Source organism: Eschrichtius robustus, chromosome 13, assembly GCF_028021215.1.
Source record: "Eschrichtius robustus isolate mEscRob2 chromosome 13, mEscRob2.pri, whole genome shotgun sequence".
NCBI lineage: Eukaryota > Metazoa > Chordata > Mammalia > Artiodactyla > Eschrichtiidae > Eschrichtius > Eschrichtius robustus.
Window position 1 is genome coordinate 34915340 of NC_090836.1, and position 275649 is coordinate 35190988.

At 38.4% G+C, this 275649-nt stretch overlaps 3 protein-coding genes and 2 pseudogenes across 7 annotated transcripts; 3 read left to right on the forward strand and 2 right to left on the reverse strand.

The window, feature by feature from the left end:
• The first annotated feature begins 63148 nt into the window (after positions 1-63148).
• On the forward strand, positions 63149-69758 carry LOC137775779 (N-acetyl-D-glucosamine kinase-like; annotated as a pseudogene).
• Positions 69759-91719: 21961 nt separating this feature from the next.
• Positions 91720-146535, reverse strand: GXYLT1 (glucoside xylosyltransferase 1). Of its 3 annotated transcripts, none has more exons than XM_068561021.1 (8): positions 146198-146535; positions 133137-133229; positions 122669-122840; positions 117845-117970; positions 114626-114877; positions 108842-108965; positions 108453-108625; positions 91720-91807 (listed from the first exon to the last, which is right to left on the reverse strand). In XM_068561021.1, exons 1-8 carry the CDS (start codon positions 146416-146418, stop codon positions 91778-91780), a joined length of 1191 nt encoding a protein of 396 aa, XP_068417122.1. In that variant the 5' UTR covers positions 146419-146535; the 3' UTR covers positions 91720-91777. The 3 variants fall into 3 exon arrangements, with proteins under 3 accessions (XP_068417122.1, XP_068417120.1, XP_068417121.1); XM_068561019.1 differs by lacking the exon at positions 91720-91807 and adding an exon at positions 95285-101143; XM_068561020.1 differs by lacking the exons at positions 91720-91807; positions 133137-133229 and adding an exon at positions 95285-101143.
• Positions 146536-155840: 9305 nt separating this feature from the next.
• On the reverse strand, positions 155841-221262 carry YAF2 (YY1 associated factor 2). 3 transcript variants are annotated; one of them, XM_068561709.1, is made up of 5 exons: positions 221080-221262; positions 220511-220636; positions 197508-197579; positions 158373-158525; positions 155841-157577 (listed from the first exon to the last, which is right to left on the reverse strand). In XM_068561709.1, exons 1-5 carry the CDS (start codon positions 221103-221105, stop codon positions 157340-157342), a joined length of 615 nt encoding a protein of 204 aa, XP_068417810.1. In that variant the 5' UTR covers positions 221106-221262; the 3' UTR covers positions 155841-157339. The 3 variants fall into 3 exon arrangements, with proteins under 3 accessions (XP_068417810.1, XP_068417812.1, XP_068417811.1); XM_068561711.1 differs by lacking the exon at positions 197508-197579 and having other exon boundaries at positions 221080-221257; XM_068561710.1 differs by lacking the exon at positions 221080-221262 and having other exon boundaries at positions 197508-197640; positions 220511-220624.
• A 35718-nt stretch (positions 221263-256980) lies between these two features.
• LOC137775573 (cytochrome c oxidase assembly factor 8 pseudogene) lies at positions 256981-257559 on the forward strand (annotated as a pseudogene).
• Positions 257560-266349: 8790 nt separating this feature from the next.
• LOC137775108 (small ribosomal subunit protein eS28-like) lies at positions 266350-267408 on the forward strand. Its single transcript, XM_068560772.1, has one exon. It carries the CDS (start codon positions 266376-266378, stop codon positions 266583-266585), a length of 210 nt encoding a protein of 69 aa, XP_068416873.1. The 5' UTR covers positions 266350-266375; the 3' UTR covers positions 266586-267408.
• The last annotated feature ends 8241 nt before the right edge of the window (positions 267409-275649 follow it).

Here is a 275649-nt window from a genome sequence, read left to right on the forward strand (position 1 = left end):
TAGGACTTAGACGCCTCTGTCACACCAGCTCCCTCTGGCAACAGCCTTGCTGCTCCAAGTTACCAGCCCCGTAGGCCCTCCCTTCACTTGTCTCGCTCACCGCCAAGGAAGGATGCGGCTTCCGGACTAAGGCGCTCGGGTGGCGCATCACCTACATCCTTGGGTGACTTCTGTAAACCCTCAGTCTCCAGTTTCTTCGGAAAACGTGATGGCGTCGCCTTCCTCCTAGAGCTATTTCAAGGGTTAGCTAGTGGCCGGCTGTGACCCTGGAGGTTGTGGGGCCCGCAGCTCCACGAACCCCGCCAGGGCCCCGGGTGCCCTCTGGGCGCACGTCCCACCACCTCCGGCCCCGCGCTCCCTCGCTGCCGCCCCAGCCCTGCGCGCATGCCCAGCGCTGCAGCCGTGCCCACGGCCTCGGCCGCCTCGGCCACGAGGACCCGCGGAGACGCAGCAGCTGCCAGACCTTGCTTGCGCCCGGCCGGCAGACGCGCAGCCCTGGGGCTGGGGAAGCGCGCCGAGAGCCCCACGTTCCAATGCCGCCTCCCGGCATTGGATCCCAGCTGGGCCGGGCGGGTCCAGGGAGGCCTTCGCCAGTGTCTGGAGGCCGGGCCAAGACGATCTAACGCTGGGACGAGCCGCAGACGCGGCTTTCGACGTCCTTCCCCTCACAGTCTTCATCACCGTGGGCTTTCGTTTTTAATCCAAAAAAGGAGGGAAGGAGAGCAGCGGCCCCCGCTCCCAGCCAGCGCCAAGAAAATGGCCTTTCCTTCTTCTTGAACCCTTCGCCTTACATAGTCTACCTCCGCCAGGGTCCAAAGGAACTGCCCTCCCGTCCTCTTCCCCGCTTAGCAGTAGACCTGCACATCCCTGCCCATCCTGCACAAAAGGAAGGTTTCCGATGCCCAAGAGAGAGGCCCCATGATGAAGACTCCCAAAAGCCGGAGAGCAAAACGTTTTCTGGACTCCCTCGGGTGCCTGAGGTTTCTTTCCCGGTGTTATAAGTTTATACAACACTTGCTCTGGCTTTATTGCAAACTGTGAGCAAGAGTCATCTGCTGCTGTCCCACGTTTGTACCGTGGGACTCCTCTGTAACCTTGAAACCTGCGGTATGGCCGATTGTTGGCTGCCAGAAGAAAAATTCTGCGGCTGTACGAACCTTGTCTTCCTGGGAGCTCCCCAAGCCCCACGTGAGATCCGCTGCAGGGTGAGGATGTGGGGTGTGGAAACCTCGCCTTTCTCCGTGGTCAGCCCCACACCCCACTCCCCGTTCTGTGGTCCTGTGGCCGTGGGAAAGCAAGGTCAGGAGCTCCAGTGCCCATGCTTATCTGATGAGGACCTTGGAGAAGTCACTCCGCGGGCACGACGGCAGAAGAGCACCCCATTTGCTCTTGTGAGGTCTGTCACACTTTATCATCCACAATCCGGATGGGCTCAGTGATTAAAACACGATGCTAGCTGGGCCAAGTTCACCCTGGACCGTGTGCCTGTCACCTGGTCATCCCTTCACCAGCCAGCCTCATCCGTTACTGTGCAGCCCATTCCCTCCCAGAAATAGAGCAACAAACTGAGAGTTTGAGTCGCCTAAGTGTGGCCCATTCTCCTGTTTAGGACCCCCAGACCAAGTCCTTGAAACAGGCTGCCGCTCGAGACTGTGGGGAATTTGGGGAGTTTGGAGTAGAGGGGACTACTGGGGAACAAGAGGCACATGGTAGAAACTCCATTCCTTCTTCACAGCTGGATGAGGCTTTTTCTTTTCTCTGATTTGTGCCAGGCAGTTGGTCTTTACTTGGCTAAAGCTGTAGTATCAGGCAGCCTTGACCCAGAGTCACTGCATGTGGGGCATGAGTTGCCTGTGAGATGGTAGGTGCCCCAGCGTTTGTGCACTGGGGCTGAGTGGGATAGGAAAACAGTTGCAAGAGATCTACCACAAGGGTGAGGGCCTAAGTATAGGGTCTAAACAAAGCCAGAAGTGCTTTTGTATATTAATACTAATTCTTGCACTAAATCTTTTGTGTGAAATCCTTGTATAAATTGGGATAAACCCACAGCTAGTTCAACTTGGTCTCTTGGAAACCATTCAATTCTCTCCAGCCTTGAGATCAGGGCAAGGTCTTAGTCACCACGTTGCAGTAATCATACAATTAGGTGGTCAAGATTTGAGCCCACCCTGGTTCAGACCTGCCAGGCTTGGTGAGCCTTGACTTGGGAGGAGGGGCATAAGTGCTATTAGTATTTTTTTTTTTTTTTTTTTTTTTTTTTTGGCCGCATGCGCAGCTTGTGGGATCTTAGTTCCCCGACCAGGGATTGAACCCTGGCCTATTGTGGTGGAAGCCCGGAGTGCTAACCGCTGGACCGCCAGGGAATTCCTGGCATAGGTACTTTTTTTTTTTTTAACATCTTTATTGGAGTATACTTGCTTTAAAATGGGTTGTTAGTTTCTGCTTTATAACAAAGTGAATCAGCTATACATATACATATATCCTGATATCTCTTCCCTCGTGCGTCTCCCTCCCTCCCACCCTCCCTATCCCACCCCTCTAGGTGGTCACAAAGCACCGAGCTGATCTCCCTGTGCTATGTGGCTGCTTCCCACTAGCTATCTGTTTTACATTCGGTAGCGTATATATGTACATGCCACTCTCTCACTCCGTCACAGCTTACCCTTCCGCCTCCCCATATCTTCAAGTCCATTCTCTAGTAGGTCTGTGTCTTTATTCCTGTCCTGCCCCTAGGTTCTTCATGACCATTTTCTTTTTTTTTTTTTAGATTCCATATATATGTGTTAGCATACAGTATTTGTTTTTCTCTTTCTGACTTACCTCACTCTGTATGACAGACTCTAGGTCCATCCACCTCACTACAAATAACTCAATTTGGTTCCTTTTTATGGCTGAGTAATATTCCATTGCATACATGTGCCACATCTTTATCCATTCATCTGTCGATGGACACTTAGGTTGCTTCCATGTCCTGGCTACTGTAAATAGAGCTGCAATGAACATTGTGGTACATGACTCTTTTTGAATTATGGTCTTCTCAGGGTATACTGGCATAGGTACTTTTTAAAAAGAACGGTTAATGTTGTTATTTTTCATATTTGGATAGAGGGAAAGTCTGACATTTTTGAAAACCAACTACAGGAAGTAAAGCTTAAAAAAATGTACAGAAACTGGTGATCCTCAACCAAGGAGGTGGGCATAACAGAGTGTCTTTGGAGCAAGATTCTACCAAAGTTTCCATCACAAGGGGTTGGGATTCTTTTGGGTTTTGTTTGTAAAAACACTAGTAGTCTGTAGTAGCTGGGACCTTTCTCAAGGGCTCCTTGACATAAACCTCTCCAGTTTATTTTCTCTTGCTGAAGATCACAGCCAAGAACATTCCCTGGGGCCCCAGAACCTGGAGGTATATAGAAAGTTCCAGAAGGTTTCAAGCAAAGGGGAAGGTCAAGACTGTGTGAAACTCCTGTAACATTCCAGACCATTCCAGGTAACTCCAAGCAGGATAGTCCATAAGGTTTATTAACCATCTAACTCTAAGCCTCTCCTTAGGCCTAGAGAACTAGGCCCACTCAAATCGTGCCATCCTGCTGCCTCGGGTCTTTTTAGGCCAGAGCTGAACTTGGAGAGACCCCGCTCCCTAAAACTGAGTCTGGGTTCTTCATGGAAGGGGAGATGTGTGGGAGGCCTTTTGAAGGATCCCCCAATTGGTTCCCCCATTTCTCCCTCCTGCCCCCCCACCAATGCTATTGTCCTAGATTTTTCTTTCTTAGATTCTTACCTGCTCTGAGGAGGAGAGGCTGAACCAGGCCGTGGACATTAGCCCCTGCCTTCCGGGGACTATTCTCCAATGTCTAATAGTGGAGAAAGGCTCAGACATGCTCAAACTTTGTCTCTTTTTTCCTCTTGGTCACAAACTAAAACAAAACTACCTAGAAGTTTGGACCTGGCCTGGGACACTGGGACAAGAGGGACCCACCCTGCCTCAGGCTGTGCCCATCAGGCTGGGAATGGGGTGCAAGGACAGTAGGAGGCTGAGTGCACAGCAAGCACAGGTCGTAAGTGGGGGGACACGGACAACAGGACAGGAATCAAAGGTGTACACGTCTAGGCAATTGTGATACTGTCTTCGGAGTTGATCAGTAGCTTATTTTATTCCTTCTGAGCCAAATTAATTTTTCCCTCTGTTGCCTCTTATTTATTGCTGAGTGAAATGATCCTTCATAGATCCCAGTGCTGAGAGAGTAGGATTTCTTGCTTTCTTCTGAGGTTCTGGCATTTCATTCACTGGGTGCACCTTGCCTGGAGCCAAGATGAATAAGAATAGGCAAAAAAAAAAAAAAATTAAATTAAATAAAGCAAGCAAAACAACTGGCACAAAGGACTTCAGGAGATGGTGCCTATTATTGCCACTACTCTTATGCTCTGCCTTGTTTCTTTAGTTTACACTCTTGATGCCCAGTGGGGCTGGACCTGAACCCCAGTGTGATAAGTGAGGCCTCTGACCCCTTTCTAGTCCTTTCCAGCCACTCCCCCTCTCCCGAATGAGCTGTCCTCCACGACTTTATTACTCAACTGCTGCACCACTTTTGCCAGGCCCCACCCAGTAGATTTGACCTACCAAGATATTGTAGTGATGCAAGTTCTTGGCCTCTTTGAATTAATCAGAATCTCAGGGACCTGGGCATCAGTATTTTTCAAAGCTCCCCATGTGATTCTACCATGCAGGCAGGGTTAAAAACCCACAATAGGGGATCGGAGGCTGTACCTTTTTTGCTCAGTCCTCCTCACCCTGGTCTTGTCGTCTCCTAGCACCCTCCCTTCCCTACTGGCCACTGCTGCTGAATTCCCTGCAAGTCTCACGACCAAGGTCACCCCACTTTCTCCGTACACAGAGAACACGTGTATCCATGGTAGACACGAAGATGCATCACTCAGATATGCCTTCAAGAAAGGACTCGTTGCCCAGATTTGGAGAATGTGGTCACCTGACAGCCTCCAGCTATTTACCCCTTCAGGATTGCCTCCGCTTTGGCCAACATTAGGCTCTTCTGGGGACGCTGCAGCCAGTGACTGAGCATGACTGTGGTACCAAGAGCCTGACATTTCTGCCCAACAGGGACTCCTCTGGGCAACCTTCATCCACGGGCCAAGATTTTGTGAGTTGGGCGTCACGTCAGACTGCCCCCCCACCCACTTCCACTTCTAGTCTTTCTTTTTAGGGGTCTTACTCCTCAGTAAACTTTCCACACTCATAATTCCATCTCCTCGCCAGAGGACACAGCTGACTCATATGCCCTATTTCACTGGTTCTCAAAGTGTGGTCCCCAGACCAGCAACTTCAGCATCACCTGGGAACCTCAGCATTACCTGGTTAGAAATGCCAACTCTCGGGCCACCTCCCAGACCTACTGACTCAGAAACTCTGGGGCCCAGCATCTGTGTTTTAACAAGCCCTCTACGTGATTCTGAGGCACACAATTTGAGAATTGTGGCCTTGCTGTATTTCAGTAAAAGTTCAAGCCACCTGATATCCTGTAGAGTGAAATGAAATCACCTACCCAGGATACTGAGTGCTGCTACTAGAGGTGCTGCTAGCGCCCTCCGCAGGTCAGGGATATAAAGCGAAATATACCAGACATTTGCCAGTAACGAGCTACACTTTGCCCTACCCAGGGCAGCACTTTTAGTATTTTACACACTGGGTGTGCCCAGTCTGTAGCTCTCCAAGCCCATATCCCCAGCGGCCTGGTCACTCCTTTGCAAGCAACAGAATCAGTGCAGCAAAATTAACCACAAGGTCAAAATCTGACTTTGAACTGTGAAGGTACAGCATTCAACATTTATACTGCCAACTGCTTTCTATAGTAGCTCAAGTATTTAACTTATGGCACCTCCTGCTATTTAATTTTTCAGAGCTAACAATGTATTTGATGTTCATAGGAAGTGGACTCAGATATCGGATTAACCTGCTCATAAATTCTACATTTATCTTACCAGGACCTTGTGAGCTAGGTTGTAAGAGCACAACATGTTTACAAGATTCAGAGCTGACTGCCCGCACCTAATGGCTGGGGCATTTCTTGCTGTGACCCACCCTGAAGGAGAAAGGAAGCAGATCTTCAGACTCTTTAGCCCCTCCTTGTAATGGTTCAGACAGATCTTCTTTTTAAAGTTTCCTCCTTAATTACTGACATGCGTGCAATTCAAGTTACTCTCTTGCAATTATGTTAGTCAGCAATAATTGGATTTCTAGCTTTAATTGGGCCCTAAATTAGCAATGGCTTTCATGAAAGCCATTACAGTGATTTCTAACTACAGTTTTTGCTGCTTTTTGGGTACATTATATTTCAAACAGAATGATTCACCAGTAGAAGAAGTCACAGCTGTGGCAAACTCTTACACGGGTTTCTATTAATGATTACAAGTTGGGCGCTATTCTGTTTTACCTGAACATTTGCTGCAAATACTATCCATTGAGCCTTGCTATGTCACAAGAGACGCTGCCTTCTGCCCAGGGTTAGAGCACACAATTCTCTTAGTGATGAAGATCCAGCCATGTGACCAGCTATTTAGCTCGGTTAAATGGGGAAAAGAATCTATTTCTTACCACCTGCTACTGCAGATAAACATAATACAAAATAAAGAAGACCATATTATTCTTGAAAGCTATTGAAATCAAAATTTTGTTGAACCTATAGAAAGCATAATCCCATTGGTTTCTTCCTTTCCTAATGGGACCATCTACTCAAATCAGCCCAACAAATGTGCTGAGTGTCATGTATGCACTACTCATCGCAAAGGACACTAAGCTAGTAAGAGACAACCTACGAGCTTTGGCGTCAGACCATGTGGATTAGAATCCCAGCTTTGCTACTTCTTGGCTGTGTAACCTCAGGCAAATTACTTAATTTCTCTGAGGTTCTATTTTCTCATTAGTAAAATATATCACAAGGTTGTTGTGTGGATGAAGTGATTCACTACATGTAAAGGACTTTTACAAGTGCCTGGCATGTGGTAATCACTTATTAAATACTAGTTCCATTATTCTAGTTCAAGGTGGCAAGGGCTTATCTATATTGCTCATCACAATATAGCAATAATTGCTCATCACAATATAGGGATGTATTCCCAGCATCCAGAATAGTGACTGACAGATGATAAGTGCTCTACGACCATAGAGAGTACCCTAAGAGAGAAGGGATCTAAAGGAGAGAGTAATTGCATCTAGTGTGGGGTATACCAGCCAGGACATTTGGTAGTAAATGGATGGAACATCCAAAAGGAATAATTGAGGAGCATTTCATGAAATAATTCTGTACAAAGGAATGGGACAAATTAATAGAAACAAACAAAAACGGTAGAGCACTGCAGGGTTAGCAACAGCAGAGCCCAATTACCACCCCCAGACCTGACAAGGCAGAAACTGTAGAGAGGGGCCTCTGACGGGAGCGGCAGCCTTCAGTGTGGAGGGCAGTCTCTGCTACCTGTGGCCACACAGGACGGGTGTCAGGGCAGTAAATACCCTGACCTCTCTCTCTTGCCCGCTGATATTGTCCCATTGGCCAAACCCAATTAGAAGCCAGAGGGTAAGTGACACAACAACAGGGGTGGGACTAGGGAAGCAGACAGGTTATGTGGGAGGTGGGGGACAGGGCTCAAGAGTTCACAAAGAATCAAAGACCATTCCAATATGTCTGACCTGGATGGCTGGGTAGTTAAAAGGAGGAAGGTAAGGATAAAGGAGATGAGAAAATGTTCAGCTCTTGGGGGCAGAAGAGTAGTGACAAACAAGTCATTGAGTGTCCTCTCGTGTATTCCCCACAGACCTTGTACAGACACACTTGGATTCCAGCCAGCTGGATTCTACTCCAGCTCATTTCTACTTGTACTCATCCTTGTTACGCTGACAGCCCACCGGTTAACCTGATTTGGTTTCCTTGGTATGTGACTCATTTCCAGGTTCCTGGCTCCTTATCATCCTGAAGCTCAATCCTGGTTCTGAGCCCTCCTCGGGCCTTCAAGCTACTTGTGTATTTCTTCATGGTGCAGAAATTTTTTATGTATGGTTTCTTGCCATATCCTAAGTCCCTAGAACATATTTGATACATAGTAAATACTCAATAATAAATGAATAAATGAATAACTGTGGTATATTATCCAAATAATTTGGAGGCAGCTGAAGTTAATTTCTTTTTTAAGTAACAGATTTTACTGCTCTAAAATAGACATATGTTCAATCAGTTGGTGGTAGCAGGTGGATTGGCGGGGATATACCAGAACTGGTTGGTGATGGAGAGGGGATTCCGCACGTTCCAGGATGAGTTCATGGCAGAGGTTAGACAATAGAAAGCCCAGATAAGTCTGGGGGAAGATCCAGAACAGGGGTACTTGTGCTTTGCTTCCTGGGTAAAGCCTGAGAAAACAAAAAGCCTCTTAGACCCAGAACTCCCTGCACCAACTGGGTCTCCAGTAGATTAAAAATGGCTCAAGTATACTTAAGCAGAGAAGAATTGACAGCCCACAACCATCAAGTTTACTCATCCCTGAAGTAATGTAGAAGAGTAAAGAAAGTAATCTGTGTCCTTAAGAGGGGTACAGCCACTTCTGTACCTGAGAGGCCTTCACATCCAGACAAGAAGGATGCAGGTGACCAATATGGCCCTGGTGCCCAGAAAGCAGGGTGGAGCCTGCAAGGTTCAGCAGCAGTTGCAGAGTGGTTGGCGCCCCCAAAGTAAAAACATCTAGCCAGAGGCGTTAGTAGTGGACACAGCATATGACCATGGAAGAAGGAGATGGGGAAAAGATGCTGTCTACCAATGACACATGGTGACTACTTGAGCCCCCATGATTGGAATAATCTCTGGGCAAAAACAAGTTAAAAGGAGACGGTGAGAACACTGAGTGGATTGAGTTTCCCTGGAAGTGACTACACAAAGTTTTCTGCTCCAGGTGAAATGAAAGTTTGAGAGCTAAGGTAGGTTGAGTTATAGGGAAATAAATTTTTTAAAGTTCTATTTTTGTACATCTGACCTTGTAACTGCAAAATTTATACCCACATAGTAGCTATCTTATAACATTTTACCATTTTTATGCATTTGACTCACATTTGTGTCAGGCTCAGTGGCTGTACATCAGGTACAGTCTTCACAACCTCATCATCAGTAGAACACCCACATCACTGACATGCATGAAGACCTGATATGTGGCCCAGGTAAAAATTCCTGCCAATATCTGGCCGTGTGAGCTTCTTGGGTCTTAGGCAGAGCTTACTCTTATATGTAGTAGCTTCCAGATAGCAGCTTGTTTGGTCATCTCTGTGTTGTGTCCCAGTTGCTCAGTCAATTTATTGAATCTGATTGATTTCTGTAGCCAACCTTTCCTCAAACTCCAGATGGCTTTGGTGGCTACAGACAGATTCAGGGAACTGCACTGGAGCCCAAAAATGATTCCAGAAGGATAGTGAGCTAGTCTCTCATGCAAATACAGATCTGACCTGAAAACCTTTTGTTTGTTTCAAGGTTCAACTCCGCAGGTTGGCATTTAAGAACCTACACACACCAATCTCCAAACAGTCCCTTAAGTACACATAAAATTCTTTTATTTTCTCTGAGCACTAGGTCTTTTCAGCTGTCTCAGCTGTCTTTTACATCTGTTCCGTTTATTGCCTGAAAACTCCTTACTTCACCTTCTACTCTCATACACCCCTCAAGTGCCGGGTTTAGTGTCACCTCCTTTTTTGAAAACTTTCCTAACTTCCCTGGACAATTAATCACTTACTCCTTTGGGCTCCCACAAATTTGGTACACACTTTCTCTAAAGCATTTTTCACAGTGTTCTCTAATTATTTATTTTTGTACCTTTTCTTCCATTAGTCTGTGAGTTATTCAAGGGGAAGGATTCATCATGTGTCTAACTTATTTTGAATTATTCCCAGTGTGCCATGCATCTTCCTGCACAAGTGTGTGTGTGTGTGTGTGTGTGTGTGTGTGTGTGTGTGTGTGTGTGTGTGTGTGTGTGTAGAAAATCCCCTGGGAATCACATAACCCTAAGATTTTCTATAGAATATGATATGGTCAGGTCTAGTACATTTTGAATTGTTCTCAGCACAATCTCATTCCTACCTGAGTCCCATAAAGGAAACTTCAGTCCCTGAGAAGTTAGATGACTTGTTCCCAAAGCGTGGCTCCCAGTCCAGCAGCATCAGCATCACCTGGGAACTTGTTAGAAATGCAGATTCTAACAAATCGGGTATAGAAGGAATGCACTGCAACATAAAAATGTAGGACAAGCCCACAGCTAACATCATACTCAATGGTGAAAGACTGAAAGCTTTTCCTTTAAGATCAAGAACAAGACATGGACGCCCACTTTCCCCACTTCTACTCAACATATTACTGGAAGTCCTAGCCATAGCATTTAGGCAAGAAACAGAAATTTAAGGCATCCAAATCGGAAAGGAAGAAATAAAATTGTCTTTTTTTTGCAAATGACATATTACATATAGAAAACCCTAAAGAAGCCACCAAAAAGAAAAAAAAAAAAAAACCTGTTGGAACTAATAAACGATTTCAGTAAAGTTGCAGGATACGAAGTCAATATGCAAAAATCAGGCACATTTCTATACACTAAATGATAACAAAGTATTTGAAAAAGAAATAAAGAAAACAAACCCATTCACAATAGCATCAAAACAAAAACATACTTAGGGAATAAATTTAACCAAGGTGGTGAAAGGTCTGTACCCTGAAGACTATAAGGCATTGATGAAAGAACTTGAAGAAGACACAAACAGATGGAAAGATATCACATAATCATGAATTGAAATAATTAATATTATTAAAATGTCCATAATACCCCAAACAATCTAAGATTCTATGGAATCTTTGGAATTAGAACCAAAGTCCCAATGACAGTTTTTACAGAGATAGAAAATATTCTAAAATTTGTATGGAATCACAAAACATCTCACATAGCCAAGCCAATCTTGAGAAAGAAGAACAAAGCTGGAGGCCTCACTTGTCCTGATTTTAAACTATACTACAAAACTTGTAATCAAAATAATAAGATACTGGCATAAAAACAGACACAGAGACTACTAATGGATCAAGTCCAGAGCCCAGAAACAAACTAACACATATATGGTTAACTAATTTTTGACAAAAGAGGCAAGAATACTCAATGGGGAAAAGATAAGTCTCTTCAATAAGTGATGCTGGGAAAATTGGATATTCACATTCAAGAGAATGAAACTGGGCTCCTATCTTACACCACTCACAAAAATTAACTTGAAATGGGTTAAAGACTTAAATGAAAGACATGAAACCATAAGACTCTGAGAAGAAAACATAGGAAAAAATTTCCTTGACATTGGTATTGGCAATGATTTGCTGTCTATGACACCAAAAGCACAAGAAACGAAAGCAAGAATAATCAAGTGGGACTATATCAAACTAAAAAGCTTCTGCACGTAAAAAGAAATGATCAACAAAATGAAAAGGTAACCTACAGGATAGGAAAAAAATATTTCCTACCGGATAGGAAAAAAATATCATGGATAAAGGGCTAATATCCAAAATATATAAGGAACTCATACAAAAAGTAATCTAATTTAAAAATGGGCAAAGGAGCTGAATGGACATAGTTCCAAAGAAGAAATACAAATGGCCAACAGGTACAAGCATTCCTTGTTTTACTGTGCTTCTCCCTTTTGCACTTTGCAGATGTTGTGTATTTTACAAACTGAAAGTTTGTGACAACCTTGCATTGAGCAAGTCTATCAGTGCCATTTTTCCAACAGCATTTGCTCACTTCATGTCTCTGTGTCACATTTTGGCAATTCTTACAGTATTTCAAACTTTTTCATTATTATTACATTTGCTATGGTGATCTGTGATCAGTGATCTTTAATTTTTTTTTAAATTTTTTAATTATTTAAAATTATTTTTTAAACTGAAGTATAGTTGATTTATAATGTGTTAGTTTCAGGTGTACAGCACAGTGGTTCAGTTATACATATATACATATATGTATACATATATATATATCTTTTTCAGATTCTTTTCCCTTATAAGTTATTACAAAATATCCAATATAGTTACTATACTGTGTAGAGCTATACAGTAAGCCTGTGTTGGTTATCTATTTTATATATAGTAGTGTGTATATGTTGATCCCAAACTCCTAATTTATCCCTCCATCTCACTTTCTCCTTTAGTAAACGTAAGTTTGCTTTCTATGTCTGTGGGTCTATCTGTTTTGTAAATAAGTTCATTTGTATTTTTTTTTTTTACATTCCACATATAAATGATATGATATTTGTCTTTCTCTGTCTGGCTTACTTCACTTAGTATGACAATTTTTAGGTACATTCATGTTGCTGCATATGGCATTATTTCATTCTTTTTAATGGCTGAGTAATATTCCACTGTATATATGTACCACATCTTCTTTATCCATTCATCTGTCGATAGACATTTAGGTTGCTTGCATGTCTTGGCTATTGTAAATAGTGCTGCAATGAACATTGGGGTGCATGTTTCTTTTCGAATTATGGTTTTCTCTGGATATATGCCCAGGAGTGGGATTGCTGGATCATAATGGTAACTCTATTTTTAGTTTTTTAGGGAAACTCCATACATAGTGGCTGTACCCATTTACATTCCCACCAACAGCGTAGGAGCATTCTCTTTTCTCCATACGCTTTTCAGCATTTATTATTTCTAGACTTTTTGATGATGGCCATTCTGACTGCAGTGAAGTGATACCTTATCGTAGTTTTGATTTGCACTTCTCTAATAATTAGTGATGTTAAGCATCTTTTCATGTGGCTGATGGCCATCTGTATGTCCAAATGTAGACATTTGGAGAAATGTCTACTTAGACTGTGATCAGTGATCTTTGATGTTACTATTGTAATTGTTTTGGGGTGCCACAAACCACGACCATATAAAGATAGCAAATGTAATTGATAAATGTAGTGTGTGTTCTGACTGCTCCACAGACTAGCCATTCCCCCTTTTCTCTACCTCTCCTTGGGCCTCCCTATTCCCTGAGAAACAACAATATTGAAATTAGGCCAATTAATGACCCTACAATGGCCTCTAACTGTGCAAGTGAAAGGAAGTTGCACATCTCTCACTTTAAATCAACATTTAAGCTTAGTGAGGAAGAAATACCAAAAGCTGAGATAGGCCGAAAGCTAGGCCACTTGTGCCAGTTAGCCAAGTTGTGAATGCAAAGAAAAAGTTCTTGAAGGAAATTAAATTGCTACTCCAGTGAACATATGAATGATAAGAAAGTGAAACAGCCTTATTTATATGGAGAAAGTTGTAGTGGTCTGGATAGAAGATCTAACCAATCACAACATTCCCTTAAGCCAAAGCCTAATCCAGAGCAAGGCCTTAACTTTCCTCAGTGCTATGAAAGCTTAGAGAGGAGAGGAAGCTGCAGAGGAAAAGTTTGAAGCTAGCAGAGGTCGGTAATAATATAATATAAAAGAGTAAGGTGAAGTAGAAAGTGCTGATGTAGAAGCTGTAGCAAGTTATCCAGAAGATGTAGCTAAGATCATTCATGAAGGTGCCTACACTAAACAACAGGTTTTCAATGTAGATGAAACAGACCTATGTTGGAAGAAGATGTCATCTAGGACTTTCATAGCTAGAAAGGAGAAGTCAATGCCTGGCTTCAAAGTTTCAAAGGACAGTCTGACTCTCTTGTTAAAGGTTACTCCAGTTGATGACTGTGAGTTGAAGCCAATGCTCATTTACCATTCTGAAAATCCCAGGATCCTTAAGCATTATCCTAAATCTACTCTGCCTATGCTCTATAAATGGAACAACAAAACCTGCATGACAGCCCATCTGTTTACAGCATAGTTTACTGAATATTTTAAGCCCACTGTTGAGAACTACTGCTCAGAAAAAAAAGATTACTTTTAAAATAGTACTGCTCACTGAAAATGCACCTGGTCACCCAAGAGCTCTGATGGAGATATATAACAAGATTAATATTGTTTTCATGCCTGCTAACACAACATGCATTCTGCAGCCCGTGGATCAAGGAGTAATTTACACTTTCAAAACTTATTAAGAAATACACTTCATAAGGCTATAGCTGCCATAGATAGTGATTCTTCTAATGGATGTGGGCAAAGTCAGTTGAAAGTCTTCTGGAAAGGATTCTAGATGCCATTCAGAATATTCATGATTCATGGGAAGAGGTCCAAATAGCAACATTAACAGGAGTTTGGTAGAAGTTGATTCCAACCCTCAAGGATGACTTTGAGGGGTTCGAGACTTCAGTGGAGGAAGTAACTGCCGACGTGGTGGAAATGGCAAGAGAATCAGAATTAGAAGTGGAGCCCGAAGATGTAACTGAATTGCTGCCATCTCATAACAAAACTCAAATGGATGAGGAGTTGCTTCTTATGGATGAGCAAAGAAAGTGATTTCTTGAGATGGCATCTACTCCTGGTGAAGTTGCTGTGGAGATTGTTGAAATGGCAACAAAGGATTTAGGATAGTACATCAACTTAGTTGATAAAGCAGTGGCAGGGTTTGAAAGGATTGACTCCAGTTTTGAAAGAAGTTTTACTGTGTGTAAAATGCTATCAAGCAGCATTGCACACCATAGAGAAATTGTTTGTGAAAGGAAGAGTCAATTGATGCGGCAAACTTCACTGTTATTTTAAGAATTTGTCACCGCTACCCCAACCTTCAGCAACTACCACTCTGATCAGTCAGTAGCCATCACCGCGGACGCAAGACACTCCACCAACCAAAACATGGTGACTCACTGAAGGTTGAGATGGAGGTTAGCATTTTTTAGCAATAAAGTATTTTTAAATTAAGGTATGCACATTGGTTTTTAGACACAGTGCTATTGTACACTTAATAGACTACAGTATAAACATAACTTTTATATACCTTGGGAAACCAATAAATTTGTGATTCACTTTATTGTGACATTTGCTTTACTGTGGTGGTCTGGAACGAAACCCATAATGTCTTGGAGGTATGCCTGTATATATACAATGGAATATTAATCGGTCATAAAAAAGAAGGAAATCTTGCCTTTTGTAACAACACGGATAGACCTTGAGGGCATTATGCTAAGTGAAATAAGCCAGACAAAGACAAATAGTATGATCTCACTTATATGTGGAATCCCCCAAAAACTGAACTCATAGAAACAGAGAGTAGATTGGTGGTTGCCAGGTTTGGGGGTTGGGGGAAATGGGTGAAGGTGGTCAAAGGGTACAAACTTCCCATTATAAGATGAATAGTCCTGGGGATTTAAAGTACGGCATGATAACTATAGTTAACAATGCTGTATCGAACACTTGAAAGCTGCTAAGACTATAGATCTTAAAAGTTCTCATCACACACATACACACACACAACTATGTGAGGTGATGGATATGTTAACTAACCTTATTGTGATAATCATTTTGCAATATATGTATATCAAATCATGATGTTGTATAACAAACTTACACAATGTTATATGTCAGTTATATATATATATATATATATATATATATATATACACATATATATACACACACACATATACATATATACATATATATATATACATATATATATATATATATATATATATATATATTTTTTTTTTTTTTTTTTTTTGGCCACACTGCGGGTTGCAGGATCTTAGTTCCCTGACCAGGGATAGAACTTGTGGCCCTTGCAGTGGAAGCATGGAGTCCTCACCTCTGGACCACCAGGAAATTCTCTCAATTATATCTTAATAAAACTGGGGGGGAAAGAAGTGCAGGTTCTCAGGCCTCACCACAGAGTTACTGAATCAAAACTCTACAGGACCCCAGCAACCTATGTTTCCACATTCCCTCCAGGGGATTCTGTGCATGTCAACTACCATCTAAGACCCACTCCAGGTATCTCTGTGGTTACTAAGGCAGGGAACTGGGGACTGTCAGGGAATGGGGACGGTTGAGGTGGGTGGACGGTTGAGGAAGAGTGAACCTAGCTCCACAGTGCCTTTCTCTAAGATTGGGGCACTAGTAAAATCCATGTGGGATGAGGTGAATCACTTTTCCATCCCCCACCTGTTGCTGTCCTGAAAGATTTTTCAGCCCAGCATTTTTGCTAAAAATAGAGCCCTCTGAGGAGGAAATATAGAGCTGTACCTTCTCGCCACGGATGAAATCATCCTGGTGCTTTGATGGATAAAGGGAGATCGACATTCTCTGAGAGCTGGCAGGCTTCCGGGCGTTCTCCGTTGTCAAGGCAGCGCCCATGGAAGACTCTGCAGGGGAACGCAGAGCAGCCCCGTCACCCCAAGGATGTACGCTGCGGCACTCTTGACAGGCAGGAAGACAGGGAAGTGAAGGTTTTAGTGTTTCATAAATCATTTGGAGGAAACTGTGTTTTATTTATGTTCATTTTTGATTGTATTTGAATTTTTATTACAGCTATTTTTCAAAGATGCAAAAGCATTGGAGGCAACCCTGGGGGAACACGCACCTCAAAAGAATGTGGCAGGGGTCGACCCGATTGGCTGAGGGAGTGAAAATTTTTCATATTTTAAAAAGCAGTCTGAAGTTGGCTTTCAAAGGGACCAAATCTGAATAAAACTCGAAAGTTTTAAATCGCGACTATGAAGGACCTGGTTTTAAAAAGATGATTTAGTATAAGTGAATCACAGCGCCACCTAAGTGATGTGGAGAGGAATTCAAATTGAGAAAACAGAAAGAAGAATTGGGGATGAATCTCAATTAAATGGGCTGATTAATTGTGTGGACCACCTCAGTGGCTACTTTTTCAGAATCCCCCTTCTCTGATATAATTGAGCCTGCAGTTGGGTCCATTTATGGTCCCTGGAACTCAGCTCAGTGGCACTAACTCTTCCAGCTGCCTTCATTACCAATGCTGGTCATCAGGGCTACTTCCCCAGCGGGACTGATGGTGTGGCTCCCGGCACCAATCAATGAACTGGGCCAGAATGACTAAACAGTGCACCTGTGTGTGTGCGCTGCAAGGAGGTGCGCTTCATGTGGAGGCAAGATCAGTGTCCCACTCCTACTTGATTAGCAAAGGACTTTGATGCTATTGGAACTAAAATGAAAATGGACGTTTTAATTTGAAATTTTTCATGTTGTGATGTTTGCCTCTACAAACATATTTTTTTGTAAGAATGTTGAATTTTGAGATATAGTTTTCCTTTTCCATCATGGTATGAAGTTAGTTATGGGAAAAATATGTTCTCAATAAAATGAGGAATGGCGAACGGAGACAAGGAGCATTTCTTCTCCAATATATCACTGAAACAGGACACAGGCAAATATTTTAGGGTACAAAGGTATGTGCCAGTGCCGGATGCTGGTACTTTTCTTACAGTATCTGATTTCATAATTCTATTACGTGATAATGTGACAACCAAAAAATTGGTTCTGAGAAGAAATAGTGCCTTTGGAATGGGAAAGCAGGAGTCAAATAAGAACATTTTTGTTGATAAAAACTGTAAATTAAAAGGTTTTAAAAAGGCATTTTGATTAGCAATATTAGCTGTCACTGATTGAACCGTGCCCGGGACTTGATGTTTATTCACTGGTTAATTCAACTCATATTTAGTGAGCTACTAATGTGTGCCAGGCACTAGCGTGCGCTACAGTGGTTAACAAGCCAGACTTGTGTGTACCTTCACCCAGCTTGTCAGAGCAAGTGCCTACTGTAGTTCACCGCTGAGGAAACTAAAGCCAGGGACATGAAGAAACCTCTGGAGAGTTCTGCGTATGAAAATACTGATGTCTGGGCTCTACCCTAGATCAGTTAAACCAGAATCACTAAATATGGGGCTGGGGGGCCAGTCTTTTCTTGTAAAGTCCCCTTGGGGGTTCTGATGTGCAGCCAGGGCTTGGGGACACTGCTGCGAGGTCACCCTGGGCCGCCCATAGACAGGAAGCCATGAAGTCAGGTGCACGTAGAACATTGCTATTGACTGAACTCGGCGTCCATGCAGTGGTGTCACTGTCTAGCAGGAGGACGCTCCCGGGGCCTCATGGATTCTCAGCACAATCTCTGCTCTAGGCCTCTCACTTTCTTGAAAAGTTCTGTCAAGGTTTCCAGTTTGAAGACAAATATGTGATCCTCTAAAGGCTTTTCACTTAATAGACTACTACACGCCGTGCAGCATGTGTGCTTTGTAACTTCACTTAAGAGGTTTGTTATATATATATATCCTGGTAAGAGCAGTGGCAGAGATAGTGGGGGAGGGAAAGCGCCGGGGAAGGCTCCCCTGGTCCTCTTGGAGGAGAGCAAGTTATCGCTTTGTTTTCAAATAATGCAGTTGGTAATGAGTTTTTGGATGTGTGTGAGCTGTAAATCGTTCTGAAAATTGAACTGAAGATACAGTATCGTAAATCTCTTCTTTGGTGGTGGAATATTTATGGGGAGGACAATCTAATCAGTTATGTGGGTATGCTGTGTCTGACGGCTGACTGAGCGGGACCCTGTACTGAGGATCTATCGCCTATTAGAAAATTCCTCTAGGTGAGCACGCTCCTGTGTCAGTTGGAGGACTATTTTTAATGGGAATGATCCGATGATCCTTTAACAGAATCAATCCGGAATGCACTGGTGGAGCAGGTAGGGATATCTGGGGCAGCACAGTGCCAGGAAGGCAAGGACGTGCAGGCTGCACAGTCACCTTCCTGGGGCAGCCTCCTCACCCGGTTGCTGTGGAATTTGGTTCCCTAAATCAATGCTTGTTTATTCTAGGAACTCAAAATTCTACAGAAATGCACATTTCATTAGATTTGTTTTGAAACTCATTATCATCACTATAAATACCTCTGTGTGGAGAGTAATGAAATAAAGCCAAAAGAAGTAGTGAAATCACGGCAAGCTGTGAGCAGTGAAGAATCAAGGCAGCAGTATATACAACGCTGTCGTGATTTTTCTTTTGAATAATTATGACAGTTATTTAAAAGATAAAAATCTATAATTACTATTTGTAGTTTTCAGACATTTTTGTGGGGGGGGGGTTGTAGTGAAACACTTTTTTCAAACAAAATCTGATTTGCAGCCACATTATATAGAACGGATCAAAGGTTGAAGCTGGGGAAGTGACTCAAATCTTGACCTACTTAGCCTCTAACAGCAGTATCTCCCTCCAAAGTACCTCCCTGCTCCTCAAAATACCTCCACCACCCCAAGGTTGTGGCAATCATGGCTCTATAACTGCTGACCTAGTTAGGACTCTCTCCTTTCATAGATGAGGAAACCAAGTCTAGGAAAAGGCAACTGTCAGAGAGAGAACAGAGACAAGGATGCTTGAATCCATTCTTGTGCTCCTTCGGTTAACCCACGCTGCCTATTGACACAGAAGAACTTGGTCACTTTGGGAGAGATAACTCATTTGATTAATTTCACCTCCTTCAAGTCTTTTCTTAAATTTGACCCTCATTTTCCTAATCAACTTTACCCTGATCACTCCATTTAAAGTTGCAAGTCTCCCTCTAGCTCCCTGTACACCTTACACTGTTATATATATATTCTCACAGCACTTATCATCTCCCTGCCTATGATATCATTTATATAATTTGTTTATGTTTATTGTCTGACCCCCCACTCCTACCAGCCTCTCCCCCAACCACTCTCCACTGGAATCTCAGGGTCATGAGGGAAGGGCTTTTTTTTGGGGGGATGACTATTTGTTCACTGATGTATCCCTAGTATATAGAACAGTGCATGGCATATATTAGGTGCTCACTACATATCTGCTGAATTAATAAATTTTATGAAAACTGACTATAGATTAATGAGATGGTCTCCACAAGTTATCCATGACCGTCTTGCTCATGACTATGTATAATCAGGTTTTACTGGGGAATAGAAAAGTCTCAACAAATCAAATTAGTTCAACCATTTTCTCCCTCCAAGTGAAAGGTAATTGCCCTCTGAATCAACATTCTGTGTTAGTTTTGCTTTCAGTAGCATCTGCCTATTGTGGACATAAAGACAGGCATGATAGGACTAGGCTGGTGGCTCTTTTCTTTTTATGGCCGAGTAATATTCCATTGTATATATGTGTCACATCTTCTTTATCCATTCATCTGGATAAATGGACACTTAGGGTGCTTCCAGGTCCTGGCTATTGTAAATAGTGCTGCAATGAACATTATGGTACATGTCACTTTTTGAATTATGTTTTTCTCAGGGTATATACCCTGTAATGGGATTGCTGGGTCATATGGTAGTTCTATTTTTAGTTTTTTAAGGATCCTCCATACTGTTCTCCATAGTGGCTGTATCAATTTACATTCCCACCACCAGTGCAAGAGGGTTCCCTTTGCTCCACACCTTCTCCAGCATTTATTGTTTGTAGATTTTTTTTTTTAATTTATTTATTTTTTATTTATTTATGGCTGTGTTGGGTCTTCGTTTCTGTGTGAGGGCTCTCTCCAGTTGTGGCAAGCGGGGGCCACTCACTATCGCGGCCTCTCTTGCTGCGGAGCACAGGCCCCAGACGTGCAGGCCCAGTAATTGCGGCTCACGGGCCCAGTTGCTCCGCGGCACGTGGGATCCTCCCAGACCAGGGCTCGAACGCGTGTCCCCTGCATCGGCAGGCAGACTCTCAACCACTGCGCCACCAGGGAAGCCCTGTTTGTAGATTTTTTGATGATGGCCATTCTAACTTGTGTGAGGTGATACATTGTTGTGGTTGATTTGCATTTCTCTAATGATTAGTGATGTTGAGCATTCTTTCATGTGTTTGTTGGCAATCTATATATCTTCATTGGAGAAATGTCTATTTAGGACTTCTGCCCATTTTTAGATTGGGTTTTTTGTTTTTTGGATATTGAGCTGCATGAGTTGCTTGTATATTTTGGAGATTAATCCTTTGTCAGTTGCTTCATTTGTAAATATTTTCTCCCTTTCTGAGTGTTTTCCTCTTGTTTATGGTTTCCTTTGCTGTGCAAAAACTTTTAAGTTTCATTAGGTGCCATTTGTTTATTTTTGTTTTTATTTCCATTTCTCTAGGAGGTGGGTCATAAAGGATCTTGCTGTGATTTATGTCAAAGAGTGTTCTTCCTATGTTTTCTTCTAAGAGTTTTATAGTGTCTGGCCTTAAACAAATAACAATGAAAACACGATGACCCAAAACCTATGGGATGCAGCAAAAGCAGTTCTAAGAGGGAAGTTTATAGCAATACAATCCTACCCCAAGAAACAAGAAAAATCTCAAATAAACAACCTAACCTTACACTTAAGCAATTAGAGAAAGAAGAACAAAAAAACCCCAAAGTTAGCAGAAGGAAAGAAATCATAAAGATCAGATCAGAAATAAATGAAAAAGAAATGAAGGAAACAATAACAAAGATCAATAAAACTAAAAGCTGATTCTTGGAGAAGATAAACAAAATTGATAAACCATTAGCCAGACTCATCAGGAAAAAAAGGGAGAAGACTCAAATCAGCAGAATTAGAAATGAAAAAGGAGAAGTAACAGGTGACACTGCAGAAATACAAAGGATCATGAGAGATTACTACAGGAAACTATATGCCAGTAAAATGGACAACCTGGAAGAAATGGACAAATTCTTAGAAAAGCACAACCTTCCGAGACTGAACCAAGAAGAAATAGAAAATATAAACCAACCAATCACAAGCGCTGAAATTGAAACTGTGATTAAAAATCTTCCAACAAACATAAGCCCAGGACCAGGTGGCTTCATAGGCGAATTCTATCAAACATTTAGAGAAGAGCTAACACCTATCCTTCTCAAATGCCTCCAAAATATAGCAGAGGGAGGAACACTCCCAAACTCATTCTACTAGGCTGGTGGCTCTTAATTCAAGGAGTCCACGAACTTGGATGGGGGAAAGACTACTATTTTATTTTAACTTACCTCTAGCTGAAATTTAGCATTTTATTCAGCTACAGATGTAGGCGACGAACTGCAAGAGACTTTGTTAGCAATAGAAATCACAATTTTTTCATATCATGTTATTGTTTCAGATATATCAAAATATTTTCAATTATTCCCACTTCAGAATTATGGTAACTATTACACCGGTCTCTAGATTTTATTATTTAATGCATTAATAAAGAATCATATATATTACTATATCACAAATTTGTTAAAAATATTTGATAAGTATATTTCAATATATTTTGCTTCCTTTGTAATACAATGTATTTTTAAATTAAATTAAATTTATTTATTTTTTGGCCGCACCACGCGACATTGTGGGATCCTAGTTCTCCAACCAGGGATCGAACCCATGCCCCCCGCAGTGGAAGCATGGAATCCCAACCACTGGACTGCCAGGGAAGTCCTGTAATACCATGTATTTTATTTTATGCTTTCAAAAACATTATCCTAAAAAGGAGGTCAGGCATCATCAGATTGCTAAGGAGGCCCATGGCATTATTTGTACAAGGAGAGAGTACAGTGTGAAGTCCTTACTGCTGGGTGACTCCAAAGACACATCCAAGACCAGACTCACAACAAGAAGAGCGGCATCCTGCTCCCCTCTAGCGAGTGTTCTCTAGGTGCCAAGTCTGGTCTCTGCAAGCCCAGTTTCACCAAGATACTAGGGCCAACCCAATGCAATTCTGTAGTAATTAGGATTTCCAGCCCTCAAGAGGTGGATCTTGAATTTATCAGCTATGTGAAGCCCTCCCAGCTACTCTATCTGAAATTTCAACAACTGTACTCCCATACATACTTCCTAAACCCCGTCTTGCTTAATTCTTACTGCTATTTATCATACTATATACTTTGGTTATTTTGAGTATTATGGCTAGAACGTAAGCTTCATGAAGGTAGGGAATTTTGTGTTTTATTCATGCCGTGTCTTCTATAATGTGTGCCTAGAATAATGCTTGGAACAGAGATAATAAATAGATGTTGGTCGAATCAATGAATGCATCTTGACGCCTTCATTTTGAACTATGTTGTGTCTGTGGGGGACATCGGCATCTCTTGACTTTCTAACTAATAGATTGGATGATTAGGTGAGTGCTTTTGTGTTTTTCAGTGATCTCAAGTTCCCTCACTGGATTGGACACCTGGCCCGAATCACAGGCCCTTGGGCTGGACCCTTAATTCTTCATTACACTAGTCAAGATAGACAAATAGGGGGCACTTGGGCAATCAGTCCTGCACTCATGGCAGACATAACTAATTGATTACAATGCTCTTTTGCTTGGCTCAGGGTTGGTTTCACAGTCCTTCCTAACCTAGTGGTCAGGAAATACTATTCTTTGGAATTGCACCCAGGATTTACCCTTTGGTCAAGTCCTGAGCTAAATCCTATTCCCGTACCCTTCAGCTACTGTCTGGGATCCTGTTCTAGTTTAAACTCACTCCTAGCATCCTGATGCCTCCCTGTACCACTTGCACAGTCCATGTCTCCCTCACCAGGTCCAATTCATTTATTCAACAGACTCTGCTCTAGGTAACTTGGTGTATCAGTGAACAATATACACAAAATTTCCTCTACACATTCTTGCATGGAGAGAGAAGCATTAAATAATAAACACAACATAGTTAAATTATGTAGTATTTCAGAATATTAAAATGCTATGGAAAAAACCTAGAGCAGGATTTAGAGTGAGATTTAGAATTTTCATTCCCCTGAAGGGGGTCAGCTGGACAGTTTTGTTCGATTGGCCCTGTCCCTGTGTGGCCCTGTCTTCTCTGTTTTATTTGCCTAGTGCTCTATCCCAGCTTGGTGTGGGGACAAGTTGTGACACACATTGTAGATGCTCCAAGGAGAGGCAGGGCAAAGCAGGTCTGGGCTAAGCACCGCTGTGGGAAGCTGAGAAAGTAGCTTCTGACATGATAAATATATACATGGAAAGGAAGTAGAAGTAAAGCTGAAAGCATGCTAACAACGAACTTTACTCTTGCCACAGTTTCTCCTAGGGCTAGTTCCTGCAAAACCTGTTTGAAAATTCAAAATCTAACAAACCTTCATTCTTTTTCATCTTTCCCACTGAATGAGCTTCCTACCTTGAGGCTATCCAAATTAGAATTAATTAAAAGTTCACTTCCTCAGTCTCACCAGCCACATGCTAAGTGCTCAATAGTCACAGGTGCTAACAGTGACCATATTGGACAGTGAAGGTATAGAGCACATCCACCATCACATAAGATTCTGCCGGACAGCATTGCTCTGGCCTGTGAGTATGGATGCGTCCAGAGCTGAGTCGGTAACTGGGATTGGGATGGACACATATACACTAATATGTATAAAATGGATAACTAGTAAGAGCCTGCTGTATAAAAAAATAAATAAAATAAAATGCAAAAAAAAAAAATGTTCTGCACCATGAAGCTTACATACTGGAGGGAGGAGACAGACTATAACAAATAAACATAATACTTCTTGATATATTATTACATTTAATATATTATGTATGCCATAAGATTATATCTTATAGGTACTGATTAAATAGTATATTAGAAGATAATAAATGCTATTGAAAAATCCAGTGTTAGAGGCCAAATGCAAACCAATAAGTCAGATTCTGTGGGCAGGAGGTCCTGGCATAAATATTTTTCAAAAGCTCTCCAAGTGATTCGAAAGTGCAGCCAGATTTGAGAACCACTGCTTTCATCCATGGAAAATATCATTATTGCTCTGTGGGAGATCTTTCTTTTGTTTTGTTAAGTCATCTATTCATTAATTCATTTATTTAAATAAATAAATGTTTGTTTATTAAAAGGTAGCACCTCCGTTTTCCAGCTTTGTTGTAAACACCAGGGATACAGCAATGAAGAAAAGAGACAAACTCCTTGCTCTCATGCTGTTCACATACCAGACAATTGTGTGTTTTTTTCCTTCAGCATCTCATTTAATTCTCACAGCACACATAGGCAGTGATCATTATTATCTCCACTTTCCATGTGAGGAAACTGAGCATTCGTCCAGTTAAGAAACTTGCCCAAAGTCATACAACTACTAAGTGACAGAGCTAGGACTCACACCCAGGCCTGGAGGAATCAAAAGACCATATTCTTATAACCTCTCTCATAACTGCATTTTCCCAGTGACAGACCTTTATGCATGCTTCTTTCCATCTTATTTTCAATACTTCTTATGGACCAGTTTCATGATATAATTTAATGGAATTAAATCTGAACAGCTCAAAATGATGTAATTGATTGCATTCAGTTTCCATCACAAATTACTAATTTGATTCACACCAGCTGATGTGACACCTGGAAGGAGGGAGTAGAGCTGGGTGGGTAGTTAGGCCTTATTGATCTGTGATATATGTGCTAATTGTGTAAAAGAAATGTTATTTAAAAATCTCCAATAGGCTGTGATTAAGCAGACCACATAACTATCATCAGCTTACCTGTTAGACAACTGGAAATTACTGTAATCTGCCTGATAAATTCTGAAATTAATTTTCATTAAATCTCCCTGTATGGGAGATTCAATGAGGATATCTCCATGTATCGTATGAGATACTATCAATGCATGCCTCATATATGGATCATACATTTATATAAGTTCATATATTTATAGAAATTCTAAATTTTTGGTCAGCATTTCACATTCAGTACAACTGTGTGTTATTTTAGAGATATATACTGTTATGGGCCGAATTGTGCCCCCCCTACACTTCAATGTTCAAGCCCTGTCCCCCAGGACCTCATAATATGACTGTATTCGGAAATAGACCTTTAAAGAGGTGAATGAGTTAAAATGAGGCCATTAAGGTGGGCCCTAATCCAGTGTGACTGGTGTCCTTATAAAAAGAGGAAATTAGGACATACAGAGTGACACCAAGGATGTGTGTGCACAGAGGAAGGGCCATGTGGGGACACAGCAAGAAGGTGCCCATCTTCAAGCCGAGGATAGAGGCCTCAGAAGACACCAAACCTGCTGAAACCTTGATCTTGGACTTCTAGCCTCCAGAACTGTGGGAAAATAAATTTCTGTTGTTTAAGCCACCCAGTCTGTAGTTATGACTGCTGTAGCAAACTAATACACGTGCATGTTACATTCAATTAAACAAATGATTACCATTCTATGCCTGACATAAAACTATACTGTTAGAGAGATGTTGTGGACCCTTTCTTCAAGGAACTCACAGTCTCTTAGAAAGACACATACATGGATGAGACAGAGAGTAATAGGAGGTCCAGTAGAGGGAATAAGTGCTACTCCGAAGCAATCAAAGCCAAGATAGAGCATCAGGGATCCCCCAAAGAAGAGTCTGAAAAGAGGGAAGTACTGAGGTTGGGTGGGGGTAGGGGGTAGAATGGACAATAGCACAGACGGTGAAGGCTTATGAGAGAGTAAAACAAAGAGGTGAATGGCATGTGCTTTGGAGCACTTATTGCCACTTACTGGATACGTGACCTTCAGGCGAGGGCGGAAAAATGCACTCTTTGTGGGGCTGTGGTAAAGATTCCCTGTGACGGTGCTGTAAGAGTGATTTGCTGACATATATTAAGCTCTCAGTAAGAGTAATGGAATTTGGGGGAACAGTGAAGAGAGCTCACGCAGAAAGAAAAGATTCAGCCTGAGAAACAGTGAAAGATAAGGGGTGTCCTTGGTGAGGACTTGAGACTAATCTTATTGGGAGATTAATCCTCCCAATAAGATTTTCCCTAAAAGGAATATTTTGCTCCCAGACTTACAATACATCCATATAACAATAGCTGACATTTGCTGAGTACCCATGTGTGCCAGGAGCTTTGTTAAACATTTTGTTATGTATTAATTGCTTCATATGTATTAATTGCTTATTATTATGAGTATGATAATCCACTGAGATAGGCCTGATAATAATGACCCCCACTTTATAGATGAAGAAACTGAAATGGAAAAAGCTGACATAGGGGGCCCACAGTTGCAGTTATAACCGTGGAGGGAATCAAGAGCTGGCAGTTCTGCCCCAGAGTCTGACTCTGCACATGCACTGGGACCTACACCCTCCTCAGAAGCATGCACAGTGCCCCGCAGGCATGAGCCCTTAGCACCCTCTAACTGATTAATGAGGAAACTGAGGCAAGAGAAGCATCTTGACTAATTACCCAAAACTGTACAGCAGGCAAGTGGCAAAGCCAGAGTTCAGAGTACTTAGAGCCTGTGGCCTGTGCCCTCCCTCAGCTTGGCCCTGGCTCTCTTTTCAAAATATGTCACTTTCAGGGATCCTTTTTTTTTTTCCCCCAAGAGAATATGTTGTCTTTCACCAGACTCAGGGTACTTCCCCTACTTCTCCACATGAGTTGCTGACTCTCAGAACGAAAAAAAAAAAAAAGAAAACTCTCAAAATATAAATTCTGCGACTTCAGGGAGAAAAAGAAATTTTAAATACAACTTTTTTTTGGTATGCATATGCACAAAAAAAAGCTAGTATAATATTTATGAAGGCTCTAACTGATGCAGAGCACATTCACTGCACTTTCTCATTTCATCCTCACACCAGCTCCTGCAGATGGGAAGATGCCATTATTATCCAGTTGTAGAGATGAGGAGACTGGGGATCAGAGAGGGTGAAGTAACTGGTCCAGGTCTGACAGGTCCTCAGTGGTAGAGCAGGAGGACTCAGAACCAGCCTTGTCAGACAGAGGCCACACCCCTAACTCCATGCTTTACTACCTAACTAACGTTCCAACTTACGTTCTCCTCCGTACTTCCACTCATGCTAGTTCCCACTCTTGAAAGCCTTCTTTTCCCTCCAAATCCTAATTGTGTTCCAAAGCACCAGTTTCCACCTTCCCTGCCTCACCTGCAGCCCTTTACACCAGGACACAGGCCTCAACATGACCTAAGGTGGCTGGTTTATATGTATACATATAGCTGATGCACTTTGTTACACAGCAGAAACTAACACACCATTGTAAAGCAATTATACTCCAATAAAGATGTTAAAATAAATAAATAAATAAATAAATGTAGTTTCCTGTGCCCCACCCCTAATCCAATGAATTATAATCTAGGAGATTGGGGCTTGACTCTGCATTTTTAACAAGGTCACTGGGGGATTCCGAAGCTCACTGATGTTTGAGGGCACTGGTCTGCCCTATGCCACATGAAATGTGTGTACTAATTACAGGGTGACCCAGGGACACTTGGAGTCTGGCAAGAGTTGCACCAGCTCCAAGCAGGTTTGGTCTCAAAGATAGCTGTTTGGCATCTCTCATAAAAGCAAGATTATAAATGTTTATTGGGCTCTTAGGTTGGCCAACCAAAGCAGGGTTATTCATAATGTGGCTTAACTATGGAACCAGTTGAACCTTGGTACTGATATCTGAAGAAAGATTAGGTACAGAACACAAAGTAAAAAAGAACATGGTGCCTTGCAAAACACTTATTTCCTGGGGTTCCTGTTTACTGTGTATTTACAAGTCAAAGAGTACGCATACCCTTTTGGCATTTCCACTTCAAACATATAGATGTGTAAGAAAGGAAAATGGATACCAGAGATTTAAATCAAGCTCTGTAAGAAGCCACTTCTAAAAGCCAGGTGGCTAATTCAAATTAAAATATATTTTGTTTCTTTTCTGAATATCAAGGAGGAGCAGAATAGACACATTTTCAATAACATTTATGAAGCATCGATTTTCCTTTCCTTCTAACCCAGGGATACTCCATTCATTTCACAGATACCCCCCTAAATATGAATATGATTAACAATGATGATTTGATGACAGGCGTATTTAAGAGTAAAGCAGCTTCTTCGTCAACATTAATAAACATTTACTGAGCACCTAGTATGTATAAAGCATACAGTGAAATAGGGATTTGAAAAATGTTTAGACTTAATGCCCATGAAGACCTAAAGATGACAATATCTGAAAGAATGATTAAGCTGAGTCCTGGAGCAGATCTGGAGCATTTAGGGAGGACCTTCATTCAGTCTGATCAAAGAAATAATAAAACCACTGGAATGGAAGTTTTCCTCAACTGCTTCATGAACTAACAAGGTTTAGGGAGCAGGAACTGCCTCCTCCTAGCAGCCCTCCTAGCTCTCCAGAGCACCTGTGATTGCACAAATTGTTCCCAGGCCCAGTCGATGTGAGAAAAAAAAAAAAATCTAGGCATCTTCCATAACATTATTTTTGTAGTATCTGTTAAGAAAATGCATATTGTTGAAAGGTAACAAATTCAGTATTATCTTAAAATAACTTGTATTTCATTAAGCACAGCAGTATCTGCATTCTACATATATCTAAAAAGCAGTTAGTTAAATCTTGTGGTTTATTCAGGCTACAGACCCCTCTTGGTGCACTGGGGAATTTGAAGTTCTTTTTAATAATTTCAAGGGTCAGAAGCAGAGGCTTGAGTCCCACAGGCTAAGATCTGTTGCCCCAGCCTGTCATCTCGAGGGATTCCCTCCCAGGCTCTTCTCATTAACTGGTCTGTGGAAAGACAGCCCTAGTGCCCCAGTGAAAACAAGGAGGTCAGACCTGTTAGGAAATAGGAAGGCTGGCAGCAAACGCTGGGTTTCGGCAGATGGTTTACAGCAGCATTTTCTAAAGCTGTCAGGGTCTTTACCATGTTTAGAATTGGGGACTGAACCTAGACTGGCTCAGGGCAACTACTTCGTCCTCTGCAAAGATCTGATTTCACCCCAGAGGACACCTTGACTGGCTTAAAGCATGATAGGTAGTAAAAGGATGAGGAAAAAAAGCATTGTCAAGTATCTCATAAATGTCCAGTTCTCTCTAAGGGAGGCAAGCACTGTCCTTAGAAATAGTTACACTATAAAACTGTAGGCAGCAGAGAAATGGGTTAAAGCAGATCATTCTTGAGGTTTATTCCTCAAATGTCAAACGTGATTTCAGTTTGGGGTCATCCACGAAGCATGAAGGTTGTGGATAACAGTATTATTAATATTCCATAAATTCTTTATATAGTACTCAGTGGAAAATCATCATTTGTAATATTTATCTGGTGCTTGAATGAGAACATGCAATAATATGACAATTCAATTTTCTACTTTGACATTTCAGATATGACCAAGTCATGATAATCAATCAGCAATACATTTATCATCTACATGAAGCCAATTATGAGCCAATAATCAGTAGAATTTCAAACTTGTAACCTAGACCCGTGTGCAGTGGCGACAGTGAAGGTGGAGACATTTGCTATAATTATGCTGTTATTGCTTCTAACAAATTGTTTTATACCTGAAAGAGCAGGCAGTGCTTTTAAAACCTCAATTCCACTCTGGCTCTTTATTATTAATTGACTTTTGAATCATAAGCTTATTAGAAGGGCAGTAGAAGATGCAGTCATCATAAGGCAGCAGGAGTGTATGGCTTTGGAATCAGAAAGACTGTGGTTCAAATCCCGGCTCTTCATTTTTTAACCAAGTAACCTTGGGCAAGTGATTTAACTCTCTAAGCCTCAGTATCCCCAGCTATAAAGGGGGTAGTAATAATTACCTCACAAGATTGCATAGGGATTCACCATGATGTAGGGCACAAAGGTGCTCAAAAAATAAAAGCTATCATTAGAACCAAAAGAATATAACCAAAGCTTAAAGGTTTAGATCATGCTTTTAAAAGAACAAATTTAAAACTTTCTATCTAAGTGAACCAATGTTGAAAGAAGAAAAACATTTAAAACAGAGTACTCATTATAATCAAGTATCTTTTAAAATATTCTGATTACTAGACAACAATTATATGCACTATTTTAGTAATATCATAAAATGGTTGCACTTTGTTCTTTGTTTATTGCATTCTGAAAGCCCATGTTAGAATTATAGGCATATAAACTGTAGCTATTAAGAATGCCTGTAGAAGGCACTTACTGATGCATCATTTAGCCTGTATCTTGTCTTTGGAAGAGAGAAATCCAAATGGCTGCTTCTTTCAAAGGTCACCCAGATACATAGTGTTCATTTGAGGTCATCTATATATTTTTGTGTATGTGTACTTGTGTGTGCACATTGTAACTCAGCTTTCCACAGCACCTCATAGGAGTTTTTCTGCCCCTATGAGACAGTTAAGAATACTGTCTGGGACAAGGAGGGATTTGAAAGTATCCAATATGCATGGGATGTGGCACTATAGGAAGCTTCCCATGAACCTTTTCCTGGTCCCAAACAGTGGACCTCAGAACTCACAGAGCTACAGAGTTGCTGCCAAGGGATCCTTGAATCAATATGAACACAATCATTCACTGTATGCAGAGTACAAAAAGCATATTATCACAAAGGATGTGTGCTCCAGTTATCTATTATTGTGTACGAATAATAACAGCCACCCCAAAACTCAGAGGCTTAAAACAAAATGTATTCTCTCTTATAATTCTGTGGGTTGACCAGGGGTTCTGCCACACCACCTGGTGTTAGCTGGAGCTCCAGGATGGCCGCAGTCATCCGGGGACTTGATTGGGCTGGAACGTCCAAAATGGCTCACTTACATGGCTGTCTCTTGTTGGCTCTTGGCCGGGAGTTCAGGTGAGGATGTCAACCAAAGCACCTACACATGGAATCTCCATGTAGATTGGGCTTCTTAGTTGGGTGGCGGGGCTGAAAAAGGTAGCACCCACAAAAGGGAGCATTACAAAGAGCCAGGTGGGAGCAACAAAGCTTCTTATGACCTTGCCTTGGACACCACACAGTGTCATTTCCACCTCATTCTATTAGTCAAGCAACTCACAAGGCTAGCCTGATTCAAGAGGAGGGCGATTAGATTTCGATTCAGGGTGGGAGAACTGCTATTTTTCAAGTTTTTCTATGTGTAATAGCTAGAATGCTAATTTATTGAAGTGCATATTGAATTCTTAGTAAATTTTAGTCATTAAATATTTTTCAGTCAGCTCATAAAAATGTATAAGCAATTTAACAAGGTGATTAGGAGTTCAAGCTCTGCTGTCAGACAGCTCTGAATTTAAATACTGACACCTATTGGTTGTGTAGCCTTGAGAAAATCACTAAGCCTCGATTTCTCTACCTCTAAATTGGCGATGGAAATGGACTTGACAGAACGGTTCCCAGGATTGCACAAGAACATGCATGGCAGATGCTCAGTACTCAGAAACAGTGAGCCCTTGTAGTTGCTGTAACACTGGGATCACAGCTCTAGCTGACTCTTTCCTTTCTTCTGGCTCCCAGCCCCCTCCCCCATTCCTCCCCTCACGTCATCTTCTATTGTACTTGAATGGATGGATTGCTACAATGCCAGACCCGGTTGGGGCTGGGAAGCATCTATAGGTAGAAACTTACTGGAAAGATGAATTTTAACATTTGCTCATGCAAAAAATAAAATTTATTAATGTCAAACAAAATTTAGGGACATGATATTGCTGGAAGAAAATGAAAAACTTAAAAAGTAGCCCTCTTATCATTAAGTATCTTTTTTCAAAAATTCTTAAAGGCCCATACGTGACAAATAAGCCAGGAGTCAACTACTACGTATTAATCACACGTGGTGAGTCAGTTTTGGTCCACTTGCCACATTTCTTGGGACTAAATTGACAGAGAGGCAGAAGTGGGCTCTAGCGCATAATGAGTTAAAAGCAGTATCTGAGTGCAAAGTGGGCACATCAGGTCTGAAGCCCAGGAATGCAGGAGGAAGAGGGGCTGCAGGCCAACACAGAGCAGATAATTAGGATCCAAAAGAACTTCTGAATTCAGCCTGCGCAGTTAGGGTAACAACGGTAGACTAAATAAATGGGGGGCAGGAAATCAAACTGGGCAGAAGCCAAAGGTCAAATAGCAGAAGTATTGTAAGTTCACAGAAAAGATTCTGCTGGTTTTCTTGGGGCTGTTCCTCTTACTGCCTATTCTAAGCAATTCTTCCCTACCTGGAGTAGAAAACTGCACTGGTGTGGCTTCTGACCCAAACTTAGTCCAGTCAAACCCAAGTTCAGCCCAGCTAAGAGCGCAGCGTAGGAATCGAAATTCTGCTAAATTCAAATCTTTTATTGAAAGGAAGGAAGGGAGCTCTCTGGCCCTAAACTATGCAAGTGACTATCTCATGATGTGAAGTGGTCCAGCAAACATCATGCATGAGGTTTCATTCCCATACTCTGAAGCCAACAAGAGTTATGCACATGACCAGAACTATGGAACCTGCTTTATAAAGTGTTTGGGAAACTCTGAGGGTGAAAATATTTATGAAAGTTCCATGGACAGGACCTCTCTCTGGGTATCATAACCCTGGTATGTCATGGGTAAAATAAGGTTCCAACAAAACGCTCCAATATAAAGCTTTTTTAAAAAGGTTGATAGAAGGCTGATAGACCTGCCTACATCCTCATTCCACACTGCAGTAGCTCTTGTTATGTATTAGGACTCCAATGCATAATGCTTTTTCAGTAATAGCATTTCTCCCAGTCCTTGGACTATACCTACAGATTCGCCAAGTAGCCTGTCTTCATCATCCTCATGTTTGGTGCTATGTATTAATAGTGTTGAAAAATGATTTATAGACAATGCATTAGCCACTGAAATTAGACTCACAGTAAGACATTCACATCTTATTACATACAGTATTTGTCATATTGTTGAGAGTAACTTTTATATACTTACCCTTTCTTAATTTATAAGCTAGAAGAGAGAGCTGTCATTTAACATTCCCATTCTGGTGCATTTCCTACTCTTTTAGTGCCACCAAACAAGAAACAGCTTGCTAGGACTGCTGGTCCCTTGAGAATTTCCCCAATACACTGATAGCCACAGCAGTCATCTATTCACGACTTCGATGTGAATGTCATATATTTTTGTTTAAACTCAAGAGATTCTAGTTGGATGACTACGTGGTTCGAATGAATCTTATTGCTTTTTGCCCCCTATCCCCATCCAGAGACCTTCTTCTCTAAAAATGCTCATTGGCCACACTACATTGTAATTGAAAAGAAGGACCTACCTTTGATGTTGCTCAAATGACTGTCCCACACCTTCAGGCAGCCATTTATTACTTAAAAACCATGATACCAGAGAAAACTACGTTTATATCTCGTAGAATTAAATTCTGCTGACTACTCCCTGCCAACTACTTGCATTTAAATGTACACTTAATTAGATGGGAGTTTATCCAGGCAAAGGTGCAGATCTGCAGTCACCAGGCCATGTGGAATTGACTGTCACTCATTAAAGTTATCCTTAAGATAAAGATTTAAATCTATTTCACTTCCTTGCTCGGTATCACGAAAGTAAATAGGACTAAGACAAGAGAATTAAAGGAGATTTTCCAACCAAGAACATTGACAGCTGAAATATAATCAGTTTCTAAGATTTATAATGCTATTGACTTTTCTTTTGCATCATAAATTTCACTGCTGACTCTCTGCCTGAGTTTTATTATAATATCATATCATATTAGGGAGATCAGATTTGCTGGTGACAAATGAAAATCACTGATACGAAAACAAATTCCCATTATCAGCTCATCACCTAATCATATTAGCACCTTTATATCTTATTATCAACTTCTTTATATAAAATAACATTTCCTAATGACAGGGATTTCACTAATGCTATACGAGTGGGACTAATATCATTTGAGAGTTCTCATCATGCACATCCTACTTGAAAGCAAAGTATATTTGTTTTCTACACAGACTTTGAAAATTTCAAATGAGTGTCTAGCAATTCAGGCAAAAATGATGGTTTATGGAAAAGCTATCTTCTTGATCGGCATTGAGGGCCTTTCACAATTTGGTCCCAAACTTCAATTAACAGCATAATGACTCACAAAATTTGAAGGTAGTTACAGCAGATTTTTTAAAACCCCAATCAGCTAACCTATTGAATGCAAAGTAGAATAGATCTAATTTCTTTAGTTATCACTCATATTATTCTCAAAGTCAAATCAGCATAATAAAGTTTAGCTGAGTCAACTGTTACCCGATTCCAAGTGTTGGCCAATGCCACTGAATGAGAGATTTTTACCTATTTCTTAGCAAACTTTCTTAGACTGGTTGAAACCTGATAAAGGGAAAAAACAGCATTTCTACAATTTATTTTTTAGAATGTGACCGAATCACTGGAGTTTGTGGCTATATCTGCAAGATACTGAACTAGTCAATCACCTCAGCAATTCAGTATGACAACCAGTCAATGCAGTGAGAAAATCAATTTCATCAGCTCATTGAACTGAACTGATGCTTGTGGACACATGCAAATCGAAGGCCCTTCATGGCTTCCCATCGCTACTTTGGCAGCTGCTTCTCTCTCGCCAGTGGGATAAGGTTCTCACACAGCCAGAATGCCACAAAAGGGGACCCCAGCTCTTGCATGTATTTTTAAGTTCCCCTGGCATCTGGCACCAAACGAGAAGACACTTGCAAGGCAGCACCAAATACCTCTCCTGGCCAGCTGCAGCCCAGGGCCCCAGAGAGCAGCCTGAGCTCCCTTGATGAGGACTTCCCTGACTCTCCTCTCAGTCCTTCTAAAATCCAGGGTTCACCTTTGACCCTGCTATGCGAGTATGCTCCCAATGATTCTAGAACTGACGTTTCAGTCCTCTCCAGCGTTTCATCCAAGAAGCTTACTTACCAGGCCCTCATTTCATACCTCCATAGTCAGCCAAGACCTTCCAGAATTCTAGACTGGTTAAATAGCTCAGCTTCTCATGAACCCTCCCTAAGTGTCACCGGCTGAAATGTAAGTGCTTGAAATGGAGGGGTCTGTCTTTATAACCCAGGCAATGAATAGCAGATCATGGGGTTCAGTAAATATTGAATGACTGGATTAATTAACTAATTAATTTAAAGCAGTGGCTCTCAAGCTTTAGTTGGCATTAAAAGAAATTACCTGCAATCTTTTTAAAATATGGATTCCTGGACCCCATTCCCCCCAAAATGTTTATTTAATAGGTCCTGGATTGGATGCTGATTTTAACAAGTAAAAATCCAAGATTGGATTTTTAACAAGTACCCTGGGTGACATGTTTTGATTTAAAGTATCAGTTGTCTTCCAGTGATCTGACTCTTACTTTAAAAAACAAAAAAAAACTATGTAAATGTTTGCTATAAGACAAATTTTCTAAGTTGACCCATTTCTGCTGCAAGTGTCTATTTTTGCTGTTGTTTAGATGCATCATTTATCTAAGCCTAGGAGAATGACCAAGCATTTAAAATATATTTCCAGCCCTGAGTTTCAGTGGAAATTAGTTGGGAAGCCGTCCCTAGTGAAATGTGTGAAAACATTTTCACACAGAATACCTGAAAGTCTTAACAAATGTCTCCCCTCTCGTGGCTTTCTCGTGACCTCCGCCTCGTGAATTTCCAGGCACCCAGCATTGGAAGGAAACATGCCCAAGTCCCGAGCGGTTCCCACCTTTAAGGAGAGGTGAGAGGAGTCAAGGAGAAGCCTAACTATGCTGTCAGGCTGAAGCATCAAGTGAAACAAGGAACAAGCCAGCTTCCTGGGAAGCTAGTAGAAGCCAGTAGAAGAGAGGAAGTTAGAAATGTCATGTCTCTGCTGGCCTCTCAGCTCCTCCTGGCAGGGGAATTACCCCCTGCTCTGTGCTCCTTTTCTCACTAGCATATGTCTACCTTCCAGTGCTTTTTACAGTATAGTCTACTTCATGGCCCACAGTTTCCACGAGTCCATAAGCCCTTCAAGGCATGATACTGTGACTGACAGTATCATGATTAAGAGCTTGTTCTAGAGGCAGACCCCAAATTCAAGTCCAAGTCTGCCACTTACTAGCTGTGTGGGCTTGACAACTTACCCACTAAGCCTCAGCTTCCTCATCTGCCAAATGGACAAAATAATAACTTCCCTGGAGGAACTGTTGTATGAATTAAGTAAAATAATCCATGTGAAATGCTTAGCAAACCTGCTTTGTAAGTGTTGGGTACGTATTAGCTCTTGTAATTATTGTTCGTTTTGTGTCCCCAGGAAAACTTGTGATAAACGGAATGGAAATGAGAATTCTGATACCCATCCTACCACAGCCAGCCTCTAGCTCCAGTTGGGCCCCTGAGGAAGACAGAAGTCAAGGCCAGTCACATGTCCACTACTGGTCACTCTTAGTCCTGGCCACGAGCCTTATGTGGAACACCTAACCCTGGTGTGCTTGGACCAAAAGCCCAGGCCGGGAGATCTCCATGGCCTCTTCTGGGTCCATCCACTCTGATCTTGGCTCTTGAAATTTCACCACTCCGTGGAAAGAAGATGTACAGAAAAGGGATGCTGAAGAAGAGAAAGGCCTTCCCTAAACCACACTCCTAGGTCAATCCTGGCATAATTATTAATAAGACACCCTCTCCCAAGCACACCCAGGTTTGAAAGGCAAATTTTGTGGTTATCCAGCCCCTACACACTAGAGGGCAAGAGTCCCTCCAAGTCACTTGCACCAAGTTGGAAATAGCTCGAGCCTGTCGTGTGACACCAGCCTCATGGGCTAACAGGGAAAGAAGCTATACAGGAGAAGAACCTCCAAGGATGTAAACTGCAGGCCCTACCTCCACTCTGAAAGGCCTGCCCCGGAGCCTTGCGGCCCAGGTGTATCCCTGCGAAATCCTTTGCCCCTGGACCCCTGTCGAAGCCCCTCTTTCTCAGTGGGAGGGAGCCCGGGGACACCTAGCTCCCAGGAGAGTTTTAAAGAGGCCTTTAAGCCGCCACTCCTAGTAGGGTCCCCAACCACTACAAGAAACTCAAAATATGAACTTTCACTTTAGGAAAAGCCTTTCCATGGACTTAAAAGCTTGCTTGTTTTTGATGATCATAACATTCTTGGGTAAGGGACAAAAGACAATCTAACAAACTGCTGGTTGAACAGCGGTCACAGACTATCAAAGATGCAAGTCCGAAATAACAATAAAAACCCCAGTCAGCCACAATAACTCATTCCTGTCAAGCACTTTACATTCACAATGTGCATCCATGGCCTCATTTCTGCCTTCCAACAGCACTACGAGTTTGGCATTGTTAGCCCAAAGTTTACAAGTGAGAAAAAGGGCACCGAGAAAAGTGTTTTGCCAAGATCACACACATGTAAGCGGCAGGCCTGCAACCTGAATACTTGGCTTTTGATTTCAGATCTTTGATTCTCTTTAATACAGCCAGCCACATCATATTCAGATTAAACTTGAATTCAAGTATATAGAAAAAAAAAAGAAAAAGAAAAGGGAAAAATACAGATAGAAGGAAAAGCCAAGGAGAAACCATTTAGGAAGTGCAGGCAACATCTCTGACCCGCCCTTTCAATACAAACACGTCATGGAAGGAACAAATGATTAGGGACAGGACCACACTATTCACTAAGTTTACCTCTGTCCTCAGATGCTTTCATAATGGAGCATCTCATCTTACTGAATGTGATTCTAAGATTTAAAGGTTTGTATTTTGGGACAACAAACTCCTCAACACAGATTAACTAGTTCATCTCATGCTCAACCCAGGGAAACAACCATGTATTAGCTATAGGAGGAAAAACCCCAGGGAGGGATAATGACAGGCCCCACATGGCACCTTCCCAGAGCTGTGGCTCCTCCAGTGTCCAGCATCCTACATGCATTTGAGAAAATGCTTTCACAGACCCCACCTCATGCAATCTTGTCAGCATTCCGGAGACAGGGAGAGATAGGAAAGATGTGCTTAATTAATATACCGCGTTGTGTTTTTTCTGTCTGCATTTGTGCTACAGGGAAGGACGGGATAAAGCGGTTAAGACTCAGGCTGATCAGGCCCCTAGGAGTGGAGCTTTCAGAGATGGGCAAGGTTTTTGTGCCCAGGCTTTGTCCAGAAGCCACAGAGCTGCCTGCCTCCAAGGCACAGGGCTTAGTGCAGATGCCAGCTGTGACCACACGGGACTGATACTGGATGGTCCTCCCCAAAAAGCAAGGCACCACCGAAACTCCTGGGTTCTTGTCAACCTAAGGGAGTTGGAAGAAGCCCCAATAATGACTATAAATAAGTGTCTTGCTCACCTTGGGAGATAAGCACCCACAGTTATGTTGACGTTGACTCTTTGTTTCTAAATTAAGAGAATTTTTTAGAGTAGAGTTCACAGCAGAATTGTGGGGAAGGTATAGAGATTTCACATATATTCCCGCCCTTACACATGCAACGCTTCCCCCCTGTTACCAACATCCCTCACCAGAGTGGTACATTTGTTTCAATGGATGAGCGTACATGGACATATCATAATCACGCAAAGTCCATCATTACCACTAGGGTTCACCCTCGGTGCTGTGCATTCTTGGGACCAATGTATAATGACATGTATTCACCATTACGGTATCATATGGAGTATTTTTACTGCCCTAAAAATTCTCTGTGCTCTGCTTATTCATCTATCCTTCCACCCCCAACCCCTGACAACCACTGATCTTTTTATTGTCTCTATACTTTCGTCTTTTCCAGAATGTCATAGAGTTGGAATCATACAATATGTAGCCTTTTCAGATTGGCTTCTTTCACTTAGTATATTATGCATTTAAGTTTCCTCCATGTCTTTTTATGGCTTGATAAGTTCATTTCTTTTTAGTGCTGAATAATATTCTATTGTCTGAACGTACCACAGTTTATTTAACTTCACCTACTGAAGGACATCTTGTTTGCTTCCAAGTTTTGTGTTGACTTTTTTTAATGAAAAAATATGAAATTTCTTGCAGATCTTATTTTGTGATTGCAAATTTTTTTCCACCTGTGAATGAGGAAAAAATAAGATGCCAAACATCCAGAAAAATCATATATTTGAGTTATAAGGGCAACCTTTGTGTGGAATGAGGCACTCAGTTTATTAGGCAGACTGCTGGCTAATGTATGCTTCTCCTTTGTTTCCTGTACAGACCGCAGTTGTTTAAAGTGACTTTGGGGTGCCCCTGTCTTTACTGACTTACTTGATGGGTTGTCTCTAACACCAATTACCATCCTAAGTATGTGACATCAAAACAACTTGTATGGCTCCTTGGAGACACACAGAAGAAGGGGTTCCCAAGGCACACAGTCATTAAGCAAGTGTTTGTGCCCTGGTGCCAGGGCCTTTCCTTATTATATAAGAAGTAGCTCAGTTTAATGGTTCCTTGCCATCGAAGAGTCTATGAATAAAAACTCACTTGATATTCATCTAGTTGAAAGTATCTCCTACACATGTCCTGTTCTGCTCTCTCTGCAGCATTCTGAATTTTGGCTTTTGCTTGCTTTTAGTATTTGAGGATTTGTTTTCTTGCTTTCGAGCTCAGCTATAGTTAAGGGTTTCTCTTACATTGAATCCAGCATGTCTCTGTGTTCAGAGCCTGAGGAGGGCTTCCCATAACACCCAAGTTTGCCATTTTCAGGGTAGTCTCCATAAAAAAGTTCATTCACTCATTCAATCAACATGTCTGAATCCTTAAGAGGTGTCAGGCACTATGCAAGGCACAGGGGATGACATAAACATGAGTGAGATGAAAAGCCTGTTCCCAACCAGCTCATAGCCTAGAGGTAGACCACAGACGAACTCCAGTACAATGGGGCCCCGGGCCGGCCTAGGCGCGTGCAAAGGGAACAGCAGCAGAGCGCAGACCGTTGGCTGTGGCCGGAAAGCTGAGGAAGGCTTTGCATGTACAGCTGTGTGTGATGACTGTGACCAGCCAAAATCTATCCATGATCAGCGTGTCAGTGACAGAAATTAACTTTGACGTTTCTGATCCGAACCTGTTTTAAAATGCAATAGAACATAAAGTAAAGTGGGTTGTTAGACTGTTCAAGACACCTGGGTCAAAGTTCTCATTCTGAATCTACGGGCACTTGAGAGAACCCTCGTACATTTCTAAGCATCACTTTCCTACCTTATTATTTAACCAGTTGGGTTAAATGATCCCTAAGATCTCATCTAGCTGAAAATTACATGATTATTATACTGAACTGTCCTCATTTTCCCACAAAAGCATTTTTATTCCATTATTTAAGGAAATAAAGCTAAACGTATCTGTTTGCCAAGGTCAACAAGTGCAATTTAACTAAAGAAACAGACCCAGAAGAAGAAACAGACACAGACCAAAAGACTAAAGAGAGGAGGATTGCTGGTGAGCATCAGATGCAATTAGCACAGTAACGCCGGAACGCAGCAAAATGAAACTGCTTGTTTAGCATCAATGGGCAGAAAATCGTTTTGACTGAATACCTGCCCCTCACCGTCGTAACCACAAACTTCTCAAAGTGACGAGTCACATCTTGTCATTGCAGCTCACTACCAAGCATCAAGGGACCCTTAATAAATACAAATTGGTTACGAGGAAGAAGGGAGCATCCTTTTCTTGGTGTCTGTTGGGGACTGCTGAGAACAGTCTTTCAACCTCCCACGGCAACGATCGGGTCCTTTCTCCTGATAAGCAGCCGGTTCCCTCAGCGGTGATGAGCACCGTTAACCCAATGCGTTAAGCCCCCTAGATCAAGGATAACAAAAACCATGTCCTTGAGAGCACAAATCGGTATGAACTGAGGTGACTTATGATGCTCAACGTAGCTTCAATTGCTCACCCAGTTCTGAATATGTTGTTTACAATCTTCAGCTCAGCTCTGCCAAAATTGGGTTCCCGTCCCATTGCCAAAGGCAGGCAAAAGGGGAAGCGCAGCGCCATCTGCTGTCTGCCTGAGGGGAGAGCTGACACTGCGAAGGAATTACTTCTGTGTTCTGAAGGTGTTTCTTCCACGTTCTGTAAAGCAATTTTCTCTGGTATCAACGAATACATGAAATTTACTTGTTGAATTTTTATTATTTATTATCATTTTATTTATGTGTGATATTCTAGATAAGGGTCTCAGACGAAAATGAGGTTTGAAGTTTAAAATCTAGTTTATAATATTTATGAATGTCATAGAATCACAGCATACATTTTTTAATAAAGCATCTGAACTTAATTACAGTCCTTTCCTTTGCATTCATTTTAAATACCACAAAATTAATGCCATACACAAAGGGAAATATTGCAGAGGGATAATGTATTCAAACAATGTTATAAAAGAGCACCTTTTGAGTTAAGATAAATATTTTTAAAATAACATATTAGAACTTAAAGAATGATTCAAAAGTAGTCTTCTTTCCTTAAAATAGCTGAAATTTTGTACTGGGTTACTGATCTTTCCTTAACTGGACTCAGTATGTAATTCTATTTTAATGAAGCCTATTTTCAGAGCTGACAGTGGTGCACTGGGATTCTTTCAGCTATGAATGAATATGCCCTGGACAGGACTAGATACTGGTCTCTAACTTGGATGATTTGGGGCTTATGTGACCAGAAAAAAATGGTAAACAAGATGTCAAGGACAGCCACAAAAGTCTCGGAACCTTTACCTAATGTACAGCCAGCCCTAAAATTCTGGATTGAGGCCACAGCAGAGACCTGGACAGAGAAGCCCAGAGGCAGCTTCCTCTGGCACCTCCTGCCAACATCTTATTCCAGGTGTTGATTTTTATCAAGTTTCTACTCCTATAACTTGAGGTAGGAGTGACAGCAAGAGATAAACAATGCTTGTTTTTTATTGTAAATATTCCCAAAAATATTGGGAGAGAACAAGATGCTAGAAATAGTATTCATGAAACAAATTATAGATTAAGCCATAAGAAACTACTGCTACTTGACTATTTTTTACCTTAAATAAGGCAATTTCACATACCACTTAGGAAATAGGAAACTCGAGGAAAGGTACACTAACATGGATGTGACTAGGGAATAACATTCCTCGTAAGTGCAGTTTTTAACTGCACAAAGTTTGTTCACAGCCGAAACCATGTTTATGCAACATTAAGTTTGTCAAATATTTTAGCTTGCTTCATGAGTTTTATCAAACAGAATACACTGACTCAAATAAGCTTCCAGTAGGGGCTATCAATTTGGGTGTTAAGACTTAGTTTCTCATCCTTCTTTACTAATTAAGTTTCTGTCAACCCTTTTGTGTTATAATATAGATAAGAACTACATATGAAATTAACTAATAGACATGCTATGTTCCAAAAGTCCATTTTTAAGGCAGTTGCTTGAAGGTAAGAAAGCACCTCCTCAAAGAAATAAAAAGTGGTTAATTTCCCAAGCCAATTCATGAGTCTGTGTAATTCATCATGCAGTTACATTATGACGTTATTTTACAAACCAAAATGGCAAGCCCAGGAAACAGAAAGCTAAAAAGGAGAAGGAAAAGGATCAAAAAGTGGCATTGTGATACTTAGTGTTCGTGACACCATTTCCAGTATTCTGCCATACTATGTTATTTTTAAGTACTAAAATACATATTTAGTTCTGGATGATACTGTTGTTTCAATATTTGAAAAAATGTGAAATCTGAATCCTTTATGTATTCAAAAAGCAGTGACTCAATTCTTCAGTTTATGCCACGAAACAAACCTGTGCTCATTTTTTAGAGCTGGGTAAGACAACACCCAAAAGGTTGCAATAAGCAACCAAATGTGTAATTGCAAAGCTTCCACTGAAAGGATAAGTCTTCTTCCAATTCAAAGACTTTCTGAACAAGTAAAATATGAATCTGTCAGTATTGACATTGATAAAGATCTCTCAGTCTCAGTCTTTAAGACACTAAGAAAAAAAAAGACAAACCCGAGATGTTTTCTTCAAAACAAAATATTGAAGCTTATGACAATAAAAAGATTGTCACTCTCAAAAATATTCAAAAAGTACTCCTCAAAGAGATGGCATTGTTTGAAGATGAAAGAGTCAAAAGTAAATGTCTGGAGTTAGCTTCTAACTTGCTTCTCCACTTCTGACAGGTACATAGAAAGAGCATTATCAGGAGCTGAAAAAATTTGCACAAAAACATGCTTGCAACTGAATAATGATACCGTTGACCTCATTTCTTTTAAGTTCGTACTTCTTTTTTTTTTTAATTTATTATTTATTTTTGGCTGTGTTGGGTCTTCGTTTCTGTGCGAGGGCTTTCTCTAGTTGCGGCAAGCGGGGGCCACTCTTCATCGCGGTGCACGGGCCTCTCACTATCGCGGCCTCTCTTGTTGCGGAGCACAGGCTCCAGACGCGCAGGCTCAGTAGTTGTGGCTCACGGGCCTAGTTGCTCTGCGGCATGTGGGATCTTCCCAGACCAGGGCTCGAACCCGTGTCCCCTGCATTGGCAGGCAGATTCTCAACCACTGCGCCACCAGGGAAGCCCCTAAGTTAGTACTTCTTAAAAGAACTATAAATTACAATAGATATTTGATTTTACATTTTGTGACTAATTTTCTTCATTTTATAAACAGCCCATTTAAGTAAAGCATTATTTTATATATTTCATCATTTAATAATTTTACTATTATAATTCTTATTTATTTTCATGAATTTATATTTTACTTGAGGTTTTTTAGGTTTATAATTTTTATATTTGAAATGTATGACTTTTTAATCCAACTGAATTTTAAGAATTATGAAATTTTGTTTTAAATAAATTATAGGTGATACATGTATTTCAGTGTTCATTTCACTTAAAATCAAAATAAATACTGAAGTGCCAGAAATGTCATTTTTTTTCTGGTATATCATAATGTCTAGTGGTGCTCAGAGACAGCATGTTGAGAAGGAATGAACAAGGAGCTAGGACCCAAGAGACCTATATTTCAGGCTGAAATAAGACCTACTGAGGCCATAAATAGTGAATGGTACCCCTTCACCAACATGTAATTAAAAATTAAAACAATACTAAGTCATAAACTAAACCCAACAGTCTTCATTTTTCTCATAATGAATAATAATTTTGTTGTTAAATATTAAAAAATACGACATGCTTCATCCATCTACAGTTCAATCCTCCCCAGCCTCCTTCTCGACTCTGACTCTGTTCACAAGTGACTTCACCTCTCCGGGCCTCTTTCTTTATCAACACAATAAAGGGTTTTGATTAGATGACATCCAGCCTCCCATCCAGCTCTAAAGAATTACTCCCTGCTTCCAGTCACTGCAGAGTCCATCCTAGGCAATTGTGACATTGTGATTTATAATAAGCTATATATATATATATATTTGGTCTTCATCCCCATTTCTGGCACAGAGCTCCTAAAACCCTTGGAATTTCCTAAGAGGTGAGAGGGATTAAGGTGCCTCTTGTTATGTTAATTAGGTGACTTTGGACCCTACCTAAGGATGGGGACTGGTTGCCAGGAGAAGAAGCCATGTGATTAAAGGGTTGGAATATTTCATGCCACTCTCAGACCTCCAGGAAGGGGAGAGAGGCTAGAGATTGAATTCAATCGCCAATTGCCAATGATTTAATCAATCACGCCTATGTAACAAAGTCTCCATAAAAAACAGAAAAGACGGGATTCAGAGAGCTTCCGGGTTGGTGAACATGTAGAGATTCAGAAGAGTAGCACTCCTGGAGAGGGCATGGAAGATCCGAGACATTTCCCCACACCTCACCCTATGCATCTCTTCTATATCTAGTAAGTAAAATGTTTCTCTGAGTTCAGAGGGCCGCTTTAGCAAATAAATTGAGCCCAAGGAGGGGATCATTGGAACTTTGGATCTATAGCTGGTCTGTCAGAAGCACAGGTAACCACCTAGAGTTGCCACTGGTATCTGAAGGGGAGTGGATGCAGTCTTGTAAGACTAAGCCCTTAACCTGTGGGATCTGACTCTACCTCCTGGTAGATAGTATCAGAATTGACCTGAATTGTAGGACACCCAACTGCTGTCAGAGAATTGCGTGTTGGTGTGCGAACCCCTTTCCCCCACATTGGAAGTTGGTTGCAAGACCTCTTAGCAAAGTTTATGAATACCTTTGAAAGCTTCCTACCTCCCTTTAAGACAGAAAACTGTTGAACTAATTCATAGGACTGTGTGAATGCATGATAGATAGCCTTAACACTTCCAGGTGTGTATTTATTTTAATATTATTAACCATGAGTCTCTAATTAAGGGGATTTCAGGCACGTTTTAAGAATGATTTTTTTAGGAGTGATAAGCATGGTATTTGCTGAGAACAAAGGCTTTGGTGCATGACTGATATGGATTTAGAGATTGACCAGTTCTACCAAAGCGGCAGGTACCTGGATTTGGCAAGGGTATGGAAAAATAAGCACTCTCAAATACCCCTCGAGGGAGAGTAATTTGGTTATATGTTTCAGATTTTCAATTGGCTGGACAATTCCACTTGAGGAATTTGTCCTATAAATTTATTCACAAAAGGCAAAATTTAGGTAGAAGGACCTTTGTGAGGCTGAGTATGTTACGGCGTAGACTGAGCTAGTTATCCTCAGCCCCCCTCCCCACCCTTCTATACTGTGTTCTGGGCTCCTGAGACTCTCAGTGTGCAAACTGCATTTTCCAGCCACCCTTGTCAGCTGGCTTCCCATTTGGTTCTGCCAGTAAGAGATCCTGGAAGGTAATGAGAAGGCCAGAGAAGAAAGACGAACCTTCTATTTCTGGCTCTGGCAGTGTGGTGGTTACTGCTGGTGGCTGGCATATACTGTCAGGGCAGCAGAAGTCCGAACTCAGTACCCCAAGAAGCATCTTTTCAGCTATTTCAGTGCTGACCTAAGTGCACAGATTCAGCAGGTCCAGAAGCAACTGGCTGCAATAGTATCGCCAACAGAACAGCGCTGGTGCGGGTTTCTACTCAGGGGTATTAGTGCCGTCTGATCTCAGATTCTCACGCCATCTTCCATTTTTCCCAGGGCTCCCTAAATCTTCTAACTTTTGCTGTTCCAACCCTTCTAAGACCTTTCTAACCAGTTTCCTATGTTGAATTCCCTCTGTTTGAAATACACAATAAATTCTGTCTTTCAAAATGATCCTCAAATGATACAAAGATCATTCATTCCAGTATTGTACTTAATAGGAAAATATTTTAAAACAATATAAGTGTCACTCAATAAGGGAATGGTTAAATAAACTATGACACATAAAAACAATGGAATACTATACAGCTGGCATAAAGACTGATGCATTTCTATATGTACCAGTATGAATAACCTCCAAGTTATTACAGTTAAAAAAAAAAAGCAAGGTGCAGAATACCATGATAGTATGCAACCATTTGTGTCAATCTCTCTTCCAGTTGAATTTTAAGTTCACAAACCCTGTATTCTGGCCAACTGGATGGTTTAACTGGCACCATGGCCATGTTGAGGCCAAAATACCTTTCTCGTTTTCTCTTTACTATTTCCTCTGTTTACCTCCTTCCCCACAAAATACTGTTTCTGTCTATGGTTTGTTGTTGATGAAATTAATATGGGTCTAAAATATAATATGATTGGATTCTTGGATCATTTCTTTTGTTTGAAATGAGACTATAAGACTACAGTAAGACTATAAGACTTACAGTAAGTAAGACTACTCATGAACAAGTTCCGTTCCGAGAGCACGTTTGTAAGTCCAATTTGTTCATAAGTCCAACAAAGTTAGCCTAGGTACCCAACTAATGCAATCGGCTGTATAGTACTATACTGTAATAGATTTATAATACTTTTCACACAAATAATGCATACAAAAAATACACAAAAAATAAAGAAAACTTTTTTAATCTTACACTACAGTACCTTGAAAAGTACAGTAGTACAGTACAACAGCTGGCATACAGGGGCTGGCATCAAATGAACAGGCAAGAACAGTTACTGACTGGAGGAGGGAGAGGAGGTGGGAGATGGTAGAGGTGAAGGATCGTCAGCAATAGGAGACGGAGGGCAAACTGCAATGTCACTCACGGCTGACGTTGATGGCTCAGGTTCTGGTTCCTTGCTGGATTCAATTCTATCTACTCTCTTGAAAAAACAATCCAGTGATGTGGATGAAAACCAAATATATATGAGAAATACATTTGGTTAAGTGAATGCCCAAATATATATTTCTTATAAATCACAATATCACAGTGGGACTTTAATTTTATTATGGCAATGAGAGGAAGGAAAATCCACTTTTTGCACTTTGTTTTGAACAACAGAAGAAGGATTTAAGAGTCAAGTGTGCTTTAACTTTCTAATAGAAAAAAATATGATATTAATGAGAAGAGGAACTTAACACTTTCTGTGAAATCCAGGTGTTTACTTGACAGTGAGGGGATGCTCAAATCAAATTCGAGGCATATTGCTGGCAGATATGTCCAGTGCTCTACAGACAAAGGAAATGAGTGAATTCTCCTGGGTAGAGAGACTTCTACCTCTACCAGAATTTATCGTGTATGTAGCCTTCAGGTTTACTTAATTAATGATCTTCCTTGACCCATTTCAGAATTTCTGGGAGCAACATAAAAGAGGAATTTACAGAAGCCCTTCAGGGGCTTCACTACCTTTTTAATTAGTCCCAAGAAGTAGCTAACATATTTGAAGTGACTGCATAAAGATCCAAGCAGGATTTATCAGTCTGGATTTGGTCAGAGAACAGAGCCACTACAAGTTTTAAGAAATAAGGAGTTTAACATAGGAATTAAAGTCTGCAGCTGAAAAAGAAGAAAAATAGTTACTAACAGCCTCGATTTAAACTAAAGCAGTGGAAGAGAAGTAGCCAGAGCTCACATAGGGAAGCCTGAGAAACTGTTGCTCGTGGCCATCAACACCGGCAGGGGGAGCTCTAGAGAAACCTGCCAAGCCGTTACGTGTGGCCGCCTGACTTCCTGTGAATAATGGCTCTTGCTTTCACTTTCAAAATCTCAATGCAAGTTTCTCTCTTGCCCAACTCTCGCCATACAGGGAAAGAGTTTCTGAGAAATGTAGTTCCAGCTTTACATGGTGCCTAGTTGGGAATGGACAATCTAGTACAGGGAACTTCACTCTTTCCTCCACCAAAACCTTTAGCATTGGACACAGTTGGCTGCTTCCTTCTTTTCAAAATACTTTCTTCCCTTGGGTTCTGAAATATCACTTTCTCTTGGATCACATTTTACCTAGTTTCTATTTCTCAGTCTTTTTTGATGCTTCCTCTTCATCTTCCAGAGATCAGTCCTGGGACCTCCTTGCTGATCTCATCTGGTCTTACGGCTTTATATAATATCTGTGTACCAATGACTCCCAAATATACGTCTCCAGCTCAGATGGCCCAGAACTCTTGACTCATGTATCCAAGTGCCCTCTTCTCTGCTCACATGTCTAGCAGCCCAAACCAAACTCTTGATTACCCCCAAGAAAAAGATCTCCCTCAGCCTCCTGCATCTCAATAAATAACAACACCATTTGCTCATATCAACAGTCGTTTTTTTATTTTTCTCTCATCCCAAAGCCAATGCATCACCAAACCCTATCAGCTCTATGCTCAAGATATGTCAAGAATCTGTCCACATCTCATCACCTCTACCTCTGTAACCCTGTGCAAGTTCCCATCTGGATTTCTGCAATGGTCTCCTAATCCACCCCACCCCAAGTCTATTCCCAATACAATAGGCAGAGGGATCCACCTAAAACATACAACATACATTAGATCACATCACTTCTCTGCTCAGAATTCTACAATGACTCCATTTCATTTGTTATCACAAAAGTTTGCCCTGACCACCTTATATAAAAGAGCAACTCCATCAGCACACCCCTTAGTGTCTATCACCATCTAACTGCTATGTATTTATGTAGTAGTCTATTTCCCTGCTGTGGATTGCACAACATCTCTCCAAGGTTCTTATGTGAAGCCCTAAGCCCCAACGTGATGATATTTGGAGACAGGTCCTTTGAGAGGTAATCAGGGTTAGATGAGGTCATGAGAATGTGGTCCTCATGATAGGATTAATGCTCTTATAAGAGACACCAGAGAGCTTGCTTCCTCTTTCTCTACCATGTGAGGACAAGCTAGAAGGCACCCATCTGCAAGCCAGAAAGAGGGCTTCACCAGGAACTGAATCTGCCCACACCTTGATTTTGAACTTCCTAGCCTGCAGAACTATGAGAAAATAAACTTCTGTTGTTGAAACCACCCAGTCTGTGGTATACTGTTATGGCATCCTGAGAAGATGAGAACAATCCACTCTCCCCAACTAGATTATAAGATTCATAAGGAACCGGATTTTGTTTGTTCACTGCGGTATCCCCAGCACCTAGTTGCCACTCGACATACGGTGTATTTGTGCAATGAAATGACTGAATGAATGAGTTGCTCAATGTCTTAGCTAGAATGTGGCAGAGCTGGAACTGACTCAGATGCTAGCTGATAAAAACACAGGATGAAGGATAAGTTTTCTATCTTAATTGTGTGAATCTAATTTGCAAATGATAATACAAGCAACCCATCATGAATATTCTAGTACATTCAGAAAATAAAAATATTAATTCTTCCTCTCAGCCTTTCTCCTATATGAAAGACGTGGTCATCCGCTTGGGAAAACCTCACAGCATATCTATCCCACCACAAACTTCATCCAGTAAACAGCATGTGGGGATTCAGAGAGCATAGCATTAAACTCTACTCCCCATTCAAACCACAGAAATATGTTTATTTCTTGAAAGCTTTTGCAGAGCTAACTCCCAGTACAAGGGACAGCCAGCACTCTTGAGGTCCTGACTTTAAAACGATGGCATAGCTTTGTTAATTCCCCAAGAGGGAGTGCATTTGTTAAAGAGACATAATTCGCAATGTGAATTAGCTTCTGATAATAATTCATCTGGTTCCACTAACACAGAAAGCTCAAAACCATTCAGACTTCTTTCCTTGAGACTACTGAAAATAAGATTCCTTTCAAAGCAGTAAGTAGTAATTGTCCCTGAAAATCAAGGCCAAATGGGCCAGAAATGAGAAGCAGGGTGTAAATTCTGAGTTTGGGCCCACCAGAGCCAATTACTGTAACAGGGACAATCTTGGTGTCTTTATTTGGATGCTTGAGGTAGCCTGTTTACTGCAAGGTAAATGAATTGATGTGTTCTCTATGTGTAATTGAGGAGAAACCTGTTGGATCACATATTCATCCAGTAATTGCCTAGGATTCCTATGAGAGTGCTTACATAATTTCCTTTGTATGTGTTTTCCAAAAGGACGTACGTCTCCTATCCAGTGTTCTCTAAACCACAAATATACCCCATTGATTTTCTCGGTCTACAGTGTGTTGATTTTCAGCCCATCGTGTATAAGGTGAAAGGAAACAATAATTGTATATAGAAAATATTGATCTGAAACCATTGATTCAAGGCCCCAAGGTATCAAAAGATTAGTTACTTTTAAGAGAAGTACTAAAGGTGACTTTCAGCTACTTTTTATTGACTAACACAGGCCAGAGAAATCCTTCTATTCAAAGCCATAGACTCTTCTCCAGAAGCCATAATGAATAGACTATTTTACTCCCTTGCTTGAGATCTGAATAACACTGTGAATGTATTTTCCAAATACATATAAACATGTGCTGCACTATTAGCAATAGTTCACAATATTTAAACTTAACTATAATAGTAAATAATACATTTAGTATTTACTGTGTCCCAGGAATTGTTCCAAGTGATTTACATATATTTATTTATTTAGTGTTCACAATACCTCTCTGAGTTAGGTACCAATATCATTCCCATTTTACAGAAGAGTAAACCAAAACATAGAAAGATTAAGTAACTGGTCCAAAGTCACACAGCTAGTAAGTAGCAGAGCCAGGCTTTGAACTCAAGTAGCCTGGCTCTAGAAGTTATACTTTTAAGCACTACACAATGGTACCACTCAAATTTTAAGGAAAATGTGAGAAAATTCATGGGTCAAAGCTGCAAATAAAAATTATCCAAATACCATCCATTATTCTGCATCTGAAGAAGGTGAAAAAGAAAAGGTAATTTACTATCTTTTTGATGATAGCCATTCTGACAGGTATGAGGTGATATCTCTGTGGTTTTGATTTGCATTTCCCTGATATTTAGTGATGTTGAGCATTTTTTTTGTGTGCCTGTTGGCCATCTGCATGTCTTCTTTGGAAAAATGTCTAGTCACATCCTCTGTCCATTTTTTAGTTGGGTTGTTTGGTCTTTCAATCTTGAGTTGTATGAGTTCTTCGTGTATTTTGGATATTGACCCCTTATCAAATATATTGTTTGCAAATATTTTCTCCCACATAGTAGGTGGCCTTCTCATTTTGTTAGTGGTTTCTTTCACTGTGCAAAAACTTTTTTATTTTGATGTAGTCCCATTTGTTTATTTTTGTTTTTGTTTCCTTTGCCTGAGGAGACATATCCAAAAAATATTGCTAAGACCAGTGTCAAAGAGCTTACTGCCTGTTTTCTTCTAGGGGTTTTATGGTTTCAGATCTTACATTTAAGTCTCTAAGCCATTTTGAGTTTATTTTTGTACATGGTGTGAGAAAGTAGCCACACCATGTTTGATTGTTTTGTGTGTAGCTGCCCATTTTTCCCAATACCATTTATTGAAGAGGCTGACTTTTCCCCACTGTATATTCTTGGCCCCTTTGTTGTAGATTAATTGACCATATAAGCATGGGTTTATTTCTGGGCTCTATTCTGTTCCATTGATCTATGTGTCTGTTTTTGTGCCAGTACCATATTGTTTTGATTACTGTAGTTTTGTAGTTTAGTTTGAAATCAGGGAGTGTGATACTTCCTGTTTCATACTTCTTTCTAAAGATTGTTTTGGCTATTCAGGGTCTTCTGTGCTTCCATACGCATTTTTAAATTATTTCTTCTAGTCTGTGAAAAATGTCATTGGTATTTTGATAGGGATTGCATTGACTCTGTGTATTGCCTTGGGAAAAGGGAACCCTTGTGCACTGTTGGTGGGAATGTAAATTGGTACAGCCACTATGGAAAGCAGTATAGAGGTTGCTCAAAAAATTAAAAGTGTAACTACCACATGATCCAACCATTCCACTTCTGGATATTTCTCTAAGGAAAGCAAAAGCACTAATTTGAAAACATATATGAACCCCATGTTCATTACAGCATTATTTACAATGGCCAGGATATGGGAGCAACCTAAATGTCCATTGATAGATGAATGGGTAAAGAAGATGTGATAGATATAGGTATAGCTATAGATATAGAATGGAATTTACTTAAAAAGAATGAAATCTTGCCATTTGCGACAACATGGATGGACCTAGAGTGTATTATGCTAAGTGAAATAAGTCAGACAGAGAAAGGCACATAACATGATTTCACTTATATGTGGAATCCAAAAAACAAAACAAATAAACAAACATAACTAAATGCAAACAGAGTCATACAAACAGAGAACAAACCAGAGGGAAGGAGGGTGGAGGGATGAAAAAAAAAAGGTAACTATGTGAGGTAATGAATGTTAATTAGCTTGATTGTGGTGAGCATTTCACAATGTATATTTATATGAAACCATCATGTTGAACGTCTTAAATATATACAATTTTTGTCAATTATACCTCAATAAAGCTGAAAAATAATTTTTTTAAAAGGAAATGTAACTTTTTAAAATTTAAGTACTTTTTCTGGTTTATCTTCAAAAAAACAATTTAGAGAATACTGAAAATTATGTTATTCCATAGCTTAATAAAATACTCAGGCAAGATTTCTTATCATCATTTATAATTTTTAAATCCTCTAGGCATATAATCTAAAGAAACACAAATAAAAACCACAATGAGATACCACTTGTCACCCATTAGGATGGCTATCATCAAAAAAAAACAGAAAATAACAAGTGTTGGTGAAGATGTGGAAAAATCTGAACACTTGCTAGCGGGAATGTAAATAGTGCAGCTGCTATGGAAAACAAGACAGGGTTTCCTTTAAAAATTAAACGTAGAATTACCATATGATCTAGCAATGCCACTTCTGGGTATATACCAGAACGAATTAAAAACAGGCATCTGAACAGACATTTGTACACCCATATTCAAAGCAGCATTATTCACAATAGCCAAAAAGTGGAAGCAACCTAAGTATTCACTAATAGGTGATTGGATAAACAAAATGTCATATATACATATAATGGGAATATTATTCAGCTTTAAAAAAGGAGGATATTCTGACACATGTTCAACATGGATGAACATTGAAGACATTGTACTAAGTGAAATATGCCAATCACAAAAGAACAAATACTGCATAATTCCACATATATGAGGTACCTAGAGTAGTCAAACTCATAGAGACAGAAAGTGGAAAGATGGTTACCAGATGCTGGGGTAAGGGGGAAATGGGGAGTTACTATCCAAGGGCATACAGTTTCCATTTGAGAAGATGAAAAATGTTCTGAATGGATGGTGGTGATAGTCGCGCAAGAATGTGAATATATTTCATTCTACCAAACCGTACACTTAAAAATGGTTAAATTTTATGTTAAGTATATTTTACCACAATAAAAAAAGACCACATGTGTTCATGTGTGCATGCATGTAAATAGATAATAGATAGATAGATGATAGAGCCTCTCTTTTTTATGCTAATTGAAGCTGTGAACAATGTTCTGAACCTTCTTTTCTTCTCATAACAACATATCTTAGAGAGAATTCCATATCAGCACATTCTTTTAAATGGCTGGTTGATATTCTATAGTACAGGATACTATAATTTATCTAAGCTACCTCTTATCAATGGTCATTTAATTATCTACAGTCTTTTGTTACAATATACAATGCTACAACAGCAACATAAAATCCTCTAGAATAGAAAGTACACAATAGAGCTTGTATTAGTCAGGATAGACTAGATAACATGGTGTTAAAAAAACAATCCCAAAACCCTTTACTAAACTCTCAGATTCTCTTAATACAGCAAGAGTTTGTTTCTTACTCATGTGACACAGCCTGCAGGAATCAGCAAGGGCTTCTGCTCCACAGAGTTCCACCATCTTCTTCATCATCCAGAAAACATAGCCTCCCTCCTTGATCACTGGGCTTCCTACAGTCTCAGCCCAGAAGTAAACTCATATCTCATTAGCCAGAACTAGTATTTTCTCCCTCTCAACTGAAAAGAGGGTGAAAAAATGTAGGAGAATAAAATAATCTATTTCAGTAACTCTTCCGTACTTCAATCACACAAATAGAAATAATTTCCTCACTAAGGTAAATCCAAAGTTTGCAAATTATTTATGGAAGGCTTTTTTAACTCTCAAGTGATTATTTTTCATTCAACAAATATTTATATCACTTCTACCATATGCTGAATGCAGGAACATGGTAGGCACTCAATAAATATTTGCTGAATAAACAAATAAATGATCCCTAATTATGTTAGTAATTGCTACCATTTCTCCCAGAGCAATCCAACTACTAGAAATGGATAGGAAAAGAATAAGAAATGACTTCTGTCTTCTCACCTAGTCACTTGACCAGAGCCCAAATTAACTAAACTTCCTATATGAGGGCAAACCTCCTCATCAGGAGGAGAACCAGGAATCTGTCTAAGCTCTAAGCTACAATTAAGCTATGATTATTGCCCAGTTCAAAATTCTTTGTTTCAAGGTCAATCCATGAGCCATGGTTGGCACTTAAAACATTTCAGCTTACACCTCACATTTGCATTCTGCACAAACATTATGCTCAGGTAGAAGAAGAGGATTCAGCTTAATCCAATAACTAATTAGCAACACCTGCACCAAGGAACTATTAGCATCTTGCTATTAGGTTACTGTTTGCATTACAGGATAAGTGATTATGCCTGTCAAATTATGACAGGACTTGTTTCATTTTTTAGTTCATGTATAAATTTAAATGCCATTTTTTTAATGTCCCACAAAATGTTTAGATATGACATTGCTCTTTTTGAATTGCAGTTACAGATTTCAGTTGTCAATGACAGATTTACAATTAAATTCCTAGAAAACTTAAAAGTTGTATTTACATGAGTAAGCATATCCTTTTAATTATTAGTATCAGAGTATCTCCTCTACTCAGTCTACCTGTTCTCCCTAAGGCTCTAGTGCCTAGATATAAACTCTAAAGGTAGTAACATGGGTTAATTCTCAAAATTTTATGCCTATGCCTAAAAGAACACCCAGCATGTGTAGGTATTCAACGCATATTTGTTGAATTAATTAATTCAGCTTCTGCATCTATGTTGATGACTCTCAGATCTCCGCTCCTAACCACTCTCTAAGCTCCTGGCTTCGATTCACTTACAAAATATATTTCAGTATTTCACAATTCTACAGACAGTATATGCTCTACTATGATAACCATTTAGTTATTTTCTAGGTTTACAGTCATTCAGCTCAAGATCAAGAATTCACAGTATCCCTTGTCCACATGTGAGCAAAATCTTTTTTCCTCTAGAGAGAGGAGTGGTCAAGATGGTGGAGTAGGAAAACCCTGAGTTCACCTCATTCCACAGGCAAACCACGACTGCAGTTATTTACAGAGCAATTATCCATGAAAGTGACCTGAAAACTAGCAGAAAAGACCTACAGCTAAGAACAACAACAAGACAGGCAGATGGAGCAGAGATGCAATACAGTCAAGACCCACACCCAGATAGGCAACCCACAAATGGGAGGATAATTATAATTACAAAGGTTCTCCCCAAGGAGCAAGGGGTCTGAGCCCCACATTGGCTCCCAAGGACAGGGGTCCTGCATCAGAAAGATAGACCCCCCAGAACATTTGTTTTTGAAAGCCAGTGGGGCTTACTTTCAAGAGAGCCAGAGGGCTGTGGGAAATAGAGACTCCACTCTTAAAGGGCACACGCAAAATCTCACACACACTGAGACCCAGGGCAGAAGGAGTTAACTGAAAGGGGCCTGGGTCAGACCCACCTGACAATCTTGGAGAGCCTCCTAGAGAGGCAAATGCAATTGAAACTCATCCTGGGGACATAGACCCTGGCAGCAGCCATTTTTGGAAGCTCATCCCACCCCAAAGACACTGGCACTGGTAATCCTCCCTCTAGCTTATTAGTGCTGAGACCTGGCCCCGCCCTATAGCCAGTCAACATCAGCCCTGGGATGCCCTAGGCCAGGTCCCTACCCACCAGCAGGCCAACTGTCATAAGACCCCCTGAGCACCCAGCCAACCTGGGAACCGGCCCAGCCCACCAGAGGGCCCAGGACTTAGCCCCATCCACCAATGAGCCTGCACTTGCCCCAGGACCCCCACGGGCCCCCATAGCTAGCCATCAGTTTAGCCCTCCCCACCAACAGGCCGACACCAGCCCCTGGACCACCACACCTCATAGACAAACAAGTCAAGACCCAGATTACCCACCGGCAGGCTGGCACCACTCGTAGTGTATACCCAGGACCCTGGCCATGCCCAAGGAAGTACAGAGAGTCCCAAACAGAGTCAACCCAAAGAGGACCACACCAAGACACACTGTAATTAAAATGGCAAAAATTAAAGATAAAGAGAGAATACTAAAAGCCACAAGGGAAAATTAAGTTATGTGCAAGGGAATTCTCATGAGGCTATCTGCTGACTTTTCAGCAGAAACTCTGCAGGGAGTGGCATGATACAAAGTGATGTAAGGGAAAAAAAGAAAAAAAAAAACCAACAACCAAGCATACTCTACACAGCAAGGCTTTCATTGAGATTTGATAGGGAGATAAAAGTTAAGAGTTCAGCACCATTAAACCAGCTAAACAAGAAATAAGGTAAAAGTACTCTAAGTGGAAAAGAAAAGGCCAAAACTAGAAATATGAAAAGCACAAAAGGAAAAATCTCATTGGTAAAGGCAAATATACAGTAAAGGTAGTAAATCAACCACTTATAAAGCTAATAGGAAGGTTAAGACAAAAGTAGTGAAATCACCTATATCCACAATAAGGAAAGGGATGTACAAAAGAAAAGGATATAAAATATGATATCACAAACAATAAACATGGAGAGGGGGAATAACACTGCAGAATTGTTAAAATGCATTTGAACTTAAGAGATGAGCAACCTAAAATAATCATGTGTATGTACCTATAGATTGCTATATATAAACTTCATGGAAACCACAAACCAAAAATCTATAATGTATAGATACACACACAAAAAAAGAGAAAGGAATCCAAACATAACACAAAAGGCAGTCATCAAGTCACAAGGGAAGAGAGCAAAAGAAGAAGAAAGGAACAAAAAAGAACCACAAAACCAATTAACAAAATGGCAAATGAGTACATACCTATCAATAATTACTTTAAATGTAAGTAGACTAAATACTCCAATCAAAAGACATAGAGTGGGGCTTCCCTGGTGGCGCAGTGGTTGAGAATCTGCCTGCTAATGCAGGGGACACAGGTTCGGGCCCTGGTCCGGGAAGATCCCACATGCCACAGAGCAACTAGGCCCGTGAGCCACAACTACTGAGCCTGCGCATCTGGAGCCTGTGCTCCGCAACAAGAGAGGCCACGATAGTGAGAGGCCCGTGCACCGCGATGAAGAGTGGCCCCCGCTTGCCGCAACTGGAGAAAGCCCTAGCACAGAAACGAAGACCCAACATAGTAATCAATCAATCAATCTTTAAAAAATAAAATAAAATAAAATAAAATAAAAATTATTAAAAAAAAAAAAAAAAGACATAGAGTGGGGCTTCCCTGATGGCACAGTGGTTAAGAATCTGCCTGCCAATGTGGGGGACACGGGTTCGAGCCCTCGTCCGGGAAGATCCCACATGCCACGGAGCAACTAAACCCATGTGCCACAACTACTGAGCCTGCACTCTAGAGCCCACGTGCCACAACTACTGAGCCCACGCACCACAACTACTGAAGCCTGTGCACCTAGAGTCCGTGCTCCGCAACAAGAGAAGCCACCACAATGAGAAGCCTGCACACTGCAACGAAGAGTAGCCCCAGCTCACTACAACTAGAGAGAGCCTGCGCACAGCAACGAAGACCCAACGCAGCCAAAAATAAATAAATTTAAAAAAAAAAAGACGTAGAGTGGCTGAATGGATACAAAAACAAGACCCATATATATGCTGTCTACAAGAGACTAATTTCAGATCTAAAGACACACATATCTGAAAGTGAAGAATGGAAAAATATATTCCATGCAAATGGAAATGAAAAGAAAGCCAAGGTAACAATACTTATATCAGACAAAATAAACTTTAAAACAAAGACTTTAGCAAGATACAATGAAGGATATTACATAATGATCAAGGCATCAATCCAAGAAAATATAACAATTCAAAATATATATGCAACCAACATAGGAGTACCTAAATACAGAAAGCAAATATTAACAGACATAAAGGGAGAAACTGACAGTAACATGGTAATAGTAAGAGACTTTAACACCCTACTTACATCAATGGACAGATCATCTAGACAGATAATCAGTAAGGAAACACTGCCCTTAAACATAAATATAAACATATAAACATAAATATATATATTGAAACTATATATATATATTCAATATATATATATAGATTATATAGAATATATATATATAATCTATATATATAGAATATATATATATTGAATATATATATATTTAATATATATATTGAAACAAATATAATATATTGCAATATATTATAAAATATAAACATAAATACATCAGATCAGATAGATTTAATAGATTATACAGAGAACATTGCAGCCAAAAGCAGCACAATACGCATTCTTTTCAAGTGTACATGGAACATTGTCCAGGAGAGATCACATGTGAGGCCACAAAACAGGTTTTAGTAAGTTTAAGAAAATTGAAATCATATCAAGCATCATTGCTGACCATAATGCTATGAGAGTAGAAATCAAGTACAAGAAAAAAAAATGCAAAACCTACAAACACATTGAGGCTAAACAATATGTTACTAATAACCAGTGGGTCACTGAAGAAATTAAAGAGGAATAAAAAAATACCTGGAGACAAATAAAAATTAAAACCTAATGATCCAAAATCTATGGGATAAGGCAAAAGCAGTTCTAAGAGGAAAGCTTATAGCTATATAAGCCTATCTCAGAAACAGGAAAAATCTCAAATAAACAACCTAACCTTACACCTAAAGAAATTAGAAAAGGAACACACAAAACTCAAAGTTAGAAGAAAAGAAACCATAAAGATCAAAGAAGAAATAAATAAAATAGAGACTAAAAAAAACAACAACAACAAAAGAAAAGATCAGTGAAACTTAGAGCTGGTTCTTCAAAAAGATAAACAAAATTGGTAAACCTTTAGCCAAACTCATCAAGAAGAAAAGGAGAGGGGGCTCAAATAAATAAAATCTGAAATAAAAAAACGTTACATCTGACACCACAGAAATACCAAGGATCATAAGAGATTACTATGAAGAATCATATAACAATAAAATGGACAACCTAGAAAAAATGGACAAATTCCTAGAAATATACAATCTGCCAAGACTGAACAAGGAAAAAACAGAAAATATAAATAGACCAATTACCAGTAATAAAATTGAATCAGTAATTTTTTTAAAAAACTCCTAAAAAACAAAAGTCTGGAACCAAGATGGTCAAACAGGTGAATTCTACCAAACATTTAGAGAAGAGTAAACACCTGTCCTTCTCAAACAATCTGAACAATTGCAGAGGAAAGAATGCTTCCAAACTCATTTTACAAGGCCAGCATCACCCTGATAACAGATTAGAAAAAGATGTCATAACCAAAAAAATTACATGCCAATAACACTGATGAAAATCGATACAAAAATTCTCAACAAAATATTAGCAAACCAAATTCAACAATACGTTAAAAGGATCATACATCATGATCAAGTGGGACTTTTCCCAGGGATCCAAGGATGGTTCAATATCCACAAATCAATCAATGTGATGCACCACATTAACAAATTAAAGAAAAAAATCATAAGATCATCTCCATCAATGCAGAAAAAGCTCTTGACAAAATTCAACATCTATTTACAATAAAAACTTCAACAAAGTGGGTATAGAAGGAACATACCTCAACATAATAAAAGCCACATATGACAAGCCCACAGCTGACATCATACTCAATGGTGAAAAGCTGAAAGCATTTTCTCTAAGATCAGGAACAAGACAAGGATGCCCACTCTCATCACTTTTATTCAACATAGTATTGGAAGTCCTAGCCACAACAATCAGACAAGAAAAAGAAATAAAAGGAATCCAAACTGGAAAGGAAGAAGTAAAACTGTCACTGTTTGCAGATGACATGATACTATACATAGAAAATCCTACAGACACCACCAAAAAATTACTAGAACTCATCAATGAATTTGGTAAAGTTGCAGAACACAAAATTAATATGCAGAAATCTGTTGCATTCCTACACACTAACAGCCAACTATCTGAAAGAGAATTTAACAATCCAATTCACAATCACATCAAAAAGAATTAAATATCTGGGAATAAATCTAAGGAGGTAAAAGACCTTTATATGGAAAACTATAGACACTGATGAAAGAAATTGAAGGTGACACAAACAAATGGAAAGACATACTGTGCACATGGATTGGAAGAATTAACATTGTTAAAGTGCCCATTCTACCCAAGGCAATCCACAGATTCAGTGCAATCCCTATCAAAATACCGATGGCATTTTTCACAGATCTAGAACAAATAATTCTTAAATTTGTATGGAAACACAAAAGACTTCGAATAGCCAAAACAACCTTAAAAAAGAAGTATGGGACAGGAAGTATTAAACTCCCTGATTTCAAACTATACTACAAAGCTACAGTAATCAAAATAGCATGCTACTGGCACAAAAACAGACACATAGATCAATTGAACCAAGAAGCAAACCCACATTTATACGAGCAATTAATCTATGACAAAGGAGCAAGAATATACACTGAAGAAAAGATAGCTTCTTCAATAAACAGTATTGGGAGACTGGACAACTACATTCAAAAGAATCTAACTGGACCACTTTCTCACAGCATATACAAAAATAAACTCAAAATGGATTAAAGACTTACATGTAAGACTGAAACCATAAAACTCCTAGAAGAGTATGCTCTTCTAGGCAACATACTCTTTGATGTCAGTCTTAGCGATACTTTTTTTTGGATCTCTCCTCAGGCAAGGGAAACAAAAGCAAAAATAAACAAGTGGAACTACATCAAACTAAAAAACTATTGCACAGAGAAGGAAATAATCAACAAAACCAAAAAACTGCCTACTGAATGGGAGAAGACATTTGCAAATTATATATCTGACAAGGGGTTAATATTCAAAATATACAACATGAAAAAAAGCAAACAACTCAATTAAATAATGATCAGAGGACCTGAATAGACATTTTTCCAGAGAAGACATACAGTTGGCCAGCAAACACATGAAAATATTCTCACCATCACTCATTATCAGGGAAATGCAAATCAAAAACCACAATGAGGTATCACCTCACACCTGTCAGATGGCTATTATCAAAAAGACAACAAATAACAAGTGTTTGCAAGGATGTGGAGAAAAGGGAACCCTCATGCACTGTTGGTGGGAATGTAAATTGGTACAGTTGCTATGGAAAACAGTATAGAGTTTCCTCAAAAAATTAAAAATAGAACTACCATATAAGGGGGAATTAGATGAAGGTAGTCAAAAGGTACAAACTTCCAGTTATAAGATAAATGAGTATAAGGATGTAATGTACAACATAATAAAGACAATTAACACTGACAATATTATAATGAAAGCTGTTGAGAGTAAATCCGAAGAGTTCTCATCACAAGGAAAAAGTATATTTTTTTGCTATTTCTTTAATATTGTATCTATATGAGATGATGGATGTTCACTAGACTTATTGTGGTAGATATTTCATGATGTAAGTCAGATCTTTATGCTGTACACCTTAAACTTATATAGTGCTGTATGTCAATTATATCTCAATAAAACGGGGGGAAAAAATCTTTCTTGCTCTAGTCCTGGAAATGGGCTTTAGAGCTAGAATCTTAAGCTGGGACCACAAAGGGGGCATTAGAAATCCAAGAACCTTATAATATTCACACAAAATTTGTGTTTCATGGGTTTCTCGCTCTCTCTCGGTGTAGGAGTGGGGTTGTTGCAGGACTGTATCTGTGGTGTTGGCATGTTGGTGATCCCAGTTGCAGCAGAACATGTTTGCAGTGGCGGTGTAATGGCAGTGGGGGTAGTTCGAGGTCCATGTTCATGGTGTCCATGCAGGGTTGGTGGTGGTTGCCACAGGACCATGTGAGCAGTCAGGACCAGCTACATAATTCACAGAGCCTAGTGCAAAGTGCAAATGTGGAGACCAGTGTTCAAAAATGATTAAACAATCCAAGGCGGTGACAATAGAGCATTAAACCAAGTGTGAGCCCTTCTGAACATGGCACCCTGTGCAACTGCTCAGCTTGCAGACCCAGGAGGCAGGCCCTATTAGCAGTGTCAACAAGGTGCAGATGATGGTTGCTATGGGTTCACATTTGTAATGTCAACAAGTACTGATGCTTGTTGCTGCAGGACCAAGTTAGTGGGGTGTTTGTGTTTGACGATGCACAGCCTAGCTCCTCATGACACTGCCCACCATGTTCAGCTATTTCCAGGTGCCAGATCAGCTAGGAATCCTCACTCACCTATATTTGATAAATGCAGGTTTACTGGGTTTTGCTGTTAAAATTGCAGGAGGTGCTCAGCATGTAGCTCCCCTTTCTTGTTTTTTCTTTTTTTTTTTAGATACATTAGTGTTTTGTTGCTGTTGTTGTCATTTTTTAATTTATTTGGTTGCACTGGGTCTTAGTTGCAGCAGGCAGGCTCCTAAGTTGAGGCTCACGGTCTCCTTAGTTGTGGCTCTCCAGCTCCTTAGTTGCAGCATGTGGACTCCTTAGTTGCAGCAGGTGGGCTCCTTAGTTGTGGCATGCAAACTCTTAGTTGCAGCATGCATGTGGGATCTAGTTCCCTGATCAGGGATCGAACCTGGACTCCCTGCATTGGGAGCACCGGGTCCTATCCACTATGCCACCAGGGAAGTCCCCCCACTTTCTTGTTATACCTTCAGGAAGGCCAGGTGGGTGCTGGGCAGACACACCCTGGCAATATTACCTGGGATTGACCAGGTCTTGTTCCAACGGGAGACTGGCCTTCTCATCCTGTGTGTGGGCTCCTTATGGAAGAGCTGGGAGCTGCTGAAGGAAGACTTCCTTTTGGCACTGAGCCAAGGCAGAGATCCTGGCTCAGAACTGCTTCTCTACCTTCACCCTGATGAAGCTGTGGCACTTCTCTTCACTGGGCGGGGCAGCCTAGGGTTCAGACACATCCAGCACCCCCTTCTCCTGGACTACAGAGTTAATGCCATCACCTTCTGCTCTACAACTTCTAGTAGGGGTGCCTGGCCCTGGCTCCACCCGCCTCCAAGCCCAGTAGACACTGGGTCCTGGAAGGGAGGAGACTTTTTCTCCTTTTCCTTAAACACATACACACACATACACACAAATAGAAGAAAATAAACACATTTTACCCACTTCCAAAAAAAAAAATGGGGTGGCAGCAGTGGCTTCAACAGCACTAAATTCCAGAAATAGCGGTGCAAACTGCATCTTCTAGTGCTTCACAGAAGTATAGCAACAGATTCCAAACCAGACACTTCTGTAAGGGTGGGTTTGGACATTTCTTCCTGGTTGCCTAGTCTCATTCCTGATTCTACAGCCCCCCCAGAGGTTCTGTGAGCTACCAATGTCTTAAAAACATAAAGTCTCTTTCCTATTTCAAAATCGGATTCATTTCTGTAGTTTATAACAGAGAACACCAACAGATATGTGACTTACGTGCATTTACTGGGAAGCGGGCTATGGCTTTCATCAGATTCTCACAGAGGTTCTCTGCTTTAGAACCAAACCTAACTGAATTCCGATGTCAACTCTGTCCCTTCCTTGCTTCATGTCCTACTTCCCTCTTATATAAAACAGGTTTAATAAAATCTACTTTGCAGGGCTTCCCTGGTGGCGCAGTGGTTGAGAATCTGCCTGCCAATGCAGGGGACACGGGTTCGAGCCCTGGTCTGGGAAGATCCCACATGCCACGGAGCAACTGGGCCCGTGAGCCACAATTACTGAGCCTGCGCGTCTGGAGCCTGTGCTCCGCAACAAGAGAGGCCGCGATGGTGAGAGGCCCGCGCACCGTGATGAAGAGTGGTCCCCACTTGCCGCAACTAGAGAAAGCCCTCGCACAGAAACGAAGACTCAACACAGTCATAAATAAATAAATAAATAAATAAATAAATAAATAAAAGAACGTGAATTTCTTTAAAAAAAAAAATCTACTTTGCAGTATTTTCTGAGGAATAAGCAATAATTCAAGGGGGAAGTATCTAGCATACATGTACTTCATCAAGGTTAATTCCCTTTCTCTAGACTCCTTTAAACTATAAATTAAACTTAAGTTTCATTTTAAGAAAGGGGGTTGTAAGGTAGAGTTAAAAAACAAAGATCAGTGATAACACAAACGTACTTAATATTTGTTTAAAAAATCAGGTATTCTAAATTTATTAAAGATGTTTTGAAAATACAAATAAAATCTACAGAAAACTGAGATGAGATTAAAGTATTCTATAAACAATACAGGGAAAGATGAACAAAAAACTGGGCATAAGAATTAAATACCATTATAGTTCAAGATCGACAGAAATGTTTCATTTCTGGGACTGATAGGTCAAGTGAAGTCCATATGCATAATATCACTGAATTTCAGAATGGCATTTGATAGAGTTTCATTATATTTGGTGATGACCTTGTTAGACATGAGATAAGACCTGTGCTGGAAGTGACTCCGTGTAGTGGGTTCATAACTGGTTGAATGACCAGAGTCTAAAACACAGATTATGGATTGAGGGAGCAGGGTTTAATGAGGCACATCATAGGGCAACTTCCTTGGTTGTATACACATGCTTCTTATTACTTTGGTGAGGCCAGTTGAATCAAGAAATACATGGTAAAAGCCTACTATATGCCGTGCATTGTACTAGGCACTGAATACACAATGGTGAAAAAGAGAGAGCACATGTTCACTCAAGAGAAGAAAAAGTTTCTGCCTAAGCCGTCAAAACCAGAATGGGCTGACTGGTGCAGTGAGGGTAATTGTGTTGAAACGTTCAAGCAGAGGCTCGTCCATGATCATTTAGGTGGATGTCTCCAAAGACCTTCATCCAGGACTGACCAGGTGTAGAAGGAGCGGGGACGATAAAAAATGAAGAAGAGATGTCCCTGCCTTCAATCTAATATCGTGCTTGACATAAAGAGTTGCATGGTAATTAGTAAGGCATGTTAAAATCATACTGTCACTCAAAACTGTCCTATTTTGGAAAGATTCTTTCCCCTAAATATTAGCTTTTACAACTCCTCGTGTATTTTTTTTAAAACTATATTGCCAAAATATTTGGTATTTCATTTTTTTGCAATTAAAATAGCATTGATTTACAACCTAACATAAGCAAACACACACTCTGACTCTAAAGACTGAAAAGCTGTTCTCTGTGCATGCCACCATGGGAACCCATCCAATAATCAAGGCTCCACGTTTCCTGTAAAATGGACTCAGACTTTGCCTCCAGCTGTACAGTATACAACCCTGTAAACAACATTTTTAGAAGTCCAATGCGCTATCCATTGCGCCACAGAGCCCGACTAGACAACATTTTTAAATTTGCCATTTAAAGTATAAGAACGTTTTCCAGACCCTACAGAAAACTACTCTTTCAAACAATGGGAATCACTTTTTTCATAGCACAAAACTGAAAAAGGCACTATAAGTCAGAAACTTTATACTCAGAGAGCACATGTATTCATTTATTTCAAATTCCATCTGAGAATGAATCTCAGCAGCGGTGACCTACAATTTGCTACAGACTGACTTAATCTAAAAAGACCCAAAATAGCCTTTCTACTCAGCATACAGTATCTACTCATCTATTCTGAGAATCTAATCTTTGCTGCATACTTTCTCCAGGTATGGATATGCTTTGTGATAGTCACTTGACTTTGATCACCAATTTGATAGTTTAGCCTCTACTGCAGAAAATGTTCTCCAGTTTAAATACCTCATCTTAAATCTATTACAGAAAACTGTAATAGATTAGTCAAAGCATGGCACTTTTATCTATTTCAGAATTTTTAGAGAATTGTAAGAATAAGACATTTTCAACTTGCTAATTTTCATGGGTTTTTTAGAAATAATAATAAACTGATTTTTATAATGGACTCAGTAAAAACAATAGTTTGCCAATCTTCTCCTTTATATCAGGGACTAAGAAAAGTAGGGGAGGGAAGAAATAAAGCACAATGGTTTTTAATATTTCTCTTGCATGAGGTAAGAACTCAGAATACCTTCCAAAATAAATGTTACCTACTTTTCAGAAATGGTACAAAAATTGGCACAATGTATAATCAATAGGGCCTGGAAGTTTTACTCTGTTATGCTGATTCTATGAAATTTCTTTAATTCTGTACAATATAAATCATCTAACAGTATTAAAATTAAATGTAATTTGAAATTAATGATGTGAAGAATTTATTTCAGTTATCATTTAATCAAACCACTTTCATAATTCAGCTAGTCACCTTGGCTTCCTAGAAACTAATGAAAGAAATAGCCTCCCAGTGGCAGGGGGGATGGATTTTGGCATCTGATCTTTTATTACAAATCAATCCCTGACTACCTCTATAAACTTGGACAAGTCACTTCACTTCCCTGGTTGCAGGTCCTTATCTGAAAATAGGTACATATTACTTATGTGCCTATCACCATTGCTATCACTGGCTATGGATTGGAGGTTCCAGTGAATCAAATTGGGTTTGATTAATTTGCTAGAGTGGCTCACAGAACTCAGAGAAACATTTTGCTTGCTATATTAGCAGCTTACTATAAAAAAGTATAACTCAGTAACAGCCAAATAGGAGATGCATAGGGCAAAGTATGGGGAAAGGGCCCAGAGCTTCCATGCCCTTTCCAGGCATGCCACTCTTTCTGAATCTCCACGAGTTCACCAACCTGTCCTTTTGGGTTTTTATGGAGGCCCATTACATAGGAATGCTTGACTAAATCATTGGCCATTGGTGATGAATTCAACCTCCAGACTCTCTACCGTCCCAGGAGGTCAGATGGTAGGACTGAAAGTTCCAACCCTCTAATCACCTGGCTTATTCTCCTGGCAACCAGCCCCCCCAATTAGGTGGGGTCCAAAAGTCACCTAATTAACATAACAAGAGACACCTCAATAGCTCTCATCACTTAGGAAATTCCAAGAGTTTTAGGAGCTCAACTGGGTGAAGACCAAATATGTATTTCTTGTTACAAGTCAATATCATAGCACTATGCAAGATATACGCAAGGGGTGGACACAGAGAATAACAGATAGGGTCTTATTTATACGATATGATCAGAATTACAGTAAAGATGACAAGAAAATGGGATCACAAATATAAAACACTTGGCACATAAAAGGCATTCAATAAATATTATTACATTGCTTCAGAACAAGATATGGAAAAAATTCTGAAATACAAGTAGGTAGGATTTGAAATATAAAGGAAGAGCAGGCTAGATATTTTCAAATTCTTTTCTATAAGATACTTAGAAAAACTGGATCAAATATAATAGTCATTCTTTCCAATGCATAGCTGAATTCATTAAAAAAAAAAAAAAAAAAAGGTATGGAAAATTCCCAAGGGCCAAGTCTAAAAAGCAAGTTGTAACCCATAGTTGTAGGCTGACGCTGAAAGTGCAGTTGGCTTTAAAGAAGTTGACAGTTCCCATTTTCTAAATGCTTGGGTTTTAAGGGCAACCTCGAGACAGGAAACAAGACCTTGAACTTGCAAAATATAGGGATTTGGAGTTGAAGTCTCAGTGCTTTCCCTCACTGAAAAAGAAGGCTAGAAAAAGGCTGTCTGCCTATCAGCAAAGAGGAAACACAAAGAGATTTGTCTGTCTTGGCACAGATTTTGGGTGTTTAAAAATTAAAATATCCTCTGAGATTCATAACTACAGGTTATGAATCTGCATTTGGGATTAAAATTCAGCCTCTAATTGGTTTGGGAAACCCCAAAACAGTAAATGAACATATAAAGTTCAGGCAAACGTGATAATCACAATCCAACATTACAAAACACACCAGCCATGAGGAAAAATTAGCTGAGATAAGAGATTAGGCCCTCAAGAACTTCAGCTATTGGAAATATCAGATAGAGAATGTAAAATTAGAATGCACAAAAGAAGCATATAGTGACCCCAAAGTAAAAATCTGGAAAAGATTACACTGGTGCTGGGGTAGAATACACACAAAAACTTAATTAGAAATACAAATTAAGCTGAAAAATTATAGCAGGAATGGGTGACTGTAAAATATAATGGAATTGTCTGGAGGGTGTCTGAAATTTAGGCAGAGTCCCAAACTGTTTCTAATAAAATAAAATTCATATATCACAAATTTTTTAAAGTTTCAGGACTGAAAAATAAACTGTTGAAATAGTCTCTTCTTCAGTGAAACAAAGATTCCTGTGGATATAATATAATGTAATATAATAGGATGCCTGAGGACATCTTAGGCTTTCATTAGAACTTCCTTATTTAGAAATGAAACAGCTATTCATTTTACAATTTTGATCAAGGATAATTTTGACGAAGAACCGCTATTAGAAAAGGAGCTTCACAAAATTGCTATCTTGTTACGTAAGCCCAGGGTTGATCAGGAGTGTGCAAAAGAACAGATGTAAAAAATGTGGGTGTATACAAATCGGGACACTGTCGTTTTGCCTCCCACTTTGTGTCTGCTGAGAAAGTAGTCTTGCATATCTGCCCCCAGGCTGGCATGAGCAGAGGAAGGGGAACAGGGAAGAAGCAGGACAGAGAAAGCACAAGTGGAGTCAGCACTTGGGCTACATCATATGAATAACATGACTTTTCTGTGTGGCTGTGTGAAAGTGCTTGGGCTGGAATCCTCCAACCAGAACAGCACCCAACGGAGCCATTTGCCAGGAAAGTGGTGTGGCAGTAAGAGGAGGTCAAGGGAAGAGGCTGATCTGGAACCAGAGATCCCACAAGAGGGGACTTCGCAGTGGGGACCCCATCAGAAAGCCGGCACCTGCACTCTGCAAGAAGTTATCATCTGCCATCAGCATTACCAGAAAAGCAACAAGGAGCAGATTATAATCATCCAAAGAAGACAAGGGGTGCTTTCCTTCCCTGCCATCCCTTCCCCAAGCTCTAGAAAGAAGACAGAGGAAGAGTAACAAGTCTGACCAGCACTGGGGGAGAGTTTTGGATCAGACATGAAATTGAAGTTTTTAACTGGACTAGATTATTTTAATAACAGAAACTGACCAGAAAGGTATAGGATTTGCCCAAGGTGTTGTTAGGAGGTTGGAAAGTAGTATTTGGCATAGAATTATTAAAGGCGGTTTGTACTCCAATGTTTTCCATGTCTCTGTATTGTAGTTAAAGTTGTGTAAAAAGCAGAGAACGATACGGTACTCAGTTTCCAATCCCTCCGTTAAATAGTAGACCTGCATTAGAAACGCCAATTTTTCTTGTGGATTGCAGTTTACAATCTATCTAGAGGGATGCGGTTCTCAGACTTAAACGTTAATGCAAAACACTTCACATAGGGACAAAGGGTTAAATGCTGAGTGTGTAGCACAGACTATGATTTGAGAGAAGGACAATACTGTGAGCTACCCAGTCAGTTTCACGGACAATATAGGACCTAAACTGTGCCCCGGAGAGATGGATATAATTTGCATTGATAAAGGGATGTTGGGAGGATTTTGCAAGAGGAAGAGGTAGCATGAGCCAAGGTGCAGAGGTGACAATCCAGGCATCATGCTCTTCCCGGCTACAATGGGATTTGTGTGAGGGAATAGGACAGAAATTTACAGAAAGAGTTCAAGGTCAGATTTCAGCAGCCAGGACATATCAGCCAAAAGAATTTGCATCTGATTGGATAAATAAGAAGAAACCACTAGTTTTGCACAAAGGCTTTTGAGATGATTGTCAAAGGAAGACAGAGAAAGAAGCATTTAGAAAGGAAAGAAAACATTTATTTTCTAAGAGGGCAAGAGAGTCAGACTTCAGAAGAATTGGCTGGCCAAAGTATTTAAATTTAAAAGCTGCAAAATTGCCCAGGTTACCAAGTTTACATTAGTCTATCCATGAAAGAAAAACAGTAACTTTCTCACATGATTATCATATTCAAAAACTCACGATGTATCTTCAGACACCAACATGGCAAATATCAAATATAAAATGGTTTACAGGAAATATTCAAGGTTTTGCTATGCAGGGGCCAAACCCAGTCAAGGTGGCCTCATTATTTTTGGTTTATGTCAGAGCATTACATGTTTTCTCTGACTGTCATATATGAAGTGCTTAATCATGTTGGAAGCAGGGTAAAATGTCACTTTTTGCTTCTACAGGATCAAAGTGGAATTTGAAGCCAATAAACTTGACACTGGTGTTCAGTGGGGTTGTTGAGATGAGCAGAAGTCTCTGTAGGTCTGAGCCGCTGTTTTCCAGCTTCACCACGAAGAAATTGAGGCAGAGGTGTCAACTGACGGCTCAATAACATATTCCATGACGAAGCTGGGCTGCAGTATGCAACTGACAGCATGGCTTTCCGTTCCACTTCTCCAGCCCTTCTGATTAGCCTGCTGAACCATTTTACTTCTCTTTCAATAATAACTACCAGCGACTTAATTCAAGTGTGGGTGTTTTGGAGTTGCTATCAATAAGACAAATGATACAAGCCTCACCAGCAGTGCCCATAATTCAGTTATTCTTAATTAGGCAGTGCTAATCTGAGGAAGAACCATCCTACAAGGTCCTTGATGCCTCCCTGGATATATCAGCATTATTGTCAGAGCATCTGCCTCCTTTATTGCTAGTTCCGAAACATATGATTTACTTCTTATTTTATTATATTGTGGGGTTTTCCCCATTGAACCTGGAATGTGCAGTTGGTGTCCTGTTATTACATTTTCATCCGGCCACAGAAGGAGCAATGTGAGGTTACAAATATGCCTCAGTGGTGTCATACCAATTCAGACATTAAGAGATTCCCATTATTTCCGCTACCTGGCTCCATCTGCTTCTGTGTTGATGGAAGGAAGCTCTTTCTAAAGTCTTGACTGTATTGGTTTGGTCTTTGCTACACAATGGACTTTCTGCTGTTCAATAATTATTAAGTATAAAAAATACGATACTTCTCTATAATATGCTTTATAAAGCAGAGAATTTTTTCCATATATGTCATTCAAAGATGCAAATTCAGACCTTCTCATGTCTTCATTTGTGTCACAAAATGATTTTTTTTAACAGAATGTCGACTTGGATTTTTCTGTTATCCTGATATTGCTGTTAATTTAGTCACTCTATGTACTGATCTGACATACACAGGAGGACCAAGTGCCAAAATAGATGTACAGCTCCACTCCTTTGAGATTACAATTGCATCTGTGAGCACATTTATAAAACTGCATTAGGGCAGTGGGAGTTGGTGATGGGGGTAGGAGGGGAAGAAAGAAGGATAAATTATAGATGTTTTGGACTTGGGTGTGAAAAGGGTGTCTCAAAATGCTCTGAATAAAATTACATCTTTGTTGATATTTTTCCTTATATAAAATGTTTTTACTGTTCTTTGAAATTATGATAAACATGGTTACATCACAAGTAATATCTGAACAGGATTGAGAATACTTCAAAGGTGTTTTGCTCATCAACTGACATCTTAAGAAATTCATTTAAAAAAAAATTAAATTGTACATTAATACAATGTAAATTAAAATACAAATAGAACTTCCCCTTTAAAAGTAATTTTTGAGAGCAAAGCTTGTCCTTGGAATTTTTGTCTTTTCCCCACTGGTGGCAGTTTTCCCCTCTGCTGGTTTGATGGCATTTTATTGAGAAGCATCGTGTTGTCAATAAACAGGGTGGTAACCCTGAGGTAGGAGGGACCCTCTGCCCAAACTGGATTCTGGAATGAGAAGTGTATCAGTCACTACAGCCTTTATGGTGTGTGTGGTATAATACATATGCCATACAATTTAACATCTTAACCGTGTTTAAGTGTACAGTTCAGTAGCGCCAGGTACATTCACATTGCTGTGCAGCCCATCACCAGAACTCTTCTCATCTTTCAAACCTGAAACTCTCTACCCTTTAAACAACAACTCTCCACTCCCTCTTCCCCCAGCCCCTGGCATTTATGCACTTTTAAGAAACCCCTGTTTCATTTCCTTTCAATGCTGTCTGTCTGATTGTCCCCACCGGATTTCTGCTTCTGGGAAGGAAAGGCGTCGGCTTTGTCATCTTCGTTCTCTGCCCACGTAGCCCTCTTAGCTTTGTCACACTCATCTCCATGCTTCTCGCCATCCCTCTCCTCCTCCTCTTCAGATTACTAATCCTACTCAGTGCTCTGTGTCCTCCTTAGCATCCATATTGGCAGGTAGAGCTCTTCCTTCTCCCCAGATTTCTATTCTTTTAGATTGACTGTGAGTCAGCACTTTTTTTTAATTTATTTATTTATTTATTTTGGGCTGTGTTGGGTCTTCGTTTCTGTGCGAGGGCTTTCTCTAGTTGCGGCAAGCGGGGGCCACTCTTCATCGCGGTGCACGGGCCTCTCACTATCGCGGCCTCTCTTGTTGCAGAGCACAGGCTCCAGACGCGCAGGCTCAGTAGCCGTGGCTCACGGGCCTAGTTGCTCCGCGGCATGTGGGATCTTCCCAGACCAGGGCTCGAACCCGTGTCCCCTGCATTGGCAGGCGGATTTTCAACCACTGCGCCACCAGGGAAGCCCCAACATTTTAAACACAAGTTTAAAACGTTCCTGAAGGCTGTGTTAGCTTCAGTAGCAGGAGTAGCAGGGGTGTAGGCAGCTGTAGCAAAGCGAAAAATAGGCTGAGGGGACAAACCGAAGACGGCGGCTTAGAGCACGCAGGACAGACTTCATTCATGGAAACTACAACTTCCTCGGCCATCCTCCCGTTAATAGTCTTCCACCTTCCTTTTTCAACCACAGCTCTGTACTTCCACCCTCTTCAAGCCACAGATACTCCACCTTCTAGCCCAGTGTTTACAAAAGCACTGCATCGAAGAAGTACTCTGAGGGTTAGGAGGTGGGGGAACGGCTTCTGTGAGTACAAATTTAGGAAATGCTGCATACTCTTCCCCTCTTGGAAATTCCCAATGTTCATTTGCATAATAAAAGCTCCGACCAGTCTTACAGTGAAGAAATCAATGGAATTTTATAATTTTGTCTAAAATAGCCCTTTCCAAATTACTTGACTGTGTACCTTATAACATGATGGTTAAGAACACAGGTTTGTGGATTCATGAAGCTCTAGATTCCAGGACCAACTTTGCACTTACAAACTACACCAAGTTACTTACCGTCTCTGGGCCTTGGTTTTCACATCAGTGCAATAGGTTAAATAACATCCAGCTTTTCAAGGAAAGAAGGAAGGAAGGAAAGGAGGGAGGGGAATCCTATAAACTCAACTCTATGATGACATGGATTCAAAAGTATAGATTTAACCTAAATATAATAGTAATAGCAAAAAAAGAATAAGTCAAGATCAAAAAGAACTACAAGAAGCTGATGAAATATTCCAGATTCAAAGAGGCTAAAGAAACAAGACAAGTTAACACAATGTATGAGCGTGGATTAGATCTTGAAACAGGAAAAAAAAAAAAGCTATAAAGGACATTATTGGGACGATTGATAAAATTTGAATATGGGCTGTATTTAAAACAATAGAATAGAATTGTATCATTGTTAAATTTCTTGATTTAAATTATTGTACGATGGTTATGTAAGAGAATGTCCTTATGTCTAGGAAACACACACTGAAGTATTGAGGGTAAAGGAGACATAACGTATCCAACTTACTCTCAAATGGTTGAGGGAAACCTCAGAACCACAAGAGAGAGGGGCGGGGTGAGGGGAAATGATAAGGCAAATGAGGCAAAATGTAAACGAATTAAGGGTATACAGGAGCTCCCCGTGCTATTCTTGTAACTTTTCTAGTTTGAAATGTATCAAAATGAAAACTTACCTAAAATTCATGATAACAGATATAAACATATGTAATGGCTAGCTCAGGGCTCATCTTCTCAAAAACACCTGTGTTTAATGATGCCTTGTGCTGGGTATCTCCCACTTGCCCCTCCAGTTCGGCCTCCACCACCTTCCTCGCCCCAGTTTGATCTCTGGGGGTCTGTCTTTAAGGACTCTATCAGTGGGCTCTGTGCTCTCCAGTCTTCAGCTGGATTTGCCCAGTGGGAGATGCTCTTTGGGTTCTGGCAACCTCTACCTCCCTGCTCTGCCCCTTTGGGCTTAGAAGTGATAATAGCTCCCCAGCGCTACGAGCCCTGGATATTCCAACATTCTGTGTTGTTCTCCCTAAACCTTGATCACACATTTGTAACTTCATTTACCACTCCTCAGCTACCCAGTTTGAACATGCTTCAGTATATATACTCTCTAGACACTGGAGACACAAAGGTGGCTGAACATGAAAGATGCTTTCTGATAGCTCACAATCCAAAGTAAAAAATGAATGCTGTTAAATAAAATGCATTGTGATACCCTCAGTCATAACCTGAATTACTAAGGAACCTTCCCTCAACCCTCTCTCACCTGGCCTTATGGTTTGGAGATTAATCCTTCCTAAGTGTCCTCCAGCTATATCTGAGCAGTCCCCAAAGGGGGCCACCTCATGGACACCCAAGAGCAGGGTCTTCAGTCTCTTCTGCTCTGGCCTCCTCGTGTCCACATGCCACTGTGTTTAATGACAATGACACATGTAGGATCACCATGCCCCTGAGCCCAATTAACGTGGCCATGACTCCTTCCTCAGAGGAATGAACCTCCCTCTTGATTTCATAACAGTATATCAGAGAAAATGTAGTCAAGGTTAAGGAGAAATTACTAAAAGTCTTAGTATAATGGAATATTGTAACGTTACAACCACCACTCTGCTCTGGAATGTCCTGGTGTCCTTCACCTGACCCACTCACTGCATCAGTCCATCACCAGAAGCACCCCAGCCTAAACTTTCAGTGTTAAACAATTGAGAAGATTAACAAACAGATCAAATAAATCCTCAAAATGATGGGAGACAAAGCAGCCATTAAAGTCATGCTAAAGATCTATATAAACAATAGTGTTTGCAATGGTTGAAGTGAGAAAAAATAGGTTACAGAACTCCTTGCAGAGTATGAATTCATACACACACACACACATACATATAGCTATATATACATATAGAGACATATATACACAAACACATATATGTATGCACTTACACACACACACACACACACACACACACGCGCTATTGTCAACTTTGTTAACCTGGGAACTCTGTTTCCCAGAAACCTCTTCCCTGTCTGGCTCTGAGCTGGAGTTGGCAACCACACGCTGAAGGAATTCCCAGTTAAATACACTGCCAGATAGACCCAGACTTGCCCGGTGGTTTCCAACTTGTCCTAACACTCATTCCACACCCAACTCTTCTGCTGCTGCCACAGCAGTGCCCTATACCAGCCCTCACTCCACAGAGGCAACAGCTTCCCAGAGACCTCACCACAAGCCTCAGCTTTGTAGTGGGATGTGGTAGGGCTTCTCACATTTCCTGCAAGCTCCGCTTGTCCAACCACACTGGTGCTTCAGGAGAGTGGCTAGTGGCTCTTTCTCAATCCTCCAACTCCCCCTTCTGGACTCTCACTTCTCCAGCTCCCCCCATAACTGGTTATGGTCTAATTCCTATAACCAACCCCTTCTTCTATAACATCCACGGCGACTCTGCTTCCCTGACTGTACCCTAACTGAAACAATACATGAATGTGTGTAGGAAAATGTCTGAAAAGATAAGTGCTAAATGGAAACGCTTATTATCTCTGAGTGGTAGGCTTATAAGGTTTTTTTCTTTTTACTTGTTTGTGTTTAATTTTTTTTTAATAATGACCATAGATTAACTAAGTTTAAATGATTAAAGAAAAATATCTTTTACATGACAACAATCCAGTAACAACCCATTCTTTTTTTTTAATACTAGTTTCAGGTGTACAACATAGTGATTCAATATTTTTACAAATTATAATCATTTTAAATTTATTATAAAATATTGGCTATATTTCCCATGCTGTACAATATATCCTTGTAGCTTATTTATTTTGTACATGGTAATAATCCCCCTCCCCTATATTACCCCTCCCCATTTCCCTCTCCCTACTGCTAATCACTATTTGTTCTCTATCTGTACCTTTGTTTCTGTTTTGTTATATTCATTCATTTCATTCTTTTAGATTCCACATATGTGATAACATACAGTAAATACTATATGTTATGTCTTTCTCTGTCTGACTTATTTCACTAAGCATAATACCCTCTGGGTCCATTCATGTTGTTCCAAATGGCAAAATTTAGTTCTTTTTTATGGCTGAGTAATATTTCATTATATATATTACATATAATATATATAATATTATATATATTATATATAATATTATACATAATATATATATCATATATGTTGGCTAATGCTGCTATGAACATAGGGGGGGTGCATGTATCTTTTCAAATTAGTGTTTTCATTTTTTCCAGATATATACCCAGGAGTTGAACTGCTGGATCATATGATAGTTTTATTTTTAATTTTTTTTGAGGAACCTCCATACCATTTTCCATAGTGGCTGCACCAAATTACATTCCCACCAACAGTGCACAAAGGTTCCCTTTTCTCCACATCCTTGCCAACATTTGTTATATGTGGTCTTTTTGATGATAGTCATTCTGACAGGTATGAGGTGATAACTCACTGTAGTTTTGATTTACATTTCTCTGATGATTAGCAATGTTAAGCATTTTTTTATGTGCCTGTTGGCCATCTGGATGTCTTCTTTGAAAAAATGTCTATTCAGGTCTTCTGCCCATTTCTTAATCAGCTTGTTTGTTTTTGGATATTCAGTTGTATGAGCTGTTTATATATTTTGGATATTAACCACTTATGGGTCATATCATTTACAAATATTTTCTGCCATTTATTACGTTGTCTTTTAGTTTTGTCAATGGTTTTCTTTCTTTCTTTCTTTCTTTTTTGCCACATTGTGAAGCTCGCAGGATCTTAGTTCCCTGACCAGGGAATGAACCTGGTGAACCCAGGGCCATGGCAGTTAAAGTGCCAAGTCCTAACCACTGGACAACCAGGGAATTTCCTGTCAATGGTTTCCTTTGCTGTGAAAAAGCTGTTAAGTTTAATTAGATCCCATTTGTTTATTTTTGCTTTTGTTTCCTTTGTCTTAGAGACAAATCCATGAAAAAATTGCTACCATTTATGTCAAAGAGTTTTCTGCTGATGTTTTCTTCTAGGAGTTTTATGGTTTCTGCTCTTACATTTAGGTCTTTAAACGATTTTGAGTTTATTTTTGTATATGGTGTGAGAAAATGGTCTAATTTCATTCTTTTACATGTAGCTGTACAGTTTTCCTGTCGCCATTTGTTGAAGAGACTGTCTTTTCCCCATTGTATATTCTTGCCTCCTTTGTCATAGATTAATCGACCATAGGTGAGTGGGTTTATTTCTGAGCTCTCTATTCTGTTTCATTGATCTATGTGCCTGTTTTTGCACCAGTACCATACTGTTTTGATTACGGCAGCTTTGTCATATAGTCCAAAGTCAGCACGTGTGATCTCTTCAGCTTTGTTCTTTTTCTCAAGATTGCTTTGGCAATTACAGGTCTTTTGTGGTTCCATATAAATTTTAGGATTATTTGTCCTATTTCTGTGAAAACGTCATGGCTATTTTGATAGGGGTTGCATTAAATCTTCAGATTGCTTTCAGTAGTATGGACATTTTAACAATATTATTTCTTACAATCCATGAACATGATATATCTTTCTATTTGTTTGTGTCATCTTCAGTTTCTTTCATCAGTGTCTATAATTTTCCATGTAAAGGTCTTTTACCTCCTTAGTTAGATTTTTTTCTAAGTGTTTTATTCTTTTTGATGTGATGGTAAATGGGATTGTTTACTTAATTTCTCTGATAGTTTGTTGTTAGTGTATAGAAATGCAACACATTTCTGTATATTAATTTTGTATCCTGCAACTTCACCAAATTCATTGATGAGTTCTAGTAGTTTTTTGGTGATTTCTTTAGGATTTTTATGTACTGTATCATGTTATCTGCAAACAGTGACAGTTTTACTTCTTCCTTTCCAGTTTGGAGTCCTTTTATTTCTTTTTCTTGTCTGACTACTGTGACTAGGACATCCAATACTATGTTGAATAGAAGTGGCAAGAGTGGGCATCCTTGCCTTTTTCCTGATCTTAGAGAAAATTCTTTTAGCTTTTCACTGTTGAGTGTGATGTTAGCTGCAGGTTTGTCATATATTGCCGTTATTATGTTGAGGTAAGTTCCCTCTATACCCACTTTGTTGATAGTTTTTATCATAAATAGATGTTGAATTTTATCAAAAGTTTTTTCTGCATCTATTGAGATAATCATATGATTTTTATTGTTCAATTTGTTAATGTGGTGTATCATATTGTTTGATTTACAGATTTTGAACATATTTGCATCCCTGGGATAAATCCCACTTGATCATCATGTATGATCCTTTTAATGTATTGTTGAATTCAGTTTGCTAATATTTGGTTGAGGATTTTTGCATCTATGTTCATCAATGTAGTTGGCCCATAATTTTCTTTTTCTGTGATACCTTTGTCTGGTTTTGGTATCAGGGTGATGTTGGCCTCATAGAATGAATTCAAGAGCATTGCTTCTTCTACATTTTTTGGAATAGTTTGAGAAGGATAGGTGTTAACTCCTCTCTAAATGTTTGGTAGAATTCACCTGTGAAGCTATCTGATCCTGAACTTTTGTTTGTTGAGAGTTGTTTTATTACTAATTCAATTTCATTACTGGAAATTTGTTAACTCATATTTTCTATTTCTCCCTGGTCCAGTCTTGGGAGATTATACATTTGTAAGAATTTATAATTGTACATTTATTCCAGCTTGTCCATTTTATTGGGGTATAATTGCTGGTAGTAATCTCTTATGATCCTTTGTATTTCTGAGATATTGGTTTTAACATTTCCTTTTTTCATTTCCGGCTTTATTGATTTGAGCTCTCTATTTTTTTCTTGATGACTCTGGCTAAAGGTTTATGAATTTTGTTTATCTTTTCAAAGAATCAGCTCTTGGTTTCTTTGGGCATTTCTTTCTTTCTTTTTTTTTTTTTGTCTCTATTTATTTATTTCTGCTCTGATCTTTATGATTTATTTTCTTCTACTAACTTTGGGTTTTGTGTGTTCTTCTTTCTCTAGTTCCTTTAGGTGTAAGGGTAGGTTGTTTATTTGAGATTGTTCTTGTTCCCTGAGGTAAGCTTGTATTGCTAAAAACTTCCCCCTTAGAACTGATTTTGCTGCATCCTAGAGATTTGGGATCATTGTGCTTTCGTTTTCATTTGTCTCCAGGTATTTTTTTACTCCTTGATTTCTTTGGTGATCCATGTTTGTTTAGTAGCATATTGTTTAGCCTCCACATGTTTGTGTTTTCTGCAGTTTTTTCCTTGTACTTGATTTCTAGTCTCATAGCATTTTGGTCAGAAAACATGCTTGGGATGGTTTGAATTTTCTTAAATTTACTGAGACTGGTTTTGTTGCCTAGTAACAATCCATCCTTAATCATTTGTTACACAGGAACACTAACAAGAATGAATAGGACTCAGACTGGCTGGCATCGATATCAGAACCTCCTCTCCAATATTCAGCCAGAAGTACTCAATTTATTCCCTAGGACAATTAAGGCATCTCTGAAATATTATGGGTTTTTTTGTTTTTTTTTTTTAAGGAGAGATACAGAATAATTATAAATTTTCAGACTTTTTATCACCTTCACATTTCTTCCTTGATTCTTTTCTCACCCTGGAAAAATTAATATATAAATCTTAATTTTACAAAGAGAGAGACTGACACAGAGGGCAAATGAGAGTCAATTAAAAAGTTAAATTTTTATATTTAATGTTTTTCTAAAACTATTCCAAATAAAGATCAAAAATATCTGTGAACATATACAGATTCTGTATGGATTTGATCAGTCTTGGGTGGGAAGGGGTTTTTTGTTTGTTTGCTTTTGCAGGATAGGTTGATTTTTCTATAGACCAAGTGGGTACATGTTTGGAATAATTAATATCAATAGTATAAATTAATTTTACAGGTGATATTTTGGTATTAAAAGGTTGGCAAATTGTCAGCAGATTTGACAATTGTTTAAAAATGAACATTTTGGGACTTCGCTGGTGGCCCAGTGGTTAAGAATCTGTCTTCCAGTGCAGGGGAGGTGGGTTCGATCCCTGATCGGGGAAGCTAAGATCCCACATGCCTGTGCAGAGCAATTAAGCTGGTGCACTCTAGAGCCCATGTGCCACAACTAGAGAGTCCACATGCTGCAGTGAAGAGTCTGTGCAGCTCATCTAAAAGATCCCACACACCACAAAGAAGATCCAGTGTGCCGCAGCCAAATAAATAAATATTTTTTTAAATGAACATTTTATCAAATGAATCTGTAGGGTGCAGCATATAATTACAGAGCTGTGGATAGGATGCTAAGCTATCAAAAGGAAAAGTATGGGATGAATTGGACTCCTAGAGCCCGAGGGTAGTGAAAAACACATTACAGCACTCTAATAAACTGCCCATCTCAAATGACCTAAAGTGGTATTAACATAAAAACAAACAGAAAGTCCCTTTAGAAAAGAAAATTAAATGATTTATTCAGTAGCTAACTACATTTTCCCCAAAAGACAATATAGTAGTAGAAAAAGGAAGAACCACGGCAATAAAGCAAAAGGATACATATTTGTTGCTTTGAGGTTAAGAATAAGAGCACTAAAGTCTGCTTTTGCCACTTATAAGTTGCTTTGCCTTAGACCAGTAACATACCATGTCTCTCAGTTGCTCCATCTATAAAGTGGGGATAGTACTATCTAGCTCCTGGAACTGTCATAAAGATTTCATGAGATAATAAATATAAAGCAAAAAGCATCATACTTAGTGCTCTACCTTAGAAAAGGCTTAGCTCCTTTAATAAACTCATGTGTGGGGTGAAATAAGGAGATTTCTGAAAGCAGATCGAGCTTAAAGCAACCAGAGTTTAGCTAAATGAGTCTTTCACGTGTAATTAGGGCCACTAAAAATGTAAGATACTAAAGTAAGAAGCATAGATAGAAAAGAAAATCAAAACTCTTCATGTTGGGACTTCCTTGGCAGTCCAGTGGTAAGGACTCTGCACTTCCACTGCAGGGGGCTCGGGTTTGATCCCTGGTCAGGGAACTAAGATCCCGTATGCCTCACAGCACGGCCAAAACAATAACAACAACAACAACAAAAAACTCTTCATGTTAAAAACAACAAATTGCCTAATTAAACATAGCGAATTGAACTCACATACTTACCTTTGTTTCTTCACTAAACTCCACCAAAATGATAGTAAAACAGGAGAAGCATACACCCACATGGACAAAGAAAACAAGAAAGGAGATGAAAGCAGCAACAAAAATTTGAAAGCTGAAAAGTAAATGGATAAAGTTACTGACCATTTTCCTTGCTGAAATGTAAGCAGGAAATGGGGAAAGCACAGAAATAAGCTACTTGAATCAAAGAGTCCTGGAGAAATATCAGGAATTGCAGAAATGTCAGGAACTGGAGTACAAGTAGAGGAACTGGTGGACTCAACAAATGAGAATTAGCTGAACCTATTAGACCTCACCCCCCATCTCACCCCCAGCCCTGTGCCTCTGTACAGTGCCAAGCCTGGAGTTTAACTGGCTAGAGAGTTTGAACAAAAAAACCTCTGAATTTGGGTACATTAGCCTCAACTGACTGTGAGAGGTACTTTACCAAAAAAAGGGGGGGATTAAGTGAAAGGCAACAGCCCCTTTCCCCTCTTTAGATCCCACAATACTGAATTCCGGCTCAAACCACACAAATGAGGACTCCTTTCTGAAGCATCTGACCAGCCCAAGAAAAAAGACCTGTAGATACTGAGAGAATCAGGAGTTCCCAGTAAAATAGTACAGACTACCCTATAGTAAAGCCCACCAGATAGTAAATCCCACCCATGAACAGAGCTTCCACTCAGCTTTTAGGTACCTCAATATTAACTATGATCACCAGACATTAGAAAGATTCAATTCAACATGAGAGATGGACCAAAACAAAGAACAAAAAGAAACTTTGTGACTGAGATAATACGAAATTATTAATGTTCTTGGGAGATAAAAGAAAAGAGTGCATCTTTGAAACAAGAGCAAGATGTTATAAAGAAAACATTGGAAATTTAAAATATGAAAACAAATGAAAAACTCCATAGATGAGTAGAAGAGAGTTAGATTATAAAAAAAAAAAAAAAAAATAGAGGGAATTCCCTGGCAGTCCAGTGGTTAGGACTTGGCAGTTTAACTGCTGTGGCCCAGATTCAATCCCTGGTCGGGGAACTAAGATCCTACAAGCCTTGCGGTGCAGCCAAAAAAAAGAAAATAAATGGCAAGATTATTAGAGCAGGGGTCCCCAACCCCCAGGCCACGGACCATTACCAGTCCATGGTCCGTTAGGAACAAGGCCACACAGCAGGAGGTGAGTGGTAGGCAAGCGAGAGAAACTTCATCTATTTTTACAGTCACTCCCCATCGCTCACATTATCGCCTGAGCTCCACCTTCTGTCAGATCAGTGGCGGAATTAGATTCTCTTAGGAGTGTGAACCCTACTGTGAACTGCGCATGCGAGGGATCTAGTTTGCGCGCCCCTTACGAGAATCTAATGGCCTGATGATCTGAGGTGGAGCTGAGGCGGTGATGCTAGCTCTGGGGAGTGGCTGCAAATACAGATTATCATTAGCAGAGAGGTCTGACTGCACAGAGACCATAATAAATCAATTGCTTGCAGACTCATATCAAAACCTTATCAGTGAATGGCAAGTGAAAGTAAGCTCAGGGCTCCCACTGATTCTGCATCATGGTGAGTTGTATAATTATTTCATTATATATTACAATGTAATAATAATAGAAATAAAGTGCACAGTAAATGTAATGCGCTTGAATCATCCCGAAACCATCCCCCCAACCCTAGTCCGTGCAAAAATTGTCTTCCACAAAACTGGTCCCTGGTGCCAAAAAGGTTGGGGACCGCTGTATTAGAGGACTATTCCAGTCTATCGGAGAGCTGAAAAATAGGTGTTTCAAAAAGAGAGATAAGTCACAAAGAAAGTATTGGAAACGATTACAGATATTCAAGACAGTATCCTTCAAGAAATGAAGACCCAAACGTCCAAACCAAAATGTTTATTAAGTACCCTGCTCATCGAAAGGAAAAAGGCTCACACCAAAGGTTCATCATCATGAAATTTCAGAATGAAGGAAAAAAGAACTTTAGGAAGAAGAGATCTGAATAGTTTCAAGAGAGCAAGGCCATATAAAGAGTTCAAGAATCAGAATTCCATCAGACATCTCAACAACAGTGTGTTGGTTTCCTTTATATGTCACCTTGACTGGTACAAGGGGTTCCCAGATTAAACATTATTCCAGAGTGTGTCTGTGTGAGGGTACTTCTGGAAGGGTTTAGCATTTGAATTGGTGGACTCAGTAAAGTAGATTGCCTTCCCCAATCCATTAAGGTACTCAATGGAACAAAAGGTCAAGGAAGGAGGAACTTTCCCCTTTTTTTCCTGCCTCACTGCTTGAGCTGGTCATCTTATCTTCTCTTGCAATGGATGGGGAATTTTTCCCCCAGCTTTACTGAGGTATTGACAAATAAAAATTGTATATATTTTAAGGTGTACAACATGATGTCTTAATTTATGTATACACTGTGAAATGATTACCACAATCAAGCTAATTAACATGTCCATCACCTCATATAGTTACCTATATGTGGATGTGGTGAGAACACTTAAAATCTACTCTCTTAGCAAATTTCAAGTGTGTAATATGGCATTATTCACTATACTCATCGTGCTGTACGTTAGATCCCGAGAACTTATTTATCTTATAACTGAAACTTTGTACTCTCTGGCAGACATCTCCCCATTTCCTCCACCATCTAGGCTCTGGTAACCACCATTCTACTCCCTGCTTCTATGAGTTCAACTTTTTTAGATTCCACATATGAGTGAAATCCTGCATATTTGTCTTTCTGTGTCTGGCTGATTTCACTTAGCGTAATGTCCTCCAGATTCATCCATGTTGTCACAAATGGCAGATTTCCTTCTTTTATAAGGCTGAATAGTATCACATATATAAATATAACAGTTTATCCATTCATCTAACTATGGACATTTAGGCTGTTTCCATGCCTTGCCTATTGCGAAAAATGCTGCAATGAACATGGGAATCCAAGTATCTCTTTGAGAAACTGATTCCATTCCAGACAGGGATTTACACCATCAGCTCCCCTGGTTCTCAGGCCTTTGGACCTGGACTGAATTACACCACCAGCTTTCCTGGGTGTCCAGCTTGCAGACAGCTGACTGTGGGACGCCTCAGCCTCCATAACTGTGTAATCCAGTTCCTCAAGATATATACACTTTTTTTTTTTTTTTCTGGAGAACCTTAATACAAACAATGTTGGAAATTAAAAAACAATAGAACAACCTCTTGTAAGTTAGAAAGGCAACATGTTGTCCAAATTAGAGTCCTATACTCAGCTAAATTATCCAACATGGGAAGTGTAGAAAAAACACATTTTCAGATGTGCAAGGTATCCCAGTGATTGTTTTCCTTCAATATCTATTCTCCTCTTCTTTTTCTTCTCCCCGCCTTGTCCGGCTCCTCCTCCTTTCTTCTTCAGAAGTAGGTATGATGAAATTAATCCAGGCTCACGTGAAGAATATGTAAAAATATTCCACCCTCTGTTGCAGCTAGATGCCCATATGACTAGGTTCTGGGCCAAAGGAATGTAAGTAGAAGTAATTTGTGATACTCCCCAAAAGTTTTTTCTCCCCTTCCAGTTCTATTGAGATATAATTGATACCACCACTGTATACCACTGTATACATTTAAGGTGTACAGCCTAATGATTTGACTTATATACATCCTGAAATGATAACTTACCACAGTAAGTTTAGTGAACATGCATCATCTTATATAGATACAAGATAAAAAGAAAAAATTTTTTTCTCTTATGATGAGAATTCTTAGGATTTACTCTGTTAACAACTTTCATAAAAAACATACAGCCCTGTTAATTATGTGTATCATGTTGTACATTACATTGCTAGATCTTATTTGTCCTGTAACTGGAAGTTTGTACCTTTTGGCTGTCTTCGTCCAATTCCGCCTTCCCCTACTACCTGCCTCTGGTAATCACAAATCCAATCTCTTTCTCTGAGTTTGTTTGTTGTTTGTTAAGTATAATTGACCTATAACCCTATGTTAGTTCCTGGTGCACAACATAGCTATTTGATGTTTCTATAAGTTTCAAAATGATCACCATGATAAGTCTAGTTATGTAGTCCATACAAAGATATTACATAGTTATTGACTATATTCCCCACACTGTACATTTCATACCTGTGACTCATTTATTTTGTAACTGAAAGTTTGTACCTCTAAGGCTCTCCCCCTCACCTATTTCTCTCATCCCCCACCTACCTCCTCACTGGCAACCAAATGTTTGTTCTCTGTATCTATGACTCTTTTCCCCTTTTGTTTTATTTTTTCATTTGTTTTTTAGATTCCACGTATAAGTGAAATCATACAGTGTTTATCTTTCTCTGTCTGACTTATTATTATGTATATAGCATAATACCCTCCAAGTCCATCCCTGTTTTCACAAATGGCAAGATTTCATTCTTTTTTATAGCTAAATACTATTCCATTATTATGTACAACATCTTCTTTATCCATTCATCCGTTGATAAGCACTTAGGTTGCTTCCATACCTTGGCTATTGTAAATAATGCTGCAATGAACACAGGGGTGCATATAACTTTTCACATTAGTGTTTTCATTTACTTCAGATAAATACTCAGGAGTAGAATTGCTGGACTGAATGGCAGTTCTATTTTTAATTATTTGAGGAACCTTCATACTGTTTTCATAGTGGCTATACCAATTTGCATTCCTACCAACAGTGCATGAGGGTTCCTTTTTCCCCACATCCTTGCCAACACATGTTATTTGTTGTCTTTTTGATGCCATTCTGACAGGTGTGAGGCGATATCTCATTGTGGTTTTAATTTGCATTTCCTTGATGATCAGCAGTGTTGAGCATCTTTTCATGTGTCTGTTCGCCATTTGTATGTCTTCTTTGGTAAAATATCTATTCAGGCCCTCTGACCATTTTTTAATCATGTTGTTTGGGTTTTTTTTTTTTTACATTGAGCTGTGGGAATTATTTGTATATTTTGGATATTAACCCCTTATTGGATGCATCATTTGCAGATATCTTCTCCTATTCTGTCGGTAGCCTTTTCATTTTGTTCGTAGTTTCCTTCACTGTGCAAAAAGCTTTTTAGTTTGATGTCATCCCATTTGTTTGTTTTTACTGTTATTTCCCTTGCCTGAGGAGACATATCCAAAAAAATTGCTAAGACCGATGATGTCATAGAGCTTACTGCCTATGTTTTCTTCCAAAAGTTTTATGGTTTCATGTCTTACATTTAAGTCCCTAAGCCATTTTGAGGTGTTTTTTTGTTTTTCTTTTGTTTTTGTTTTTGTTTTTTGTATGTGGTATAAGAAAGTAATCCAGCTTGATTCTTGTGCATGTAGCTGTCCAGTTTTCCCAACACAATTTATTGAAGAGGCTGTGTTTCCCCGTAGTATATTCTTGCCTCCATTGTCATAGCTTAATCGACCATACAAGTGTGGGTTCGTGTCTGGGCTCTCTATTCTGTTTCATTGATCTATGTGTCTGTTTTTGTGCCAGTACCATACCGTACTGATTACTGAAGCTTTGTAGTATAATTTGAAATCAGGGAGTCCCCAGAAGTTTTCTTAAAATCTGGGAGCAGGCCCTTTTCCTACCATTTCTTCGTCCACGCTAGCTAGAAAACAGACACGCTAGATGGAACTAGAGGGCATTTTGTTACCATTGTTAGAAATCATTTATTGGGGATGACAAAGAAGCAGCCAAGAGGGAGGCTGAGTTCCTGATGTTCCAAATTATTATACGGGTGGAATGATAAGTAGAAATACTTTTATGAAATAGGGTTATACCATGCATGTTATGAAGGAATGAATGAAAGATTACAAATAGACAAAAACTAAGAGCATATCTTGCACCAAGGGTTGTGATTCATCTAATTTTGTGATTAAAACTTTAAAATAAATAAAAATTTTTAAATGAGGTTGATATCCTAATACATTTTTAAACTAGTAAAGGCTTAACACTTTATATACCCTCCTTGCTTTCCACCTCCCAATTTTTTGTGGATTACATTATTAGATTAGATTAGATTAGATTCAGATATGTTATCGTAATACCCCCACTATTTCCAATTAGCCCCATAAGTGAATGCTTCACTGTTTATTGTAAATTCTTTTATCATGGCGTCTCCACTGCTGAGGTCTCTGTATTGATTCATCAGTTAGTTGTCTGCTTTCATTTATGAGTAGGTTTTTCAAGAACAGCTCAAGGGTTTACCATCTTTTGAGTTCATGCATGTTTGAGAATATATGCATTTTGCCTTTATATTTGAATGAGATCTTCTTTGTTATAAATGTCAGAGTCATTATCTTTCGTTCAAAACCTTGTAGACATTTCCTCTGTCTGTTGAATGTTGCTCTCCAGAAATCTAAAAATAGCTTGATTTTTCTTTTTTCATTCTTTTTTTCTGGGGGGGTGCCTAGGAGCATGACTTGCTTTTTCTAACAAAAAAAGATTTATCTGAAGAAATCTGTCTTTATTTTTGAAATTTTACAATTACTTAGAATATGTCTGTTAGTACTCAGAAACAAAATTTCCTGAAATAAGATGTGCTCTTTTTACCTGCTGATTATTCTTTTATAGTTTTCATTCCAAGGAAACTTTCTTGTTCCATGTGTTCATGCCCTATTTCTAGTTTGTGGTCCTTTTGGATTTTTCCTAATTATGATGATCTATCTTTCTTTTTAATTGGCACTTGACTCACTGTACCTTTCCCCTATGTCAGCAATTTAATTTTCAACTGTCTTTTCTGTTCCTTTCTAATTTACTTAACAAACTTTTAATGACATCCTTTTGATCCTCAACTTGTTTCTTAGACCTATAATCTCTTTTTAAAATCTCATTTAATTGTTTTATCATTTCATTTTTGAGGCTTACCTTAATGAATTCATGAGCTTAATAAGTTGTTCCCTAGTATGAAGCACTTGAGGGAAATTTGTTCTTTAGGATATAGTTTCTTCTAGGTTGGATTTATTTTTTTTCCTGTAGTATGACCCCATAGTTACCATGCCACTTTTTAAATTTTATCTCGCTCATTCTTGGACAGTTCTGATGAGATCCTCTACATCCTGTGATAAAGTGTAAATTACTTCTCATTCATCCAACAAGACTTTATTGAACACTTCTATGTGCCAGGCATGTATCAATGAATAAAACGGAAAAAAAAAAATCCCATTTATATTCTGGTGAATGGGAGAAGGGGTCATTGACTAAGAAGAGAATGATAATAAATAATAAACATAGTAAATATATTACATGTTAAGGTGATAAGTACTATGGAGAAAAAAAAATAGAACAAAGTAAGGAGAATTGAGAGTACCAAGGTAGAGACAGGTACAAATTGCAACTTTAAATAGGTAGTCAGTGTAGGTGTTCTGGTTGTCTATCATTGTGTAACAAACTACCCCAAAACTTTAGTGGTTTCAAGTAACAACCATTTTATATTATATGATTTTGTGGGTCAGGAATTTGGGCAGGGCTTCTGTTCTACCTGATGTCAACTGAAGTTACTCAGTGGTTTTCAACTGGTGGCAAGTTTGGGCTGGAGGATTCAGTATGACTTCACTGGTCCAAGAGGGTTCAAGATGTCTTCACACACATGCCTGGACTTGGCAGGGAGGCTGGAAGCCTAGTTTCAGCTGGGCTTCAGTTTCGCTCACTCCCCATGTAGTCTCAGGATGTCTCCAGGTGGTTTCTACAGAAGGGTAGTCAGACTTCTTACAAGAAAACTCAGGATTCTAAGAGTCCAAGGTGGAAGTTGTTAGTCCCAAAGATAAGCCTGCCATACTCTACTGGTCTAAGCCATCACAAACCATTCTTATTAATTCAAGAGGATGGGAAATAAACTCTCCCCTCAACAGGAGTGTCAAAAAATTTGCAGCCATCCCTTATTCTTCTGGTAGGTTTCACTGGGAATTGACATTTAACCAAAGATTTGAAGGAAATGAAAAAGTTGGCCAGGGAAATATTTAGGAGAAGATTTGCAGAGAAAGGAAATAACAGTGCAAAATCTTCTAGTTGGGAGTTTGTCGGGCATGCCAGTGTGGTGGAAAAAGAGTGAGCAAGGCAAGAGTATTAAATAAAATTAGAGAAATAATGCTAGCAGATCCTGTAAGGTCTTGTAGCCACTTAAAGACTTTGGCTTTTACTATGAGTGAATGGTGTGTCACTGAGTGATGAGCAGGGACATGACATGGTATGACTCATCTTTTGAAAAGGATCAGTCTAGCTGCTATGTTAAGGATAGACCGTGGCTGGATGCTGCTGGCAACAGGGTCACCATTTAGGAGTCTGTTGCATTAATTCAAACAAGAGGTAATGATGGTCTAGACAAGTGTAGTAGAAGTAGGGAGGAGTGGTTGGATTCTGGATTTAATTTAAAGGTTGATGCAATAGTATTTTTAATGGCTTAGATGTGTCATGTGTATGAACAAGAGGAAAGTAAAGAACGACTCCAAAGATTTTAGCCTGAGCAGCTAGAAGGATAGATTTGTCATCATCTAAGTAAAGAAGATTCTAAATAGAGTAGGTTTAAGAAAAAAAATCAAGAATTCTGTTTTGGGAATGTTAAGTTTGGGATGAACACTAGATATCCTAGTAGAGATAACAAGCAGAAACAAGTAGTAGAGGAGACTGGAATTTAGCAGACATCTTGATTGATGATACAAACTGGGGACACGGTCCATGTTTGTAAAGGCATCAAATGGATGAGGTTGCTGAGAGGCTCTGATACACTCTAGCATTAAGAGAGTGGGAAGAAAACGGAGTGCCAGACAGAAACCTGAAAGAAGTATTGAATGAGGAAAGAGGAAGACAAAGAGTACAATGAAATGGAGGCCAGGTGAAGATGTTTCAATGAAGAGAGTGCTTCTTCAAATTCTGTCACATGCTACTAATAGGGCAAATAAGATGAGGATTAGCAATTGGAGATAGGAATTAACAACACACAAGTTGGGAATTCCCCGGCAGTTCAGTGGTTAGGACTTGGCACTTTCACTGCTGAGGCCCCGGGTTCCATCCCTGGTTGGGGAATGAAGATCCTGCGAGCCATGCAGCGAGCGAGCGAGGGAGAGAGAGAGAGAGAGAGAGAGAGAGGGAGAGAGGGAGAGAGGGAGAGAGGGAGGGGGAGAGAGACAGAGAGAGAGAGAGAGGAAGGAAGGGAGGGAGGGAGGGAGGGAGGAAGGAAGGAAGGAAGGAAGGAAGGAAGGAAGGAAGGAAGGAAGAAAACACAAGTCACTGTGATTCAATGTTTTTATAGAACCCTGAAACTAATACAATATTATAAATCAACTATAATTTTTTAAAAAAGAACACACAAGTCATTGGTGATCTTGACAAGAGAAGAACTGGAGACAGAGAATACAGACATCCCTTTCAAGGAGTTTTCCTGGGAATGACCTAGTAGAGTGGAAAAAATTACAAGGTAAAGAGAAAGCGGGAAGAATTGGTGGAACATTGTTCTTGAGTTACACAAGAGAGGACAGAATCTGTTACCGAATGCAAGTGTGTGTGCCCGACATACAGTGAGGCGAAACAATACCAAAATGTCAGAGTTTAGAGCAGAGAAAGGTTTATTGCAGGGCCATGCAAGGAGAACGGGTGGCTCATGCCTTAGCCCCCTTACCCCCGTACCTCCCCCCACTCCCCAAAAGCTTTCAACAAAGTCCTTTTATACGAAAGGTGAGGGAGGGGCGTGGTTAGTTGTTGCAAACTTCTTGGTGTCGGATCCTTTGTTCTTGAGGTCAGGTCACGGCCAGGTCACGATGTTCCTGTAAACCTCCACCGAAACAAATGTTATTCTCAGCTCTGACAAGAAAGGGCAAGGTCCCAAGGCTTAACTTTAGCCCTCCGAGGTCCAGGCCCTGGCTAAGAGGAGGGGGGTCCCTGCGCAGGCCGGTCACCCTGCCTGAGAGCATTCGTCCCGCACCCAGTCTGGGTCTTCCTGCCGGCGCCCAGGCCCAGCTAAGCAGGCAGATCTCAGCTGGAGGGGCCCTCAGGGCCAGGTCCCCAGACCATGCCCAGCCGTCATCACTGAGGGAGCCAGGTGCCCAGGAGCCAGCCGGCCCTCAGGCTCCTCAGGCCACCCAAACAGGGGCCGGGTCCCGAGGTCTGCGACCCATGGAGACAGCCGCCGGCATCAGGCCGCAGAGGTGGGAATGAGGAAGAGGTTCACTGCTGCTTCAAGGCCTAAGCCCAGCCAGAGGGCGGCCCTGGCGAGGGCTCTGGAGCTCTGCAGGACACACCCCCAGCCTGTCTCTGGGGCTCCCAGCTCAGCCACTGGCCCGAGGCCTCGGGGCCTGGAGGGCCCCGGAGAGAAGGCCAGGGTCCGCCTCTCACTGCACTCTCTGTTGCGAGGACCACTGCGAGTAACCACCGTGTGCGCTAACAGCTAACCTACCCCGGCCGTTACAAATCTAGTGCAAAATGAAGGGACTGGCTTTAGACGGGAGGTGTAGCAACGTGGGGAAGCCAGAGTCTATGGGAGCAGACTCAGGTTTATTACAGATTTGAGGTCAATGTTTGTGCATGCGTAATCAATGATCCAAAAAGTGGGCTCTGAGGGTGTGTGAATCACATGACCTCACTATCATCGGAAGTTGTGTAGTACCTTCACCATAACCTTGCTGGCATGGAGCTGCCTCTCATTCTCTCTCTCTCTCACAAACACACACACACACACACACACACACACACACTTTCATTAAAGGATTTTCACCTCTTCTGGTTTCTTTCACTATCAACGAGGGTATACATTTTTTGGGGAACAGAATTTTACTTTATGTCTTTATAAATACAATGGCCAGAGTTCAAACTCTTTTCCAAATTTACAAAAAACAAAAAACTTCCACAGTTTTATAAAACATCCCTCAATTAAAATTCACTGAGCAAATCTGTGTGTCTACCACGTACAGTCACAGTGACAGATACCACTGAAAAGACAGAAATGACTTTCGCCTCCAGAGTTTATACTCTATAGAGCTGTGCTGTCCAAGATGTTAACCATGAGCCACAAGTGGCCACTTGAAATGTAGCAAATTTAAATTGAGATGTGCTGTATGTGAAAAATATAGGCTTAGTACACTATGGAAAAAATATGATCTCGCTAACATTTTTATATTCACTACATGCCCACATGATAATATTTTGGATATACTGAATTAAGTAAAATGTATTATTAAAATTAATTGCAAGTGCTTTTTACTGCTTTTAATGTGGCTACTAGAAAATTTAAAATTAAAGTGTTTGCATTATATTACTGTCAGATAGCACTGTTCTAATAGATTAAAAACCTCTTTTAACCAGTTAAATGGCCCACTTAAAATATTTTAAATGCTAAAGAACAGTAGGTAAAGCACAGGTAAAATTGAGGGTCAAATTTTGTTAATTTCTACAAATAAATTTTTTAGAGCTATTCAAATGTATTTTAATACTATTCAAACTGTATTTTTAAAAAAGAAAGAATGGAAAGGTAAAAGAACCCTGAAGTAACTATATTCAGACATGCCAGTCTCACAGAAATGTAACTACTGTTATTTATTTTATTATTATGTATTTATTACATTACATATTATTTATATTACTTACAAAAACTTCCCATTTAATTTTTAAAAATTTTAATAATCTGACATTTACTTTGATTTTTAAGGTACACTACAGTTTATTCACGATTTAATGCACCTTAAATTACAACTAGAAAAATGGTAAAAGTAGTTAACGACTATTTCCCCTAACAAGTTAAAACTCATTACTTACGCTTTCATACTTCAGAAGTCCATACGCTAATCTCTACTTAAGTACACTACTATGACATAATACGCAGCTAAAGAACGAGGTAGAGCTAATGTATCGACAAGGAAAGATATCATAATATACTGTGTGAAATAAGGCAAGCTGTAGAAGCCATTGTGGAACCAAGCCCGTGCGTGGGTACACTGTGTGTACATGTGCGTAGCAAGACAGGGAGGGTAACACACCAAATGCTCTGAGGGGTGGATTGTTAGGAGTCTTTTACTTTTTACTTCATATGCTTTTAATTCTTCAGTATTGTTTGAATGTTTTTCAATGAGGGCATTTTGTAACTTATAAATGATTAAAAATATGATAAAGGTTGCTAATAACTATTAATACATTTCTCAACATAAATTTAGAAGAACTTTTAAACTCTCTTGGAAGTAGTCATCACCTCAATAATCTTTTAAAACCCTTCATGCTATCACTGTAACCAGAAAACCATTGTATAAATACTAAAATACGTAAAACTGAGAACTGTTGGATCATAACATTACAGAGACCCGTTAAAGCACAATTACACCCTGGCACAGAAAAGGTACTCTTCTCTAGATCTGAAATTTGATCCTCTGGGTAGTTTTAAGAAATACTTGGGGACTTCTCTGGTGGCGCAGTGGTTAAGAATTCGCCTGCCAGTGCAGGGGACACGGGTTCGATCCCTGGTCCGGGAAGATCCCACATGCTGCAGAGCAACTAAGCCCGTGCGCCACAACTACTGAGCCTGTGCTCTAGAGCCTGCGAGCCGCAACTACTGAGCCCGCATGCCACGACTACTGAAGCCCCCGAGCCCTAGAGCCCGTGCTCCGCAACAAGAGAAGCCACTGCAATGAGAGGCCTGCACACCGCAATGAAGAGTAGCTCCCGCTCACCACAACTAGAGAAAGCCCACGTGCAGCAATGAAGACCTAGCGCAGCCAAAAATAAGAAGAAATACTTGGGCCAGTAAAATCATCTAGGTCTGTTGCCTACCCGATAGCTATCTTCTAAGCCCCTACCCTTCTACCCCACAGACTTCTAGCAGAACCCTGATGTTATTTCCTTTCCTGTGAGTAGCCATTCTTCAAGGGAGGCTATATTTAAGTTTGGGGCAAATCATGGTCTGAGCCAACCATTGAAGTTTTATTCTCTTTGCAAAGTAATTGTTTTGGACACAGATATTGCTATGGCTATGAGAGCAAGTGGATGGAGACAGGTGGCACCTTCCTCTTATAAAAAGATATATTTTTGCCTCTGGTTGTCATTTGAGATGCAGAATGCTGGCTGTCACTTGGGGGCCGTCGGGGGAGACACAGCTCACATGGTGAGAACGGTACTGTAAAGACGAAAGGTACCTAGGTTTCTGATGACATTGTCCAGTTGCCGAATTAGTCAGTCCAGGAACTGCCCTGACTTTTAGTTATCAAGCTTCCCAAGCCTAAAGATTCCAAAATTGCTTCTGACTGCTAGAATAATTCAGACACATCACTTGAAGAGATCAGATATTTATTGAGTAGATGTTTCTCTAGTAAGAACAACACAAAGTTTCTCAAGAAAAAGATGATTTGAATCCCCCCAAAACAGAACAGCGCACCTTTCCATTATTCTCAGGTTACATCCCAATCTATAATCTTATACTCACCCTCCCTTTAATAAATGTCAAGATACACAAAATACTTGGAGGAAGATATCCAAATTATCCTAAAACCATCATATTTTCAGGTAAAAATCAATTTAAGAGTAGTACTCTCTGTGTAACACAGTACACCAAAATGCCTTTCTGCAGCTTTAGAATCATTACTACTCAAAATATTAACATATTTATGCAAAATGCTTGTGATAAATGGAAACACCTTCCAGTTTCTGACTTCAGGAGCAAGTACAAACCACCATCTCCTTCATAAATCTTCTGTTACAACATCCATCAAAAGCCACTGGCCCAGCTCTCAGATACTGACAACAATGGATGTGATGCAATGGATGACACAGTTTACAGCTACACTACAAGCCCTGAATTATTTTTGCATAACATTCCAATATTCCCTGAAGAGATTTTATACACAGGTTGAAAACAGCTATTTTCCATCATAGTCAGAGTCAACTTACATTTTAAATGAAAGGTACACTGTTGCTTTTCTTCAGTTTTTACAAGGAGTTGCTATGATGATGTGTGTTTGAATATGCTCACAAATTCAGATTATATACGTAAACTACACATAATCAGAGGCTCCACATCAGGTCTTAAGTTTGGCATTAAAATGTCTGACCACAGACCCTCCAAATAACATTCACAGCATTAGAAGTGACAGAAATTTTCCTTTCTTTTTCTCTCTGTATCTTTTCAAAGGTTCTCTTTTGTTTGAAAACTGGGTTTATAGAAAATTCTTAAGAAACAAACCCATTAGACATTTGGAATTAATTGGTAGAGATGAGGTGACAATAGATATTTTCCATTTAGAAGTTTGACATCGACTTGTAATCAGTTTTAAATTGCCTAGTCCAATATGCTATTCCATGTTCTCATAATTCTGTAATTGCTAGATACCTGGATTAACATCATATTCATTTTTAGTTAAAAAAAATTCTTGCATCACCTTTTACACCTGCCTTAAGTTTATATAATTTAGTTTTAAAAATCTAGTTTCATGTTCAATGAATTAAGAAACGACGAACATCAGGACAGTTTAGCCAGACTTTAACAGGCAAAAAAGGGTTCCTTTGGCAATGTATAAAAGGATAACTGTTACAGTACTAATCATTATTTAATCTACTTTTATTAAATATTAAAATGCAATAAGGCAATTGTTTAAGATGCTTGAAATTACATTTAATGAAATGATAACTGGCCCCACACCTGACATACTGCTTCCCTACTTTTCTTCTCTATTTTACTCTAAGGAACGAAAAGTTATTTAAAAAAAAAAAATCAGTGGTCTCGCTAAATCACTACTGATTAACACTAAGGTGTTTATTACTTACAAGATAAACTTCTGAAAAAGAAGACACTGAATACTTTCTTTTAAGGTTTTTCCATTTAATGTACTCCTGCTGTCTCCTGTTCTCTTTAATCCATTCCTAACACTTCAACTGGAAGTATGCCTACTGAGGAATCAAGAGATGTGATGTACTGTTTAAGCTGCCATTCATTCAAGGCAGGGCAGTGGTTCCCAAGTCTGGCTTCTTATCAGTATCATCTGGGAGAACCACTGTGACAGATTCCTGGGCCCCCTTCAGATCTGATACGGCCATCCCCTCCTCCTGTGTTATCTATGTGGTCAGTCCTACATAATCCAGCATCTGGGAAGACTAAAAGGATGTTAAAAAGGAAGATATTTGTCATCGTGTTTCGACAGGTCTTAGCTCACAAACTTGGATCCAATTAACAAAAAAAAACCAAAAAAAAAAAAAATACAATGTTGAATCACAGCACTAAATGATCAGTGAGTAAAGTGACTGGGAAAAGACTTCAGGATCAACAAATCAAACAAAGGTAGCCTGGCTGCCCCTTCCATGAAAGCCAGCACAATTCCTGAGCCCAGAGGGCCTCGTGAACCGAAACAGAGGAAGGCAAGCAGACGGTGGTACAGGCTGCGGTGCTGCAACTCAAAAAGTGACTGTTCCCACACCTTCGCTCTCTACCTCCACTTCTCAATTTCCCCACTCTCATCCCCTCTCTTCTTGCACTCTGCCTTTGGCCATTCTCACTCTTATTCCCTTCTCTTTCTTCACTTTTCTCACTTCCTCTCTTCTCCTTCTTCCTTTAATCATTCCTTTACATCATTCTTTCCTTTGCTTTCTCTTCCTTAAAAATTCTTCCTTACATAATCTAAGCAGATTCATACCGGAGATATAAAACACGTCAAAAAACATTCAGCCTAAAACAGAATGATCTGTTCAGGAGACAACAGAGCAACACAGAACTTCAACAGTAATGCTGGTGTGGCATGATACAAGCCATGGAGCAAATCCATTCTCTCTTCTGGGTCTCAACTTCATGACTTCTGAGTCTTATGAGGTGGGAAAGGCATATTGATTGTTCACAGATTCATGGCACAGAGAAGGTTAAATGATATGCCTCGGGTCCCTAACCAAGAAGAGAATCCAGATCTAGTTCACAGTCTGGTTTTCTTTCCATTACACCAATAACATCTGACTGGAGGCAAGATGAGAGAGCAGTGAGTAAGCAGTAGTATTGTTTCAGGCTCTGAAGTGTCCAAAGATAAGTGGGTTACCGTATACATTATGAACTACTCTTCATGGGGAAAAAAAAGTATGTATTTTCTTAAAATGTAAATCACGATATATATTTTCTAAAGGTTTTCCAAGTTCCTCTAAGATGGCTACTTCATATAAATGAGGGTTGGCTACATTATAAAGTCATTCCACTTTGGTAATACTGCAGCCCAGAGATAGTTCTGAGGTCAGAATTGTTCTAACACATAGACTCAAAGAATATAGAATGTAATTCGTATAAACTGCATAGATACACCGTCTTATGGAAAGAAATATAAACCGTTCTCTAAGCTGTTCTAGAATTTAACCTCATTAATGCTGAGAACTGCATTTCTTGAGACTTCTCAAGGAAAAAGTTACCTTATCTAAAGATAAACTCAGAAAATTCATTTTAATATTTATATTAAATATTTTTAAGGACTTTTTGTGATATCCTAACTTTTAGGTAAACACAGTCCCTAAGTGGAGAGTTTTCGCCATAACCCAATTTATGGTAAAATGCTCAATTAGGTCAGGTCTGAATAAACCACATGAAGAACCTTCCAACTGGTCCACAATGTAGAGTGTGTAACACTGTAAATAGGTGCAACAGGCGTGAGACCACAGCATACAGTCCAGTGAAACTATGACCACACTCTACCCAGCCCCAATCATACTAGAGCCTATGGGGCTAAGAGTCTCTGTTCACTAAGGAAATTAAATCTAAGCAACTTCCTAATATAAATTTGTATCTTGTCAATAACCCCAAGTACTTCGGCTAATGTTTCAGAATCACATTTATAATCCACCAACTGTGCCGAGAACTGTGGTCCTAACTTCAACCTTCAAGTTGGCAAAATGATTTCCAGGGGTTCCCAAACTAACTGACACCAAAATCATCTGAGGTGCTTATTAAAAATAGAATCATAATGTGACTTATTTTTGCACTCTAACATTGTAGTCAATAAGGGAAATCTGCCTAAGAACTGGATATTAACCGAAGCCAAAGCAGATATGATGTCACTATGGTTACCAAAGTGTTCACAGAGGTGAAATAACATGATGCCTGGCATTTTCTTTAAGATACTTCAGCAAAGGAAAAAGGGACAGATGACACAAATGTGGTAAGATACTGACGTGTTTGATCTGGACAAGGAGTACCACTGTACTATTCTCTCTACTTCTGTGTAATGTGCAGACCCATCTAGACATGGGGTACCAGAGTCACCAAAGGTGAGGCCCAGGAATCCATCCTCAGCAAGGTCCCCACAAGAGTCTAATGTAGCCAGGCCGCCAATGGTCTCATCTGGGGACCATTAAAAATGATCCTATACCCTCCAAACTTCAAAATTCTAGGGACCTCATTTTTTATTTAGCAAATCAACTTCAACAAGTTCACAAGTTCTCAAAGTCACCACGGTGCTCTGCCAGGGACACACAGACTGTGCTCTCTGAACGCTTCTGTCCAAGAGTGCTGGGCTGGCCATCAGCTTCTAATCTGCCTTTCTTACACCTTCCTCTCTCAATTTGTCCCTGACTGAACTGCAAAGACCGAGGACCGTCTTCCACGTCTCCACAGAGGGCGCTGTGTCTTCATAAAGCCAATCACCACTATTTTCACAAAGGTGATAGTCTTCCTTCATGATTTTCTCTTCTCTATTTAAGCGTTAAAATGTCAAAAGGAGAAAAAGAAGTTAACCATACAGTACTTGGTAAAATGAGACGTGTGCCCCGGCACAGTACATGCTAAGTACTCAGAATCTACAGCTACAGAAGACAGGTCAAAAACACTAAGAGAAGTAATATTTTCTTATTGCCAAGATTAAAAAAAAAAGATAACTGTCTTAAGTGATATTCAAAGAAGGAGGACATGCACATCAACCAAATCAAAACTAGTTTTTCTATAATCAGATGTGACCATCTTCTGAAGCCAATCATCCATGAAAGTTGTCTAACTTACTTAAAGTAAGGCTCTATACGTATATTTGCTTCTTCAAAAATATCTTGCAAAGCCATTTTGAGGTAGAAGGAAAAAGGTTTAAGTGGACCACTTTTTTTCTGCTCCACTGTAACTATAATGACTGCTCACAGGAAGTACATAGCTTATGCATTTTGGTCCATCACATTTTCCACCATCATATAAGTACACTGGTTAGGTTCTCATTTTATTATCAGTATATTTATTGTGTCCAGAATGCCCAGTAAAGCTGAAAATTTTCATTTAAAGTGATAAAAAATTTCCTAAAATACCTAATTAATAATCTTAGATATGACTTTGGGCAAGACAGTTAAGCACATACAAATGAAAATTCTACGTTTCACAAATACACACAGAGACTAATATCCAAAACTTTCAGTTTTCCCTCTCAATTTTAAATGTGCAGTTTACTTATAAACTAAAAATAATTTTAAGCATGATTGTCACAAAAATATTTTAAAACAGAGATGAAATGTATAAAGGCACACATAGATTGTCGATAGTGACATCAGTTACATCACATTTCTTTAGAAACAGAACATTTTCTGCTCCTGTAAACAACTTTCTTTTCTCACACATTTAAAGTGAGGTTAGTGCTGACGTAAAATTATTGCTATACTCACAGTTTGAGTGTTTCCACTGTGTATGAGGTACATTTTTCTCCAACCATACATCCCTACTGCTCTTACCCACTTGAGAGTAAGATACAAACAAAGTCTGTAGGCTATAACCATTCAATAATATCTTCATCAATACTAGAATGATAGCAAATAGCATTACAAAACATCAGAAATCAAAAATATCTTCTTGTTGGGGTCCAAGACTTCAACTTATTCTTCATTACATGAAAATACTGCTCATTTAACTTCTTCGGGAAAAAAAATTATTCTGAAGATGAATAATTCCTTCCTGAACACTTCATCTAAGACTATTCCTTCACACATATCCTCTGATATTTTGTTGTTTTAATTCATTTGATTTAGCGGTCACCAAGAATCACCTTTCCTTTGGTGGTCTATCATAAAGATCCTGTATGCTTTTTGTCAGCTGTTTGATAAATATTTTGTAAATTTTTCCACAGTATGTATGCACTGTCTTTTGTAGTTCCAGTTCTAAAGGCTTTAATAAAGAATGGATGTTGTCATCTTCAAAAGAACACTAGAGAAAGAAAATAAAAAGACAAAGACGTATATATAAATTTAACTCTATTCCCAACAACTTCTTCAATCAACTTTACATTGACAATCTCCATTTAAAGTCTCACAGACAGCATGTGCCCAAAAAATAATTTCAATGAGTTAAACAGACTACGATCTCACAGGAGGAGGGAGAGAGTACGGGTAACTCACTGGGGGTACTGGGGAGAGCCCTTCAGAGAGGAGTGTGGAGGCAGGGCACTCCAGGCCAAGGCAAGAACATGGTCAAGGACAGAGAAGACCAGAGATACTGACAGGTGTGAGGTGACAACCAAAAGCTTGAGGTGTCTAAGAGAGACTAATAAGAGCCAAGAATCACTCTGATAACACTGGTGAGGCTGGACTGGAAAGGAGTGAGATGGAGGCACGGAGTGGGAGGAATGCAGAATGACAGCACAGGTCAGTGCTTCCCACAGAACCCTAACTGCACAAAGGGATCCCAAGGATAGATATGTTTGAGAACTGCTAAATACCATGCACTCTTGGGGAGATTCACAGTGGCACATGAAAAACTATAAAAACAGAAAATACATCTGTTGGGTATTGTTTGGCCCACTAATTCCAAAATATACTTTTTACCCTTTTCACCATAAAATATATTAATATCCCAAGGAATATATTTTGGAAAACACTGTTGTAATAGTTAAGTGCAAATAACCTGTGAGCTTAGTATTTTCAACCAGGTACATTTTTTCATTTAGTGTTCGCAACTACAATCAGAAAGACTGACGGGGCTTGAAAATAAAACATTTTACGGGAAAAGTTTGAGTTCAGTGAAAAATGCAAAATTCTGAAGGAAATTCAGAACCTAAAATCTAGGAGGGCTGCATATGACCTGAGGTTCACTACGCTGCCACTGAGGGAGAGGAAATAAAAGCATCATTTGAATCACAACTAGTGAGTCTGTAGGAAGAAGCCACAGCCCATCTAGGGAGAACAGGCTGAACGTAGATGCTAATTTAGAACATGGACGTGTAGAGCTGCAAAGAGATCCTAAACCTGGGTGCCTCTAGTGCAAGAAGACTATGAGCATTAACTGCATGAAACCTTCACTCTTGGGGTGATTTTTCAAACATAATTCCACATACTGAAGATAAATATCTTGAAGTATTTTTGAAAACCAAAAAAAAAAAAACGAGGAGAGGCTTAACTGGGAAGAACGTAACGAAAATAACAACAGCTAGCACACAGGCATCTAGGAGAGACTGCTGAAAGCTGGACTGGTTAAAAGAGGGCACTTCCTACATGCCAGGCATTGTTCTAAGAGCTTTGTATGTATTAATGCACTTAAGCCTCATACCAACTTCATGAAATAGGACATCACTATTTACAAAGAAGCAACTTAAGGCAGGGGGAGAATCTTCCCAGTTACAAAGCTAAGCCAGGAGTCCACCTCAGCTGCAAAAGAAATCGATAGCTAGTGGGAAGCAGCCGCATAGCACAGGGAGATCAGCTCAGTGCTTTGTGACCACCTAAAGGGGTGGGAAAGGGAGGGTGGGAGGGAGGGAGATGCAAGAGGGAGGAGATATGGGTATATATGTATATGTATAGCCGATTCACTTTGTTATAAAGCAGAAACTAACACACCATTGTAAAGCAATTATACTCCAATAAAGATGTTAAAAAAAAAAAAAAAGTCAACAGCTTTACAACCACACAGCACTGCTTATCCAAAACAGCAAACGCAACTGTGCCAAGTCAGTTTCAAAAACTCTGTTACAAGATGCAGCTCAGTTAACAGTGGGAAACTGTGCTGTGCTGTATAGAGACATGTCTACATTTGTCTGGGGTTATGCTGAAGAAGGTCAGGTTTACCTTACCTTCTTCAAGGTTTAACACCCGTATTAAGTGATACTGTCAAGTTACATTTCACTGTGTATAAACAACATACTTGGACAACTGTGGCTGAGAGGCGAGTAATAATGGGAAGAGCAAACTCTGGTCTTTTTCTTACTCTACAATGACAAAAGATGAAAACATTACAAAGGTGTTTAAAAGTAAACTCCCAGGAACACTTGAGATTCAGTTCATCCATTTTCATGTGATTTAAATCCCAGTGTTGGTGGTTACCTTTCTTTTTTCTTCACTGGGAAAGTCTTTTGATGAGTATTTTCCCTAAATAAAAATAGTGCCTCATGAATTAGAGCTCTTTTAGTCCAACATATAACACAAGTAATTTGACCTTTACGGGAGAAGGTGATAAATCACCCAGATGTCTACCTGTATGTACACAGCCGGAAGTCACGCCCTCCACCAGCCACAGACTCTGCAGTGTCCAGGAGTTGTGCAGCATGGAACGCACATCCAGACATTCCCTTTCCCAGAGGCCACATGTGCCCTTACCTGACTGTGCGCCTCTTCCCATACCGAGTGCTACACTTGACTGGTCCGCACCATTCCTGCCTGCCTGGTACTCATCCTTCCAGCTCAGTCCAATGGCAGCTCCTCTGAGAAGCTCTCCTGACACAGTTAATCACTCCCTCCCTCTTCACTGGCACCGTACCCAGCACACAAACTTTTAGGAAGGTCATGTTTTATATCTAAGACTGTCAGTTGAAGGCAGTGAATAAACAGTGAGGCTATGATGACAAGTAGAAAATTAAAGGCATTTTCAAAAAACAGAACATGTTTTAAAAGTATGGTAGAATGGCAGGCAGTTCAATCCGACAAATGCTGAGTGCCAACTATGCACAAGAAGGTGGTGCAGGAGGGAAATGGTCGAGAATCCCTTGCATCTCTGCAAATCTATTGCATCTTATGCAAATAGAAGAAGGGTGTGAAGTAAATCAAAGGTAACACAGAAACACCAAGAAATCTAATAATTCAAACGAAATACAAGAAGCAGAAAATATTTTACAGAGCAATAAAATGTTTTGTTCCCATTGCAAATCTGCAATTTTTAATCTTAGTATTTTTATTCACTCAGCAACTAATATTTAACAACTATGTATGGGCTGTAAAAGCTGATTTGCTGGCAATTTACATTTTAAAAATGGTTCACGTCCTTATTGTTCACAGCATTCGATGGCTATGACTAAGCTTCTGTCTGAAACTTGCATAAATGCCCTTGTCTAAACTGCAGTTCTTTTAAATGACGCTTCTCACTGAATTATAGATAAGGGAAGATAAAAACACTAACCAAGAGCACCAAAAAAGACTGATTAACTTCATTAAGCTGAAAAATGGCTAATATGGCTATTAATATGGACCCAAAACAAACATTAATCTTTAATTACTTCAGTATTTGAAATAGTTTTTAAAATAAGATTTTTTAAAAATCAAGTGTAATTAATCAGCTTAAAACCAATACTCAATTTTTTTAAAGTATATATTTATAGACAATCAGAAAAGATCAAATAAAACTAGTAAGATTTAATTCCTTAATAATGTTTTTTTTAAATGATCAAAGGCAACAAAGAAATCACATTTTTCTAGGAGTGCATTTCTTTTCTACCCTGCAAAGTCTCAGAACCGCAAATGTACCTTTTGTCATTTTTATCACCTCCTGACAACCCATGATAAAGCATTATTAAAATACGATATTGATTTCTGAAGGCATACAAGGTCGGCTACATGAAAATGAACATCACTAAATTTTATAATCCTTCAGTGAGTGTAGCTGTATCGTGATAAGCTGATTATTCAGAAACCTTCTCTCTCAGGTTTATAGGACAAGAAACTTAGCAAAAACACTAAAACTGTAGCCTACAATGCTGTCAGCACTTTGCCTACCACCAGGTTTGAGAAACTCAGCTTTCCAGGAGAAAACTTCAGCTCCTTGTCACTGCAGATCGTCACCTTACACAGCGTGTCATCACCGCACCCAGCCCAGCCCTGCCGCTGCCTCCCTTCACCCATCACCCCAAGCAGCTCCACGCCTGACCTCCTCGTGGACCTTTCACAACCCCTGAGGCTTTTTCTCAAGTAATTTTGGCCCAGCCTGCTCACCTGGCAAACTCTTACTCATTCTTCAGGGCTCACTTCAAATGCCTCCTCATCAACGAAGCCTTCCCTGGCTCTTCGGGGCAAAACTTGCACTCCTTCACAGTCCTAGTACAATCTGTGTCTCAGTAGGTTACAGTTCAGTATCTTTATCCTCAGGCCTATTACTGAGGCTGTACTAGCAAACCATGAGAGCAGTCAGGAGCAGATACTGAGCGTCTAGCAAACAGGGGCATCGGCTCTTCTCCTGACCCCCACGCTTACACCAAACCACTCCTGTTGTTCTACTTATGTTTTTGTCTTCACGTCCACGTAAGATGAGACACGGTCTAGCAGAGCAGTGAACACACCCACGTGAGAGATGAGTGCTCACCCACACTTCTCCCCAGGTATCAATGAATTAGCTGCATGGATACCACTTGATATAATGCTCCTTAAGCAAAATCATAAATCCAGTTCTTATTTGGATTTGCCCCAAGTCTTGGTCCCCAACATATTCAGGGACCTGGTTCATGCATCATCTCCCCCTGTCAATCCACCTTAATTAAACAAGAGCACCGTAAGAACAAGGAAGAAAAAGAGAGAAGAAGAGATATCGGGGGTGGTGGGGCCAGTATAATTTTTTCCCAAACTCAGTATAAAGTAAATGCTTAAAAGAGAAAACCCCATTTACAAAGGCAACAAAGAAGATAAAATACTTAAGGATAAACTTAAGATATGTTCAAAATCCATAGTATGAAGAAAACTATTAAACATTCCTGAAAGACACAAATGAAAGACAGACCTTGTTCTTAAGATGTCTCAACACCATTAAAATGTCAGCAGTCACTAAGTTAATATGTGAAGATGATACACTCCCAACAAAAAAACAAGTTTTTTATGTAATTAAATGAGTTGATATTTGTGGAAAAATAGAAATACAATAGGTAGGAAAACACTGAAAGGACAGGCTATGAAGAGGAAGTAGCCCTTTCAGATATTAAAATACAGCACAAAGCCTTTATAATTAAAACAGTGTGTAAGAGTACACAAATGGACAGACCAATGGAGCAAAACAGAAAATCCAGAAATTACAAATGGAACTTTAGTATATAATAAAGTCAGTATCTCAAATCTTTGGGTTACAGATAGACTTTTAAATAAATGGTGTTGGGACAAGACAGCTATTTGGAAAAAGATCAAATTAGATCTATTCCTCGCTCAAAAGAGTAAATTCCAAATTGGGCAGAAGGCTAAATGTAATAAATGAAAAAGTATATACGTGAACTTTTCTATAAGCTGAGTATACGCAGGGAAAGACTTTCTAATTACTACTTTTTTTAAAAAAGGTTTTAAATTTGATTACACAAAATTTTTAAAGAACAACTTTGAATGGTAAAAAATTCCACAAACAGTTCAAATTGGGAAAAAAATTTACATCAGATGTCACAGAAAAAGAACTAATATCTTTAATACACAAGGAACTTGCAACAAATGGTGGGGAGGTGGGGAGTAGAGATCGAAACTCCCTCATGGTGATGACTGTACAACTCTGTAAACATGCTAAAAACCACTGAATTATTTACACTATGGGTGAACTCTGTGGTATATAAAATATGTTATCAGTAAAGTTATTTTTTAAAAATGATAGAAGACTAGGTGAGAGATTTGAAAGAAAATTCACCCCCCAAAAAGATGTAAAAACAGCTGTTAAATATATAGAAAGATGTTCATCTCAATCATAAGAGAAAGGCAAATTAAAATTAAACTAAGATTCCATTTCTCACTCAGAATGGCAAAAATTTTTCAAGCTCGATAATACACTCTGTTAATGAGGCTGTAACAGGCCTCGCCATGAACTGTTGGCAGGAATGCAAATAATCCCCATGTAGGGAAAACACGCAGTATCTTCAATTTAAATTATCCCATGTCCAGGAATTTACCCTGAAGAAACATCTCCCAACAATACAAATATATGTATGGCAAAGTTATGCACTGCTGCATTATTTATTATTCAAAATGCTGGAAAAGACCAAAATGTTCAAACATAAGAGATTAATTGAATAAACTCTGGTACATGCACAAAATGGAATATCATACAGCTGTTTAAAAAAAAAAGCATGAAGAAAATATTTATAAATGCCCAAATTTCCAGAATACTGTAAAAAAGGCAAAGCACAAGTAGAGATGAACAGTATGCTACTTCTCATGTAAGAAAAGGGGAATTACAAAACATACATGTATCTACTTACCTGTACAGGAAGGACAAACCAGAAAATGAAATTGGTGATGGGGTGGGGGGCCTGGGGTGGAAGGATGGGGAAGGAGTGCTACTTCTGAGTAAACCGTTATATAGTTTCGACTTTTTGAAGAATATTAATATTCCTCATACCAAATTAAAGTTAAATCAACAAAGATGAGGGGAAAAAACTTAAAACTGAAAGCATACAGAAACACATGAACCCAACTGTATTTCAAATGAATAAATAACCACACTGAAAGAAGGAGAAAAGAACTAACGCAAGTGACTTCTGAACACACTACTGAGTACACACCCTCGTCTGGGGCAGGGGAGGGGTGGGGGGAGGACAAGAAACAAATCCTTTATAGTAGGTTGGTTTTTCAAGAACGGAGGAGTGGAGATAGCAGTATGAATGGAGCATTTTTGAAATTAGTTTAAGTGTACTGTAGAACTAAGCAAAAGAGGAAATATTTTATGTTCGGAGCTAGGATTCTAATTGTGGAAGAAAGGAGATAAAACAGAGACAAAGTAGGAGAAGGCAAGGAAGGGGCCTGAGGGAATGGAACTGGAGGCATCGGTGTGAGCACATGACTATGTGTGTTTGTGTATCTGTATTTCCCAGCTCTGCTGCTGAAAGGGCTTAGAAGGGAAGACACCCTTGTAGCAATAAGCATCAGAGTTCCTTTGACAGCTGACTTCAGGGTGAGGGCAGGGAATGTATAACAAGATAAGCCTGGGATATTTTGTTTGGACAGAGAATGTGGAGGTACTCAAAATAATGATGGGAATATGTCAAATGAGCACAAGAGGTAGCCAAAAGGGCTCCCAATCACCAAATCTGGCACAACCTCAGCATCAATATAAATAAAATTGAATACTGCATTATAAATCATGGAAAAAAATACATATCAGTGAGTTCACACTGATACTGTATAGATCAATAAGTGGGCAAAGGGGAGTGCTCTTCCTCATAGCAGAACGCCAAGTGCCAAAGCTAGATGTGGAAGGAGTGCTGGGTTTATAATTGATGAACTAGGGTAAAGGATATGCAAATTCTCTGTAAGCTTGCGAGTATGTCCACAAAAACATTTTTTTAAAAAAAGCTTACATTTCTCAGTGCTTCATAAATAGCTCTAAACGCTGGTTGCTTATCATCATGGTAAACACCTCTGTTCCCATGAAGAATAAAGATTCCTTCTTCTTCGGCTTCTTGGCAATTGCTTCCATATATGCAATGATCTGGTCGATAATTCCATTGACACGGAAAAACAAAAAGGCTTTCTATGCAGAGACAAAACAAAAAAGCAAACATACCCTAATTCCACAGAATTAACACTTTGCAAAATTTTAGTTTAAATTTAGTTTACTCTGTCTTAAAAAAAAAAGTGATAACCATTAGTTTAAGCCAAAATCAAATAAATGCATTTCTCCAGTTTTGACTAAATATTAACTATGATTTTTTTTTAACAAATGCAAAGAATAAATTTAAATGATTACCTGGATTATGAAAAAATATGATATTCAACAGATCTTGATCACCCCATGTGATGTTCAGTTTGTATTTTTTAAGCAATGGCATAAGTATATCTCCCCATCGTAGTCGCACAGTGGTCATATCATTCTGTTGGTAAATACATTAATGAGATTCTCAGGCTTCCAGGTTTAAAACGGCAGCATAATGACAGTTCCCCATTCTTCCCTTAGCAATTGTTACAGAGCAAGGGGAGAAGTGTAAACTTCTGTTTCAAAACCAAGTGACCCTAATGTAAACGTAAATGTCAGTAAAACTGTCCAGCTGGAGTGCAGAAGATAACAAAAGAAGGTATCTGAAGCTGCACAAAGAAGTGATAAAACTAACAGATGTAGGGGAGGAAAGGGAAAGAGAAAGTAGGTGGTAGTTTAAGTATTATGACTGTGACCTCATCTTAAAAAGCAGATAGCTTTAGTACCTATGTCACATGTCTAGACACAGTACCTATGTCTCTGTCATACAGCTGCTGAGGATCAAACCTGTTAACATATAAATAAAAAGTCCTAGGAAAAGTACCTGGCACAGTGTTAGCTATTATTATCACCATGATCACTATTATTCTTAGTCTGATTTGCCAACCCTTTATAATTGGCATTTCATAGAGGTCATTTGAAATTGATAAATCAAAAATAGATACTGAATTTCATCAGATGCCTTTTCAGCCTCTACAGAACTACTCATAGCTCATACCTAAGGAAACAACAGAGTTGAAAGAGGGCTGGGGACATGTGAACCTGGGGTGAAGTTGAATACTAAGTCTTTTATGCCAATTTGACTCTTTGAAACTCTCCAGACTTAAACCTGTACTCCTCAAAGTACAGTTTGCAGTGTGCTGGTCAGTGAATTTTTCATGTCCTCTACAAGATTTAAGTACACAAATTAAGAGTAAGATTTAGAAACTTTTATAGCAATTTTATGTCTATTTAGTCTAATATTTTCCTAGTAATTTATTTACATTCTTTTTACAAAAGCATTGCCTCATGACAGGTTGTAAATAATGTTTAAAAAAACACTGATTCTTCTCCACAGATAGCTTAAAAAACATTGTTACAAGCTATTCTAGGATATATAATAAACACAATGGAGGCATAAACGATCTATCCTGTGAGAAAGAAAAGTCAGAATTCCTGGAAAAAAAAACTACGTATTTAAATATAATCTGCTATAATTGCATTACCTTTGTGTGAAGTTTCTCATAATGCAGTAAATACAGTAAACTATACACAATCAGAAATAAATCTGGAAAATGACTGAAACAGGTTTTACTTAAGGAAATATTAAGAAAATACTTTATTGAAAGGATAACTCTGAAATAAGTCACTGATCATGTTCACTAAATGTTCTTAGGATCTGAAAAGGCAACTATGAATTGCTCAAGGACCAAGACCAGAAACACATTAAATAGACAGGACTGGTGGACCCCTTGTACCATGTCATGTTCAAGTCTTCACTGGATTTGACTTATGCAAAAAAAAAAAAAAATGTATAGAGAGACAGAAATACACCTATTCAAAGAAATACATCTCTTCAAAGAAAAGAAAGATAAAATTACAAGGTCCAGGGCAGTTTTAGGGAAAAAAGAAAAAATCAAGGGGTGGGAGGTGGGGGGACCCTTATAATACACGTAAAGGAAAAGTCCTACTAGAAAAATACTGGACACGAAGCAATAACACTAGTATTATTTGCTGAGGATATAATCTAGAATATCCAAGACAACCAATGAAAAACTATGAGAAATGAGCTTAATACAGAGGCATCATATATAAAAAGAGCTCAAGTCAACAGAAATGGAAAAACAGCAAAGTAGAGAAATAGTCAAAGGATATGGCCATACAGCCATTCACAAAGGAGGAAACAAAAATGGCTAAAAATTGTATGAAAAGATTTTCATCCCACATTGGTGGTACAGTCAGGAAAGTAAAAATTAAAATACATGAGATATTTTTCAGCCATATAACTACATATTCATACTAGTACACACAAACAATAAAATCAAATCATTCTTTCTCCACAATATCACACATATTAAATGTGACAGACTATATGTACTGACATAAAAATCATTTATATATTTACTAAGTGAAAAAAGCAAACTGAAGATATATAAAAGAATTCTACATATAAACGCTAATGTACATGTATATCTGTTTCAAAATACTTTTTTAAAGGGTCTGAAGAATACATAGCAAAGTCTATAATGTCATTTGGGCAAAGGAATGAAACTGAGGAGAGTGGTGTGTAAAGGGGGGACTTGTCTTTTTACTCTATATGCAATGAATTGCCTGAATTTTTATAAGCATGATTTAGTTTTGTAAATTTTTTTTTAAAGAAAACATTTTTAATCTTACAGTACAATACCTGGAAAAGTACAGTAGTACAGTACAACAGATGGCATACAGGAACTGGCATCAAGTGAACGGGCAAGAAGAGTTACTGACTGGAGGAGGGAGAGGAGGTGGGAGATGGTAGAGCTGAAGCAGTTTTGTAATTTTTTAAAAAGATGTAGTTCTAATTTACTAATTTCAGCAAACCTACCAAAATACACATGTATTACATTAAGATAAATTAGTTTCATTTCTAGAACTATGTATGCTTTTGAAAATAGAGTCATTATTATCATCAGTTTATGTTACAAATAAATAGAAAACTGACAGGTGGCTATTCATATTATGTTCCAACAATGCTAGAAACTGAGAACTCATCAATTCCCAAAGATTAGTTACTCTCCTAGTCTCTGAAAAGTTCCATCCCTTTTGGTAAGATGTTCATTGATATTGTTTTCTTAAGCTCTATATGTAACACAATAAAAGCCCTCCATCACATACATCTTTCAAATATGTAAAAACGACCCTCACAGCCACCTCACAATAAGGATTCTCTTTTTTAATATTTTTCAATAATTCATTAATGGCCTAGTTTCTAAAACTTCTGTCTGTCCTCTAACAGTAATTATCTACTGAGTTGCTACTTTACGCCAGACTCCATGCTAAATATTCTGAATACAAAGCTGCATAAAAGACACACCCTGCCCTCAGTAGATGGAGAAAACAGGCAAAAAATACTTTACAAAGTAATATATGGCACGACATGAACAGGGTACAGTAAATATACAAGAAAAAAATTCTCAAGATGCCTTATTTATATTCTCTGGTTTTTAGCTAATAAATAGAAAAAGGTTAAGAAATATCTTAATAGAGATTCAACACTGCAAATACAATCATAATACAAAATACAAAGCAGTATCTTAGCCAGTGTTAATATCAATGTCTATCAAGCATTATGAGAAAAAAAACAAAAAAGTTAAAATTTTACTATTTTAATTTTTAAAATATATAATTATAATACATCAGGTTGGAACTGAATAATCATGAATGGTAGGGCTGGGTGACAGCAAAGCAAAGAATTTAAAACATGGCCACTGTCCTAAGTGGGTAATCTTACAGCTTTTCATGTGATAGGAACTATGGGGTAACGTTCATGGATCTGCATGAAACAGTTTGAAAAGTTATTACAAGTAATTCAGTTACATCACTAGAGCTCTAAAATTTAAGATCTGTGCCAGAAATTATAGAGTTAGTAGGAAAAAACAAGGCAATGTTTGCTAAAGATATGTTTGGAAATCAGGAAAAATAAAGAAAGATACATGAAAAACGGAACTAAAAATCAATAAATTTTGTAGAAACATATCAGCAATCATAAATACAATATTTAAAAACAGAGTAAATCTGTGTTGTTCCCACTGGGCAAGAATAGAGTTGTTTGAAACATAGGGATAGTAGGTATGAAGTAAATTGTGCCTACTAAATTAATGTACTATCACACGTCTCATATTTTTCTTCATTAAGTCATTAATACATAGAAAAAAACAAAAGCTTGAAAGTTTAGAAATTATTTCAAATCCCACATCTACATCTCTAGCTGGTTTAGAACATGCCACAGACAAAAAGAAAAGGGAAAGGGGAGGAACTGTTAAACATATTTAAGAATGATATTTAAGTAACTAAAAGGTAAATAAAAAATAATCAGTGATTTGAACTATATAGCTGCAATTTGAAATTTTCTTAAAAATCAAGTAATGGTGTTACACTAAATTATCTCTAAGGTTATTTGCAACACTACACTTCTCATAATTCTAAGAATTTCAAATGAAGAGTTCCTGAGCAGTCACGTTATTCCTTAGCACATAATCTTATAGCACCATCTTCTGGTATAATATTACTGTGCATAGTCTAACCATCAGAAAAGTAAGAAAACTCATGGTATGACACCTGTTTTATTTAGTAAAACTTTATGGTACATGAAGTTTTAAAACTCAAAATATATCAAAAAATTGGGTAATTGAAGAAAGATGTTCACTTGCAAGCAAAAGCACAGGTTACACTGGCCTCATTAATGCATTCATTTGTGGAAGACAAAAGTGAAATGAAATCAAGATTTCAGAAAGGTACAGAAAATGGGAAAGCTAAAAAAACCCCTAGGTTTACTAGATCTTTACAGAAGACAAGAGTGATGGGTATTAACTGTCTTAAGAATGAAATGTCGAGATGTGGGTGGTGAAGGCTACAAGCAGTACTGCTGCCTAGAGCAAGGATAAGAAGGGACAAGAGATTTAAATCAGACATGCAGGAAGGAGTAATAAGTAATGGTGTAAATTCTGGTCCACCAGAAGCCATAAGAAAAATACCAAATATATATACACATACAAATATACATATATATTACGTATATATTCATACCATAAAAGACATAATATCCCTTGATGTTTGATTTAGTACTAACTAGATGTGAAGGGATAAACAGTGAGTCTCTATCAGTGTTTCAGAAGCCACTGCTTTTAGCTAACACTGAAGTGCTTACTATGCGTCATGCTCTGTACTAAGCATTTTGAATGGGTCTCTTTTAAAAAGGCAACCTACATAAGTCCATTTATTATCTCTATTTTTCAGCCGAGAGCACTGACATTTGAAAGTTAACTAGTTGGCTAGCGGTTGTGGTGAACAGGTGGCAAAGCTAAACGTAAGGCTAAACCACTTGACTCCAATGCCCCCAGACTACAACGACTTAAGGACTCATCAGCGTGAAACTGGTAAACAGTACAACACACTCACGTGTTCAGCATATGCAGAATCAGAGAACTTAAATAGCCTCACTCTTCTACTGACCCCACAATTTGAGAGACGAGAAACACACAGGAACTTTTTTTTAAAGTTAACTTCCAATAGCACCAAAATAGCCAACATTTTCTATGTGTTAGCCTCCCTTCTAAATAATTTAACCCTCACAAAAGCCCTATGACATAGGTACTGTTATCTGTCATCCCATTTCACAGATGAGGAAATCAAAGCCCAGAGATGTTCAAAACTTATCCAAGATCTCAGCGTCTGAACCAAGCCAACAGGACAGTCTTTAGCTCTTAACCACAATCTGTGTTCCCCCAAGACGTACCACACTTTAGATTCAAGTATTATGAGGCTGCACAACTACAAAATGACAACTCCTGCCTGGAATACCAATCTAGGAAGGTGATGTTCACGCTTGCTGCACTGTTACTTCATTGTAATGCCATCCGCTCTGACCTACTGTCATGCTCTAATAAACAGAATACTAAGAACACACTTTTCTTCAATTATTCTAGATAAGTGGAAAAATTCTGAATAGCTCGATCTAGTTTTTAATAAAGCAAAATTAAATTGGAAACCAAACAATATGGAGGGAAAAGAGAGATAAGTTAACCTGGATTGGTGACTTACCTTGAAATACTTCCTTCTCATTCTGGTCATGTTCATCAACATAACTCCAGAGTTCACTCCAGTTTTTCCATAGTATGGATGTCTGGCAAAGCGATTATACCAGCCTATTCGAGGCTCTTCATGTTCTGGTGCCATTGCAGCAATTTGTGTGGAATTAAATTTCTTTAGTAAAGACCAAATATCATCAACGGGCCGTAAAAAAAGGATATCAGTGTCGACGTACAATAGTGAGTCAACTTCTTTCAGGATTAACTGTGGGGAAAGATATTTGAATCATTAACTATAACTCTATTTAATATAAAACATGAAAGAGGCTTTCATTATTTAAAAAATACCTAAGAGAGAAACTAATTGACATTAACTTTTAAAAGTAGTTTTTCCCAAGTCTGTCATTTTTTACAAGAGCATATATAGATAGTCTGCTAATTTTTTTAATTAACTTTTAGAGAAGAAAAGCTATAAAAACAAATCAGAACAAAAACTCAATACTAAAAATTGGAAGAAAAAATAAAAGCAGTATCCTCAAAGACTAGGGTGGAAATGTTTTTCATAATGGAAAATAACATTAGCTTCGGTGAACTGACATATTGAATCTTAATTTCCTGAGGTAAATACAGAAATTAATCAGTACAAATGAAGATCTTCTCAACTTGTCCCCTCAGCCTGTAACACTAATGGCCAGCACCTTTACCTCACTCTGGGCTCAGCTAGCAAATGGTAGAGCTGAAATTGAAATCCAGACCACCTAACTCCAGAGTCCATGCTCTTATTTCTGAGCTTACTATCTCCCAACAAATCAAAGAAAATGTGCACTTACATAGCAAGGGCGAAGACAAGACTTGTCTTGGAAGACTCGCTATGTCACTTTCCGAGAGATGTTAAACCTCCAACATGTATCTCTTAGAGGAATTTTCAAGGGTAAGTTTTTATTTCTGCCTTACCCATATACTTTAGAATGTGACTCCTGTGAATTTAAATGTATTGCCTATCCCAGTGTATTAGTAAGACTCAATGATTAGGTTAACCTAAAGGTTTTTGGTTAAGAATACAATGAGGATAAGAGCTTGATCTTCATTCTGCTCCTTTTTAAAGCTGCTACCTCCTCCTGCAGTTACGAAGGTGAGCAGTTACGAAGCTGAAATCACTCCATCCCCCCCACTGATTTAGTATCAGGCTGGGGAAAAATATCTGACAGTTGACTACAGAGCCTGAGTAGGGAAGTGTCACTTGTTCAAAGACAACAATTAAAAGGGTATGTACGTATGTGGATGTCTGTTCCTCTCTCTCTTTTGGGGGGGCCAAGAGTGAGGGAAATTGTTTTTATATCAACATTTTGCTTCTGTACCATGAGACAAATGTGTGTTTACAGACTTTTGTATTGTGAGCAGTCTAGGAAGACACTACAGGAAGCTCCAGGGTTACTGCTGGGAACCACCGCCAACTGGAGATCATACATGAGGTTAAATAATAACCACGTCAGTATTTTTCTATGGTTCCTTTTGGGGGAACAAGGAGTTGGCAGAGCTTACATTGGTTCTTTTAATCCATCTATTTTAGAGGAGAAACTTAGTAAAAAAAAAAAGGATTTTACTTAGAAAAATGAAGAATCAATTTACTTAGATCTGGTTAAAAAGATGCAGAAGTAAGAGTGAAGGACGAGGACAATTTGACAGGCTTCAAGTATTTAATTTTAGTATTCAAATTCCATTTAGGAATTTAACCAGATTACATCATTAAATGACCTGGCAAATTTCCTATCACGACATCAACAATTGAACTTGTTAATAATGTAGAATAAAACAGAAGAGCAATGGCTGTAACCTCATGCTTCTTTCATCATTGTTTTTCAGTGACATATCTGTGTTTATTTAATGTCATAATGTCCTTGTTTAACGTCAGCCTCCCACATCAGACAACAGGCTCTATGAAAACAAGACATCTGTCTGTTTCATTCATTCCTATATACCCAGCACTTCATTACAGATACTTGGTAGAAGAGAGGCACTCAAACTATTAATTAAATGATGTAACATTGCAATGATTCAACGTAAGATTTTTTCTTAATTTTTAAAATTTAAGGCCTACATGAAGAACCTAAAACTTCTTAGGCTTTTTCCCTTTAATCCCTTATTTGTGTGCTTCTTACAATGGAAGCACGTAATGAGAAGGATATCCTAGGATCCAGATTTTTTATGCTCAGCAATAAAGCTACTGGTTAGGCAGACTCAGCTATCAAAATGTAACTTAATTTTAAATCTTAACTGACATCCTGGATTTGATAAACTCTATTCTTAATATGCTAAGAATTGCCTTAATCCACTTAATAATAACAAGTTTCTTCCCAGTAATTCATATACCTTCCAGAAACTTGTGAGCTTCTTAAATTCAATATTTCTAACTACCGTTAACTATTTTAAACATTACAGTGGTTCTAACAACTACTGAGAATTTTTAAACTATCAGTGAATTCAATTCAAAATGGAAGAGGTAAGCTTGCTTCTGAATATTTTTATTTATTTTTAATTTTTTTTTTTCTTTTTTGGCCACACCATGCGGCTTGCAGGGTCTTAGTTCCTTACCACAGATCAAACCCGTGCCCCCTGCGGCGGAAGCTCAGAGTCCCAACCACTGGACCGCCAGGGAAATCCCTGAATATTTTTAGATTAAAAAAAATAATCAGGGTTTATCACCAGAGACCACCACCAAAGAACAGCCCCATTTAATAAATGGCTCCCATTTCCCTTTGAGTTCACGTGCCTCAAATTTTGTGTCTGTGTTAAAATATCAGCTAGAAAAGGTGAACTGGCTTGCTGTTAAGACGGAAATGATTATCTAATGATCTACTTCATTTCCCAAATTACAAATGCAGTCTGCAACTGGCAGGTGATCCTGCCACCGCATTCCTCCTGGCAAAGACTTGGCTCCATTAAGGCCTGACGACCTCCAACTCCTTCTTAGACATGAAACAGTTTATAGCAACTGAATAAATTAAAATGTAAGAAATAGTATTTCAACAGAAATTATTTACATTTTTCGTTTTTAACAGAGGTTTTTTTATTGTAGCTTTTATTTGTTCTATGGGAAGTTTTTCTTTCTTCTAATGTTCAAAGGGAAAATCATACATGTGTGTTTATTTAACTGATTTATATGGAACTCTTCATTAACCTGTGTGTGTAAAAGCAACATGCAAACAAAAAAAACACTGGAGAAAAAACTTACTGGCAAGAACAATCTCTGGGAAGCACACGGTTTAAAGAGCTTTTTCCATTCTGCTGCATTTTCACTTGGAAAAGTTATCGGGTATAATGAATAATTAAATGTTTGTAGAAATGACCAGCTGTTAAGCTAAAATAAAAAAACAAATAAAAAATAAAAGAACTCGGTTTAGATTTGTTTCACTTTCTCTGCAAAATCATAAACCAACAGATTATTTTTCAAAAGCTAAAATTTAAGATGTTATACATTGTATGTCATACACACTTAAGAGAAAGTTAGGATTCTTCTTTCCCACCATTTTGTTTTCATTCAAAATCTTAAAGTCATTCCAATATGCTAGAAAGACTCCACCGTAAAGATCTGAGGGACAATTGAAGTTATAAGGATATCAACCACAAAACCAAAGTGGAAAGAGCCTTACAAACTGTTCACCTCCATCAGCTTGACCTGATGTATAAATCCTCTCAATCCCTAAACAAGTTAAACTCAGAAAAATTAAGCACTGATTTTATTACCACAGTATGTATAACAGAAAATATTTACAATCCAAGTCAGACCAATGTGAAAAACTGATTAGAAAATATTTATCTATATAGTTTCAATGTCCACAGATATTCCTGGTAGTAAAATATTTTGATAAATACATATCCAGTGCTGATTTTTAAAAAAAATCATTACAAAAAGCAAAATCTGATTTTCTGATCTGAAAATCTATAATGAACACGTTTACTCTTTAGTATCCCGAATGCATTTCAAGACACTGAATTGCTTCAAGTTCAGTTTAAGTATTACCTATCACTGCTGCTTAAACAGAATTGATTGATTGATTTAAATTTCCTACAGAGCATTCACAATTTCTGCGGGAAGAAAAAACTAAGCATTTTATATAACAGGCTGAAGATGATCTCATTTTGAATTATGTCTGTGTTCAAGTAATTTTTATTTTTTTAAATTTTTTTAAATGCTCAACACATATCTATTTTTTATTGTTTTATTTTTATTTTATTTTTTTAATTTATTTTCAGTTGCATCGGGTCTTAGTTGCGGCACACAGGATCTTTCATTGTGGCGCTCGGGCTCTCTACTTGTGGTGTGGGGGCTCGAGTGCATGGGCTCAGTAGTTGTGGTGCGTGAGCTATTTGTGGCACGCAGGCTCCAGACAGTGTGGGCTCTCTACTTGTGGCGCATGGGCTCCAGAGTGCATGGGCTCTGTAGTTGCAGCATGCAGGCTCTCTAGCTGTGGTGTGCGGGCTCAGTAGTTGTGGTGCAAGGGCTTAGTTGCCCCGCGGCACGTGGGATCTTAGTTCCCTGACCAGGAATCGAACCCACATCCCCTTCATTGGAAGGCGGATTCTTAACCACTGGACCACCAGGGAAGTCCCTGTTCAAGGCAATTTTAAAAACATTAATTCCTCCCTCTTTCTTTCCTTCTTTCTCTCCCTCTCTCTCTCTCTCTCTCACACACACACACACACACACACAAAAATCAATGCCTTCCAACATAGTTTAAGGGAATAGCTTTACTTCCAACACACTGTTTTGATGTCTCTGTTAATTAGTTTCAAACACTAGTATTTTATTTCCCTTGCGTGACTTATAAATCACTTAAAGATCCTTTCAAGGGACTTCCCTTCACAACTACAGAACCCATGCATTCTCGAGCCTGCGTGCCGTAACTGGAGAGAAGCCCACACGCTGCAATGAAGAGCCCAGGCACCATAACAAAAGATCCCATGTGCCGCAACTAAGACCCGACACAGCTAAAAATAAGTAAATAAATAAATAAATAATTTTAAAAGAAGATCCTTTCAATACCAACTTCAAAATGAAATCTTAGTCATTTTTAAAATTCTAATATCTAATCATCTTTTCTGCAGTAAAAGCACATTCCACAAAATATTTGATTCTCCTTCATCAAAAGCAAAACCAGTCTCAGAGTTAACCATGATAGTTAAAGAAAAACTAAGTTTAAAAATATAGTATATATTATACAAGCAATAACTCAGCCAGATTTGAAGACAACACAGAAGCTGCATATAAGATGAAGCAATAAATTTATTTTACTTTTATATTACATTTTCAAAGGTTTCCACAGTTGGTAGCAATCTCTTACTATTCTCTGAACTGTTAGGACGAGATTAATTCCTCAGTTAATATTTTAGGAAACAATCCAGATAATAAGATTAAGAACATAAAAGCACATATCACAAGTACAGAGACTAGAAATATTTTAAAACAGTAAGTAAAGCTTTTTTTCTGGGTTTTTTTTAAATTGAAGTACAGCTGATATACAATATTATATAAGTTACAGGTGTAAGGTACAGATACACAATTTTTAAAGGTTACACTCCATTTATAGTTATTATAAAATATTGGCTACATTCCCACACTATATACAGGATACACTGTGATGTAAAATATATCCTGTAGTTTATTTTATACATAATAGTTTGTACCTCTTAATCTCCTACCCCTATATTGCCCCTCCTCCTTTCCCTCTCCCCACTGGTAACCACTAGTTTGTTCTCTGTTAACTGTGAGTCTGTTTCTTTTTTGTTATATTCACTAGTTTGTTGTAATTTGTAGATTCCACATATAAGTGATCTTATACAGTATTTTTTTTTCTCCATCTGACTTATTTCACTTAGCACAACGCCCTCCAAGTCCATCCATGTTGCTGCAAATGGCAAAACTTTCATTCTTTTTTACGGCTGAGTAGTATTCCATTGTATATATATATATATGTGTGTATATATATATATATATATATACCACCTCTTGTTTATCCATTCATCTGCTGATGGACACTTAGGTTGCTTCCATATCTTAGCAATTGTAAACAATGCTGCTATGAACATTGGGGTGCATGTATCTTTTCTAATGAGTGTTTTAAGTTTTTTCAAATATATACTCAGGAGTGGATTGCTGAGTCATATGGTAGTTCTATTTTTAATTTTTTGAGAAGCCTCCATACTGTTTTTGACAGTGTCTGCACCAATTTACATGCCCACCAACAGCATATGAGGATTCCCTTTTCTCCACATCCTAATATTTCTTCTTTGTGGTCTTTGTGATGACAGATAGCCATTATGACCGGTGGGAGGTGAGATCTCACTGTGGTTTTGATTTGCATTTCCCTGATGATTAATGAGCAACGTTGAGCATCTCTTCACGTGCTTGTTGTCCATCTGCATGTCCTCTTTGCAGAACCGTCTATTCAGTTCTTCTGCCCATTTTTTAATCAGGTTGTTTGTTGTTTTTGATGGTGAGTTGTAGGAGCTGTTTATGTATTTTGGAATATTAACCCCTTATTAGTCACATCATTTGCAAATATTTCTCTCATTCAGTAGGTTGTCCTTTCGTTTTGTCAATGGTTTCCTTCGCTGTGCAAAAGCTTTTAAGTTTAATTAGGTCCCATTTGTTTATTTTTACTTTTATTTCCTTTGCACTTTAGGAGACAGATCCAAAAAAATAGTGCTATGATTTATGTCAAAGAGTGTTTTGCCTATGATTTCTTCTAGGAATTTTATGGTTTCTGGTCTTACATTTAGGTCTTCAATCCATTTTGAGTTTATTTTTGTGTATGGTGTTAGAGAATGTTCTAATTTCATTCCTTGTAAAACAGTAAGTAAAGCTCTATGCCTCTTGGAATCAAAGGTTTTAGCAGAAAACTAAAAGACTTGAGGTCACAAGTAGTGTTTTTCACTTAATATGCAAAATGAACTAATTTAACCTGAAAAAACATTGAATACGTTTTTCCTACACAGATCAAGCAAAAAAATCCAAATCAGTTTGAAAGCTTAATTGAGTGTAGATAGAGAGATAGACAGAGATGGTGCGGGGATAATCATTATCATCTTCACCACCATCTCAGAACACAAGGTAATGAGATTTCAGGTGAATTTTCTTCTTCGTATATGTTCTCCCTCCTATATTTATCTGTTCTCCTCTTCTTGCATAGGAATAATTTTTTTTGCTAAGATTATGTGGCGGTCCTGATTAAAAGGGTATATTGTCAACCCACACAAACAACTAGATATGGTCACATGACTAAGTTGAGACCAATGAGATACTGGCAGGAATGTCATGTGCAACTTCTAGAAAGTTTCCTTAGAAAGGAGGAGGAGAACCCCCTTCTTTACTCCTCCCTCCCTCATGTTGGCTAGAATATGAGTGTGATGGCTGGAGCTTGAGTAGCCATCTTGGTTCATGAGGTAGAAGCTTTATGTTAAAGATGGCTCAGCCACAAGAGAGAAAAAACCAGAATCCCTGAAGACATGGCACTGCCATATACCACAGACTGCCTACTTTTATATAAGAGAGAAATAAACTTCTATCTTGTTTAAGCCACTGTTATTTTGGGTTTTCTGCCGTTACAGCCAAACTGACTGTAACTAATACAAAACCAAAATAAGAAACTTTCTCACCAGAGCAAGAAGCTACTTCCCTCCATATTGTCGATTAAGAGTTCCCTCTACTCAAAACAGAATTAAAACCTTTGTGCACACCCTGATTAAGGCACTCTCAAGCCGAGGATGGGAACACAATTAAGAAGTAGGACTTCTCAGTCAAAACATCCTGGAACTATAGTCAGTAAAATAAAACCTCCATGCTTGGCAAAGGACTCTAAGTAGCCCAACTCCTTTTCAAAAACAAGTCTTCCTCTTATACCCTAGATCTGGAAGCGCAGATGGAAGTGGCAGCAGGGAACAGTCCCCACTCTTAGAGGGCAGAGCTGCAGAATACATATTTTTGTTCAACAACATTTTACTATATATACCATTAAATATTCAACTATACAGGCTTGACTAAGTCTCAAATACTTACTATGCCTTTAAAACTATCATGCAGTTGATCTTCAGCAAAAATATGGAACTGAAGAGGTTTGATGCTGAAGATAAGTGCTGACTTCAACATGGTTAGAGTTTCTTCCAGTCTTTCCCCACAGGCAACTACGGCTAGGTGCACTCTCTCAACGGGCTGCATTTTCAGACTATACCTGATAGAAAAGAAAACCACATTTTCCAACAGTGTTAGTACAGGGTAACATGTTAACGACATGGTATTCTGACCGTGCTCAAAGATTGAAATTTGAACAAGGTCCTACTGTACAGCAGAGGGAACTATATTCAATATCCTGTAATAAACCATAATGAAAAAGAATATGAAAGAGAATATATATATAACTGAATCACTTTGTTGTACACCAGAATCCAGCACAACACTGTAAATCAACTATAGTTCAACTGAAAAAAAAAAACAAAAAACAAACTGAAGTTTGAACCTTCTATTTAAAAAGCAAAGACACATCAAATTACAAAACAGTACAATGTTGAATCAATCATATATATATCTATACCCTCAACCAGCCTTTCTCAGCTAATGTTCCTCACCAGGAACCACAAAACACAAAAAATGACCACTTCCGCATTCCCCCAAGAATGGTACATAACTAGCATCATTCTGGATGCACGGGAGAGAAGTTAATTCACTACTCACTCTGGATGCTGTAGGACATTAGGGCTTAATTCTCTCAAGGAAACCCCCACTTGAGAAAGGGAGCAGCACTGATTTGAAGGTCTTCCATTTAATTTTTAACTATTTTACTTAAAAAAAAAAAACTCAAACACACCAAAGTACAGACAATACAACAGTAAATCTCCATGTACCCAGCTCTCAGCTGCAACAATTATCCATTCAAAGGTATTCTTATTTCCTCTAAAACCCCTCCCCACAGCCCCTTCCACTAACCAACAGATCACTGTGAAGCAAACCCAGATATAAATTCACCCACAAATATTTCAGTATTATATCCAATCTTCAACCATGCTGATTACAAGAAGTTTCCTTCACATAAGTTTTTTTTTTTTTTTTACTGTGCAATCCCACTTATCAAGTAATCAGTGAGAAGTAAAAATTTCTGAGGTGGTCTAAAAATACTAGTCAAACGCTAGTAGCACAACATTTTGGAAGGAAGGAAAGATTCCTGAACTCCAGTTATCAGCCTAGGCTATGCCAGACCCTACCTGTAACACAGAGCAGCAGTGCAAGCACCTTACCACTGAACCAGTAACACTCCACCATCATACAAGGAACAGAACTACTTACGTGTGACTGCACTGTTATTAAACAATTAACATTCACAGTATGAAATAAAGACCTCATCTGTAATTAGGACATAAAATAATCTTTTTGGAACTGACAGCTAAAGGTATGTAGGAGTGGAAGACAACATAATACAAACTAGTAGCACATTAAAGTATTATGAAGTACAAACATTCCAAAACGAAAAACATACAAATCTGACTTTAACTCAATTTTTAGTTACAGAGATCCTTTCTGTAAAATGTATAAGGGGATTAGAAATAATACTGTTTAACGTTAATAGTTGTATGTATCCATTACTGAGATTTTGTAGTAGCAGGGATGGGTGATTAATCATTTTTCTTAAATTTATAAGCTAAAATTATCGTAGTTATGTTCCTTAGCACAGGACTTTGGAATCTTGAGTATTCATGTGTCCATGTGTCAGAGTGGACCCAGAACTGTTTCCTGAGGAAAATCTTGGTCTTGCTCATGGGTAGTCCCTCAACTGACCAGGATATGAGAAAACAGAAAATGATGTTAAATAACATTAAATACAAACAACTGACTACATAAAACACACCTGAATATCAAATTCATACAACTTAATGTTTTAACATTAAACATTTGGAATTATTTATCATTCATAGGATAAAAAATTAAGTCTGAATATATATAACGTGCTCCTGCTTTTACTACGGATCTATTCAGTCATATTAACAAGCTTGTTTGCCAAGGGCCCAGAGACATTTAAGACAGCAGTTGAAACTGATGCTTTTCTGGTCTGAGTTCCTGAGGCCTGAAAATGGGTTCACTTCTCTTACATGGGACATCTCTTACCTACACAATTACTGGTAACTGTCAGCCTTCAGCAGAGGAGCAGAAAGGCTCTTCAGCATGAATACTTATCTCCTAGAAAACACAGGAGTCATTTCCTTCCCTGATCCCGCAACTGGGAGGCTGAAACCCAATACCTTGATAACCTACCCTTTATTCAGACTAATGGGCCAATTATTCTAAAGAGGTTCTTTAAAAACAAACAACAACTGCTTTTAAGAAAAAGAAAGCTTCCCTGGATAATTCATGAAGTTAAACATTATTACACCACTTTGTTAATGGTATTAAATGGAGAAGTCACATAAAAAGTGGTATTCTTGGAAGGGGAATATTTACTATTCGAGAAGCGGTGGTGATAGTTCATTCTTCATCAAGTTATTAAGATTATCATTAAATTAAGATATAACATCAGGTATATACTTTGCCTTTAAAATTTAGATCAATCTACCAGGAACTGGTTTTTATGAGTGGTTTGAGGAGGGGACAACTGCATAATTTTGCACATGGCTACCCAGCTATCCAGGCATCTTCTGTTACAGGGTTACCAGAGTTTAGCCTTTCACCACTCACCTGCTGTGCTACCTCTTTCACTCATAAGGTACAGCATAAGCTTGGGTCTTTTGAAAGCTCTGTTCTTTTCCACTGACAGGAATTAGAAAGAAGCAGTGCCTGCTTCCTTGTCTGCACCCTCTATCCATTCCCCTCGTTTCTGTTGAGCCCCTCAGTTTATAACCTTGGAACCCTATCAGAGGGGAGACTATCTACACTTTCTAAACCTAAACGAGGGGACATGAACCCAGTTCACCTCAAAGCAGTGGAAGCCACAATGACACAAGTAAAAGAGAAGGCGATCAAGACACACAACAATCTCACAGAGCTCTCCATTGTCTCAGCTTTCTGATAAATGCCTCCAGGTCCTGTTCCTCATGAGGGTATAAAGACCCTCATTAAAGCACCAAGATTTGAGAATCTATAATGGGCTCAGATTGCTTAACTGGCCATAACTAGATCCTGCCCCAAAGCTAAAAGCCTAGAGATTTAAAGAGTGAGCCATAACAGTCATGTGCTGTTTGGCACAGAACTCTCTACATACAGAAGTATAATAAACCTTCTCAAGAGAAGTAAGTCAAATGTTCTTCAAGGAAAAAAAAGTCCTTCGAAGGTCAGTCCCAGGGACTCCTGCTCTCAGACACTGCAGAAAGGCTTGTTCTAATCACACTGCTAGCACTCCTTCCACCAACTTCTATGAAAGTAGTAGTACTTGCAACTATATTGCATTTGTTTTTCTGTTATGTGTCCCTTTTTAGCAAAAGCATTATATACAGTGCAGACTCCAACAGCTAAACTGACAAGACAAAACATATTTTAAAGATGTCTCTGCTCACGACCCTGTCCCTAGACCCAGGAACAGGAAGTAACTGCAACTGGAAGAAATCTAAAGTAAGCTTTTACACTGGAGGAAGGGATAACTAAAACCTTCGAAGAAGTTGTAGGGAAGTAGCCATGCAAGTAATTTTGGTCCCAACTGAATGGTGTTAATATTGTCAGGATCTACAAAAATATGCTATATATTAATCACAGTGTGAATAAGAGAAAGTCCCTGTGGATTTAAAGAAATGTTAACCAGAAAGGACATTTTAAAGTCATACCTACTTTTCTACAGATATATGATTAGAAGAAATGCTTCAGATAATTCAAAGGTAACACCTGAGGGCTTCCCTGGTGGCGCAGTGGTTGGGAGTCTGCCTGCCAATGCAGGGGACGCGGGTTCGAGCCCTGGTCTGGGGGGATCCCACGTGCCACGGAGCGACTGGGTCCGTGAGCCACAGCTGCTGAGCCTGGGTGTCTGGAGCCTGTGCTCCACAACAGGAGGGGCCGCGATGGTGAGGGGCCCGCACGCCGCGATGGGGAGCGGCCCCCGCTCGCCGCGACTGGAGAGGGCCCTCGCACAGGGACAAGGACCCAACACAGCCAAAAATAAAAATAATAAATAAATAATAAATAAAAAATTAAAAAAAAAAAAAAAAGGTAACACCTGAGGGTCCCCATGACTAAATCTGGCATAGCCTGAGCACAGACTAGAATTGTGACAGCAATGAATGGTAACACATTCTATTAAAAAACTGAATCAGTGAGTCCAAAATGATACTAAATAAAGAGTAAGGCGGAGGGGGAACCCTCCTTTAAAGATGAATCCCAACCAATAAATGTAGAAGGAATGACAGAATTACAAAAAACACTATTTTGCATTCACTATTGCAATAGATGATTTGACCAAGAATAATTAATGGATGCTAAAACCACAGAGTATCAAGGTATTATCCCCACACATTACAAAGGGGATAAAGATACTGTTACGGTGTAGAAATGAGACACCGCCACCTTAACCAGGGGCTCAACCAACCAATCATGTTAACTGTCTGCCACCGCATGCCTCCCCATAGAACGCCCAAAGAGCACAAGATCTCCTGCGCAGTATTCCTGCCAAAGATCCTGAATCTAATCCTAAGGAGACAGGCAAATCCAAATAAAGGAACATTCTGCAAAACAAAACAAAAATATCATGTCATGAAAGAAAGACACCAACCACCACGCCTCCCTGCCCTGCGCCCCCCTCAAAAAAATGTCTGGAAATTGTTGTAGAAAAAAGAAGACTAAATAGATTTAATAACTGAATGCAATTTTTCCTTGACTGGGTTCTGAATGGGAAAGAAAAGATACAAAGTTCATTAATAGGAAAATAAGGAAATATGAATATATATAAATATAACATTCTGTCAGTGTTAAATAACTTGAAAGTGCCAATTTTGTTATGTTGGTACTGGAGAATATCCCTGTTCTTAGGCAATACATGCTGAATATTTAGGCTGTCGCTCAAACAGTTCAGCCAAAAAGTGGCAAAATGTTACTAATAGGTAAATATCTAGCGAAAGGTATGTAGTGGCTCACTATGCTATTCTTATAACCTCTGTAGATTTGAAAACTTATTGAAGTAAAAAGCTGAGAGAAGGAATCCAGAAAAAAAAGTTAACACAATGTTTTAGATGAAAATTCTAATACAAATACTGTAAACAGACTTATAAGCCTTAAGAATAGACTTATTTTAAGTAACATTTCTGCTATAAAGGAATAATAATTTTTCTTTTTTTAGACAGAATCAAAATTTAAACATTAAAAATTTTAAATCAAAATTAAAAATTTTTTTAATCAAAATTTAGCATCAAAAGCTTCCAGTGTGGGCTTCCCTGGTGGCGCAGTGGTTGAGAATCTGCCTGCCAATGCAGGGGACACGGGTTCGAGCCCTGGTCTGGGAAGATCCCACATGCCGCGGAGCAACTAGGCCCGTGAGCCACAATTACTGAGCCTGCGTGTCTGGAGCCTGTGCTCCGCAACAAGAGAGGCCGCGATAATGAGAGGCCTGCGCACCGTGATGAAGAGTGGCCCCCACTTGCCACAACTAGAGAAAGCCCTCGCACAGAAACGAAGACCCAACACAGCCATAAATAAATAAATAAATTAAAAAAAAAAAAAAAAAAAAGCTTCCAGTGTGTTCTTCTAGCCTATAATTCAATTAGTGTTTTCTCTATAAAAGAAAACAACATATAACAATATTTAGACTAGGAATTAGCATTATAATTAAGCACACAGACTCAAAGTAAACAGATTAAATTTCTGATAACAATCTCCCCAAACTAAAAAATAACTGCCACGAACTTATCTTTAAAAACTTGCAGTTGAACAAAATTGGAAAACTATATTCAGAAACACTAATGATAATTTCCTTAATGTGTAGCTCTTAAAAAAAAGTTTTCCCTCTTACTATAAAAAAAAGAGTTGTGGTGAACTAACATACTAAGGTAAAACTACTTTAAAGGTTGTATATAAATCACTTTGGGGACAAAATACAATACTTCAAAAAAACTCTGCAAGGTTTTATGCAAAGCATTAAAAAAAATCTAAAAATTCAACATTTTGTAAGTATTAATTGTTAAAATATAATTTAAAAGAGTCTGTAAAAATATACCTCTTAAAACTAGCATGGGACCACTCAAGATAACAGTTCAGGTAGCAAATACACAGACTATGAACTGAAAATCCATTCCCATCATAGAGAGAAAGATTAAATATTTTAAAAGCTCAAGTCACATAATAATATTAGAATTAAGAGATTACATAATGAAAAGAAAACTACAATTAAAAAATGAAACAAATAAGGGAAATATTTGTAATCAATGGCAAAGGTAGAACATATTATTCTAAGAGTTCATAAAATAAGCATTAAAAGCTCAACAGGTAAAAATCAATACAGAAAATACAAACAAAAATTTAAAAAGCCAAATAAATGCAGAAATATATTCAAGAAATAATCAATGAATATAAATCAATAATAAGCTATCATTTTACTCTAATAAGTGGTAAAATTACAGCTCCCAATAATGAATGTTAAGGTTATGGTGACACCAGTACACTCACACAATGCTGGTACAGGCTTAAATCTGTATAATTTTTAGAACATAAGTGATATCCATTCTTTTTAATGAATATTTGAACTCCTTTCACCTGCTAGACACTGGGGATAAACAAGAAAGCCACAATCCTAACCTCACACAATTTACAGCTGTTGTGAAAAGACAGATTTTTAAAAGATTTAATCAGAAAGCATGGTAATTGCTTAAACAGAAAACAATCAAGGTTGCTGACTGGGCTCACTACACAAACATCTAACCTCGTCTGAAACTGCTGGGGAAAATTACTAGTCATTTACTGCTTCCCAAGCACCTTGCCAAATAATGGGGCTTAAATAATGAACACCACATGGTGTCCGTCTCCGAAGTCAACACTCCAGAAGTGGGTAACGGTTCACAACCACAACAGATGCAGCAGGTACAGTAACTAGGAGGATACAGAGAAGGGAGAAGCGGTGGGCACGGAAGGGAGGTCACAGTGGCGGGATAAGAAGTGATTCCATGGTAGTTAAGGGACAGAAAGGAAGAGGCCGGCAGGAGCAACAGCATGAAAGGAGACGGGCAGGAAAAGTCACTGCAGACTGACCGACGTGTGGGAAGTCCATCATGAGCCAAGACACGAAACCCAGATGAGGGGAGGTGTGAGGAGCCAGACCAAGTCAGCAAGGCGAAAATCACCACCGTGCAGCTGGAAACGCAGTCCGGGAGCTCAGAAAACAGCTCTGGAATGAAGATATCGGTTAAACAGGCGATCCTGCGCCTATCCAGGGAGCAGAGTCCTAAGGAGTTAGGACTAGAGAGGAGTCCAGAGGCAGCGGGAACGAAACCTGAGACGACAAGAGCCAGAGACGGACAGAGTCCAACGGAAGCAAGAGGAAGTGGTAACAAGAAAGCACGTTAGGGCTCAAAGAACAATTCCGAGGTCAGAGGTGACTTCAGTGAGAGCGGGTTTTTAGTCAGGTGGCGGGCTGAGGTGTGAAGGTGTTCTTCTTTTGTTTTTTGTTTTTTAAGGAAGTAAAGCCAGTAGATACTCTTATAAATGTTTGCTGGTGACGAGAAAGAATAAACAAAGGATGCTTGAAGGAAAGGGGCTGGAAGCAAGCTGCGGTAGGGACTTTGTGTTTGGTTTGTTTCAGGGACAGAAGAGGCAGCAGAGGTGTGAGCGCTGTGACGCCACCACCGGGGAGCAGTCGGGGGCAGACGACTCATGCAGATACAAGTTACTAGAAGCACACGCACAGGAATGGCGAAAACACTTGCGGTGGGTGTTGAGGCGATTTGGGCTTTTTTATGTTATTTTATGATCACTGTATAATAAATTAATTGGGAGGAAATAACCCCCCAAGAAGTCTAATCAAAATACATAAAGAATTCAAATTGGAAACGCTGGGACAAGTCTGGGGAGAAGAAAGTGGTGCCAGTTAAGGGCCCACTGGTGCCAGGCAAAATGGGAGAGCTAATGGTAGCCGAGGGGATTACAAAGAAGCTTCTCCAGGTGGGCAGAGTCAGGCAAAAATGAGGTGTTACTTAAATACTGAAATGGCGGGGGAGAATGACATGGCAATGGGATGGCACTTTAGCTTGTCGGCACATTGGAATAGACTGAATAAGTAAGGGATCCCCAAGAGCAAAGTAAGAAACTAAGTGTTGGGCTGCAGCATGCAGGCCTGCAAGCCCTGTACTTGCCCAGCTTCAAGACCGAAGGAGGAGGCCAGAGTAAGGCCGGCAGAAACGTCAATGGCTTAATGGGCAGGGGGAGCTTACATGTCGAAAGCAAGGTCCTGGAGCAGCACGCCACTGTGTGCAGATGACACGGCAGCAGTGTTTGCTGGGCAGCAGGAGGAAGGGGTAATCAGTTACAGGGAGAACTGACCTCAGGTTGGCTCACTGGTTACCAGGGAAACTAGCAGAGGGGCATGAGCCTCACCATCCCTTTGATAAGCTATCATGGAGGAGATGTTCTGATTTAAAGGTCAGAACAATCACTAGTTGGGGCAGGGGCAAGTATGTAGGAAGGTCAGTCATGTGAGTAGGGTGTAGGTGAGGCAGGGACTGGTTGAGCAGGGGATGTACAGAGAGCAAGAGAACAGCCATTTTGGGTGGCCTGATCATACACTAAGTTTAAGAGATTTTACATAAGGATATGATACATGTAACAAAATGGTTACAGATTTATACTATGGATGTAATATTACAGGCAGAGAGTATAACTTTTAAAATCTCAAATTTAGGAGAGTAAAAAAGCACAAGGGTTTACAATATCATGCATCTATCCACATGTAATTCCTTCCAGGGAATACTTGGGAGCTTTGGGAAAATAGTGAGTTGGAGAGACTCAAAGAAAAGGAATACTAAGCAGAGGCTCCAGGATTCAGACTAGGTCAACTTCCCTGGGCCACTTCCGCAGTAGAGGAGGTAGGAAGATCATTACTCATGCCGTAACTTACGAAAGGGCCTGGGTTGTATAAATCCGAGTATACAGGGGCTTTCAACCTTACCCAGCTCCCAGAGTGAGTAGATTTATGTCAGGTCGGAGATAGCTAAGTGGTGCTTGTCATTACTCTATTCACTAGCAAACTCTTTAAAGGATGAAAAATATGGAGCTCCTATTCTCCAAAATTATGAACAAGCTGAATGGTAAGATTATCTTTAAAAAGTTAGCTTTTAAAAGTTTACATAATCTGACTCGACTGACCCATATTAGAATTTCAATCATCCAATCTTTTCCATAGCAATGAGATACAATTAAAATATGTGATTTCAATGATTCCTTCCCAGTTGTTCATGGGATGTATAATGTATTGGGAATACAAGCATTTAAAAATACACACTACTAATATTTATTAAGAATGCAGTTCTTCCCACCTGGAATATGTCACCTCTTGTCCTTAAGCCTGGCTAATTTCCTGTTCATCGTGTAGTCACTCCCTTGAAAACGCCTTCCCTGATGCCTTAAGATGACCCCACCTCATCCCACCTGCTTCTCCCATCTTCATGGCTATAACCTGTCACCCTCTATTATAGTCTCAGGTTGACTAGTGTGAAGCTCCCATCAGAATGTAAGCTCCAGAAGGATGGGGCCATGTTAACCAGGCTCAGTCTGATTCTTAGCACCTAGCACTGTGCCTGGCAAATGGAAGGAGTAGAATTAAAATTCAAATGAATCATAAAGAAATTTTATTCTCGGGAAGGGCACTTCAGGCTACGGCCTCACTCTCCCCTGCTACTATCTCAGAGAGTCTGATATCCCATTCCTACCAATACTTGTTCCCTTCGTTGAAGGTTAGAGCAGGAAGGGACCTGAGAGTCAGCCAATCCAATGCCTTCATTATCCAGAGACGTGAACAAAGCTGAACTAGTCAAAAACTTTAAAAAAGGGCCAATAAACAATGTCATATCATTTGCTCCTTCATTAAACACTTATCTTTATCCTCCCATTCCCCAATATTCAACCCCTCTGCTCATAACCAATATAATCCTTCCCCAGTTGTCTCCATCTGCCTACAAAGTGTTTTTTCAGTATACCAGCTTTAAGTTAGATAAATGCTATATGTCTGTAAGTGTCAGTGGAAATCTACTTTTATTATCCGGTTACCACTTCATCACCTGTTACCTAAAATTAGATCATAAATTGTCCTAAGAACAATGGTTTATCTTAGTAACATCTTTAAAATTTTTTAGAGCATTTTATACACAGTATGTATTAAAAAATTAGTCATAACTACTTCAAAGTGGGAAAAAGAACAGAAAACCCAATCAGAAAACAAATTATTTACTTGTATAATAATATTACAGGAAAAGAAACATTTTTATGACCATATGACCACATTTTTATTACACTCAAAAATTTATTAGCTACTATCTAATCTTACCTACACTGATCTACCAATTAAATATTAAGTGCCTACCTAAAAGCCGCTTCCCAAAAGCAGTTCATTCCACAAACATCAGAGGGCAGCATCCAATAGGGATTCCAGTAACACAGAGAGAAATCTTTACACCTAACAGAGTAAGACAGAAATAGTCCTATGTGAGTATTTTGGCTTAAAACTAACAAGGAATTTACTCAATAACATAAAAACTTACTGTTCTATTTTACAGCAACAAAACTGCAAATCCAACTTGCTATGGTAACTTGAGGATTTCTGGAAATTGCTTTCTCCCTTACTTAGCGTACCACTACTTTAAATAGAACTTTAAAACCTTTAGGCAAAAAATACCACAGACTGGAAACGTTTTTTAGTCATGAACGCTCTTAATATATTAAGATCTCCTCCTAAGATGACACAGAAAATATTGGAATACTTCTAAAATTTTCCTTCCTTCATGAACTGCACATATTCCCCCTAGAATAAAATCCATTCCGCCAAACAAAACATTTGCTTATCCTGAAGCAAAATTTAAGCCACAAATGCTGGTAGAAAGGAAAGAGAGAATCTTTAAATGCTTTTAAACTAATCCTCAATCCAAGCTTAAAACACCAAGTATGGTGTTTTAAGTTGGAAATAAGAGACCAAGCTGATATTCACGGCTCAGTTTCATTACCTACACATCTCAGTTTCACTGTATTTCACAAGCTAAAATGGGGGATCAAATGTGGTCTTTCTTCTTAGATTGCAGGTTGGAGCTAAAAAAACCCACAAATACACAACAACAACAACTGCTCACATTACAAAAAGTATGTTTTTCATTGTTATTCCTTTCCAAAACAAGTCTAGTTGGAAATTCAGTACAGTGGAGGCTTGGGTTTACTAAAGCAAGTATGAAGTCAGAGTGAGTCACTAAACAGGTCACCTCATGTCCCATCACCATGAATTCAATTATAAGTTACTGTTCTTACAGGGAAAGGTCTATGAAATTTCATATTTGCAACATCTCTGATCACACCTCTCACAAATGTCAACAGGCTAAGACAGGGGGTCTCAATCCAGGATGTACAATGAAATCACCAGAGAGCCCTACACCAGACCTGTTAAATCAGAAACCCTGAGGACAGGGTCAGGCACTGGTTGCTTTTAAAATCCTGCCTAAGTTATTCTGTATACTACTGCATGAAGAACTACAACGTCAGAATTTTTAAATCAATGGGGAAAAGTGACATTAAAATTTGTTTTTCCTTGAAATGGACACCGTTTTCAAGCACAGCATAAAAAGTTAACATATCTTAATTTAAATGGTCGATAAATCAGAAAAAGAAAATGTGTGCAGACCAGTAAAATGTACAACCTGATGAGGAAATTTGTTTGTCCCCTTCCAGGCATGGTCATGTAGTTTTTAAGTCTTGCACTTATTAGTAGAGACAGGCTGAGTGACAGTGGCAACAACTAACACAGAGTCTTTTTCAGATTCAAGAGTTCTCACATCCATTTAAGCCCCACAACAAACCTGTTCAAATAGGTATCTCCATCTTTCAGATACAGACATCGTCAAAGCTTTCTTTCAACAAAACCACAATTTATTTATAATCAACACCTAAAGTGCCCCTTTGTTCCAGGAAGGAAATAAGTTGGTTATTCCATCTCCTTCTGTAAAATCTTCCAACAGCAGAAAATGAAAATTAAAAATGAAGTCTCAAAGAAAATGACTAATTAAATTTTTTTGTAAAAATGACTGCTTGAAATTGTGTATTAATACCATTTTCCACCTCAACTTGTATTACTCCCAGCCCTCGGCAATCACGCGTCTATTTTCGGTCTCCATAGATAAATGGAATCATATAATATGTGGCCTTTTGAGTCAGACATTTTTCACTTAGTGTATTTTCAAGGTTCACCCACTGTAGCATTTATCAGCACATTTCATTCCTTTTTATGGCCAAATAATATTCCCTTTTATGAATGGATGGATATACCACATTTTCTTTATCTATTCATGAGTTAATGAACATTTGGGTTAATACTTTTTGGCTATTATAAATAATGCTTTTATGAACATCCATGTAAAATTTTAATGTGAACATATGTTTTCAATTCTCTTGAGTATATATATACACACACACACACGCACGCGCACACACACCCCTACGAGAGGAATGGCTGGATCATGTAATCACTGTAAACTGATTAATGCAGATGAAATTACAGGGAAAAAAATGTCAAGTTTTAGGTAAGTTTCTTGACCATAACTCAATGTCAGAAAACAGTTTACAGAAAGAATGTTTTCTTTCTGTCTTTCTTTAATGGAAATATAAAACATATGCACTAGCGAGTATACATCCTCCTTACCATTAAAAAAATAAAATAAAATAAAACACTGAGCTGCTGCTAGCAAGAGGAGGCATAATTTATTCATGGTTTCTTATCTCCCAAGTTTACATTCTTTTACTTATGAAAACTTGGTTTTAAAGATTAAGATAGAGAGTAGAAACTCATACTGAGAACTCATTATGTACCAATAACTATCACTACAAGCAATAAATGAGGAAAAGCAACTAATGTGAGACAGATAGTACTTGTATTTTCAGGCCAGAAAAAAAAAAATTTAAAAATATTGGAAAAGTAAAGGTACTTATCCAAGTTCTGATTATTAGTTGCTTTTGCTTTTATTCCTTAAGACTATTGAAAATGGAACATTAGACATACAAAATTCAAAGAGGTAACTCTATTAAATAATTTTAATGGGGCAAAACTGTAGCTGAGCTAAATGGGTATGTCTTCAGTAAACAATGACATCCAGAATCAGTGAAGTCCATAAATGCAAAGTTTGTCCATTGTGGATCAAACTGAAATAAAACTTTACCATGACTCATCCCCCCGTTTCATATGGCTTAATGTTTCTAGCTCCAGGCGGCTTGTCTACAAGCAAACTGATCAAGGGATAGCACAGGGATCTCCGTGGTAATAAAACAGTCTGTATCCTGACTGTGGGGGTGATGACATGAATTTTACTTATGTGATACAACAGCATAAAACGGCACATACACACAAGTGCAGGTAAAACTGGTGATGTCTGAAGATGGTCTACAGGTTGTACAATGTCAATTTCTGGGGTTCTAATATTCCACTATGTTGATACACATATATTCCAGATACAGTGGTATTACACTAAGCTCATGTAAAATGTTACTAGTGGGGAAAAACTGAGTGAAGGATAAATGGGGTGTCTATGAAGCTTCCTGTGAACTTATATTTATTTCAAAAGTTTAAAAAAACCAAATGAATCACAAATTAAATTTCCCCAAATTTCACTACCTGAAAAATGTTTAAAAAATTGAGACATCAGAAGCAAGAAGAACTAGAATCCTGCAGCCTGTGGAACAAAAACCACATTCACAGAAAGATAGACCAGATGAAGGAACAAGATAAAACCCCAGAAAAACAACTAAATGAAGTGGAGATAGGCAACCTTCCAGAAAAAGAATTCAGAATAATGATAGTGAAGATGATCCAGCACCTCGGAAAAAGAATGGAGGCAAAGACTGAGAAGATGCAAGAAATGTTTAACAAAGACCAAGAAGAAATAAAGAACAAACAAACAGAGATGAACAATACAATAACTGAAATGAAAACTACACTAGAAAGAATCAATAGCAGAATAACTGAGGCAGAAGAACAGATAAGTGACCTGGAAGACAGAATGGTGGAATTCACTGCTGCGGAACAGACGAAAGAAAAAAGAATGAAAAGAAATGAAGACAGCCTAAGAGACCTCTGGGACAACATTAAACGCAACAACATTCGCATTATAGGGGTCCCAGAAGGAGAAGAGAGAGAGAAAGGACCAGAGAAAATATTTGAAGAGATTATAGTTGAAAACTTTCCTAACATGGGAAAGGAAATAGCCACCCAAGTCCAGGAAGCGCAGAGAGTCCCATACAGGATAAACCCAAGGAGTAACATGCCGAGACACACAGTAAGCAAATTGGCAAAAATTAAAGACAAAGAAAAATTATTGAAAGCAGCAAGGGAAAAACGACAACATACAAGGGAACTCCCATAAGGTTAACAGCTGATTTCTCAGCAGAAACCCTACAAGCCAGAAGGGAGTGGCATGATATACTTAAAGTGATGAAAGGGAAGAACCTACAACCAAGATTACTCTACCCGGCAAGGATCTCATTCAGATTTGATGGAGAAATCAAAAGCTTTACAGACAAGCAAAAGCTAAGAGAATTCACCACCACCAAACCAGCTCTACAACAAATGTTAAAGGAACTTCTCTAAGTAGGAAACACAAGAGAAGAAAAGGACCTACAAAAACAAACCCAAAACAATTAAGAAAATGGTCATAGGAACAATACATATCGATAATTTCCTTAAACGTGAATGGATTAAATGCTCCAACCAAAAGACACAGGCTCGCTGAATGGATACAAAAACAACACCCATATATATGCTGTCTACAAGAGACCCATTTCAGACCTAGGGACACATACAGACTGAAAGTGAGGGGATGGAAAAAAGATATTCCGTGCAAATGGAAATCAAAAGAAAGCTGGAGTAGCTATACTCATATCAGATAAAATAGACTTTAAAATAAAGAATGTTACAAGAGACAAGGAAGGACACTACATAATGATCAAGGGATCAATCCAAGAAGAAGATATAACAATTATAAATATATATGCACCCAACACAGGAGCACCTCAATACATAAGGCAACTGCTAACAGCTATAAAACAGGAAATCGACAGTAACACAGTAATAGTGGGGGACTTTAACACCTCACTTACACCAATGGACACATAATCCAAAATGAAAATATATAAGGCAACAGAAGCTTTAAATGACACAATAGACCAGATAGATTTAATTGATATTTATAGGACATTCCATCCAAAAACAGCAGATTACACTTTCTTCTCAAGTACGCATGGAACATTCTCCAGGACAGATTACATCTTGGGTCACAAATCAAGCCTCAGTAAATTTAAGAAAATTGGAATCATATCAAGCATCTTTTCTGACCACAATGCTATGAGATTAGAAATGAATTACAGGGAAAAAAACGTAAAAAACACAAACACATGGAGGCTAAACAATACGTTACTAAATAACCAAGAGATCACTGAAGAAATCAAAGAGGAAATCAAAAAATACCTAGAGACAAATGACAATGAAAACACGATGATCCAAAACCTATGGGATGCAGCAAAAGCAGTTCTAAGAGGGAAGTTTATAGCTATACAAGCCTACCTCAAGAAACAAGAAAAATCTCAAATAAACAATCTAAACTTACACCTAAAAAACTAGAGAAAGAAGAACAAACAAAACCCAAAGTTAGCAGAAGGAAAGAAATCATAAAGATCAGAGCAGAAATAAATGAAATAGAAACAAGGAAAACAATAGCAAAGATCAATAAAACTAAAAGCTGGTTCTTTGAGAAGATAAACAAAATTGATAAACCATTAGCCAGACTCATCAGGAAAAAGAGGGAGAGGACTCAAATCAATAAAATTAGAAATGAAAAAGGAGAAGTTACGACAGACACCGCAGAAATACAAAGCATCCTAAGAGACTACTACAAGCAACTCTATGCCAATAAAATGGACAACCTGGAAGAAATGGACAAATTCTTAGAAAGGTATAACTTTCCCAGATTGAACCAGGAAGAAATAGAAAATATGAACAGACCAATCACAAGTAATGAAATTGAAACTGTGATTAAAAATCTTCCAACAAACAAAAGTCCAGGACCAGATGGCATCACAGGTGAATTCTATCAAACATTTAGAGAAGAGTTAACACCCATCCTTCTCAAACTCTTCCAAAAAACTGCAGAGGAAGGAACACTCCCAAACTCATTCTATGAAGCCATCATCACCCTGATACCAAAACCAGACAAAGACACTACAAAAAAAGAAAATTACAGACCAATATCACTGATGAATATAGATGCAAAAATCCTCAACAAAATACTAGCAAAGAGAATCCAACAGCACATTAAAAGGATCATACACCACGATCAAGTGGGATTTACCCCAAGGATGCAAGGATTCTTCAATATATGCAAATCAATCAGTGTGATACACCACATTAACAAATTGAAGAATAAAAACCATATGATCATCTCAATAGATTTCTCAACAGAAAAAGCTTTTGACAAAATTCAACACCTATTTATGATAAACACTCTCCAGAAAGTGGGCATAGAAGTAAACTACCTCAACATAATAAAGGCCATATATGACAAACTCACAGCAAACATCATTCTCAATGGTGAAAAACTGAGAGGATTTCCTCTAAAATCAGGAAGACGACAAGGATGTCCACTCTCGCCACTATTATTCAACACAGTTTTGGAAGGCCTAGCCATGGCAATCAGAGAAGAAAAAGAAGTAAAAGGAATACAAATTGGAAAAGAAGAAGTAAAACTGTCACTGTTTGCAGATGACATGATACTATACATAGAAAATCCTAAAGATGCCACCAGAAGACTACTAGAGCTAATCAATGAATTTGGTAAAGTTGCAGGATACAAAATTAATGCACAGAAATCTCATGCATTCCTATACACTAATGATGAAAAGTCTGAAAGAGAAATTATAGAAACACTCCCATTTACCATTGCAACATAAAGAATAAAATACCTAGGAATAAACCTACCTACGGAGACAAAAGACCTGTATACAGAAAACTATAAGACACTGATGAAAGAAATTAAAGATGATACCAACAGATGGAGAGATATACCATGTTCTTGGATTGGAAGAATCAATATTGTGAAAATGACTATACTACCCAAAGCAATCTACGGATTCAATGCAATCCTTATCAAATTACCAATGGCATTTTTTACGGAACTAGAAAAAAAATCTTAAAATTTGTATGGAGACACAAAAGACCCCGAATAGTCAAAGCATTCTTGAGGGAAAGAAACGGAGCTGGAGGAATCAGACTCCCTGACTTCAGACTATACTACAAAGCTACAGTAATCAAGACAATATGGTACTGGCACAAAAACAGAAATATAGATCAATGGAACAGGATAAAAAGCCCACAGATAAACCCATGTACCTATGGTCAACTAATCTATGACAAAGGAGGCAAGGATATACAATGGAGCAAAGACAGTCTCTTCAACAAGTGGTGCTGGGAAAACTGGACAGCTACATGTAAAAGAATGAAATTAGAACACTCCCTAACACCATACACAAAAATAAACTAAAAATGGGTTCGAGACCTAAATGTAAGATCAGGCACTACAAAACTCTTAGAGGAAAACATAGGAAGAACACTCTTTGACATAAATCACAGCAAGATCTTTTTTGACCCAGCTCCTAGAGTAATGGAAATAAAAACAAAAATAAACAAATGGGACCTAATGAAACTTCAAAGCTTTTGCACAGCAAAGGAAATCATAAACAAGATGAAAAGACAACCGTCAGAATGGGAGAAAATATTTACAAACGAATCTACGGACAAAGGATTAATTTCCAAAATATATAAACAGCTCATGCAGCTCAATATTAAAGAAACAAACAACCCAATCCAAAAATGGGCAGAAGACCTAAATAGACATTTCTCCAAAGAAGACATACAGATGGCCAAGAAGCACATGAAAAGATGCTCAACATCACTAATTATTAGAGAAATGCAAATCAAAACTACAATGAGGTATCACCTCACACCAGTTAGAATGGGCGTCATCAGAAAATCTACAAACAACAAACACTGGAGAGGGTGTGTAGAAAAGGGAACCCCCTTGCACTGTTGGTGGGAATGTCAATTGATACAGCCACTATGGAGAACAGTATGGAGGTGTCTTAAAAAACTAAAAATAGAATTACCATATGATCCAGCAATCCCACTACTGGGCATATACCCAGAGGAAACCATAATTCAAAAAGACACATGCACCCCAATGTTCATTGCAGCAGTATTTACAATAGCCAGGTCATGGAAGCAACCTAAATGCCCATCGACAGACGAATGGATAAAGAAGATGTGGTACATATATACAATGGAATATTACTCAGCCATAAGAAGAAACGAAATTGGGTCATTTGTTGAGACGTGGATGGATCTAGAGACTGTCATATAGAGTGAAGTAAGTCAGAAAGAGAAAAACAAATATCGTATATTAACGCATGTATGTGGAACCTAGAAAAATGGTACAGATGAACCGGTTTGCAGGGCAGAAGTTGAGACACAGTTGTAGAGAACAAACGTATGGACACCAAGGGGGGAAAGCCGCGGGGGGGTGGGGATGGTGGTGTGATGAATTGGGCGATTGGGATTGACATGTATACACTGATGTGTATAAAATTGATGACTAATAAGAACCTACTGTATAAAAAAGTAAATAAAATAAAATTCGAAAATTGAGACATCTTGCTCTGGATTAAACAGAGCATTTAACAGTAACACTCTCCACAGTAACAGTCCTCAAACTTAAAGTTTAGTTAAATGCAATAGCAGAAGGTCTTTCATACTTTTAAATCAAACTGGAAAAGGTTTTTTTCACTTCTAAATGTCCATGATAGCCATGAGGCTTTAGTGAAAACCATGTGCGTCGTGGAGAGAGTGATAAGTCTAGGCATATCCAGCATAAGAATGTGGAAGTCTGAATGAGGTGCCTCACCAAAGATGCACCTTAAAGGCACAGATACTTGCACTGTGACTGCAAGAGAAATAAAGGTGCTCACAGCCATGTTAAAGGAGACCATTCCCATGGTTCTGACCACCATTATTTAAAGATCAGTGCCTGCACAACTCATTTTCAACTAAAAATTGTCTTCAGACATCTAAGTCAGGTCTTCTTTTTCATAAATATCTAGTTTCATGAATATTCAAGAAGTGGGAAAAGAACTGCTTATATACATATGGCAATGAACAATTATCTAACCATTTCAAAAATAAGTTAGCATCACACTGTACAACCTAAACTCTCTCAAAAAAAAAAAACTGAATTAAAGATTTAAATGAAAAAAAAAAATTTAAGTCAACATGTTGGGGGGAAGTATTTCCAACAGGTATGACACATAGATAATAATCTTAATGTTTTAAAATAGGATTTCTAAGTCAAAAGTACACATTATTTTCTCATTAACCTAATCACTTTCCCGTTCAAAAGCACAGAACAATATTAATTAATTAATTTACTAGTCAGGTTTGTGCTAAGCACTTTACACCTACGTGAAGTACGATCTTCAGTGAACTGAAATACAAGGTGAAAAGTACTGGTTTTTATCTAAGATGTCTCTGCATCAACAAAGCAGAGATTAAGGTGTCTTTAGTAAATAATTCAGCCTTCTTCACTGTTCACTGCCTAACTCCTCTCTTCTTCAAAAATAACTGCAGGGAAGAGGGAAAAAATTTCTCCCCCAAAAAACAATAGCGCAAAAATAGTGGTCAAATAATTCTCAGTTAAATCAATGGTTCTCAATCTTTGGCTTTATAACAACAACCTGGATCACATATCTAAAATATAGATTCCCAAGCCCCACTCCCAGGGACTCTGGTTTTAGCAGGTCTGGACTGGGGCCTGAGGACATTTTTCCCAGAGGTCAGAAACTGAAAAAAAAAAAAAAAAAAAAAAAATCATTTAAAATTTAAATGATCAAAACCATCACTGAATTAGCTATAATTTTATTGTGCCAGGCACCATACCAAGTAATCTACACAAGCTATTTTTTTCAATTCCCACAAATAACCCAATTATCACAGATACTCTTACCTCTGTGTAACTGATGAGGAAATGTGTTCAAGGTTAACACAGCCAGTGAGTGGCAAAGCTGAAGTCTGTTTCCAAAGCCCTGACTCTTCCCACTCTACATTTTCAGTATATCTTACTAGTTAGTGTTCCTGGGACCCAGCAGAAACCATAACTTGATGGCCTGACCAGATCTGAAAAGGAAAGTAAGGTGACTACCTCCCAGTTAACAGTCATTCACACTAAGGGTATGACGGGTCCAGAAATGGTATCACTGAAATGCCTAGTAGTTTCTTGATTCCCTACTACCGATATGCTGTACAGCCTCAATGGGATGAAATATTGATAATCGCTGTCATCAGTGAAATGTGAGAATTTAATCACCCAGAGTATCTAAAGCCACAGAATGGTTTAACTCCTTCTGAAGTACTGACATCTGGTCAGTGCTTTAGATAAGTGCTTTAGATTGAATACCTTAAATACAGTCTGTCCACACTGAGCACCTTCAGAGAGTCCCTCTGTGTGGAAGAGCCACTACCTCCCCGCCACCCCCGCCCCCAGCATCCCTCTCCACTGAGGCAGCACTCCTCTCCAGCGCCGGTCATGGGATTCTGTCTGCAGTATGGATGTGCAAGGGACACAGCCCAGAGAACCAGAGGCCCCCATCCCAGGCAACACTGGCTGGTCCAAGGATGGGCGTGTGATGCAAGTCCAATGAGAGCCTTTTTCTATAATTTTCTACTTGAGATTAGAGATGAAACACTACAAGAAGTTGAAAGACCCCAGGAACAAAGGCAGAAGAGAAAGAGTCCCCAGTCCTTGAGGTCCCTGGAACTGCCCGGGGAATGCTTCCTTCAATCCTGTTCCTTCCAGCAACCCATATAAGCCTATAAATATCTGTTTTGCTGAAGTCAGTTTTAATGGACTTTGGTGACTGACAACTAAGAATTCTGATTACTATAAATTAATTAAGGTAAATACAAACTACATTTTACAGGTAAGAAAAGTGAAGCAGAGAGGTGGTCAAGTTTTCACAGGAAACAGGGCCAGAATGAGACCACAGGTTTGTCTGACACTAAGATCTACCCATTTTCTAAATACCAAAATAATGGATTCAAACAAAATGAACTCATTAATAATAAATTTCACTGAAAAATTGTTTCCATCATTTTCTAGTTTTTACTTTGAGAACATGCAAGGACATTTCCAAGTATTTTGTCGTGGAATTCTGTGCAATGAATATTTTCTATACGGTTTGACCACTGGAACCTATTGGTTATAACCATAATCCCATGTTTCAAATGAGAGAGAGAAATAATAGTTTTAATCTTTGAGGTAAGACTGCTTTTAAAAAAGTAAGAATGCAATGATAATCAAGTCCTACCAAAAAAAGGAAGATGTTGCTTGCCTCATAGCCCCATTTTCCACTGATGTAACACTATCTAGACTAGGTTCTTATCACAGCAGCTTTATAGAAAGAAAGAGCACTTGCAGAGCAAAGGATACATAGTTTCTAATGCTGGTACTGATGCCCTCTGCACCTCCGCCAAACTATTTATACATAGGAAAAGAGGTTAAGAATACCTACTCCATATCTCATGGTAGCCAAAAAAGTTGACTGAACTCCATGAGAAATCTAAAAAAGATGTTATAAATGATAACATTTAAAATGAAGAGTCCTGATGTCTTAGGAATTCTTCTGACCTTAATCAAATCATAGGCTACAAACAATCCAGCTTTTCCAGGTTGCTCCTCTGCTCACACTTCTTTACAAAGAATGATACACCTTCAGTTTTAACTCAAATGTGTGCCTCATTTAAAATGAGGAGTTATGTTGCCCAGAGGACCTGTAATAGACAGCTTTTTAGCTGACTCAACTCTGACACATCAAACTTCAGATTTCAGTAATGGCTCTATAAAATATTCATTAAAGCTGAAGCACTTATTTTCTGAATTTCAAATAATGTAATTTTGTTAAAATTAGCTAGCCAAGCAGATACAATTTATAAAAATTTGTCACAAAATATTAAGTATCTCAGACAAAAGGCACTAAAAATGAATGTTACTCTATCAGATTGAAATGCTAATATCATAGTCCACTTTCATTCAATGTTTTGATAAAACTGTTGCTTCCTGACAATTCTACCCAATGCAAAAACAGTTTCTTCCCCATAACTTTAAATGCTTCACTGGAACATAACAGACCACCATTAGCTTTTCATGAGCTCATCCAGGTCTTCAGTCACAGCCTCTCCCAGAACAGATAATAGCGTTGACAAACCTGGCTCTGGAAAGTAGTTCTGCTTTTATGAACAGAGTCCTGACTGTAATCAAATCACAGGATGAAAACAGGACAATCCAGCTTTTCCATGCTGCTCCTCTGCCCAAACGTCCCCTTTCATTTTGGGAATGGCCATCAACTCTCAGAAGAACGTTAACAGCCTACAGCTGACCTGCGCTCCCTCCTCCTACCAACCCGTAGGAAGTTTTTCATATCAAAGCAGCCTTTGCCTCTTACTAAGGGAGCACACGGAGTAAGAGAGGTGCCCACAAACAGAGGAGCCTCTTTTTCAAGGAAGTGGAAACGCTCAGATTTTGTTAAGCATTCGTAATGCGTTGCTCTTTCCATTTAAATCTCATGTTGATTCCAACTCTGACAGTGATCTGTGTAAATCCACTTAAGTCATTATGCTTTTTAAATTCCGATTTTTAAAGAGAAACACCTCTATCCCAACTCACAAAAGACGTGAGCATGTAAAGTATCGCTTATTTTTCTTAACTTGCTGTAAGTTTCACAACAGACCGATCGTTTCCTAAAGAAGAATTCACAATCCGCAGAAATGCTCTATCCAAATTTAACTAACCGGCAAATAATGAAAATTTTAAGCGTTAACAGGAAATTTAGATGTACCATTCAGGAGGGGGCAAAAAACTGAACTAGGGCGCCAGCCCCATGTTTAAATATCTCAACTTGAACGCCATGGAAACAAGAGGGAATTCCCACTAGCCAGACAGCAAGAAGGCTTTGGTAGGACCCTCTTATTTTCAATTCTAAGAAAAAAGGAAAAAGAAAATGCAACTGTCAACTAAGAGTTGAAAATTAATTTCTAACTGCTCTGAATAGTGCCTAAGGAATGGGTCAGAAGACAAACACAAAAAGCGTGGGGTGTTCTCGGGCTGGAGCAGCGCTGGGCTCACCCCCAGGGTGAGGAGAAGGAGGGAAACGAGCAAAGGGGATCAGAGTCTGCAGCAAAGAAGCGGCAGACGCGGGCCTGGTGGCGGGAGGCGCGGGGCTGACTCGCAGGCAGCCCGGGCCGGGCGGAGCCCCGCGCCCCCGCGCCCCCCGCCCCGGCCCCCGACAGGGAACGGCCCGTACCTGTCAGACCGGCCGGGATGCGCCGCGGGGCCCGCGCTGCCCGCCCCTCTCCCGGCGCCGCGTCCGCCGCCCGCGAGCCAGGAAGCCGCTGCGGCCTGCGGCTTCCCGCCACCGCCGCCCGCTCCTTCCTCCAGGGACACGGCGAGCTGGCTGAAGGCGTAGAGGAGCGAGCAGAAGCCACAGGCCAGGCACAGCACCACGACGCGCAGGTAGCGCCGCATTGCGCCGTCCCCGCGCCGCCGCTGCCGTCGCCGCCGCGCCCGCCCGGGCGAACTGGAACGGAGGGAGCGACACCACGCAGCCGCCGGCGCAACAAGTTCCTCCTCCGCCACGGCCTCGCGCCCGCCCCCCCTTCCTCCCTGCCTCCCTTCGCTCTCCGCCCACCACCTTCGAGAGCTCGCGGACACCCCGCCCCGGAGCCCCGGCCCCGCCTCCGCCGCGGGCCTCTCCCCAGAGGGTGGGCGGCCGGACGCGCCGGCGCACTGAGCGCGAGGGGGGGCAGGGCGCGCCGGGTGGGTTGGGACCCGCGGGATGCGGCTCGCGTAGGGTCTTGGGCTACCGGCGACCCCGGGAGGGCGACTCTCGAGCCCTGTGGCTCCCAACTGCGGGGGAGAGGCGTGGCGAAATGAGCGGGGCATTGGAGGCAGCCGACCCAAATTTAAATGATGGTTCTTCCACGTGGTAGTTTGGGACGCTGAAAGCCCTCAATTCTCTGAGCATGTTTCTTCGTCTCTAAAATGGAGATGACACCCTCATCATAGGGTGCTTGTAAAGATTAAATTGCTTAACGCACGAAAAACCCCTTGCACTTAGACGGCACTTGATTAAGCCATTTTTCACTTACATCCTTCTCAGCAGGGACTTCCCCAGCCTCTAAGATTCTATAATACAGTCGGTACGAGCCATTTTCACCCAGATGTCTAATTACCTCCTAATGCCCTTTAGGATGCATATCCTGCCTCCCGTCGAGGTAAGTTTCTATAAGGCTGAGGTTCAACCTTTTACGCCTTTTTGATCCTCCTCACAACTCACCATTCGCATGTCCAAAACAATATTCTCCCTAAAGAGCTTTGCCTTTAGCTTTCCATTTCTTTTCCCTCTTTCTCAGCCATATTTTCACTCCATTCATTTATTGAACATTTACAAAGCATCACTATGTGCCAAGCACTGTGTGAGTCCCTTGGGGTACAAAGACGCCTAGTTGGGGCATGGGGGTGGGACAGTGGATACTTGTAAGTAAGTGCAATACGACCATACAGACATTAGGATATAAGCCTGTAAAGGTGTGGGCACACATACAAAACGGAACAATCGGTTCTGCCTGCGGGCATGGTAAAGAGACACTTCATAATGTTAAAATGAAACACAGACGCCAGACTTGAAAATTCCCTGAGCGAACAAAACCAGTTAGTCATACAAGCAAAGCTTAATTTAGCTTATTTTGCAGGGTAAGAGGTAATAACTTGACCTGGGTCACTTTTTGCTTATGCCTGTGAAAATCATAAGCAGAACTTAAATAGTTCCCGAAAATTGGTATGAGGTAACCACTAACCAATTCCCTTTCATTTAAGAAAAGTCTAGGAGGGGTGGGCAAAATGGGTGAAGCGGAGGGGGGGACTTACCTGGTGGTCCAGTGGCTAAGACTCTGCACTCCCAATGCAGGGGGCCCGGGTTGGATCCCTGGTCAGAGAACTAGATCCCGCATGCCGCCACTAAAGATCCCGCACACGACTAGGAAGATCACGTGTGCCACAACTAAGACCCGGACCAGCCAAATAAAATTTTTTTTATTTTTTTAAATGGGTGAAGAGGGTCAACTGTATGGTGATGGATGATAATTAGACTTGTGGTGGTGATGACTTTGCGGAGTATATAGGTGTTGAATTATAATGCTGTACACTTGAAACTTATATAATAAAAAATAATTTAAAAAAAAGAAAGAAAAGCAGTTGAATACTCAATGTTTGAAGTTTAAACTGCAAAAAAAAGAATGAAAAGAAAGGAAAAGAGAAAATTATAATATTTTAACCAGTCACTGTAGAGGATACACACTCACAGTCTTCACAGAATATACCCCTGAGCCTCATTCCATATTTTGGTTTGACTGCTCCCAGTTCGCTGTCTTTTGGGTGTACACACAATAAACTTTTACTAATAACTATGTAAGTGACTCATAGGTTTTACTTCTGCTTTTTTGTGAACTTTTGACTGTAGCAAAAGTGGCCCTAGAGTCTAGGGTGTGGTAAGAGAAGTAATTCCAGGCTGAGGAATCAGTGAAACAGGCTCTTGGGTCAGGGAGCTGTGAGAAGTTTGATATCACCAGTTAAGTGAATGCAAAAGAGGAAAGGATGAGCTATAAGACTAGAGGTTGAAGGGGCTAGATATCAGAATGCCTTATTTAGTACACCAAGGAGTTTGAACATAATCTGGCAAGGAGTTTGAACGTAAAATGGTGAAACATTGAAGGGTTTTTAAATTAGGAAATAACGTGATCACATTTGCCTTTTGGAGAGCAGATTCTGGCTGCAGGGTAGAGGCTGGGACAGATTGAGATTGGAGCCTGAAAGCAGCTACAGTGCCAAAAAGTGAGGAAAAGGCTTTAAACACACACCCACCCACACACACACACACACACACACACTCTCTCTCTCTCTCTTCATGGAGAAAAATTATGCTGTTAAACTGTTCAGATTGCAGTTGGAGCTTTGAAGAGTTTGGCCATGAGAAACAAGATAGGGAAATGCTGTATAATTAGTGGTAGTTCTTCATTTGGAATCCCTACACCAAATAAGTGCTGGCTCTGTGAACATGGGAAAGTCACTAAACAAATTTAAGCCTCAGTTTCTTACCCTATAAAGATTAAATTTCTTGCCTTACTTGACAAAAAATGAAAACTAGCATGCTATCAAGCTGTGAATAGAATGAAAACATACACTTATTCATTCAATAAACATTTATTGAATATATTCTACATGCCAGACAAGGGGCTATTCTGTACTGCCCCCAAAAGTGGAGACAGGCAAGTAAAAACCACGACAATATGAAGTTAATCCTTTCACTACACCTTACAATTCTTAGAGAAATAAAGATAAACTTAATGAGGTACAAAGATGGATAACAGAAGCATTTATAAGAACAGAAAATAGATTTTCAGAGAGAAAACTAAAGGATATGGTACCAAGAAACTAGAGTAAGAGCTAGCACTCAAAGTACGTTTAATTTAAAGAGATGCTAACTACAATTGTTTCTCTTTCAACAAACTAAATGTAATGAAAATAAAGAATAATTTAATGACCCAGAGATGGTTAAAATACTAGAATGGCAGTATTCATTTCTGCGACAATATATGGGAAGAGCCTATCCGGAAGAACAATCATCCATTTACTTGACATCAGGGTTCTGGACCATATCATCCCTTTAGGTTCCTTTCAATCCTGTAATTAAAAAGGAAATTCTGTTGAAAAAGTATGTAAGGCATTCCAAAAATAGAAATGATTTTTGTATTACCCACACACTGTCCCAACTGGTTATCCTGGAGTATAAGGAGCTGTGTGAATACTTCTGATCACTTCCAGGATTCACACATTTTGATATTCCTAAAATTAATTGTAAATTACTGAAAATATTTTTTTCCATAATGGTTAGGCATTTCTTTCACTTACTGTGTGTTTGTATGTGTTCTTAAGTCTATTTTTTCATCTCTAGACCACCCTCTTAATTCTCTAGTTACAGGCTGGCTATATCCAAATTTTTAATCAATATTGATCTTCCCTTCATTCTGTCAAAAAAGGTAAATTTAGGTGGACAAAAAGAAATTTTAAAGTAGCAACATTAGTTGTTTAAATTATATAGATAGAGACCTTCTCCATGACCTGGAAAACTCTTGGATTCAGGATAATCCAAATCTCAACAATCGTATATTCAAAAGATTTATCTTGATTTTTCATATAGCTCCTAGTACATGCTGGACATATGGTAGACATTCAATTAATGAGTTTTTTGGGGTTTTTTAATGTCTTTTCCAAGACACTCTAGAGCAAATTTAGGTCCTGCTCAGCATTTCCTTCCCAATTCTACCTTTTAGTACTTCTTAAAAAAAAAAAAAAAGACATCCTATGGGGGAAAAGGTAAATTCTATAGCTTTTCATAGTAAAGTTCAAAGACTTTTTTACATAATTTCCACTTTATAAAGGTCTATGCATAATCTAACTTAATCCTGATAACAATTATACTTTATCCTTTTAACAAACAAGGAACCTGAAATTCAGAGAAGTTTGTTAACCACATGGCTAATAATGAAGATCCATAATTCAAATGGAAATCTTTGAGGATCCAAAGTGCGTGTTTGTTTTTTCCCTTATACCATGCTATCGCACTGTGAAAAAATAAATGCTAAACTGAGTGATGCAAATTAAAAGTAAAAGCAAAAAAGAAAAAAAGATGTTATATGAAAATCTCTTAGATTGGTCTTGGGGATTAAAACAAATTAAACTCGCAGTCACAGAAATACAAATCACGGGCTTTCCCTGGTGGCGCAGTGGTTAAGAATCCACCGCGGGGGACGCGGGTTCGAGCCCTGGTGTGGGAAGATCCCACATGCTGTGGAGCAACTAAGCCCCTGCGCCACAACTGCTGAAGCCCGGGCGCCTAGAGCCTGTGCTCTGCAACAAGAGAAGCCACCGCAATGAGAAGCCCGTGCACTGCAACGAAGAGTAGCCCCCACTCGCCGCAACTAGAGAAAGCCTGCATGCAGCAACAAAGACCCAATGCAGCCGTAAGTAAGTGAGTAAATAAATAAATAAATATATAAATAAATTTATATTAAAAAAAAAGAAATACAAATCAGATTAGTTGCAGAGCACAAAGAATCAGAAATTCACACTAAAAGTGAAAATCATTCTCTCCTCTTGTTGGCCTCTAGTGAAATTTCTTCATTTTTCACAGTCCATTTCCTAGAGACCTTGTTGGGCTGGAGGAAAAAGTTGGAAAAGTATGTTGTCAGTTGGAGCAAAGAGTATTTCATTTGAAGTGTTCATTCAGACTAGTAAATGTGGGAAAAGGGTAGGGTAAGGGGAAGACGAAAGAGTAAACTGATTCTCTTCATGCTCAAAAAACTCAGCTATAGATCATAAGATTAGAAAAAAGTGGCAATGGAAAACTAAGTGGGGACACCTTAACTCCTAAATAATCCTAGAATTCAGCTAGTATTTCCATCCACAAAGGAGAGAGATTATGAAGCGGGCAGAGTGGGGAGGGAAAGAACGAATATCCTATGGAACATCCTTACATTTCTCCCTGGTTCCATCTTCAGGAAACTTCCATTCCCATTAATAGATTATAACCTATTATTGTTATTTTTAAAAAATACTGTCAGTGAAATTAAAAGCTAGATTTACAGGGAAATTTAGTCATGGGGAAAATTAGAATTAAAACATACATGCACAAGTTGACCAAAACCTGCCATCAATCAAGGTCATGATTATAATATTATTAAGTAACAGATTAAGTCTCTGGACCCAGATTCCCCAAATAATAGGTTTTATTATTAATAGGTTTCATATGTTGAAATGGTTTTTCTTTTCACATTTCTATATTTTATTTTTAATAAAGTAAAAAAAAAAGTTTTTTTCTTTCTAATTAAGTTAAAGTGTCCCTCAAATTATTTATCTTATCCTATACTGGAAACATCATAGGCTTTTACATTTTCTCTTATTAAAGACCAAAAGTTACCTCTTGGACCTCAAGCCAGATCACTCTGTTTTTTAATTCTGAAAACAGCCTACTTTTCTTTTTCTTTTTAATGCTTTCACTACATTTTTGTCCTTTAGCAGTCTTCTTCTCCCAAACTGGTTTTATACAGTACACCAACTCTTCTCAATCTTGCGGACTCCAAAAGTAAACAGGCTAATTTCATTGTTGCTATTAGTCTGAATTAAAAGAGGTTAGTGAAAATAATACACATACAAAGTCTCAATTAGTAAATCTTGGTACCCAGTTTAGTTTCTGAATTCTCTTGATAAAAGTTAATGAAAATATGAGGATGAGATGGTAGCTTTCATCCACATTCCCTACTTCCAGGTAAGTCAGCAGATCCAGGTTTACCTGCATGTAATTCAAGACCTGCCAAACTTGTGTATTATTTCCACTCCTCAGGAATTCCAGTTGGATCCATTTTACTGGATCCTTGCACTGAAAATTTCACGTTGGGGCTTATCCTCACAACTAAAATAAAGCAGTTTTTTTGAGATTTTTTTAAAAAGTATTACTATTTAGCCTTATGTACAAAAGAGATTTGAGGAACTTTATAAGAACACAAGGAAAAACATAAGTAGATAAAAATTGTAATCTAGAAAAATGTAGTTAGATGAAGAATAACAAGTTAGAATATGGATATGCAGATGACTGAGTGCTACATAATTATTAAAAGTATGCCTAATTTTAATCTGAGATTTCCCACAACTAAAGCAAAAACTGAGGACAATCAATGATTTGCGTTGTTCACAAGTAAAAGGCAAACTGATTTCTCAGGGTTAAGTAAAGCTTTTCCTGAAACAGGTCTGAATCTGAATAAATTTTCTCATTTGGATTCTGAGCGATGTAATGTTTCCTCAATATCCTTACAAAAAGGCAACAGGAGACCTCATTCAGCTGTTTACTGATTTTTAAAAATTAGTATAGGAAAATGATAATCTCGCATTACATGGCTTAAAGTCTTTAACTTTTGAAAATTCAAACTGGAGTAATGAAATGGTAGCTGGCTAAAATTACTGGTGACACCCAACATTATCAGCTGCAACTATCAAGATGAGATCCTAACATCTCCATTGTGGACTTACAGTGGATACTCAGGCCAAGCTGAATTTTCTAGGGGGAAAAAAAAAAAAAGAAGGAAAAAGAAAAAAAAAATGGTGGAAAGCACTCCCTCTTCTGTTACTTCTGTATATGTATTTTTATTGTTGAAATAATGGCATTATATTTACAGATCTCTCCTCTAAGATGTGAGTTCCACATCTTTGTCCTCTTTGCAACCAACCCCCAGACCAGTGCCTACTAGCACACAAAACATACTCAATAAATGTTCACTGAATTGAAAACTGACATAAAGAAAATCTAGATCAGGAAAATACTGAAAGTATTACAGCAGAAAAATAGCTACTATAGTCTACAACTCCTACTGATGGGGAGGAAAGAAATCACCACTGAAAAACAATTCAGAACATGAAACATGTCCCAGAGAACTAAAAGCTTTCAGAGCTCTACTTGATTTTTCTATATAAGTACCTAGTCTTATCGTGGCATTTCATATGCTCCAGAATCGGCCCATTCCACAAAGGCTGGAATTATCTGCACTGGCTAAATACAAAGCCACATTAAAATCATAACATTTAAATTATCTGGGCTAGCAGGGCTGTGCATTCAGGAAAGTAAAGTGTTCATATAATTCAAGGTAAATATGACAACTTCTAAAAATGAACTGGTTTTGAAGAAAATCGTTTTATAGTGATTACACATATTGCTGCTCTAGTAAACAGTCTACTAAACACAACTGAAAACTTAATGACTGAATCATTACAAAGATTTATCATAGCATGTTTTAAAAATTTTCTCAGGAGACCGAGATGCTATACATTCTATTTGTTCTCTCTCCCTTCTGAGCGATTCTTGTCTGCTATCATCGACTACATCACAATGCCCCATTTTCTAATTTCTGCTACTATCTTTGCTTTGTTTTTCTCCTGCCTCCTCCCTCATTTTTTCCCATTTCTATCCTTCCTTGCCTTTGTTATTAGGGCAGCTTCTTTTTCATCACTCTCAATAGCCAGGGAGGGTGTTCTTTTCCTTCTGCTTTCACAAATGATCAGTCACATCCTGTATTCTGCAATCTTCACTATCTCTTGATTCTACTCAGCTATTTTTGTCACTTATGACTTTTCTACACTTCAGTTTTTCTACATTTCAGTTGTTCCAGACACCTGAAGGTGCCTGTGGTTGAAGAGGGGAGCCAGTGCTAATAAGTCTAAGTATTACTTTATGATTACCCTTCTTACACACACATTCACTCTTCTGTTTGCACTTAATTTTCAAAGTACAGTACAGAAATTTCTATCAATGGCCCAGTTCCTACTTCAGGTCTTCAAAAGATTCCAGAAAAGAGATAAGTGGCAGACCAAGAAAATAAGTAAAATAAGGGTTTCAGTGGAAACTAAAACTTCTAGACCACTCAGCATGAATGTATAAAATATGAATAAACTATGTTCTTTTCAGGCAATAAGAACTTCTTTCTAAAAGAAGGGTAATAAATGTTATCAACTTAGAAAAGCAAAGGTTTTTCTTCCTTTTTTAAATGTTTTCACTTTGTCTACAGTCATCACTATAATCTTAGGAAAGCATTTAATAAAAATAAAACCTTTAAGTTAACTATTTCTACTGTGTAATATAGAAGGTTTAAGAATATGTATTCTTGTATGCCTCAAATTATATCTTCACTCTTACTTATATCAAAATAAGCTAATAAACTCTGAAAAACATCCAAATGCTCTTTTTGTATAGAATTTGGCTAAAAGAACCCACTATTAAAACCATAGGGTAAGCTGATGAACCAGAGCTAAAAATATACCCTAAGCCCAGGCTCTGAATCTTTTTGCATATTTTAACATTAGGTGTATTTATGGAATTTGAGTCTGTTTCCTGGTTTGGAAGTGTATTTGAGGTAGGGTGAAATGAAGGCAGGTAAAGATAACTGTGATTAATGAAAGGAAAACAAAATATCAAAGTAGCCAACTCAGCTCATTTCTCCTGTCTCATAATGCATACCATCAGGTTCTTTAATTATAGAAAGATAGTTGGTCTGGGATCAGAGCAAACATCTGATGTAAAAAATTCAGTTTAACCTACAGAACACAATTCCTTTCGGGCATCCAAGAAGGCATGGAAACAATTTTTGTTACCAAAAAAAATTATGTTTCTGTAATGGGATTTTACCTATAAAGATAGTAAATGCTCACATTTACTGAGCATAGAGTATGTGTCAGGTAGTTGTTAAGAATTTTATATGGATTGACATTTAATCCTCCCAACAACCCTATGAGTTAGATATGATTACCATTATCCCTGTTTAATAGACGGGAAATGACTTGAATGACTTACTCAAGCTCACTTAGGTTCTACAACAGAGATTCAAATGCCAGCCATCAGTTAGCATTCTCAAATTCCATGCTGTCTCCCTACTATTTAGAAAGATGACTATGCCCCGTTCAGGTAAAATCCCATCCTCTGTCAGATTTTTCTCTCTTGCAGTCCCATTTAAAATATATCCAGAAAGCATCTGATCATCATCATAAGACCCAGTACCTCCAAAGAGTTAATTTTGACTTAAAAATTAGAATATTTTCCCTATTACAGTTAGTACTTGTAGTTTTTACTATGTCTAAAAATGAATATATATGTATATATATAAAACATTTGGAACATGTGAAAAAGAATAAAATAAGAGAAAAAAATGTTCATGTTTTAAAAGAACATACCAGTCATTTGGGGTTCCACTGAAAGTATCTTAAAAACAAATAAAATTCTTTCATTTAACAACACTAAAGAATGAGGTATATAAATGTTTTAATCACAGACTTTTACTGTATGCAATTAACTGTAATTCACAACTTGCATCTTACAAAAAAAGACAGTACCATTGTGCCTGTAAAAAGTACTGCAATTAAACAGAAAATTACATTACCACAAGAAACCACCAAATATCACAACTGTCAGGGTCTACAGTTTTCTTTCTTCAAATGCTATCATGATGTTTTTATGTGATATTCTGTATCCAAGTTATGATTTAAAGTTCATTTATAATTCAAAATTCTCCTATAGGTGAATACATACTAAACAAATGGCTAAGAGAAAGCAGGAGACCCTAGAATTTAAGTACTGTGTGGTTTCTAAGTTGGATTTTTAGAAACAACAAAAAACACTTTTATTAGTTGTAAACAAAAATGCAAAATCTGTAGTCATAAAAATATTTTATTGGTAAATTTACATAATAGTAAGTGGGGCTGTAAATACTTTTTAAATTTTAGGATATTGATAAATGCATAAACTGGCAATTGTTTCTGAAAATAGGGTACTATAATTTTTATAAGAATTGTTATATTTAATAAGAGGCCAATTAAACTGATTAAAGATTAGCTATTTCTCAGTTCTGTGCAACAATTCCCATTTCTGTATTAATTAGATTCACACTTCTATGACCCTGGATAAGTCTGGGGCAAGGAAACAGTGATAAAACTAGTAAGTTAAAGCTTTTCCAAAACTGCAGCTTTTAAAATATGACAGGTTTCTTCTCTTCTGTTTTTGCCAAATGCTTATAATTACTTGAATTTTAATGTTCTATATAATACAGAAAATACCAGTGTTCAATGACAATAGCACTAAATCTGAATTATAAAGCCAAGTAATCAATGTTTTATTGTTTACTAGTCTGCTAGTAAACATTACAATAAATGAATGTTTTGAAAGATAAGCAAAAAACCCCCCCAAAAACAGATAAAACCTAAAACATAATTCAGGAACAATAATTTAGTAAAATGTGTCAAAAACATTGGCAATGGTTCATACAAATTCTTTATTTAATAACAATCTTCCTATTTAACCACACCAAGTACCAGCAGGTGTATTTAAGAGGATAACCATTACGAAAATTCTGTTGTAGCAACAGTTGATTAAGTTGATTTTTGACTTGTATACATATAACTATTTGTTTCACAATTCTCAAATAATACATATTTAGGCAGCTTGCACTATGTTATAAAAATTTAAATTCATTACATGCCAATAGTAGAGAATTCAAGAATTATGTGTTAGAATTCACTAAACTAAAAGTGAAAATAGACTTACCAATAACACTGCATAATGAGTAATTCAACCACATTTTCATGGCACCTTTAACTGTGGAGACCAAAATGTTAAGTCTGGAAAGGTTTGGTAGGCATAGACTGCAATAAAATCTAACAAATTTCTATTTTATGTAAAATGCAAATTATGGATTGTGCATGAATATGTTTGTCATGAAAATGTGGTGCTTCTTGGCATAATCTGTGTATTTGCATGGTATGACAGAAGTGACTAGGAAATTGGAGAAAATAAACTTTAATGAGATTCTCCGTTCAATGATGAGGCTTCTCCTCTGGGTGAAGATGACCTGGACATTCCCCTCTCTGTGTTATCAGAGCTGGAGCCACTCTGACTGTGTTGATCTGCAGAAGCAGCACTAGATGCGGGCGGTGACTTCGTTTTCTCCTTAAAGTCTGTAATAATGACTGTCAGATCTCCAACGGTAACTTCCAAGTGTTGAGCACTACTCCGATCCACATTTTTCAATCTTGGCCTAAACACAAAAGATGATAAAATTTTAAACTAGCTTTTCTCTCTACCAACTTTCTGAGCATGTAATGCATATTAAATTAGGTAAAAATAACAAAACGAACACATCTATCTTTAAAGCTCTATATTCATGTGTAACTAGCCACAAAAATATAATTAAATGTTTGAAATCATTAACATTAATCAAGCCAATCATTCCTGAATCTTCCTCAACATGACAAAATACTCTGGGAGTAATGTTCTCTTACATGTGCTTTTATAGCTTAATCATAATTTTGCAGACAGCTTATCAATTTTACTAAAATAAATGTTTTAGAACAGCAGTGACATAGCTGAATCACAGAGGAAGCTGACAACATCCAAGGTTGAGTTATATGCAGGGCTGTTACTCCACTGATGTGCACTTATGATAAGGGCGTCATGACTGTCTGTTCTGCCTGGACCCATATGACCATTTTGATTGGTTAAAGCTCATGTAAATATCTGTTCAGTATTGTGAACATCACTCCTGGCTTTATGAGTGAAAAAGAAACATTTCAAACACAAATGTCTTGTAATCTAGTAAAACAAAAACAAAAACAAAAAACAGAAAGTGTCCTCACACTTAAGCTTGTATTTGTGGCCCCTGTGTTTAATTTCTAATATACCTTCAACTAAGAAAAACACTTTCATGATATAGTAAAAGAGATGAAATCTTTTATTTCTACTTTATATACTTTATATATTGATGTTAAAAGACAATATTAAATGGTTAATTTTATTACTTCAAAAGTGCCATTAAAACACTCTTTAAATTTACCTGGTTTTCTTATGACTGTTCTTTTTGCTAGTTGTTTCCTTTTCACTTTTTTCTTTTTCTACTTTATCTTTTTTCTCTTTCTTTGACTGTGTAGGGGGCACAAACTGCTGAGTAACCTGCTGTGCAACCAACTGGGAGACAGGCCGAGGTTTCCTGTGTGCATGTTAAAAAGAAAGTTTTTTTTATTACTATAATTTAAGAATGTATTTTTTATGAGAGAATAGCTCAAATTATGAGAATAGATATATGATTTCACATATAAAAATTTCTCATATGTAAGGTAATTCAGATGTGCAATTTAACAGATATATATATACACACACATACATTACTGTCTTTCCTACCCAACAAAAATAGAACTATAATAACAGTTAAAAGTTATAGCCCAAGATATATAGTCAATCCATTAAAATATAACTGTTACATAAATCAACACGAAAATTATTAAAAATGTATATCAAACTGTGCTTATGGGGAAGCACACATATAAATAAACATGAATTTTAAAAATTAAACTTGAAAGTTCACACTGAAATAAAATCTAAATTTATCCCTCTTCTCTCAGAGAAGGAAATACCTCACCATCTGTTACAATGGCTATTCTTTTCTTTAAAATCTTTCATTTATTCACTGAATAAATATTTGAGTGTCAAAATTTCTCACTTCTTACTGCTCAAATCTTTGAGGTTCCTTATGTATCCAGCCACAATTTCACTGTGGTTTTTTGACCTTGGAGATCTGTCCAGTCCTTTGAGACTTGCCTAACTTACTCACTTACTCATTAGAAAAAAATTTATTGAGAACCTACTGCAGAAACTGTACCGAGATAGATGAAATGTTGCCTGACTACAATCTTTGGTACCAGTTGTCACTTTGGGTACAAGTTGTCACTCTATTAGCCCAGGGTCAAGGATGCCTCCAGCTTTATGGTAGAACGTGGGCAGCTGAGGTCAAGATTCAAAGTAAATGGTCTCTAAGTTCTTAAAATGAGAGAGAGAAAGACAATTGAGGAGGGAAAAAAGGTGGGAAGGAAAAAGCAAAGAAGAATAAGATAAAAACACATTAAAAAAAATACATTTTAACAGATGGTCTATAAACAACAGTAATCTATTGCCTGGAAAATCCTGACCCTATTTTGGTCAGTAGAGTTATTAAAAAATCTTTTCCTTTGTTCCTCTAAAGCAAGACAAAATAGAAACCAAAGAGAAAATACTGCATAATCTAGGATTCAAAGCTGCAAGGAGGAATCCTTTGAAGGAGGAAATAGGAAACACAGTATATAAAACATCTTAATAGATGGGTACTGACTTTTGTTTAGAACCTACAGAGTCTGAAGTACAGGAAGGATATCCAGGAAAGATGTCCAATACACAATTTAAAAAGCAGGACTGACAAAGATACCAGGGTCAATGATGTAAATTAAGCGTTACACAAATGAAAATGATATTGAAAGCATGGTAATTAATGGCTGAGCTTGTTAAGGAAATGAACTTTAAAAAAAAAAAGGACTAAAGTAGTGATTCTCAAATTTAAGGTACATCAGGATTACTGGGAAGTCTCATTTAGCTTGCTTAGCTCTGCTCCCAGGGTTCTTATTCAGTAGGCCTCGGGGTGGAGCCTAAAATTTGCATTTCTAAATAGCTTCCAAGTTAAGGGGAAGCATCTGGTCCAGCCACCACACTTAGCAGAGAAGCTTGAAGAAGTGCAATATATTGATACTACTGCAGCATAAAGTTTGAGATGGAGAGCAGGGAGTGGCAGAGAAAAAAAAAAAAACAAGGCTGGACAGATAGGAAGGAACCCGACAATGAAAAGCGAAGGAGTCTGATTTACCTTTAAAAGACAGCAGATCACTGAAGAAATTCAGACTTGAATTTTACAAAGATTACTGGCAGCAATCTGGAGGGGAAAGGTACTACAGAGGCAGGGAAAGCTACTTTAATAGATCCGGTAAAAATAAAAAGCGCTTGAACTAAAAGGAAGCAGCAGTGGGGTTATTTAAAGACAGGCTGAAGAAGCAGAATCAAGGGGACGTGGTGACGAATTAAACGTGCCTTTCTCACTTCTCAACCAAAAAATATTCCTTTAGCAAAACATACAGAAATTCTTGTTTGTCCTCATGTAACCAACGTTTTGTGGATGAAATGAAACAAAAAATAAAGTCTTAGATGTTGATAAATGCTATGAAAAAAAAAAAAAAGTAAGGAACACAGGGAGTGTTAAGGAAGGAGTTACTGTCTGTTTCCTCATCTAGGATATACACTTCACAAGGAAAGGGATGGTTTCAGGTTTATACACCACTGGATAACTAGTACCTAGCACAGTACTGAAAAAATACTAGATATTTAATATCTGTTGAAAAATGAATGAATGATAAAATCAGGCTTAATGAGGAACAAAGACGTTTTAAAAGACAAGGAATACTGTCTCGATGCTTACTCATGGGCCAGGATTAACCACTCACTACACAGACGTAAACAAGTAGTGAAAAGTAAGAGCAGCAAGAATTAATTCCTCTTTCAATTATGCTGGAATATGGAAAGAGAAAGAAAGTTCAAAGGTGTGACAGGTTGTGAAAAGGTTTGGTTAGACTAGTGCCTGGTGAACAGCAAGTCACCTAAACTTGAGTCACTCCAAGCTATACAATGGAATTGAGGGGTAGTCATCATTTGTCTCCTAAGGTATTATGGGTCTCTGAATCTCTTCCTGCCATAACAAATGAAGGTCTGACAACATCCTTTATTATAGTTTGTACTGTCGCTCCCTTCGTCCCAGAATTTAATGCAAAATGAATTTATAAAAATGTTAAACTAAATTACAAGAAAATTGGGAACATTAAAATAAATTTACATTCTAGAGTAGAAATCCTGCAGTTCCTAGCAATCAATAAATTGACATTAATTACTTAGAGGCCATTATCACTAACTTAAGATATATAATAATTTATATTCTCTTTATTTAGTGCTGCCTTTTTTAAGTAAAGTTGAATATTTTTCTAGGTTTTTCTGGATTCATTAATAACCTCAGTACTCAGTGCTGTTTTTCCCATAAGATGTAAATGTCTCAATCATGGATTCTCTGATCATGAAGCTTTACAGGAATATAACGACTGTGTTGTGGTTAGGTACAGAATATTTTTATAACATTATCAATCACTCCCCCACCCCTCCAGCATTTGTCTCCAAGTTGGTGCCCATCAATTATGTGACAGTTCCTCAATCACTCCCACTTTTATGTGAGAAAAGGGATAATCCTAATTCCCCAGCTTCATGGATCTTACAACTGCTGCCAAGTCTTTTTCATATTTAACAGGTTTTCTCTCTCCAGAATCTTCCTAGAATCATTTTCCCTTTTCATATGGCCCATAAATCTGAAAATGAGGGAACGCCCTGGTGGTGCAGTGGTTAAGAATCCACCTGCCAATGCAGGGGACATGGGTTCAATCCCTGGCCCGAGGAAGATCCTACATGCTGCGGAGCAACTAAGCCCGTGCACCACAACTACTGAGCCTGTGCTCTAGAGGCCACGAGGCACAACTACTGAGCCCATGTGCCACAACTACTGAAGCCCACGCAGCTAGAGCCCGTGCTCTGCGACAAGAGAAGCCACCGCAATGAGAAGCCCGTGCACCGCAGCAAAGAGTAGCCCCCGCTTGCTGCAACTAGAAGAAGCCTGCGTGTAGCAACGAAGACCCGATGCAGCCAAAAATTAAAAAAAAAAAAAATCTGAAAATGAAGGCATATCAGTACAGCACGATTTGCTCCATGAAACCATGAGGTTGAGTTAAATAAATTAACATTTTTTAAGATTTATTTATTTTTGGCTGTGTTGGGTTTTTGTTGCTACATGGGGGCTTTCTCTAGGTGCAGCAAGCGGGGGCTACTCTTCGTTGCAGTGTGCAGCGCAGGCTTCTCATTGTGGTGGCCTCCCGTTGTAGAGCACCGGCTCTAGGCACGTGGGCTTCAGCAGTTGCAGCACGTAGGCTCAGTAGTTGCGGCATGTGGGCCCTAGAGCGCAGGCTCAGTAGTTGTGGCGCATGGGCTTAGTTGCTCCACAGCATGTGGGTTCTTCCTGGACCAGGGCTCGAACCCGTGTCCCCTGCACTGACAGGCGGATTCTTAACCACTGCCCCACCTGGGAAGTCCCTAAATTAACATTTTTAAACAAGTTATGAATCTAGAATTCTTCTAAGTGTTATATTCTCAGTGGTAAGAACAAAATACTCAGTAAATGTATACTCTCTTACAAGGTAAAAACCAATACAGAAAGAACAATTAGCTGACCTGGTCAGGTGAGAGACTGCAGTCAGGAGACAAACTAGAAGACCACCACTTCATACTAGAAATGATGGTGCTGGTCATGCTGGGTTTATGGATTTTATAAAATTTAAGCAAAGGTGTCCCTGGGGCAAGTGGAAATGTGAGACTAGTGTTCTGATAAGCAACCAGTAATTTCTGTACGTGGCACTGTTTGTGGTTGATTTTGTTAGTTTTTAATCACCAACAAACTTTCTATAGTGGTTCTCTTCTGCCCCAAGAAAAATATTATTTTTGTTTTTCAGTAGTTGTTATGTCTTTCTCTTTTTATCCTAAATTTTCCTAAATGTGTACTAATTCATTCTTTTTTCACTTAAAGATAACGACTTTGCTCCTCTCTTCTAGGATTATTTGATCTGGTTCAACTTTGGGAGAAAAGAAGCACAAAATATGTGTTTCCACGTAGCTTAACTACTGAAATAAAGTTCTCTGCTGCTCTCTAACGGCCTGAATGAGTTTTAAATATTCTTCAACGAAGGCAGGAGGAACACAGCTTATGATGATCTTTGTACCCTATCATAAAGTGACTCACCTTCACCATGCTCTATTAAAAAGAAAGCCCTCCTATCTCTAGGGATCTTAAAAAAGTGTAACTGTGATCCTTTTTCTACTTAGTGAGAAAAATCTAGAGGATAGTAGGGAATTTTAGAGGTGGGAGATAGTTAACTTAGGATATAAGGGGCAGGGTATTATTTACAAGGTGTGCCTTTTTTATGTTCAGCGATTTATCATTCATGATTTTGACAGTACACCTACAATGCTAAAGGTTCTGTGATAAGGACAAAAAGGTCATCCAGTGCTATCCAGACATATCCCAACTGCACTCTATTGTCATCTACTTGTTCACATGTCATTATTAGCTGTAACTTGTAAAATATGGTGTTCCAAAATTTTGAGATCCCTATGTGTCCCTATGTAACCTTCATAAATAGCTCAAACAGACTGTCTGTGTAAAGTCTGGCAGGTCTGTTGACTTATTGTGACATGAAAAAAGGGGGGGGAACATTTCAACAACCGTTTACGGATAACTATTATTCATCAGATATAGTTTCTAACTGTGTGTCTGCCCTCCACCCCAACCACCCCGCAACAAAAATCCTGTATGCTAAATACTATAAGAAAAATGTTTTAAGCTTGATTAACCTCATCACAACAATTTAGCTTTGTCAAGTTGGACAGGCAAAACAAATACGATATAAAACCATTGCTGATCCTTTTCTAAAGGAGGCAGCATTATTCATAGCTCAGAAAGAGGCAATCTGCTTCCCAACACTAAAATATATATAGTAAACTGAAGCAATATAAATCTCAATGAGTTAAAAGGCTGAACTAAACCCAAACCTGTTGTGAGTCTGCTAATACACTGCTAACAAAAGTCCAAAAATCTAACCAAGGAAGATTTTTATAAGCAAGCCCCCTGTTTGACAAATGTATTGCACACTTAACACGTGTCAGGCACTAGATAAGGTGCCGGAGACTCACCATGAACAAAACAGACACAGTCCTCGCCCTCACAGAGTTTGCTTAGTGCATGGGATAGAAGCCACACAAAAGGAAACTAACTAAATAAAAGTAAATTTTGTCAGAAGCCCTAAGAAGGAAAAAACGGTGTGCCGTCATTTTAAAACTTAGACGGAGGACTTACTACAGGGTGGGAAGCACTTTAGTTCATGTTTAAACTGTCAGCACACCAAGAAAAACAGCCGTCACCATGGGCTGTCACCCCCCTTTTTAAGTCATTTTATGAATAATTTACAGAAATAAGAAACAAAGGAACAGTTAATATTAAAAATTTTAGTAAGACTTTAAAATGTAGTAAACCCAATTTTTTATTCCATTTGAAGGTATATAGACCTGATACAGATTAATGTAACTAATTCCTCATCAGCTGTTAGGCCTAATCCTAGGAACATATCTAATCTTGTAAATAGTGAGTGATGCCTGATTTCAAATACATCTCTAATAGACTTTGGCTTATCTTTACTTCCACTTCTTGCACTTGCATCGTCAAAACACTTTACTTTGAAAACCCTGATGGCTCACAATTTTTTGAAAAGGGGACAGCCATTCCTTGTTCCAAAATTATCAAACACTGTCATTTCTAGCCTAGGTATACATCCCTACCCTTCAGCATCTGTCCACTTATGAATCGTATCAAATAAATTTTGATGCCAAATATCAGTGAAGATGAAAGAAATCCATCACTTGTCCTAATCCTAGGATAAAACAAAGATGGTTCAGGTTCACGGTCACAAAATACTGCATGATAAAGTCCTTTCTGTTGAATGACTATTCACCTCGTGAGAAACCGTATTCCCTTCTTAAGTCCTTAAAGATACATTGTTCACATAACGATTCTTGACTTTGCGGAAAAACTCGTCCAGGATATTCTCATTTGAAGGCTCAGAGAGCTCTAGAACTGTGCAGCCTACAAAGGGTTAACAAGCATGAAGGGCTGTAAGTTACTCAGCATGAATTCCCTGGATTTCTCCTCCCCAGGCCCTGGGAAGTGCATTCTATGGCCTGACCTGCTCAATGTATCTTCCCTTCCCAGGATTTCTGAGGTAGATCTTATTTGACAGATCCGTTTTTGAGATTTTGTGATGAAGAATCAGAAGGAAAGGAAGTTAGGAAGAAACCACTGAAACAGGGTTTGCTTTGTTGTGGGGGCTGGAGAGGTGTGAGGAGTGTGACTTGGGGGCCAAACTCCTCCGGAAGGGCAGAGGTGGAAGAGGGAAAATGATGGCCAAAACGTGTTGCTGGTGCTATGTGACTTTTTTCAACGGCTTCGAGAAATACAAATAAAGGATCTGCTACTTTATTTTGAAATGGTAAAAAAAAAAAAAAAAAAAAAAAAGAGTGAATTAATCTACAAAATAAATTAATGAGCTTTAGTGCTTGTCTTCCTTCTGTGCACATTAATATTTGGTGCATAGGACACTTTCATTTAACGGGTTATTTAATATTTTAAAAAGAAATGTGCATCACATATCTGTGGTACCCCTGCAACAGCTCTGCAAAGTCGTGGTCTTCTACACTCTTCTGCAACGCTGTTGATCCTTTTATGGCTATGTTCTATTTCCCCAACTGGACTCTAACCCTTACGTGGGAAAAGATCACATCTTGCCTATTTCTGTATCCCCAACACCTAGTACAGTAGATCTTACATATATTAGATGCTCAATAAATGTCTCTTAATATTAACAATTATAAATACCAGTTAAATATGATGCATAAATACAACTATAAATCAATTACGTAAAACACTGATTTAACTAGGCATGGGAACTTTCAAGGATTCACTGTCTTGAAAAATTTGCTGATGTCATTTTGCTTTTCAGCCACTTACTTCCTTTTTCATGAAAATGGAATGAAGGGCTTAAGGTAGGACTGCTTTCCATAAAAACTGATTACTGAATCAAAGGATAAAAGAGGCCTAAGTGGTTTTCCCCACCTCCAAACAATGAAATAATCTACTCCGCTAAAACCAGCACTATCTGACTTACCAGCAAAATTCAAATGTTACCTACACTAATGATATTCAAATGCTTTCTGTTATTGTTTCTGCAGTAGAATCACCATGCAAATAAAATCTTACAAGGAATCTCAGTGCATAAAACTGAAAACAAACTAACTTCTATTGAAGCTGACGTGGAGACTCCACAGCCCCCATCTGCTCCAGTGCCCATCCTTGCATCTCCCAGTTAGCCCTGAGGTGTGGCTCTGAGAAAAACAATTCAAAATCTGCTGATCCAAGGTATTCACACTAAACTAACTAAATTTACACCTCAGGTTCAATGCACTCTTTCTCGTCACTTGCCTTAGTTTGCTTATAGAATGCAGTGAATAGTATCCTTCATCATTTTAAGAATCTATGTTGAGTATTTTGAAGAGTTCTTACTCCAAGGTCTATACACATTTAATTTTCCACATCAAACACTTCCGCAGACGCCCAGAACACAGTTTTCCCTAAACTCCTGGGAGGTGGTGGCAGGACAGACTTGATTCTTTGGCAGCTACAGAGATACCTTCTGGTAAGTACAGACAAACTAGATGACTACATCAGCTTTACACAACCTAGGTTAGTGTGTCCAGCAATTAAGGCTCTGAAAAATCCCTCAAATCATTAAACAACACCACAGTCCTCTTCATCTGAAAGACTGAGGACATGCTCCAGAGCTACAAACAGGTCATACTCAACTCTTCCTTCCCCTTAGCCAAATAAAAATCAAGTCCTTTCACTTCTTCTTCCATATTATTGGAACAGTTCCGCTCATCATTCCCAGGAGCACGGCTCTCACCTAACCCGACAGCCGCCTCTACACTACCTCACTTGCCTCCTTGCCTCCTCCCCTCCAATCCAAGGTTACTCTTCCTTACATTCATTTATTTAACAAACATTTACTAAGCACTTACTATGTTCAAATCACTGTCCTAAGCACTGCGGATAGAGTACTGAACAAAACTTTTATTGTGCTGTTTATTTATTATGGGGTGACCTTGATTCTTATTTCAGAGAAAATAGAAGCTATTCAATTAAAATTTCTACAAGCTGCCATCCGTGCCCATATACTCTAACTTCCCTCTCCGTATTCCTATTTAAGGCCATGACTCTATCTGCCAACTGGATCCCTTCTCCAGGACACCACTCCTGCTACTGACCTCTTGCTCTCCTGCTCCAACCATATTTCCTTCTCTAAGTGATTCCTGTCAGCATACAAACACATTATGATAGTTCTTACCTTAAAAAGAAAAAAAAAAGAAAACCCATCCCTACTTCCACATCCCCTTCTAGCCACCGTCCCATTTCTTTGTTCTCTTTTCCACAATAAGCATCAAATGATTTGTCTATACTTACTTTCCTCCCTTCTTTCATGGGCTCACCTCAATCAGGTTTTTGTCCTGATTGGACATTCCACCAAAAGTATTTCTTTCAAGGTCCTCAACAATCACTTTACCATATTCATTAGTCAACTGTAACTCACATCTCACTCGGTCTTTTCAAGCCGTATTTTACAGAGTTTATCATGCTTTCCCTCCTGGCAAAACTATCTTCACAAGCCTCTAGAACACCACACTCTTTCGTTTTCCTCCTGCCTCACTTGCTATTCTTTTTTTTTTTTTAATTTATTTTTGGCTGCATTGGGTCTTCATTGTTGTGCACGGGCTTTCTCTAGCTGCGGCGAGCGGGGTTACTCTTCGTTGCAGTACACGGGCTTCTCATTGTGGTGGCTTCTCTTGTTGCGGAGCACCGGCTCTAGGCACATGGGCTTCAGTAGTTACAGCACGTGGGCTCAGTAGTTATGGCGCGCAGGCTCAGTAGTTGTGGCTCACAGGTTCTAGAGCACAGGCTCAGTAGCTGTGGCGCGTGGGCTTAGTTGCTCCGTGGCATGTGGGATCTTCCCGGGCCAAGGATCAAACCCATGTCCCCTGCACTGGCAGGTGGATTCTTAACCACTGCGCCACCAGCGAAGTCCCACCTGCTATTCTTTTACAGTCTTATTTACTGGTTCCTTCCTCTCCTTCCCAATTTCTAAACTTTGGAGGGGCCAGGACTTAGTCTTCAGGTATCTCTTTTATCTACACCAACCCTCTAGGACGGGCTACTCAAAGTATGGTCCATCAGTCCAACTGAGGGTATCAGTACCTGGGAGCCTCGTAGAAATACAAATTCTTAGAACTTGTCCCAACTACGGGTATTTTTACGCAAGCAAAAGCTTGAGAAATGGCTGTGCTAGGTGATCTCTTTCAATCCTTGGCTTTAAATACCATCTGTACAATGGTTCTCAGCCCTGGCTCCACGTTAGAATTAACCTGTGATGCTTTTTAAAAATAATTACATCTAGGAAAAAAAGAACTTAAATTTTGCTAAATCTCATAAACTAGATATTTAAACTGAAATTAATAAACTGAACATTAATTTTAATAATGAAAATAGTGTCTGAATAATCTTTTCTGGGCATAAAAGTTTTCCTCAAGGACATACATACACGCACACACACACACAAAACCCCTCATGTTGAAACATATGAAAAAATGTGATCTATACGATCCAGCTATTCCACCCTAAGGTATTTATCCAGAGAAGGAAATACATGACTACACAAAGACTTGTACACAAATGTTCACAGCAGCTTTATTTGTAGTGGCCCAAAACTGAAAACAACCCAAATGTTCATCAACAGCTGAATAAAGAAAGAAGTTCATACAATGGAATACTACTCAGCAACAGAAAGGAATGAAGTACTGATACATGCAACAACATAGGTGAGTATCAAAACAATTATGCTTAAAGAAGCCACACAGAAGAGTACACACTGTAAGATTTCATTTATAGAATTCTAGAAAATGCAAACTAATCTACACAGAAAGCAGATCAGTAGTTGCCTAGTGACTGAAGATGGGAGGGAGGTAGGGATAGTAGGGAAGAACTGAAAAGGGGTACAAAGAAACTTCTGGTGATGATGGATATGTTCACTATCTTAATTGTGGTGATGGTTTCACAGATGTATTCATCTGTCAAAACTTATCAAATTGTACACTTTGTGTGTAGTATATCGTATGTCAATAATACCTGAATAAAAGCTGTTTAAAAAAATGTTTAACCTAACCACTAATCAAATTAAAACAGGAATACTTGAGCCCCACTCCCACGTTAAACAAGAATATACAGGGGTGGGACCAGGCTCGGAAATTTTTTGGAAATTCCCAAGCTGATTATAAAGTGTAACCAAGGTTGAAAACTACTGATCTATACGATACTCCAAAATTTGCATCACCAGGGCCAGTGTCTCCCCCTAAACTCCAGACTTATATAACCAACTGCCTACTTACATCTTCATTTGGATATTCAGTAGCAACTCAAAATAACTTATAATTTTGATTGCTCCCTCCTCCCATTCTTCCATTCTTTGACAGTCTTCCTATCTTAATAAACAGCACTCCATTTTTTCAGTTGCTTTGACCAAACACTTAGACACAATATTTCATTCCCCACTTTCTCTCACACCCACATCTAATTCACCAGCAATTTCTTTTCACTCTACCTTCAAAATATGTCTAGAATTGGATGATTTCACACTACTCCCACTGATAACCACCCTTGCAATAGTTACGAAGATAACTAATGTCCCTGACTCCTCAACTGTTTTGCTACAGACTATTCTCCCACAAAGCAGCCAGTTGATCCTTCTAGGTATAAATCAAATTATACCACTCCCCTCCTAAAACAATTCAATGGGTTCCTCCTCCCCACCCAACCCCCTTCCCTAGTTATACTCTGGCAACCAGAGTATCTGGCAACTGAGAAGAAAATCCAAAATTCTTGCTCTAGACTGCAGCCTTACATGATTGAGTCCCTCTTCCTACCTCATCTCCTATACTACCCCCTCTGGAACCCTCTGTTCCTGCAGTCTTAGTTGGCTAGGGCTGCCATAACAAGATACTGTAGAGTGGGTGGCTGAAAGAACAGAAATTTATTTTCTCACAGTTCTGAAGACTAGGAAGCCCAACATCAAGGTATGTCAGGGTTCAGCTTCTGGTGAGTGCTCTCCTCCTGGCTTGCAGAAGGCCTCCTCACTGTTCCTCACATGGCAGACAGAGGGAGAGAGATCTCTCTTTTTCCTCTTCTTAAAAGGCCACCAATCCTATCCCATTAGGACCTCATCCTTATGACCTCATTTAACTTGCATTACCTCCTAAAAGCCCCACCTCTAAATACAGTCACACTGGGGATTAAGGCTTCAATATACAATGGGAGGTGGTGGGGGGCAGTATGTGTGTGTGCGCACAATGTAGTCCACAGCACCCAACCTCACTGGCCTGTGCCTGCCTGGGTGTTTCCCCTGTGATCTCCTCTGCCTACTCACTCCCTCACTTCTTCCATGTCTCTGTACACATGCCAACAGTTAGGGAAGTCCCTCCTAACCTGACATAAAATAGCACTCTCCTCTCCAACTCTACTCCCCTTCTCCGCCTATTCCTGTCTCCCTCATTATGCTTTATTTTCTTCAAAGCATTTGTTTTTACTTACCAAATTACGCATTATTAGTTTATTGCCTGTCTTCCCCTACCAGAAAAGAATATAAGCTGCCTTCCACCGCCATAAGTGTAAACAGGCACCTTTTTCCTGTTTTATTTTGTTCAACGCTGTTTGCCCTCTTCCTGTGGCATAAAAACAAAACAAAACACATCCTAATGTGTTTTTAATGGATGGGTGAATATGAAACCCTCCTACTCAAAAACTTCCAGGGACCTTAGGTGATCCTACAGCAGTTTCCCAACCCTGGCTGCACATCAGCATCACAGGAAGTCTTTTAAAAATTACAATACTTGGGCCCCACCCAGACCAACTGAATAAAATTCTCCAGCAGTATTTATCTGGAGATAAAAATACATGAAAAATCTCCAGGTATTTTTCAAAGCTCCTCAGTTGCTCTTGTGCAGCTACTGGCCTACAGAATAAGATCAAAGTGCTAGCTAAACTGTCAAATTTCTCCAAGTCAGACCCTGGGATCTGTCAAGTGAAGCAAATTACTGCATTTCACCTTGTAATACTTTCCTAATGTACCCAGATCCCATCTCTTCCAAATCGCATTCTTTATCTACTCTAGCCTATATTCATCTCTCCCCTCTCTGAAACCCTACACCACATGTGGACTGTTTCCAATAATCACAGTAAATACATATATACCATGAAGCATAGCTTAGTCCCGTTTTAAACTACTTATATGTATATTTTTAATCCCCCACATGTGCTATGCACATACTGGACACAATAAATACATGTTGAATAAAGAAAGTTTGTTCATAAAATTATTTCCCTTTTCAATTTGTACTAAACCTGAGAAAGGGTGCATGCTTGAATCTTTCCATTAAGAGCCACTTAAATCAGTGGTCCCAAACCCTGACGACAGATTGGAAACACCTGAGGAGCTTTTAAGAAACTATAAAAACTACAAAAAACTTGTCCGGACTCCACCTTTAGGAGTTGTGATTTATTTAGCCTGAGATAGAGCCTAGTTATCCTTTTGTATTGATAGTTTGGTTTTTCAGTTTCTAAGGCATTTCCAATGTGCAGGACAGCTGAGAACCAATGACTGAAATGCATCAAATTCAGAAGCTCTACCTTTTCTAAATATAGAGATTTGGCAGCATTAAAAAGATGTTAAGTTACAGTCTGCAGAAAACAGCACTCATATTTTCCAAGCCTTTCTTTTATGATACTGATGAACTAGTGTACTTACTGATCAAAATGTCTATTTTAAGCTAAAACAAGTCGTATCCAGAGATTAATTTTCTGTTGTATGGTCCAGCTTCCCTTCTAGTAATCTGTATTTAGGGAGGACTTACTAGTACAAGCAATTTTTCTTAAGTTTCTCTTCTTTCCTTCATTCATTTACTCATTCACGAAAATGTTTATTGTGGCAGGCAGCCTTCTTCTTCTAAGACGTCCCCAATAATCTCACCCCCCGGTATTCCTGTTCTTGTCTCATGTCCCTGGGAGTGACTGGACCTCGTTAAGTGCTTCTAACGAACAGAATATAGCAAAATTGATTGATGCCGCTTCCAAAATCAGGTTACCAGAGGACTGTAGCTTCCATCTCTCTCACCTTTTCTTGCCTTGTTGTGAGCGCCTCTGTAAAGTGGCCCACATGACAAAGAAGCCTCTGTTCAACACCCAGTGAGGAAGTGAGGCCTGCCAACAGCCACCTGAGTAAGCCTGGAAGAAATTCCTCTCCCACCAATGCCTTTAGATGACCACAGCCCGTGAGAGATCCTGAGTCAGAAGCCCCAGCTAAGCTATACCCAGATTCTTGGCCCACAGAAACGGTAAGGCAGTTTATGCTTGTTGTTTTAAGCAGCTAAATTCTGAGGTAATTTGTTATGCAGCAACAGATAACGAATATACTTATTGACACCTATTATATTCCAAGTATTGAGATGTCATCCTTCGTTACAGAAAATCTGATACCCATACTGGAGGATGGTCTCTCTGATACACCTAGCTCTGATCCACTGAATCTTTATATATTACATAGAGGTTATGGTACTGACTTAGCTCGCCAGGGGACGACAACAAATCACCCATCAGATTATAGCACCTTCAGCACGGGACAAGTTGTCCTGTGCTTGGGGTTACTCAAGTAAATACTTGATTTGTTCTTCACTTAACGTTCTCACACAGCTGTTCCAGCTGGTATTTCTTTTCACTCCTTTGTAATGTTCACCTCTATTCTGTGCTGTCAGTTATTCTTGTTACGCAGTGTACTTTGTGTTGTCTATCCTTACTCCTTGCTCTACTGCTTTTCCTCCGCTTCTTGGCCTGGTGTGGGTAGGACAGTGGTTTTCAGAGTCATCACCAGGCAGCAGAACTGCTCCTCTCATTTTTCTCTCTCCTTTACCTTTTACCAGGCAGACCTGTTACTTATGTAATAATCAGATCTGTGGCTGTTTTAATAACTGCTCCTGGAACAGCTCAGTGCCATGTTTTCAAAGCCTGGTTTATGTACCACCAGTGGTCCCTGTCATCTGCCTGCTCCACAGGCAGCCTGGTATAATCATAAATTTAAAAGGTAAGATCAATTATGATTTTTCACTGAAAACTTGTTATTTTGTAATGTATAATCCAAACTCATAAAAGTTGTTTTAGCTCATAAAAGTAGAGATGAAAATAATTCCAGAAATGCCAGAATTCACTGAACAGGGCTTCAACAGAATATAGAATGTCAATCAGTATGACAGGTAAGTGAATCTGCAAGTATTGATGTGTATGCACAAGCACCTGGAAAAGAAAAGTATGAATGGAAAGCATACTGATAAATAACTAAAAACTGTTGTTTTTTTTTTTTTTAACAAACCAGCATCCTGTCACCTTTCGTGATCACAGTATAATCCTCTTTCAAACAGTGGCATGAGCATTAAAGCTTTTAAATTATTTTCAGGGCTTCCCTGGTGGCACAGTGGTTGAGAATCCGCCTGCCAATGCAGGGGACACGGGTTCGAGCCCTGGTCTGGGAAGATCCCACATGCCGCGGAGCAACTAGGCCCGTGAGCCACAACTACTGAGCCTGCGCATCTGGAGCCTGTGCTCCGCAACAAGAGAGGCCGCGATAGTGAGAGGCCCGCGCACCGCGATGAAGAGTGGCCCCCGCTTGCCGCAACTAGAGAAAGCCCTTGCACAGAAACGAAGACCCAACACAGCCAAAAATAAATAAATGGATAAATAAAAAATAAAAATAAAGGAATTCCTTTAAAAAAAAATTATTTTCAAAAATATAGTACTTCTCTGGCAAACCAAGTAAGTTTTTATAAAACAAGGGCAAAATATGCTCTTTGGTGTAAAATCGATGAACTCTGTCACCAAAAACAGATAAGTCAAAAACTACAAAGGCAGCGTTCATAGTTGTACTCAATATCAAAAATATTATAAAGAGAAGCTTTTTAAAAAAAAATTCACAAAGTCAATGACATGTTTAAAAGGAAAGGAGAAGGCATAAATTCTTGTAATATATGATATAGTTGGGCATTATATAATATTAATAGCATACAATATAGCAGAGTTAATACTATTACATGTGCATGCTAGCAGGTATTTTTGTTTCACAGTTGGAAAAAACCATAAATGTGAAAAAAAAATCAAGCAGTTCTTACGTCATTACAGACAACCTATTTCAGAGAGAAATGATCAATGATTTTGTTTGATTTATCACTGACATCCCAAGCTACAAAAAACTTATTTCCAGTAGAGTGAAACTATATTAAAAACTGTGAACTACAATGTCAGCTGCAAAAAGGTGGGTTGGGGTCAGTAATGATAGAACACCAGCTTATTTGTGTAGCTATCAAGCTATAAAAGAGATTGCAGTTGACTGCCTAACCTACACGTTGCTTTAGTGTTCAGTGTATGGCTGGCAATCAAAAATACACCTCCCAATTTTGATTCAATGTGATCAGAATGGTCATAAGGTTTTTTGCTATACAAAGAAAACATTATTGAATATATTGAATTTTCCACCTTAATATATGCAGTAAAAAGTATTTACATTTCTTTAAGAAACTGGTAACATCCGAAATGATCATTTCTATGATTTCTAGAGACTTGCTCAAGTAGTATACGTATCTGAGCAATATGTTTAAAATCTTGAATAGCATGAATATGTTGATTTAGGGTACAATAAATTTAATTTTTAGTTTAAGAAAAAACCAAATATGGTATATGGGGTTGATCACCGAGAGATTGACTTTCCCACTAAAAATAACCAGGAAGTTAATTAATATTACATTTACCACTGACTCAATTTGAAATATGCAAACTTTCAGCATTTTAGTGAGACAAAGTTGATCAAGAGTCTGAGAGTTCAAGAAACAGCTTAAGAAACTATCTGTAATTTTGGGGTCATGTTCAATTTGAACATCCAGAATTATCTGAGCAAGCCATTGCTTGTTACCATTTCAGCAACCTATAATTGTAAGTTAGCAGAAATTAAGCAGGAAAAGAAATATATAATATGGGGAACCTGATCTAGAGTTCTAGCTCACAAGCCCTACAGAACATCTAGTAAACAACATCTTTTTCACGGATGTGACTTATTATAAATAACTATTATTTTTTAAAATACTATTTTGTTTTTATTACTTTACAGTGATAATTTTTTAACTTACCAAAAACTAGTGGTATGCTTATACATCCTTTGTGTTCCAAGGATACGAAACGATTGAGATTCAGTGACATAATGTTTAAGAGTCTGGCTCTTAAATAAGATTATCTGGAGTCTAATCCTACTCTGGTACTTACTTAAAATCTCATTTCTCATTTATAAAACCGTAACTGTGGGAAGTAAATATTGTAAGGAGTAAAAGTTGTGAGCATGAAAATACATCAACACATTGTCTTATACATAATAAGTATTAACAAAGAATAAGAATAAACTTATTTTTTCTTATTCTTTGAGGTTATTCAAACAATTGACTATATAAAAAATCTGAAAGCTAATATGTGAAGGTACTACTAAAATATGATTTAGGAACACATCCTAATAAGAGTAAGTTTTTCATACTCTGTCATCTTCAAACAAAATGGCAATGCTACACTATAAAATCCCAATTTGGAAAAAACTAAAAGCTATTTGGTTTATTCACTTCACCTCTGTGTTTCCCAGCTCCAGAGCTGGGTGAGACGACTGCTGCTAGCCTCCAAGACGGTCTCACATCTCTTGGCATTCATGCCCTTGTACAGGCTCCTCCTACAATGAACAGTGCTGATTTGTACCAACAGAAGGATACCGCAGAAATGGCTGTAAGTGGGACTTTCGGGGCTAAGTCATAAACAACACTGTGCCTTCTATCTTGCTCACTCTTGATCACTCACTCTGGGGAAGCCAGCTGCTATGTCATCAGAACATTCATGCAAGCCTAGGGAGAAGTACACGTGGCAAGACACTGAGGCCTCCTGCCAACAACCGCCAGGGTGAGCACACCATCTTGGAAGCAGATACTGCAGCTGAGTCAAGCCTTCAGATGACTGAAGCCTCAGTTAACATCTTAATTGCAACCTCATGATAAACCCAAGGCCAGAACTACCAAGCCAAGTTGCTCCCAAATTCCTGACTCACAGAAACTGTAAGAAAGTAAATGTTTTGGAATGCTGTTACACAGAAATATATAATAAATCTGTTTGCCAAAAATCCAGGTGAAAAGACAGTGGTTTCTGGTGTGGGAAAGGGGAACATGGAAGAGGGAAAGAGGGAGAGGAATGGGAATAGACCTAATCAAAGCGAACAGAATAAAACAATGCAAAGTGTTAAAAATGTTTTAGGCTGTTATCTCTAGGTTTCAAAGATCATTTTAATTTTCTTCTTTGTCCTTTTCTATATTTTCCACACTTTTAACAATCTATCTTACTTTTTAAAATAAAAACAGAAATATGCTTTTTAATTCTAAAAACTTTCTAAATTTCATGTGTATAATCTTATTAGGTAATAATCTACTTGAAAATAACTGAAGGTCAACTGTTGAGATCACTACTGACTTCAAAGCTTCACCTATTATTTGTAGTGAGGTGGATGGACCTAGAGTCTGTCATACAGAGTGAAGTAAATCAGAAAGAGAAAAACAAATACCGTATGCTAACACATATATATGGAATCCAAAAAAAAAAAGGTCATGAAGAACCTAGGGACAAGACAGGAATAAAGACACAGACCTACTAGAGAATGGACTTGAGGATATGGGGAGGGGGAAGGGTAAGCTGTGACAAAGTGAGAGAGTGGCATGGACATATATGCACTACCAAACGTAAAATAGATAGCTAGTGGGAAGCAGCCGCATAACACAGGGAGATCAGCTCGGTGCTTTGTGACCACCTAGAGGGGTGGGATAGGGAGGGTGGGAGGGAGGGAGACGCAAGAGGGAAGAGATATGGGAACATATGTATATGTATAACTGATTCACTTTGTTATAAAGCAGAAACTAACACACCATTGTAAAGCAATTACACTCCAATAAAGATGTTAAAAAAAAAAAAGCTTCACCTATATGCAAGGCACTGTGCTAAATATAAGAAGAGACTAAAAGATGAAGACGACATGGTTCCTAACATCATCGAGCCTCAATTTAGCAGGAGAAACTGTCAGGAAGAATTCAATAATGGCCTAGAACATGGTATATTCTCAATAAATATTTGTTGAATAAATATGAAGGGTAGGAAATACTAAAAGAGCACACCTACAGTTGGGAGAGTCAGAGTGGAAAAGAAATGTGTCAGGGAAGCCTTCCTGAGGAGCTGGTAAGTAAAGTGAGCCTTACGTGTAGAGACAAAGGTGGAACAGCAAGTTGGAACCAGGCTATGGAGAGTTCTGACTGATAGAGTCAGTGGTCTGGAGTTTGGATTTCATTCTGAAGGAACAGGAGCTATCACAAGTTCAATCTATATGCTATTCTCTCTAGCATGTTTGAAGTTTTACATAATGTTATAGAAATAAAAGTTTAAAAGTTGAATCTTTTTTTGAATCCTCATTGCTGACAATGCAAGGGCATCAGGGTCTGACTGGAAGTAAAGAAAATCATTAAGAAATCATTACTATAGTTGAGAGAGAGGCGTAAGTGTCTAAAGTAGGGCTTTAGGGGTTAGATGGGCTATGTGAGAGAGCATATGTAAGGAAAATACTCAGAAGTCTATTTGGATTTGGGGGTGTCAAGACAGAGGGGAGGAGTAAACAATGACATCAAGGTTTACAACTGATGCCTAAGGGCATGACGATGCCACAATAGCAGAGACGTACTTAAAGTTTGCTATTTGGCCTTACATATGTATATATGTGTGTATATGTACTAACACATACATATATACAAGTTATCTATATATTATCTGATGTTTAAATATGTTACATACATTATATATTACAAAAAGTATATACAATATATAACATTTGCAGCAGATATAAGATCCTTAGAAATTTTACATTCTCATTATGTTTCTTAGGTTAATATTAATATTAGATGAGATTTCATAAGTACCAACTGACAGTATATGCTACAGACAGACAGGGAAGGTAAACAAACCCACTCTAAGTATCAGAAGAAAATTACCCTAGTACAAGCACATTTTGTTGATAATTCATATACAAATAATCAGTTCAAGACAAAAAATAGGTTATATAATATATATATCACTGTAGCATATACTTTCTAAATAATAAAAGCAGCTACATTTAATTTTGAAAATGTTAATCACAAATCGTGATCAAAGTTGTCTGTTTTAATATATTATACAATGCCATACAATTTGCTTTTGTCATTTTCTTTAGATTGTTTGTTCTATTTAATTCAAGATGCCTACAATCACAGAGATCTCATTCTAATTTAAAGAATGTTCTTTTAAAGATACCTATCCTGTAATTACAAAGATTTTTAAAATATTGAGCCCAGTAATACAAATCACTGCTAGTCTGTTTCCTTTTGATTATACTACATATTAATTTTTCAGAGGCATATAAGTAATCAACAAATGGTTATTATCTTCTGTCTGCTAACAGAAGATTTAATTCATCCTTTGTAAAGTTCTCCAAAATTTGGATTAATGACTATATATGAAGTTTAGGGCAGAATATCACATTTCTTAGAATAAAAACAGTATTCTGAATGCAAATGAATATTCACATGTTCACCAAGACAGATTTAGCTCTAATCAGTTAAAGTATATCACAAAATAGTAAGTGACCAACTTAAGTTGTACAGAAGTGAACTAAATTAACTTAGAATGAATGGATTATAATGATATATTCCAAAATAACTGAAAAGGGGAATTTAAGGTTTAATGATAACATCAAATATAAAGAAACATGCAACAAAAAAAGAGGCTTACCTAAAGTAAAAGAGGGTAGGAAAAGACTACAGAAGGAATTTCTAGTGATGAACAGAGCCCTGATTTAGGAAAGACAAATGTCCTCTACTCTCAGCATGTCTCAGCCAAACACAAGTGAACTCCCAGCTTCTCTTTCCAAAGACAGTAAGGACACCAGTTCAGGATCCTCTATCTCTAATGATCCTAAGAGATTTAAGTTAAATTTACTTTCCACATCAGCTGAGGAAATAGCTGTAATTTTCCGTTCCATCCCATAGTTCCCCATCTGATTCACACTAGCCAAAACTTACTTTAGCACACAGAGCTAAAACACAAACATATGGTTGAAATGACAAATTTATAAACACACACAAGTAATCAACCAGCAGGCATAAATGACTACTTCAGATCTTTGCTTTTTGATAAAAGGAAAGTATAAGGAAGAATAGAAGTATATTAGGCCAAATGAGATAAATAAAAAAGAAATTTGAGAAGACAAACTTAAAATCTTACACAGGATTACAGCAGTTAACACGCATTATGTACTAATAAATGGAAGCTATGTGCAGAAATTTTTGGTGGACAAGGCCGCAAATAAAGTTTACTAAAAAACACTGCCACTAAGTTAATATAGACCAAGGATGACTACAAATCAACTCGGTTTTTAAAAATAACATTAACTTTCTATTAACTTTCCAAGGATGACTACAAATCAACTCGGTTTTTAAAAATAACATTAACTTTCTATAAAAGCGCTTTCTTAACATAGAATTTACTAAGTTATCATAGTTATCAACTATATTTAGCAATTCACTAGTAATAGTTCAGTGCAAATGAAAGATACTATCACATTAATATTCAAAGTTAAATGTAGTCAAATTGAACATTTAGGACCTGTGCATTTTATTGTATGTTAATTACACTTCAATTAAAGAATTAGATGTAGCAAGACTTTAGTTATGAGTAACTGAAGATGAAATATTTAGATAAAATTGATTTTTCCAGCTAACTAAAATATACATTTCAAAAAAACAAACCTTTTTTATTTTGTTCCTACAATTTATTACATGCTTCACTGCCTTAGTAAATAGTATAACATATAAAAGTTATTAATTTTTTAAAGATGTCTTATGTGTGCCAAGGATCATACTAAGCCCTTTACATTCACTAACTTATTTAATTTCAAATTCCTTTTTATATGACAAGGAAACCAAGGCTCAAAATGTTTAAGACATCTGCAATGATCATATTCCAAGTCATACTCAACTCCAGGTCTGCCTGACTCTAAAGTCTGTACTTTTATTTTTTTCCCCAGCTTTATTAAGGTGCAACTGACAAAACTGTATATAATTAAGGTGGACGTGATATTTTGATATACGTACACATTGTGAAATGTTTACCACAAACTAACATATCCATCACCCCATGTCACCTGTTTTTGTGGTGGTGAGAACATTAAAGATTTACTCTTTTAGCAAATTTCCAGTATACAATATTACTAACTACAGTAACCATGCTGTACATTAGATTCCCCAGAACGTACTCATCCTGCATAACTGAAACTTTGTACCGTTTGACCAATATTTCCCCATTTCTCCCGCCCCCAGCCCCTGGACGCAACCATTCTACTCTGCTTCTATGAGTTCAACTTTTTTAGATTCCACATATATGTGACACCATGCAGGATTTGTCTTTCCACGGCTCGTACTTTCAACATGTCACAAGGCTGTGTTGTCTTGCTTACTCAGAATCACCTTTTAGAACCTCATGCAGCATGTTATTCTGGAGCCATTAAGATGTTTTGGGACATCTGCCCTTATCTGAAATGGCAGTTCCAGAATGCTGTCTCATTCTAGCTGGTGATTCTTTTGTCTCCTGTCTTGGCATCAGCTACCACTTCTCCGTGTATCTGATTTGGGCAACCTTAGTCTTCCCAGTCACAACTCCAAGCCCCAAGCTACTTCTAATTTAATATCTACCATAATCAAAGAAGAACTGAAAATTGCCAAGAATAAGATCTTATCAAATTAGTGATCATATTCTATTCAATTGTTTTACATCACTGTTAACAACTGTGACACAAAAAAATTGCATGAAGCAGAATACGGTTGTAATTCTTAAAGCTGCATACAGCACTCCAGAAGCTAATCGGGGAGATGTGGATGATGAGGAAGAGGTGACTACAGAGCTCCCTAACCCCTCTGCAATGAAAGCAGCTGTGCTTTCACTTTATTAATTGGAGCTCCAAACAAAATTCTATGAGATTTTTTTTTAATAAATTTATTTATTTAATTTATTTTTGGCTGCATTGGGTCTTCGTTGCCAAGCGCGGCCTTTCTCTAGTTGCAGTGAGGGGGGGCTACTCTTTGTTGCAGTGTGCGGGCTTCTCATTGCGGTAGCTTCTCTTGTTGCAGAGCACGGGTTTTAGGTAAGCAGGCTTCAGCAGTTGTGGCACGTGGGCTCAGTCGTTGTAGCGCATGGGCTCAGTAGTTGTGGTTCGCGGGCTTAGTTGCTCTACAGCATGTGGGATCTTCCCGTACTAGGACTCGAACCCGTGTCCCCTGCGCTGGCAGGCGGATTCTTAACCACTGCGCCACCAGGGAAGCCCTATGAGATTTTTTTTTTAATGGGAAAACTATTAAAATAAACTAACCAAAAACACTGTAGTACTGTGTTTGTGGAAATTACTGAAAAATGGCTGAAAATTCAACAAGGTGGATAGTTCTTGAACATAGTAACCAAATGCCCAGAATAAAGCACTGAATGTTATCCGAAGGGTTTGGGGATTACTTCAGTATCATGCTTCTCTAATTGCTATAACTTTTAGCACATCTAGAACAAAGTTAAATAATACTGATGAGAATTTCCTTGCCTTGTTTCTAATATTAATATCACTTAATTTCTAATATATCTCCATGAAGCACTTTCCTGATTATGGTTTTGAGATGCATATTTTAATTACGTTATGGTTTTATTAAAGACTGTTTCCAGATTTTTTAGGAGAATGTTTTTACATTTTTAAACTCAATTACTTGAGGTTTTTTTGCTTTGAGGTTTGGGAAGGTTTCATGGTTTGGCTTCTAGTTCTTGCTTTTTTATTAACTTAAAATTTCATTGTAGAGTGTATGGTTGATAATACCTTTTTCCTCCCAGTTTTCTTTCTAGTACTTATTTTTGAAAATGTCACACGGGGAATTAAAAAGGTGTCATTCTTTTTACAATAACAAAGTATGATATATTGTATCAGATTCATTGACTATATAATTCAGAGTTTCCACATCTCATATTTAATCGCTCTGATGTGGCAAGGACTGAAAGATGTCTTAAAGTCTCCCATTACTGCTACATTTCTTTCTCTTCCTCCTTGAATTTATAGATCTCACTTTAAACACTTCAATGCTTCATCTTCGGAAAATAAAGATTTGTGGTTCTCTTCATATTGGTAACTGTATCCTTGATTATTACAAAGGGCCTCTCTTTTTTTTCACCTGATGTTTACTGCTTTTAATTCAACATTGTCTAGCAATACCATCCAATGATTAATTTTCTGTTTTTATTTGCCTAGTATCTTGTTTTGACTATCCATTTACCTCCAACCCCCTTAGTAATTTTGTTCTAGATGTTTCTAACATCAAGTGTGTAGCTGGGTTTTGTGTTTTATCTAATCTGAGTCTTGCTGAACAGCTGAGCTTATGTCATGGGCTTCTATTGTTTTAATAAGCACATATGATCTTGTTTCTATGTTTTCTGGGTTTGTTTTTCCTTTCATGCTCATTCTTTTTATCTTCCATCTTTTGCTACACAGTTATTCACATATTAAACAAATGTTTACTGAGCACCTACTATGTGCCAAGTACCATACTCAGTGTTAAGAACACAATGGTAAACAAAAAAGTTAGCTACATACATACAATTATAAACCGGTTTTGTTCTTCCCCACCCCAAATACCATTAGCAATTCTAACAGGAGTGGGCGTAGATAAGGCTTCCAAGGAAGATTGCTCACATGATCTGACATGCTCAGACTTAAATAACACGAAGGAGGTGCTCCAATGAAATAGTGGGAGAAAGATAATATTGGGCAGAAAGTAAGCAATGAGTGTACAAAGGTGGCAAAGAACTCGGTGGGCTATAGAAACTGAAGGAAAGGCTGAAGGATATTGAGCAAGGGGGAAGAACTACATGAGATTAAGAGGTAGAAAGGCCATATCAGGTCTTCAAATGGGCCAAGTTAAAGAAAGAATCTTGGCTTTATTTTAGGTACAGTAGGTATCCTGAAATACTTTTAAATTTTAAACGTAGAGAATGAAGCATGACACATATGGAACTGAAGAGACCAAGTGGTACAGTATTAGAGTAGCCCTGACAGGAGACGGTGGTGACTTGGAGTAGTGGGCAAATGATGAAGATGGATCCAAAGATTTTAATCAAGGTAGTACTATCACTCTTCCTCTTACCCTTCTCCCAGTTCTGGAGTTATGTGGTCTACTTTGAGACCTATTCAAGATTACTTTTACATATATAATTTGGTTGTTTAATAAAAAGACATGCTACATAAACTCATTCATTCAGTAAATATTTATCAAATGTTTATTACTGCCAGGAAACATTCTAGGCATGGGAATATAGCAAGGAAGAAAAAAATCCCTAGCCTCACAGAGCTTACATGTTGTGAAATAAAATAAAACTACGTCTTCTTTATGTATCTCATTATGTACTACCATAATATTCTAAATCGGTAACATTAAAGCATTTTTTGATGTAGTATAGTCATTCATTCACTCAACAGACATTTACTAAACACCATCTATGTAGCAGGTCCTACTCTACAGGTATACAGAAATATCCCCTCATGAGCACACATATTAACTGCTAGAGATAGGCACACACACACACACACTATATATATATACACATATATATATATATATATAATTTATCTGTATTATTATAAACAAGCATACACATATATATTATTATATGTGTGTATGAGTAGACGGTAGGAGTAGAAGAAAAATAAAGCAGGGTACGGGAAGAAGCACGGAAGTGCTACTTTTCTGCAGGGAAATCAGGTAAGCACCTCTCATGAGGTTACACTTAAGCAGAGTCCTCAGTGAAGTGCAGGAGGAAGCCATGCAGGTATCTAGATGTGAAACATTCCAGGAAAGGCAAAACCGACTGCAAAGGCCCTGAGGCAGAAGGCTGGTATGTTCAAAGAACACTAAGGTGACCAAAATGTCTGAACTTCAATGAGTGAGAGAGAAAATGGTAAAATCAGTCTGAAGAGGTGGCCAAGGACCAGACCATGCAAAGCCTTCCTTTTCTACAATGGAGATAACTTGGAATTTTATTCTAAGTAGGATGGGAAATGAAGTAGGATGTGAAGGTTCTGAACAGGAGAATAACATGATCTGACTAAAGTTAAAACCAAAATTACTTGGCTGCCCTACTTAGAATGGTCAAAATCTAGAACACTGACAACACCAATGCTGGAGAGGATGTGAAGCAAAAGGAACTCTCAGGTACAGTCACTTAAGAAGACAGTTTGGTAGCATTTTATAAAACTGAATATATTCTTACCATACAATCTAGCAAGCGTGCTCTTTGGTATTTACCCAAAGGAGTTGAAAACTTATGTCCACACAAAAACCTACATATGGATGTTTACAGCAGCTTTATTCATAATTACCAAAACTTGGAAGAAACCGAAATGTCCTTCAATAGGTGAATGGATAAATAAACTGTGGTACATGCAGACAATGGAATACTACTCAGTGCTAAAAAGAAATGAGTTATCAAGCCACCAAAACACATGGAGGAATCTTAAATGCATATTACTAAGTGAAAGAAGCCAATCTGAAAAGGCAAATACTGTATGATTCCAACTATATGACCTTCTGGAAAAGGTGAAAGTATAGAGGCAATAAAAAGATCAGTGGTTGCCAGGGGTTGGAGGAGGGAAGGATGGAATAGGCAGAGAACCGAAGACTCTCAGGGCAGTGAAGCTATTCTGCATGATGTTATAATAGTAAATACATGCCATAATATATTTGTCCAAACCCACAGAATGTATAACACCAAGAGTGAATCCTAATGTAAACAATGGACTTTGGGAGATAATTATGTTTCAATATAGGTTCATCAATTATAACAAATGTACCACTCTGGTGGGGATGCTGATAATGGGGGAAGCTATGCAAGTGTGGAGGCAGGGGATATATGTGAAATCTCTGTACCTTCCACTCAGTTTTGCTCTGAACCTAAAACAGCTCTAAAGAATAGTTTATTTAAAAAACAAAAACTGATTGCTTTAAAAGAGTGACTATAAATGGTATGAATGACATATCCCTTTGCAAAACAGTCTGGGGGAGATTTTAAGGTAATGTCCTTCTTATAGTTTCCCAAGTCAATCACATTTAGAGTTTGTGGTCCACAAGGCAAGGCTTTGAGACATGAAGATCTATAATTAAATTCTGGCTCTGCTACGGAACGACTTCTGTTCTTATGTAAGTCACTTAACCTTTCTGGACACTGCTTTCTTGAGAAAATAATTACAATAATAATAGTCATTCTACAAAGGGGTTTGTGAGGATCAAATTAAAATGAGCATTGGAAACTTTTAAAAAAATTACCTGGCTGCTATTTAGAGACCAGATGGTAGGGGAGCAGAGAGTAATCACAGAAACCAGTTAGGAACTTACTACAATAGGCAGGCAGGAGATGATGGTGGCTTATATTAGGAAGGCAACAACAGAGTGTGGAAGAAGAGGCAGAATTCCAAATATATTTTGGAGGTACAGCAGACAGGATTTGTAGATGAACAGGAAGTAAAGGGTAAGAGAGAGAGTGAGGGGAGAGAGAATGTGTCATCAGAAAGGAGAAGGAATTTGGGGAGAGAAATCTAAGTTCAATTTTGCACATTAAGATTGAGACACCTAGGACTTCCCTGGTGGCGCAGTGGTTAAGAATCCGCCTGCCAATGCAGGAGACAAGGGTTCGAGCCCTCGTCCGGGAAGATCCCACATACCGCAGAGCAACTAAGGCCATGTGCCACAACTACTGAGCCTGCGCTCTAGAGCTCGTGAGCCACAACTACTGAGCCAGCAGCGTGCCACAACTACTGAAGCCCGCGCACCTAGAGCCCGTGCTCCACAACAAGGGAAGCCACCGCAATGAGAAGCCCGCGCACTGCAACGAAGAGTAGACCCCGCTCACCCCAACTAGAGAAAGCCTGCACGCAGCAATGAGGACCCAACGCAGCCAAAACTTAATTAATTAATTAATTAATTAAAAAAAAAATTGAGATACCTAGAAGACACGAAGTGGAGTTGCCTAAATAAGTGTCTAATGTTTCACACGCAAAAAAGTGGGAGATGTTTACATCTAACTTATTGAAAACACTCACTGTTTTACAGCCACATCTTAAACATGCATATGGTAAATAGCAAGACCTTCCAAATGACAATATCAGTTAAACTAGTACACCAACAGGTGATTAAAACAAGACAGACATGGTTTTACCCCTTAGTTAGTTTACAGTTTAGTGTGAGAAACAGAAAAATACACAAGTAAGTAAAATATATGCACTATGGGAGAAGTCCAAAATGGAGGAAGACATTTAGGCAGACATAAAAACTACCTTAACATCACCTATAAATAACACTCAAATGCTGCACTCACTACGCTGGGTGACGTGCACTGACCATAATGGGTATTATGAACATAGCAGGGTTGGGAAGAAGATAAAATGGGATTGAGATTCTACTAGAAGGGAGATGGAGTAACAAAGAGGTAGGTTAAGAAAGAATGGAAACTCCAAACAGGTACGAAGTTAAACAAAAATTAAGACGAGAAAACAGGTAGCCCAGGAAACCCCAGAATCCGAGCATTTATATATTCAGAGCCCAAGTAATCTCATGTTATAAGAATAAAGTCTGGCACTCTTTGAAATAACTTACAGAAGATTGTTCTGCTGGTACTGGGACATATGGATAACCATTAGAGGTTACAAATTCATTTACTGAGAATAATCTTAAATGTCCCTCATCTAGGAAAGATGAAACCAAAAAGCTATTAAAATGTTAAGTCACGTGTCTTGTACCTTAGTTATGGCTTTATTTTGCAGTATGTTCATTCTCAAACAGTATCGACTAGGGGAAAAAATGGGTTGATTTGAAAATCTCTAAGCCCTTAGTATCTTAGAGAATGGATACTCAATCCCCATAAAGTAAGATGCTAAATCTCACCTCATAAAAAAGAAGTCTGCATGTAAGGAAACCTTCTGCTTCAGAGCAGTGACTTTGAACCAAGAAAGGAGAGGTTTGTTACCCTGCTGGGGTGAGGGAGATAACAATGACAATAATGTACAGTCGACCCTTGAACAACAGAGGGCTTAGGGGTGACCACCCCCATGCAGTCAAAAATCTGAACATAACTTATAGTTGGCCCTTTGTATCCAGGGTTTCTGCACATCCATGGATTCAATCAGTGGCGACTGTGTAGTACTGAAGTATTTACTATTGAAAGAAATCCACGTACAAGCAGACCCATGCAGTTCAAAGGTCAACTGTATAATGCTACCTCCTATAGCCCATGTAGAAGATCTGAGTCTGATATTCTGATGAAAGGAGGAGCTGATACTCTGATTAAAAGCTTATAGGAAGGAAACTTTACAATTTATCTAAAGAAATAAAGTAGGCCTGGATATGAGAAAACATTACAGAAAGACCTAAATGGTCTGTCAAATTTAGGAATGCATAGTAGGGTTTCAGGTTACCAATGATCAATAGTTAAGCTAAGCACCTATGAACAGGTGAAGCAATAAAAGAAAAAAAAATACTCAAAGCATCTTTAATGAGAAGTAACAGACGGAGAACTATATAAAACCAAATGTTTTTCAGATGCTCCAAGTCTGCACTGTACAATACAGAAGCCATATGTGGGTCCTGAGCACTTGAAATGTGCTAATCCGAATTGAGATGTGCTCTAAGTATAGAATACACCCCAGATTTTTAAGACTTAATATGAAAAAGACTGTGAAATATCCTGCTAAAAATTGAAAGGGTAATATTTTAGATATATTGAGTTACATTTTAATTTTTTAATTTAGCCACAAGAAGTTTTAAAATTATATATATAACTCCCTTTTGTGGCTTGCATTATATTTCTATTGAACAGCACTGTTATAAATTAGTCATGTTTAATGTGAAGCCTTAAGTTAATATGACTATTTTTAACATTTTCATTGAATTTAATAGTTTGTTCCTTTAGTACTAAATTCCACTTGGGTACATCCTGAATAAGATGATTTTAATGTGAAGAACAATGACAGCTTACCAGACTGTCCAGAAAACAGACTGAATCAAGTATCTGGGGAGGGGCTTGAGCCAGCAGGATTGTTCCACCCAATGTTAACCAGGCTCTCTTCATGTTATCTCTGGCAAAAGGGTTACATAGTAAAAAAGAAGCACTATGTACACACAGAACAGGATTTGACCAATAGTTTAGCCAAATCCATCCAGGATAACAATAAGCTTTGTTTTAGGATTTTTCTCAATTACAATTCTAGTGTTAAACTTACAGTGTAAGATAAATATCTTTCACTGTGATTTATTCAAGCTTACCCATTCTCAGCAATTTTCAGATATTCAAATTCACCCTTTGGGGAAAGAGCTCACCTAATTTCAATTTGCTATAAAGGAAAACACACCTGTCTCATTAGGGTGAAAGGAAATAACTGTATTACTTTTTATGAGATACCATGACAGATTTTAAAAGATAGTGGAATTCTCATAAACACTAATACCATCTGGAAACATTCCATGGTCCATCTGGAAACTTAAAAAGAATGTTGTTTTAGGAAATTAAGAATTTCACAAACAAGATACAGAACATAAAACTTTTACAAGATAGCACTGACTCAAAGACAGAGAATGCAATATCTGAGAAAAACAATTGAACTATCCCAATATTAGAAGACTACTAATTTTAAAAAAATGTATTGGACTCAGCACAAAGAAAATTATATTGGATTTTAGAGATCCAATATTTCCTACATATTAAAATATTTCTCAAGTCAGAATTCTTTGGCACAAAACAATTCAAGACTTTATATATAATTCTCAGTCAAACTGCCTTAGACTTTGGTAATCAGTGGAAGAAATGGAACCAGTGGAAGATACCCTAGATGGCTTAAGGAGAAATTTGGGCTCAGGTGCTAGTTGATTTTGAGACTGAAGTGTCAAAGTGCATTCATTTCAACATCCAGGGGTCTACTAAGCACAAGGTATTAAACTAAGTTTTGGAGATATAATGGTGAACAAGCTACAATCTCTGACCATTATAGAATTTACTTTCTCACAAGAATAAGTAGGATTGCCATCAATATTTCATTGCCCGTTTCTCTTGCCCCAACCCAAGACACTTCCCCCTTCTCCTATTTGTATATGGAAGGGAAAGGGTGGGGATGGAGAAACAGGGAAGAAGAGACAGGGACATAACATACTGAATTAAAAGTATTTTTCTCATCTCTTTCCCTGTTCAACTCTGAACTCCTTAAAGAGAGAGGATGAAACCACCCTATCGCCAGCACCTAACCCAGGGTCTGGCACTTATCTGCTGCTCACTATCCCAGAACTAGACTAAATTATAGCCATTTTGCTAGGGCCACTGCTTTTTTCTTTTTCTATATACCAATACCAAGAATAAATAAAGATTAAAACAATAAAGGTCAATCTTTCCAGTGTTTCCTTTTACAAAAATAAGCATATACATACATTAAGTGCAGATGTTTAAAAGCTATAATGTACATATTACTTCACTTATATTACTTTTATAGTAAGGAAAAACATGCAGTTCCATAAGCTAGTTTCTTTTTACCACTAACATTAAGATCTCCCTCACCTCCCAACCCCATCCAGAGGTAACAACTACCATGAGTTTGGTGTAAATGAGATCATATTGTATGCATCATTCTGCAATACCTTTTCCTTGCATTTATGAGGTCTCTCCATGTTTATAAACATCAAAAGGTGGCATGGCATAGTGGACTCTGGAGCCAGGCCACTGAGGTTCAATCCTAGCTTTGAATCCCAGCTCTGCTATTTACTACCTATTGACCCCTCTATGCTTCAGTATTCCCATCTATAAAATGGAAATAATGACAGTACCTATTTCTAAGTTCTCATGAGGACTAAAATACTTAATGTTTATAAAATGCTTAGAACAATTCCTGGGCATAGACAGTAGAATCTGTTTCTTAAATTAAAAAAAAAATCACGGAGAATAACCTAATCATAGACCTAGGTAATTCTTCATTAAGTAACTATTTTATATCTTATTTTATTTATCCATGCCTCTTATTGTAGACATTTAGATTTTTTTCCAAATGAATATCCCTGCATAAATCTCCCTGGGCAAATGTGCAAGTTTCTCTAGACTAATACCTTGAACAGTAATTGCTGGATACTAGGTATGCACATTTTAAATTGTGTAACACTTATCTGATCCTGAGCTTTGCAATCTAATGGGTGAAAATCGATGGTTCATAAGCTTTTAACTACATTTCCCTACAAATGAGGCTAAGCATCTTCTCAGTCCAATTTCCAGTTTCCTCTGCTGTAAATTGCCTTACTATCCATTGTTCATTTTATTTGTATCACCTACAGTACCTCTTTTGATCTTTACATATTCTGGACACAAATCCGCTGGACATTACAGACATTATACATATCTCCCAGATGTGCCATTATGTTTTAGTTTGGTTTATGATGCCTTACAGTAAACCTAAGTTTTTCTTTTTGAGGTAGTCAAATCCTTGATGGTTTTTTATCCTTGAAGGTTCATTCTTTTTTTCTTGACTTGTTAAAGAAGGCCTTACATATCCTAAAGATACATATTCTTCTATACTTTCTTCTTCTTTAAAAACAGTTTCTCATGTTTAATGTTTAATTCAACTGGAATTTATTTCTGCATATGGTCTGAAGTAGAAATCTAGTTTTCCCCCATATAGAAAAACCAATTCAACAGTCCACATTTTCTTTCCCTGCTGATAGAAAATGCCATGTCTAGCACCTACCAACTTCTCAAATATATATGGATCCATTTCTGAACTCTCTATTGTTATATTAATCTGTCTTTTCTTGTATTAAGACTATACTACTTTAAATACCATAAGGCTTTACTTTTCTTTGAGGTATAATTTATATAAAGTATACAAGTACTCAAGTACTATGTACAGCCTGATTTTTAAATATGTATACCCCTGTGTGATCCAACTCAGACCAAGATATTAACATTTCTCATGCTCCAGAATGCTCCTCATATCCCTTCTCAGTCAGTACCGTGCTTCCAAGATAACCACTATTCTGATCTTGATCACCACAGATTAGTTCTGTTTTTGAGCTTCCTAGAAATGAAATCATACAATATGAACTCTTTTGTGTCTCACTTCTTTTGCTCAACATTTAGTCTAGAAGATTCACCTCATGTTGTGTGTAGCAGTTTATTTTTTTTCACGCTATGTAGGATTCTATTCTAAATATCATAATTTTAACATTAGTCTAGATATCCAACAGCGCAACTCCCTCTTCCTTGTTCTTTTTCTTCTTTCAGAGCTGTCTTGGTTATTCATGTGCCTTTACTTTTGTATATGAAGGTCATTTTCCACCAAAAAAGAAAAAAAAAGCCTACTCAGATTTTTGTCTGAAATTACATATAAATCACAGAGAAATTAATTTTTTAGCAATATTTATACTTCCCACTAATGATTATAGTATATCCTTTTATTCATGTCTAATTTTATGTCCTTCAATAAAACCTTGGGTACTTTATAGAATTTGCTGTAAAAGAGGTATTTTTCATTTTCTAACTGGTTGTCGTCAATTTGAATGTTGAGCTTGTATCCAGTAACACTGAATTCTCTTATCACTACAGTCTGTTGATTTTCTAAAATATTTTTTCTAGGGATATGTTCATCTCATTTTTCTTCCTTTCCAATCCTTTTGTATTTTATTTCTATTTTTTTCTTATTAGTAGAGATATATTTGTCTTATTCCTGATGTTAAAGGGAATGTTTCTAAGGTTTCACCATTAAGCATGACACTTGCTGTTTGAAAGACAGCCTTTACTGGAAGAAAAAAGTTCATTTCTCTTCATGGTTTGAGGGTTACCTTTTTAAAAAACATTAATGAGTGCTGAGTTTTATCATATACTTTTACCAAATCTTTCAAGATTTTTTTCCCTAAATCTTACTGTATAAATTACATTGATATAATTTTCAAATATTGAACTATCCCTACATTCTTATCTTAATTAAAATTTTTCAAGAAAAAATAAAATAATAAAATAATAAAATTTTTATCTCTGTTCATAAATGAGATTGAATGTAATATATTTTCCCTTGTATATTCTTTTCAGTTTAGGTTTCAAGGCTAAATTTGTTTGATAAACAACAGGGCAGCTCTCTCTCTTTTTCTATTATCTGGATCAGTTTGTATAAAATTGGGATTACCTGTTCCCCATAAGTATATGTGAAATTATGATTATAAAATCACAATTAAAACTACTCCTTCTGATACTACTTCACACCAATTTTAGGATGGCTTTAATCAAAAAGAGAGATAGGGCTTCCCTGGTGGCGCAGTGGTTGGGAATCTGCCTGCCAATGCAGGGGACACGGGTTCGAGCCCTGGTCTGGGAGGATCCCACATGCCGCGGAGCAACCGGGCCCGTAAGCCACAACTACTGAGCCTGCGTGTCTGGAGCCTGTGCTCTGCAACAAGAGAGGCCGCGATAGTGAGAAGCCCGCGCACCGCGATGAAGAGTGGCCCCCGCTTGCCACAACTAGAGAAAGCCCTTGCACAGAAACGAAGACCCAACACAGCCAAAAATAAATTAATTAAAAAAACAAACAAACAAAAAAAACAATGAGGTGTGCAGGATGATTCTTTAAATAAAAAAAAAAAAGAGAGAGATAATGAAAATGTTGGTGAGGGTGTAGAAAAACTAGAACCTTCATATATTGCTGGTGGGAAAAAAAAACGGTACAGCTGCTCTGGAATACAGTCTGGTAGCCCCCCAAAAGGTTAAACAGAGTTACCATATAACCCAGCAATTCTACTCCTAGGTATACACCCAAGAGAAATGAAAACACATGTTCACACAAAATCTTTCACACAAATGTTTGTACCAGGACTATTCATAATAGGAAAAAAATCCAAATATCCATCAGCTGACGTGGTATATCCACACAATGAAATACTGTTTGGCCATAAAAAGGAATGAAGTATATTGACACATGCTATAACATGGCTGGACCTTAAAAATATTATGCTAAATGAAAGAAGTAAACCACAAAAGGCTATATACTGAATGATTCCATTGTGTGAAATGTGTAGAACTGGCAAATCTATAGAAACAGAAAGTAGATTAGTGGTTGTCTAAGGCTTGAGGGTTTGTGGAGAATTGGGACTGACTGCTAATAGGTACATGGTTTCTTTCTGAGGTGATGAAAATATTCTAAAATTGACTGTGGTAATGACTGAACAATTCTGTAAAAATATTAAAAACCATTAAATTGTACATTTTAAATGGGTAGGTGGTATGGTTTATGAACTATAGCTCAATTAAGTTGATATTTAAAAAAACTTCTTCTTGGGGAAATTTACTATAGCTTCAATGTCTTAGTGGTTTTTAGTTTCTATGGATTTTCTTTTTCTTGTACAATTTTTGAATGATTTTTTCCCTAGAAAACAGACCATTTCACCAGGTTTTTAAAATTTATATACACATAAATTAATAGTAATTTCTTATGGTTTTAAAAATTACAATTACTATTTGTAATTATATCCCATTTTATAACTTTATTATTTGTGTCATCTGCTTCTTGGTGAGTACTTCCAGAACTTAATCAACTGAAAAGAACCAGCTTCAATTTGAATGAACATTGCTACTATTTCTATTGTTGATTACTTTCTATTTCATCAAATTCTACTTTTATTTTCATTTCCTCTTTCCTTCTTTCTTTGGTTTTACTTTTTACTTTTTTTAGTTTTTTGAGCTGTATATCCGGGTCACTTATTTTCTTTCAACCTAATACACGCATTTAAGGTTATACGTTTACCCCTAAGCATCACTTTTCTTATATCCCTCAAGTTTTGATACAATGCTTTTGTTGTGATTCAGTTCTAATTATTTCATAATTTCCACTATTTTTTTTAATCCTTCAAAATTCTTAGTCATCTTTTCTTCAATATTGCTTCTCTACAATTCTCTGTATTCTCTCTTCTGGAACTCTAATTAGACATACGTTGGAGCTTTTCAATCTATTCCTAAGGTGTCTTAGTTTTTCTTTTCTATTTTTCATCTCTTTATCTCCCTGTACTCTAGTCCTGGAAGAGTTAACCAGTTTTATCTTGAAATTAACAACTTCTCTCTTTAGCTACGTCTAATCTTCTATTTTGCCCAATGATTTTTTAAAAATTTATTTATTTTATTTATTTATGTTTGGCTGCATTGGGTCTTTGTTGCTGCATGTGGGCTTTCTCTAGTTGCGGTGAGCATGGACTACTCTTCGTTGTGGTGCACGGGCTTCTCGCTGTGGTGGCTTCTCTTGCTGCGGAGCACGGGCTCTAGGCGCGCACAAGCTTCAGTAGTTGCGGCGCACGGGTTTAGTTGCTCCGTGGCATGTGGGATCTTCCCAGACCAGGGATTGAACCCGTGTGCCCTGCATTGGCAGGCAGATTCTTAACAACTGCACCACCAGGGAAGTCTCCCAATGATTATTTTATAACTAGATATATTTTTCATTTTCAAGATTTCAATTGGTTAATTTATATATCTACATATATTTTTTTCTTGATTGCTCTTATTCAATTATAATGGAATATGCTCTGAATAATAAAAAAGGAATAGATATACTTTAATATACTTTTAGGTGAAATCTTCTTTGAAAAGTTCTCCATTATAAAATTCTTCTTTAATGTCAAAAAAAAAATACTTCTTAAGAGCTCTCTTGACTGCTGTTCTACCGAATGTTACCCCACTGTGCCTACCTGCATCAAGGCATGGAAAGAATAAGTCCTATTATTGCCATTTTAGAATTAGAGAAACTGAAGCACAATAAAGTTCTTTATAAAATACTTTCTCCTCAACTTTTCTTTGAAAAATATCAGAGCCACAGAAAAGTTGAAAGTACAATGTATACCACTGTACCCTTCACCTAGATTTAAAATTGTTAAAATTTTCCAGATCTGCTCTCTCTCTCCTTTTCTCTCTCTTTACATACACATATCACCACATCCAGATACCCACACATTTTTCTTCTGAACTCATCATGATATTTCACTTCTAAATATTTCAGCATGCATCTCTAAAGAACAAGGGCATTCTCATACCATATCACACTAAAAAAACCAGGAGACTGAAGAGTCGGCAGATTCAAATCAAACACTTAAATCATCTGACTAACTGTTCTTCATTTTGGCTTGTCTAATTGGACCTGAAGTGGTTCTCTGGTGATTATTTAGAAGTGACACTCAATCTGTCAAAAAGCATTTCCTTCCTTCAGTGACCCTGAAATCAGATTTCATTTACTGCTTCATCAGACAGGTATCTTAAATCCAAGCATTTCTGAAAAAATCAAGCAATAATCTTCTAAGATATTCCAACCTCAAAAATCAAGTATACTACTACACAGTCTTAAAGTGAATACAATCGAATTAACACTCTCAAAGCTATACATTCTTTTCTAATGTGCAATGGAAGTTTAATAAAGTGTATTAAACAATTATAATTTCACTATACCAGCTTTGAAGGAAAAAAGTTGTTGTTCTTAAGAAAAATATACAGTACAAACAGGATTGATTAGCCAAATGAACCCGTTTTATAAATGAAAAAACTGGCAAGTATATTTATGATTCTACATGAAAACTAATTTTTCATGGGCACGATTTAATCTCAGTCACTAATGTTAGGAAGTAAGATAAAACACAATAAAATCCTATCCTTGCTCTCAAAGACCACACAAGTCAGCTTAAGAGTTTTACATCAGAAGAAATAACAATCAATACAACCTGAAGCTAATATTTAAAGCTAAACTGTGTCATACAGATAAGAATTATACCTACAATCACAGAAATATTTAAGATCAAACTACAATCAAATAATAGCTAATAAGAGAAGTTACTATGTGCCACTAGGCACTGTTCTAAGTACACTCCAAGAATTAGTTAATTCAATCCTCATAACAATCTCATTTTTCCACTGAAGAAGCAGAAATAACACAGATGCCAGCATAAAAGGATTTATGTAAGGGGTAGGACCTGACCTCAACCTTAAAGTACAGAGAAGAAGAATGAAAAGAGGGTCATTTCAAGAAAATGGAAAAGCACAAGCCAAACCATAAATATGAGAAGTATCCTGGTAAGACCAAAACAAAAGTTTCAAATTGAAGAAATTAAGGCTGGATAAATAGGATGGGATTAGATTATGGGAGGCCCTAAGTGCCCAGCAAATGGATGAAATTTTATAAAACAGCAAGAGCACGGCACCACTACAGGTCTTTATGTGCTATAAGTGGTCTTTTAAAAATGGTAACCTGGTAACAATGCAGAATGAGTGAGAGAGAAATGGGAAGCAAGGAACTCTGTCCAATTCTAACATTTACATAAATAAATCGGGTTGGTACATGAGGAATCACAGAGCTCACATTGAACCAACTATGTCACCCCTTCACATCAATAAGTCAATCCATTATGAACAATGAAGTGGTAAGTATAATTGCAATATACCCTGAATTATTTCCAAATATACCTTCAACGAAATTAAAAGGTACATTGAAAACTAGGTCAGTAAGAAGTAAAACTATGCTTGCTGTTCAGTACTATGCCAAAAGAATTTGGCCGAATTTGACATAAGCAGAAATTTTACAGTACAAGTATCTACTCCAATAAAACAAACATCACAAATAAAGGAATTAAAATAATTCAACATATAGCTTCCTCACACTGCTTTAGAACTATTACACTATTTATCAAAAGGCAATAAATATTTAATTTTTATAAACAGCTATTATGTAAATGTATACTTTAAAATTAATGTCACATTTATTCATATACCCGTTAAGAACTAGGTATTTATCATCCATACAATAAATTCTATAATCCACATCAAACTTACAAAAAGAAGCTATCCCAAACAACTTCCTCTCTTTGTAATTAAATGAACTCCTAAAGAGAAGAAATGTGGGAAAAAAATCTTAAGTCTGTGAAAACTAGATTACTTACCAGCAACTTGAGTTATCCTATTGGGTCTTTTCCCTCACAGATCCACCTCTCTTGCCCTTCTGTCCAGCATGAGAATCTTCCTGATGGGCATCCACTGGAACTGAGGGGGCATGCAGTACAGATGCATATGTAAGAAAGTTGGGGGGAGGGGATTTGGGAGATGCTAGAGACATGCTTCAGTGTGCTCGCTTACCTTCCTGAAATTGGAAATTTCAACGGTCCCTTGGTCCTCGAGGCATTCACAATAACTTCAAAGAATGTGGATCTGTGGAGATTACCCAATAGGAGAACTCCAGTTACTGGTAAGTGATCCAGCTTTTTCTTCTCTATCAGAATAAGAAAATTATTTAAATTTATTTGAGATTATTAATACATGTAGAACTACAGGGGACAGAGTTGTAAATTCATCAGATTATTATATATGAATGCACCAAAGTAAATACAGAAACAATGTGCTAACTATGAAGTCAACAGAAACTTCTGGCATTATCAGAAACACAAGGAAAAGAAAATGATTTGAATGGTTTCATTTTAAAATCTCCACTGTAACAACAGCTATATTTTAATATATAAAAAATGAGCTATCAGACTATTCTATCTCACTAAAACACCACCATCATTTTTTAATATTAGTAAAGGATAATTAGTTGATCAAAATCTACCATTTCTTAACTAGCCATTGTCACTAACATTGCTTGAATTTTGGTGTAGAGGCCACCACAGTGGATTAACAATCTGTAAGACTTTAGATAAAAAGCATCAATGCAATTCCCATTCATCACTCAATAAGTCTTTAAAATAACCATTTGTCACCTACAACAAACCAACCACATACACATATATAAGTATGTCCACAAAAAAAAAAAAAAAGTATGCCAGGCCACTGATAAACAATGATGCTGATTTTAATGTAAATACTTGTACAAAGTAGTACAGTAATATTTTTGATTAACTGTTATATTTTTTATTTTTATAGCAATAAATTATTTTATTTTACTTATTTTCCATTTCATTTATTTTTTTTACATCTTTACTGTAATTGCTTTACAATGTTGTGTTAATTTCTGCTGTATAACAAAGTGAATCAGCTATATGTATACATATATCCCCATATCCCCTCCCTCTTGCATCTCCCTCCCACCCTCCCTATCCCACCTCTCTAGGTGGTCACAAAGCACCGAGCTGATCTCCCTGTGCTATGCAGCTGCTTCCCACTAGCTATCTATTTTACATTTGGTAGTGCATATATGTCAATGCTACTCTCTCACCTCCTCCCAGCTCCCCCTTCCCACCCACCCCCCATGTTATACTTTTTAAATTGGACCTGTCATTGAAAAACAAAAAACTATTTCTAACAGAAGAAAAGTCTCCTCAACAGAACTTTATTTCAGGTTCACATGAAGACTGCCTTTACCTTTAACTCAATACACATTAATCAGGTACATGTTCATTTTAATGTGCTAGAGCAGTGATGACTTCAAACACTAGGTCTTACTGAAGATACAGATATGTTTCAGTTATAGTCTTCCCTGCTACCATTATGCTCTTATTTAATAATTATTCCTTACCTTCAAGAAACATATGGTTTCATGGTTCTTCGTTCTATACAAAAAATTAAAGATAATGTATAGCTTTTCCTTTGTTTTAAGAGTAAACAGGATAAAATGGTGTATAAAATCATTACTCAACAAAAACAAATTGAAAATGTAATTCTAATGAAAATCTTAAGTTTCAATCTTGTTATAAGGTAATATTTGTATTTAGTAAAGGTTGACAGCACCATGTCAACCGATTTTTCCTAGATTCCCACTTAAAGATACAAATTGTCTTGGATAGATTATATCCATTTTTATATAAATCTGAGTTTTAAAAAATAATAGTAATTAATGCATTAGCTTTTTTTTTTTGGATGAGTCAGGATCCTTTGTTTTTATTTTTTTTACTTTTTTTTTTAAACATCTTTTTTGGAGTATAATTGCTTTACATTGTTGTGTTAGTTGCTACTGTAGAACAAAGTGAATCAGCTATATGTATACATATATCCCCATATCCCCTCCCTCTTGCGTCTCCTTCTCACCCTCCCTATCCCACCCCTCTAGGTGGTCACAAAGCACCCAGCTGATCTCCCTGTGCTATGCAGCTGCTTCCCATTAGCTACCTATTTTACATTTGGTAGTGTATATATGTCAATGCCACTCTCTCACTTCAACCCAGCTTACCCTTCCCCCTCCCCGTGTCCTCAAGTCCATTCTCTATGTCTGCGTCTTTACTCCTGTCCTGCCCCTAGGTTCTTCAGAACCTTTTTTATTTTAGATTCCATATATATGTGTTAGCATACGGTATTTGTTTTTCTCTTTCTGACTTACTCCACTCTGTATGACAGACTCTAGGTCCATCCACCTCACTACAAATAACCCAATTTTGTTTCTTTTTATGGCTGAGTAATATTCCATTGTATATATGTGCCACATCTTCTTTATCCATTCATCTGTCGATGGACACTTAGGTTGCTTCCATGTTCTGGCTATTGTAAATGGTGCTGCAATGAACATTGTGGTACATGTCTCTTTTTAAATTATGGTTTTCTCAGGGTATATGCCCAGTAGGGAGATTGCTGGGTCATATGGTAGTTCTATTTTTAGTTTTTTAAGGAACCTCCATACCGTTCCCCATAGTGGCTGTATCAATTTACATTCCCACCAACAGTGCAAGAGGGTTCCCTTTTCTCCACACCCTCTCCAGCATTTATTGTTTGTAGATTTTTTTCGATGATGGCCATTCTGACTGGTGTGAGGTGATACCTCATGGTAGTTTTGATTTGCATTTCTCTAATGATTAATGATGTTGAGCATTCTTTCATGTGTTTGTTGGCAATCTGTATATCTTCTTTGGAGAAATGTCTATTTAGGTCTTCTTCCCATTTCTGGATTGGGTTGTTTTTTTGATATTGAGCTGCATGAGCTGCTTAATGCATTACCTTTTAAATGACCAATTCAGGCAAACAGGGGCACTACACAGACCTCAATTTCTAACTGTAATACAGAGATAAATGCCAAAAGGGCCATCTAGTTAACTAGATTCCTAGTTAACATCTATTCCCTGAAAAGTAAGCAAGTACATGGCATGAAGGTCCTACGTGTTTGGATTGATGCAACAGATACAGGAGCAATAATCCAAATATTTTATCCTTATGGTATAAGCTAGTATAAAAGTTGTCATTAAGAACTAAATGATAATTTCCAATTTTAATTTATAGCAACACATGCAGTCTCCATTTAGACTCAGATCTTATGAATTGAAAAAAAAATCAAATGCATTTTTAAAAATAATTTGAGAATCAAAATATCTTGAAAATATTTTAAGGTAACCAAAAGGTTCACTTAAGAGACCAGAATTCAAAGCTGTTTGTTGTTGTTATCATAGCATAAGCTCAACTAAGATGGATTTTATCAGAACAGCTGAGAAAAGACATTCCAGAAATTAGGATACTCTATTCAAAAGTATCCTCTGTAAGCTCTAATAATTGTAACTCCCATCCACAAAAAGGTACTCCTTAGTAATCAAGAACCTAATCAAGTGTTTCACTAATGAGAATCTACTGCATAAAATCAATTTGAACTTTTGAAAAAACTGTTCAGAAAAAAAGAGGGCTTCCCTGGTGGCGCAGTGGTTGAGAATCTGCCTGCCAATGCAGGGGACACGGGTTCGAGCCCTGGTCTGGGAGGATCCCACATGCTGCGGAGCAACTAGGCCCGTGAGCCACAATTACTGAGCCTGCGCATCTGGAGCCTGTGCTCCACAACAAGAGAGGCCGCGACAGTGAGAGGCCCGTGCACCGCGATGAAGAGTGGCCCCCACTTGCCGCAACTGGAGAAAGCCCTCGCACAGAAACGAAGACCCAACACAGCCATAAATAAATAAATAAACAAATAACTAAAAACCCAAAGTTTAAAAAAAAAAAAAAAAGAGTTAGCTAACTTTCACTTCCACTACTACCCATTAGTTTAGACATTATATTCTGGCCGGAAGCAACTTAAATTACAACTGGTTTTGTGATTCCAAGTACATTATTTTCTAACTTTCAATTAAGATTTAAAATTCTAATGTAAGGTATTATAGCTGTGGAAAGTTGTTCGTGGCAAATCCTGGACTTGAAATCCTTTAGCAGTGTAATAAAATTCAACATCATACATATATTCACACGTATTTCAGTGACATTATTGCTGGTTCATAAATATGGGGGGGACGTGTGTACCTCAGTTAACCAAAATGAGGTCAAAGGTGAATTACACACTTACTTACTAAACAATGTTATTTACAGAAACTGTCATCCTTTTCTGCTCCTTAAACAGATCATCAGATAATCCGCTTCTTAAAGTTTCCTTTCCTTCAGCCTTATCCACTGCTTAGCTCTACATGAACCCATAAAGAAACAAACAAAAACAGTACTATTTTCTTGTTAACATAAATTAACCTAAAATCAAGATGGAAAAAACTGTATTTATCTGTAAAATAGGGGTAACAGCAGAACCTACTTCACAGAACAATGGTGAGGATTAAGTTAATAAAAATATAAGTAATGCATTTAAAAACCATGCCTGGAACCTAACCATATATCAAATCGTAACATAACCACCCAGAAACGGAATTATTTTCAAATGATTTTATATATCTTTAAAGAACTATTAAAAAAATTCTAAGTTTAGAGATTTAGTGTTTGTATTAATTTTGGTACAGCTGGCTCTCTGTATCCAGGGGTTCTGCATCCACAGATTCAACCAACCATACATCAAAAATATTCGGAAAAAAAATTCCACAAAGTTCCAAAAAGCAGAACGTGCTAACAACTATTTACATAGCATTTACATTGTATTAGGAATTATAAGTAACCCAGAGATGATTTAAAGTATATGGGAGGATGTATGCAGGTTTATGTGCAACTCCTACACCATTTTAGTAAGGGACTTGAGCATCTTCAGATTTTGGTAACCAAGAGGGTCCCAGAACCAATCCCCCAAAGATACCAAGGGATGACTGTACTATAATTTTGAGACTATATTCTTTATATTGCAAGATAAAGAAAATAAGTAATTTATGGTATTGATCAGGAATCACGATGTGCAGCATGAAAGAGATACAAAAACACATTAATATTAAAAGAAGTGCAAATACCACTTATACAAAAATACATATAATTTGGAAATAGTTAAGAAAACATTCTAGACAGTAGTTACTAAGTAAATCACTATCATTATCCTACCAATATATAAATTATATCTGCTAATATTACAAAATCAGCCATTCCATTAGATTTACTAGTAAAGAAAGCTCCTCAGACCATTAAAGTTGCCAGAAACATTTACACAAATCATTTTCCATGTTCCAATACCTGATTTTTATTTATAAGCTAGAATTTTAGAACTGCAACTGCTGACCAATTCTAAAAGGAAAGTATGAGAAAAATAGTACATATTCATGTTCTTGACTGACATTAGATGGTAAAGATACTAATATTCAATCTGTTCAGAAAAGCTGAAGTGGAGGGATGCTAGCAGGTAAGCTCTAGGTCCCTAGAACCCCTGCTCTGGACAGAACAGCTCTCCATTTATCTATTTTATATTTTGGGTTTCCTCCAGAAGCTTCCCTTTCAGGAAAGAATTCTGCAACAACCACAAAAAGTTTTACACTTCAAAGGACCGTGTGATAAGCAGCCTTTAAGATGGTCCACATTGATCCCACCTCCTGGTATGCATGCCCTTCTGTAATCTCCTCCCTCCGAGTATGGGCTGGATTTAGTGACTCACTTCTAAGGAACAGAATTTGGCAGAAGTAATGGATGTCACTCCCAAAATTAGGTTATAAAAAGACAGTGGCTCCCGTTTTGGTGACTTTCACCCAGATATCTTGCTTTGGGGTAAGCAAGCTGCCATGTAGTGAGCAGCCCCATGGAGAGGCCCACATGACCACTAAATTAATGTATCCGGCCAACAACCAGAGTCCTGAGGCCTGCCAACGGCTGGAAGCAGGTATTCTAAGGCCTGCCGACAACACTGAGTGAGCTTAGATGTGGATCCTCCCTCAATTGAGCCTGAGAGATCCTGAGCCAGAACCACCTGCTAAACGGCTTCTGAATTCTTGACAAGGAAGGAAAGAAGGAAGAAAGGAAGGAAGGGAGAGAGGGAGGGAGGGAGAGAAGATAATAAATGCTGATTGTTTTTGGCCACTGAGTTTTGTGGTAATTTGTTATACAGCAACAGGTAACTAATACGGAAAGCATTACAAAGTAATTAGTATTAAGCTAAAAGTGCAAAGTGAATATTAATTATGTTCCTAAAAAGGAACTCACAGAAAATATGAGTTAATGCGTGGGGGCCCAATTTGGAATTTGGTTCTTGGTTTTTAGGTCCAAAAATTCAACCTAAAGCTAAAGCAGATAAGACTCAACTGAACTATACCAACCAACCTCCTCAAACTGATTAATAAATCGCACGCCACCTTCCAGGGCATTTCTTTCCCAACAAATCTGGACGGAACCAAAGCATTACAAAGAATTGCATAACGCACACAGTCTAAGTGTGCAGCAGCCCTGAAAACTGGTTGTTGTGTCTACAAGCTACTTTTTTTAATTGAAATTTTTTAAAGTTTAAGATGCAGTTAACTTAAATATAAAGAAGCCTACATTACTACAACCCCAGAATAAAACACCATTCTAGCAACCGCCAAATAACATCTCTCACTTCCTACCACCTCCTGTAGTATGCTAAACACTAACCAATTGGCTGTGAGGTTTTTCTTTTTATATCATTTTATGTTCTAGTCATTCTTCCTAAGGATACCTTAATCACATTAATTGATCTTCAACAATATTTTGATCTTCCTAATTTGACAAATACCCTAGTCCCATAATTAAGCACCACATTTTATAAACCATATCTGGTATCATGGGATACTTCTGTAGAAAAGTAATACCCTCTATTCTTAATAGTTTCTAGTTCAAGGAAACATTTTGCTGATCCTAGTCCAAAATGTGAGAAGCATTAGTCCTTCCTTAGCTAATTATAGTTAGTATCCAAGTTAAAGATCGGTTGGCCAAAAGGTTCGTTCGGTTTTTTCCATAAGATGGCTCTAGTAGCACTTAGTTGTCTTTAACTTCATTCAAAACAATTTTGTTAGACTGTATGTGACAGCTGTCATATCAGCGTGCATTTTAAAAAAAAGACTTATCAAATTGGTGAATTTCTGTGTAGCCATTTTAATATTGAAGATGGAAGAAAATAAGCAACATTTTTGGCATATTATGCTTTATTATTTCAAGAAAGGTAAAAACGCAAGTGAAACACACAAAAAAGATTTGTGCAGTTTTCTGAAGTTTCATGCTGGAGATTTCTCACTGGACGATGCTCCACGGTCAGGGAGACCAGTTGAAGTTGATCAAATCGAGACATTAATTGAGAACAATCAACGATATACCACGCAGGAAATAGCCAACATACTCAAAATATCCAAATTAAGCGCTGAAAAACATTTGCATCAGCTTGGTTATGTTAATCGTTTTGATGTTTGGGTTCCACGTAAGTTAAGTGAAAAAAAACCTTCCTGACCGTATTTCCACATGAGATTCTCTACTGAAACATAATGAAAACATTCCATTTTGAAAACAAATTGTGACAGGCAATGAAAAGTGGATACTGTACAATAATGTGGAACAGAAGAGATCGTGGGGCAAGCGACATGAACCACCACCAACCACACCAAAGGCCCGTCTTCATCCAAAGAAGGTGATGTTGTGTATATGGTGGGATTGGAAGGGAGTCCTCTATTATGAGCTCCTTCTGGAAAACCAAACAATTAATTCCAACAAGTACTGCTCCCAATTAGACCAACTGAAAGCAGCACTTGACAAAAAGCATCTGAAATTAGTCAACAGAAAACGCATAACCTTCCATCAGGATAACACAAGACCGCATGTTTCTTTGATGACCAGGCAAAAACTGTTACAGCTTGGCTGAGAAGTTCTGATTCATCCGCCGTATTCACCAGACATTGCACCTTCAGATTTCCACTTATTTCAGTCTTTACAAAATTCTCTTAATGGACAAAATTTCAATTCCCTGGAAGACTGTAAAAGGCACCTGGAACAGTTCTTTGCTCAAAAAGATAAAAAGTTTTGGGAAGACAGAATTACGAAGTTGCCTGAAAAATGGCAGAAGGTAGTAGAACAAAAGGGTGAATACGTTGTCCGATAAAGTTCTTGGTAAAAATGAAAAAACATGTCTTTTATTTTTACTTAAAAAACAAAGGCACTTTTTGGCCAACCCAATACACAAAAATAACAGCTAACAATACTCTGAATGCCAACAATTATGTCAACACGATAAGGAAATCTAACTCTTACTCTGCAGTTTCAAATTCTTTTTCTCACCTTTTCTGACCATAATATTAAAATTAATCTAAAGAGATTCTAAGCCCTGTATTAATTTTCAAATCAATTCTTAATAACTATCTCTAAAACATAAGTGCATATTCTTGATGTAAAACAGATTTATTTATTTATTTTTAAATAAATTTATTTATTTTATTTATTTTTATTTTGGCTGCATTGGGTCTTTGTTGCTGCACGTGGGCTTTCTCTAGTTTCGGCAAGTGGGGGCTACTCTTCATTGCATTGCGTGAGCTTCTATTGCGGTGGCTTCTCGTTGCAGAGCACGGGCTCTAGGCATGCGGGCTTCCATAGTTGTGACTTGCGGGCTCTAGAGCACAGGCTCAGTAGTTGTGGCACACGGGCTTAGTTACTCCGCAGCATGTGGGATCTTCCCGGACCAGGGCTCGAACCCATGTCCCCTGCATTGGCAGGCAGATTCTTAACCACTGCGCCACCAGGGAAGTCCTGTAAAACTGATTTATAAAACAATGGCGAATTTTTCTAATATAATAAGTTTCAAATAGCCTGAGGTCAACAGTAATAGTGCAACCTACTGACTATATTCTAAATAATAACTTTGTTATTCAGCACTCATAAAATCTAAATTATGGACATTAAGTTAAATGAACTTACACTTCTCTAAAGAGATAACCCACAAGTGGGCTTATTAGAGCTTGTCTAGCATGGCATTAAAAGGTCACAAAATTATTTTTTGCCTTAAAAAAAAATCTGAATCATGGATAACATCAAATCCAATATACTCCACAATGACTACCACTTTACAGACCAAATATACTGTACAGTTTTATGAAAAGTGCTGTGATTTGCTTGGTTAGCTGATCTAATGTTATGATTCATTCCTTCTAAAAACAGAAGATAAGAACTTCTTCAAACTATACACGCTCCCTCGCAATTAACTATGCAGTTTTCCAAGAAAGCGTTCCAAGTTGTTGTACTTACCACTTAAAAAATTCTTGATACTAACATGGATCCAATTTTTTAAATTAATTCTATTAATTTCTATAACCAGGAGTTACCTGTAAAAATAGAGGCTTGGTGATATTTAGATAAGAATGCTCTAGATCATTAGAGCACTCTTCCTTGAAACAAGTTAGTTAGTAACATAATTTTACTCATCTCCTGACCTACCATTATTAACCTCCTTTATTAGATATAATTTAGAACTGTTGTAACTACCATGGAAAGCTTAGTGCAAGCACTATGCAGGATTATAATCTTGTTACAATTTAAAATATAAATGTTAATGCAACACTTGTTAAAATAAATATTACACAGAACGCAAAGGAAAAATTAAGATTCTGATGAAAGTAAAAGCCATTTGCCATGGCCAACCACATCCCCTCCTTTTGAAAATATTCTCTTCCCTCTATTCCCATAACATTACACTCTCCTGGGCTACTCACTCCCTACTTAATTTTTCTTTCTCCTCTATTTCTTTCTTCTTCTTTGTAGGATGCTCTTCTTCTACCACCACAAGGAAGTGATGATGTTTCTCAAGTTTCTGTCCTAGGTTCTCTTTTCTCATGCTGTTCTATCTATTCTCTCCTTGATCTGTCTAGATCTGTCTCACTCCCATGGCTTCAATTTGGTCATGTATGCTGATGACTAACAAACATATATTTATAGCCCTGATCTCCTTCCTAAGCTTAAGCCCCAAATATCCAACTGCCTCATAGATCCCCCTTCTCAGATTTCTCTCAGATGCTTGAAATTCAACAAACCTAAAAGTGAACCACTACCTTCCCCAAAACCTGTCTTTCCTCTTGTTTCCGGTCAGTGACAAGTACCACCATTTACCTAGCTGCATAATTAAGCCAGAATCCTGGGATTTATCCTCGATTCTTCCCTCTCTAAAACCCAACTTCCTATCTCTCACAACCATATCCAACCATCCATCAAGTCCTATACATTTTCTACTAAACATATCTAGAATCCATTCACTTCTCTCTCCTACTGGCATTATCCTTGTTTGGGCCACTATTGTCTCTTGCCTAGACTACTGCAACGGCTTCCACCAAATGGTTTCTCTACAGCTAGTTAAGATTCAACACAATAATCACAACTTAGAATAAAATGCTACTTGCTGTGGTTTCAACTATGCATTGTATCGATGACAAAAGAAAACAGTTTTTAAACTGCTGAAAAAATTGAGTATGAAGGTAATTTAGGTTGACACAAGTTCTTTTATGAAGTAAATGGGCACAATTAGACATACTCCACCCAACTCACAGGCCGATGAAATGAAATGAAATGAAATGATGTAAATGTTCCTTAAAAACAAGTGGAAAACAGTTTAAAGCAACAACAGAATCAGATAAACGATAAAGAGACTTTGCAGTTCAGTTAAGCATTGTCAGTACCTACGCAAGACACAATGACAGACACTGGGATTTTTTATTAATATCATTTACAATTATTACCATTATTATTAACTAAAAACTATGTTAAGTTCCTTACATCATTTATCACATTTAATCATCACCATAAAGCCCTATGGTTTATATGACCATAAATGGCATGGTGGGGATTTAAACTAAAATGTGATTCTGGACCGGTCGCGCTACTCTCAAGAAGATTACAGTTCAGGGAAGGAGAGAGAAACAAAATGAAATATTTTCAATACACTGTGTAAACATAATCATCACATTTTGCACATAATGCTTTAAGAGTAATTGAAAGGGCATTCATTCTGGCCTATGGATAAAGAAATGCTTCTTGAGAGAGATGATGCCTTGAGCAATCATAAAGAATAAGAAAGAAACTGTGGAGGATAAGAAAGTACAAAGCAGAGGAAATAATATAATAAACAACAAGACACTGTGGCCTAAAAAAGACCATGACCATGCCGTCTGACCATCCAACCTTGAAAGCAGACTTACTCTTTAACTCTGACAGTTAAAAAAAAAAATGCTGCTTTTAATTCAATTCTTAAGTCTATATACACTGCTTACCACTATTACACTACCAAAGTACTTTCTAGATGCAAAAACTTTTACTGGTAAGGCCCAAATGTTTATGTGACAGTCCACATCAGCTTAACACACACACACACACACACACACACAAAGGGCAGAGAAGAAACAGGGAGAGAGGGAGGGAGGAAAGGAGGGTAAGAGGGTGAAAATATCCCTGAAGCAATTTGTGGAAGTATTATTTTTTAGTAGAAAACACTTATTCTTATGTTCTGGTTTTGTCAGTCACCCACTAGAACCCACACATTTGACAATAGGGACTGTTATATATGGAAGTCTATTATTATATTACCACTCATGTATTTGACTGTTTCAGCTAATATTTTTTGAGGACTTACTGTATGCCAGGCACTGTGCCAAGTACTTTACAAGAATTATCTCATTTAATTCTCACAACAACACTTGGTTGTTATTATCATCTCCATTTTACAACTGAAAAAACAGGCTCAAAGTTAGTAACTTTCACAAGTTCACACAGCCAGTAAGTGGTGAGACTAATATATAAGCCCATATAGTTGAGCTCCAGAATCAAAACTCTTCACCACTATACTACATAATTGCAAGCAACTCATAAATATCGACATTCTTTTCTTTTTTTTGCTTTCCATTATCATGAGTACACATAAAAATTAAAAACAAATACACAGTGGAAAAATAAAACTAGATATATTTTCCTGCACTAAAAACATGTATAATGAAATCCTACACAAGTGGAAGATGGCAAGATTACAATTAAAATGTAAATTACCAAGGAATATTACAGAAAAGTGCTGTGTGAATCAGAGACATTAAGTTTACGAAAAGTTGGCAACAAGGGAATACTAAGCAAATTTGATAACCACATTCATATAGATGATGAAATAGCCTTAAGTTTTATCAAAAAGTACAATTTGATGACATTATGAATTTAAAATATTTTTCATCTGTAAGTTGTACTGCTCATTACTCATCTAATCAATGATTATAGAGTCCTGGGCCTTATCAGCCTTGGTCTTAAAAAAGAAAGCAAAATGTCTAAGAAGATGGGTGAGAAAAAAGGAAAGGAACAGGGAAGAAGGGAGAAAGGAAAAAGGCTTTTCAAAGGGAAAAGCTTCAAATCTCCCCACCACTATACAAAACTCATTATTAGCGCTTCCCTTTGAAATGTGAGGCTAAGAAGTCCAGTCACAATTAATCCAGCCTGTGCTGAGCAGAATTTGAGTGGTAGAAGGCTAAATGGATGGAACAGGGCAATGATTCTCAAAAAAAAAGGTTTTAATAGCAAAACTCACTTAGGAAATAAAAATTAAGAGAAATCCTAACACATAAAATGTATAAGAGCATAGATGATCTGGCTGAAGTGGAGTGTGGGAACACAAAGTCCCACTTGTTTGCTCCTATTGGCAGCCACTGAGATAATTTCAGGAGATCTTGGGGCTCCAAAGAGCACAATTCAAAACCTCTGGGCCCTTCTGAGGGAAGGACAGCTCTCTCTATGCCAAGAAACCTGTTACTTGACTCTAACTGGCAAACCCATCTCATCCTTACTCCCTTATTTCCGGCAACTTGCTCTCTCACAGGAGGCTTCCCAAAGCTGGCCCTGAAAGAACAGTACGGCTAAAGGAAAGGATGTCTGTGCGTTCAATGTTGTGCTAACATCTCTCTGGCCTGAGAGATGTTATGATGGTGAGCATTCTTATTTTCCTCCTTATACTTTAGTATCTTCAATGAACATGTAACACTTTTATCATCAGAAAAAGAGTTATGATCTTAAAGAAATAAATAATTCTATCCCCCATACCCAGGTTACTTATATTCACGCTTGAAACTACTACTTTATTCAGATTTACCTAAGGAAAGATTTTCTAGTAAATAAAGAAATGAGAACATTTTAGAAAGTAGGCTAGGAGACTCTGGGCCCTGGGTAGACAAAAAGTAAATAACAAAAAAGGATGGAGAAAGATGAAAAAATGACCAAAACAACTTTGCCTACTTTGCAAATACACATAAAGCTCTACTTCCTGAGCAACTACTTCTCTGGCATTGAATATTATCTACTTGCTGCTGTTTTACGTTGCTCATTGCTAGTATATCCTATAAAGGATGAGTTTGTGTAAAAGAACCCTGGTCAGACTATAAAATATGTAAAGATGAAGTGATTTAACTCATGTCTAAAAACTGTCAGAGAACTGTACAAATTTTTTATCATACACACACATTCACATACACACATACAGTCAAATTTGTAATTTGTTATACTATTAGAGATTCTTAGAATTTATATCACAAATAAAAGAGGGAAATAATATTTACTGGGATTTTTCTCCTAAGAAATACTATGATATCAAAGAGGTCAAGATATACAGCACAATAAACGTTATTGTAAAAGACATCAAAATGAAGTTTGACATTTTAACTTCAAAAATATTTCTTAAAATAGAGAAAACAATTGACTGTCATTTTGTTCTTCATTCACTATAGTGCTAGCCCAGATTTTAACATAAGTTCTTACATCAGTTGTAAGTAGTAGGTTTAATGTTAGAAGTTTTCAAGATGTACAGCACTAGATACAGGTATAATGAAATTTACAAGAAGAAATCCTTACGAAGTTACTTGCTACAAATTTGAATGCTACCACAGCAAGGTAATAAAAAGGACTTAGAAATCCAAACATTTGAACCTAGCACTAACCAGCTATTGACCTTGAACAGCTCAATCTTTCCAGGCCTGTTTTCTTACTTGTCAAGAGGCTACTAAGCTAGAGCCATGAGTTCCAACAAATAGAAAAGACCTCACCCAGCAGATTGCTATGCATTACCTGGCAGTTCTCTAAGACTGCAGCACAGCAAGAATCCTCCAGAGTTGAAAATCCCAGACGAAAGGGTTTGGAAACAATAGTGGCCTCAACAATTTCAAAAGTTTAAATACCAACATCTCTACCCCATACCCCTCAAGATCTTCCCCCTGAAATTATCTTATCTCTACCATTAAGGTTTCAAGAAATAAAAAATAGCCTGTCTCAGAAGACTAAACACTTTGGAAGCTCTTAAAAGGTTCCTTCCAGCTCTAAAATTCTCAGTAATTCTGTAAATTTCCATAATAAGCAACATTACAGAACAAAATGCCTACTGAATCTTTTAAAACAGATGATTATCAACCACAGAGCATATATAACAAAAGGTAGAGATTTTAGCAATCATGAAAGCCAATAAACAAAACACTGTTAAGTGTTCAGTAAATATTTGTTAAATGAATAATTTAGTTTCAAAGTCACAATGACATAATAATATTTTACACACTTGTAAAACCACTAACATTACAAGTTATAAAAGATAATTATTTAAGGAAAATGTGTCTTTAAAAAAAAAAACACCTAAGGTTTCATTGAATGAAAACTTGATACCCCAAAGAATGCTAATCTTTCTACCAAAGTATGTTGGCCGGATATCTAACCTTGAAGGAAAGAGGAATAAGCAAAGAAACCTAGAATAAGCATGTGCAGAATTCTAGAATTTTGTTCACTTCTGATAATTTATTTCCAATAGTTCACACATGTATATAGGAGGGTTCTTTTCCAAATAATGACTTAACCTGTATCACAATTCCAACTTTTTCAAAGCTTATTTAAAAAAAAATAATAATAACTTTTCCTTTCTAATACCTATATTCCTCTTTCAACAAACCTTTACTGAACACCTATTATTTCCCAGGCACTTAGTTAAACATCTTCGAAAAAGATAATGAAAAACTCATATTCCTCTTAAGAAACTTGTAACGAGAGTAAATGCATACATCTAACAGAACTATAGTATGCTAAATGATAGAATAAAGGTAAGCATCACAAATTGACTTTGAGGAACTATTCATTCCAGGAAGAGAATACAGCCATCCTCCTCTCTCAGGTTAATTTGTCCCATTGAGAGAGAATACTCAGCTTCATGAGAAAGATAAAACCAATTCTGGGTTTATGAGGAAATGCTGAAGCTAGATAGAGATCACAATCAGAGATATCAACAAAAAACACAAAGGAAGGCAAGTTTGGGATGGGCTTAGGAGAATGTCACAGGGACTAGATATGTGAGCTGGATATTGAAGAATAAGCAGTTAACGAGGAAGGCAAAATAACAAATTCTAGAAAGATATCAATGACTAATCTTTTTAGCTTGACTGAACAATTAGAAATAGTAAAGAAGCACAAGATGAGGGAAAATTCCTTTTTTATTGAATGTCTGCCTTTTTCTATAGTTATATAGGTGTCTGCTAATTTGTACAATTGATTTATCTTTAAAAGTAACATGTTCATAGATAAAATAATACTGTCTCAGTCATAAGGTAAAAATTACTTCCATTTGAATTATAATTAAATTTAATTCATTCCATTAATTTTAAATTCAGTGTAGTTCAAACAAATGCAAAATCTGAATTCTAAACTATTTTTCAATTAAACAATCTCAAATACTACAAATCTATGTTTAGTATATTTTAGTTTTTGATAGGCTCTTGACATCAACTATTTTAACTTTAAATATCATTTAACGGAGAACCCACAATTTAATCGAGTAATAAAATATATTTTATAATATGCTGTACTCTTTCATGACTTCAGTAGTTTAGGAGAAATACTTCTCATTTTCAGCTATACTATGTAAATTTCAGTAATCTAAATAACAAGACCTAAAGAAAAGGTTGTGAGGTGATAAATACATAATTTTCCAAAGTTATACCTTAAAAATGCTAAGGTATTCATGTACAATGTCATCCTTGAAATAATGCTACCACATGAAACTTATATAATGGTATATGTCAATACAAAAAATGACAAAGCTAAAAATGTTCTAAAATGGAGATAAAAGTTGTATTTTCTCTTGTACAAATACATGCTTTTAAGAATGTATATAAGAACAAATAAAATATGGTAAGACATGTGCTAAGTTCTTTATGTTTTTATTTAATCTTCAAAATAATCAAATACTGTGTTATAAAAATACTATTCCCGTGTTTAAATAAAGACTCAGAATCACTCATCTCAGTTACTCATCTAACTGTAAAAATTGTGCTTTTAATCAAATAACACAGTATCAAAATATGAAGCAAAATTGTGAAAATAAAAATAATGCTGAATCAATAAATACCTACAAATTACGGACAAAATAATCTGGTAATATTGTTACAAATATAATCTCAAAAGTTATTGGAAAAGCAATGGCAGGTGGCAAATAGTAACAGTCAAATTTCAAAGAACATTAATTGACAAAGTTTAAATGCCTACAATGTTCCAGGTACTTTACTAGCTTCTGGGGATACCGAAGTGAGTAAGACAGTCCCTGTCTGGGAGAGCAGGCAAAAATCTAGACAGTACTGCATTCTCTAGAAATAATTATCTACACATACACATAGATACACTGAATCAACATAATAGTGGGGGTGGTGCAGGCATGATTGTAATCCCAGAGGATTTCTTTTAAGAAGTACCATCTGACAGAAATACTTGAGTACTGATGCAGCATAGGATTGGTTGGGATACACAGCAGGAACTGAAGCTAGCAAGGCAATCTAGGCATAGATTATTATGGCCTTGAACACCATGCTCAGGAGCTCAACTTTTATTCAGTAGTCACTAGAAAGGTCTCAATTTCTTTTTTTTTAAATACAGTGAGAAAAACATAATCACACAGGTTTCAAAAAAAAAAAAATACTGAAAATAATGTTAGCAGCATTCTGGAGAAGAGACCCATTTGTCCAATAATTCATGAGAGAAATGATACGGGCTTCTAAATTACAGTGATATAAATTGTAAAAAGGACAGATTTGAGAGCCAAGCCAAAAGAAGACTGGACACGAGGGATGACGATGAGTTAGAATCAAAGTTGAGAAAAAGATAGTTTCTAGCTTAGGTTAAAGAAAGTTTATGCCCCATACAAAATAAGGAATAGGGAAAAGAAGTCAAGTTTGGGTAGGCAGAAATTGATTTCAGAGATGTATAAGGAAAGCTAGGAAAAAGGAGTGTAAGAGATGTCAAGGAAGGAGAATTTCAATTTTTAAAAAAGGCTGCCAACATCAAATACTACTGAGGTGACATGGAAAGAAGACTAAGATTAGGTCCCTGAGTTTAACAACTAGGTCACTAGGTTATATCAGAGCTCTCACCCAACAAAGGATAAAGGAAAGGGAAAGAATGCCTGCCGAAGTAAACCTGCTGTATACAGAAACCAAAGCTAATAAGACTCTATGCCAATAGTGCATAAACTTTTTGGTCTCAGGATCTCTTTATACTCTCAAAAGTTAAAAGAGCTTTTGTTTATCTAGGTCTTATCTAAATTAAGAAATAAATTACTATATCGAAAATAAAAACTGATAAAAAAATTTAAATATACATTACTTCATTTTTAAAAAATCATATTTTAATATAAATAATATACTTTTATGAAAAAACCCTATATTTTCCAAAGCAAAGATAACCTTGTGTGAAGAGTTGTAATTGTATGTTTTTAGCGGTACTCAACTACCCAGCTTAACAGAAGACATCTGGATTGTCATATCTCCTTCTGCATTCAATTTGTTGCAATGTGTTGTTTTGTTTCAAGAATATGAAGAAAATCTCGACTCCCACAAATATGTGGTTGAGAAAGGGAGGAGTATTTTAATAGGCTTTTCAGATAATTGTGGATATTCTTCTTTCATACTAAATAAAAGCACAACAAAGAGCTGTTTCGCAAACGTTAGTTGCATATGAAATCTGGAAGCACGTCAATGAAGTTTTCATAGTGTTCCCTTAAAATCCACTGGTTTATTTTATACTTTGAGTGGATTATCTATGCATGGTTTTGTAACATCATACGTCGGTTATTGGGAAATACTGGTTTACTGAGTTATGCAAATTTTCCAAATGTTGACAAACCACATGATAAAATATCAGAAATTATATTCATTGATATAACCATCTGATATCATCTTTAAACTACTAGGAAGCTCTTAAGCTCACTGTAGTGGTTACAAGTTTTCAAAAATTCTAATTTTCACTTGAAAGCTCAATTTTTATCATTGGCAACAAATATTATCAATTGTTTTCCCCGAAGTGACAAACTTACTGTGTTCATTTTTGAGAAAATTGCTAAATATCCGAGTCTGAATAACCACAGTTTGCCAGGCATTCTCTCAAATAAAAATAATGTTCTATGAAAGAAGCTAGTTCTGCTCAAAACTCAAACAACTACAAACAACTACAACTGCTCTCCCGCGACTCAACCACACTAGTTTGGGATGCAGCAGGAGTGCTTTACTTGTACTTCCCAGTTCATCAGACAGAACATTAAGAAAGACTCAAGACTTGCTAAAATTAGTCATTTTTACTGCTTCATGAACAATATTCTTAAGTGAAACTAGCATTATTTTTACTGCATGTGCATGGCGGTGAAGATTACGATGAATATAGCAATGTGGTGCCACTGCTTTGATTTATGCTAAAGAGCCAGCAGTTTCACTCACCATTACCTCTGCACCACCTCCTCAAGTGTCAACAGTGAAAAAGGCAAATAACATCTTAGTATGATGATGAACTCCCTAAAAGGTCCTCAGGGACCCTCAGCGTTCATCAGATCACACTTTGAAAACCACTACTATCCAAACACTAATCACTTTCAAAATTTCTCTTAAACAATGAACCCGTGTGACTACTCTAACCCAAGATGTAGAGAGAAAAACAAACCAACCAACCTCCTAGAATAAGGAGTCTCTGAACAACACCTGTGGGGTAGCTGGAAAGGCTCCTCAGGTAAGGGAGGCTCAGAACTCTGCATTCTGAAAAACAGACTGACTGAGATGGTCCGCAATTCTTTCCTCACATTCCCACACCAAGGGTCTAGGAGAATCTGTGCCAAGCCTCAAATTAGAAGACAGAAAGCAAGTATGACAAGACAACAGTGACACTGAAAAAGAGTTTTATCAGATGATAACTGGTTTAAGTTTCTTCAAAGTGTGAACTTTATATTGTTTACTTCCATTTTATAGAAGCTGAAATAACTCATTCTTTTTAACAACAGTCAGATCCTAACCATAATACTTGTTCAATTATAAACACTATTTTTTTTAAACAAGAAAATTTCACCTCTTCAGCTCACACATAAATATTTGCTAATACTACCTCATGTACAGAATTGGTTACAATTCAAAGTGTTTCTGAATTCACAGCAAATCATAAAATTTTACAGAAGAAACAAACATCTATTTTGCTCAACACTGTATGTCTAGTACCTAGCTCAGCCCTCGTACAAAATAAGACGTTCAATAAAAACTGCTGAATGTTGAAGTGGTTGAAATGAGATAAGAACTCACTGCCAGACTCCTAGTGTAACACCTAGTACTCTTGCTAATATGTGAAATCTTTCTCATCATTCTCTAACATAACATCTCTGAGAAACCTAAAGGGACTACTACAATTTATCCTGAGAAAATATAACATTACATGTTACGCTTGAAATTACATTTGAAAGCCTGCTCTGGACTAGGTGTTTTATAGGTTCTCATTTAGATCACAGTTCAAAACCAAAACAAGTAGCTCTAACATTTTCATTTTTAAATATCTGCGATCTGAATTAAGCATTAATTTCTATTCCTATGTGAAGTGGCAATAAGATACGAGTCTAACTCAATACATTGATTGTACTACCCTCACACACACTATACTAATAAATATTTCTTTTTCTCTGATGATTCAGAATGGTTCTTGATTTCTTAAAGTTTCTTAGGTTTATATTTGAGACACTTATTGCGTTAAAAGAATCTGAAATATAAAGATGAAGGAAACTGTGTAGTACCTTTGAAAATAACTGTCACCGTAACTTTTTCATATTTTTCCTGTCAGTTTGACATTTATCATTGATTCTTTCACAAAAGCACAATGTAGAAAACTTTCAGTTTTGAACTATCTAGTTATTTAGATTCTAGATTTTAAAAAAGATTAGTCAAATTTAAACTAATTAAGGCCAGCAAGTACAAAATTAAAATTCAATCAGAGAAATGGCATACACTTAAAGAATATAATTTATCAATTTAGGAATTGAAGCTACTTCAAATCACATTTCAGTTTGAAATACTGCTATGAATATAACCTCATTTCTTTCCATACAGTTATTCTGCAGAAGAACATGACCTACCAGGGACATTGCCAAAGGAAAAGGTCATCTGTTGCAATACAAAGGATTTGAATTAGATATCCTTTAAACAAAAAAGACTGTCAGAAAGACTTTAAAGGGAGGTCATGGACTCCATCTTCTCTGGAGGTTTAAAAAGAAAAGATTTTTCAAACTTCTGGAATTGGCTTAGACTTGGCCTCACATTTGGTGACTAAGACAAAATCAGTTCAAAGATGAGTCTGACCCAAGGGATTCGAGTCCTGTTTGTCAGTCACACAAACAAGTAATTAGCAAACTGCATCCCTCTGCTCTGCAGCTATCCAGTCCCTGCTTTCGTAACTGCCAACCTTATTCTTGAAATTACCCTAACTGCTAATTAACATGTCAGTCGTAGAGAATTATTTCTTCCAACTACTGAAACTTTTGATTCTCCAGTGTTATGTAGTCCTTTAATCCTGTTTTTCTAACATTACCAGAGAGACAAATATTTTGTGGTGCAATCAATATCTGCCCTATTAACAGTGCCCTGTTCCATTGTTCTACCCAAACATGGATTCCACTCTGAATTTCAGAAACAGTGGGAGAAAAAGAACAGGTAACAGAGAAATTAGAGCTCTTAGGTTTAACTTAGGGCCAAAATCAAAAGAGAAGAGACAAATTCAGAGAGAGGAAGGAAGAAGCTGAGAGGGTCGTAGTGTAGAACACTTACTTTTAGGAACAGAGTGTCCCTTAGACTTCTGGTGAGTTGCCCAGAGCCTCTTCAGTTTCAATCCAAATGACAATGCTTCTCTGAGTCCTTCTCAAGTAATGTTTCCACCACTAAAAATTGGATCTATAAGAGCTCAGATGTACTGGTAAGAAATGTCAGGGGCCCCCATGTGGGCCTCAAGCCTCTTTTAAACTAGGCCCACTTCTCTGTCCTGGGCCAACTCCCCTGTGCACTATATTCCTTCTTCTTCCAGGTGCCAGGTATTCGGCCTGTTTCTTCTCTTCTGAGCTGCCACCACCTACTCTATTTCTCAGGGTTCCTCTAACCCCAAGACTGGCTGTGGAGTAGGACACCAGCTTCCCCCCTTCCTTGCTGTCCCTGCAAATAAACATATAGGCTCTTCTAGTTTCAGTATTTTTCTAATGGCTACAAGAAAATAGAGAGGGAACAACAAAAAGCAACAATATCGCACCAGAGATTAAGATTATAAAAACTGTCTCCACATTAAAGTTCCTGCCTTTTCTGAAAATTGCTTATTGAGCGTTTGAAAAAGTACAAAGTACTAACATAGATATACAAATATAATCTAAACCAAATCCAACCTTATATAGACTCAGAGATACAAAGATACTCTGCTTTTCAAAATACTTAAATCACGGGTCCAAAAATAGTTCCCACATTCATTTTAGCAAATGGTACTTCTTTCTTTTTAGCATGTTCTGTTATATTCCCTTGAATTTAGTAGCTGTTTGAAAATTTGCTTTTTAAAGGACATCATAAAAATACTTAATATATTTTATCCAATGTAATGAGAATTAATATACGAAAAGCATATTGTGGTTTACAAAAAGACAGGTATGTCAAAAGCAGCTAGCTTCACGCAGATCTTAAAATTTCAAGTTTTTGACAACCATTTATGTGTTCACATTTAAAAATTTAATAAAATGCTATAAATGGTGTTTAAAAATCTGGATATCTCATTTTTAGGAATCTAACTCCTACTGAATATATTCCTCTAATGTTACTATTGTATAGCCCTTTTTAAAACAAGAGTATATCGCATTAGTATACTCGTGATAGTCCAGTTTCTAACAGACTTTAATCAAGAATATATGTCATCTAAATATTAGGCCATAAATCACAGTAACTAAGTGCTGGCAGATCAAGAATGCCACAGACTTTGAATTTCCTGAATGATTTTCTTTATCCACTTAATACACTTAAGTGGTTTTTTAAAAGACTCTTATCATACTGTAAGCTTACAATAAAATACAGACCGAAAATAAGCAGAGATCATTTTATCCCATTTGTATAGTCTAACAGATTGCCATTTAATCAAACTAAAGATATTCAGATACTTTCAGGAAAAATGTGTCCCTGTGACTGGGCTCACCTCCAACTATTTATTAATACAATATTAGAGAACTTGGGATTAAAAACACTACACAAACCGCTGATCTGACCCTTCCAGACGTCTATATTAAAAAAAAAAGGAAGCTTAATCTGTTGTGGATTCTATAATCAGATACGTTTTTGAGGAACGACATTAAATGACATCTTCTGCTCCTAAAGAGGATTTCATGGTTTTTCTTTGATTCCTGCACACTAACACAACAATGCAGCCAACGTTATTACATCCGGACTGTGTGGTGGGGAAGGGGTGGGGAAGGGGGGGGCATTACACCCAGCGACACGAATTAAATCGCAGTAGCTAATGCCTCCCTTAAACAATTTATTCTCTCTTGGCAGCAAAAAACGTTCCAGCCTCTTCAATTACCCCTCACCGCAAAGCATCACTTGAGTCGCGATCAATCTGACCCAGTTCCTATCGCGGCCACCACCTCAGGCTCGTCTCCGCCCGCCAGGTCTGCCAGTGTCACGGGAGGGGGCGGCGGCCGCAGGGTCGTCCTCGGCGCCGCGAGCCGGTGGGCGGGCGCCTCGCGGGGCAAGCCCGGGACTCACCGGGTGGAGGTGCCCTTCCGCACATCGCACATCATGCATTTGAAGGCCTCGGCGCTGTTCCGGAAGGTGCAGACGCTACAGTCCCAATAACCCTCATCCGAGGACGGCTTCGGCTGCCGCTTCGGCCTGCAGGACACAACCCGGACACGACGCGGCGCGGGGTCACCAGCGGGCCGCGCCCGGGCCCCGCGGCCGCCCCGCCTCGCCCCCCGCCCCAGTCCCGCTACCCCAGCCCTGCAGGCCCCCAGCGCGCCAGGCTCCGGCTCGAAGGGGGAGGGGAGGCAGGAAGGCGGGGGCGCGAGCGCGGCCGCAGCAGCAGCAGCAGCAGTAGCCGCCGCCGTCGCCGCCACCGCCGCTCGGACACCCCGAGCTGCCGCTCCGGCCGCCGCCATCGCGACTCCATTGTGGGGCGGCCGGCGCCGGCCCCTCACGCGGCAGCGCTCGCGCAGCGGCGGCACCGCCCCCGTTTTCGCCCTACTGCCCGGGCGGCGAGCTAGGCGGCCGCCGAAACCCAGCGCAAGGGCCCCGCCGCCTGCACAGTCCGGGCCCGGGGGCCCGGGCGCTGTTACCTGGTGGGGCTCTTCTTGTCTCCCATGGCTTGGCTACAAACGCACGCCGAGAATCGCCGCCGCGGCCGCTCTGTTTGTCAATAAGGAGGATAATAAGCCGGGCGGAAGCGGGCGGGGGAGGAGGGAGGGGGCGGGGTAGGCCGCACCGCCGAGCTCCGGAGCCGCCGCCGGATCCCACGCAGCCTCCAGCTGTCGGGGAAACTCCTGCCTGGGCCACGTGACCCGCGTCCGCCAACCAGCGGCCGCGCCGGAGACTTCAAACGAGGCCAGCGCGGCCCAGCACTCGCGGCGAGTTCGCGGGCGGCGGCGTGGGGGTGGCCGCCGCAGCCTCAGGCGCGGTCACCGCCTCTCCGCCCGGTGCCGCCCGCTTCCTGTCGGCATCCTGGGAGCCCCTCCAGCGAGAGATGCTCTGTCATCCTGCGCGAAGCCTGGTCCAAGGCGGGGGCCGGCGTTCAGAGGTCAGCCCGACTCCGGAGCAGAGTGCGCGACTGCGCTCTCCAGGTAGAACCGCTTTCCGGGCCTGGGCGGTCCTTGGCGTCTCAGCCCCAGCCCGAAGGATACCCGGGGGCAGGCGGTAGCCACCAGTGAGCGCCATTGCTAGGTGCCTTAAGCCACTTGGTTTTGTGCACACGAATGCTCTACCAAGTAGGGATCGTCGCCCTTAATTTGGAGGAAACGAAACCGAGGCTCGAGAGGTTAGATGACTTCCTCTATATTACCTAATTAGAAAAGGATAAAGCCAGGAATCTAACCCTGGTTTAATTTCAAATGCGCTCTTCTCGCCTCCCAGGCCTCTACAGTAGCTGCTTTAAAAACAAACAAAAACAAAAAACACTCATAAAACCTTTTTTCTTCTTTGTAAATAACGAGGCTGCATGTGCCCTGAACGTTGTTAAGAAAAGAATACTTTCCTCCCAGGTCTCATTACCTTAGCGTACTGGATGCCCTCGTGTTGTACTGGAGTCTGGCAACCCATCCAACTGGTCTCTGAAGCTCCAGCCCCACTTCCTCAATCTATTCAGTAATTCACAACCAGATTAATAAAAAATGCTGGTAACATTATGTCACCACGCTGATCAAGAACTTTGCTAAGGCTCTGAGACTCCTTAGTCTAATAACACTTTTTACCACTATGTGCTGGCACTTTGTAAATCTCTTTACACAAATGCATGTTTTAAAGGGCTCAGAGTACTATGCAAATGTTCTCATCAACTAGCCTATCCCTACATTTGAAAGACAAGGAATTTAGGGACCAGGTTAAATGTTTTATTTAATGAACTGGCCAGGATTAGGGCTCAGATACCCTGTAAGTCTTTCACCAAGTCATGCTTGCTTTCTTTCTTTTTTTTATTGAAATATAGTTGATTTACAGTATTAGTTTCCGGTTACAGCATAGTGATTCAGTATTTTTACAGATTATACTCCATTATAAATATAACAAGATAATGGTTATAATTCCCTGTGCTGTACAATATATCTTTGTTGCTTATCTACTTTATACATAGTAGTTTGTATCTATTAATCCCATACCCCTAATTTGTCTCTCCCTGCTTCCCTCTCGCCTTTGGTAACAAGTTTGTTTTTTATATCTGTGAGTCTGTTTCTATTTTCAAGCCCTGCTTTCTGATTAACCAAATCAGGTTTGCAATCTACAGCCGTTTCTGAACTCATCGCACCATCTGTTTTTTGCAAGCATCGCTTCTTAAGACTCAGACCTCAATTCAGAAACCCAGAAACCCAGAAACCATGAGGAATATGATTGAGGAAAGCCTACAGAGATCTAAGGCCTGGTCTTCAATCTCTCAGTAATGTAATAGTAAATTTAGGTAAGTCACTTCCTTTTTTCCATCTGTAAAATAAAGGAGTTAAAATTATTATCTCGGGGCTTCCCTGGTGGCGCAGTGGTTGAGAATCTGCCTGCCAGTGCAGGGGACACGGGTTCGAGCCCTGATCTGGGAAGATCCCACATGCCGCGGAGCAACTGGGCCCGTGAGCCACAGCTACTGAGCCTACGCGTCTGGAGCCTGTGCTCCGCCAACAAGAGAGGCCGCGATAGTGAGGGGCCCGCGCACTGCGATGAAGAGTGGCCCCCGCTTGCCGCAACTAGAGAAAGCCCACGCACAGAAACGAAGACCCAACACAGCCAAAAATAAATAAATAAATAAAAATTTTAAAAGGCTTCCCCCCTCCGCCCCCCCCCCGCCTTTTAAAAAAACAAAAACAAAAAACTATTATCTCAGTTCATGTCCCTTCTAAGTCTATGGTATTGTGATGTTTTTAAATTCCTCAACTGGATGGATTATCAAGGAGATTAACAAAAATTGGCCTACTTGCAAAAGTGATGGCAACAAAGTTTTTTTTTTTTAAATTATGAGTGGGTGTCTTATTTTTAAAATTTTGTTTGTTTATTTATTTATGGCAGTGTTGGGTCTTCGTTTCTGTGCAAGGGCCCTCCCTGGTTGTGGCAAGCGGGGGCCACTCTTCATCGCTGTGTGCGGGCCTCTCACTATCGCGGCCTCTCCTGCCGCGGAGCCCAGGCTCCAGACGCGCAGGCTCAGCGATTGTGGCTCACGGGCCCAGCCGCCCCGCGGCATGTGGGATCTTCCCAGACCAGGGCTCGAACCCGTGTCCCCTGCATTAGCAGGCAGACTCTCAACTGCTGCGCCACCAGGGAAGCCCAACAAAGTATTTTTAAATCAAAAGAAAAGCAAATGGAGCACTCTAAAAATCCCCAACGTGCAAATCACCATTTCGCTAGAATATAACATCCACCATTATAAAGTAAGCTCCACCTCTGAATCATAAATTCAAGAAGGGCAGGAACTTTTATTCATTGTCTTCATCACTGCGTCTCCAGCCCCTAGAATAGTCTGACACATAGTAGGCAGTCAGTAAATATTCTCAGAATGAATACATTTACCTGTGTCACAATTCTACAGTGAGGTATTTTTTTCATACCAGGATTTACAGCCTGTTAAGCACATTCCGGGCAGTGGATCATCAATCACTGCTGAAATTTACAACTCTCCAAACTGTACTTTACAACTCTGCAATGTAGTCCCTGTAGAAGAACCAGAAACCCATTTTCTGCGAAGTACCAAGGCATATGCCCTTGCACTGTACCCACTGCCTCTCATTTATTGGTGCTTATCTTAGAAAAACCCCTTCCTGTACTAGGCTTCCATGGAGACAGAGATACAGGAGCTACTTCTCCTACTTCACCACAAAAATCACACCTTTCTCCTAAAGTGTTTCTTACCTGTCTGGAAGAGTGGCTGGCGGAGAAGAGAAAGATCCTTGTCACTAGATGGTGCAGGTTCTTACCCATTCATGTATCCTTTTAGTACATCACCAGAGTTCAATACTTTAGACATGCAATTCACTAGGGTCACTTGTAAAATGGTACAGTTTAACAATAGTTTTTAACCATTTAACAATAAATTCTTGAAGTTTTCTAATGCTATACCTTTTAAAAATTAAAATAATCCCTGGATTCCTTAGTGGTCCAGTGGTTAGGACTCCACGCTTCCACTGCAGGGTGCCGGGGTTTGATCCCTTGTCGGGGAACTAAGATTCCGCAAGCCACATGGCACAGCCAAAAAAAAAAAAAAAAAAATCCATGGGCCATCAATATAATAATACTCATTTCCATTCTGTTATGCTTCCAAGAATGGTAGAGACTGGAGAAGTTACTGAAACAGTGCATGGGCTCCTGCACACAGGATTCTGTTCTCTGTGGAGGTGATAAAAAAGATTGAGTGCACCTGTCTTATATCAAGAAACTGACCTTGGATCCCAGGCTGTTCTGATTAGTCCTGAGTTTATATCAACAAGGCAAGCATAACAACAGCAATAAAAACTATGTATTAAAGTTTTGTATATAGTTATTAGGCAACAGGAGCTATTACCTGAAATGAGAAGTACCATCTTGTTTATCAACTGGAATTTGAGGGAAAAAATGGTATAAATGAGGCAGAAATAAGCTACAAACTTTCCCTGAAAGAACTCAAAATGAAGTATAACAATAGCAAACTACAATTGTAAAACCAATCACATTTTAAAAGGTTGATTGGTTTTTGTTTAGTCGGTTGGTGTTTTGCTTTGTTTTTACAAAATTGAGATACCTTTATTGATTTTTGTTGGTCATAAAAATTATATGTTACCAGTTGTATTAGCTTCTGGGGTGCCAAAACAGAATACCACAGACTGGGTGGCTTAAGCAACAGCAATTTATTTTCTCACAATTCTGGAGGCTGGAAGTCCAAGATCAAGGTGTCAGCAGGGTTGGTTTCTTCTGAGGGCTCTCTCCTTGGCTTACAGATGGCCGCCTTCTCTCTGTTTCTTCATCTGGTCTTTCCTCTGTATGTGTGTCCTAACCTCATTTTCTTATAAGGACACCAGTCATATTGGAGTAGGGCCTAACCTAAGGACCTCATTTTAGCTTAATTACCTCTTTGAAGACCCTGTCTCCAAATACAGTCACATTCTGGGGTACTAGGGGTTAGTGCTTCAACATGAATTGGGTTGGGGGACAGAATTCACCCCATTACACCAGTGAAAAAGTTCAGCAAAGATTTTTTTAAATTAACATATCCAGCACATTCTTTTAACACTACTGATACAGATTCACAGTCCTCATCTGAAACCCTTAAAGGCTGGATATGTTTCATAAGTAACACATTTGGGATTTTTCAAAAGGCAGTATGGTCCAAAACTGTGTAATTACCTAACACTCCACGTGGGTTCTGAAACAGTGACCTATAATCAAATGCATTAATGTTTCTGCAAAACATATAAATATTCACACTAAGTGGAAAAATAAAGTCTGTAAGTTACTTCACATCAGTTCTACTCAGGTTTTACTGCTAAATTATTACAGATCAGGCAAAATGTGAAAATGCTTTCAATTTTCAGTGCTTTTAGATTACAGAATTGTGGATCTGTAAGAATTTGAGGATGAATTCAGATTGAAAAGGTGACCCAAAATTTCATTCCTAAATGCTCAGTGGTCCTGCCTTGATTTGGTTGCTGAAATTTGCATTAACTTTTACTTTTGGACATTGAACTACTAAGAGGTGCTCTCAAGAATATTCTGGGTTGAAGACATGTCCTTCCTACCCTCACAGTGTACCAGATACCCAATTTTCCCTTTGTAATCAGGATCAATCTCTCCATCCAAAAAAAGCTGGTCTGCTGGCTCAGTAGCATGAGGAGCACTAAATGCCCAACTGGCAGTTTCATCTTCCAATCCAGTAGAAGAACCACGTTGTGGCCCCTTTTGGAAGCATTCTTAACCCAGGAATCAAGATCTGCAGATCAGTAGTTTGATGTTAGGAGGATGGAAAGCAAAAGTTTTGCAATCAGGTTTTTACGTATAATAGTGAGAAGAGCCACTCCCACTTTCATCTTGTTATTCCCGTGTTTAGTCTGGCTATGGGAGAGACAGCACCACACACTGGGCTCTGATTCAAAGCATATATTGCATTTTAAGATGTCAGATGTGGATGATGTAAGATGTGAAACCACATTCTTTCTGGATGTTGTCTTTAAACTGACTGAATCTTGAGTAATCCACTCCACTGTTCTATCCGGCCAGGCCCTTAATCAGAAGCAGTGTTGTACAGAATAGAATGAAAATGAATAAGGCATTTTGTGAGTCCATGGATGGTGGTGCCCGCAGAAGCATTATAGGCAGGGAGGGCAAATCTATATCATATATATATATATATTCCAGTGAAAAGATCTCTGTCCTCTTGCATGAGGGAAGTAGTCCAATATAATTAACCAATCAGCAGGTAGCTGGTTTGTCCTTCCAATGAAGGGTGTCAAATAGAAGACCCAGTGTTGGTCTGTGCTGTTGATTAGTTAGGCACTCAGCAGTGACAATGTAACAAGACTACGAGGTCAGCCTTGGTGAGCAGATAATATTGCTGAGCCCATGCAGAGCCTCAATTTCAGCCACATGGCCACTTTGCACCTGGGTCCCTTGAGAAAGCACTAGGGTGGCTGGGGACAGTGGCTTACAGACATCACGAGAGCATCATTTTGTCCACCTGATTATTGAAAGCCTCCTCTTCAAGTGATGCCCTTTGGTAAGTATTTGCATGGAACATAAATATCTTCATATACCCTGTGCCTGTTCTGAGAGGTCTATCCATATACCTCTTCCCCAGACCTTCTTGTATCAATTTTCCAACCTTGTCCTCTCCAAGTCCCTGACAGTCCAATCCAAATGTTAGCAAGTGCTCACGAATCACTGAAGATCCATACTTCTGATCATGTTTCAGTCCAGACAAGGCGGACAGTCCAATGTGTTGCTCTCGATTATGCTTGTTAAGAGAATTTCCCTCCACTACTGCCCTCCAGGGCCACCTCTTCCTTGGAACTATAATGATACAACCATCCAGCTTGATGCCAGTATATCATGAAGAACCATTTGTAAACCAGTCCTGGATTTTTCACCTTCCTCCTCAATAAACCAGTTATAAGAAACTCCCATAAGGCTGTAAATATAGATTGAAGGAGAAGAAGAGTCACTGTTGAAGGACTCTTCATGCAATTACTTGTGTCTTCCATCTTTGCTCAAATCCAATATCTTATATACAATTTCCACTTGATGATAGACTGCTGCCAAGCACACTCAGCCTTATCATTTGGTGATCCAAATAGCACTCATTTCATAAAAGGAAGCTCAGTTATTATGGTCACTTGATGTCCCATGGTTAGGCACTCAGTCTCTACCCAGGGCTAAATAGCAAGACTGGAGCTCTTCCTAAAAAGGCGAATAATTATCTAAAAAGGGAACATGGATTTTCTCCAAAGCCCTAGTGGTCTGCTCTGTGATTTCCCTTTGGTGCAAAGGATATCTGCTTACTACATAAGAGTGAATATTTTATATGTACAGCTATTTGAGTATTAAATATCACCATTCTTATAGATTTTTTTTCTTGTTAAAAATTTTTCTTGGGGACTTCCCTGGCAGTCCAGTGGTTAGGACTCCACGCTTCCTTTGCAGGGGGCATGGGTTAGATCCCTGGCCAGGGAACCAAGATCTTGCAAGCTGCACAGCGCAGCCAAAAAAAAAAAAAAACTCTTTTTGTTAAAAATGTTTTCTTTGAACTTACGGTTACCGAGGGGAAGGATGGGGGGAAGGGATAGTTAGGGAGTCTAGAATCGACATGTACAGATTGCTATATTTAAAATGGATAACCGGGCTTCCCTGGTGACGCAGTGGTTGAGAATCTGCCTGCCAATGCAGGCGACACGGGTTCGAGCCCTGGTCTGGGAGGATCCCACATGCCGCGGAGCAACTGGGCCCGTGAGCCACAATTACTGAGCCTGCGCGTCTGGAGCCTGTGCTCCGCAACAAGAGAGGCCGCGATGGCGAGAGGCCCGCGCACCGTGATGGGGAGTGGCCCCCGCTTGCCGCAACTGGAGAAGGCCCTCGCACAGAAACGAAGACCCAACACAGCCATAAATAAAAATAAATAAAAATTAAAAAAAAAAAAAATTTAAAATGGATAACCAACAAGAACCTACTGTATAGCACAGGGAACTCTGCTCAGTGTTATGTGGCAGCCTGGATGGGAGGGGAGTTTGGGGGAGAATTGGATACACGTATATGTATGGCTGAGTCACTTTGCTGTGCACCTGAAACTATCACAACATTGTTAATTGGCTATGCTCCAATATAAAATAAAAAATTTTTTTAAATGTGTTCTTTAATCTGCTGGTCTTCAGTATTTTGTTTTGGTTTCTATTCTCATTATTTTATGTTCATTTTTCCTTATGTTTTCCTTCTTTTGTTTTCTACAGATACTGCCTTTTCAATTGTTCTTTTCCAAGTTTTCTCTTTTATTTTAGTTTTCTATTTGACACACTTTCTTCTCCTTAGGTTTCCTCTTCTTTCCCAACTCCACTTTTATCTCTGTATTTTCTTATTAATTCTTTTTCATTTCTACTAGTTCTTATTAGCTCCATTTTAAGTTTTTAACACATGCCCCTGGGATAAGTTTTTTATATTTATCCTCATAGATCTTACAGAAATTCAATGGCAAAATTTACAGTCTATGAGAATATTTAATGTAGTATGGTGGGATTAGCTGTTGAGAAAGTCGTAAGTTTGATATTCCTAGCAATCAGAGGGTTCAAAACCGAAATAGTCTTTGTTAACTGCAGTCATACTGCATCAGTAACTCTGTTGGGTGCCCTCACACATCTGCATCTTTAATATGAGAGGAGTGCAAGGAAAGCAACTCCATGTGCATATCCTATAACCAAGTAAGTTAATGGTGTTGTATTTATTATAAAAAGGAGCATGTTAATAGACTCCACAGTTGTAAAGATTTCATCCTCAATCATATATTAAGTAATTTGATAGACTTCCAATACAAAATATAAATACTATAGCTACACTTAGAACCCCTAGTAAAGTCAAATATATTTTAAACATTTTTATATTAACATGTTTGGCCCAGAAAAGTCTACTGTAACATCTGAAAATTTTATTAAGCGCCCCAAATCTTTCTGCCAATAGCACAAACACAACTGCAATGTCAAATTTCTCACTAGTGAAAGTAATATTTCCCTGAGACATAATCTTGGAGACAGATGTTTAAGGAGAAACTTCAATCTGTTGTCATATATCTTCATATGAAAGTGATTGAACTAGCATCAGTTTTTGCAGTAATATAAATAAAACTCCAGCAATTCCTACAAGGATTTCTTGCAGCAAACACATTGCCATTTAAATAGTACATTTCATTAGTATATTCTCAAAACAAAAGTATATCAGTAATATACTTAAGTAACATATTTTACATGTTATTTATTGCTTCACATTTCTCAGATTAAATATATTTTTAAATTTTAATATGAATAAATTTTGACAATAAGCAAAACAAAACTGTTTGCTTAACCAGTGGTTAAGGGCATTATCCATAGGCAGTTTGCTTGATTTCAAATTCTGGCTCTGAAACTTACTAGCTGTGTTACCTTGGGCAAATTACCTAACGTGTCCCTCAGCTTTCACATCTATGAAATGGAGCTAATAATATTAGGTATTTATAGGATTATTATGCAGGTTAAACAAGTCGATATATGTAAAGCCCTTAGAAAGGAGGCTATTTTTCTGAGGTAACAACAGAATGGCTAGAGCCAGACTAACAGTTGCTAATCACAGCTCTACAACTTAACTACTGCCTGGTTAACATTGGACAAGTTATTTAACCTTTTTGTACCTCAGTTTCCTCATCTATAAAATGGGAATGATATTAATACTTGCCTCGTAGAATTATTGTGGGTTGATATACATAAAGTACTATGGTTAGTACACAGTAAACTGTATATAAACATTTGTTTTTACCAGCAGCTGAATGCCAGTGAGGGTTGAAAGCCCTAAAAACTTAGTGGAACTTTTAGGCAGCCCATCCTCCCTGGACCCACTGATACTCCTATGTGGTAGCCAGGCCAAACACAGGGATTTCTTCTGCTCAGGGTTCCCTCCCTGTGCACTTCAGACAACTAGAAGTTTACAGATAATAAAAATTATTTATCTTTTAGATTAAAACAACAAGGAGAGAGGTATATAATCAGCTGAAGGTTGTAACATATTTGAGTTGGCTCTGGTTTTCCTACTCTGGAACTGTTTTTAATCTAGTTGTTTTGTGGTATCTAAATATATGTCAAATGATTTATCATTAAGCTTCTCTGGTCCTCAATTTTCTTACTTGTAAAATGAGAGGATTGTACTAAAAAATCTCTCATGTCCCTTCCAGGTATAAAATTCTAAATTTCTAGCATTCTATCCACATAGTGTGGTCTGAGAGAGAGATGGAATCTCAGTTGCTGTTTGAATCAAGTCCATAGCTTAGATACCACTCACTGTTGGTAGCAGCTGCCTAAACTGTAGGTCTCTACAAATCCTATAATTTCTTGTTATTATGGAGAAAAAGTACCAAAGTTAATTGGAATGTTTATAATGTAAGTATTTCCATGACTAAATTGCTATAAAACTCCTGAACTACTTTGGAATAACAGAATTTTATAGGTTTGAAAGTTTCTAAAATCCTTAAAAATCCAACCTAAGTTTTAAGTTTAAATGAGGAGATATACATATGTATGCACACACATATATATTCTTCACACAGTTAATACACTTTACAAACGCTAGATGTGATTTGTTTTTAATAATTTTATTTATTTATTTTTGGCTGTGTTGGGTCTTCGTTGCTGCGTCGGCTTTCTCTAGTTGCGGAGAGCGGAGGCTGCTCTTCGTTGCGATGCGTGGGCTTCTCATTGTGGTGGCTTCTCTTGTTGTGGGGCACGGGCTCTAGGTGCACGGGCTTCAGTAGTTGCAGCACGCAGGCTCAGTAGTTGTGGCTCGCGGGCTCTAGAGCGTAGGCTCAGTAGTTGTGGCACATGGGCTTAGTTGCTCCGCGGCATGTGGGATCTTCCCGGAGCAGGGCTTGAACCTGTGTCCCCTACATTGGCAGGCAGATTCTTAACCCCTGTGCCACCAGGGAAGTCCCTAGATGTGATCATTTTAAAAATCAATCTTGTCTTAACTTATTTTAACAAAAGAACTTCATAACAGTTTATGGAGATAGAAACCTCTGGTTATTTAAGAAGCATATAGAAGTCCTTGATTCTAAACTGACATCAAAGCATTTCTATGTGATAAGATGTCCAAGTAAGATTTCATGTATATGAAGTCATGCCAGTTGCTAGGAGGATAAGCAGCTTTACTTTGATGGTTTTGAGTTCCCACATTTGCTTTCAGCTCCTCTGCTAGTGGCACATACTGCACACCCACCCCCCCACCCCCAGATAAATTTCTCTGGTGTTTTTAATAGCAAGGCATTTTTTCCACTGCCTTTTAGTTTTATCAGATAGCAGAATAACTAATCTGTTGGCAAAATTTGTTCATATATTATTATGGCTCTTAGTATGTCATATAGTGGTTAATTCTATAGTATTCTTTAAAATATGACTTGGGTTTATCGTTGCAGTAGTATAGTGATCCACTTACCAATGCATATTTAAAAGACAACTTTTGGTGCAAAATCCCCTTGTCTTTATCACACCTGGCAAAATGTTTACATTAGCACATCTCCTCACATACTGTGCAGTATCTGTGTTGATATTTTTCATGTTTCTTGATCATATACTCATTGTTTCACTAATCACCTCTTGATCTACAGGATTATTTTTTTTCCTTCAAGCTTTATTGAGACATAATTGACATACAGCACTGTATAAGTTTAAGGTGTACAGCAAAATGATTTGACTTACATACATCACGAAATGATTACTGCAATAATTTAGTGAACATCCATCATATCATAGAGATACAAAATTAAAGAAATAGAAAAAAATGTTTTCCTTGTGATGAGAACTCTTAAGATTTACTCTCTTAACAACTTTCATGTAAATGTACAGCAGTGTTAATTGTATTTACCATGTTGTACATTACAGCCTTAGTACTTATTTATTTTGTAACTGGATTTTGTATCTTTTGACTGCCTTCATCCAGTTGTGCCTCCCCCTATCCCTCCAACCTCTGGTAAACACAAATCTGATCTTTTTTCCTATAAGTTTGTTTGTTTGCTTGTTTGTTTTAGAAGTATAATTGACCTGTAACACTATATTAGTTCCTGGCATACAACATAGTGATTCGATATTTCTATACATTTCAAAATTATCAACATGATAAGTCTAGTTACCATCTATCACCATACAAAAATATTACATAATTATTCACTGTATTCCCACACTGTACATTTCATACCTGTACATTTTTTTATTTTATAACTGGAAGTTTGTACCACTCGATCTCTCTCACCTATTTCTCTCCTCCTTCCACTGCCCTCCTCTCTGGCAACCACCTGTTTGTTCTCTATATCTGTGAGTTTGTTTCTATTTAGTTATGTTTGTTCATCCATTTGTCTTGTTTTTTAGATCCCACATATAAGTGAAATCATACAGTATCTGTCTTTCTCTGTCTGACTTATTTCACTTAGCATAATATCCTCCAGGTCCATCTATGTTGTCGCAAGTGGCAAGGCTTCTTTTTTATGGCTGAGTAATATTCCACTGTATATATATATGTGTGTGTGTGTGTATATATATATATATATATATATACTTATATCACATTTTTTATCCATTCATCAGTTGGCAGGCACTTAGTTTGCTTCCATATCTTGGCTATTGTAAATAATGTTGCTATGAATACTGGGGTGCATGTGTCTTTTTGAATTAGTGTTTTTGTTTTTTCTGAGTAAATACCCAGACATGGAATTGCTGGCTCATATGGTAGTTCTATTTTTAATCTTTTGAGGGATATCCTTACTGTTTTTCATAGTGGCTACACCAATTTACATTCCCACCAACAGTAGACAAGGATTCCCCTTTCTCCACATCCTTGCCAACACTTGTTATTTGTTGTCTTTTTGATAATAGCCATTCTGGCAGGTGTGAGGTGATATTTGTGGTTTTGATTTGCATTTCCCTGTTGGTGAGTGATGTTGAGCATCTTTTCATGTGTCTGTTCACCATCCATATGTCTTCTTTGGAAAAATGTTTATTCATGTACTCTGACCATTTTTTTGATGTGGAGTTGTATGAGTTCTTTGTATATTTTGGATATTAACCCTTTATCAAATATATCATTTGCAAATATCTTCTCCCATTCAGTAGGCAGCCTTTCTCTTCTGTTGACAGTTTCCTTCGCTGTGTGAAAGCTTTTTAGTTTGAGGTAGTCCCATTTGTTTATTTTGCTTCTGTTTCCCTTGCCTGAGAAGGTATATCCAAAACATATTGCTAAGACCAATGTAAAAGATCATACTGCTTATGTTTCCTTCTAGAAGTTTTATGGTTTCAGGTCTTACATTTAAGTCTCTAATCCATTTTGAGTTAATTTTTGTGTATGGTGTGAGAAAGCATTCCAGATTGATTCTTTTGCATGTAGCTCTCCAGTTTTCCCAACACTGTTTATTAGAGAGGTTGTCTTTTCTCCATTGTACATTCTTGCTCCTTTGTTGTAGATTAATTGCCCATATAAGTGTGGGTTCATTTCTGGGCCTACTATTCTGTTCCATTGATCTGTGTGTTTGTTTTTGTCCCAGTACCATACTGTTATGATTACTGGGGCTTTATAGTATATTTTGAAATCAGGAAGCATAATGTCTCCAGCTTTTTCTTCCTCAAGGTTGTTTTGGCTATTAGAGTCTTTTGTGTTTCTGCACAAATTTTAGAATTATTTGTTCTAGTTCTGAAGTATATCTTCCCATCTGTTTGTGTCATCTTCAGTTTCCTTCATCAGCTTCTTACAGTTTTCTGAGTACAGGTCTTTTACCTCCTTAGATAGATTTATTCCTAGGTATTTTATTCTTTTTGATGTGATTGTAAATGGGATTGTTTTCTTAATTTCTCTTTCTGATAGTTCATTGTTAGTGTATAGATATACAACAAATTTCTGTACATTGATTTTGTATCCTGAAACTTTACCAAATTCCTTGAGGAGTTCCAGCAGTTTTTGATGGCATCTTTGGAATTTTCTATGTGTAGTATCTTTTCAAACAGTGACAGTTTTACTTCTTCCTTTCCAATTTGGATTCCTTTTATTTTTCTTGTCTGATTGTTGTGGCTAGGACTTCCAAAACTACGCTGAATAAAAGTGGTGAGAGTAGGCATCCTTGTCTTGTTCCTGGTCTTAGAGGAAATGTTTTCAGCTTTTCACCATTAAGTATGATGTCAGCTGAGGGTTTGCCATATATGGCCTTTATTATGTTGAAGTATATTCCCACTTTGTTGAGAGTTTTTATCATAAATGGATGTTGAATTTTGTCAAATGCTTTTTCCAGATCTATTGAGATGATCATATACTTTTTATTCTTCAATTTGTTAATGTGGTATATCACACTGATTGATTTGCATATATTGATCCATCCTTGCAACACTGGGATAAATCCCACTTGATCACAGTATATGATTCTTTTAAGTATTGTTGAATTCAGTTTGCTAATATTTTGTTGAGGGTTTTTACATTTATGTTCATCAGTGATATTGGCCTATAATTTTCTTTTTTTGTGTTATCTCTGTCTGGTTTTGGTATCAGGGTGATGCTGTACTCGTAGAATGAGTTTGGAAGTATTTCTTCCTCTGCAAGTTTTTGGAATACCTTGAGAAAGATAGGTATTAACTCTTCTCTACTGTTTTTGACATTATATTTTACACCTTTTTGTTTTTTGTAACTCTTAACTATTTATTGTGGATATAGATGATTTTACTACTTTTGTCTTTTTACCTTCCTTCTAGCTTTATACATGGCTGATCTACTACCTTCACTGTATATTTGCCTTTACCAGTGAGATTTTTCCTTTCCTAATTTTCATATTCTAGTTGTGGCCTTTTATTTTCTGCTTAGAGAAGTCTCTTTAACATTTCTCGTAAAGCCAGATTTGTGGTGTTGAACTCTTTTAGCTTTTGCTTGTTTGTAAAACTTTTCATCTCTCCTTCAAATCTGAATGATAACTTTGCTAGGTAGAGTATTCTTGGTTGTAGATTTTTCCCTTTCATCACTTTAAATATATTATGCCACTCCTTTCTGGCCTGCCGAGTTTTTGCTGGAAAGTCAGCTGATAGCTGTATGGGAGTTTTCTCGTGCGTAGCTTCTTGCTTTTCCCTTGTTGTTTTTTAATTTATTTATTTTATTTATTTATTTTTGGCTGCACTGGGTCTTCGTTGCTGCACGCGGGCTTTCTCTAGTTGTGGCAAGCGGGGGCTACTCTGTTGTGGTGTGCGGGCTTCTCACTGTGGTGGCTTCTCTTGTTGCGGAACACTGGCTCTAGGCACGTGGGCTTCAATAGTTGTGGCTCGCGGGCTCAGTAGTTGCGGCACACGGGCTCTAGAGTTCAGGCTCAGTAGCTGTGGTGCACAGGTTTAGTTGCTCCATGGCATGTGGGATCTTCCCAGGTCAGAGTTTGAACCTGTGTCCCCTGCATTGGCAGGCGGATTCTTAACCACTGCACCACCAGAGAAGTCCAACCCTTGCTGTTTTTAACATGCTCTCTTTATTTTGCATTTTTGCCATTTTAATTACAACGTGTCTTGGTGTGGTCCTCTTTAGGTGGATCCTCTTTGGGACTCTCGGTGCTTCCTGGACCTGGATATCTGTTACCTTTCCTAGGTTAGGGAATTTTTGAGCTATTATGTCTTCAAATATGTTCTCTACTGCTTTCTCCCTCTGTTCTCCATCTGGGACCCCTAAAATGTGAATGTTAGTATGCTTGATGTTCTCCCAGAGGTTTCTTAAACTGTCCTCATTTTTTAAAATTCTTTTTTCTTTTTTCTGTTCAGCTTGAGTGACTTCCACTATTCTGCCTTCCAGGTCGCTGATCCATTCGTCTGTTTCATCTGAATCTACTGCTGATTCCTTCTAGTGTATTTTTTAAATTTCAGTTATTATATTCTTCAGCTCTGTTTGGTTCTTTTTTATATTATTTAACTCTTTGTTAGAAACTTTTAACTTCTTACTGTGTTTATCCATTCTTCTCCTGAGTTCTTTGAGCATCTTTATGATCATTACCTTGAACTCTTTTGGGGGTAGATTGTTTACTTCAACTTTAGTTAGTTCTTCTTATAGAGTTTTATCTTGTTCCTTCATTTGAAACATATTCCTCTGTCACCTCATTTTGCCTAATTTTATTTTTATGTATTTGGTAGGTTGGTTACATTTCCCAGTTTTGGAGAGGTGGCCTTATGTAGGAGATGTCCCATGGGGCCCAGAAGCATACTCCCTTTGGTAACCAGATCTCTGTGCTCTAGGGGTGCCCTCTATGTGGGCTGCATGTATCCTTCTGTTGTGGTGAGCTGACTACTGTGGGTGGTGTGGTAGGCATAGCTGGTCCCCAGCCTGTTTGGTTGCTAGGCCCTGCCTTGTGCAGAGGCTGCAGGCTACTCATGGGCAAGGCCACATCCTGGCATGGCTGTCTGCATGGCCAAGGGAGTCCCATGCCTGGTGCCAGCCCGCTGGTGGGCAAGGCCAGGTCACAAGGCAGCTGGCTGCAGGGCCAGGGGTCCTAGAGCTAATGTTGGCCTGCTGGTGGGAAGGGCCAGATCCTGGGGCAGCTGTCTGAGGAGCCCAGGGTGTCCTTGAACTGATGTCAGCCTACTGGTGGGTGAGGTGGGGGTCCATGGAATCCCAGGGTGGTGCCAGCCCGCTGGTGGGGGCACTGGGTCTTGACATGGCTAGCTGCAGGGCTGCAGTTTTCCCAGGGCTGGTTGGTGGGACTGAGTCCTACGGAGTCCTGCGGCTGACTGTGGCCTGCTGGTGGTTGGGCTGAGTCCTGACATGTCTGTCTGTGGGACCACAGGGGTCCCAGAACTGGTACCCACCCCCTGGGAGGGGAGGCCAGGTCCCAGGCCTAGTGCTGGCCCACTGATAAGTGAAGCAGGGTCCTGGGGTCTCTGGCTGTGGGGCACAGGGCTCCTGGAGCTGGTGTTGGACTGCAGGTGGGCAGGGCTGTGTCAGATGGCTAGTTGCGATGCCTGGGTTCTGGCCCACTGGTACGTGCTGGCAGGTCCTGGGCCCTCTGGTGGGTGGGACCAGGTCCAGGGCAGCTGGGACTCAGGGAGTCCTAAGGCAGCTGGCCTGCTTGTTGGTGCGGCTGTGTCCCTCCCCAACTAGCTGCTTGGTTTGGAGGTGTCCCAGGACTTGTGTTGACCAGGTGGTGCATGGGACCAGGTTTCAGTGCTAATAAGCTAGAGGGTGGATTCCAAAATGGCTCTTGCCACCACCAGTGTCCTGATGGTAGGATGAGATTCCCACAATGGTAGCTGCCAGCATCTTTGCCCCCAGATGAGACCCAATTGCCTCCTTACTCTCTGTGAGACTCTCCAATAGCAGCAAGTTCATCTGATCCAGGTTCCTTTCAAATTACTGCATCTGCTCTGCATCTCAGAGCGTGTGAGATTTTTTTTTTCCCCACGTGTTGCATTTTTTTTAATCAGTTATCAATTTTATACACATCAGTGTATACATGTCAATCCCAATCGCCCAATTCAGCACACCACCATCCCCACCCCACCACAGTTTTCCCCCCTTGGTGTCCATACGTTTGTTCTCTACATCTGTGTCTCAACTTCTGCCCTGCAAACCAGTTCATCTGTACCATTTTTCTAGGTTCCACATACATGCGTTAATATACGATATTTGTTTTTCTCTTTCTGACTTACTTCACTCTGTATGACAGTCTCTAGATCCATCCACGTCTCAACAAATGACTCAATTTCATTCCTTTTTATGGCTGAGTAATATTCCCTTGTATATATGTACCACAACTTCTTTATCCATTCATCTGTTGATGGGCATTTAGGTTGCTTCCATGACCTGGCTATTGTAAATAGTGCTGCAATGAACATTGGGGTGCATGTGTCTTTCTGAATTACAGTTTTCTCTGGGTATATGCCCAGTAGTGGGATTGCTGGATCTTATGGTAATTCTATTTTTAGTTTTTTAAGGAACCTCCATATTGTTATCCATAGTGGCTGTATCAATTTACATTCCCACCAACAGTGCAAGAGGGTTCCCTTTTCTCCACACCCTCTCCAAAATATGTTGTTTGTAGATTTTCTGATGATGCCCATTCTAACTGGTGTGAGGTGATACCTCATTGTAGTTTTGATTTGCATTTCTCTAATAATTAGTGATGTTGAGCATCTTTTCATGTGCTTCTTGGCAATCTGTATGTCTTCTTTGGAGAAATGTCTATTTAGGTCTTCTGCCCATTTTTTGGATTGGGGTGTTTGTTTCTTTAATATTGAGCTGAATGAGCTGTTTATATATTTTAGAGATTAATCCTTTGTCTGTTGATTCGTTTGCAAATATTTTCTCCCATTCTGAGGGTTGTCTTTTCGTCTTGTTTATGGTTTCCTTTGCTGTGCAAAAGCTTTGAAGTTTCATTAGGTTCCATTTGTTTATTTTTGTTTTTATTTCCATTAATCTAGGAGGTGGATCAAAAAAGGTCTTGCTGTGATTTATGTCAAAGAGAGTTCTTCCTATGTTTACCTCTAACAGTTTTATAGTGTCCGATCTTACATTTAGGTCTCGAATCCATTTTGAGTTTATTTTTGTGTATGGTGTTAGGGAGTGTTCTAATTTCATTCTTTTACATGTAGCTGTCCAGTTTTCCCAGCACCACTTATTGAAGAGACTGTCTTTTCTCCATTGTATATCTTTCCCTCCTTTGTCATAGATTAGTTGACCATAGGTGCGTGGGTTTATCTCTGGGCTTTCTATCTTGTTCCTTGATCTATGTTTCTGTTTTTGTGCCAGTACCATATTGTCTTGATTACTGTAGCTTTGTAGTATAGTCTGAAGCCAGGGAGTCTGATTCCTCCAGCTCCGATTTTTCCCCTCAAGACTGCTTTGGCTATTCGGGGTCTTTTGTGTCTCCATACAAATTTTAAGATGATTTGTTCTAGTTCCATAAAAAATGTCATTGGTAATTTGATAGGGATTGCATTGAATCTGTAGATTGCTTTGGGTAGTATAGTCATTTTCACAATGTTGATTCTTCCAATCCAAGAACATGGTATATCTCTCCATCTGTTGGTATCATCTTTAATTTCTTTCATCAGTGTCTTATAGTTTTCTGCACACAGGTCTTTGTCTCCCTAGGTAGGTTTATTCCTAGGTATTTTATTCTTTTTGTTGCAATGGTAAATGGGAGTGTTTCCATAATTTCTCTTTCAGATTTTTCATCATTAGTGAATAGGAATGCAAGAGATTTCTGTGCATTAATTTTGTATCCTGCAACTTTACCAAATTCATTGATTAGCTCTAGTAGTTTTCTGGTGGCATTTTTAGGATTTTCTATGTATAGTATCATGTCATCTGCAAACAGTGACAGTTTTACTTCTTCTTTTCCAATTGGTATTCCTCTTATTTCTTTTTCTTCTCTGATTGCTGTGGCTAGGACTTCCAAAACTATGTTGAATAATAGTGGTGAGAGTGGACATCCTTGTCTCATTCCTGATCTTAGAGGAAATGCTTTCAGTTTTTCACCATTGAGAATGATGTTTGCTGTGGGTTTGTCGTATATGGCCTTTATTATGTTGAGGTAGGTTCCCTCTATGCCCACTTTCTGGAGAGTTTTTATCATAAATGGCTGTTGAATTTTGTCAAAAGCTTTTTCTGCATCTATTGAGATGATTATATGGTTTTTCTTCTTCAATTGGTTAATATGGTGTATCACATTGATTGAGTTGCATATATTGAAGAATCCTTGCATCCCTGGGATAAATCCCACTTGATCGTGGTGTATGATCCTTTTAATGAGTTGTTGGATTCTGTTTGCTAGTATTTTGTTGAGGATTTTTGCATGTGTATTCATCAGTGATATCGGTCTGTAATTTTCTTTTTTTGTAGTATCTTTGTCTAGTTTTGGTATCAGGGTGATGGTGGCCTCATAGAATGAGTTTGGGAGTGTTCCTTCCTCTGCAATTTTTTGGAAGAGTTTGAGAAGGATGGGTGTGAGCTCTTCTCTAAATGTTTGATAGAATTCACCTGTGAAGCCATCTGGTCCTGGACTTTTGTTTGTTGGAAGATTTTTAATCCCAGTTTCAATTTCATTACTTGTGATTGGTCTGTTCATATTTTCTGTTTCTTCCTGGTTCAGTCTTGGAAGGTTATACCTTTCTAAGAATTTGTCCATTTCTTCCAGGTTGTCCATTTTATTGGCATAGAGTTGCTTGTAGTAGTCTCTTAGGATACTTTGTATTTCGGCGGTGTCTGTTGTAACTTCTCCTTTTTCATTTCTAATTTTATTTTTTTTGATTCCTGTCCCTCTTTTTCTTGATGAGTCTGACTAATGGCTTATCAATTTTGTTTATCTTCTCAAAGAACCAGCTTTTAGTTTTATTGATCTTTGCTATTGTTTTTTTTGTTTCTCTTTCATTTATTTCCGCTCTGATCTTTATGATTTCTTTCCTTCTGCTAACTTTGGGTTTTGTTTGTTCTTCTTTCTCTAGTTCCTTTAGGTGTAAGGTTAGATTGTTCACTTGAGATTTTTCTTGTTTCTTTAGGTAGCCTTGTATAGCTATAAACTTCCCTCTTAGAACTGCTTTTGCTGCATCCCATCGGTTTTGGATCATCGTGTTTGCATTGTCATTTGTCTCTAGGTATTTTTTGATTTCCTCTTTGATTTCTTCAGTGATCTCTTGGTTATTTAGTAACGTATTATTTAGCCTCCATGTGTTTGTGCTTTTTACGGTTTTTTCCCTGTAATTGATTTCTCATCTCATAGCGTTGTGGTCAGAAAAGATGCTTGATATGATTTCAATTTTCTTAAATTTACTGAGGCTTGATTTGTGACCCAAGATGTGATCTATCCTGGAGAATGTTCCGTGCACACTTGAGAAGAAAGTGTAATCTGCTGTTTTTGGATGGAATGTCCTATAAATATCAATTAAATCTATCTGGTCCAATGTGTCATTTAAAGCTTCTGTTTCCTTATTTATTTTCATTTTGGATGATCTGTCCATTGGTGTAAGTGAGGTGTTAAAGTCCCCCACTATTATTGTGTTACTGTCAATTTCCTCTTTTATAGCTGTTAGCAGTTGCCTTATGTATTGAGGTGCTCCTATGTTGGGTGCATATATATTTATAATTGTTATGTCTTCTTCTTGGGTTGATCCCTTGATCATTATGTAGTGTCCTTCCTTGTCTCTTGTAATATTCTTTATTTTAAAGTCTATTTTATGTGAGTATAGCTACTCCAGCTTTCTTTTGATTTCCATTTCCATGGAGTATCTTTTTCCATCCCCTCACTTTCAGTCTGTATGTGTCCCTAGGTCTGAAGTGGGTCTCTTGTAGACAGCATATATATGGGGTCTTGTTTTTGTATCCATTCAGCGAGCCTGTGTCTTTTGGTTGGAGCATTTAATCCATTCACGTTTAAGGTAATTATCGATATGTATGTTCCTATGACCATTTTCTTAATTGTTTCGGGTTTGTTTTTGTAGGTCCTTTTCTTCTCTTGTGTTTCCCACTTAGAGAAGTTCCTTTAGCATGTGTTGTAGAGCTGGTTGGTGGTGCTGAATTCTCTTAGCTTTTGCTTGTCTGTAAAGCTTTTGATTTCTCCATCAAATCTAAATGAGATCCTTGCCAGGTAGAGTAGTCTTGGTTGTAGGTTCTTCCCTTTCATCACTTTAAGTATATCATGCCACTCCCTTCTGGCTCGTAGAGTTTCTGCTGAGAAATCAGCTGTTAACCTTATGGGAGTTCCCTTGTATGTTATTTGTCGTTTTTCCCTTGCTGCTTTCAATAATTTTTCTTTGTCTTTAATTTTTGCCAATTTGATTACTATGTGTCTCGATGTGTTTCTCCTTGGGTTTCTCCTGTATGGGACTTTCTGCGCTTCCTAGACTTGGGTGGCTATTTCCTTTCCCATGTTAGGGAAGTTTTTGACTATAATCTCTTCAAATATTTTCTCTGGTCCTTACTCTCTCTCTTCTTCTGGGACCCCTATAATGTGAATGTTGTTGCGTTTAATGTTGTCCCAGAGGTCTCTTAGGCTGTCTTCATTTCTTTTCATTCTTTTTTCTTTAGTCTGTTCCGCAGCTGTGAATTCCACCATTCTGTCTTCCAGGTCACTTATCCGTTCTTCTGCCTCAGTTATTCCGCTATTGATTCCTTGTAGTGTGGTTTTCATTTCAGTTATTGTATTGTTCATCTCTGTTTGTTTGTCCTGTAATTCTTCTAGGTCTTTGTTAAACATTTCTTGCATCTTCTCGTTCTTTGCCTCCATTCTTTTTCTGAGGTCCTGGATTATCTTCACTATCATTATTCTGATTTCTTTTTCTGGAAGATTGCCTATCTCCACTTCATTTATTTGTTTTTCTGGGGTTTTATCTTGTTCCTTCATCTGGTATATAGCCCTCTGCCTTTTCATCTTGTCTATTTTTCTGTGAATGTGGTTTTTGTTCCACAGGCTGCAGGATTGTAGTTTTTCTTGCTTCTGCTGTCTGCCCTCTGGTGGTTGAGGCTATCTGAGAGGCTTGATGGGAGGCTCTCACGTGTGAGATTTTGTGTGTGCCCTTTAAGAGTTGAGTCTTTACTTCCCACAACCCTGTATCTCTCCTGAAACTAAGCCCTGCTGGCCTTCAAAGCCATACATTCTGGGGGCTTGTCTTCATGGTGCAGAATCCTGGGCTATGGAGATTCATGTGGGGCTCTGATGTGTTGCTCCTTGGGGAGAACCTCTGAAATTGTAATTATCCTCCAGTTTGTGGATTTTCTACCTGGGGGTATGTACTTGAAGTTACTACATCTCCACTCCTCCTACCCATCTCGTTTTGGTAGGATTATTATTATTATTAACTACACTTTTCATTATCATATATGTGATTATTTGTAAAAAATTATATTTCAATTTAATACAGTAAAATTCACTCTACTTTGAGTTTTGACTAATGCATAGAGTCACAGAACCACCCCAATAGAAAAGATGTACAACAATTTCATCACCCAAAAAGCTTCCTTCATTCAGCCCCTTTGTAGTCAAACTTCCCCTCAATCTCTAACTCCTGGCAACTACCGGTCTGTTCTCCACCCCTAGAGTTGCCCTTTCTACCATTTTATATAGATGGAATCATACAGATATATGTATATAGCTTTTTCAGTCCAGCTTCTTTCACTTAGAATAATGCTTTTGAGATTCATCAGTGCTGTTCCTTGTGTCAATAGTTTGTTCCTTTTTATTGCTGAGTAGAATTCCCAGGTTGTTTATCCATTCCCCAGTATAAGGACATTGAGTTGTTTCCAAGTCTGATGATGTGAATAAAGCTGCTACAAACATTTGCATGCAGGGTTTTGTGCGAATATAAATTTTCATTTCTCTTGGGTAAATCCTTATGACTGGGATTGTTGGGTCACATGGCATTTTATGTTCAAATTTATAAGAAACTGACTAACATCTTCCCAAAGTTCCATACCATTTTGCATTTCTACCAGCTGTGTATGTGAGTTCTAGGTGCTCCAAGTATGCAACAGCACTTGGTATTGTCAGTCTTTTTTTTTTTTTTTAACTACAGTCATTCTTGTGAGTATATAGCAGCATCTCATTGTGTTTTCAATTTGCATTTCCTTTATGATGAACAATGTTGAGCATTTTTTCATGGGCTTGTTAGCCATTTGTACATCTACTTTGGTGACATATCTGTTCAAAACTTTTGTGCATTTTTAAAAATGTGGTTATTTTTTATTATTAAGGTTTTCAAAATTTTAGTAAAATATATGTAATATTTAACTTTTTAAACCATTCATAGTTATATAATTCACTGGTATTAAATACAATCACAGTGTTGTATAACCATCACCATTACCTATATCCAAAAGTTTTTCATTATCCCCAACAAAAACTCTGTACCCATTAAACACTAACACCCCCTTTCCCCTACCTTCCCCTAGTCTCTGGTAACCTCTATTCTACTTTTTGTCTCTGTTAATTTTCCTATTCTAGGTACCTCATATAAATGAATGTTTGTTCTTCTGTGTCTGGCTTATTTCCCTAAGCATAATGTTTCAATGTCCATCCATGTTGTACCATATATCAAAATTGCATTCCTTTTAATGGCTGAATAATATTCCATTGTATCTAATTATTGAGTTTAAAGAGCTCTTTTTACATTCTGTTTACAAGTCCTTTTTCATATATGTAAGTTGCAAATATATTCTTGCAATCTGTTGCTTATCTTTTCATTTTCTTTGAGGTTTTTGAAAGAGGAAAAATTTTAATTTTGATGAAGTCCAATGATCAATTTTTTCTTTTAAGAACTATGGTTTCGATGTCATACCTAAGAACTGTTTGCCTAACCCAGTGTCACAAAGATTTCCTCCTATGCATTCCTCTAATGTTTTAAAATTTTGCTTTAAGTCTATGATCCATTTTAAGGAAATTTTTATATAAAGTGTCAGGTGTGAATCAAGTTTATATTTTGCATGTGGATTCAATTGTTCTAGCACAATTTGTTGAAAAGACTAACCTTTCTCCATTGAATTGCCTTTGTAGCACTGTCAAAAATTAATTGACCATATTTTTGAGGACTTAATTCTGGACTCTTATGTTCCATTGATCTGTATGTCTATCCTTTGGCCAAAACCACACTGTCTTGATTACTATAGATTTATAGTAAATCTTGAAATCAGACAGTGTGAGTCCTCCAACTTCTTTTTCAAAATTGTTTTGGCTCTCCTTGTTCCTTTGCCTTTACATAAAAATTTTAGAATCAGCTTGCTGATATCTACAAGAAATCCTGCTGAGATTTTGATCAGAATGGGGGTGAATCTACAGATTAATTTGTTCAGAACTGATTTCTTAACATTTGTGGTTATTTTGGGATACAACTATCTGATTCTAAATTTCTGCAATAAATCTTTCACTTCTACTAAATACAACCTGACATCATCTTATCATAGCTAAGCTAATACAGATGTTTAAAATGAAGTTTTTTCTGCAGCAATCGTTGTTTCCAGGTGATTTTATGTTGTAATAGATTACTCTCTGCTATTAAGTTTTAGTGACACAAAGCTATGGTCACTTTTTATTTATTGCTTTAGTTATACTATTACTATTAAAATGGTGATTTTTTTCCTTTAATTTTGTAACTGTTTAGATCTTTACATGAGCTAAAGTCTTATTGATTAATTGATTGATTGTGGTAAAATATACATAACATAAAATTTGCATTTTAACCATTTTTAAGTATACAGCCATTTTTAAGTTCAGTGGCATTAAGTACATTCACATTCTTGTGCAGCCATCACCACCATCCATCTCCAGAACTTTTTTCATCTTCCCAAACTGAAACTCTGTACCCATTAAATAATAACTCCCCATTCCTCCCTCCCACAGCCCCAGCCTCTGGCAACCACGGTTCTGCTTTCTGTCTCTATGAATTTGACTGCTCTAGATACCTCATGTAAGTGGAATCACATACTATTTGCCCTTTTGTGACTGGCTTATTTCACTTAATGTTTTCAAGGTTCATCCATGTTGTAGCATATGTCAGAATTTCCTTCCTTTTTAAGAGTAAAATATATATAGCACATTTTTTAATCCATTCATCTGTTGACAGGCACTCAGATTGCTTCCTCCTTTTGGCTATTGTGGATAATGCTGCTCTGAACATGAATGTACAAGTATCTGTTCAAATCGCTGCTTTCAGTTATTTTGGGTATATCTCCAGATGTGGAATTCTTGGATCATGGTAAATCTATGTTTAATTTTTTGAGGAACCACCAAACTATTGGCTAAAGTCTTAAAAGAAAGATATACTTAATTAACATTGCTTTTCATATGTTATTGCCAAATTTAAGAGGAATATTTAGAAAAGAAAATGGATTTCAGATGACGATGAACAATAGTATGCCTCATGGGAAGAGTCAGGAAGAACCTACCGAGAGGAAAGATACTTCAACAAAGAATTTCTAACATTTCCTTGTACTTACATGACAACTAGAGCAGCAGTATGTTCACAGCATTATTTGTTTTCTAAAATTCTAATATCAGAGGTACATTCAGAATGTGGATTTTTAAGTTTTTAAATTTTATTTGTTTGCAAAAAGAAAATCTGACATTCCAAACTACTTAGCTCTGGAATCAGCTTTTGTACCAGGTTTTTTAAAAAATTAATAATTTCTTTAATAAGCTATTTTATGGCTTCATCCAGATTTTTCTTTTCTTTTCTTTCCTTTTTTTTTTTTTTTTTTTAAAATTTCTTGGCCGTGCTGCACAGCATGCAGGATCTTAGTTCCCTGACCAGGGATTGAACCTGCGCCCCCTGCAGTAGAAGTGAGGAGTCTTAACCACTGGATCACCAGGGAAGTCCCCAGAATTTTCCATAATGCTGTTTTTAAAATACTATGAGAAGCAAATAAAAGATACAAAAACTACAAAGTACTAAATGTTTACTTGTTAAGCCATGTTTATTATTATTGATTTATCAGGCATTGTCCTAGATGCTAGGAATTTAAAACACTAGACCCTTATTCATTTAGAATATACTGCAGATGTTAAAAAAAGACACACAGATAAATGAGCTAAACACAATCATGTCTTAGGATCAATAGTACTTATATTATTACCACATATGGACGTGGTGCCGAGTACCCACAAACTTTTGTTTGTGGAGAGACAGCTTTAGGAATGTGAGTACTACTTGCACATTGAAGAGAGTTTTTAATTTCCTTAAGTGTAAACTATAGCTTTTAAGTCACATTGGGCCCAAACTACACTGAGAGGTGAGATCCTTGGAACTAACACATCTTTCTGCCTCCTTCTCTCTCAGTCACTCAGCGAGAGAACACTTTAGGAACCACGTCACTCTCATCTGGCTGGATCTCTCCTGAGGAGCTCACAGCACAGACCAGGCCCTGTCCTAATGAGTATAAGAGGAAGGCTGCAGACTCTTGACAGAGGTCTAGACTTTAACCTCATCAGGTCTGACACCATCAGAGGCCTTAGCCTGGAGCAGTGTTGAACCTCTAAGCCGATCGATACTAACGTGCTTCTAATCTCTGTCATTTTCAATCACTCTCACAATGGCAAACCATAATCTCCCTCCTCCACCAATATTTACACTCTGTCTTTTGAAGTACTGCTGTCATGCTACTGCTCTCTACTTTCTCCCCAATAAATCACTCTACCTCTGGTGGTTGCCCACCCATTCTAGCCCTTTTACTATGCCTTTTGGAGTGCTCCCCCCAACAACGAACCAACCAGCCAACCAACCAAACAAACCCTTTTCTAACGACACTGAGTTTCCTTTTTAAAGTGCTTTCCTCTTTGAATTGGCTGCTAGAAAGCCTAGAGCAACTTCTGTGAATGAATCCCACTTCCATCTCCAATGTATGATCTTATTTTTATTTCTCCTTTGCTTTATCTCTAAGACTTTTTTTAAAAAATTTATTTATTTATTTATGGCTGTGTTGGGTCTTCGTTTCTGTGCGAGGGCTTTCTCTAGTTGCGGCAAGTGGGGGCCACTCTTCATCGCAGTGCGCGGGCCTCTCACTATCGCAGCCTCTCTTGTTGCGGAGCACAGGCTCCAGACGCGCAGGCTCAGTAGTTGTGGCTCACGGGCCCAGCTGCTCCGCGGCATATGGGATCTTCCGGGACCAGGGCTCGAACCCGTGTCCCCTGCATTGGCAGGCGGATTCTTAACCACTGCGCCACCAGGGAAGCCCCTCTCTAAGACTTTTTAAAAATTTTTTCTTTTTATTTTTTTGGCTACGTCGGGTCTTCGTTGAGGCGCATGGGCTTCTCTCTAGTTGCGACATGCGGGCTTCTCTCTGGATGTGGCGTGTGGGTTTTCTCTCTCTAGTTGTGGCGCGGTGGCGCAAGGGCGCAAGGGCTCAGTAGTTGTGGCACGCAGGCTTAGCTGCCCTGCGGCATGTGGGATCTTAGTTCCCCGACCAGGGATCGAACCTGCATCCGCTGCACTGGAAGGTGGATTCTTTACCACTGGACCACCAGGGAAGTCCCTATCTCTAAGACTTCTTAAAATCTTTGCTATGTTTTTAACATCTTTGTAAAACCTCCTTAAGTACCTTTTAGAACAACATGAGATTATAATACATGAATACTCTGGCGTTCACTTGCTACATATCCAGAATTCTATTACCTCTCTTTCTTTACTAACAGAATAAGAATTTTACTTGGAATATCAATGTGCCCCAGGTCAAACAATTTTGATTTTTCAAGCTCCTTTAAAGCTAGGAGTGGTCATTTGACATGATTTTAGCTAATGAGATGTAGACGCAAGTCTACTTCAGAGTTTCCAGAAAAACTATTGTTTTGCTATTAGAAGGGAAAGACTCAACCTGGCACACGCTTTTGCCCTTTTTCTCTTCTTCCTTCTGTAACTAGAACATGATGTCTGGCATTACAGAAGCCATCTTGGTACAATGAGGTCAAAAGCCAGGTGCTAAGAATGGTGTCTCAGGAAACAAGCATGATCCTTCTCTGATGATCTCGTAAAGCCACCTTACCAACCCTGCAATGCTTTTTCTGAGACTTTTTATTTCATAAGATCAAGGAATTCCTTATTTGCTTAATGTAGGTTGAGATTCTCTTACATACTAGCAAATCCAGACCTAGCTCTTACATACCCTCTCTATTTCTGTCTCCCCCAGTGGATGTGCCTCCCCCAACCCATGCTTTCACTGGCTGCCTTCTTATCACACCATTTTCACTAGAAGCCCATGGAGAAGAGGTTGCTCCTCTTCTCATACCCCACAAAGCAAAGGCCTGAGAGGAGGAGTCATCTTTCTCTGCCTTTCTCTTTGTCAATTTTAACCATTATTCTTCCACTCTAATGCAAAAACACTTCCTTCTTCCAGGGACACACCACTGATTCCACCCTTTAACATTCCTTTTTGCTATCATTATCCTACCTCCCAGATAATCCCCCGCAATCTCACTCTCCAGCCCGAATTCCATAATCATTGCAGACAATTTCAATGCAAGCATACCTCATTTTATTGCACTTGGCTTTGTCTGCGCTTTACAGGTACTGTGTTTTTTACAAATTGGAAGTTTGTGGCAACCCTATGTGGAGCCATTCTTCCAACAGCATTTGCTCAGTTTTTGTCTCTGTGCCACATTTTGGTGATTCTCACAATATTTCAAACTTTTCCATTATTATTATATTTGTTATGGTGATCTGTGATCAGTGAACTTTGATTTTACTATTGTAATTGTTTTGAAGTGCCACCAGCCACGCCCATATAAAGATGGCAAACGAAATTGATAAATGTAGTGTGTGTGCTGACTGCTCCACTGACTAGCCATCTCCCCATTTCTCTCCCTCCCCTTGGGCCTCCCTATTCCCTGAGAAATAACACTATTGAAATTAGACCAATTAATAACCCTACAATGGCCTGTAAGTGTTCAAGTGAAAGGAAGTTGCATATCTCTCACTTTAAATCAAAAGGTAGAAATGATTAAGCTTAGTGAGGTAGGCATGTGGAAAGCCAAGATAGGCTGAAGCCTAGGCCTCTTGCACCAAACAGACAAGTTACTGCTACTTCAGTGAACACAGGAATGATAAGAAAGCAAAATAGCCTTATTGCTGTTATGGAGAAAGTTTTGGTGGTCTGGGTAGAAGATCAAACCAGTCACAACATTCCCCTTAAGCCGAAGCCTAATCCAGAGCAAGGCCCCAACTTTCTTTAATTCTATGAAGTCTGAGAGAGGTAAGGAAGCTGTGGAAGAGAAGTTTGAAGCTAGCAGACGTTGGTTCAAGAGGTTGAAGGAAAGAAACTCTCCATAACATAAAAGTACAGGTGAAGCAGTAAGTGCTGATATAGAAGCTGCAGCAAGTTATCCAGAAGATCTAGCTAAGATAAATAATGAAGGTGGCGACACTAAACAACAGACTTTCAATATAGATAAACCAGCCTTTCACTGGAAGAAGATGCCATCTAGGACTTTCATGGCTAGAGAGGAGAAGTCAATGCCTGGCTTGAAAGCTTCAAAGGACAGGCTGACTCTCTTATTAGAGGCTAATGCAGCTGGTGACCTTAAGTTGAATCCAGTGCTCATTTACCCTTCTGAAAATCCTAGGGCCCTTAAGCATTCTAAATCTACTCTGCCTATGTTCTATAAATGGAACAACAAAGCTTGGATGACAGCACATCTGTTTACAACATTTCTACTGAATATTTGAAGCCCATCATTGAGACCTACTGCTCAGAAAAAAAGGTTCCTTTCAAAATATGACTGTTTGTTGACAATAGGGGACTTCCCTGGTGGTCCAGTGGTTAAAAATCCATCTTGCAATGAAGGGACGCCGGTTTGACCCCTGGTAGGGGAACTAAGCTCCAACATGCTACAGGGCAACTAAGCCTGCGTGCCACAACTAGAGAGAAGCCCAAGCACCACAACGAAGAACCCATGTGCCACAACTAAGACCCAACACAGCCAAAAAATAAATAATTAAGTAGACTTAAATGAATAAAAAATAAAAAACATGACTGTTTGTTGACAGTACACCTGGTCACCCATGAGCTCTTATGGAAACGTACAATGTGAGTAATGTTGTATTCAGGCCTGCTAACACAATATCCATTCTGCAACCCATGCATCAAGGAATAATTTAGACTTTCATGACTTATTATTTAAGAAATACACTTCATAAGGCTATAGCTTCCATAGACAGTAATTTCTCTGATGGATCTAAGCAAAGTTAATTGAAAACTTTCTGGAAAGGACTCACCATTCTAGATGCCATTCAGAACATTCATGGTTCATGGGAAGAAGTCCAAATATTAACATTAACAGGAGTTTGGAAGAAGTTGATTCCAGCCCTCACAGATGACTTTGACGGGTTTAAGACTTCAGTGGAGGAAGTAACTGCAGATGTGGTGGAAATGGCAAGAGAACAAGAGTTAGAAGTAAGGCCAGAAGATGGGACTGAACTGCTGCAATCTTATGGTAAAACTTTAATGGATCAGGAGTTGCTTCCTATGGATGAGCAAAGAAAGTGGATTCTTGAGGTGAAATCTGTTCCTGGTGAAGATGCTGTGAAACTTGTTGAAATAACAACAAAGGACCTTTAGAATATTACATAAATTTGGTTGATAAAGCAGTGGTAGGGTTTGAGAGGATTGACTCCAATTTTGAAAGAAGTCCTATTGTGGGTAAAATGCTATCCAAACAGCACTGCATGCTACAGAGAAATTGTTTGTGAAAGGAAGAGGCAATTGATGCAGCAAACTTCATTATTGTTTTATTTTAAGAAATTGCCGCCCAGGCTTCAGCAAACACAACCCTGATCAGGCAGCAGCCATCAGCGTTGAGTCAAGACCCTTCACCCGCAAAAAAAATGTATGACCCACTGAAGGCTCAGATGATGGTTAGCATTTTTTAGCAATAAAGATATGTACATTGCTTTTTTTTAAACATAATGCTGTTGCACCCATAGTAGACTAAGTATAGGGTAAACATAACTTTTATATGCACTAGAAAGCCAAAAAGTTAGTGTGACTCACTTTATTGTAATGTTTGCTTTCTTGCGGTGGTCTGGAACTAAACCTGCAGTGTCTCCGAGGTGTGCCTGTGCTGATATCCAACACCCTGATCTTGACGTTCCTTGACTTCCTTCAACCAGCCCCTTCCCAAAGCCACAATCGGGACCATGTTGCCTCCTTGAGCTCCCCTATGTGTTGTTTTGTATAGAGATAACTCTTAGAATTTTAATGTATACCTACGTTTTTAAAAGGATAGTCCGTTTTTTAATTAGCAAATTAATCCATTTTTGATGTTCACAGTTATAAGTTTGGAGAAATTTTACCATTATATTTATTATGTACATGTTCTCTTGTTTCATTTTATCCCTGTTTTGCTTTTTTTTAATTAGATTTTATTGATTTCATTTTTATTTTAACTGTTTAGGAGTTACACACTCTATTTCTATTTTGGTAGTAACCAATAAGGTTTTGTTTTACAGTTTTATTGAGGTATATAATTTATATGCCATACAATAAACCCATTGTAAGTGGTTGATTTTTCAATAATTTTTTACAAATTTATACAGTTGTGTAGCCACCACTACAATTCAGTTTTGGAACTCTTATCATCCTCTAAAATGTCATTATGTCCTTTTGCAGTCAATCCCCTCTCTCGCTCAGCTTCAGGCACACATTGATTTTCTATCTCCATAGTTTTGCCCTTCCTAGAAATTTCATATAACTGCAGTCATACAATATGTAATCTTTGTGTCTGGCTTCTTTCACTTAGCATAATAATTTGAGGTTCATCCACATTGTTGCATGTGTCAGCTGCTAATTCTTGTTTATTGTTGAGTAGTATTCTTTGTACAGGTATACCATTTTTTTGTTTATTCATTTATCAGTTAGTTGATGAATGTTTGGACTGTTTCCAGTTTTTGGCTTTTATCAGTAATGTTGCTATGAATGTTCACGTACAAGTCTTTGTATAGACATATGTTTTCAGTTCTCTTGGGTAAATATCTAGGAGTGGAATTGCTAGACTATGTGAGATCTGTGTGTTTCCACTATTTGCCGCTTGGCGTAAACCAAGAAGGGGGAGGACCTAAGCTCTCTGGCTACTTGTGCTCCAACTAATATTTCTGACAGTTTCATTGGGCTCTTTCTTGCTCCCCCTGTACAGTCCTTCTGAACCTTTAGCATCCCTAAAACCTCTCCCATATTTTTTAAAGTTAATTATTTAATTAATTTTATTTTTGGCTGTGTTGGGTCTTCATTGCTGCACGCAGGCTTCCTCTAGTTGCGGCGAGTGGGGGCTACTCTTCGCTGTGGTGCATGGGCTTCTCATTGCAGTGGCTTCTCTTGTTGCAGAGCACGGGCTCTAGCTGCGTGGGCTTCAGTAGTTGTGGCACGTGCGCTCAGTAGTGTGGCTCGCGGGCTCTAGAGCGCAGGCTCAGTAGTTGTGGTGCATGGGCTTAGTTGCTCTGCGGCATGTGGGATCTTCCCAGACCAGGGCTCGAACCCGTGACCCCTGCATGGCAGGCAGATTCTTAACCACTGCACCACCAGGGAAGTCCCACTCTCATATTTTTAACAGTCCTCTTTTTTCTTTGTTTTGGGCTTTGGTTCTTTCCTCAAACTGAGTCCAGCTACTTTTCGCCTTGAGGGATGCTTCATAATTTTTGGCCCACCAAGAGCATCTTTACTTGTTTTCAACACTGTCATGAATTTATTTATAGTGTGACTGGTTGTGAAATTGGAAGTTCTGACCAAGACCATAAGATAGTAGATAATCAGATCCCAAAGTGAAGTGATAGACTCATATACAGATTTTCAAAGCAGGAGATTGAAAAGCAGTTAGAAAACTGACCCACAATGAAGGTATAAACAGGTTAAGAAAGTAGAGGAGGGAGAAAATGTGTGGAGAGATTTTTTGGGGAGAGCTACTGCCATAATGTTAATTGTACTCCTATCCTACAACCCTCCACTCCCTCCTCCCCTCAAGCCTAGCCAGAGTAGACTTCAAGGGACCACTGGAGAGCTTGATATGTGTTCCCTGGAGTTTGAGAAGCACGTTGGTCTGGCATCTGCCATTGGGCTGGGGAGTCAGGGCAGAGCCACAGAGAGATGTTTCTGCTTTGAGAAGTAACTGCATTCCTTTCTGACACAAGCCAAAGTGCACAGCCATCAGGGATGAAGTGTAGAACTCTTGGGAGGAATATCAGCCAAGTGTCATTTTAAAAGCATTCCAGGGACTTTCCTGGTGGCGCAGTGGTTAAGAATCCACCTGCCAGTGCAGGGGACATGGGTATGATCCCTGGTCCAGGAAGACAACTAAGCCCGTGAGCCGCAACTACTGGGCCCACGTGCCACAACTACTGAAGCCCGCGTGCCTAGAGCCCATGCTCTGCAGCAAGAGAAGCCAGCGCAATGAGAAGCCCGCACGCCACAGCGAAGACCCAACGCAGCCAAAAATAAATAAATAATTAAAAAAAAAATGTTCCAGTGCTTCTGCCATAGGAAAAGGAGACACCCTCTCAAGAGGGGGTCTGTGCGAGTGGGCTGAGATTCTAGAGGAGAAGTAGCAGGGTCCACTGAGGAAAATGAATTCATCACAGCACATGCAATTGGATAAACACAGCAAAGGACCTACAGAACACCCATGAGAGAGTCTACTTTGAACACCTGCAAGGCCTAGAGAGAAGGAGGTCACTTATAACAGTATCTGTCAAATGAGAACTTTCTCTGTCCCCTTTCTTTTCCTCTCTCTTTGTGGCCCAACCCTCAAGGGACCATAAGTTATGAGTAGCATGCTGAGGGAGGAAACACAAAGAAGGAAAAGAAAGTCATGACATCTCCTCTTTCACGTGTCAGGAGGTCTGCCTGAAGCTGGCCCTAACTGTAAGAGAAGAGAGGATTTCATTCCAAATCAATTTTAGAATTATGATTCCTGCAAAGAATTGACTGTACTAATTTCCATATTCAGACTGTGTTTGGTGACTTAAAGTGAACATGAGAGTCTATTTCCAAAGAGAGACCAAGAGAGTCTTGGGGGCCTGCTGGAGATTTCAATGGGGCAACAGAACTACTTCCCCCACTTAATAAGTTTTACAGGGATAATAGTCAACCACAAAGTTCATCAATTATAACCTTACGTTGAGCTTGTTAAATGATATGGTTACAATTTTTATATCTGTTCTGTTGTTTAGAGGGACTTAGAATGGAGGGGAAAGATGAAGTATTTTCACAGTCCAAGTTTTTCACCTCCGAAATCTCGTATTCTTTTATTTTGGTTTCCAAATATAATTGTCTATTTGCCCAGTATTCTTATTGTTTCTTCATATTCACTTCTAGACACTAGTCAATTAAATCTTGTGTTTCCCAGCTTGGGCTCAGCTTCTTTTCCTTTGCAGCCAAGATGTTCTAGTGCATTATTTCAACTTGCCATCCCATTTCTACCACCTCATCTATTTTTTTTTTTTTTTTTTTTTTTGCCACACTGCACGACATGTGGGATCTTAGTTCCCCAACCAGGAATCGAACCCGTGCCCCCTGCAGTGGAAGCTCAGAGTCCTAACCACTGGACCACCAGGGAATTCCCATCTACCACCACATCTTTGCAGTGATTCTGCTATCTGCCTTTTCTGGTGCTATACACAGGCTGCTGAGCAATACTGCAGAAACCATTTAAACCCACACCCAGCACATTCTTACCCTCCCATCTCAGCTGGGCTCCTAGTACTTCTTTGCAAAATACTTATACATTTTTCTGGGCCAGTTTCCTTTTCCATCCATTTTAGTCGTTTTTATAATTCTTTGCCACTCATTTCAAGCTCTGTGCTCTGAATGAATTCGTATTTTATAGAAAATACTGAAGCAATGTTTGTGAACAAGTTCTCACTTTCTCAACTTCATCTAAAAATTTTATTTATAGTTCCGTCTCTTTCTCTAGTCCCTCTAGTGTCAGGTGGAGATTACCTTCCTACTGACTCAGTCTATTTTGTTTACTTGTGTTCTGGGTCAGTGCACATGAATAATCAGGGGGATCTTGTTAAAATGCTGATTCAGCAGGTCTGGAGTGGGACCAGAGATTGTGCCGTTCTAACAACCTCCCAGGCGACGCTGATGTTGCTGGTCTGCAGACCACACTCGGAGTAACAAGGCTGTTGTCTGATACCCTCTCATCTCCTTTTGCTCTACCAATTAATTATCTTTCCTCCCTGATTTATTTTCAAACTCTCCGTACTGGCTCTTCAGCATATAAAATGCTTGAATTTCTCTGATCTTAAAAAAAAAAAGTCTCTTTCCAAAATCTTTTCTTCTTAGGGCATCACTGTCTCACACCTTATCTTCTGTATTTGTTATCCATTGCTGCCTAACCTATCACCTTAAAACTTAGTCCTTGGGCTTCCCTGGTGGCGCAGTGGTTGAGAATCTGCCTGCCAATGCAGGGAACACGGGTTCGAGCCCTGGTCTGGGAAGATCCCATATGCCGCGGAGCAACTGGGCCCGTGAGCCACAACTACTGAGCCTGCGCGTCTGGAGCCTGTGCTCCGCAACAAGAGAGGCCGCGATAGTGAGGGGCCCGCGCACCGCGATGAAGAGTGGCCCTCGCTTGCCGCAACTAGAGAAAGCCCTCGCACAGAAACGAAGACCCAACACAGACAAAAATAAATAATAATAAATAAATAAGCTCATTAAAAAAAAAAACAACAAAAAACTTAGCACTTAAAAATAACTGTTTCTGGGGCTCAAGAACCCCGGTATGGCTTAGCTAGGTCCTCTGGCTCAGGGTCTCCCACAAGACTGTAATCAAGATATCTGCTGGGGTGACAGTCATCTCAAAGCTTGTCTAGGCTGTGCGTCGCGGGAGCCGCCAGCCGGCAGCCATGGCGGCCTTGCGACCCCCGAGGAGGGCCCTGCTTCCTCTCTGCCGCGCCTTCTCCGGCGGCGGCTGCCAGCTTGTCCCCGAGCGCGGCGGTGAGCGCAGGGATGCCGCGCCGAGCCGGGTCTCAAGATTCTGCCCTCCAAGAAAATCTTGCCATGATTGGATAGGACCCCCAGATAAATAGTCAAACCTTCGACCTGTTCACTTTTACATCTCTGAAAATGAATCACCATTGGAACAAAAGTTAAGAGAATTAAGACAAGAAACACAGGAATGGAACCAACAGTTCTGGGCAAACAAGAATTTGACTTTCCTTAAGGAAGAAGAAAAATTTATTGACTCAAGACTAAAAGCCAAAGGCCTGGAACTGAGAGCTGAATCAGGTCAAAAAGCAACATTGAATACAGAAGAAATGGCTGACTTTTACAAGGAGTTTTTAAGTAAAAATTTTCAGAAGCACATGTATTACAACAGGGACTGGTACAAGCGTAATTTTGCCATCACCTTCTTCATGGGAAAAGTGGCCCTGGAGACGATTTGGAACAAGCTTAGACTGAAACGAAAGAAGACCAGCAATTAGGAGCCCACCCTGACCCACCCGTCCAGCGTCTAAGTTTCCACGAGAAGCAGCTGCTTATAGGAGCTCGTTTTACGAGGGCTCTAAGACCTGTGTGTGCGGGGCAGGCTGGGAGGACACGGGTCCTGGTGCGCTGTGGCCCACGTGGCTCCGTCCTGACTGTGGATTCCAAGCTGGCTCTTGGTCATGGAAGTGATGTTAAATAAAACCCAAGCACTGTGTAAAAAAAAAAAAAAAAAAAAGCTTGTCTATAGGAGGATCCATTTCTAAGTTCATTCATCTGGTAATGACAGGGTTTAGTTCCTTGCAGGTTGTTGGACCAAGGGAATCATTTCCTTAGTGGGTATTGGCCAGAAGCCTCCAGCGTTCTTTGCCGTGTTGGCCTCTCCGCGGAACAGCCCACAGCATGGCAGATGGTTTTCATTGGAATGAGCAGAGTGTACAAGAAAGGGTGAGCAAGGCAGAATCTAGTCTCTTTGTAACCCAATCTGGGAAATGACATTCTATCACTTTTGCTGTATTCTATTCACTAGAAGCAAGCTGCTAAGTCCAGCCCACACTCAAGGGGAGGGGGTTTCACAAAGGTATGGATACCAGGTGGCCATTTTAGAGACTGTCAGCCATACCCTCATAGCCAAGCCTCTTGAGAAAGTCTGCAGTTGCTCTCCCCATTCTGTCAATTTTCATTCACTTTTCAAACCTTTAGATTTTGCTTCCCCCTTTCACTGCTTACTAAATATGCCCTAGTTGTCAAATCCAAAAATTGTTTCTCAACACTCACCTTACTTGACCTTCTACTTAGTTTTCATAGCACTATTCTCTCCTAATAATTCTCTTCCTATTCCTTGAACCAAATCCTTCTCAATATCCTTCCTAACTTCTCCTCATCTATGCATATTTTAAGCATAGATGTTTCAAGTTCCTGGGCTTCATCTTCTTTTCACTCTATATACAGTATTCTCATGTTCACCTCCAGCTTCCCTCATCACATATACATGAGTGTACTAGTTAGGGTTCTCCAGAGAAACAGAACCAGTAGGAGCTGTATATGTGAGATTTATTATGGGAATTGGCTCACATGATCCTAGGGGCTAAGATACACCACAGTGTGTCATCTGCAAGCTAGCAAACCAGGGAAGCCGTGGTATAATTCAGACTAAGTCCAAAAGTCTGAGAACCAGGAGAGACAATGTTGTAACTTCCAGCCTGAGATCAAAGACCTGAGAACCTGGGGGCCACTGGTGCAAGTGCCAGAGCCCAAAGGCCACAGAAACAGGAGTTCTGATGCCTGAGAGCAGGAGGAGGTGGGTATCCCAGCTCCAGAAGACAGAGAGAATCTGCTCTCCCTCTGCCTTTTTGTTCCATTTGGACCCTTGATGGACTGGATGATGCCTACCCACATTGAACTTTACTCAGTCTACTGATTCAAATGCTAATCTCTTCCAGAAACATTTTCACAGACACACCCAGAAATAATGTTCCACCAGTAATCCTAGCAGACGTTAGTTAGCTTAGTCAGTTTGACACATAAAATTAGCCATCAGTGATAATGCCAAGAATGTTCTTTTGAACTCCACAACAGTATTTCTGACTTCTGGCTGTCCCATAAACATCTCAAACGTGAACTCATCCTTTCCCCCAAACACATTTTTCCTCTTGTTTCTCATATCCTGCTTAATGTCATCACGATCTACCCCGCTGCCCACATTGGAAATCAGGACTCATCTTAGAATCTTCGCATCCTGTCACCTTCCACATCCACATCTAAGTCTTGTTGCTTTTACCTCTTTAACATCTTCTGTATTTTAGCCATTCCTCTGCTTGGTCTAGTACCTTTGACTCCTTCTATAATTTCTTCTCCACACTGTAAACCCCACGAGGACAGGGAGTGTAACTTGTTCACCTCTATGGCCCTAGTACTAGCCCAGGTAGTATTGTTCTTGCTAAATATTCCTTGTCTGGTTGATTAAAGCTAAAATTTAAATCTGACTGTGTTATTCTAACACTTAAAGGTCTTTAATGACTTCTAATTACTTATCTAAACTCCTTAGTATCATATAAAAGATATTCCCTTATTCAGATGTGTAATTTGTTTGTATATATAATAGATACACTCAGATGCCTAAATTTTTTAAGGTCTTCAATCTGCTTTTGCATTTTTTTCTGTCACTTCCCCCATTATTCAGCTGTCACTTCCCTCATATTCATTATTCTACTTCTTATGCTATCATTGTGCTTTCTATTACCTGCCTTGTCTTCCTTTCTAGTCTGTTGCTTTTATGCTGCCACAGGCAGGGAAAACAGAGACTGACTGAAAATCCAAAGGGTTGTTTTCTGGGTGAAGTTCATGAGCACTAGTGGACAAAAATTATAATTTCTCATTTGGTTTATTACAGCCTTCCCCCTTATTTCCTGCTTCTTGGTTATAATACAGAGATGAGAGGTTGTTGGCTGAATGTCTTTTAGACAAGTAAGGTAGAGTAATATATAGCAATTTAAAAAAACAAAAATTATATGTCAGCTTTGCATATATTTTCCATGTGGGGGAACCATCCTATTAGCAAATCGATAATCCAGTACTTAAATCTGAACAAATTATAAGTGGCTCTCTCATTCATTCCATTTTCTTGCACTTTACCCCCAGTCCTTTTCTACCATCCTACTCTTCTATCATAGCAATCTCAAGCATAGAATGGTAGGTGTAGGGCAATGTGTATAACCGTAAAAGAGAATTCTAAAGAAATCTTAATGTTTTCCATTTCCTATTTCATAATTTTTAGTGGAGAGCTCATGTGAAATCAGCCTGTCCTCTGGCAGATGGATACCTTATCCTGCCTGTCCCCATATAACTTAAGTGAGAATTTTATTTAAATAAATATATCACTAATGCTTTTAAAAAGGGGTCCATCATAAGCTATTTGACCCTTGCCCAAAACAAAAGCAAAAACTAAATACACTGGACATCCCTATCTGCAGGCGAGCTGATTAGCACTGCCAAAATAGGGCAAATATTTAGTCATTAGGAAACACCTGAAATGACAACACTCTTAAGAGCTGTCCATTAAACCAGGTACATGTGAAGATATAGACACATGAGAAAAGCAAATAAATATGGGTAATCCTTTAGAAGTTCTCAATCAGAATTAACTGTGAGACCCTGGTGTGGAGGAATGCAAGAGAAGAAGCTTACATTTGAGCTGAGGTTTGTTTATCCTACTTATCTGAAGTCAGAGCCAATAACCCCAATGATCCCAAGAATGGTGATAAGTGTTTTTCCACATTTAGAAAGAGCCAATTGGCAGAACCTTTGCAAAAGGGCCAATACCTTCTCTTAGTAACATGACACAGATAGGGCTCTTCTGATTTAATCCTGGTGGGCCAGGTGCCTTGAGTTGTGTCTTATTAGCAGAGAGAGATTCACACTCATTCTCATGCTTTCTGGCTCAGGCTGCTACAGCACATCTTTGATGGTTTCCACAAAGACATTTTTGTCTGCGTGTGCTCTCTTTGATTCTTTTAGCCCAAGCAGATCTAAATCTTAAGTATCTTTTAGATCTCTGCTCTTTCTATCTCTACTAGTTTTTATTGTTTCGTCTGGGCAACTTGGTTTGTGTCCTTTGCCATTTACTGATTCTGCTTTTGCTTTATTTCACTAGGTCTCATTGGGCACCGGCTTGTGCCCTTCTCTGTATCTGGTTTCACCTCTGGCTACTTTTGCTTTAGTTTTTCCTTAATGGTCTGTAGAGACTTTGATCCGTCGTGCAACACAAGATACGAGAGCTACATTAGAACAGTGTAAACTGTTTTATCAGCCCCTATGACCTCCCATCTTCTAAAATGATTTTATTTGTAGGCTTTTTAGTTGAAGCTTGTTTACAATCTTGGATTATGACCTATAAGTAAGCATCTTGTAATGAGGATGGATAGAAAGTAACATTTCTTCTCTCAATTCCCATCCTTTTGTTTATAACATGAATTGAAGGCTGAGTATCCATAGGAGAAAGTGTTTCACTTGCCTTTAGAAATAACTTGGAGCTATTATTCCCCCAAATGAATGCAGATTAGCAGCCCACTTAATTAATAGATAGAAATCTAGCAAAGAAAGATCTCATTGTTTTTCCTTCGAGTAATTAATGACACCATATGTGAATCTAAGTGATTTCTATAATTTTTAGATTGAGTCTCAGCTATGAGCTAAAACTGTTCATTTTAGCACTAAGGAGGCTTGCATCCCTACAAGTTTCCACTTCATATATTTTAACACCTTACTGCCAACATTCAGAATAAAGTGTTTTTCAACTCTTAAGGGACAATTTTATTTCCAAGGTAATACGTTTCTTGTGAGGATAAAATCAAAAGAGAAAGAGCTGATTCCATTTTAAAGGTGTAGTACTAATTCTTAGCTCTTATTGGTATCCCAGTCTTGGTACGGCATTTGATAAATAGCCATACACCGAGCCCCTAGACGTGGCCAATGCAGTGTTCCTTAAACCAAACCAGGCCAAACCAAACTCCTCCTTATAGACTGAGTCAGAGGACAAAAGACTAGAGCAATGTACTTACCACCTTTGCCTGTGAGCACCACCTATCTTCCAGGATCGTAATGCTGGTTGGCAGTAACGTATGTAATGTACATGGTGCAGAGATCCTCAAATTGTAGCTCTTTTCTTCATTTTGCTATTATGATTATTTAAGAAAATCCTCTATGCTAGATACAGAAACACACAAAACTGAATGAAAATGCAAAAATTACTTAGTGCTTAATGTAACTATTGCACCTCCCAGAGCTATACTTAGGGCTTAAAATCTTAAGCGTGGTTTTATTTTCAGTCTTCTCTGTAATTGGTGGCTACAGGTGGTCAAATACAGTTTTGGAGTATAGAGTTAAGAAACTTAAAATGAGTACAGAATCTGACAACTATGTTCCATCTAGATTTAAGTCACATTTAGAGTTTGGCTGGGATGTTAGCCAAAAGAGATTTGCTATAGTTTCATGAGATAAAATTATGGCATGAATCATCATCTCTCTAGCTTATTCAAGTAAAGATATTTTTTCAGAGGTTATCTTAAAGATGCAGCTCATAATTTGATGTATATGGGTTTCTACAATTTGATTCCTTAATTTCAAATGGTATGGTGGAGAAGGCATACATTATCTAAAGCTATATGTTCAGATTTATCAGATGAGAACTAAATGAAGGTATGCAAGAACATTTTTTAAAAAGGAGTTAGAGGTTCTATTTAAAAAGAATCTTGACATTTTCCAGGCTAAACTATTATTATAGAACATAGAACTTTTATAAAAATACAGATATCTTTCTGAGCAAGGATTTTGAAGACCAATGTCATACATTTTGATAGTATAAGACAAATGCAGAATGTTGGAAAAGCTCATACTGAGATCATCACCTAATACTGCAGCCATAAAACATTCAAGTCCAACCTGAATTCCTGACATTTGCTATGGAGATGAAAATGTGGGTTTCAAAAGACTAGTCCAGTAAGATGTATTTTCTCATTTACGCTGGAATTTTTGATTGCTTAAGTTTTCACAGGTCAATTTAATCTTTATCCTTTAACTTTATCATAACCTTTAGGTATTAGCATCTGGCATTCTACTGAAGTTAATTGCAGTGTCCTTAACAGTCATTTTTTAAAAAGGTATTAGAAAATTATATAACTTATATAATTTAAGTAATTATATAATTTAAGCAAGATGTGTTATTTAGATTGACTCTGCATAAACTTAAGCGTCACCTAGTATTACAGCCATAAAACATGTAGATTACTTAACTTCTCAGTGACTTGGTTTCTTCACCTGTAAAATGGGCATTACCCCTTCCATTCTTAGGAGGATTAAATTAGAAAATACATTTTAAGTGCTTAGAATAGTTCTTGGCACGTTGTAAGCATTCAACATAGGATATATATTATCAGTAGCAGTAGCTGCATATGGGAAATGATGGCTTAATATGTAGTAATATGAAAATAAATAAAGGGCATATTGTTTTAGAATTTACCTGCCTAAAACTTGGAGAAAATATTTTATATTTCCTAATCAATAAAAAATAAAATTTCTTAAAAGTAACCTATGCACAATTAATATTTAGTGAGCATTCAGTAATACATTATATAATTACTACCCCTTAAGCAAAGGAAACAAAATAAACTTAAAATGTTATACATAACACATAAAGTAGTACTTATTATCACCATACATTTTATTGTTTATAAAAGTTTTCCCTGAATTAAATGTTCCCTAGAAAATCTTCCATTGTAGATTATTAGTATGTTAAAGTCCCTTTATAACACAGCTTGTTTAGTACCTAGATTTGTGTGCTGTGTCAAATCATTTCCACTGAAAGTTATACCTTGTCCTAAAACAAAATCTCATTAATTTATTATTTTATTTAAGCGATGGGTCAAATAATGTTTCCCTGAAAAACAAATATTATAATGTTAGGCTAAAAAAGATAATTAATTTTCCTCACCAACACCAGGATTTCTGTATATTTGTGTCTAGTAAGGCAAGTAATTTCCACCATACTATGGCAGTATAATTGGTTTAATTGTTTTCCCAAATTTGTACAAGTTCTGAATCATTGATCTTTAAACTTAAGAGAATAACTTCATAAAATTTGGCCTTAAAAAATAAAACCACTCTTTTCAATATTCTGCACATTTTATGTACATTGTTTTCTCTCCTGAATTCCAATTGTATTATTTTAGCTCCATTTTCCATCACCTCTTTATAGTCTTTATAGTCTAAAATGGATACTTTCATGTCCAGAGAAAGAAGAATAAGAGTGGCAGTAAAAGGAATAGAAAAATGGAGTTTCAAAAACTCTGAAAATTAATTAGAAAAAGGTGGGAGAAGGATGGCATGAAAAAGAAAAGTGAAAGAGAAGCACTGAGGCTAATCTAGTGCTGATCCTAGTCTGTTCCTGTGTCCAACTGTAAGCTTAGGAATTCTATTTTGGGGCTACAGTTATTGGACGATTTAAACAGGTTGGATATCCAAGACAACTTGTTTGCGTGGATATTAGCAGACAAGTTGATGCTTGTTGTCTGCTGGGAGCTCAGCTAGAACTTCTGACGAGTGGCAACACATTCTCCATGTGGCTTGTTTAACATGATGGCTGGGCTCCCAAAGGGAGCATCTTGAGTACTAAGTGTCCCCAGAACAAGCATTTCAGGTCAAAGTTGCAGAACTTCTTATGATTTAACCTTGGAGGTCCCAGAACCTCACTTCCAATGCATTCTATTGGCCAAGCAAATCACTAAAGTCAGCTCAGATTCAGAGAGAGGAGCTGGACTTAATGTCTCAATAGGAAGTGTAACAAAGAATTTGTGGCTATCCTTAAACAACTGCAAATTTGAAAAAAAATTCTAGAAATAAAAATCATTATGAACAAAATTAGACTGCAACATGTTGATTTCACAGAATTTTTGACAAAGTTTAAGAAGTAATTAGTGATCTGGATGATAGAACTGGAAGAGAATATTCAGAATAAAAATCCCAAAGGTAATAATCATATATATATATATATATATATATATATATATATTTTTTTTTTTTTTTTTTTTTTTGGCCGTGCTGTGTGGCATGTGGGATTGTAGTTCCCTGACCAGGAATTGAACCCATGCCTTCCGCAGTGGAAGCATGGAGTCTTAACCACTGGACTGCCAGGGAAGTCCCAATAAAATATATTTTTTAAAAGACAATGGAAGCCAGAAGATAATGGAACACACTTTTCAATGAGCTTGAAAGAAAACAACTACCAACCTAAAATTCTGTACCGAGTGAAAATATTCCTCAAGAATGTTTCACACAAATAAAAACTAAGATAATCCATCGTCAGCACACTTGTATTAAAGGAAATACTAATGGGAGTTCTCTAGGTTAAAAAATGAGAATGGTCCTAGGTAGAAGTTTCCAGATGCAAGAAGTAATGTAGAACACAAAAATGGTAAAGCTCTGGGTAAATCTGAGTAAACAGGGACTGTATCAAATAATAATACTAGGATTTTTTGGGGGGGGGGCTTTCAAAATATATAGAAATTGGAACATGATAACACTAGCATATAAACCAATAGAGGAGGTTAAGTAGAATAAAAGTGCACCAGAGGAAAAGTAAAGTACTAATTATCATTAGAATTTGACAAGTCATGAATATATTTTTGAGTCCAGATATAAACCCTCATATTTATTATGTCGATTTTCAATAAAGGTGCCAAGACAATTCAGTGAGGGAAAGGATGATTTGTTTTCAACAAATAGTGCTGGAATAATTAGATATCTACATGCAAAATGATGAATTTAGACCCTTGCCTCATACCATACACAAAAATAAACTCAAAATGGATCATAGACATAAATGTAAGACCTAGAATTATGAAAATCCTAGCAGAAAACATAGGAGTAAATCTTCATGGTCTTGGGTTAGGCAAAGATTTCTTAGAAAGAACATGAAAATCACAAGCAATGGAAGGAAAAAACTGATAAATTGGACTTTATTAAAATTAAAAATTTTGTCCTTCAGAAAATATAATATGAAAGTGAAAAGACAATCCACAGATTGGAAACTATTTGTAAATCATATATCTAGTAAGGGACTTGTATCCATGATATATAAAGAGGTCTTACAACTCAACGATAAGACAAATAATGGGGAAAATATTTCAATAGACATTTCAGCAAAATGAATATATGAATGGCCAATAAGTACATGAAAAGATGCTCAATATCATTAGTTATTAGGAAAATGCAAATTAAAATTATAATGAGCTCTACGCCCGACAGGTGCTGCGCCACCATCATGGATACGAGCCGTGTGCAGCCCATCAAGCTTGCCAGGGTCACCAAGGTGCTGGGCAGGACCGGTTCTCAGGGACAGTGCATGCAGGTGCGCGTAGAGTTCATGGATGACATGAGCCGCTCCATCATCCGAAACGTGAAAGGCCCCGTGCGCGAGGGCGACGTGCTCACCCTATTGGAGTCAGAGCGAGAGGCTCGGAGGCTGCGCTGAACTTGGGACTGGGTCCTGGATGTCTGGGTCGACCACCTGGCCCACGAGGATGATCTGCTGTTAATAAAGCGTTTATATTGTGCGTAAAAAAAAAAAAAATTATGAGATGACACTTCACACCCACAAAAATGACTCTAATAAGAAAAAGACAATAACAGATTTTGGTGAGGATGTAGAGAAACTGGAACCCTCATATGTTGTTAGCAGGAATGTAAAATGGTACAGTCACTTCGGAAAATATTTTGGTAGTTTCTTAAAATGTTAAACATAAATTAACCACATAACCCAAACAATTCTTCTCTTAGGTATTTACCCTCTCAAAATGAAAATATATGTCCATGTAAAGACTTGTACACAAATGGTCATAGAAACATTATTCATAATAGCCAAAAAAGTGGAAATAATTCAAATGTCCATCAACTGGTGAATGGATGAACACAATGTAGTGCAGACATAAAGGAGACTACTGTTAGGCAATAAAAAGAAATGAGGTAATGATACATATTACAACATGAATGAACCTCCAGAATGTTATGCTAAGTGAAAGAAGCCAGACACAAAGACTACATTTTGTATGCTCCTATTTATATGAAATTTCTAGAAAAGGCAAAACTATAGAGATAAAAAGATCAGTGGTTGCCTAGAATTAGAAACTGCAAATTGGCCACAAGTTTTCTTTTGGGGGCAACAGAAATGTCCGAAAATTAAACTGTGGTGATGATTTCACAACTTTGTAAAATTACTGAAAAACAATTTAATTGTACACTTAAAATGAGTGAATTTTATGGTATGTAATTTACCTCAATAAAGCTGTTAAAAACTGTTATGTAAAATGACATGTTTTGTAATCAGAATTACCTCTAAAACAGTAGCAAAATAAAGGTGAAATAGAATAATAGAAATACTTAACCAAAAAGAAAAGAAAAGAAAAGCTAGAAAGGGGACAAAGAGGAACATAAAACAGGTGAACAAATACCAAGCACACTGTGAGATGGTAGATTTAAACTCAGATATATAAGTAGTAACATTAAAGTATAAATGGACTGTGTGCTGTTTTTCAATTTATTGCCTCAGCTCCAAATTCACCCTTTTTTCTGTTCTGTGGAAATGGTTCTGGGCCTTTTAAATATTTTTCCTTTGCCAGATGGCACTGAGGCTTTGTCAGTAGAGGGCGCCGGAGAGACATTACAGAGAGAAAGGGTTTTTACATCCTGGTGCCACTGTGCTCACTCTTCAGGCTCCGGCAGCATGCGCAGCTTTCCAGCATCCAGCTCCTGCAGTGCACATGGCTTCCCCAGCCTCAAGCACTTGTCCTTTCTCCAGCACAAAGTTCCTGCATGCATGGTGACCAGCTGCACCCAGTGGCCAGCACCTTTCCATTTCTTGGGTGGCGTTTTGAGATGCTTCCCCATGAACAGCTTTCCCCAGCGCCCTGGAGTGAGGATTCCTGGTAAGTTCCAAAGGGTAGACTTCCAGAAAGTTCCACCCACATGGCACCACAGAGAGTTCTCTGCCATCCAGTGAGCCTAGCTATGATCAGTCCTGAGATGGTGGGGGAGGGAGGTGTACTTTTCCTTGGACACTCTGTCTCAGCCCTAGAGTAGTGGCTTTTCCTTATATCTGCTATATGTATTAGAATTCTCTGCTTTTTACTAGCTAATCCTTCATTATCCAACCGCCTGTTATAGTTCATTATTCTCTATATTACATTTTCCCTTCAAATTACCATACAGTTTCTCTCTTCTGAGTGGACCTAAACTGATACACAGACTAAGTTCTCTAATTAAAAGACAGAAAATTTCAGATTTCACTAAAAAAATACCGCAATGTATTTTGCTAAAATGTAAGAATACATTAAGATTGAAAGTAAATATTGAAAAAATATTTATTCTTATGCAGTTGCATAATGTTGAAATAGAAATTTAGCATGGAAAAAAGATTGAAAGTAAAAATACGGAAAAAATATATACTACAAAATAACTGGCCAAAGGGAAGCTGACATAGCTATTAAGGCAAAAGTAATTACCAGAGATAAAGAAGAGTACTTCGTAATGATAAAAGGTTTAATTCAGAGGGAAGTATAGAAAAATTCTAAATTCCTATGGTGACTAGTAACAGCTCCCCCCATCAAAAGCAAATATGGACAAAACTACAAGAATAAATAGATAAATTGGTAATTATAGTGGGAGGCTTTAACATTCCTCTCAGAACAAATGGAAAAGAAAATCAGGCCCTAGCTTTGAACAATATAATTAACAAACAATTTTATTGCATGCAGCAACTGCAGAATCCATGTTTTTTCAAAAAGAAAAAGAACGTTAATAAAAATTGACCATTTGTTGTACAATATAAACACATTTCAAAGGATTGAAATTATATACAGTATGTTTTCTGATCAAAATGAAGTTAAACTTGAATTTTATTATAGAAGTAGAAAATATTCATACATTGTAGAAATTTATAAGTACGTTACCAAATAACTCATGTTTCAAAGGAGAACTCACAATGGAAATTCGATAATATTTTGAACTGAGTGAATAAAAATACAGCTTATTAAAACTTGTGTGATGCAGCTAAATAGTACTTAGAGGTTAATTTCTAGGCTAAATATGTATACGTTAGGAAATGAAAAAAGTTGAATATCAATGATCTAAACATTCAGGAAGTTAGAAAAAGTACAACAAAATAAAAAGGTCAAAATAAGAAATAATGACAATAAGAATAGAAATTAATTAAAAAAAAAACAGTGGAAAGCGAAATCAACAAAGCTAAAATTAAATTGATAAACCTCTGGTAATGCATAAATCAAAAAGGAGAGAAGGCACAAATAACTATTTGTTCTAAGCTATTTTAAAAGTTAATAGAAGCTATTGTAAGCAACTTTATACTAATAGTTTTGAAATTTCAGGAAAAAATGGTCAAATTCGTAGAAAAATACAGCTTATCTAATATGATACAAGAAAACTAGAAAAATCAAAATATTCTTATAGCCATTAAACAAATTGAGTCTATGATTAATTGCCACAAAGAAACCTGCAAGCCCAGATAGCTCCCCTGCATATTTTCATGGAACATTTAAGAAAGAAATGCCAGTGTAAAACATCTCAACTAGAGGATACAAGGCAAACATGATCTTGATATCAAAACTCAACAGGGATATAAAGAGAAATGAAACTTAGAAGAATATCATGAGAAGGAAAGCCCCTCAGAGTATAGATGAAGAAGTTCTAAACAAAATATTCTCACACCAAATCTAGCAAGATATAAATAACATAATGTATCATATTAGTCTGCTCAGACTGCCGTAACAAAATACCAGAGAATACATGGCTTAAACAACAGGAATTTATTTCCTCACGGTTTTGGAGGGTGGCAAGTCCAAGATCAAGTTTCTGGCTGGTTGAGTTTCTGGTGAGAGCGGTCTTCCTGGCTTGGAGATGGCCACTTTGTCCTCATAGGTCTTTCCTCTGAGTGCCCATGAAGAAAGAACACGAGATCTCTGAAGTCTTTCCTTATAAAGACACTTGTTCTATGGGATCAGGGCCCCACTTTATAACCTCACTTAACCTTAATTACATCCTTAAAGGTCCCATTCCCAAATAGAGCTACACCGGGGGTTAGGGCTTTAACATATGAATTTTGAGGGGACGTAAATACTCAGTCCATAAACATACATCATGACCAAGTGGGATTTATTCAAGGAATGTGATGTGATTCACACATTATCAGAATAAAATAAAAATGACAAGACCCTTTCAATAGATGCTGAAAAATAGCATTTGATACAGTTCAATATCCATTAGCTGATAAAATTTAACATTTCTTACAAACCTAGGAATAGAAGGGAATTTTCTTAATCTACCAATAAGTGACAGTATGCATCATATTTAACGGTGAAACTGTGACAGCTTTTCTTTTGATGTCAGGAATAAGACAGGGATATCTGCTGTCACCACTTCAATTCAGTGTTGTAGTGGAGGCCCTAGCTAGGGCAGTAAGGCAAGAAAAAGAAATAAAAGATATAAGGATTATAAAGTGTGCTGGTTATTAAGCTACTGTCTCTGAGCTTGAATCCCCCTTTGTGATGCTGGTTCTGGGACTCTGGAAACCACATTTCTTTGTTAGCTGTATCAGCTCTGCCTATAGGAGGCCCTAAAGGGGCCCAGGAGTGGAATTGCTGGGTCATATGTTTGTTCTGTGTGTGTGTGTTTCTGAATCATCTTATAGTCACCTGGTAAAAAAATTTATAGAAAATCACAATTTAGAAGAAACCTTTGAATTCTTATTTTCAGTATTATTAGAGATGAAGAGAATTAGATATAAAATTTTTTTTAAAGGATCCTCATCACTTTTTTTTTAACTGAAGTATAGTTGATTTATAATATCATGTTAGTTTCAGATGTACAGCACAGCAATTCAGATATATATATATGTATATATATATATATACATACATACATACATATATATATATGTTCTTTTTCAAATTCTTTTTCCTTATAGGTTATTACAAAATACTGAGTAGAGTTCCCTGTGCTAAACAGTTCTGCTGGTTATCTATTTTATATATAGTAGTGTGTATACGTTACTCCCAACTTCCTAATTTATCCCTCCCGCTGCCTTCCCCTTTCGTAACCATAAGTTTATTTTCTATGTCTGCTCATCACTTCTTTTAAAATTACATAAAGACACATCAACTGCAACCTCCTGAAACATATTTTGCTCTAAGGAGTAATCTACGCTTGTTGGGACTGATCTGTTCAATCCGTTACATCACTGACAGAGCAGTGGGCAGTTAGTCCAGGCTTACACTACTGTGTGACCTCATTTCTCTGCTTTGTTTCCAGAGAAGTTTCCTGCCTGGTTATGAACTGTTTCCTTGCAGTTGGCTTGAATCCCAAACCTCAGCTTCTGCCTATGAAGTAAATATTTTGCTTCTGATTTTATCTTTTCTCCATGTATGAACTTTGAATGCAGACTTTTTCCTATAATTGTGACCTGAATACAGAATTGTGATCATTCTATTCCAAATGTACCCTGACCACACTTCTGCCTATGTACCTTGAATTATTTGGCACTATGAACAGCATTTAGCGTAGCATTTTTCCCTTTCTTCCTTGGGGAATGAGAGAGAGGTTGGGTTATGAACCAAATTTATTTAACTAATTGATTCTATTTGAGGTGGTGTCATACAGTGTTAAGTGTGAGTAAAATAACTAAAGAGGTGGTGATCAAGGTGGTGGCAGGAGGCTATTTAGTTCCTAGGAAAGTACACTTATTATGTAGAAAAAGGGAAATGATAGTTTTATTCATATTATGTCAAATTAATGAGTCAAAATGAAACATAATGGATTTTCTGGGTTATATACAGTCACGCTGATATAATAATGGTTTCCCCACTCCCACCCTGAAACTTTGCAGGATTTAACAATGGAAAGACTTTTAAGTTTTACTATTAGAAAATTCTATGGTCATTGTTAACAGTCTTATGTTAATTTAGAACCTTTTTGAGTTTCCAGAAATCAAGGCAGTGTTAATAGGTAACAGCTATCCTCTGACAGCTTCTTGAAAACACTGCCATCCGTTTACAATTGCTTTATCAAAATTATTAATTACATAATTTCCTATCTGTTCTTTCCAGTTTAAATAAAAGTGAAAATTTCCACAGCATCAATTTTGGTAAGTGAATCCAGAGCCAAACAATAACAGACTCTATGAAATCTGAATAATACTTTTTATTCAGACAACTTGTTTAAGGAGTTCATTCTTGAGTGTTCTGCTTTTTACCTTAAACATTTAAAAATTAATATTGGCCTGTTTAGGTAAGAAACAAGCCAAAGGGTTAGTGATTAACCTTAGAAATTTTGTTCACCCTTCTCTCTTTGAGTCAAATTCAGTAATAAAAAATACTAGTGTAGGCAATTTATTTCTTCACGTGTCTAGTAATTTTTTTATCATATACTGACATGGTGGATGATAAGATGACGAGACTCTAAATTCTAATATCTTTCTCTGAAGAGTGTTGATTTTTGTTCTAGCAGGCAATTATATTATTGGAGAATCATCCTTATCTTCTAGAGTCTTGGTTGTAGGTTTTTTTAGTATGAATCTGTTTAGGTTTTGTCCTAGAGCCTATTCCTCTCTAGGAACTTGATCTTTATTCATAAGGCCTGGCCCTTCTTGAGTTCAAGGTGTTTACTAAGTTCCTGTGACTTTTATGGTGTGAGGTAAGTGTCTAAATTAATGATTTTGTATGTGGATATCCAATTTTCCCAGCAATATATGTGGAAAAGGCTATCCTTTCCCTATTAGATTGCCATGGGATCTTTGTCAAAGATCAACTGAACATGAGTGTAAGGGTTTATTTCCAGACTCAAAATTCTGTTTCATTTTTTCCTTATGCCACACTCTCTTAATTGTTGTAGCTTTATATTATGTATTGAAATCAGGTAGTATAAGCCCTCTAATTTTGATCTTCTTTTCAAGGTTGTTTGGCTATTCTAGGTTCTTTATATCTCTATATACATTTTAGGATCAGCTTGACAATTTCATAAAAATAAGCTTGCTGGCATTTTATAGGGACTGCATTGAACTTATATGTCAACTTAGGAAGCATTACCATCTTAATAATATTGAATCTTCCAGTCTATGAACATGAAATATCTTCCTACTTATTCAAATCTTTAAAAAATTTCTCTCAGCAATGTTTTGTATTTTTCGGTGTACAAAATCTTACACTTTTTTGTTAAATTTATTCCTAAGCATTTTGTTCTTTCTGATTATTTTGTGAATAGAATTGTTTTCTTCTTTTCATTTTCATATTGTTTGTTGCTAGAGGAATAAAGCTGATTATTGTCTATTGGTCTTGAATTATGTGATTTTGCTGAACTTATTTTTTTTAGTTTTGGTTAATTTTTTGGTGAATTTCTTAGGATTTTCTACATATAGGATTATATTGTCTGCAAATAAAGCTAATTCTATTTCTTTCTTTCCAATCTGGAGACTTAATTTCTTTTTCTTGCCAAATTGTACTGGCTGGAATATCTACTACAACACTGGAGAGGTGAGAGCAGAGATCTTTGCCTTATTCCCAATATTACAGGGAAAGCCTTCAGCATTTCTCCATTAAGTACATGCTAGTTGTAGGGTTTTTGTAGGTGGCCTTTATCAGGCTGAGAAAGTTACCTCTATTCTAAGTTCCAAGTTTGCTGAGAGATTTTTTCATAGATGGGTGTTGGATATGGTTAAATTAAACATTTTTCTGAATGTATGAATATAATCTTATGTTTTTGCCCTATTAAAATGTTGTATTATATTAATCGATTTTTGCATGTTAAACTAACCTTGCACACTGGAATATTTGGTCATGGTGTATAATCTTTTTTTTATATGCTATTGGACTTGGTTTGCTAGCATTTTTTTTTTTAATAATCTTTTTTTTTTTAAACTTTATTTATTTATTTTTGGCTGCGTTGGGTCTTTGCTGCTGCACACGTGCTCTCTCTAGTTGCGGCCAGCAGGGGCTACTCTTTGTCGTGGTGTGCGGGCTTCTCATTGTGGTGGCCTCTCCCGCTGCAGAGCACTGGCTGTAGGCGCACGGGCTTCAGCAGTTGTGGCATGCGGGCTCAGTAGTTGTGGCTCGCGGGTTCTAGAGCACAGGCTCAGCAGCTGTGGCACACGAGCTCAGTTGCTCCGCGGCATGTGGGATCTTCCCGGACCAGGGCTCGAACCCGTGTCCCCTGCATTGGCAGGCGGATTCTCAACCACTGCGCCAACAGGGAAGTCCGGTTTGCTAGTATTTTATTGAAGATTTTTGTGCCTATATTCATAAGCGATGCTGATCAGTTTTCTTTTTTTATGATGTTTTTGTCTGGCTTTGATACTAGAGTAATACTAACCTTATAGAATGAGTTTAGAAGTGTTCCCTCATCCTCCATTTTCTGGAAGGATTGGTATTATTTCTTTGCTAGACATTTGGAAGAATTTACCAGTGAAGCAATCTGAGCCTTGGATTTTCTTTGTGGGAACATTTTTAAACAGTACTTCAGTTTCTTATTATAGGATCTCCCAAAGATACCCATGTCTTAATCCCCTGAGCCTGTGAATATATTACTTTACATGGCAAAAGAGACTTTGCAAATGTGATTAAAGACTTTGAGATGGAGAGAATAGCCTGGATTATTCATTTGGGCCCAATGTAATGACGAGGGTTTTTAAAAGTGAAAGAGAAAGGGAGAAGAGTCAGAATGATGTGATATGCAAAGCACACCTGCCATTGCTTGCTTTGAAGATAGAGGAAGGTGTCCATGAGCCAAGCAATGTGTCTAGATGCCCTCTAGAAGCTGGAAAATTCAAGGAAACAGACTGTCCCCTAGAGCCTCCAGAAGGGAATGTAGTCCTACTCTTACTTGGATTTTAGCCCAGTGAGACTTATAATCTTTCCTCAGGGAGTAGAACTTCTAACCTATAAATGTAAGATAATAAATCTGTGGGTTTTTAAGCCACTAAATTGGAGGTAATTTATTACAGCAGCAATAGAAAATGAATACCTAGACTATTCATATTTTCTATTTCTTCTTCAGTTAGTTTTGTTAACTTGTGTCTTTCAAGGAATTTGTCCATTTCATCTAATTTGTCTAATTTGTTGACACAAAGTTGTTCACGGTGTTTCCTAGCAATCCTTCAGTCATTTTGGTCTCTTTAAGGTCAGTAGAGACCTAAAAGAGGTCTCTCTCTTTCATTCCCGATTTTGGTAATTTGTATATTCTCTCTGTCTCTTTCCCTCCCCATCCCTCCCTCCTTCCCTCTCTCCCTCTCTCTCTGTCTCTATCTCTGCCTTGGTCTGTATTTCTAAAGGTTCCTCAGTGTTGCTGATCTTTTCAAAGAACCGGTGTTTGTTTCATTGATGTTTTTTTCCCGCTCTCTTTCTGTTTTCTATTTCATTGACTTTCACTCTGACTTTTATTATTACTTTTCCTCTACTTGCTTTGGGTTTAGTTTGCTCTTATTTTTCTGGTTTCTTAAGGTGGAAGCATAGGTTGTTTATTTGATACCTTTCATCTTT

Excerpts from the sequence above, each read along its gene's own strand:
- GXYLT1 (XM_068561019.1), bottom strand. The coding sequence starts at position 146,418 with ATGCGGCGCTACCTGCGCGTCGTGGTGCTGTGCCTGGCCTGTGGCTTC. Across the intron at positions 122,841-133,136 it reads TTTTGGGAAGCGGCTTTTAG|GTATAGTCTGAAAATGCAGC; the intron begins GTAGGCACTTAA and ends CTTTTCTATCAG. Across the intron at positions 101,144-108,452 it reads TTTATGAAGCACTGAGAAAT|TGTTCTTTTGAAGATGACAA; the intron begins GTAAGCTTTTTT and ends TTCTTTCTCTAG.
- YAF2 (XM_068561709.1), bottom strand. The coding sequence starts at position 221,105 with ATGGGAGACAAGAAGAGCCCCACCAG. Across the intron at positions 220,637-221,079 it reads GACAAGAAGAGCCCCACCAG|GCCGAAGCGGCAGCCGAAGC; the intron begins GTAACAGCGCCC and ends TGTGTCCTGCAG. Across the intron at positions 157,578-158,372 it reads AACAGTCATAAGAAAACCAG|GCCAAGATTGAAAAATGTGG; the intron begins GTAAATTTAAAG and ends TTTTGTGTTTAG.
- LOC137775108 (XM_068560772.1), top strand. The coding sequence starts at position 266,376 with ATGGATACGAGCCGTGTGCAGCCCATCAAGCTTGCCAGGGTCACCAAG.